This window comes from Cynocephalus volans, chromosome 8 (genome assembly GCF_027409185.1).
Source record: "Cynocephalus volans isolate mCynVol1 chromosome 8, mCynVol1.pri, whole genome shotgun sequence".
NCBI lineage: Eukaryota > Metazoa > Chordata > Mammalia > Dermoptera > Cynocephalidae > Cynocephalus > Cynocephalus volans.
In genome coordinates, this window is record NC_084467.1 from 73,480,170 (window position 1) to 73,768,527 (window position 288,358).

The 288,358-nt window shown below is 37.1% G+C and overlaps 4 protein-coding genes across 4 annotated transcripts; 3 read left to right on the forward strand and 1 right to left on the reverse strand.

The window, feature by feature from the left end:
* Positions 1-378: 378 nt before the first annotated feature.
* PRKACB (protein kinase cAMP-activated catalytic subunit beta) lies at positions 379-145,245 on the forward strand. Its single transcript, XM_063104349.1, has 10 exons — positions 379-710; positions 105,018-105,079; positions 107,177-107,305; positions 113,425-113,523; positions 114,522-114,604; positions 117,603-117,729; positions 118,646-118,741; positions 127,372-127,494; positions 137,713-137,877; positions 142,007-145,245. The coding sequence occupies exons 1-10, from the start codon at positions 665-667 to the stop codon at positions 142,130-142,132; spliced, it is 1,056 nt and encodes a 351-aa protein (XP_062960419.1). The 5' UTR covers positions 379-664; the 3' UTR covers positions 142,133-145,245.
* Positions 145,246-189,756: 44,511 nt separating this feature from the next.
* Positions 189,757-237,070, forward strand: SAMD13 (sterile alpha motif domain containing 13). The gene is made up of 4 exons (XM_063106328.1): positions 189,757-189,824; positions 194,405-194,489; positions 219,895-220,006; positions 236,644-237,070. Exons 1-4 carry the CDS (start codon positions 189,815-189,817, stop codon positions 236,785-236,787), a joined length of 351 nt encoding a protein of 116 aa, XP_062962398.1. The 5' UTR covers positions 189,757-189,814; the 3' UTR covers positions 236,788-237,070.
* On the forward strand, positions 231,788-232,390 carry LOC134383251 (dnaJ homolog subfamily B member 6-like). Its single transcript, XM_063104140.1, has one exon. The coding sequence runs from the start codon at positions 231,788-231,790 to the stop codon at positions 232,388-232,390; it is 603 nt and encodes a 200-aa protein (XP_062960210.1).
* A 19,810-nt stretch (positions 237,071-256,880) lies between the features above and the next one.
* On the reverse strand, positions 256,881-279,776 carry LOC134384188 (uricase-like). The gene is made up of 8 exons (XM_063105781.1): positions 279,700-279,776; positions 276,836-277,076; positions 274,489-274,605; positions 274,310-274,388; positions 262,842-263,028; positions 261,137-261,260; positions 259,060-259,143; positions 256,881-256,955 (listed from the first exon to the last, which is right to left on the reverse strand). Exons 1-8 carry the CDS (start codon positions 279,774-279,776, stop codon positions 256,881-256,883), a joined length of 984 nt encoding a protein of 327 aa, XP_062961851.1.
* Positions 279,777-288,358: the final 8,582 nt, after the last annotated feature.

Consider the following 288,358-nt stretch of genomic DNA (forward strand, 5'->3'; position numbering starts at 1 on the left):
GTTCCTCCCCGGCCTGGGGCTGTAGGGAGAAAGCAGCCGTTGATGGAGTAGCCGCCGCGTTGCGCGTTGCGGGGCGCCACAAAGCAACCCGAGCCGCTGCACCATCTCCGCAATCTCGCTCCAAAGCACCGGGAGCGACAGGCTGAAAAGAGTCTGCGTTCTTCAAAGCTAACGGTTCCCATGCCGCCTCCCACTGTCTCGGGGATGGGCACCCGAGCGCCAGCCCGGTGACAACTGTGGAGAGGCGGGTTCCGGCCAGTTCGGCCCTCCGCCCGCGGCTGGGCACAGCTGGGGCCCACCGCCTGCTCCCGGGGTCCCGGGCTGCACGTCACTTCCGGCGTGCGCGCCCGCCCGCGGAGATGCACCGGGGCCGGGGCCGGGCTGGGGCGCGCGGCTGCCCGGAGGCGCGCAGGAGGGCAAGACTGGGGAAGGGGGAGTGTCTGGCCGCCACCGCCGCCGCCGCCACGGCTGCTGCCGCCCCGACTGAGGAGTTCGCTGAAGCCCTTTCCTCAGACCTGGCCCGTCTTCCCGCCCGGACACCCGGCGCTGGGCGCACTTACCGCTCTGACGGTACAGAAGAGGGAGTTGCCTCAGACTGTGGAGCGGCGGGGACGGCCCCATCCCCCCTTCCCCTCCCTGACCCGTTCTCGCCATCGCCCCGGTCATGGGGAACGCGTCGACCGCCAAGAAAGGCAGCGAGGTGGAGAGCGGTGAGTCGAGGGCCGGGTCTGGGTACCCGCTGGGCGGGCCGGCGCGGGGCACCGAGCGCCCCTCCTCGTCGGAGCCCCCGAGGCCGCGTGCACGGTCCAGGCCTAGCAGCGGCCTCCGCGTGCCGTTCCAGGGGGCCCCGGGGACCAGCTGCCTTCCACCTGCACCGCCCCCCACTCCAGCTCCCGGTGAGGGCTGAGCGCGAAGGGCCGGTTGGAGAGAGTGAGGGGAAGAGCAGTCCCCGCGGTTCCCTCTCCTAAGCGCCAGGAGGACCCACACGTTCTAGAACACGTCCCCAAATATGGCCCAGGGAAGGAAGTCCCTTGTACCATCCTATCCCTAGTTCCCCTCAGCCCGACTCACTCCCTCTTTGGGAGCGGCTGGTAGTGCTGTGGGTAGAGTTGGCTCTTTTCCCTCCATCACTTGGATCCAACCCAACCTTATCACAAGGTGAGAGGCTGCTAGTTAGGCTCTCCGCAGGTGAGGTTAATCGCGACTGGACAACTGTTTTAGAGATCCTCCATCTCTTCAGATTAGGAATGGAAAACGTAGTAAGACCAAACAGCAACTTTATCTGTTAGAGAAAAAAGCCAGGCAGGTTTACCTTTTTCTCTAGACATTCGAGAACATGCTACATTGCCTGTAAAACTTAAAGGACATTATGAGTTGAAGTGCTTCCAGAACACGGTTGATTTCTTCTGGGAGCTGAAAGTGCGAGCACTACACACTTTACACAAGTAAAAAAATCATGAAAACAGTAAAAAATCATGAAAATCGAATTTTTTGTAGGGCTATACGGTGTGTGTGTGTGTATGTATATAAACCACAAGGGTTGTGAAAGAAAAATTGGTTTGCCTTTCTAAAAAGTTCGTATTAGATTTTATAATTTAGAATGACCAGGTAACAAATGGTATTTGTTGTATCACCAAGAGTAAGACATCTCAGCACCTGAACTGAGCCTATGATTTATTTAAGATTGTGTGAATAGTATCTTTTAATGTTTCTGTGTTTGTAAAGTAAGAATTAGGCTAATTTTGTAATTTAGCATGAAGAAAATAGCTTTTTTCTGTGCCAATAAAGTAGAATTTACTTAGAAGGATTTAGTCATTCATTTTGTTTAATGTGAATAGGGAGATCAGATTATGTGGTTGTGTCATCAATAAGGTTTTGGTGTTAATTTTCAGGAGCTCCAGAGAAGTTTGATGAACTGTCATACAAACTAATAAAGAACATACTTTAGTACATGATATGGGGATTTTAAAAAGCCAATGTAGAGATGAACATCTGTTTTTTTAATTGTGCAAATGTAGTAACCAACTGTACAGAAAGTATAAAGAATACAGAAAGTGTAAGGAAGTATTTGTATCTGACAAATTGTCATTTTCCCTGTTAATTTAAAGCTCTGTTAACTCAAAGATAAAACATGTGCTAATTGTGTTGTAAAAGAGTATACTTGGTAATTGAATCATATCAGTGATTTTCATAGAAAGTGCTGGCCTGTACAGTGTTTATATTTCTAATATAAAATGATAGTAGACTCTACTGTGATCTGTATATTAATCTTATTGTTACCAAGCTATTTTTCCACTAGACAGTATTAATTTGAAACTCGTAGTTGTGATAATCTTGGAATGTTTACAGGAAACACAATGGAAACTTTAAATGTTTATCTAAACATAATTAAGTTATTTCTATGAATAAATCCTTTCCTGAGTTTTAAGTGTTAGTGACAGCCTAGTTCTTAAGTATGTTAACCAGCTTTTTATGTAAGTTGATTTATGGAAACTGAAGGGTTATTATAATAGTTTGAGAAACTGTTGTGGAGTGACAAAAGAAAATAGCAAGTGACATCTCATAGGGGAAATTACCTGAAATGTCATGTGTTGATCAATGTTTGTAATTTCATTTTGAGCAATGTTGTCAGGTGTGTGTGGCTGTTGTTCTACTTAGTGAACAAAGAAATTGTTTCAATACATTTTTAAACTTAGTAAAAGAACAACTCTTACTATTAACCTAACTGTTCTGTGCATTTTTAAAAAAGAATTGCTCTTCAAAATATGTCTTTCAAAATTTGAATGTAGTTATTTAAACTTCAGTTGATATATGGAAGCATAAACTATTAGGAATATAAAGATCTTAGAGATCAGCCTGTGCAGTCATTCCATTTCAAAGCCAAAGAGCCTGAACTCTGAAGAAGCTATAGTTGAGATCATATTATTAGAAATAACAGAGTAAGGAATAGAATCTGATGCCCTGACTCCATTCTGCATTACTGAATAATCAATTAATACATTTATTTTCAAAATATTTACCAAATGCTTTAGTTTCAGTAGGAGGCCGTGTAAGTAAAAGCTGAAAACTATCTAGTGTGGGAGAGAAGATGAATATATAAAGTTAACTGAGAGGCAATGCAGAAGTGCTAAAATGATGTGAAGTGAAGTTAGAATTCTGAAAATTGCCAATAGGAATATGTTGGCTTTGAAAAACTGATTTAAAAATATCAAGTCAATTAAGATATGAGGACCAGACAGGTGATTCTAGAGCTTAGCTCTAAAAATATTCCAGAAGAATAAAGTGGGGCATAAAGATATTTGAGAAAGGTTTTGGTTAGCTTTGCCTATCTGGTGCCTATGGTGTACTCTATTGAAACCTGTCCCTTTGTTCTTAGAATAAACATTTACTGGGATAAGACCTAAAAGTTAGGGAGATTCCGTTCTCATTTCCACACTTTCTGGAGATAACATTAACTTGGATACCTGTTATTCTACTGCAGTAAACAAAAAAATTGTATTGATGTGTCTCAAAACTTAATGACAAAACAGCTCTTACCATTGCATACTTAACTGTTCCATTTTTGTTTTTTTTTAAATATTCTTGAAGATATATGCCTTTCAGAATTTGAATGTAGTTGTTTAAACATCAGCTAATACATAGAAACACAGACTTTTAGAAATGTGTGATGGTACAATTCTTTGAGAAGTTTTAAATTCTTGTCATTCAAGATTATTTTACGGGCCGACCTCGTGGCCGCGGGTTCGGATCCTATATAGGGATAGCCGGTGAGCTCACTGGCTGAGCGCGGTGCAGGCAACACCAAGCCGAGGGTTGCAATCCTCTTACCGGGGACACACACACACACAGACACACAGACACACAGACACACACACACACAGACACACACACACACACACACACACACACACACACACACGCGATTATTTTACTTATCCAGTCTTCTACTTTTTACTTTACCCACAGTCACCAACACAAAAAACACATGCCACTTCTTTTAACTTGTAAGGGGAATTTGCTTATTTTGCTTTTTAAAATATTACACATACACGTTGCTTATGGAGCTTTGTATTACACATCTATGCCTATGGGTGAAAAGTGTTGGTAGAGGTTTGGATGCACATTCTCCCATGGTGACAGAATGAAAAGCCACCATGTAGTTTAGTGTTTACCTGATGATCTTTGGCTGTTTTCCAGAATATCTCTCTGTCTTAAGATTTTGAAGGTGAATAGAAATTAATCAGAAAATCACCGGTAGACTAAGTTCAACAAAAATGCAGGTTTCTCAACTAATGTTTCTTAAGGGCTAATATGTGCTGGGTTCTCTAAGTGCTTTGCATGCATATTTCAACCTTATAAAATACTTAAGTTATTTTTCAATTTACAGATGAAGAAATGGAGGCTCAGAGAGTCTAAATGACTTGCTTAGGTTGCACAGCTAGTAAGTCAAACAGCAACATTTGAATCCAGGCAACCTAACCCCAGAATCTGAAATCCTAACCACTATGCTAAAAAGCTATCGAATGGCAAAGCCAATTCTGAGATACACAAAATAGCTTAGACTGTATCGTGTTTCAGTTTATTATCAATTATAGCACATTTTGCTTGTTTGTAGTAATGACTTTATTTGAATATATTAAATATTTTAAATAAGGAAGATTAACTTTTCTTGTACTGTTCACTGGACTCAGTTTCATCATCTGTAAAATGAGGATAAAGGATTAAATTACTTTGAAAATCTTTTCAGACTCAATATGATGAAATTTCAAATTAAACCGTATAAAATTAATTTTGTATACTTGAAGCCTTCATTACTATTTATAATTTGTTTTTTCCCTTTCCCTTGCTGCCAAATGCTATTTGAACTTGTATTACTATTTAAAAAGTATTTAGAAGTTTGCATTTTACCATGGTTTAGAATACTGCTGTCCAGTTGAACTTTGATGATGGAAATGTTCTCCATCTGAGCTGTCCAGTGTGGTAGCTGCTAGCCACATGTGGCTATTGAGCACTTGAAATGTGTTTAACTTACACATGACTTGTTAGTGTTTGGTATATTGGACAACACAGGTTTAGAACATAGCTGTCTTTGCGTGTGATAAAAATACCAACCCATCTTTCTGTCATCTTGGTTATTTGTGGATCCTCATAAGTGTGTGTAGATGAACAGAATACTGGATTTATCTTTTCTCATACTAGGAGTAACTCTTTTTTAGCATTTCCTCTGAATAAGCATTTATAAACTTAGTGAACAAATTATTGTAGTTTAGTAATTTGGGTATAATCTAAAGTTAACTACAAAGTTAAATTTTCTTTTGGGCTGTATTGGAATTAAAATTTTCTAGTTTTTAATATTGAACCTCAGTGAAGATACTTCTATTGAAACATTTTTTGTAGGTTTAAATGTTGTTGAATGAATTTAGTGATCTTTTATATTTTACTTATGTCTTTGAAACTTTCAATTGTTAGATTTCTTTTTTAATGAAAATCAGTAGCAATGTTTGTTCCAGTTTAGTAGATTGGTGGAGGTACTTTAAAAAGTCAAAACAATCAGTTATGCAATTCTGATGATAAATACATGTGATCTCATCCAGATCTGTGATTCTGTGATTCTGTTTGTGCAGATTATTTACTGTATAAAATTATCTCATGTTCAGAAACCATTTTTGTTATTCTCCTGCTCAGTGTCCTCCACTTAGGATATAGCCAGATTGTTGCCTTTCATTGCCAGCAGCAGGATAATTAGAGGCATGAAAGCCAGCTTAGAAAAGTAAGCCATGACTGAGTGGCAGAAGCAGCATGTGAGAAGATCCTAGGTAAGCCAGGATAGCTATTAAGATCCTGTCAGATAATTAAGAGTTGACTATAATTCATTGTGGTATTCCATTAAATCAATAAAACAATTAGCACAATTTATGAAATCTTTTATATATCTAGGTGATAATAAGTGTTAGTACACATATATAACCATGTTTTCTCAAATAAATTTTACATTTTTAATTTTAAAAGTTATATTAAATAGGAAAGTGTATTAGAGATATACATATGAATACCATATTATTTGGATATTTAATCTTACTTTAAAAAATATTCCTTCAAGAGTATCCTATGTAGTTCTTTTCTTTGTTCATCGCTTCACTCATACATTCATTCATATGCTTATTTATTCAGTACACACAGTTTAGCTCCTAATATGTGACAGACTTTATGCAAGGTTATGGGAATATAGATTGAATAAGACACAGTACCTGCTCCAGGGTGTCAGTATTTCAGAAGGAGGAGACAAACATGTCAACAAATAAATGAAAAGAAACCTGTTACAGATGCTTTCATAAAAGTTCAGTGGGGGAACTAAGGGAAAGAATGAACATTTCCACTGGGATGTGGAGGGTGAGGTTCAAAAAGGACCTCAAAGAGGAGGTGAGCCCTGAGTTGAGCATGGGAAGTGGAAAATGTTCACTAGAGGGATTACCTGGAGGAAGGATGTTCTAAGCAGAGGGAGCACAGAGTAAGCAAAGATGCAGAGGAGTGAATGGCATAATCAGGATAAGCAAGTAAGGTGTCCATTATGACTAAATGATAAGAGGATAAGGGTAGGTGGTAGGAAGAGAAGAGATTATATAATGAAAGATGAGACTGAAGAAATGAATAGGGGGCCACATAATGGAAAAAGCTTTAATTTTATCTTGCAGACATTAGGGAGTTGCTGTAGACTTTGAGATAAGGGTGAGAGGCATGATAAAATTTGGGTTTTAAAGAGATTACTTTGATGGCATTGTGAAGACAAATCATCATGGAGTAAGTAGAGAAGAGGCAAGAAGATCAGTTAGAAGACTCCTATAGTAATTTGGGTGAGGAGCTTTGAGGGTGAGGGTCTGATTAACGTGGTAGAGGTAAAATGGAGAAAAAAATCTGAAATGGGAGAAATTTGGAAAATAAAAATGAGCAGACCATATTTTTCTGATTCCATGTGGGGAGTGAGGAAAAGGAGGAATTGAAGATAACTTCCAAGTTTTTCACTTCATTGTCTTGGTGGATGGGCTGTAATGCCAGTAATAGAATCAGGAAATGAATATAGGGCAGGAGCATGTTGGGGGAGGAGGAGGAATGGACATATTGAACTGAGTGCTCATAGCGTTTCTAAAATGATGTCTCATTGGTTGTATATGTGGATTGCTTCTTCCAGCCATGGCGGGGTAGTGGAGGGCAGGAAAGTTCTTGGATACTCAAGGGACCTTTTCCATGTTTTATCCTCATTTTACTCTTCTATTCAAGCCCAGCTGTTTAGAAACTGTAACATCTGGCATAACTTCTACACATTAAGAACTCTAGCTAATGAAAGTTTAGACTTTTTGTTTTGAAAAGAGTAAGAACCAAAACACTGATGAGAACAATGTAACTTTTAAAGAAACAAAGTAATTTAAAGTTATAAAATATTGCTTTCATAATTTAAGTATGTATCATGTAAGTTATTCAGCTTAGAGTCCTGCGGCTGTGGAATAGTGGAAAGAATATGTAAAATATAATACTGACATATATTATGTACTAAGTAAATATCAATTTTCTTCCCCTAGAGGCCTTTAAAGCAGATATTTAAAAGTTCAGATGTAATTTAATACTAAGAACATAACTGAGAGTAAGAAAAATATAAATTTTGTCTTCTAATATATTGTAATACTTCACTTTAGAACAATTGTTTTAGTCTCCAAACTATGACAGAAAATTGAGTCAGATGGATTAGATGATGACATTGTGGTCTCTTCCTACTTTATAACCAGTGATCCCATTATATTTATTTTAAAAATGTACACCTAAAAAGCAAGATTTTGGAATTATAAAAATCTCTCACAAATTGTATGGGTAGCGAAGTGGCAGATGAGTCTCAATGTGAGCAAATAAATATAAGGTTATGTAATTAGGGAAAATTTTTGATCTGTACTTAAAGAATGATAGTCTCTGAATTATGACCTAAGAAACAAATTTATGAATCACCATACTGATATTTGAAGGTAAAGGGATCATCTAAATGTTTGCCATCAGGGGAGAGTATTAGAAATAAAATGTTAAACGTTCTACTCTTATGTAAAACTCTTAGCATACTATGTGTAATTATGGTGTTTTGTATACAACAGAACTAGAGAAAGTTTAGATCAGGGACAGCTAATAGGAGTAAGAGAATGGAAGGTCTGTTGTAAAATGATAAACTAAAAAAAAAAAGAACTCCTCAATATAGAAAAATTAGGGCTACATGATTGAAGTATATAAAATCAAGTAATATAGACAGAGAAAATATGGGATTGCTCACCTGAACTTGAAACACTAGAACCCACGGACTATTCCTTAAAACTTATAAAAGCTAGTTATAGAGTAAGTAAAAAGGAAGTACAACGAAACCTTGATATAAACTGGGCTTAGAGACTAAGTATATTTAACTGATTAGTCATCATTTATGTTTAAAGGTGAAAATATCTGTGCTTATAAATTTAGGTAGTATTTTTAGCAAATTAAAAAGCTGGAAAATTTTAATGCTTTTTTTTTTTTTTTTTTAACTCTTTTTATTGGTTTTATACCCCCTCAACACCTTCCAAAAGAATCAGTATTCACAGATAGGTCTTTTTCTTGCTAGTATTAAGGTTTACTACTGTTATGCAAAAACAAATTGTTTTTCCTGATATGGAAGTATAGCTTAAATTGTTTTTAGTGTATTTTAATATTTTAATTTATCCATTTATTTTTTATTTCTTAACTAGTAGAATGAGGAATAAAGAGTTGCTTTCATGTAGCTCATAATCTAGTGAAAGATTTAGACAAGTAAAAGCACAATTATGAGAATGTTGTAGGAAGCAGAGTATAGGATGTTTTCTGTCGTAGTAATTTGGTCTTTACTTTTCTATAGTAATATAAATTAGATTCAGTTCTGCTCTGTATCTATGCTGATGATTTTCTGAATCAAATTTGGGATTCTTTTAAAGAGAGAAATGCACTAATTGAATTGATGCACTATCATAATTGATATTAGTTTGCCTTAGTAAATCCAACGTAGATGCCATATCTTTTACCTGGCTTGTTGTAAAAAGGTATAAAGTCCCAGGCTTTATGACTGTAATTTATGTTGTATTCACTGTTGCCTACAATTCATATGTTAACTTTTCAGGGACTTCTGAAACTTTTGTTTTCTTCTAAGGCAACTGTTGTGGCAAACCTGTGTTCTACATTTGGACTTTGTTCTCGAAAAATTAAAGATTGTCTTGAGATCTGATTAGTTCAAGGTCCTACTTAGTAAAATGAATATTCGATTTCTATACCACATTCTTGTTAAGTAGATCATCATACAGCATCGACAGGCCATTGTCCTATGTAAGCCACAAACTTGAGAGAACATGTTGGCACAGATATTACTTAGCTTTTTTTATAAGGGCCAACTATGCCGATAACTGAGCTCCTACAATCCCAGCTGAGTTCCCTATTGAGTGGGAGCCATGAAAGTTTAACCTGGGGAAGAAGATGGGTCCCTCTTTAGGCTGTAGACTTGAGGTCACTAAATAAGCCTTAGTTCAACTTGTAGAATGACACAGAGATGAAACATTTATTTGTCATTCATTCATTAAATCATTCAGTCATTCTTAATCATTCCTACTTTATACCAGACATTGTGCTGGTCCATATATAAAAATAAAAATAAGACTTGGTTCTTGTCTTTAAACTGAAAGATACTTACAGATATTTATGATAAGGTGTATAGTGATACACAGGTGCCTGAGATTGATAGTAGAATAAAAATGCAACTAAGAGTTTATATAGGAATAAGTATAGAATTTCTGAGATCATCTTTGGAAATAGACTGAAGATGACTGAAATAGAAACTTGCTTTGAGTCCATTTTGGAGATATTTGTATCTATAATTGTATCACTTAACACGACATTGCTTTCTCAGCTCTTTTCCCCACTACACAGTGAAGGCAGAGAGTATCTATCTCATTTAGTGTTTTAATCACTAGAATGTAGTGCAGTTCTTGGCTCATATCATAATGGAAGCTAAAATAATGGATAGTTAAATGGGTCAGAAATTCAAGCCTCTTTTAGAAACATGCATTTCTCCCCTCCCTCTCCCCGGTTGGTAATGGAGATAATACTTGATGTACTTGATAAGAAGATACCTCTTTCCCTGTCTTTTTAGCACGTAGTAGTTTGTATTTACATATCAAAATTATATCACTTTTAATTGGTAGGGGGAGACTGGTCTCAGGCAAGTAGAAAGACATTGGACTAGGAAAAACTATTATGTTCCCAATCTTTTGAAAAATCCGTGACATTTGAGGCCTATACCATTCAACTGCACCACTGTGTTGTCCATCCATGTTGTTGTCATTTATGATTTCTTGCTCATTTCTGGCTCATCAAAAACTTTGACACAGGGCCCACAAGCTTTCTCTATACTCTAAGCCCTGCATTCATCCTGGGTGGTTTTAAATTCTCTGTGGATAACCCATCTGTCATCATCACCTCTCAGTTCTTTGACCATGTTATCTCCTCTCCCTTTCTTTTCACTTCATTTCAGATATCTAATCTCACCAAGAACCTTGTCATATTTTTTAACTGCTCAGGAATCACCAATGTGTGTCATTCTCTGATTACAACATCCTCTCCTTTTTGCTTGCTTTTTAAATATTCTCATTATCATCATTCTTCACCAGAACCTCTCATCCTTTCATCCATCAGCCCTCTCAATTTTCATTTTCCTTCTTAAAAAGTTTAGATTATCTGGTTCCAAAAATTCTTTGCACTTCTGTCTTTTTATCACGTCTCTCTGACAAAAATCTAACTCTGATAAACTGAGGTGTTTGCTTTTTCTGTGCTTTCAGCCAAGAGGTAAATATTGCTGGAGAAAGCCACAAGAAAGGCACTATGAATTCACAGTCATCAACTTCAAATCGGCTGTCAGCATGACTTGACAATTTTCCCACATTTCTCTGATTAACTCTGCCTCCGATTCTTCACAATTTTTATTTCATTCCTTTCTCTTTATACCTCCGACTTCCCCATTCTCTCTCTCATTCTAAGCAGTGATCTTGCCTCATATTTTACAAGGAAACAAAAGCTGTCAAACGGGAATCCCTTCAACTTCTTCCTATTGAATATTCACACCTACTGTATTTTAACATTATCTTCTTATTCTATTATAAAAGAGGAGTTGCAGTTCATTTACCTATTGTTTCCATTTATCTATCACACACCACTCTTACGTTTAGTAGCTTAAAACAATGACAATATTTATTTTGCTTATGAAAATGCAGTTTGGGCACAGCTCAGCAAGGACAGCTTGTCTCTGCTCTATTTGACATCAGCTAGCTCAGCTCAAAGGCTGGGGACTAGAATTACCTAAAGACTCACTCACATGTCCCATTATTGATGCTGGCTGTAGGTAGTTTGAATCTTAGCTGGGACTGCCAAGTGAACCACCTACACACAACCTTTTCATGTGGTTTGGCCCTCCTTATAAGATGGTGGCTGAGTTCCAAGGAAGAGGGAGACAGCCAGTTGAAAGCTACATCACCTTTTATCACCTAGCCTCCAAAGTCAAGCTGTGTCACTTCTGCTGCATTCTTTTCATTAGAATTGAGTCACTTAGATGAGTCCATATTTGAAGGGAAGTGAATTAGATTCTACCCTTTGATGGAAGGAGTTAAAATAATTTTTGGACATGTTTTAAAATCCACCACATTGTTCATCTTTCTCTGCAAGGCCAGTCCCTCCACTGTTAATTTGGATCCCATCTCCTCCTGCTTTTCCAGGAGTCTTATGTTACTGTGTATTCTTCTCTTTTGTGTCCAACCTGTCTTTTCATTCATTTTATTAATTTATTTTTTATTTTATTCTTCTGGTGGCTGGCCATTATGGGGACCTGAATCCTGGACCTTGGTGTTATAAGCACCATGCTCTGACTGAGCTAACTGGCCAGCCTTCTCATTCATTTAAAATAGACATCCATTTTTCTTTAACATTCAGTTTTGCAGTTTGACCCTACTATTTCTTCTTTCTCTTTTTCATCTCTCACCTACTAACTGTATGTGTGGCCAATTGAGTTGATTTTGGTGGCCAGGGAGGTAATTTTAACATCTTGGGAAAAACCCGAGGCCAGGGAAAAAAAAAGAAAAGGAGAAAGTGTTGTTCTTTTTCTTGCTACATTATAGCTACGATCAAGATGCAGAGAACTTTAATGCTTTTAGAATACAACTTGATTGAAAATTGTGATCTGCCTATTAATATGAAGCTATATGAAATATGTAACAACATAAAAACAATGGTTACACACACAGTCCAGTTTAATACATAGGAACCTATTGAAACATCTTAAGCTTCTTTGACCTAATGATCTCTTGGTTTTCCTTATGGTTGGATTTAACCTTCTTGTTCTGTTACTCATACAAGTTTAGCATGGGCAACAAACATTGTAATGACTTCTTATCTTTGATCTTTACTCAGAGGCATCAGTGACCCCTAAATCTCCACATTTTTTCCCCAATGATTTCTATAACAGTGGGGACCATAGTAGAGGTAGAGTGGGAAGGAGGAAACTCTTTTGTTTTTTATTGAGATCTACTTTATAATACTTTAAGTAGAATTGTGAGACTATGTTAGTTATATTTTTAAATAAAAATTTAATTGAAATATAACATACACTTAAACAGTATTCAAATTCTAATATACAGGTTGATGGATTTTATAAAGTGGATATCCATGTAAAATGTCACCTGTACCAAGAAACAGAATATTATTGATACCCCAGAAGCTTCCCTCCTTCCTCTACCCAAACATTACAACTCTCAAAAGGTGGAATACTACTTCACTATCTCTTTGTGTCTGGCTTCTTTCACTCAACATATTTGTGAGATTTATCAATGTTTTTGTGTAATAGTTCATTAATTTTCACATATATATCATATACCGTTGTATAACAAAATATATTTATCTGTCATGGATGGAAGTTTGGGTTGTTTCAATACTCTTGAAAATGACTTTTGGTGAATATATATGTTTTGATGAATATGTGTATGATAAATATGTGTTATATATATACATATATGCATTCATACATATATACACGCATGTGTGTCTTTATGTGTGTGTATGTGTGTGAAAGAGAGAATAATATTGAATTAATTGCTGGATTTCTGGGTCATAGAGTTCATGGTTCTACCTAATAGAACTGCCTAATAGATTTTCAGTGTGGTTGAACTTAATTCCAACCAGCAGTACTTGAGGATTTTAGTTGCTCCACATCCTTCACAAACTTGGTGTTTTTCATATTTCTAATTGTACTCATTCTGGTGAGCATGTGCTGGCTTTAATTTGCACATCCCTGATGACTGATAGTGTTAATTACTTTTTCATATCTGTATTGGCTATTTGGATATCCTCTTTTTTAAAAAATGTTCATTCAAGTATCCACCCCGCCCCCCGACCTTTTTTGGTATTATGTTATCTTTTTTTTTTTTTTTAAATTGATTTGTAGGAGTTCTTTATCATGGATACAAGTTCTTTTTCAGACATATGTGTTGTAAATTTGTCTTCCTGTTTCATAGCTTGCCTTTTCACTTAACAGTATCGTCTGTTGCTACTATTTAATAATTTTTATGAAGTCTAATTTATAAATCATTTTTTTGTTTTTTGGTCGTTGAGAAGTTTTTACTACCCCAGGGTCATAGAGATATTCTCCTATGTCATATTTAGAAGTTTTGCTTTACCTTTCACATTTAGAACTACAGTCTACCTGGAATCGAGTGTATGTGTGTTGTGAGGTAGAAGTTATTTTATATATCAGTATTTGTTTGACACATCACCATTTATTGGGGGAAAAAAATCCTTCCCCGTAGCACTGTAAAGACATCTTTGTTATCAAATGACTGAATATGTGTGGTTTATTTTAATCCTGTTCCATTTGTTTGTCTAGTTTAGTGTCAGTACAAAACTATGTTAATTCATGTAGCTTTGTAAGTCATCATAGCCAGTAGTATAAATCCTAAAACTTTGTTCTTCAAAATAATTTTGAATATTCTTCCTCTTTGCATTTCCTTAAAACATTTAAATCATCTTGTCAATTTCCACATACATAGTTACACACACAAACCTTGTAGGGATCTTAATTGAGATTGCATTGAATCTATAGTATTGGGGTAATTTTTACCTTTACAATATTGAATTTTTAAGCCAATGCACAGTATATTTCTTTGTTTATTTAGGTCTTTAACTTTTTTTTATCAATGCTTTGTAATATGTTGGACGTTTTAAAATTAGATATATTCTTAGTTTTTGATACTTTTTGATGTTACTGTAAAATGGTATCATTGTAAAAGTTTTATTTTCTAACTTTTAGTTGTGTGTATATAAGCATAGGATTGGATATTTGTGCTGACCTATCTAGTGATCTTGCTAATTGTATTTATTGATTATAATAAGTTGCTTATAGATTCTTTTAGATTTTATATATATATGCACACTATTAAAACATGCTGCTGCCTAATTGTGATAGTAATTTTTCCTTTCCAATCCTTATGTTTTTCTCTTGCCTTATTGCACTGGTTATGAGAACAGTAAATAGAAATAATGATAACAGGCACCCTTGTTGTATTCCCACATCATTGAAAAGGCTTTCAGTATTTTGGCATTCAGTAAAAAGTTTTTAGTATTCTGAGCTTCCTCTCTGTTTGCTTGTTAGTTATAAATTTTTTACTTTTAGTTTCTTTAGATACTACAAGGTACAGTGTTTATCCTTGGCTTATTATAGTGCAATATAAAATTATTACTTTTACTGCTTCCCAGATAGGACTTCAGAATACTATAATTACATTGGCCACATCTTCCCTTCATCTTATATGTTATTTTCATGCCTTCTAATTCTGCATATATTTAATACCCCATTATGCATTTTTATTATTCTGTGCCATCAATATTTATTTATATTTTCCCACATATTTACTCTTTTTGTTGCGTTCATTCCATTATGCATTCATATGAGTCTATCTCTGATATCTTCCCTGTGCCTAAAGTAATCTCATATATTTCTTTTAGTGATGGTGTCCTAGTGAATTATCAGTTTTTATTTATCTGGAATTGTCTATTTTTTATCTTCCCTGTTCAAGAATATGTTTTATAGGTATAGAATTCTAGGTTGAGGATTATTTTCTTTAAACACTTTGAAGGTGTTGTTCCATTATGTTTTGTTTTCCATTGTTCTGTTAAATCAGCTGTTACTCTCACTGTTGATTTTTGAAGGTAATGTCTTTTTTTTCCTTTGGTTGCTTTTTGATTTTCTCTTTGCCTTTGGTTTTCAGCAGTTTCACCATAATATGCCTAGATGATTTTATTCTCTTTGCTGCAACTTTTTAGAATCTGTTGCTGGATATCTTTCATTCATTTCAGACAACTTTCAGCCAGTATATCTTAATATGGTGCCTCTATCCCATCCTTTTTTCCCTCTGATTCTGGGATACCAATTACATGTATTTATTAAGTTTACTGATATATAACTTTAGTTATTTTTAATCTCTAGACTTTCCAGTTGATTTTTTAAAGTTTCCAATTATTTCATAAAATTTTCCATCTTGTCATTTATTTTCTTGATCAAATTAATCATAGCTATATTAATATTCCCAATTTTAACTATCAGTGTATCTCTATTGTATGTTTGTTCTCTTATTTTTGGTCATTTGGTCTTAATTTTTGGAGTGCCTGGGAATCTTTGATTGAATGTTAGAAATTATGCGTGGGAAGTTGGAGATATTCTGTATCATGTTGTATTCCTTCAGAAGATTTATTTTGGCAGATGGTTAGAGTTGGATCAGATCATGTTGATACAGTCAACAATTGAGATTACTTTTTGGCTGGTTTTAGTCATTGTGAGACTTGACCTATTTTCTATTTATCTTTACTCCCATGGGTGGAGTCTTTCAGGGGTTTCAACTGAAAGCCTGGGGTATTTATCAGGGACCGTCCTCCTTGGCTAGCCAGGAGCTCTAATTTTTGTTTCCCCAGAACTGTGAGATTACTGAAATCTTTGCTTAGTTTTCTAGCCTCCTTGAAAGCTTCTTCTCATTATGTGCTTTTTAGTGTCATGCCCTAGGAGCACCTTAGACATCTGTGAATGTTTCAAGAAGAAAAAGTAGTGGAGATTGCTGGCCTTTTCATTTATGGGATCTTGGCCTCTAAAGTCCCAATTCCAATTTTTGTCTTTCTACCCAAATGTGATGTTGAATACCTGAGCCTTATCTTTTAGGTTGGCCTTCCTACCAATTGGAACAATGCCTTGAGGGCAAAACAAGAGAGAATGTAGGTCTCAACTTTATCATTTCCCGTCTTTCCAGGATCTAGGCTCCTCATGACCTGCAGCCTTGTTTGCTTTCTAGTACTTTCAAAAATCTATTACCCCCATTCCCTCCAATATTTATAGTTATTTTCAGCAAGAGATTTTTTTCTGTCACTTTATTAAAGCAGAAGTTCCAAGATTGTATATCTTTCTTTTTGTTAATCTTTCTAGTGGGTCATAACATAAAGAGTAAAATTTTAAGCTTACGTATAGAAGAGGTTTTACAAATGAATTCACCCATATAGTCACAACTAGATCAATATGTGCAAATTAACAGCATTCTAGAGTTTCCTTGTGCCACTCCAAAGTTGATAAGCATCCTTCTCTCAAAGGTATCCACTATTCTGATTTCTGTCAGAATAGTTTTGCTTGTTTTTTGAGCTTTGCATAAGTAGAATTGCAGTTTTACTCTGTTGTGTCTGGACTTTTTAATCTCAATATTAAGTCTGTGAAATTTAGCCATGTTTTTATACGTAGCAGTCCTTTTTTTTTTTTTCTTTGATTTTTAAATTTATTTTCTTTGTTTTTATAGCAGTTTTAGTTTTACAGAGAAATTGAGCAGAAAGTATAGATAGTTCTCATCATACCTTGCTTCCCCCCACCCACATATACGGTTTTTCCTATTATTGACATGTTTCATTAGTGTGGTACATTTCTTACAATTATGAATCAATATTGGCATATTATTATTAATTTTATATTAGGGTTCCCTCTTTGTAGAGTTCTATGGATTTTGCTGAATTTGTAATGTCATGTATTCACCATTACAGTATCATACAGAATAGTTTTCCTGCCCTAAAAATCCTCTGTTCCACCTGTTCATCCCTCCCTCCTCCATCCCTTCTTCCCTCATCCCCTGAAATCCTGGCAACCAACTGATTTTTTTCTTTCCATCACCTCAAACATTTATCATTTGTTTGTGTTGGAAACATTCAAAATCCTCTCTTCTAGCTAATTGAAACTATACAATAAATTGTTGTTAATTATAGTCACCCTACAGTGCTATAGAACACTAGATATTATTTTTTGTTGCTATATAGTGTTCCATTATTATATGAATATATCACAATTTAATTTTCCATTCTATAGTCGATGGACACTTGGGATTGCTTTCCAGTTTGGGACTATTATGAATAAAACTTCTGTGAACAATATTGAGTGTTCTTATGTCTTTTCATACACATCTATACTTGTTTCTGTTAAGTATGTAACTCAGAATGGAGTTGCTCAGTCATGAAGTGTGCGTATCAGTTTTAGTAGATACTGCCAAACAATTTTCCAAAGACGTTGTACCAATTTACACTCACCGCAGCAGTGTGGGAGATTTCTGATTGCTCTACATCGTCACCATTCTTGGTATTGATAGATGTTATTTTGTTTTGATTTAGCTATTTTGGTGTGTGAATTAGAGCAACAGAACTAATAGATGTGTGTGTGTGTGTGTAATGGGAATATATTAGTCTAGTCATGTTGATATATAGTATAGACTAAGGGATGCCCAGAGGGCTGGTAAAACATTATTTCTGGGTGTGTCTGTGAGAATGTTTTTGGAAGAGATTAGCATTTTAATCAGTAGACCAAGTAAAGACCACCCAATGTCAGTGGGCATCATCCAATCTGATATTGGCCCTAATAGAACAAAAAGATGGAGGAGGGGTGAATTCACTCACTCTGAGCTGGGACATCCATTTTCTCCTGCCCATGGACATAGGTGCTCCTAGTTCTTGGCCTTCTGAGGAGACTTATACCATCAGCACCCCGTTCCCACCCTCCACCCCCCCCACCCTGTTTTCAGGCCCTCACACTTGTACTGAATTACATCTTTGGGTTTCTGGTTTTCCAGCTTGCGACTTGGTTCTGTCTATCTATCCTATTGTTTCTGTTTCTCTGGAGATCCCTAACACCATCAAAGAAGCACAGCTTTTCTCTCTTTCTTTTCTTTTTTTTTCTTTCTTTCTCCTCCTCTTCCTCTTGCTGTTTCTCTCTCGCTCTCTCCATCTCTTTATCTCTTTTTCTTTCTCTTTCTCTTCCCTTCCTTCTCCTTCCCTCCCTCTTCCCTCTCTTTCTCTCTTTTCCCATCATTTTTTCTTTTCCCTTCCTTAACTTTCTTTCTTTCTGCTTTCTCTCTTTTTCTCTCTTCCTATTTCTCTTCCCTTCCATTTCCTCCTTCCCTTCCTCCCTCTCTCCCCTCTCTTTCCCTCTTTCTTTTCCCTTCCGTCTTTTCTTTCCCTTCCTCCCTTCCTTCCACTTCTCTCCCCCTCCATCCTTCTATTGTCTTACTGTTATAAACTTTATGTATAGTTTTATGTTCACCATAAACATAGAGGAACATGTTTGGTAGCGGTTGCATTTTCCTCCCCAAGAGCAACCTCTTTCTAGATTTCTTTTGGCTTTTTTCCCTGATGCTCACTCCTCCTCTTCTCCCTTTGTTATCTTTGCCACACTCTGTTACCTGCTCTTTGTCTTATTTTCCTCATCTGAAATCATGGCCCCAAGAGACTGGATATGATGCATTCATTAAGTTGATCTTTATTCTGTCCACTCTGCTGTGAATGTTTGATTTTAAAATTACATTCTTGGTATGAATTTTATCATTAAGGTTAAGGTAGCCAGAAACTGTAGGGTTATCCTTTCTTTAAGTATATTTTCTATCCTCTGGAATTCTTCCTGAATGGCTCTGTTCTCTCTTTCTCTATTGTTGTTATTTTTGTTGTATCTATTGTTTTTCTTCTTATGGTTATTATTATTCACACCCGGGAGTCTATAAGTCCTGGTCTGAGTCTTAACAAAGGCCTGAGAACTGGGAGGCGGAGTTGGGGCAATGGCTTAAATCCTGGTGTGAGCCCAAAGGCTTAAGAACCAGGAGTACTAGTGTCTGAGGGCAGGAGGAGATAGATACCCCAACTTAAAGAGAGAGCGAATCTGTCCTTTCTCTACCTTTTTGTTCTATTTGGGCCCTCAGTGATTAGATAATGCCCCTTATATTGGAGAAGGTGATCTTTTTTACCCAGTCTATGGATTAAAATGCTAATCCCTTCCAGAAATATTCACACAGGCATACCCGGAAATATTTTACCAGCTATCTGAGCACTCTTAGTCTAGTCAAGTTTATACATGAAAATTAACCATCACAGTGGGTATATACCAGTATCTAATCAGGCTTTTAATTTTTATTTCTCTAATTACTAATCATGTTGAACACCTTTTAAGATGCTTATTGGCCATTTGGATATCATTTTTTTTAAATATAATGCCTGTTTGAGTCTTTTGCCTATTTTTTTATTGGGAGAAGAAATTAGGAGTTATTATTTTGCAGGAATGTTATACATACACACACAGTATATAAATGTAAGTAATAAATAAATATTTTCTCTAACTGTGGTGATATCTTTTGATGAACACTAAATTTTTTAATCTCAACATGCTAAAATTAATTTTTTTCACTTATGGTTAACATTTTGTTTCCTTTTTAAAAATCTTATTTTCCCTGTGGGTGCATTTTCGTTCTCTTAATATCTTTTGATGAACACAAGTTCTTAATTTCAATATGTTCAAATTACTAATGTTTTTCGCTTATGGTTAACATATTTTATTTCATTTTTAGGAAATCTTTGCCTACTCCAAGTCCATGAAGATTTTAAAAATTTCACTCTAAAAGCTGCATTGTTTATCTTCCACATCGAATTTTTTTGGTGCCCCTCCCCCCTTTAAATTAATGGAATATCCTTTGTGAATTTTAATATTATTAACCTGGTGTGTGGATCACACTAACATCTAAATAGTAAAGAAAAAGAAAAGTTCTCAAAGAAGCAATAATAGATGTCACAGAGTATTTGTATTAGAACTCATGCAGTTACTTTCAAAGTTTTTCTCTGCAAAATAGATAGTTCCTAGTTATGAGGTTTAGAAATCATACGTGATATGTTTTTCTTCTACACAGAAGTAGATTGATAAATAGTAGCTATTGTTTTTAAGGGAAATCACAGTCACTATCTATATAGATTGGGCTCATTTTTAACCACTTGTCTGAATTGCTGGTCTGTGGACAAGTAGAAATAGCAATTTAATAACACCAAGGTCAAGGATTTGGATCCCTGCACTTGCCAGCCACCAAAAAAAAAAAAAAAAACCAGTGGGGGCACTAGAGGCTGGCTGGTTAGCTCAGTTGATTAGAGCATTACTTTGTAACATCAAGATCAAGGGTTTGGATCCCCATACCAGCCAGTCACCAAAAAAAAAATCCCACTTACCATGCAAATTAATCTACAGGGGTAATGTCATATTAGATTATAAGGAATTGATTTATGTTCATAATCTCAGAGTCACCAAGATATAAAAATGAAGGGGGAAACTTTAGAAATTTATCCATCAAAACTTAAATAATTACATAAAGTGGCTTATTTCATTCTTACAATAACCCTATGTAGTAGATACTATTATCTTTTTTTGGTAAGAAAACTAGGCTCAGAGAAGATAAACAAGGTCATACAGCTAGTTAAATGGCATGTTTGCATGTGATGCAAACTCAGTCAGATTCTAGGCCCTCTGCTCATAATCACTGCTTTATACCATTCCACTAACACGATGATGACAATTTTCTTTTAAAAATTATGCACTTGAAACTATCATAGAATATGAAGGACCTTAGAAGATCTATCTATCTATCACCTTTTTAGAATATTACTTAGCTTTTCCTATGTGGCAGACACTATTGTCAGTGCTATATGTGTAACTCATTTAATCTTAACAACCGTTTGAAAGAGTAACTATATGATTATTCTTATTTTATATAAGAGGAAATTGAGGCATAGAGATGTTAAGTATTTTGTCCAAAGCCACATGGATAATGAGTAGTGGATTTGAACCCAAGCAGTCTGACTCTAGAGCGTTCTTAAACACCATGCCATATTGCCTGCTTGTGTAAAAATTTGTAAATTTTTAATTTAGTTTACTCTTTCATTATAATCTTTCCAGTGATAGGAAACTCTTTATAAGGCAGTGTATCAGGGTTATACTGGGGAAACAGAACCAGTAGGATATACATTAAGAGATATAATGCAAGGAATTGACTTATTGATTATGGGGGCTGGCTAAACAAGTCCAAAATCTGTAGGACAAGCTGTAAGGAATGGCAAGCTGAAACTCTGGGGCACAGGCTGAAGCTGCAATCCACATGCTGAATTTCCTCTTTGGGAAAGCTCCAGTTCTGCTTTTAAAGCCTTTCAACTGATTAAATCAGACCCACCCAGATTATCTAGGATAATCTTTTTTACTTACTAAGAAATTGATATGGGTTTTAATCACATCTGCAAAGCACAGATGCTCCTCAACTTAGGATGGGGTTCCAATAAACCCATCCTAAGCTGAAAATATTGTAAATTGTAACTGTGTTTAATGGCTCTAACCTGGTGAACATCATAGCTTAGCCTAGTCTACCTTAAATGGGCTCAGAACACTTTTAGTACAGTATTCAGTGAATTACATGAGGTGTTAAACACATTATTATAAAAGAGGCTTTGTGTTAGATGATTTGGCCCAGCATCACGAGAGAGTATTGTACCAATTATCACTATCCAGGAAAAGATCAAAATACAAAATTTGAAGTATTCTTTTGTAATGAATGCGGATCATTTTCACACCATTGTAAAGTCAAAAAATTGTGTTGAACTGTCGTTAAGTCAGAGACCATTTGTACCTTCACAGCAACGTCTAGATCAGTGTTTGAATAACTAAAGACTATACCTTAGCGAAGTTGACACAAAACTGACCAGGACAGACAGCTCTTTTATAAAAAACAAACAAACAAACAAACAACAACAAAAAAAACCCACCTTGGGGGGAGGGGGAGACTTTTTATTTTCCTGAGCTAGGAATGGAACTTTCTATTTTCTTTTCAACTTCATTTATTTATTGCTCACTCTTGCCACCTCCCCTCCTCCATTACCACAGCCAAAAAAGATTTCAGGTGTTTTTCAATGGAAGACACATATATTAATCATATTACCCTTATAGCAAAAATTTTAAAGACCCAAGAGCCTCAAAATAAAAGGTAGGGAAATGGTTGAAGCAGTAAAACTATGCTGAGGCTAAAATTTGAGAATAAAACTTAGCAATTTTACATGGAAGGGAGCTGTACCATGTAGAACTATTCCTAGTACTGAATTTTAACAGGAATTTAATCTGTATAAATACAAGGAGCAGTGGCTTACATGTTTAGTAAGTTAATTATTGTTTAATACTATTTAATAAAGATTTAGATAATTCTCTCCCTAAATTCCTAGGTGCAAGAAGGAGGGCCTCAGAGCTGCCTGCAGATATATTTTTATGGTAATTCTTATTTATCTTATGACCTTTTTATTTGCTTTTGACAAATAAAATAATTGTACCTTTTTACAAAATGCTGTAAGATCCTTTTCTTATACCCCAAAAGATTTAAAGTGATGCCTCATAGACGTTCAATTAGACTAAAGTCTTATCGTAAGTGTGTGGTTCACATATCCCCTCAGACAGTTGGGATTTCTAGAAATTTTAGGACTTTTCCTATTGCAGTCTTACTTGGAGCCCAAGGTAGAGAAGGGTGACTCTGAAGGAAGTGTAGATGTGGTGTTTGTCTATTGGAATTGATTAGAATTTGATTCATAAAAAACCCACAGAGTTTTAAAAAGAATGGTATCAGCTTAGATTGAAAGAGTTCATAATGAAAAGAAGCAATAGAGTCCTCAACCTCCTATGGAAAGGAAGCAGGCTGAGAAGCTATTCAGCTCTACGCATAGGCCATTTCTTACGGAAAATGAAGGGTGATTCAGAGGATGTAGTCAAGAAGCCTGAGAGTAGAGCTAAGAGACACGGAGAACCACTCTCAGGACTAATCAAGGAACTAGTGACGTGTGCCCAGCTGTATTTCAGAATTGCTATTGATAGTAGTCACTGCTGTTATATACCTCTTGTTTTCCCCCTTTTTGAATGAATGTCCACTGCAATTTTTCTGTTTCCATCTTACCATTATATATTGGATGTGTGTTGGGCAGGTAATATATCTCCTTAGTTCACAGGTCTTCAGATTAATAGGAACTGTATATGAGGAGCTGCACCCAGGAAACTGGGCCTGAGGAGGCTCATCTATACCTGCACTTGATTTAGATTACATCCTGGGATATTATAATGGGATTATAATAAGATTATTATAAACTGATATTATAATGGGATAAGACTTTTGGGGGTCTTGGAAGGGGTTGAGTATATTTTGAAAATGGAAGAATATAAATAATATGTAGCTAGAGGGTAGGCTGTGACAAAAATGGATGCAAATTCTTAACCACTCTTTCTATCCAAAAGCATAGTTTATTTCTTCATTCCTTTGAATCTGGGCTGGGCTTATCCTTGCTTTAACCAATGAAATATGGATGTGTTCTATGGTTCTTTCATAGACACAGTCCAGTTCCAATTCTTCGTTCTTGGAAGCCAGCTGCTATGTAAGAAGTCTGGTTATTCTGAGACCAGCATGCTGTTAGAAGCCCAACTAGCCACTTAGGGAGAGAGAGAGAGATTGGTTACGTGGAGTAGCACCTAGACTCTAGACAAATGAGTGAAGCTTTCTTGGAAATTTCAGTCAATCCAGGCTTCAGCTGAAGCCAAATGAATGAGTGACTCACCAAACAGTGAGAAGTGAAATGCCAGATGTATGACCTTAATCAGGCTGTTCCAGCCATCCCCCCTAGCTGTTGAGCCACCCAGTTTAGACCCCAGGCAACATGGAACAGAGCTAAAGAACTCCTGTTGTGCCTTGTCCAAATTCTTGACCCACAAAATTGTGAGCAAAACATGGTGGTGGTTTTAACACTAAGTTATGGGGTATGAAACATAAATGAGGAAACTGAAATACAGAAAAATTCTATCCCCTGTCCAACTGCACAGAGTTAGTAAAACCAATGCTTTTAATCATATTTTAAACTGCCTATGTCCCAGTCCTTTGCATAGGAGGTTCTTGAATCCTTCCCTTTTCCATTGTAAACAAACTTATCTGCTCCTACAGGTTTTCCATAGAATGCAGGTTTATTCCCTAGTACCTTAAGTCTAACAGTTACGTTATAGTGAGCATACCTTCTTGACTTAACTCTAGAGTAATGATATAACCTGAGATACAGCTAGGTACCATTTTTTAGTTTAAAAACCTCAAGGGGGACCCTCTCTTCTAAGTGTTCTCTAAGAAGAAATTTCTCTCTTAAAAACATTTATTTAGCCAAGTACAACTAACCAAAAATTTCTTTAATGAAATCCAGGATAGTTTTTATAATATACCAAAAGGTAAACAACTTAGTCCTCATGAGACATTTGAAATTGTTTTCAAATGTCCCTCTGACTGCACTGTTGACTAGAGGTCTTTTTACTTGACCATTCTCTAGAACGGAATTCCACTCTGGCCACTTCCCCCTTTGGGATGTCTTCTTCTGGAACATCCAATTCTTTCAGCCCTCTTATTATGCAGAGAAACTCCCCACTTTCATAGAAAACCCAATCTGACATCAAGGCACTGTAACTTGTTTTTAACCTAGAGTGAGCTTGTCAAACCGTTTTTCTCAATAAAGGAATTTTCATAACAAATATTAAGAACATGAGAATTTTCACTTATCATTACTTATATGTAAGAAAAAAAGAAAAATCTCAACCTGAGTCCCACCATTCACAGATAAACCAGTATTAGCATTCTTTGAATATATCTTTTTTAAAAGTGTATGGGTGAGTTTTAACAAAAATGGGATTATAATGATAATAGTATAGTGCTTATTATGTACCAGGCACTATTATAAGTATTTTAATCTGTTTTATTTAATCTACCTCAAAACCCTATGAAGTCTGTACTTTTATTAACCCCATCTGCAGATGAAGAAACCAAGGCACATAGCAGTTAAGTAATTTGCCTAAGATCACACAACTGGGATTCAAATCCAGGTAGTCTTGACTTTAGAGCCTGCACTAGTAACCATTATCTAACCTGCCATCTGTATTACACATACTGACATAGTTTGTTTTTTGTCATGAACTTTTCCATGCAGTTAGATATTCTTCTGTAAGGTTTTTTTCTTTTTACATCCACTATATTAAATTTATCAAAATAATGTGTATGGAACTTTATGGAATTTTTTATCTTTCTAATTCAAAGGAACCATTCCATCTACTTCCAATAGCACTGATTACATTTGTCTCTTTTATAAATGTAATCATAGAGAATGTACTCTTGTGTCTGGCTTCTTTTGCCTGACAGTTTGTGGGATTTATCCCTATTGTTGGGTATAGTTGGAAATTATTCATTTTCTTTTCTGTATGTTGTTCCATTGTGTAAATATATCACAATTTATTCATTTTACTATTGATGGGATATGATATTTCCTTTGGGGGCCTATTATAAATGGTGCTGCTATAGATATTCTGGTACATGTATTTTGGTGAACATAGGTATATATTTCTGTAGAGTATATAGCTAGAAGTGGACATTCAGCTTTAATAGATAACTGTCAAGAGTTTTCTGAAGTGGTTGTACCAATTTGCATTACTACCAGCATTGACTAACAGTTCTTGTTGTTCCATGTTCTTACCAAGTTTTGGCTTTTCCTTTCTTTTCTCCTTTAGCCATTCTGTTGGATCTTACAATAGCATTTTTATGACTATGTAATGTTTTATTGTGTGAATATGTACTATCTTTTATAAAAGGCAGTTTCTATTGTTGGGCATTTAGGTTGTTCCCAATCTTTTTGAAAAAACATAAACAGTACTTAATCTTGTAGTCTGTACTCTTATACTTACAAATATATCTTACACTTAGAAATCTATACTCTCATAGATTTATTTAAGACTTTTAATACATGTTTCCCATACATATAATAATGAGTGTTTATTTCACTGAAACATTACAGGAATGAGTTATAGTTTTTACTTCATCCAGTTATTAGGCAAAAGATAGCATCTCATATTTTTAATTTAAATTTCTTTTATTTTCAGCAAAAGTTGTATGTTATGCTTATTGATCATTTTTATATTGGTAATTTTTATGTTTTTAATAAATCACCTACTCTCATCTGGTGCTCAGCTTTCTCTTGAAGTATTTGTGAATGCTTTAATTTATTGCCATTATTAACACTTTTCTGGCTATATATATGCTACAAACTTTTTATTTTACAATTTTGTAAAAATTTAAATTTTTATGTAATCAAGTCTACATATATTTTTTGCCTTTGGTGTCATTCTTTAAAAAGCTTACTCATACTTTCAACTCTTCCATTCTGTTCTGTTCTTTTCTTCCCCCATAGTGTGTGTGTATGTGTGTATACGTAAATGTATATTCAAGTTTTTCTTACTTGAAAAATGTAAACTTCCTCTATGTTATATAATCTTATTTTTGAATTCCCTTCGATACCAAACTTAATTAATAGACTAAATTACTGCTCCAACTTTCTTACTTTCTGTTTACACTTCAAATCCTCTTAGGTTTGTTTCTATTACTACCTGCCCTGGCAAACATCATCAATAATCCTAGAATTCTTTCTGTTATGTGCTTATTTCCTTACTCTGTAATAGAGTTTCCCTACTCTGTAGTGTTTCCCCCAAGTGAGTTATTCACTAATTACTTTAAGTACTGCCATTTTCTATTACTACTTCTTATTTTTGTGACCTATGCATCTCTCTCTTCTGTGCTCTGGGCATATCTAATTTTTATTGAATGTGAACCCTGGAAAATCAAATAGAAGAAACAGCCTTTTCCCTAAATCCATATTACCTACTTTGGTGAAAATGGCGAATATGGGAGTTTTCCTGGATTCTTTCATTTTCCTTGTCACCTTTCTCTCATTGGTGTCAGACTCATATCAACAATTTATCCCTCATTTACAATTTCACTGATTTTAGCTTAGTTCAGGTCTTTAGCATTCCTTTCAAAGATATCTACGATAGTTTCTTAACCAGTCTCCCAGACTTCAATTTTCCTAGCCTGTCTTCCAAATTTGATCTGATTATTCCGTTTGAAATTATTTTTCTGTTGTTCCATTGCATGTAGGATAAGATCTATTTTTAGCATGGCAAGTAAGGCCTGACATGATCTGGTCCCTTTTATCTTGTTTGATTTCCTTTGTATTACTCTCTATAGTACTATTTAAGGCACAATAAGACGTTGTTATTCCTATGATTGCACTGGCATCAGCACCAAAAATTTTAGTATTCAGAAGTGTACCCCAGGCACAAAACTAGTCTTTCTGTACTGTCAGCTAATATGTACTAAATTTTACAAATCTTTTTTTTTTTTTTTTTCAGTCTGTACAAAGCAGGTCAATCATCCATGGAAAACGTGTTGGGTTAGTTCATAACTAAATCAAAATTATTTGGTCTGTTGTTTCCTGTTTGGCATTATCTATATTAATATCTTGCATTAGTATGGGTAACTGCAGATTTACTGTATATGATCCCTCCCCTTCCATTATATGATTTTATACAAACATCTCAAAGGAATTAAGGGTAAAATAGTACTCATATATAATTTCCAACTTTTTGATATTTTCTCAGTATATATATATATTTAAGCTATAATTTCTGAAATTCACCCTCATACTTTTCTTTCATAATGCCTTTACTCATATTTTTTTCTTTCTGAAAGACTCTCTACCTTCTCCCCACTTACCAAGTTAACCCTCCTTCACATCTTTTCGCATTTCATTTTAATAATTATGCCTTTAGGAATGCCTTTTTGATCTTCCCAAACTATGTTAGGGTCTCCTGTTATATGTTTTTATGGAATCATGCTACTTTTTTTCACAGTTCAGTCTTTTCTACTGAACTGTATATGTCTGTTATTGCTCACTACAGAAATCTAACATATCGTATGGTGCTTGGCACATAGTAGGCACTCAGGAAATACTTGAATAAATGAATACAGTTTCTTGAAAGGCAAAAGAGGATAGATTTGAGCTATTTTTCAGAGAGATGCTTATTCTAAATATAGTCATAACAACTTAGATATATCTAAAAACTATTATAAAAAAATCCCTACTGATCCTAGAAAATAATGAGCCAATAAGATTGGGAAGATAGCCATCAAAATACTTCTGTTTGGTAATAAAGAAGAGTAATTATGGGTTTCAAGATGGCGGTGGCTGCAGCGGTTGGTGCGGAGTAGCTGAGGTGGAAAAGGCGGCCACTGGGCCTCAGGCAGCCGGGAAACTTGTGGACCTTCCTCTCGCCATCTCTTAATGGAGGACCGCTGCTGCTGGCCAGTCGTGGGGGCTGACCGCCACTTTCCCCCGGCAGGAGAGGCTGCCACATTTACAGGCAACAGCTTTGAAGTGTGGAGCAGGAAAAGAACTGTTTCTTAGCTGCAAAAGCAAGTCTCTAAACAGGGAACACGGCGCCAGGGCTGCTGTGGATGCAGACAGGATCCCAGAGGCCGGGGACGCGCTGAAGGCGGCCAGCTGCCCTATTCACGATTCGAGGTTTCAGGCCAGCATAAAAGAAGGTTCCTGGGAGCGCCCGAGCCACGCCGCAGGACCGAGTGAACAGCCCGAGGCGGCAGCGGCCGAGAACGGGGAAGGTGACAAACCAGAGGCAGAGAGTGAGTGCCCGACCTGGCACAGTCCTGTGAGTGACCCCTGGCCCAGCCCTGTTCGGCGGGCTGACGCCCACCCGGCTTCCGCCAGCATCACCAGGTCACTCACTGCCCCGGGGCTGCCTCCATTTTCCCAGGTGCTGGCAGCTCCGGCCCAGCTCGGCTCGGCCCCTCAGTGAGCCTTCCCACTTGCTTGCCCCGGCGCGGGGCTTCCCGGGGCCTGCGGGCCGGCCTCCCCTCCCACTCCCTCTGCGGTTCTCTGCAGGGCTGGTGGCGTGGGGCGTCCCCGGCCAGTGTCAGGAGGGCAAGGAAGTACGGGCGGGGCTGACTGTCACTGCACCACACCCTGGACTCCGGCCCCCGGTAAACTTACTGTTACTGGGATGCAGATACCATCTCTGCGGCCACCGTTCGGAAAAAAGCCTAACTAATTTCTGGGTGGGAATAGTGTGGTAGGAGAGTTCCCAGGTCCACTTGAACCTGCCGGAGAGCTGGCTGCAGGTGGGTGCTAGATTAGGTCTATGCCGGGGGGATACAAAGGAAAACAAGTCCCGAGAAAGATCTACACAGTGCTACAAAGGCACCCAGAGTGACCGGTCGTCTGTGCCTAGCAGAAACCTGGCAGACTTCCTGGGCGAGGTGGTGCCGAGCAGGGTCTTGAAGGCCCAGCTGATAGACAAGGGGTGCAGAAGACACGTCCCAGTCCAGCACAGTGCACACAGAGTGGGGAGACATGCGGCCAGGGAGGCGGAGACTTGACAGAAACCACACACCCTGTGGGGTCGCCACTGCCCAATCCAACAGCCTGGGCCAGAGCACATGGAACAGGGAGAAGTCCTGCACAGGAAGTGAAAGCTCAACAGAGATCACACACCCTGTGGTACGTGATCCACCAGCCCAGCAGAGTCCAAGCTGACCAGAAAGGTGGCTCCCCGGAGAAGCCCAAGACCCGAGGCAACCACACACACAAGGCACTAGAGGCCAACTGAGCAGTCACGGAGGGAGCCATACGAAATTGGCAACCAGAACAACATCTTAGTTAGTCATTAGTCTCAAACCGGTGGACTGTGAAACCCCCTGCCACAATGAATAAACATCAAAAAAAAAGATACCAGAAATACAAAAAATCAAGAAAGTACACCACCAAAAGTTAATAAATCTGAAACTCTAGATCCTATAGAACAAGAAGCCCTTGAAATGACTGACAAGGAATTTGGAGTGATAATTCTAAGGAAACTGAATGAGATACAAGAAAACTCAGCTAAACATCATGATGAAATGAGGAAAAGTATACAGGATCTGAAAGAGGAAATGTACAAGGAAATCAATGTCCTGAAGAAAAATGTAGCAGAACTTGCTGAACTGAAGAAGTTATTCAGCGAAATAAAAAACACAACGGAGAGTTTAAGCAGCAGGCTTGTCGAAGTTGAAGAGAGAACCTCTGAACTTGAAGATGGGCTGTTTGAAATAACACAAGCAGACAAAAAGAAAGAAAAAAGAATCAAGGACATGGAAGAAAATCTGAGAGAGATATCAGACAACCTCAAGCGCTCAAATATCCGAGTCATGGGTATTCCAGAAGGGGAGGAAAATGGAGATTCCATAGAAAACATATTCAACAAAATAGTGGCAGAAAACTTCCCAGGTATAGGAAAAATCACAGATCTTCAGATCCAGGAAGCTCAACGATCTCCAAACGTATTCAACCCAAAAAGGCCTTCTCCAAGACATGTTATAGTCAAACTGGCAAAACTCAGAGACAAAGAGAGAATCTTAAAAGCTGCAAGAGAGAAGCGTCAAATCACCTGTAAGGGAGCCCCAATCAGACTAACATCAGACTTTTCATCACAAACCCTAAAAGCTAGAAAGGAATGGGATGATATATTCAAAATACTGAAAGACAAAGATTGCCAGCCAAGAATACTCTACCCTGCAAGGCTATCCTTCCGAAATGAAGGGCAAATAGTATATTTCTCAGACAAACAAAAACTGCAGGAGTTCACTACCACACGACCACCCTTACAAGAAATCCTCAAGGGAGTACTGGGTTTGGTTCCTGAAAAATAACTACCACTGCCATAAAAACCCAAGAAAAATCAATACCCACTAGTATAATAAAAATGGCATTCATGAAGAGAAAACACGCAAACAAAAACGCTATCCAGACATTTATATGGAACAATAAAAGACCACGCATAGCCAAAGCAATGCTGAGCACAAAAAATAAAGCTGGAGGCATAACACTACCTGACTTTACGCTATACTACAAAGCTATAATAACCAAAACAGTATGGTACTGGCATAAAAACAGACACACTGACCAATGGAATAGAATAGAGAATCCAGAAATCAACCCACACACTTACTGCCATCTGATCTAAGAAAAAGGCACCAAGCCTATTCACTGGGGAAGGGACTGCCTCTTCAGCAAATGGTGCTGGGATAACTGGATATCCATATGCAGGAGAATGAAACTAGATCCATACCTCTCACCGTATACTAAAATCAACTCAAAATGGATTAAGGATTTAAATACACACCCTGAACCAACAAATCTTCTAAAAGAAAACATAGGAGAAACACTTCAGGAAATAGGACTGGGCACACACTTCATGAATACGACCCCAAAAGCACGGGCAACCAAAGGAAAAATAAACAAATGGGATTATATCAAACTTAAAAGCTTCTGCACAGCAAAAGAAACAACAGAGTTAAAAGACAACCAACAGAGTGGGAGAAAATATTTGCAAAATATACATCTGACAAAGGATTAATATCCAGAATATATAAGGAACTCAAACAACTTTACAAGAAGAAAACAAGCAACCCAATTAAAAAATGGGCAAAAGAGCTAAGTAGGCATTTCTCTAAGGAAGATATCCAAATGGCCAACAGACATATGAAAAAATGCTCCACATCACTCAGCATCCGGGAAATGCAAATCAAAACCACATTGAGATACCATCTAACCCCAGTTAGAATGGCTAAAATCCAAAAGACTCTGAACGATAAATGCTGGCGAGGTTGCGGAGAAAAAGGAACTCTCATACATTGTTGGTGGGACTGCAAAATGGTGCAGCCTCTATGGAAAATGGTATGGAGGTTCCTCAAACAATTGCAGATAGATCTACCATACGACCCAGCTATCCCACTGTTGGGAATATACCCAGAGGAATGGAAATCATCAAGTCGAAGGTATACCTGTTCCCCAATGTTTATTGCAGCACTCTTTACAATAGCCAAGAGTTGGAACCAGCCCAAATGCCCATCATCAGATGAGTGGATACGGAAAATGTGGTACATCTACACAATGGAATACTACTCAGCTATAAAAACGAATGAAATACTGCCATTTGCAACAACATGGATGGACCTTGAGAGAATTATATTAAGTGAAACAAGTCAGGCACAGAAAGAGAAATACCACATGTTCTCACTTATGGGTGGGAGCTAAAAATTAATATATAAATTCACACAGACACACAGACACACACACACACACACACACACACACACACACACACACACACACACACACACACACACACAAAACCGGGGTGGAGGGGAAGAAGATGTAACAACCACAATTACTTGAAGTTGATACGACAAGCAAACAAAAAGGACCTTGTTGGGGGGGAGTGGGGGAGGGAGATGGGAGGGAGGTTTTGGTGATGGGGAGCAATAATCAGCCACAATGTATATCGACAAAATAAAATTGAAAATTAAATAAAATAAAATAAAAAAATTAAAATTAAAATTAAAAAAGAAATAAAGAAGAGTAATTATGTCCCTGGAAATAATTACAACTGTGAACTTCAACTTCAGGCTAGTGTTTGCTTGTTACAAGAAACTAATACCACAAGTGAGTCTTAATGAGCTTGACTCAGAAACACAAGATCAAATGCTGATTACTTTTGCACAGTGAGAGTATAGTGATGTACACGTTGATGGCATTGTCAGCAGCATTCGAGGTGAGTGTCCATTTCACAATAGGCTATGTCCTAAGTGGATTATGTCTCAACTGGCTCTTGTCTCTTTTGTTCCTGCCCTAACCAGGTTTTTCAGTCTTCTCATCCATTCTATTCATACATGTACTCATCTAATAAATTCATTTTGTGCTTTAACTAGCATCAGTTTTCATTTTACTTTTCTGCAAGTAACAAACCTGACTAGTACACGTTCTAAAGGAGAGCCTAATTCACATATCCTCCCAGGAAAGGCAGTTAAGAGTTTTATTTGTATGCCTGTCTGATATGGCTCCCAGGAAACCAATGAAAAATACTCTTAGAATAAATAGTTAAACTCTTAGGCACAGGAATCAAGGAACCTAAGACTCTGATTGATAGTTCAGAGAAATGGTTTTGCATGAAAGAACTCTGAAAAACTGTTCAAAATTCCTTAAGAAAGGAGATTGGCAGGAAATATTTTCCAGGCATAAAACTGACAGAAGATTGACATTCAGAATAAAGAACATTTTGTAACTTGACAGAAAAGATTTTTTTTAAAAAGGGAAAGGAAAATATAGCAAAGGGTATGAATGGATAAACTACTGAAAATATGATGATCGATCAATTGACATGAAAAGATTATTTATTTCACTAGTAATCAGTGAAATGTGATTTAAAATGAGGTGCCTTTTTTATTCACCAGTTTAGAGATGAACAAGTCACATCATGTATGTCAAGGATGTTGAGAATAAATTGGGATAACCACTCTTGAGATGATTTGGATATCTCAGTTAAAACTGAGTGTAAACTGTGACCCAGGAATTCCTCTTCTAGGTACCCTCTGAATAGAAACTCGTATACATGTGCAAAAAGAAGTATGTATCAAAAAAAGAGACAAATATTGGCAAGGATGTGAAGAAATTGTAACCCTTATACACTGCTGATGGAAATAGGAAGTGGTGCAGCAACTTTGGAAACAATTTGTCAGTTTCTCAAAATTTTAAGCCCCAGATTACTATACCCAGCAATTGTACTTCTAGAGATATATCCAAAAGAAATTAAAAACATATCCATGTAAAAACTGTTGTACATGAATATTCATAACAGCATTATTCACAATAGCCATAAAATAGAAACTCAGCTGGTGAATAAACAGAATGTGTTATATCCATACATTGGAGTACTATTCAGCAATTTAAAGGAACAAAGTATTGATATATGCTACGATATGGATAAACCTAAGAAATATTATTTTGAATGGAAGAAGTGAGACATAAAAGACCACATATTGTGAGATTTCATGTATATGAAAAGGAAAGGTAAATTTGTAGAGGCAGAAAGTAGATTAGTGGTTGTAAAGATCTGGGGGTGGAAATGGGGAGTGCCTGCAAATGAGCATTAGGTTCCTTTTGGGGGTGATGGGAAAAATGTTCCAAAATTAGTGAATGCAAAACTATAACTTTTCTGAAAAAAAAAATCACTAAATTATACATTTAAAACAGGTGAATTTTAAGATATGTAAATTATATCTCAATGGAACTGTTAATAACGATTAATGGCGGTGGACTTTATAAACATTACTGTAGCCTGAGTTGGTAGAACAACACATATATGAAGGATTGCTGGAAGAAATCATGGCTAGGAGGTTTCAGGCTGGCATTAAAGAAGATTCCTGGGAGCGCCTGAGCCGTGCCACGACTGAACAGCCCGAGGCGGCAGCGGCCGAGAACAGGGAAGGCGACAAACCAGAGACAGAGAGTGAGCACCCGACCTGGCACAGCACGGTGAGTGACCCTTGGCCCAGCTCTGTTCGGGGGGCTGTCGCCCACCTGGCTCCCGCCTGCACCACCAGGCCACTCACTGCCCGGAGGCTGCCGCCATTTTCCCAGGTGCTAGCAGCTCCGCCCGGCGCGGCCGTCACTGAGCCTTCACACTTGCTTGGCCCGGCGCGGGGCTTTCTGGAGCCTGCGGGCTGGCCTCCCCTCCTACTCCCTCCGCGGTTCTCTGGCGGGGCTGGTGGTGTGGGGCGTCCCCGGCCAGTGTCGGGAGGGCAAGGAAGTACGGGCGGGCGGACTGTCACTCCACCACACCCTGGACTCTGGCCCATGGTAAACTTCCTGTTACTGGGAGGCAGATACCATCTCTGCGGCCACCAGTTTGGAAAAAAGCCTAACGAATTTCTGGTTGGGAATAGTGTGGTAGAGAGTTCCCAGGTCCGCTTGAACCTGCCGGAGAGCTGGCTGTAGGCGGGCGCTAGATTCGGTCTATGCCGGGGGGATACAAAGGTGAACAAGACCCGAGAAAGATCTACACAGTGCTACAAAGGCACCCAGAGCGACCGGTCGTCTGAGCCTAGCAGAAACCTGGTAGACTTCCTGGGCAAGGCGGTGCCGAGCAGGGTCTTGAAGGCCCAGCTGATAGACGAGGGGTGCAGAAGACACGCCCCAGCCCAGCACAGTGTGCACAGAGTGGGGAGACGTGCGGCCACGGAGGCAGAGACTCGACAGAAACCACAAACCCTGTGGGGTCGCCACTGCACAATCTAACAGCCTGGGCCAGAGCACACGGAACAAGGAGAAGTCCTGCACAGGAAGTGAAAGCTCAACAGAGATCACACACCCTGTGGTACGTGATCCACCAGCCCAGCAGAGTCCAAGCTGACCAGAAAGGTGGCTCCCCGGAGAAGCCCAAGACCCGAGGCAACCACACACACAAGGCACTAGAGGCCAACTGAGCAGTCACGGAGGGAGCCATACCCATACGAAATTGGCAACCACAGCAACATCCTAGTTAGTCATTAGTCTCAAACCGGTGGACTGTGAAACCCCCTGCCACAATGAATAAACACCAAAAAAAAGACACCAGAAATACAAAAAATCAAGAAAGTACACCACCAAAAGTTAATAAATCTCAAACTCTAGATCCTATAGAACAAGAAGCCCTTGAAATAACTGACAAGGAATTTCGAGTGATAATTCTAAGGAAACTGAATGAGATACAAGAAAACTCAGCTAGACATCATGATGAAATGAGGGAAAGCATACAGGATCTGAAAGAGGAAATGTACAAGGAAATCAATGTCCTGAAAAAAAATGTAGCAGAACTTGCTGAACTGAAGGAGTTATTCAGCGAAATAAAAAACACAACGGAGAGTTTAAGCAGCAGGCTTGTCGAAGTTGAAGAGAGAACCTCTGAACTTGAAGATGGGCTGTTTGAAATAACACAAGCAGACAAAAAGAAAGTAAAAAGAATCAAGAACATTGAAGAAAATCTGAGAGAGATATCAGACAACCTTAAGCGCTCAAATATCCGAGTCATGGGTATTCCAGAAGGGGAGGAAAATGGAGATTCCATAGAAAACATATTCAACAAAATAGTGGCAGAAAACTTCCCAGGTATAGGAAAAATCACAGATCTTCTGATCCAGGAAGCTCAACGATCTCCAAATATATTCAACCCAAAAAGACCTTCTCCAAGACATGTCATAGTCAAATTGGCAAAACTCAGAGACAAAGAGAGAATCTTAAAAGCTGCAAGAGAGAAGCATCAAATCACCTATAAGGGAGCCCCAATCAGGTCAACATCAGACTTTTCATCACAAACCCTAAAAGCTAGAAAGGAATGGGATGATACTTTCAAAATACTAAAAGACAAAGCTTGCCAGCCAAGAATACTCTACCCTGCAAGGCTATCCTTCCGAAATGAAGGGCAAATAGTATATTTCTCAGACAGACAAAAACTGCGGGAGTTCACTACCACACGACCACCCTTACAAGAAATCCTCAAGGGAGTACTGGGTTTGGTTCCTGAAAAATAACTACCACTGCCATAAAAACCCAAGAAAAATCTAAACCCACTAGTATAATAAAAATGGCATTCATGAAGAGAAAACAAGCAAACAAAAACACTATCTACAACCTAAGGAACCAACAAACACAGAAACCCAGCAGTAAATCAGAAAGCAAGGAACAAAAGACACCTAAGACAACCAAACAACCAATAAAATGCTAGGAATAAATTAACACCTTTCAATAACAACTCTTAATGTAAAAGGCTTAAATTCCCCAATCAAAAGACACAGACTGGCTGACTGGATCAAAAAGGAGGACCCAACTATATGCTGCCTACAAGAGACCCACCTCACCCATAAAGATTCACATAGACTAAGAGTGAAAGGATGGAAAAAGATTTACCATGCAAACAGAAAAGAAAAACGACCTGGAGTAGCTATTCTTATATCTGATAAAATAGACTTTAAACTAAAAACCATAAAAAGCGACAATGAGGGACTCTACTTAATGATAAAAGGACTGATCCATCAAGAAGACATAACAATCATAAATATGTACGCACCCAATGTTGGAGCAGCCAGATTTATAAAACAAACTCTATTAGACCTAAAGAAGGAAATTGACACTAATACCATAATAACAGGGGACCTGAACACCCCACTGTCAATATTAGACCGATCATCTAGGCAAAGAATCAGTAGAGAAACACAAGATCTAAACAAGACTCTAGACCAATTGGAATTGACAGATATCTACAGAACATTCCACCCAACAACCTCAGAATATTCATTCTTCTCATCAGCACATGGATCATTCTCCAGGATAGATCACATATTAGGTCACAAATCAAGTCTCAACAAATTCAAAAAAATTTGAATTATCCCATGTAACTTCTCAGACCACAATGGATTAAAACTAGAAATTAAAAGCAAATGAAACTCTGGAAACTATACAAACACATGGAAATTAAACAGCATTCTACTTAATGACACATGGGTCCAAGAAGAAATCAAGCAGGAAATCAAAAAATTTATTGAAACTAATGAAAACAATGATACATCATACCAAAACCTGTGGGATACTGCAAAAGCAGTATTGAGGGGAAAATTTATTGCATTAAACGCTCACTTCAGAAGAATAGAAAGATGGCAAGTGAACAACCTAACACTTCACCTTAAAGAACTAGAAAAACAAGAACAATCCAAACCTAAAGTTAGCAGACAGAAAGAAATCATTAAGATCAGAGCAGAACTGAATGAAATTGAAAACCAAAAAACAATTCAAAAGATCAACGAATCAAAAAGTTGGTTTTTTGAAAAGATAAATAAAATTGACAAACCATTAGCATGGCTAACAAAAAAAAAGAAGAGAGAAGATTCAAATAACAAAAATTAGAAATGAAGAAGGCGATATTACAACTGATTCATCTGGAATGCAAGGAATCATTCGAGACTACTAGAAACAACTATACGCCAACAAATTTGAAAATCTGGAGGAAATGGATAAATTTCTGGACACACACAAGCTCCCAAAACTGAACCGTGAAGACGTAGAAAATTTGAACAGACCAATAACAATAAAGGAGATTGAAGCTGTTATCAGAAGGCTCCCAACAAAGAAAAGCCCAGGACCAGATGGATTCACAGCAGAATTTTACCAAACATTCAAAGAGGAATTGACACCGATTCTTTACAAACTATTCCAAAAGATTGAAACAGACGCAAATCTCCCAAACTCATTCTATGAAGCAAACATCATCCTGATACCAAAACCAGGTAAAGATATAACCAAAAAAGAAAACTACAGGCCAATATCCTTGATGAATATAGATGCAAAAATCCTCACTAAAATACTAGCAAACAGAATACAGCAACACATAGAAAAATTATTCATCACGATCAAGTGGGATTCATCCCAGGGATGCAAGGTTGGTTCAACATACGCAAATCAATAAATGTGATACACCATATTAATAAACTCAAACACAAGGACCATATGATCATCTCTATAGATGCTGAAAAAGCATTTGATAAAGTTCAGCACTCATTCATGACAAAGACCCTCTATAAGTTAGGTATAGAGGGAAAGTATCTCAACATAATTAAAGCCATATATGCCAAACCCACTGCCAATATCATCCTGAATGGGCAAAAGCTGAAAGCTTTTCCTTTAAGAACAGGAACTAGACAAGGATGCCCACTCTCACCACTCCTATTCAACATAGTGTTGGAAGTACTAGCCAGAGCAATCAGAGAAGAGAAGGAAATAAAGGGCATCCAGATTGGAAAAGATGAAGTCAAACTGTCCCCGTTTGCAGATGACATGATCCTATATATCGAACAGCCTAAAACCTCTACAAAAAAACTCTTGGAATTGATAAATGATTTCAGCACAGTAGCAGGATACAAAATCAACACACAAAAATCAGTAGCATTTCTTTTCTCCAATAGTGAACATGCAGAACGAGAAATCAAGAAAGCCTGCCCATTTACAATAGCCACCAAAAAAATAAAATACTTAGGAATTGAGTTAACCAAGGAGGTGAAAAATCTCTATAATGAGAACTACAAACCACTGCTGAGAGAAATTAGAGAGGATATAAGAAGATGGAAAGATATCCCATGCTCTTGGATTGGAAGAATCAACATAGTGAAAATGTCCATACTACCCAAAGTGATATACAAATTCAATGCAATCCCCATCAAAATTCCAAAGACATTTTTCTCAGAAATGGGAAAAACTATCCAGACATTTATATGGAACAATAAAAGACCATGCGTAGCCAAAGCAATGCTGAGCACAAAAAATAAAGCTGGAGGCATAACACTACCTGACTTTAAGCTATACTACAAAGCTATAATAACCCAAACAGTATGGTACTGGCATAAAAACAGACACACTGACCAATGGAATAGAATAGAGAATCCAGAAATCAACCCACACACTTACTTCCATCTGATCTTTGACAAAGGCACCAAGCCTGTTCACTGGGGAAGGGACTCCCTCTTCAGCAAATGGTGCTGGGATAACTGGATATCCATATGCAGGAGAATGAAACTAGATCCATACCTCTCACCGTATACTAAAATCAACTCAAAATGGATTAAGGATTTAAATACACACCCTGAAACAACAAATCTTCTAAAAGAAAACATAGGAGAAACACTTCAGGAAATAGGACTGGGCACAGACTTCATGAATACGACCCCAAAAGCACGGGCAACCAAAGGAAAAATAAACAAATGGGATTATATCAAACTAAAAAGCTTCTGCACAGCAAAAGAAACAATTAACAGAGTTAAAAGACAACCAACAGAGTGGGAGAAAATATTTGCAAAATATACATCTGACAAAGGATTAATATCCAGAATATATAAGGAACTCAAACAACTTTACAAGAAGAAAACAAGCAACCCAATTAAAAAATGGGCAAAAGAGCTAAGTAGGCATTTCTCTAAGGAAGATATTCAAATGGCCAACAGACATATGAAAAAATGCTCCACATCACTCAGCATCCGGGAAATGCAAATCAAAACCACATTGAGATACCATCTAACCCCAGTTAGGATGGCTAAAATCCAAAAGACTCTGAACGATAAATGCTGGCGAGGTTGCGGAGAAAAAGGAACTCTCATACATTGTTGGTGGGACTGCAAAATGGTGCAGCCTCTATGGAAAATGGTATGGAGGTTCCTCAAACAATTGCAGATAGATCTACCATACGACCCAGCTATCCCACTGTTGGGAATATACCCAGAGGAATGGAAATCATCAAGTCGAAGGTATACCTGTTCCCCAATGTTTATTGCAGCACTCTTTACAATAGCCAAGAGTTGGAACCAGCCCAAATGCCCATCATCAGATGAGTGGATACGGAAAATGTGGTACATCTACACAATGGAATACTACTCAGCTATAAAAACGAATGAAATACTGCCATTTGCAACAACATGGATGGACCTTGAGAGAATTATATTAAGTGAAACAAGTCAGGCACAGAAAGAGAAATACCACATGTTCTCACTTATGGGTGGGAGCTAAAAATTAATATATAAATTCACACACACACATACACACACACAGAAAGAAACCGGGGTGGGGGGGGAGAAGATATAACAACCACAATTACTTGAAGTTGATACGACAAGCAAACAGAAAGGACACTGTTGGGGGGGAGGGGGCGAGGGAGAAGGGAGGGAGGTTTTGGTGATGGGAAGCAATAATCAGCCACAATGTATATCGACAAAATAAAATTTAAAAAAAAAAAAAAAGAAAAGAAAAGAAATCATGGCTAGAGGCATATCATGATGTTAGAAAAAATAAAATGGAAACACACAGAGACAGAGAAACATGAACATGATGTCCATTATTGAATTATTTATACTAATGGAAACTGGAAATAATCAAAAAGCCCATCAAGAGAGAATCATGTAAAATACTGTGCATTTAAAACAAGTAATTTGCAAAAGGATATGTAGAATATGACAACATTCAAGTGTATTTTTTTAAAAACAGTAATATGTATTTTCTGAATAGATGTATGTGTTAAAGTATAAAAAAGCAAATTTAGAATGGTGGTTGCTTCTAGGGAATAGAGAATAGGAATCAGGGTATTAATCAGGAGAGCCATTAGTGTTATTTCTAATGTTCTAATTTCCAAATAGATACTGCAATAAAACTGTATAATTTTTTAAAGTATAAACAGAAATATGGACTTGAAGCAAATATTCCAAAATATGAACAGTGGTATTTCTGGGTGGTGGGAATAAGAGAGAAAAGAAAACCAAAATCCCGGAAACAGATATAAAAGAGCTATCATTCTCTTTGATTACCTAATATAAAGCTATGAAGTGGGAAAAAAAAAAAAAGTCTGAAAAATGGCAGTGATAACCCTGTGATTCCAAAGCAGACCAGAGGTCAACAGCAAGAGTGAAACAACAGCTGCCCATCAAGACCACTGATGGACACTGTGCAACCCAGCGTGAATGAGTACTGTAGGAGAAGCTAGGATTCTGCCTGGAAACAAGGAATTTAGGGATCACGATATTTTATTGGCAGGGGCCATAATATAAGTGAACCTTCCAGATTATAATACTTTGAATATTTTATAGCCACATGTGATACTCTTGCCATCATCCTGTTTTTTATTCAACAGTAATAATCTTTGCTTACAGAATTTGACTGTTTTTCAAACCACTTATAGTATTATTCACTTCCTCAGTTGAAGAAAGTGGGAAGTCACTTCTCTCATTACCTAGCAGCTCTTAAAAATGAGTTTATATATAGAAAGGTAGTTGATATATGGAAAAAGTAGGATAATCTGAAAAATATCCTTGTTTTTGGAATATGTATTAAATGAGTTTCTTTCCATTGCCAGAGGCAGAAACTCAACTCAAACTGATTGAAACAGAAAGGGAAGTAATTTTCTAAAGTAACTTCAAAGTTCAAGTGGTGAAACAGCCTTTAGGCCTTGCAATATCTGGGACCTCAAATGATGTCATTAGATTTATGTCTCTTTATCCTTCTCTCTCTTTTTGTGTCTCTCTGCCTCTGTCATCTCTTTCTCCGTCTTATAGTATTGATATGATTTTTTCATTTTTCAGAAGCTGGAGCTGGAAGTCACTGAAATACTGCTTCTGGGAAACCTTATTTCATGACCATGCTTATCATCAGAAATCTATATTTAAATATCATAGAAGTGCATCTAGCAGGGAAAACTTTATTTGCATCCAAAACTTTAGGAACAGGAAGTCCAGGAAATCTATTTTATAGCTTTCTAGTCTCTTCTATCATAGAAGGAAAATGGAAAGGATGTTGAATGACCAATTTACAACATCCAGCATGGTCTACTCCTTTGGCTACTCATCAACTACTTATAACCTTATACTGAGGATTCCAAACAATGGCAACCACAATATGCTACACTTAACTAAATGCTACTGTCCTTCATATAAATGAAAACATACTCAACTTCTACCCAAAAGGAGAAACCCCAAATTCCATCAGTCCCTGTATCAATCTCTGGTTGGTATTCACTTATATCATTAAGTCATAATATTACCTTGATTTTCTGCAGCCCTGGTGCTAAATTGTAGTTAACTACCGCTATCACACCTTATATAAACTTACTGGGGAAAGGGTAGAAGGAAATTGATGTTTACATACCATACATATGGACACATAGCAGAGCAAGGTAGCATTTATGCATACCTACTACAGTCCTTGTTCTGTTTAGAAGTTGGTGTTATATTTATAACTTCACTGCTCCGTGTGCCCACTGCAAGCTAGAAGGAGTTTTTTTTTTTTCCGAGTAATAATTCAGACCATCATTCTTGAGTCATTGAGACCTTAGTAGTGTTTCCTATGTTGTATTACTGAAGACATCTATCTGTTTTTACCACTTATTGTGAAAATTACAAGAAAGTACACCACAAGATCTCCTGCGTTCCTCCCTAGTTTAAAGATGAAAAAGAAGGTACTCCTTATATACATTCAAATCAAGTCTAATTTTTAAAAATTTTTTTGTTGCTAAATTCCAAATTTTCTTCCCAATCACAGCTAAAATGGCATATTCCCATTCGAACTTCCCTTTAACAAAATCCCTAAAATGCCTGCAGTCACTCCATTAGCACCTGACGTAATGGGAAGTGTGAAGGGGAAGTTGGAATGAAAGAGACAGCAGTTTTAACTAATTGCAGTTAAAATATCCTACTTTTGCAAATCTTACAAAGTATATGTCCTTGTAAACACAATGTCCTCTCCCAGGGTGTTAGTAGGGTCCCTTGCACTTGAGGGGTCCTGAAATTTAAGCTGCTTTAACTCCACAGTAAATCTGCTGGTGGCTGCTGCTAGTGCCCCTGGGACCCTCTGCAAGGCCACTGCCACTGCTGGACCTGTAAGCTGCTGCCGCTGAGGAAGCTGAGGACTGAGCTCATGTCATCTGCCAACAGCTCTTGGAAACACTACTAAGGTCTCAGTGACTCAAGAATGACGGTCTGAATTATTACTCATGAGGGGATGGATCTACTCTGGCTGGCCACTTTAGACTCCTTTGCCCATACTCCCTTTTCTGGGGTCCATAGGATACAGAACGTCTTTTCCCAGCTGTTTCAAGTGTAGCTCCCTCTCAACACACTTTTTACTCTGTCACTGAGAACAGATGTCTTTATCCACCATTTAGTACCTTTATGTTTTGTACATTTGATGAGTCCCCCCAAATAGTCCCCAACTCCTATGGACTCCAGAAGATAGAATGTGTCAAGTCTCTAAGTGGTTTCCTTGAAGCCCTTCACTTGATTTGAGGTAAGGGTGAAACATCTCTTCCCCTAAATGGTGTTGTGTACCTTACAACTCTCTGCAACACTTCTCTCCAGGAATCTTCAGCCTCTCCCTCTGATGTAAATTGGTTAATTCTGGCAGATCTGGTTTTATAATCTTAGTTTGTCTCTGTAGGTAGTCTAGTCCTACCTGAGGGCAATTAGTATCTATTATTTTGTTTTTAGTTTGTGGGGAGGGGTTGTTCACCTGATGGAAAAATAAAGAGAACATTTTAATACAAGTTGGTATTTTAGATATCTGCTTAATTGCTTTCAGCCTTCAATTTTCTCCTTGGTATCTTGTACTCAATTGAGCAAATGTTTTTGAGTGTTCTAGGCCCTGTGATAGGTACTGGGAATGCATAGGTAAGCAGATTCATTGTAAACAGCCAAATGTAATATGAAGAATAATATGGTTAATCTGCCGTATATTAAACCATAGTGTCTTAAACAGCATTGAACAAACCTATAAAAACTGCTTTCTAAAAAAATTGTATGAGATTTTATAAAAAGATTTCACTTTGCCATTATATAGTAGTTATGATTGAACTTGCCAAATGAAGTATATTACATAACACAACATCTTCTACTAATTCTTCATTAGTTAGTGAATACAAATGCAATATTGGAATGATGTGGGGAACTTTGAAGGACTTCATTTTTTTCATAGGGTTGTGTAAATAGATTTATGAGAGGGAGAATAGGGATTAGTTTCTGATATAGAGGTCTATGTGGGAATTCTATAATTTGATTTGTAACATGAAAAAATGTTTTTGCATATTTCTAGTACATTAAATTCTTGTATAAGGACCTAAAATTGTGTTTATCATTTACTGTCAAAATCTAAGGTGATGACAACAAAATATTTCCTGGATTTGTATGTGAAGCATAAATGGCACCATTCTGCCACCTTCTGGCTAACTCTGTATCTTATAGTGCTATGAACTGTGTTTCTGCTGTGGTTGGCACCAAATGATTTATTTGGGGGCCTGGGTGATTTCAGATAGGGTCAGTTTAAACTATGATGTAGTTCTAGCACCTTAGGCTCACTTTTATTTCTTAGTTCTAAAATGTGTTCTAAGTTAGTTCTAAAGAGTTCATTGGAATAGGATACCACATGGTGATGTGTGGAGTTGTTTCTCCTAGAATATGTAGTTATAACTACTTTTAGCTTTTCCACAATGTTAAATTTCTTCAGGAATTACTTTATATTAAAATTATATCAATTCATCAGCTACTTATCACAGTCAAAATAAGAAAACTATTTGAAGAGTGACACAGAAACGAAAGTTACTAAAATCACTGCCTAATCCTTATGGAGAAACTAATGTTGGGTCCAGTAATCACTTATCAAAGCGCTAAAATAAAAGGAGAAACAATATGTACAGCAATAAAGTACTAACAAGATCTTAGTACTTTATATCCCTGGTTTTGTGACACTTCAGTGTATTTCCACTTATTCAAAAAAGATTTTGGGAAAGGCTTAAAACTATTGAAAATATAATTCATTTAAAATAAGTTTGATATACATCTTAAGAGGAAGTAGGGAGAAGGAATTAAAATAGAATACTTTATGGAATGTTGCAGTTTTGTGACCTTTTGCAATATGCTTAACCTCTTTATGCCTCTGGAAAATGGGATAATACCCAATTTAGACGTAGCTTGCTGTGAGGAATAAATATGGAATTTACTTCATGTAAGACACTTAGAACAATGCCTGACATATTATAAGTTAGCATTATCATCAATACTACAACATTTAGAATATATTACATAGTCTAATATATCTTATAAGTAAATAGATTCCAAAATATTCTAGACAATAATTTTTATATTTTCTTAAGTTTCATATTCAATATTAAATTAAGGAAATTGAAGATAGTGGAAATGCACAGCCCCCTAAAGTAATAGAATAGAAATATATGTGATATACTGTGGCCTAATAAAGGCTCTCTTTTTCTGTCTGTGACTTGTCTTTGACTTGAAATACTTAAAATTATCTCAAAAAGGAACTATAGTTTCTCTAAGAAATTAATTCAAAAACATTCATTTAATACTTACTGTTGGGAAAATGTAGGAAAAATGGTCAGGGCCCCTCAGATGTTCAGAATCTTACCGAGCATTTGATAATAAATAGGCATATGTGCTCAGGTGTTCCTTGGTTATCATCTAGTGTAATTGTGCATGTGCACCCAGGTGTCCTGGGTTATGGACTTAAGTATAAGGATGAGTGGTTCTGATCCATGGTGCCCCCCATCCCCAGGTTCCCCCCCCCATGGGGGGGGAGCATGGGGAGGCCACTACTGCTGCTGGTGGCTGCTGCTAGTGCCCCCGGGACCCTCTGCAAGGCCACTGCCACTGCTGGACCTGTAAGCTGCTTCCATTGAGGAAGCTGAGGACTGAGCTCATGTCATCTGCCAACAGCTCTCGGAATCTTTTCCAATTACCTAGCATGGACCTGTGTGTGATGGGTCTGGGGAGCCAGTTTGTACAATGGATTTGGAGGGTCTGAGCCCTAACTCTGACAATATAAATGGAAACTTATTATAACTAAAATAATGAAACATTTTGGTTTTAGTTATGATTTGCCTTACTTTACACTTACTATGTGATCACCATTTGTCAGGCTGTCACAGATCCTTCAAACCTGTTCTGTGCAGAATGGGTCACAGACCCTTCGTATACAGGTTGTGAGCTAGGTAGTTGGAAAAGATCCTGGGAGCCATTGGCAAGGCTGACGTGCTTTATTCAGATGCAAGCTCAGCCCTGGTGGTGGCAGCCTCCTGGGGGCGTTCCCAGGGGCACTGTGGATCAGAGCCATTTGTCCTTTATACTTGTCAGATAACCCAGGAACACCTGGGTGTGAGTCAGACAACCAAGGAACACCTGAACACACATGCACAGTTAAATCAGACAATAGCCAAGGAACACCTGGGCACACATGCACAATTACATCAGACAGGCTAGGTCATGCTCGGCAAGATTCTGAACAGCTGAGGGAGACTGACCATTTTTCATTTTCCTTACACAATCTAATTGTGTTAGATTATGGAGGTAGAAAATGATGTGAGAAGCTCATAAGAAGAGTTAAAGTATAAACATGTAATTATTGTACAGTGCGGTCAGTATAATAATGTGGGTGTTAATATATATTACAATCTAGAACAGAGGAAATAACATTGAACTACACTTTCAGTAACGAGTAGGAATTTGCCAGGAGAAAGTCGTCTTACATAAGTGAAACTTTTGTGCTTGATTTTTGACTACTAATTTATCTACACTTTCTCATATTTCATATTAGCGCTACTATACAGCCTTTTCATTCCAGAATACTTTTTTACACATCATCTAAAGAATGAGGTTTTCAAGTTACTGTATTTTAGTGGGGATAAGGCTTCTACCATGGTAATTATGGGTGAAGGTGAAATGTGTTTTTCAAGGTGGGCATCTGTTGCTCTCTGAGCCAGTAGCCCCCTATCTTTACCACCCTATTCTGTGGGGTTAGAGGAACTACACAGGCAAATACCTGAGGTATGAAGTTTGCCCTTATCTACACTGCTGATGGCTCTCATGTGAGTGAAAAGAGTGACTACCCCATGCCCTGTTTCATTTGTGTAGTGGTAGTGGGGGTTGAGGGGAGAAGTTTCATCTTTTTCACTTCTGTTTCTGGTGTTTAGAAAGCCCATCCATGTAGATGTAGATATTGGGCTGCCTGACCATGATCTTGGCTAGTAGGTCAGAAGATCAATGGGAAGGTTCTTATCAACATGAAGGGCTATAAGTGTTAGAGGGAGGCACTTGCATCAACCATGATTAGGAGTTTCTTATTTCCGTATTTCATATATCTTAGTACTCTGGAAATAGAATTCTACTTCCCCCTCCCCCATCACCTTACTATATTTAAGTCTTATGTTAGTTTTCTATTGTCATGACAAACTACCATTAATTTAGCAATTTAAAATAAACACCTATTTTCTCACAGTTTTGTAGTCCAGAATTCTGGCAGACTTTTATGTGTAGTTGCTGGGCAAGAATCTACTTCCAAGCTGATTCATAGTTTTGTTAGAATCCAGTTCCTTGTGGTTGTAAGACTTAGGTCTCTGTTTCTTTGCTGGCCATCATCTGGGGGCTGCTCCTAGCTTCTGGAGGTCTCTCCCTGGTGCTTTTACATAGACTCTAACATCTCAGAGGCTGCAATGGTATGTTGAATCCTCACAATTGGAATCTGACCACTTCTTACCATGTCTCTTCTTCTTCCAGCTGGAGAAGTTTTCTGCTTTTAAGAGTGAATGTAGACTAGATTGGGCCCACCTGAGTATCTTCTCTGCCCAGTAGTCATACTGTTTCTGCCTCATTCTTACATAAGTGTCTTTAATTCGCTCTTCCCTCTGCTTGGTATGCTTTTCTTCTTTCATCCCTTGACTTGCTCTTTTTCTTTTTATACTTCAGATCTTGACAAGTCAAAAAAAAAGTCATGTTCCTCAGATATTTTAGACTACCCTATATAAAGTTGCTATCATCCCACAAGTTACCTTCTATCATATCTTCTTTCATGTCTTTCTTCACATTTCTTAATCCAAAAGAGAGAGTGAATTGGGAGAACAGAGTGTGTCAGAGAAGGCATCTCAAAGGAATAATCGGGTCAAAGAGAATCATAATTTGGCTCCATTTAACTAACACAAATTTCTCTGTTACTTGCCAACATGTATTCTCTTCAGAGGACTTTCTTCTTTGTTCTGCAAGCATCATGTTTATTCTTACTTCTAAGCCTTCATTCATGTAGTTTTATCTTGAATTACACTTGTTACTTTTTCTGATCTATCTAAATCCTACCTATACTTCAAGACCCTTCTCAAATTTCACATATACCATTTCATTTTCTTCAATACCTAGTATACCCTGAATTCCCTTTTCTACTCTTTTTGGTATTTTGGGTCTTTAAAGTCCCTTAAGCAGAATATATGAATAGTCAGGGATGCTATAGGCTTCTAAAATTGTTGAACTTATTTACATTTGGTGTGGTGTCTTCCGTGTAGACTAAGTGGCTGGAGTTTGTTGATTTGTAAGAAGTATTTCATGTATGAGTAGGGTTATTTTGTTAAAAAATTGTTATTTCTAGACATAAAAAGTTAACAATAACCTATAGAAAATTTTGCCTCTATTCTACAGTTACCTATTTGATGATATGTAAATCTCAAGTTATTACATAGTAAATTTAAATGTTACTAAATTTTACTTAACTTGACTTTTAAATTCTTCTCACATAATTATTTTATATTCTGTACAATTTAATTGTTAGACATTACAGATACTCAGTACATATTTGTGGGTGGTTGAATAGTCTCTTATTTCTTGTATTGTAGATTAGGTACAAAAATAAATGTTAAGGTCCATTGGAATGTGTTAAGTTCTTTGGAACTTACCTTTCTTAAGCCTCTAAATGAGTTCATTACACCAATATCAAAAATATTTTCTGGAAACTTAATAAAGCGAATTCATTTTTGGAAATACATATCTGCCACTGTTATAAGGAATAAAATATTCATGAGTAGAATTTTACTAATTCAGGACATGACCAATATATCCTATCTGAGTGGATGTAAAGCTATGGAATAAATTTCACTGTGTATATTACTTGAAATACATTACAGAATGTGTACATTTCCTCATGAGATGAAGATAAATGAGGGAGGAAGACCAAAGAGTAGGATAAGCTGCTAAATTAAACAGTTAGAAATCAGTAATCCATCAAATAAAATCTGAAAATAGATATATCAGTGATTTAAACATATCATTAGTAAGTATGCTAATTTTCCCCTGGCCCTTAAAAATACCCATAAGACATTGAGCTAGGCATTCTAAAACCTTTATCTATTGGAAAGGAAAACAAAAGCTGAAATCAAAAAATGCTGTTCTAGTCAACTCACAGGAGGTATATGCAACTTTAACAGTATTAAAAACCTGTCTTTCCAGAAAAGTACAATGAAGTTAATTTACCTGCTGGTATTACTAATAGTTGCATTTAAGTAAATAGCATGAATTTAGAGCAATTAATTATTTGCCATAAAAATTTAATTACTCCTAGCATATTACTGATCTATTTTACTGTGTCTATGAGATAAATGAGAATTTTGAGAGTTTTTTCTTTTTCTTTTTCTTATATTTGATAGCTATAGACAGCAAATTTAGTTCCTATTTTCTGTTAGACTCTGACTTTTGATAAGTTATTTTAATAATACATTGAATTGCCTGTGTTGACTATTTTCCTGTCCGGATATTTACTAGTTTGTTTTAAAAGCACTTCCGGTGAATATATTTTATATTTTGAAGAAAATATAATATTCCTATTCTTATATCATAAAATTATATTAAAGATAAATATATGTTTAATGGGGATTTTTTATTTAAAGAAAACTGATTCACAAAGTTTTACATTATGCAAAAAAAAGAAAAAAAGAGAGAGAGAGACTTTGCCCAGAATCATTCAGAATCTTATCTATTCTTTATTAAAATTATTTTCATAATGTAGGTAACTTAGCTGCAAAAAAGCACACTTTTTAAAAAATAAATGTTTTAGTATACATAGCATATTAGACAGTATGGGACACAGAACTAACACCTTTCATGCTTTAAGAACAATGTTGCCTTGATGTCACTGGAATTGTCCATTCAGATCTATAGCATTCTATCTAATTTGCATAAATTAACTCATGGCACACCCATCACTTTCTCATAGACACACTCAAGTATTACAGCATAATGGTTTTTTTTCAGCAAAGTTGCAGGATACAAAATCAACACACAAAAATCAGTAGCATTTCTACACTCCAACAGTGAACATGCAGAAAAAGAAATCAAGAAAGTTAGCCCATTTAAAATAGCCATCAAGAAAATAAAATATTTAGTAATAAAGTTAACCATGGATGTGAAAAATCTCTATGAAGAGAACCACAAACCACTGTTGAGAGAAATTAAAGAGGACACAAGAAGATGGAAAGATATCCTATGCTCTTGGATCAGAAGAATTAACATTGTGAAAATGTTGATACTACCTAAGTGACCTACAGATTCAATGCAATCCCCACCAAAATTCCAATGAAATTTTTCTCAGAAATGGAAAAAACTAGCCAGACATTTATATGGAATAACAAAAGATCATGCATAGCCAAAGCTATCCTGAGCAAAAAAAAAAAAAAAAATAAAGCTAGAGGCATAAAACTACCTGACTTTAAAATATACAAGAAAGCTATAATAACCCAAACAGCATGGTACTGGCATAAAAACAGATGCACAAATCAATGGAATAGAACAGAGAACCCAGAAATCAACCCATACACCTACAGCCATCTGATCTTAGACAAAGGCACCAAGTCTACAAACTGGGGAAGAAACTGTCTCTTCAGCAAGTGGTGCTGGGAAAACTGGATATTCATATGTAGGAGAATGAAACTAGACCCATACCTTTCACCATATACTAAAATCAACTCAAAATGGACTAAAGAATTAAATATACATCCAGAAACAATAAAACTCCTTAAAGAAAACATAGGGAAAACACTCCAGGAAGTAGGAGTGGGTACAGACTTCATGAATATGACCCCAAAACACAAGCAACCAAAAGAAAAATAAATGGGATTATATGACACTAAAAAGCTTCTGCACAGCAAAAGAAACTACAGTGAAAAGACAACCAACAGAGTGGGAGAAAATATTTGCAAAATTTACATCTGACAGAGGATTAATATCCAGAATATACAAGTAACTCAAACAACTTTACAGCAAAAAAAAAAAACCAAGTAACCCAATTAAAAAATGGTCAAAGGAGCTGAATAGGCATTTCTCAAAGGAAAATATACAAATGGCCAACAGACATATGAAAAATTGCTCAACATCACTCAGCATTCGGGAAATGCAAGTCAAAAACGACACTGAGATACCATCTTACTCCAGTTAGAATGGCTAATTTCCAAAAGACTGAGAATGATAAATGCAGGTGAGGTTGTCGAGAAAAAGGAACCCTCCTACTCTGTTGGTGGGACTGCAAAATGCTGCAGCCTTTATGGAAAGCGGTATGGAGGTTCCTCAAACAATTACAGATAGATCTACCATATAACCCATCTATTCCACTGCTGGGAATATATCCAGAGGAATGGAAATCAACATGTCACAGGGATACTGTACTCCAATGTTTATTGCAGCACTATTTACAATAGCCGGGAGTTGGAACCAGCACAAATGTCCATCATCAGATGAATGGATTCTACTCTGCTATAAAAAAGAATGACATACTACCATTCACAGCAACGTGGATGGACTTAGAAAAAATTATATTAAGTGAAATAAGTCAGGCACAGAAAGAGAAATACCACATGTTCTCACTTGTTTGTGGGATCTAAAAATAAATAAATACACAAACAAATGAGGGGGGGCAGGGAAGAAGACAGCAGTCACAATTCCTGAACTTGTTACGACAAGTGAACAGATATGATGTTCATGGTTGGGATAGGGGAGAGGAAATGGGGAACGAGAAATTGGTAAAGGGACACAAAAATCAACTACATTGTATATTAATAAAATAAAAAAATAAATAAAAATCTTGTTTGAACAATTTTGGATGCTTCCAGTGTTTAGACTTTTAAAAAGTTATATTGAAGTATAGTTTGATTTTCTGTAATCTGACTTAAATAAATAATAGCCATATACTTATTAATCAGATGTGTTAATGTAATACCAGTCTGCATTTCTGTGGTATTTACAGTTTACAAAGCAGTTTCACTTATATCATCTTTTTTGAGGCATATACCAAACCAGTGATATAGACAGGAAAGTTATTGTTGGTCTTGTTTGGCAGAAGATGAAACCAAGAATTATAGAGATAACTGATTAGTTAAAAGTGATATAAACCTACCTATCAGAAAAACAAGATCAAGTTTTTAAAAATATTCAGTCTGCAAGGAGCCAGTTAAGTCATAGAATAACTAACTTGAATACCAATCTGCACAGTTCTTCCCATATACAACATTCTCTTCAAATCATCTATTCAGAACTGTTTTAAGAAAAGCAGTAACTTTCAACAGTTGTGTTTGATATCATGAATATTGTGTATCATTATTCAGTGATTAAGTAGATAATTAGCCATGATAATGCAACTCTCAATAACATTTTTGCCACTTACATCTTTTGATCCTGGGTATTTACCAAGCAATTTTCTGTTATTATGTTTGCTTTTTTCTAGTAATTTTAAATGTTGAATAATTTTGCATCTCCTCAATAAGCCCTGAATCAAATGTATAGCTTGATGAAATCACAGGTTAGAACAAATAATAATATACACTAATTCCTAAAGATACTTGTAAGTGGGAAAATTAAAATAAGTTCATATTTTTAAAAAATAGAAGGTGATTTGATCTCATCAATAAGCCCTGAATCAAATGTATAGCCGGATGAAATCACAGGTTAGAACAAATAATAATATACACTAATTCCTAAAGATACTTGTAAGTGGGAAAATTTAAATAAGTTCATATTTTTAAAAAATAGAAGGTGATTCGAAATTTTGTTCACAACAAGTATAAATAAGGGCTAACAAAGTTCTGGCCTATAGTTATCTCAAGAACTGTACTTCCATAGAATTATGGATGTTTCTGTTGCCCAGTTCTGTCCAATAGAGCTTTCTGTGATGATAGAAATATTTGATATCTATACTGTCTAAAAGATAGCCACTAGCTACATGTAGCTATTGAGTACTTAAAATATAGTTAGTGTGACTGAGGAACTGAATTTTCAATTTTATTCAATTCTATTTTAAATTACCATACATCTCTAATAACTATCATATTTGCTGTGTACCCCAGACTGAAACATCTGAATAAAGCAATTAAAAATCTTGAAAGGAAAATTAGAGAATATTTATCTTTCAATGTTCAACATGTTTTTTTATTTTGGGTGTTTTTTTATTGAATCGAAATTCATTATACATGTTTTTGGGGTTCAACATTGAGATATATTGATCAAATAAATATTACTAGCATATATATTGTTACAAATTGTAATTATTCTTTATGCCTCTTGTCTAATCTCTCCCCATTCCCGTCTCCCTCCCTCCTCCCCCCTCTAATTACCCTAGATTTCTTCTCCTTTTTTTTTTTTTTTTTTGTGACGGCCACACCGTGCTCAGCCAGTGAGAGCACCGGCCATCCCTATATAGGATCTGAACCCGCGGTGGGAAAGCACAGCTGCGCTCCCAGCGCTGCACTCTCCCGAGTGCGCCACGGAGTCGGCCCCTCTTCTCTCCTTCTGAAAGAATAATGGTTACTCTGTTGATTTGTTGCCAAGATGATCTGTCCAATGCTGAGAGTTGTGATCAGGTCCTCCAATATCAGAGAGCAGATGCTTCTTCTGTCACTCTGAAATGGGCTTTGTGGAGAGAGACATCCTCTTTTCTTTATCTCTGCTGCTGACTCTCTTTGTATCAATGCCCTACAGTGGCTGGTGGACCCTCTGCATGGTGGTTGTGTCGTCTAGCCACTTTCACGACAGCCATGGTTATTGTGGTGGCTGTGGTAGGCCACCCACATGGAGGTGATGTTTTTGGCATGCTCCTTGGTGCTGGCAGTGTGCCTGGTTGTGGGGAGTGTCTGGTCCCTGGCTGCATGCCATGGGCCCCTCGGCAGGCCCTGAGGCACTGGCGGTGTGCCTGGATGTGGGAGTGGGGGTCTGGTCCTCAGCTCCAAGCCTTGGGTTCCTGGGCAGGCCCCTAGGTACTGGCAGTGTGAGTGGTTGTGGGTGGGAGTCCTGTCCCTGGCTGCCTGCCTCATGTACCCTGGTGGGCCCCAAGGAGGTGGTGGTCTGCCTGGGCTGGAAGTAATTTTTTGTCCTTTACTTACTTCTTACATAGGGGAACTTCCTGTGGGGACCAGTACTTGAGCTGTGTTATTAAGGTAAATTGCTGCTTTGCTGCTATTTCCCTAGGGAAGGCTTTTTGTGCAGCTCAGGGTTTAATGGTTGACCTTATAGGTACTTCCGGCTCTCCAGAGACTTGGATTGTGTCCACCTGGGTTGTGTAGAAACTCTCCATCTGGGCCTGAGTTTTTTCATCAAAATGTTCCCCATGCAATTCTGCATTCCTGACCAGTCTCCTCTGAGTGGTTCTGTGCTGACTGGGGGGGTGGATTGGCTGTCCTTGCTGTGTCCCAGTGTTCTTACAGTGGGCCTCTCTCCCCACTGCCCATGCTCCAAACACTTCCCATGGGAAAGGCTCTGTTCCAGTCCCTTGCGTTGACTCACCAGCCTCCCCTTTTTCAGCTGTTCTGGCTCCTTGCTCCTGCGTGGGTCCACGGGAACTTTTTTTGTTTGTTTGTTTGTTTAATTTGTTTTTTTTTTTTTTTTTTTTTAATTTTATTTTGTCGATATACATTGTGGCTGATTATTGCTCCCCATCACCAAAACCTCCCTCCCTTCTCCCTCCTCCCTCCCCCCCAACAATGTCCTTTCTGTTTGCTTGTCGTATCAACTTCAAATAATTGTGGTTGTTATATCTTCTTCCCCCCCCCCGGTTTGTGTGTGTGTGTCTGTGTGTGTGTGTGTGTGTGTGTGTGTGTGTGTGTGTGTGAATTTATATATTAATTTTTAGCTCCCACCAATAAGTGAGAACATGTGGTATTTCTCTTTCTGTGCCTGACTTGTTTCACTTAATATAATTCTCTCAAGGTCCATCCATGTTGTTGCAAATGGCAGTATTTCATTCGTTTTTATAGCTGAGTAGTATTCCATTGTGTAGATGTACCACATTTTCTGTATCCACTCATCCGATGATGGGCATTTGGGCTGGTTCCAACTCTTGGCTATTGTAAAGAGTGCTGCGATAAACATTGGGGAACAGGTATACCTTCGACTTGATGATTTCCATTCCTCTGGGTATATTCCCAACAGTGGGATAGCTGGGTCGTATGGTAGATCTATCTGCAATTGTTTGAGGAACCTCCATACCATTTTCCATAGAGGCTGCACCATTTTGCAGTCCCACCAACAATGTATGAGAGTTCCTTTTTCTCCGCAGCCTCGCCAGCATTTATCGTTCATAGTCTTTTGGATTTTAGCCATCCTAACTGGGGTTAGATGGTATCTCAATGTGGTTTTGATTTGCATTTCCTGGATGCTGAGTGATGCTGAGCATTTTTTCATATGTCTGTTGGCCATTTGAATATCTTCCTTAGAGAAATGCCTACTTAGCTCTTTTGCCCATTTTTTAATTGGGTTGCTTGTTTTCTTCTTGTAAAGTTGTTTGAGTTCCTTATATATTCTGGATATTAATCCTTTGTCAGATGTATATTTTGCAAATATTTTCTCCCACTCTGTTGGTTGTCTTTTAACTCTGTTAATTGTTTCTTTTGCTTTTTAGTTTGATATAATCCCATTTGTTTATTTTTCCTTTGGTTGCCCGTGCTTTTGGGGTCGTATTCATGAAGTGTGTGCCCAGTCCTATTTCCTGAAGTGTTTCTCCTATGTTTTCTTTAAGAAGTTTTATTGTTTCAGGGTGTATATTTAAATCCTTAATCCATTTTGAGTTGATTTTAGTATACGACGAGAGGTATGGATCTAGTTTCATTCTCCTGCATATGGATATCCAGTTATCCCAGCACCATTTGCTGAAGAGGCAGTCCCTTCCCCAGTGAATAGGCTTGGTGCCTTTGTCAAAGATCAGATGGCAGTAAGTGTGTGGGTTGATTTCTGGATTCTCTATTCTATTCCATTGGTCAGTGTGTCTGTTTTTATGCCAGTACCATACTGTTTTGGTTATTATAGCTTTGTAGTATAGCGTAAAGTCAGGTAGTGTTATGCCTCCAGCTTTATTTTTTGTGCTCAGCATTGCTTTGGCTATGCGTGGTCTTTTATTGTTCCATATAAATGTCTGGATAGTTTTTTCCATTTCTGAGAAAAATGTCTTTGGAATTTTGATGGGGATTGCATTGAATTTGTATATCACTTTGGGTAGTATGGACATTTTCACTATGTTGATTCTTCCAATCCAAGAGCATGGGATATCTTTCCATCTTCCTGTATCCTCTCTAATTTCTCTCAGCAGTGGTTTGTAGTTCTCATTATAGAGATTTTTCACCTCCTTGGTTAACTCAATTCCTAAGTATTTTATTTTTTTGGTGGCTATTGTAAATGGGCAGGCTTTCTTGATTTCTCGTTCTGCATGTTCACTATTGGAGAAAAGAAATGCTACTGATTTTTGTGTGTTGATTTTGTATCCTGCTACTGTGCTGAAATCATTTATCAATTCCAGCAGTTTTTTTGTAGAGGTTTTAGGCTGTTCGACATATAGGATCATGTCATCTGCAAACAGGGACAGTTTGACTTCATCTTTTCCAATCTGAATGCCCTTTATTTCCTTCTCTTCTCTGATTGCTATGGCTAGTACTTCCAACACTATGTTGAATAGGAGTGGTGAGAGTGGGCATCCTTGTCTAGTTCCTGTTCTTAAAGGAAAAGCTTTCAGCTTTTGCCCATTCAGGATGATATTGGCTGTGGGTTTGGCATATATGGCTTTAATTATGTTGAGATACTTTCCCTCTATACCTAACTTATAGAGGGTCTTTGTCATGAATGAGTGCTGAACTTTATCAAATGCTTTTTCAGCATCTATAGAGATGATCATATGGTCCTTGTGTTTGAGTTTATTAATATGGTGTATCACATTTATTGATTTACGTATGTTGAACCAACCTTGCATCCCTGGGATGAATCCCACTTGATCGTGATGAATAATTTTACGTATGTGTTGCTGTATTCTGTTTGCTAGAAATTTAGTGAGGATTTTTGCATCTATATTCATCAAGGATATTGGCCTGTAGTTTTCTTTTTTGGTTATATCTTTACCTGGTTTTGGTATCAGGATGATGTTTGCTTCATAGAATGAGTTTGGGAGATTTGCGTCTGTTTCAATCTTTTGGAATAGTTTGTAAAGAATCGGTGTCAATTCCTGTTTGAATGTTTGGTAAAATTCTGCTGTGAATCCATCTGGTCCTGGGCTTTTCTTTGTTGGGAGCCTTCTGATAACAGCTTCAATCTCCTTTATTGTTATTGGTCTGTTCAAATTTTCTACGTCTTCACGGTTCAGTTTTGGGAGCTTGTGTGTGTCCAGAAATGTATCCATTTCCTCCAGATTTTCAAATTTGTTGGCATATAGTTGTTTATAGTAGTCTCGAATGATTCCTTGTATTTCAGATGAATCAGTTGTAATATCGCCTTTTTCATTTCTAATTTTTGTTATTTGAGTCTTCTCTCTTCTTTTTTTTGTTAGCCATGCTAATGGTTTGTCAATTTTATTTATCTTTTCAAAAAACCAACTTTTTGATTCGTTGATCTTTTGAATTGTTTTTTGGTTTTCAATTTCATTCAGTTCTGCTCTGATCTTAATGATTTCTTTCCGTCTGCTAACTTTAGGTTTGGATTGTTCTTGTTTTTCTAGTTCTTTAAGGTGAAGTGTTAGGTTGTTCACTTGCCATCTTTCTATTCTTCTGAAGTGAGCGTTTAATGCAATAAATTTTCCCCTCAATACTGCTTTTGCAGTATCCCACAGGTTTTGGTATGATGTATCATTATTTTCATTAGTTTCAATAAACTTTTTGATTTCCTGCTTGATTTCTTCTTGGACCCACATGTCATTAAGTAGAATGCTGTTTAATTTCCATGTGTTTGTATAGTTTCCAGAGGTTCGTTTGTTATTAATTTCTAGTTTTAATCCATTGTGGTCTGAGAAGATACATGGGATAATTGCAATTTTTTTGAATTTATTGAGACTTGATTTGTGACCTAATATGTGATCTATCCTGGAGAATGATCCATGTGCTGATGAGAAAAATGAATATTCTGAGGCTGTTGGGTGGAATGTTCTGTAGATATCTGCCAATTCCAATTGGTGTAGAGTCTTGTTTAGATCTTGTGTTTCTCTACTGATTCTTTGCCTAGATGATCTGTCTAATATTGACAGTGGGGTGTTCAGGTCCCCTGCTATTATGGTATTAGTGTCTATTTCCTTCTTTAGGTCTAATAGAGTTTGTTTTATAAATCTGGCTGCTCCAACATTGGGTGCATACATATTTATGATTGTTATGTCTTCTTGATGGATCAGTCCTTTTATCATTAAGTAGTGTCCCTCATTGTCTCTTTTTATGGTTTTTAGTTTAAAGTCTATTTGGTCCACGGGAACTTTATTAGTGGTCTTGCTGTCCTGGGGGCTACCCAGGTCCTCTTCTCCCCTGCCTCCTCCAAGTAACTCCATTTGAAGGGCACAGCTGTGGTTTCTGCCAGCTCCTGCTCCATGTACTCAGCAGCTCCAGCATTAATAAAGTGGCTGTGGTCAACGCTCAGAGCAGTTTTTTCTTTCTCTCATCATGGTTTCTCCCGCCTTCATGCACTCTGTAGTTCTCTCCTCCTCTTCCCCTGAGCTCCAGCGGCCCCAGCTTGGCTGATGTTACATTTTTATAGTTGCAAATTCATTGATTTGTTGGAGAGAGTGACACTGGAGACCGTCTATTCCACCATCTTGACTGGAACCTGCAATGTTCAACATGTTTTGAACAATTGTATGTTCTTACATTAGAATTTTGTTAAGATTCAATAAACCCCCATTTCACTTTTGATATGGAATAATAAGATACTATCTTTTCATCTTGTATTAATTTATTTTGTAATATTTAGCAAGATTATAGGCTTTTCTAGATTGCTATATTTTGAGATTTATTACTATGTGTTATTTTAGGCATTATGGAGAGTCCAAGAATGAAAGATATGGGGTGAGATTGTGAAAGTGTGTTTATATATTTGAAAATATATCACTTCGCTGAGTGTGAAACAGTCAATTTAATATTAATAACGGCACCATCTTTATTATTAGTAGTAATCATTAAATTTTGTATAAGAATTACACTTTTTAAAGAAATGGATGCGTGTAACTTTTTGGTCATATAAAGTACTGTGACAAAAGTACTGCAACTTTATTGTGAATTTATTTAGAGAAATGTTTAATTTCACACTGAGATCAAGGTGGAGCATAATGAAAATCAAGCTTCATCTTTAAAATTTTTTATTTCTAAATCTATTATTAAATTATTAGCATGAAAAGTGGTAGGATTGGCTTCTAGTCCCAATTAAGATGGAGTAAGTGCACATTACCCTACGTCTCCCACGGATTACACCTAAAATCCTTGAACAGAATACATGATGTAGTACATTGAAAAGTAAATATAGCCAGTGGATTGAGAAGGGAAATCAAAATTTGAAAAGAGATAGATACAGTAGTGAATTTCCTGCTTTTAAAAATTTCCTCCCTCTTCTTCCAGCTTAGACTCAAGGCAGTCTGAATCCTAGAACTCTGCTGTAGATTCAGACTGAAATAGCTCCAAGAGAAACTCTCTCTCTGTTATCAGAGACCCTGGAAGGAAATCCCTTGTGGGTAGGAAAAAGTGAAAGAAATCCCATTTGTTTGTTTGTTTTCTTCCTGGTCCTGCTTTGAGGCAAGACACACTCCTGAAACTGCACTCTTGTGGCAGTGGTGATAGCAACAGTGACCACACAGGAGCCTGAAACTAAGAGAGAATGGAGATGATACACAGAAAAGAGTGAGAGTAGATATTCTCACTTATAGATATATTCTAAAAGAATTAGAATAGATCGGAAGACATTTTCTGTTGTAAACAATAGCAAAAACAATTTTTATAAAAGGAACAGAGCTTTAGGAACCTCTGGGACAGTATAAAAATGTCTAACATACAGTTTATCTGAGTCACAGTAGGCGAGGAAAGAGATTGATGCAGAAAAAAAATTGAAAATGTAATAACTGAAGACTTTTCAAATTTGGCAAGAGACATACCTTTACAGATTTCAGAAGCTCAGTAAACTCCAAGAAAACCACATCCAAACACATTAGAAATTACTGGAAACCAAAGATAACTTATTACCTTCAGTCCTGTTTTAAAAGAAATGCTAAAGGAAGTTATTCAGGCAGAAAAGAAGTGATACCAGAGAGAAATTTGAACTTCAGGAAGGAAAGAAGAGCAAGAGAAATGATAAATATCTCAGTAAATGTAATAAACTGTTTTTCTCTTCTTAGATTCATTGAAAAATGTATGATGATAGAAATAAAAGTTATAACATTGGTGGGTTTTCCAATGTATGTAGATGTATACAGATGACATCTACAATAAAGGGAGAAGAGTTTGATGGGAATTAAATGCTTGTAAGGTTTTTGAATTTCCTTTGAAGTGGTAAAATTTTAATTCTAAGACCGTGAAAAGTGCATTATGTATATTGAAATTGCTATAACATTACCAAAAAAAAATTTTTTTTAAACCCTGCAAATATGGAAATATTCAAGTACAGTTGACCCTTGAACAACATGAGTTTGAACTGTGCTGGTCACTTATACACAGATTTTTTTTCAATAAATATATTGGAAAAATTTTTGGAGATTTCTTTTCTCTAGCAACTTTTTTCTCTTTAGCTTATTGTTTTTCTCTCTAGCTTTGTTGTAAGAATACAGTGTATAATACTTTTATAAAATATGTATTAATTGCCTATTTATGTTATTGGTAAGGAGTCTCCTCAACAGTAGGCTACTAGTAGTTAAGTTTTGGGACAGTCAAAAGTTATATGCAGACTTTCAACTTCATGGGAGGTTGGTGCCCCTAACCCCCACATTGTTCAAGGGTCAACTGTAATTCAAAAAATGGCAGAAAATGGGAAGCAGAGGAATGAAGAACAAAGGGAAAGGACTCTGTTTTCAGCAGTGATGTGTAAAGAACCTAGACGTCGCCACTCCTGTTCTTACAAGAAGAAAAAGCTAAAGAAACTGAGAATCAATGATTTATTGACCTGTCAGAGAACTGAGATTGCAGGGCAATCATCAGCCTGAAATCTGGAGAGTCAAGCAAATCCAGAGACCCATAGCAGAGATTTGCTTACCTGGAGCAGAAGCCATTTGAGCCATAAATTGATAGGAACATTTAAATGATAATTTTGATGAAATGCTGATGCTGAGTGTAGACTAGCATGAGCGTGTGAAACTCCTTGGAATAGCAGTCTTAGGGAGACCCCCACACTTTCATGGATTTTACCTCCAGGAACTCCATCAGGTTCTCAAGATAAAGATCCTGGGAAAGGTCCCCTTGTAACTCTTGTAGACGAGGGAGGGTAATCATTATTAAATATGCCCACAGCATTCTCCAACAAAGGCAGAGGAAAAGATATTACCAGAGCCCTGTCTCAGTTTGGGGAGGGCATTTTTCCCACTCCAGCTTGATCTAGCCTTCCTGTCTCAATTTAAGGGGGACAAAAAAGCTGTACCACTGGAGAAACACTCGTGAAGGTCATACTCTAGAGAAATAGGCAAAGTAAAAAATTGATATTTAATACTAATATTATAGAATTTTTTTCATCCCCCACAACTTACCTCCATACTGACAGGTCCCGGTATAAAAGCAATGCATTACAGCTGAAAGAGCTGCAAAGCACAGATTCTTCTCCAAGGGAATCCCAAAGTCAAGAGGAGAGACAAAAACACGGATACCAAAGGAAGCTGAAGTTTCTGAAGCCTATAGCAAACATTAAACACAGCCCACCTACTGGCTATATTAACAGATCCACATGGTAACTTCCTATACTCTTTTGTTCTTATTAACCAGTGCAACACAGTGGACTTCTCAATAAAAAAATTAGAAGTCATATCTAAAGGCAAGAGAAAACAGTCTGAAGAGACAAAGCAAGCATCAGAACCAGACTCAGATATTACAGATGTTGGAATTATCAGATAGAAAATGTAGAATAACTATGAATAATATGTTAAGGATACTAATGGAAAAAGTAGAAAGTATGTGAGATTACATGAGTAATGTAAGCAGAGAGAAACTAAGAAAAAAATCAAGAGGAAATGCTTGGGCTCATCAATACAATGGACAAAGCTGAGGAAAGAATCAGTGAAAGATTCTTCAAGAAGATTGGTCAATAGAAACTTCCTAAACTAAAATGCAAAGAGAAAAAAAAATGAAAAAACAAACAAACAAAAAAACCAGAACATCTAAGAACTGTGGGACAATTTCAGAAGGTGCATCATACCCATAATTGAAATATCAAAAGGAAAAGGAAGAGAAAAGGAACAGAAAAAATATCTGAAGTAACAATCAAAATTAATGACAAATTTCAAAATACAGTCCAAGAGTCTCAGGAAATATCAAACAAAATAAAATACCAAAATAACTAAATCATGCACATCATATTCAATCTGCAGAAAACCAAAGACTAAGAGATAATTTGAAAGAAGCCAGAGAGAGGAAGGAAACCCCTCCAAACTTACCTGCAGAGAAATAGAATAAGAATTATGGCAGACTTCTCATCACCATGCAAGCAAGAAGAAAATGGAGTAAAATACATAAGGAGTTGAAAGAAAAAAAATCACTGATCTAGAATTATATATCCAGTGAAATTATTCTTCAGAAATGAAGGACAAATAAATCTGTTCCAAGACAAACAAAAACTAAAGTTATTCATTGCCAGCAGACCAATCCTATAAGAAATTCATTAGGGAAAAGGAAAATGATAATAGGTTAGAAACTCAGGTCTACATAGAGAAAGGAAAATAATCAGAAAAGAAAAAAAAATGAAGGTAAAATAAGATATTTTATTCTTCTTATTTTTCATTGATCTAAAAGATAACTGTTCAAAGCAGTAATTGTAACAATGTATTGGGTGATAACAGCGTATGGACAAGTGAAATGAATGACAGCAGTATCATAACAGATGAGAAAAAGAATTTTTGAATATTCTATTATAAGTTATACTACAAGGGAAGCAATACAGTGCTATTTGAAGGTGGACTTAGATTAGTTAAAAATGTACGTTGCAAGCTGTAGGACAACACAGTTTTAAAAAGAGGTGTAATGGATATGTCAAAAGAGGAGAGCAAATGGAATCATTTAAAATGTTTAAACTAGAGGAGGCAAAAAAATAGGGGGGAAATGAAAGAATAAATGCAATGAGTATGAAGAGTTATGAACATGGTGGATATTAATCTAACTTTGTCATTAGTCACTCTAAATGTGAATGGTGCAAACACACCAATTAGAAGACAGAGATTGTCAGAGTGTATAAAAAATGAAATTCATTTAAAAAAAAAAAAAGCAAGACCCAGTTATATAATATATCAGATATATATCAGATATATATCAGTATGTAGTGGCCTGAACAGTGCTATGAATCAACTTGATCTAATTGACATTTATAGAATATTCCATTCAACAACAGCAGAATACACATTTTTCTCTAGCTTACATGGAAAAATCACCAAGATAGACCACATTCTGGGCCATAAAACTACACCTTAACAAAATTTTAAAAATAGTAATTATGCAAAGAATGTTCTCAGACCACAATGGAATTAGGAATTAAACTAGAAATCAATAACAAAAAGAAAGCTGGACAATCACTAAATATTTGGAAATTAATTTAGGAACACATGGGTCAAAGAAGAAGTCTCAAGAGAAATTTCAAAATATTTTAAGCTAAATGATAATCAAAATGCAATTTATCAAAATTTTTGCAACTTACCAAAAGCAGTGCTTAGATGGATATTTATAACCTTAAATACATATACTAGAAAAGAAAGAATATCTAAAATCAGTACATAATGTTCCACCTAGGAAACTAAAGAAAGAAGAGCAATTTAAGCTCAATGCAAGCAAAAGAAAGAAAGAAAGAAAGAATAAAAATTAGAGCAGAAATCAATGAAATTGAAAGCAGGGAATAAAATCAGGAAAATTAACAACCAAAAGCTTATTATTTGAAAAGATCAGTACAATTGATAAACCTCTAGCCAAGCTAATGAAGAAGAAAAGAAGACACAAATTACTAATATGAGTAATAAAAGATGGATATTCACTACAACCCCCATGGGCATTAAAAGGATAATAAAGAACTACTATGAAAAGCTCTGTCCACAGATGTCATAACTTAGATGAAATGGACCAATTCCTTGAAAGACAAACTATCAAAACTCACACAAGTATAAATAAATCTGAGGTCTATAGCTATTAGAAATTGAATCAATAATTAAAAAATTATAATTAATAATTCCCAGAAAAGGAAAGCATCAGGACCAGATGGATTCACTGGTAAAATCTACCACATAAAGTTCAGTTCTAAGATAAACAACACAATTAAAAACTGGGCAAAAGATCTAAACAGACATCTCACTAAAAATATTCATGGCAAATAAGCATATACAAAGATGCTCAATGTTATTTGTCATTAGGAAATTGCAAATTAAAACAAAAATGAGATACCACTGTACACCTATTAGAATGGCTAAAACCATGCACACACACAACACACACAACTTACTGCCAATTGGTGACAAGGATGTAGAGCAACAGAATTTTTTTCATTGCTGGGGGTAAATGAAAATTGTACAGCCACTTTGGAAGAGACTTCAACAGTTTCTTGCAGAGCTAAATACAGTCTTATCATATAATCCAGCAATCACACTCCTAGGTATTTACCCAACTAAATTTTAAAACTATTTCCACACAGAAACCTGCATATGAATGTTTATAGAAGTTTTAATCATAATTGCCCAGAACTGGAAGCAACGAAGATGTTCTTCAGTAGGCAAATGGATAAACAAATTGTGATATGTTCATACAATGGAATATTATTCAACTATATTTTTTAAAAGAGCTATAAAGCCACACAAAAAATGCACGAATTTTAAATGCTTCTTGCTAAGTGATTGAAGACAGTCTGAAGAGTCTGGATACTGCATGATTCCAATTATATGACATTCTGAAAAAGGCAAAACTCTAGCAATGGTAAAAAGATCAGTAGTGCCAAGGATCAGGGAACCACAGGGGATTTATTGGGATGGTAAAATTATTCTATATGATACTGTAATTGTGATACATGATATAATGCATTTGTTTAAACCAATAGCACTTCCAGCACAAAGAGTCAACCTTAATGTATGTATGTAAAATTTAAAAAAATCATTTAGAGGGTTGGTGGATCCCAGGATGGAATGCAGAACGCGAGAAAACAATCTGACTGTGTTACAGATGTATGAAACAACCTCACTGAAGCGAATGGGGTAATAGGTGCTGACCTAAGTAACTTTGGAAATAAGTGTAGTCTGTAAGACTGGAGGCAAAAGAAAATTACATAAGTAGTGTACTCTAAAAAGTTATAAAGTTATTTCCCGCAGGAATAAAGTTGTTAACCTGGTAGGCTAATTTTTAATTCTGATACTGTTATATGTGCATATTGATATTGAACAAGTAAGTAAATGGATAGTGGGTGGTGGGAGCCTGGTTTCTCACTATTGAAATGGGAATTCACAGATAAGTAGGGGGAGGAAACTAGAAGGAAACATGCAGTAATGGATTAGAGTTGGAGACACCAGGATGAACTCATGTTCAGCTTATAGACCCAGATGATTACATATAGAAATACTTACAGATAAGGGAATATACACATGTGAGTATGCACATATATTTCCTTCCTCTCTCAGTTAAAAAGAGCGCCTAGAAGCAACTACACCACAGTAGCATCAAGCATATCCAATTCTCAGATCTTGCTTTTTTTTTTTTTTTTGTAAGATAATAGACAGAAATGTTTATTATAGTTTTCTATGTCTCTCTGGGTGGTAAGATTATATATATTTTAAATTTCATTGGTTATGCTTATTCACAGTTTACAAAGCTGACATCACCTTGTGCCCAAGATGTGATGGCTAGATCAATACTATCAGCATGCCCATAACCACAAATTGTGATTATTCCCTTTGTCCCCACCCAGTTAATCCCCAATGATCCCCCCTTCCTCCCTCTGGCACCCCACTCCACAGCCCTAGGTATGCTCTCTCCTTCTGCAGGTCCAACACACCACTGTGGTCTTTCTTTCCTTCCTTCTTTCTCTCTTAGCTCCCACTTATGAGTGAGGGCATGTGGTATTTTTCCCTCTGTGCCTGACTTATTTCACTCAACATAATTTTCTCCAAGCTTATTTGCAGGAAATGGCAGAATTTCATTCTTTTTTATGACAGAGTAGTATTACATGGAGTATATGTACCACATTTTCCTTATCCAGTTATCCATTGATGGACATTTAGGTTGGTTCCATATCTTGGCTATTGTAAATAGAGCTGCAGTGAAAATGGGAGTGCAGGTATCCCTTAGAGATGATGATTTCCATTCCTTTGGGTATATACCTAGAAGTGGGATTGCTGGATTATATGGTAGATCTATCTGTAGTTGTTTGAGAAACTGCCATACTGTTTTCCATAGTGGTTGTACTAATTTACAGTCCCACCAACAGTGTAAGAGCATACCCTTCTCTCCACATCCTCACCAGCATTTGTTATTTTCTGCCTTTTTGATTATAGCCAGTCTAACTGGGGTGAGGTGATATCTCAGTGTGGTTTTAATTTGCATTTCCCTGATGATTAGTGATGTTGAACATTTTTAAAGTGCCTGTTGGCCATTTGTATGTCTTCCTTCGAAAAATGTCTATTCAGCTCCTTTTCCCATTTTTTAATTGGGTTATTTGTTTTTTTACTGTGTAATTACTTGAGTTCCTTGTGTATTCTGGATATTAATCCCTTGTCATATGTATAGTTTGCAGATGTTTTCTCTCACTCTGTAGGTTGCAGTTTCACTCTATTGATTCCTTTGCTGTGCGGAAGGTTTTTAGTTTGATATAGTCCCATTTGTTTATTTTTTCTTTTGTTGCTTGTGCCTTTGGGCTCTTGTTCATAAAGTCTGTGTGCAGTCCTAGTTCCTGAAGTGTTTTCCCTTAGCAGTTTTACAGTTTCAGGTCTTATACTTAAGTCTGTAATCCATTTTGATTTTGGTATATGGTGAGAAGTACAGAACTAGTTTCCTTCTTCTGCATATGGATGTCCAGTTTTCTTAGAATCACTTGTTAAAGGGGCAGTCTTTTCCCCAATGTATGTTTTTGTTGCCATTGTCAAATATCAATTGACTGTAAGTCTGTGGGTTGATTTCTGGGTTCTCTATTCTGTTCCACTGGTCTGAGTTTCTATTTTTATGCCAGTACCATGCTGTTTTGGTTACTATAGCTTTGTAGTATAATTTGAAATCAGGTAGTGTTATGTCTCTGACTTTTTTTTTTTTTTTTTGGTTCAGGATTGTTTTGGCTATTCAGGGTCTTTTGTTGTTCTATATGAATGTTAGGATTTTTCTTTCTATTTCTGTGAAGACTGTCATTGGTATTTTGATGGGAATTGCACTGAATTTGTAGATTGCTTTGGGTAGTATGGATATTTTCACAATGTTAATTCTTCCAATCCAAGAGCATGGAATGTCTTTCCATCTTTTTTGTCTTCTTCAGTGTCTTTCAGAAGTGGTTTGTAGTTCTCATTGTAGAGATCTTTCACCTCCTTGGTTAAATTGATTCCTAAGTATTTTAATTTTTTGGTGACTGTTGTAAATGGGGTTTACTGTCTTGATTTCTCTTTCTGTTAGCTCATTACTAGAGAATATAAATACAACTGATTTGGGGACATTGACTTTGTGTCCTGTGATATTGCTGAAATTATTAGAACCCAGTTCTAAGAATTTTTTGTTTAGAGTTTTAGGTTTTTCTATACATAGGATCATATCATCTGCAAATAGAGACAGTTTGACTTCATCTTTTCCAATCTGGATGCACTTTATTTCTTTCTCATGCCTGATTGCTCTGTACTATGTTAAATAGGGGTGGTGAGAGTGGGCATCCTTGTCTTTTTCCTGTTCTTAAGGGAAAAGCTTTCAGTTTTCCCACATTCAGGATGATATTGGCAGTGGGCTTTCCACAGATGGCTTTTATTATGTTGAGATACTTTCCTTCTCTACCTAATTTGTTGAGAGTCTATCATGAAGGGATGTTGAATTTTGTCAAATGCTTTTTCTGCATTTATTGAGATAATCATAGGGTTTTTTCCCTTAATTTTGTTTATGTGATGTATCACATTTATTGATTTGCATATGTTGAACCATCCTTGCATCTCTGGGATGAATCCCACTTGATCATGGTATATAATTTTTTGATGTATTGATGTATTCTGATTGCTAGTATTTTATTGGGATTTGTGTGTCTATGTTCATCAGAGATATTGATCTGCAGTTTTCTTTTTTGTTGTATATTAGTCTGATTTTGGCATCAAGGTGATGCTGGCCTCATAGAATGAGTTTGGGAGAGTGGTCTCTGTTTCAGTTTTTTGAATAGTTTGAAGAGCATTGATATTAATTCCTCTTTAAAGGTTTGGTAGAATTCAGCAGTAAAGTCATTCGGTCCTGGGCTTTTCTTTGTTGGGAGATTGCTGATTACTGCTTCAATATCATTGCTTGTTATTGGTCTGTTCAGGTTTTCTGTGTCTTCTGGTTCAGTCTTGGTAGTTTGTACATATCCAGAAATTTATCCATTTTCTCCAGGTTTCAATATTGTTGACGTGTAGCTGTTTATAATAGTCTCTAATGATTTTTTGCATTTCTGTGGAATCAGTTGTAATGTCTCCTTTTTCATTTTTGATCTTTGTTATTTGGGTTTTCCCTTTCTGTTGTTGCTGTTAACTTAGCTAACTATTTTGTTTATGTTCTCAAAAAGCCAACTTTTTGTTTCATTGATCTTTTGTATTGTTTTATGATCTCTATATTATTTAGTTCTTCTCTAATCTTAGTTATTTCTTTGCATCTACTAACTTTGGGATTGGATTGTTCTTGTTTTTCTAGTTCTTTTAGGTGTAGAGTTAGATTCTTTATTTGAAATCTTTTTTTTTTAAGTGTAAGCATTTATTGCAATGAACTTCTCTCTTAGTACAGCTATGCAGTATCTCACAGGTTTTGCTATGTGTCTTTATTTTCATTGTTTTCTAGAAATTTTTTGATTTCCTGTTTGATTTCTTCTTGGACCCATTGGTCATTCAGGAGTCCTGAGTTTTGCTTGTTATTAATTTCTAGTTTTAATCCATTGGGGTCTATAAGGTAGTTGAGATGATTTCAGTTTTTTAAAAGTTATTGAGACTTGATTTGTAACCTAACATGTGGTCTGTCTTGGAGAAAATTCCATGTGCTGATGAGAAGAATGTATATTCTGTAGTTGTTGGATGAAATGTTCTGTAGATATTTGATAGGTCCAACTGGTCTAAAGTATAGTTTAAATCCTATGTTTCTCTGTTGATTTGTTGCCTGCATGATCTGTCCAATGATGAGAGAGGGGTGTTTAAGTCCCCCACTGTTATCATATTGAGGTCTATCTCTTCCTTTATGTCTAATAGTGTTTGCTTTATATATTTGGGCGCTCCAGTGTTGGGTGCATATATACTAATAATTGTTATGTCTTCTTGCTGTATCAATCCCTCTGTCATTATATAGTGGCTTTATCTCTTTTTATGGTTTTTGGTTTAATGTCTATTTTATCTAATATAAGAATAGGTACTCCTGCCCACTTTTTGTTTCCTTTTGTGTGGTATATCTTTTTCCATCCCTTGACTATTAGTTTGTGTGCATCTTTACTGGTGAGATGAGTCTCTTGAAGACAGTATATAGTTGGGTCTTCCTTTTTGATCCAATCCATCAGTCTGTGTCTTTTGAGTGGGGAATTTAATCCATTCACATTTAGGGTTATTGATAGGTACTGTCTTATTCCTGGCATTTTATGGCTTTCTGTTTAGATGTTTTGAGTATCATTTGTTCCTTTCTTCTCCCTTGATTATCAGTCTTCCATGTTTGTGGGTTTTTTTGAGGTGGTAAGATTTAGTTTGTTTTGTCTTTCTCATTTGCCTTTGTGTTTTACTGATATGTTTTGTTCTTACTTGTTTATCCATGGTAGTGATTATTGTTTTTCAGATTCCAGATGTAGAACTCCCTTGAGAATTTCTACTATGACTGGTCATGTGGTGATGAACTCCTGCAGTTTTTGTTTGCCTGGGAAATATACTATTTCTCTCTCATTTCTGAAGGATAGCCTTGCTGGATATAGTATTCTTGTGCTGGCAGTTTTTATCTTTTAGTATTTTGAAATGTCATTCCATTTTCTTCTGCCTGTAGAGTTTCATTTGAGCCATCTGCTGTTCATCTGATGGGGTCTCCCTTATAAGTGGCTCGACACTTTTCTTTTCCTGCTTCATGGATTTTCTCTTTGTCTTTGAGCTTTGCCAGTTTGACTAGAAAGTGTTTCCAAGGGGATCTTTTAGAATTGAAACTGTTTTGGTATCTGAGCTTCCTGTATCTCTCTCTATACCGGGGAAGTTTTTCATTATTATTTCATTCAATAGATTTTCAATGTCTTTACTTTTCTGTTGCCCTTCAGCAACACCCATGGTTAGAGTGTCTGTGCACTTAAGGTTGTCTGCTAGCTCTTCTAGATTTTCTTCACTTTTTAAAATTCTTTTTTCCTTTTTCTTGTCTGCCTGAATTATTTCATAAAGACCATCTTAGAGTTCAGATATTCTTTCTTCAGCTTGTTCTAATCTGCTGCTTAATATCTTGGTTGTGTTTTTTATTTCATTGTATCTTTCAGTTCCAGGAGATCTGCCACATTCTTTTCCTAAGTTATTAATCTCTTTGTAAATTTCATTCTTCATATCCTGGATATTTTTTCTCACTTTATTATGTTATCTTACCAAGTCCTCTTTTATCTCATTGAGTTTCCTTAAGATAGTTACTCAGAATTCCTTTTCAGTCATTTCAAGGCTTTCCTGTTTCATAGAGTCTGGTACTTGAGAATTACTGAATTCTTTTGGTGGTGTCGTATTTTCTGATTTTTTCATATTTCTAGTATCTTTACATTGATTTTTGGTCATCTGGTAGATTAGTTGCTTCTTCTGTTACTCTGGAGTGGACTCTGAGGAGAAAGAATTCTTCCTCTTTTTCCAGGCTCGTCCAGTGACTCTCCTTGTGTCAATGAAGTCAAATATGTAGTGGGCTACCTGCACAGTGGTCATAGATGTTATTAAGGCAGCGAGCTGTACTTGCAACAGTATAGCTGTGGTGGTTGCTGTTGTGGACCACCTGCATGGAAGCTGTGTAAAGCCTCATAGCAATGGTGTGGTGCATGGGTCCTGCCTTCTGCATGTGTGGGTGGGTCTATACAGGTGGATGGCCTGTTCTCTTGCCTGCCTGCGTGCCTCTGCCATCAGTGGTGGCACAGCATGATATCCTACCTTCTGCACAGGTGGGTCAGGAGTCTGGCAATTGGCTTGCCTGTTCTTCTGCCTGCCTGGGTGCGTCCCCTATCAGTGGCAGTGTGCCCCAGGGTCCTGCCTTCTGCACGGGCAGGGCAGGGGTCTAGCGAGTGGCTGGCCTATTCTCCTGTCTGCTTGAGTGCCTCCCCTGCCAGCAGCAGCATGGTGGGGATCTGGTGGGTGGCTGGCCTGTTCTCTTATCTGCTTGTGTGCCTTCTCTGTTGGTGGCACAGTGTAGGGTCCTGAAATCTGTGCGGACAGGGTGGGGGTCTCCCAGATCTTGATTTCTAACACCATTCTCCAGTAAAATAAACTAGGGCTCCTTGGAGATATGGCTGATTCAAGGGCTAAGGCAGTAAATACATAAAATGAGCATGGAGCATCTTGTAGCACTAGAAAATAAGGAAGTCCTCAAACACACACACATGCACACACACGTGCATGCATATACACACACACACACACACATGCAATGATGGGACACAGGAGGTAACTGAAAGAGAATGCAATGGTCAAAGCTGAAATAATTTGAGCAGCAAAATAAATAATTTAGTATTGGATTATAAATGCCCTAGACATTAAAAGAGTGATAAGGGGATATTAGAAACAACTCTATTCACATAAATTTGACAACTTGGTTGAAATAGACCATTTCTTGAAAGATGCAAACTACTGATACTCATTTAAGATGAAATAGATAAATCAGTAGTACTATATCTATTGAAGAAATTGTAGTAGTATTTGTAATCTTCAAAAAAAGAAAACTTGTGTAGATAGTTTTGCTGGCAAATTCTACCAAACACTTGAGGAAGAAATGATACCAATTCTCTCTCCTAGAAAATAGAAGATGAAATACTTTTCAACTAATTTTATGAGGCCAACCTTAACCTGCTTCCAAAATGATTCAAAGGCAGTACGTGAAAATAAAACTACAAAACAATATCTCTTATGAATAAGAACTCAAAAGTTCTCAGTAAAATATTAGTAAATTGAATCCAGTGATATGTAAAAAGAGTATTACAACAAGACCAAGAGGTGTTTATCATGGGAATTCAAGGCTGGTTCAATATTTGGGAATTAATCAATGTAGTCTTCCATATTAGCAGACTAAAGAAGTAAAACCACATAATCATATCGACAGATGCTGAAAAAGCATTAGATAAAATTCAACATCCCTCCAAGATAAAAACTCAGCTAACCAGGAATAGAAGGAAACTTCCTTATTTTCGTCAGGTGCACCTACAAAAAAATGTCTATAGCTAACACCATAGTTAATGATGAAAAACCAAGTGCTTTCTTCTTAAGACTTGGTACAAGGCAAGGATATTCACTCTCATCACTTTTGTTCAACATTGTACTGGAATTCTTAGCCAGTGCTATGTGGCAAGAAAAATAAGTAAAAGGTATACAGATTAGGAAGAAAGAAATAAACTATATATGTTCAAATGTGACATGATTGCCAACATAGAAAACCCTGAGACATCTACAAAAAGAAAACACTTCCTAAAATAAATAAGTGAGTTTAGCAAGATTGCAGTGTACAACATCAATATAAAAATAAGTCATATCTATATACTAGCAATGAACAAATTGTAAAACATTTTCAAAGTCCCATTTACAATAGTCCCAATTTTAAAAATACTTAGGCATAAATTTTACAAAACATGGGCAAGATCTGTATGCTGAAAAGTATAAAACACTAATGAAAAATCAAAGATCCAAGTAAATGAAGAAGCATACCATGATCATGGATTGACTCAATATAGTTAAGGTATCATTTCTCCCAGTAAACACAATCCAAATAAAATCCCAGCAAGATTATTTTTGTAGGCATAGAAAAACTGATTTTAAAATTTATATGAAAAGATAAAGGAACTATGATAGCTAAAACAACTTAGAAAAAGGGGGAAAAAAAGTTGGAAGATTTACACTTACAGATTTAAGACTTACTAGAAAGCTACAGTAACCAAGACAGTGTGGAATTAGTGAAAGAAGTCACATGTAGATAGATCAGTGGAACAGAATACAGAGTTCAGAAATAGACGCACACAAATATGGTCAATTGATTTTTGACAAAGGTACAAAGGCAATTCATTTGTGAATGGATGTATAAATTGTGTGAAATCCAAACAGTGGAATACTATTCATCAATAAAAATGAGTGAACTATTGAGACACACAACGTAGATAAATCTCAACTGCTATACTATGCTAAATGAAAGAAGCCAATCTTAAAAGTTTACATAGTGTTTGAATTCATGTATATAACGTTCTGGAAAAGATAAAACTATACCCTAAAACCTTTATTTGAACAGCAGAGATCATAGGCATTTGTCCTTCGCATGGAGAAAATACATCGTTTACATATTAAATTGTTTCCATTTTTTTCTTTCATCATGTTTTCTTTCCATGTTCTTTTTTCTTTTCTTTCATCAAACTCTAAAGTTTTTTCATCAAACTCCAAAGTACATAGTTCTGTTCACCCCCAACATCATTGTAAACATAAATATGGACAATGAAATTGAATAGCTTTAACGTGACCATCTGAATGTAAACATTCTCATAGCAGATTCTCAGACCCTGTACAATGTATCAAAGAACCAATCCCACCCATCATTATCTTTTCACCCCCACTTCCCTACCCTTTTTTGAAAAATACTGCATTTGAAATGTTTACTTCTTGTGGTAATGGGGGTCGTGCAATACAAGGAGCCCTGATCTAGGAGTTAAAAGATCTAGGTGACTTGGGCAAGTCACTTAATTTTCATAAGTTTGTTTTTGCATCTTAAAATAGGAATAACTACTGCTTACTTCATTTGTAAAGGTCTCATGAGCTTATGATACTTTCACAGTGATTTTACAATGTAAATCACTTTCTATGTTGTAAAGTGTTTGGCAAATGTATCATTACTACTATTAAGTATAAGAAATAAACCATCACTTTGTGGCATCTTATGGCAATTAAAGCAGGTTTAACTAAAAATTTCCATAATTTCAAAAATTAATGCAGAAAGAACTATAAGGACTTTATATCCTCATGAAATTTATTACTCTCTAGTTTTAAAATCTTACATTATTTAATTACAAGATATGCTATTATGGCAGATTTCAGGTACTTACATGACCATAGTACCTCTACTGTGTTCTAAAACAAATTAAAGTTCTGAAAATGCCATCAGGAAGAATACGAAGCAATATACTTTAAAAAATTAATTTGAATTACAAAGGAATTCAGATTTAATTAAAACTGTAGTAATTAAAACTGTAGTTGTTTCTTTCTAGCAGTAGATGCCAGTAGAGTTCTTCTTCTTCTTTTTTTTTTTTTTAGTAGAAATCAAGTCGCCTAAGAACTTCGATAGCAACAGCTTTCTCGTCACATTACCATATATAGAAACATTGCTCTAAGGATTAAATATTCTGTGTTCTATCTTCATAGCAAATGGGAAAAAATTTATTGAAAAAATGTACAGATTTCAAATGTAGTGTTTTTGAGATACTCAGTTTTGCTGTGTAACTTCGTTTTAAAGCTTATGCATTTTTTAAAATAAATTAATTTTAGTGTTCTACTTAGAAATCTGGAGTTTCTGTACTTAAGCAATGTTGAATATAAATAAGTCTGCATAGATTTGTTAAAAATGGATATGATTGTACTGAAATGTTAGGATCGATTTGTGTATTTGGCAAGGGAATACCAATATGTCAGGTAAATGAATGATTGAAGGGGGTGACTGAAAGCTGGGAAAACGGGGTTATTTTAGAATTCCGTATTTGCACTAAGTGAAAATGGAACTCACAGAATGAATAGAATTTAGTAATTGAATATAGAGAAAAAGGAGAAGTTTAATGATATCACTTCTATAAGGGTACTTCAAAAAGTTTGTGGAAAATGGAATTAAAAGATAACATGAATATTTCCATAAACTTTTGGAAGACGCCTTGTATTACTGTTGTCTCTATACATGAGCAACTTAGGGCTTATTGGATTATTTACAAATGATCCTGTCATAAATAAAACATTTTTAAGTACTTGATGATTCTATTTAGACCTCTAAATTGTTAAAACTGAATGAATAGTTTTTTATTTAACATATATTTATTGAATATGTAATACACACATTGCATTTATGATTCAAGAAACTCACAATTTAGGGATACATAAACTCATAAACAGCAAATTTTAACATAAAATTATAAGGTCAGTGGAAATAAGAGAGAGCAGTTTATTTTCCTAGGAAGTAGTATGTCGGAGACTTCACTGAAGAGGTGGCATTTTTAGTGAACCCTGAAGATGAATAGAATTTCTCTCAGGAGAGCAAGTCAGAGGAATTCAGAAATTTTATCCACTTCTTCCCATACAGAGTCAGTTCATGCTCTGTAGATGCTTATTAAAGACTATAGACACTTAATCAGTATCTGTTTTGCGTAAGGCACTGTCAGATGTTAATAAACCAATTATCTGTTATTATACACAAAATATTTATACATAAAACTACAAATTTTAAAAGTTTAACTTATAGATACTGTTGCCTATTTGTTTAGACTGATACTAATTTTATTACACAAAACCAAGTATACACAAATGAGCTGTTACATAGCAAAATTCATTAGTCAGTGTTTCCTTAGTGGACTTGTATGTGTATGCATGTGTGTTGTCGAAATATGATTACATATTGTTTCTATTTATTCTGTTTGTCATTATTGTGCCTATTTGCTATATTTGTCAAATAGTTGGCAGGAAATCTGGACTAAGATATTTTTAAGAAAGATTCTTTTTCTTTCTTTCCTTTTCCTTTTATTCCCTTTTCTTTCCATTTTTTTTTCCTTTTCTTTTCCTACTTTCTCTTATTTAGAGCTTCCAAAGAGAAAACCACACAAATTTCCCATTCTTTATTAGCGTCAAAAGGCAAGTACTCAAACTTCTTGTTGAATGTGACAGGTTACTTTTTTCCCTGCAAATTGACAGTGGCAAATTTTATTTACTTTTAATTGGAGGAGATGTTTCTAAGTGAGACTGCTGAATCAGGGGATCAAGTAAACAGTAGTCTTCAGTGTTAAGGTTTTAAAATTTACATGTCTCAGTCAACTATAAGGAATTTTTCTTTTCTCAGTTGAAATTTTTTGCTATGGGTAATTTTATATAATTTAAAATCTTATATTTTGTTCTTTTTCAAATTTTAGAATGTTTTAAAATATACTGCTGGTAGTCAGACACATGTCAGCAGATTATAAGTTTGATAAGCAATGCTGACATACTGAGTTTCTGTAGTTCCTGTATGTATTAGACGTAAGTCAATGAGTTAGCAACATTCAATTCTTTTTTAAGTTCTAGTTTAGATTTTTTTCTTAGTTATAACATGTGTTATAAATTTGTTTTCTAAGAGTTTTGTCATATCCATTTCATGCCAGTTTTTGATGAAGAGTTAACTGCTTATAATGATTCATAAAATCAGTATACTAGCAGATTTCCTGGGAAAAATACAACCTGTCTTTTTAACACATTATATGGGGAGGGTGATGTGGCCATCAATTGTTTGCATAGGGTTAAACATGTTTAACTAGTTTTTCTTTCCTTTTTTTTTTTTTTTACATTTTCAGCCTATTGCATAAATAAAGCTTTATATTTAATGCTCTCATTAACTTGCATATTAGTATTAAAACACTTAAACATAGATCCTTTTAGGCAGATATTGCAAATTTTTAAAATCTCCATCTTTAGTTGAGATGAAAAGAGTTTTGCTAAGAAAAGCTCAGTAGTGTGCTGTTTTATATTAACAGGAAACAGAATAGCAGTAGTGGTTTGAATACCCTGCAAACAGGAAGTTTGACACATGCATCGCTCTTAGCTTCTGTGTAAGAAGTTGTTGAGCTCCTTCTGGAAATATTTTCAGTTACTTTAAGTAAAGCGCAAATGCACATGAATGGCAGCTTATAGAGAACTACCCTGTAACCAGTATACAGGTACAACTACTGCTCTTCAGAAATTGGAAGGTTTTGCTAGCCGATTATTTCATAGACACTCTAAAGGTATTACACATGATCAGAAAACAGCTCTGGAAAATGACAGCCTTCATTTCTCTGAACATACTGCCTTATGGGACAGATCAAGTAAGTTTTTTTGTTTGGTTGGTTGGTTTTTTTAATAATACATTATAGCTAGCAGCTCAAATACTAATTGGAGTTTTAGAATCAAACATGAAGACCATGTTTTGTTTGTCTTTTTATGATTTGCACAAAGACATTTTGCAAGATGAAGTTGAAAGGATTCCATAAAAACTTGATTATAAGTTGAGCTGAATCATGTAGTTTTTATCATTGTTTTTATTATATACAACTATTTAAGTTGAATATCAGTGAGAAAAACTTCTGTAGAATTTCTTACATCATTTCTAGTGTGTGTTACTTCCGTGTTTTTATATAAAAATGAAATACCTAAATTTTATAAACAATGAACTATTTACCTTTTTAAACTTCTTGTATTTATAAGCTTTAAACTTTGAAAGGGGCAAGAAGACTCTTAAATTTATAATTGAAATTCTGTTATATTTGCCATCTTTTATTTTTAAATGCATTTGTGAAGATTATTTTAGTTTTACAAGCAAGATTTTCTAAAGTAAAAGGAGAATATGATTATTCTATGTAAAATCTTACATTTATAACGTTATGGATATCAAAAGCTTTCATAATTGTATTTTATGTTATTTATAAATATGGCTAAAGGGGGAAAAAGTTGTTTATGCATACATCACATTCTTTCCAGGCATGTTAAAATATCTGGACTTACTGCTTTGCTAAGATTGTGGTATGGAACCATTTTTGGTGACATGCACTTTGAAAGGTAAATTTCACATATAAACAATACCAGTGCCTTCATTCCACATCTCACCTTGGACCCTCTGCAAGGTACTTTTGTCACTCTGATTAAAGAAACAATAGAATTACCCTTGGCACTCTTGCCCTTTTTGGTGTGTGTGTTTGATCATCAAATAGCACTAGGGCTTGCCTCTTTCTGTTTATATATTCCGTATTAGTTAAGGAAGAAAACTCGGTTAAAAAAAAAAAAAAGAATGGTTTACATAATTTACTCCTTCGTTGATAAAGCAACTTGATAGTTCTATGAAATCTTATCTGAATTATTTTTTGTAATAAAAATTATTTTTTGTAATACCAGGATATTTTTTCTTACCTTCTTCAAGCTACTTTAGGGAGAAAGTGACGAAGAAAATATATTTGTGTGAAATTTTTTTCACTCAACAGAAAGTTGACAGATGAGGAATCTCATATATTTCAAGTTAATGAACTGTTGTATATTGAAATAATGGTATATTATTAAATTTTACCATGTAACAGAAGCTTGTTATTCATTCTGCTTACCCTATTCCATTAAATTGCAGTCTCTTAAACCCTTTTGGAAATCATTTTTTCCAAAATGCATTTCAAAGATCTTTTAATTTCAAGGTAAATGAAGATTGAAGACAGAATTGGATTAATTTTTGTTTCACTAATACCTATTCCTCATATAGTGAGTGTTTAGTAAATGTATCTCAAATGAATTAATGTCATAGGCTGCTAGTAAATTAAAAATTATGTTTGAACTAGACTCTCACTATTTTTTAAATGTATGGGACTTGTGATGTTTTCTGAAACACATTTTAAAATCTAACAATGGAAAATAGTATCATGAGCCATGATTTCTTTTGGAAAAATCGATTGATAAACTGCTGTTAGCATTTTTCTTTATTGTGAAGTAAAAAAATAAAACAAATAGGATCATTGTACACAAGTAAAATTAGGAGAAAATCTTGTAGCCTTCTGAATAATGGCATGATGGAAGAAATACTTAAAGAGTAACTGAATGTTTATTAAGTATTCCTCCACTCTCTTCTCCTTTTCATATTCCAAAAATATCGTAATAGACACAATAACTTTATGTGTAGGGACGAGTATGGTTAAGTGTGTAGCTCTAGTTTTCTGTTATGGAATGTGTTGATATGGAGGAGAAAACACTGCTACAACAGAAACAGGAGTTCTATTATTTCAAAATTCCAAGGTTTATTTTTGTGGTAAAAACACAAATTCTTATGTACAGTGAATTAAGGAAGGAGTTTTGGCTATATGAAGTTTTTAAACAAATCATATTCTTCAAAGCTACTAAAAGCAGTTTACTTGTATGACTTGTTTGACAAGAAAAAGGAATGTAATATCTCCTGATGATAACACTGAATGTGCTTGTTCCAGAAGTGCTATTTTAAGAAATCAACTGAGCACAAAAACTACATTCATATTTTTTTAAATTCAAATTTGTAAAAAATTCAGTTCATGAACTATTGAGTAAAGATTGATTATCAATTTAGGCAGATGTAACAGTCTTTGTAAAATCCAGGCTTCTTTATTCTTCAGTGACATTTTATGTAGGAAGAAATACAGAACAAAGACCATGTAGTGGTTTCCAGGTGTTTCACCTTTTACTATTAAATTAAGTGACAAGAATTCCTGTTTTACAACATAAATATGTAACAGCTAATTCCATGCACATATAAGTACATGAAGTACACAAAGGAAAAGCACGGGGGAGTTCTGCTTTTTGTTCTGATTCAGAATGAATGAGAGTATTGACATTCATTGAGTTCTCTTTCTAGCAAATATGTTATGGTTAGTTTTTCTTTGATCATAAATGGTGTGTTGAGTTATACAATGCTGAACTTGGTTGAAGTTTTGCATGTTTTAAATGTTTCGCTTTATATACACTTAATGAACGTCTAGCTGCAGCATTTTAAGGAGTGAATAGGACAATACCATTAAACATTTTACCTGTCCTCCTTTCCCATGAACTGACAGACTGTTTCTCTATCTGCTTTTAGCTCTTGGATTTGATTATTGTTATTTAACAAGTATGGCCCACTTGTGATACAAATAAAGTGTCATCTTTTAAATATTCAGATTAATCACTGATACACCCATCTCCTCAAATTAGTGGGACTTCCAAGTAGCTCTTTTCTTGACGTCTTCTTTCAGCCCATTTCAAGTATTGCTAAACTCCTGGGAGTTTACTCATTACAGAGAGAGTAATCTTCTTTCCAAAGGCTAGATGAAGAAAGAGATGGGTATTTTGATTACTCTATAAGCTAGTGATCTCATTTTCACCTGCTACTGATCACTTGCTACTGTTATATGTTTTCATGGTTTAAAACAAATTTGATGTATCCTTGTTCTTGTTGACATGATGCCACTAATTCTTGCCAGAGAACTCAGTGGTTTCTAATGAGAGGATGATCCACTCTTTCCAATATTATGCTCATTCAAGGATTATATCACAAGGTTTTGTTTCCTTAATTTATACTCATATGCTTACTCTGGCTTCCTTGCCAGATTGGATTTATGAAAATGTGCTTTCAGTCCACCCAGACCCTGTACCAGAATCAGCCTTCTTTTCTTGAACATCTAGTCCAGGATAGCAAACCTAGTGGTCTGTGACTCAAATGAAGCTCACAGATATGTTTTATTTAGTCCTCATGGTATTTTTAATGTAATGAAATTTGATACCATTATTTTATATATAAATACCATGATTTCTAAATCAAGAGATTCATATAAATATTTGGGCTTTCATATTTTTGAACCAATAGAAAAACTGATTTTAGTAGCATCTTATTCTCACATGAGAAAAAATGGGGAGTACTGAATAACTTTCCTCTTTAATCAGGATATACTGTGTGATTTGCTTTAGCCATCACTACTTCTATTGTTTGACCTGCCTAGTCTCTATAGGCACTTGGATTTGGCCTTACATTATTTGTAATGTTGAGCCTAAATGACCAACCCAGATTCTCCTTTCCTCTTTGATAAAGCCTCTTTAGTGTGCCTTCCTACTTATGGGCCACAGATCTATCACGAAAATTCATGAAGGAGGTTCTAGTAAAGGATGGGGTCTAGATTTTTATCCCTTTTTTTCAGAATTCCTGTTTTATTTCTTATGCAGCTCTATTTATCTTCTTCCCCTCAATTAGCTCTGTTTACAAAAGAGTATTGAGAAGAAGCAACCTTTACCAAGGCCCAAAGGGTTTCGTTAGATCATTCCCCTAAGGTAATGAAAGCCTATTGGCCTTACATTTACACAAGAAATTGTCCACTGAAGTGATGGTTTCCACAGCAAAGAAGATCTGCTTCAAGAAGACTATCTCTTCCTAGGTAGAGAAGCACTTGGAAACTTTTAAAAATTGAGTTATAACTTACATCCCACAGAACTCACTCATTATAAGTGTACAATTCAATATTAACTAGTAAATGTATAGAGTTATACAGCCATCACCAGAGTTTATAGTTTTAGAACATTTCCATCACTCAAAACAGTTCCTTTGTACCCATATACAGCCAATTCCCACTCTCACCTCTACCTCATATAAACACTGATCTGCTTTCTGTCTCTATGGATTTCCTTTTCTGGACATTTTATATAAGTGGAATTATATAATACATAATTTATTGTTTCTGGCTTCTTTCACTTTGAATGATATTTTTGAGTTCATCTATGTTGTAGAACATGTCAATAGTTGGTTCCTTTTTATTGCTGTATTATACTGTATTGTGTAAGCATAGCACATTGTGTTTATCCATTCTGCAACTGACGAACATGAGAATTGTTTGCAGTTTTCGGCTATTTGGATAATGTTGCTATAAATATTTGAAAGCAAGTCTGTGTGAACGTATGTTTTCATTTCTATTGGGTAGATATCTAGGAGTAGAATGGCTGGGTCATATGGTTAGCTTATGTTTACCTTTTTAAGAAACTGCCAAATTGTTTCCAATGTGGCTATGCCATTTTACATTCCTACCAGTAATGTAAGAGGGTTCTGGTTTCTTCACATGCTCATCAGTACTTGGTATCATCAGTCTTTTTTATTTTAATCATGCTGTGAATGTAAATTGGTATTTCACTATAGTGGTTTCAGTTTTTATTTTCCTAATAACTGATGATACTGAGCATATTTTCATATTCTTATAAGCCATTTGTGTATGTGCTTTGAGGAAAGGCATTTTCAAATCTTTTGCCCACTTTCAAAATTGAATTGTTTGTCAATTTTCAAATCTCAAATTACTAAGTTTCAAGAATTCTTCATTTGTTCTGAACACAAGTTCTTTACCAGATATATAATTTGCAAATATTTCCTCCTATTCTGTGGCTCTTGTTATTTTTTTTTTAATGATGTCTTTGAAGAGCAAAAGTTTGGGGCCAACCCTGTGGCTCACTCGGGAGAGTGCAGCGCTGGGAGCGCAGCAGCGCTCCCGCCGTGGGTTCGGATCCTATATACGGATGGCCGGTTCGCTCACTGGCTGAGCACGGTCACAAAAAAGGACAAAAAAAAAAAAAAAAAAGAGCAAAAGTTTGTAATTTTAGTGAAGTCCAGTTTATCATGTTTCCTTTATTAATTGTACTTTTGATGCCAGATCTTCTTTTTCTAGCTCAAGGTAATGAAGATTTTCAGTCTGATTTCTTCTGAAAAATCCATTTTTTGTGTATGGTGTGAAGTGTGGATCAGTGTTTGTGTGTGTGTGTGTGTGTGTGTGTGTGTGTGTGTGTGTGTGTGTGTGTGTGTGTGTGTGTGTGTGTGTGTGTGTGTGTGTGTGTGTTTAAATATAGATATCCAATCTTAACTGCACCATTTGTTGAAAACACTTTCCTTTCCCCATTGAATTGTTTTGGCACCTTTGTCAAAAATCAATCAACCATAAATGTAAGAGTTCATTTCTGAATTCTCAATTCTTTCCCAGTATATCATGTATCTATCCTTATGCTAATACCACACTGTCTTAATTACCGTAACTTTAAAGTAAGATTTGAAATCAAGTACATAAGTCCTCCAACTTCGTTCTTTTGTCAAAAGTGTTTTGGCTATTCTGGGTCCTTTGCATTTCCATATAAATTTTAGGATCAGCTTGTCCATTTTTAAAGAAAATCCCCAGCAGGGATTTTCATAGAGATTATGTGCAATCTATGGATTAATTTGTGGAGAATTGCCATTTTAACAGTATTGAGTCTTGTAATCCATCAACATGAAATGTCTCTCCATTTACTTAGATGTTCTTTAATTAGTGTAAAAGTCTTGTTAAACTTATTTCTAAGTGTTTAATTTCTGTGGTAGTATTGTGAATGGAGCTGTTTCTTAATTTCACTTTTAGATTGTTTGTTGTTAGTTTATAAAAATGTTATTGGTTTTTGTATATTGCCCTTATGTCCCATGATGTTGCTTAATGCATTTTTTAGCTCTAGTACTTTCTTCGTAGATTCCTTAGAATTTTCTACATATAGAATCATGTCATCTGCAAATAAAGACATTTTTATGTCTTCTTTATCAATCTGTATGCCTTTAATTTCTTTTTTCTTGCCTCATTGCACTGCCTAGAACCTTCAGGACAAAGTTGCATAGAAGTAATGAGTGCCTTATGCCCAGTCTTGAGGACAAAGTGTTCAATCCTTCTCCATTAAATATGATGTAAGCTATAGGGTTTTTTTCCCACTACATGCCCTTTATCAGTTTGAGGAAGTTCCCTATTAGTCCTAGTTGTTGAGAAGTTTTATCATGGCTGCTAAATTTTGTTGAATGCTTCTTCTGCATATATTGAAGTGATTGTGTGATTTTGTTCTTTATTCTGTTAATATGGTGTATGCCATTAACCAAAATTTTCAGTGTTGAACTAATGTTGCCTTCCTGGGATAAATCCTACATAGTCATGATGTAAATCCTGTTTACATACTGATGCATTATGTGTGCTGGAACTTTGATGAAGATTTTTGCATCAATGTTTATAATGGATACTGGTCTGTAGTTTTATTTTGATCTTCCTCTATCTTTGGCATCATGCCTGATAGAATGAATTGGAAAGTGTTCCCTCCTTTGAATTATGAAAGAGTTTGTATAGCACTGGTATTATCTTTGAATGTTTCATAGAATTCCTCAGTGAAGCCATCTTGGGGGAAAATTTTAATTACTAATTTAATATTTTTATTTGTTATAGGCTTATTCAAATTTTCTATTTCTTCTTGAGTTAGTTTTGGTACTTTGCTTCTTTCTAACAACTTGTCCATTTCATCTACATTATCATATGATTATCATAAAGCTGTCTATAGTATTTTCTTATAATTTCTCTAGCAACAGTGGTGATATTGTCTTTTCATTCTTGCTTTTGGTAATTAGTGTCTTCTCTTGTTTTGTTTTTAATTTTTGATTAGTCTAGCTAAAGTTTTATCAGTAAGATTTTTGACTTATTTATTTTTTTCTATTTTCTTTTTCTATTTTATTGAACCTCACTCTCATTTTTCTTATTTTGTTTCTAGTTTGATTTACTCTTCTTTTTTGAGTTTCTTAAGGTGGAAGCTTGAATTATTGATTTGGAACCTTTCTGTTTTTCTAATCTAATTAGTTAAAGCTATGAACTTTCTGCTAGGCTCTGCTTTTTCTACCCCCATAAATGTTGATAGTTTGTAAATTTTTTTCATTCAGTTCAAAATATTTTCTAATATCTTTTGGGATTTCTTTGTGATTTAATATTCAAATACTTGGGCATTTCCAAAATTTTTCTCTGTTGTTGATTTCTAGTTTACTTCTGCTGTGTTCAGAGGACCTATTTTGAAAGGTTTAGCAATTTTTTCTAATTAATTGACACTTGTTAGATTGCCTGGCATATGACTAATATGGAGAATTTCTATGTGTGCTTGAAAAGAGTGTGTATTCTGCTGATGTTAAGTGCTGTATTTTGTAAATGTTAAGTTTTTTGATGGTGTTATTTCAGTTTTCTGTATTCTTTTTGACTTTCTGTCTAGTTGTCCCATCAATTATTAAGAAAGGAGTATTGAAATCTCCAACTATAATTATTAAATTACTTATTTCTCCTTTCAGTTCTCTCGGTTTTTGTTTTAGTATTGTGGGGCTTCTCTGTTCAATGTATATGCGTTTGTAATTGTTAAATTTCCCACATGTATTGCCCCTTTTATTCTTATGAAATTTCCTTTTTGTCTCTAGTATTATTTCTTGACTTAAATTCTATTTTGTCTGATATTGATATAAATACTTCAGCTGTCTTATGGTTACTGTTTGCCTGGTACATCTTTTTCCCTCCTTTTACTTTAAAGCCTATTTATATCTTTGAATCTAAAGTGTGTCTCTTATCGATAGCATATAGTTAGACCTTACTTTTTTATCCAGTCTGATAATTTCTACCTTTTGATCAGTGTTTCCTCTATTCACGTTTAAGGTAATTATTGGTATAGTTGGATTTACATCTTCTATTTTGCTGTTTGTTTTCTGTATTTCTTATAGTTTTTGTTGTTATTGTTATCTTTCCCTTTTTTACTACCTTCTTTTGTATTAAACAGATATATATATATATATAGTGTGCCATTTTAATAACTCTGTTGATTTTTTAACTAAATTTGAAAAGATATTTTTTAGTAGTTGCTTTAGGGGGTATAATATACATTTTATCTTATCACAATCTACTTCAGGATAGTACAGACTTAATTCTAGTAAAATAGAACTACTTTGATCTGGTATAACTCAATTTTTTTTCCAAATTTGTTATTATTTTCACATATATTACTTCTATATATTTTATAAACCCATCAATATAGTGTTATAATTATTGCTTCATACAATTTTAAGTCTTTTAAAGAAATTAATAGAAGAAAGCAAAAAAATATATACTTCTACTTATGCATTTACCATTTCTAGTACCTTTCATTTCTTCCTGTCAGTTTACATTATTGTCCAGTGTCATTTTCTTTCAGCCTGAAGAACTTCATTAGATATTTCTGCTTGCCACAGATATCCTCAGTTTTTGTTTTTCTGGGAATGTTTTCTTTCACCTTTGTTTTTGGAGGATAGTTTTCCTGGATAGGAATTGTTGGTAGACGGGTTTGTTTCTTTTTTCTTTTAGCACTTTGAATGTGCATTCCACTGCCTTCTGGCCTCTCTTATTTCTAAGGAGAAGTCTTCAATAATCTTATTGCTTTTTCCTTGTACATGATTACCCTGTACATTTTTCTCACTTCTTTCAAGATTTTCACTTTGTCTTTATCTTTCAACAACTTGAATGTGGTATGTCTAGGTGAGGATCTTTTTGTGTTTTCCTACCTGGCAGTGTTGAGTTTCTTGGATCTGTAAGTTAACATTTTCCATCAAATTGGGACATTTTTAGCCATTATTTCTTTAAATATTTTTTGTTCACCATTTGTCTCTCTCCTCCTATTTCCCATTAGTTGAATATTGGACCCTTGATATCCCACAAGTTTCTGAGGCTCCATTTATTTTTCTCCTATCTTTTTTCTCCGTGTTTTTCAGACTGGATGATTTCTATTCATCTATCTTCAAATTCACTGATTAGATCTTTTGCCTCCTCAAATCTGCTACTGGGCCTATAGTGAGTTTTTAAATTTTAGTTATTGTACTTTTCAAGTCTATACTTTTTATTTTTTAAATAGTTTCTCTTTCCGTATTGAAATTCTCTATTTGATGTATTATTGTCATCATATTTTCCTTCAATTCTTTAAACATTGTTTCCTTATAATTCTTTTAACATGTTTATAATAGCTGTTTAAAAGTCTTTGTCTGCTAAATCCTACGTCAGGGCCTATCCAGGGAAATTTTCTATTGACTACTTTTTTATCCTCATTATGAATCACACAAGTTTTTGTCAAAAATTGACTTTTAAAAAATAGTATATTTGTAGTAGCTCTGGATTCTGATTTTTTTTCCCCCCTGAGGGTTGGTTTTATTTAAGTTTTGTTTTATTTTAATAACTTCCTTGGTCTTAATCTATAGAATCTGTATCTCCCTTAATGTGTGGCTGCTGATATCCCTGCTCATTTTTTTCTTATTTTAGCTTTTATTTTTTAACCTGGCTTCCTAGGGATTGCCCTGGGTCTTCAATGCTCAGTTGTTATTCAGTAATTGATCAGAGGATTGCTCAAGCACTGTGAGCCAAACTGTGTTGATGAAACTGTGTGTGGATTGGGGAGCAGTTCAGGCAGTTTTCAAGTCTGTACCAGCTTTAACTTTCCACAGGGTCTTCTTGGTTCTCCCTTGTGCATGTCATAATCCTCCTAGTCAGCCAGGGATATGTGGAGAACTTATCTGGCCCCTCTCTGCTTCTCTCATTTCTATTTTCCCCACTAAATTTCTTGCTATACCACCAGTCTGCTGCTCACCCCTATCAGGACCACAACCTTAAATTAGTAGAGCTGAGCACTTTCCCCATCAGTTTCTTACAGTTTGCTTTTTTTACTGACAATATCACTAATGTAGGGTTTGACAGTCTTCACTCCAAATCAAATCAGCCCCCTCTGGCAGTGAAGTTTCTAGTTTTCATGACCAGCCCTACCCTGGTAAAAGTAATGTAATGACTAAGCTGTGAAGGAATAGGAGCATCCCCAGGCAAGAACATCACAGACTCCTACTGTTCTTATGCAAAGTTCAGCAATTTTTCATGAAAAAAAGCTTCTCAATTTTTTGTTTGATTGCTTGATTTCCAAAGTCATGAAATCATTGTTTTAGACAATTTTGTTCAGCTTCATAGTTGTTTCTTGGGGAGATTTCCTGATTTACTCACTACCCCATCACCGGAAGTCCTGCCTCACCTATCAGCTTTTTAAATGTCACATTCATTTGCTAAGTTTCTACTGAACAAGGCACCATTCTATAGATTCTTTGTACCATTTTGTTACAAATTTTGGGTCTCTGGGAATCAGAACAGCCTGTTCACTACACCATCTAGTCTGCCCACCTTGCTATACAATTTGTCATCTTAATCATGTTTAACATGAGGAATTTTACAGTTCAACAAATAATTGTCAGTAACTTTTTTGATTTCTTTTGAATGCCACATGGATGACATCTGACGCTGTTTGTAGTGATGAATTTAATGGAAGTTTATAAATAATTTATTACCTGATTCTCCTTTATAAGCACAGATATATATAGTATTATATTTTGTCCCTTCCATAATACAGAATGTTTAAATGGTTAACATTTGTGCTGCAGTATAGCTTTCTGGCTCATGAAAAATGAAAGTGATCTGCGATCTGGACAATAAGATTCATCACCAATAGTCACTAGCAACAGCACACAGCATTTTAATATCAGTGAGGTCCACCGCTAGCAGTAAGAGCTGGTGTAACTGAAAGACGTTTGGGTGCAGTCATTCTGCTGTTTGTTCCTCGCCAGATTCAACATGGGATTGTGTGAGTATTTGAAGAAAACAGAAATTTTTAAAAATATCTTTGAAAGATGTAAAAAGGGTAGATCAGTGCTTAAATTGAAGAAACGTGGTAATTTTAAAAACGTGTGGCTCTAAAATAAAAAGGTATTTTGTTAGTCCTGGTTGATTAAAGCTTTAGAAAAGCTACTCCTTGGTTACAAGTGAACCGATAATTCTGGTCTAATGTTGCCGTGGTAACAAGTCATGCTGATATAATTGAGAACATCTTATACATCCTGGTTCGAATATTTTCTCCCTGCCATTTTGAGTTGTTCTAGTGGTATATGAAGGAGGCTAGGATAACTAGCTTGAAATAAATTAAATCTAGTTATATACATCTTTGGCATTAATCTGATGTTTACTAGTGGTATCTCATGCTGGGCAGTTATGCTTTGCTTCTAGGGGCTTTTCTTTTTAAAACAAAAGAAAGCTCTTTCCATTTTCTGTGTGCTGCATGTTCCAGTGTATGTGTTTACACCATCGGTTCTTCTACCTCTAGAGATTAGCATAACTCCCTTTGCTGTTGGATTGTTGTTTTGAGAAATATGTTTTGGAAAGGCTGATTTTCATCATGAGTGGTAAGTATGCTTTCTGAGACTCTGTAGCTATATATATATATATATATATATATATATATATATTTATACATATTTAAATATTTAACTATAAGAGGAAAAAATATTTTTTAAAGGGGCAGTTATAAAGCCAGAGTTACTGTGAATTACATTTTGTGTTGATGCTTTTGCAATTAGGCATTATAGTAAATTGCTTTTAAAAGCCAGCAAGAACTGTATACAATACCACTGTTAATAGTCAATACCAATAATCAGTTTCTAATTTTCTTTGTGGCTTGATTTATTGTATTCATTAGGCATTGTTCTTATTAATTGTGTTATAAATTAGTGAGTAGAATACCCACCATGATAAGAGAGGAATTTTTTTTAGTATCTGATTCTGCAGGTAATTATTTTAACTTTCCTTTGATTAGCTTTGTCATCTTAAAAGTAATTTTTGATGGCTTCTTCTTGATTATATTTTTAAAAATACTAATCTTGAAAATAATATGCTGCCAAAATTTTGTTGACTAATGGGTTGCTTTTAGCTACAATTCATTGAGACATAGGGATTAAATGATGAAATAAATATATGCATTTTGGTTTTGGAGGCTTTGTTGAAATTTTTAGAAAACAATTTTTGGGGGGAAATAATTTATTAAAATGAGTACATTTGGGTTTTTTTGTTTGTCTGTTTGTTTTCTTAAACATCACTTTAAAATGAGTACATTTGTGATAACTAGTCTTCTTTTTGTTATTGTATGATTTATTTTTTCTAAAACATTTCCAAAAATGTTTTTTGAGAAAATATATACAGTATATACTGCAGTTTATCATGGGGTAGAAGCTGTTCACTTTGAGCCAAACCTGCAGCTAAAAATAGATATCCTGTTGATAGTGTGAGAAATATTTGCTTAGAGCATAATTCATTAGCATCTTTTTGCTTAACTAAAAAAAGAGGATGTTTAGAAGTTAACCTTTGATCCAGATATCATTTTTAGGAAAAGTGTCATATGGTTTTTCTGATAATATAACTGCTGTGTAATGTACACTTAAAAGATTTGGAATTGGAATACAGAACGTCAGAGAGTTGGATTTTTGCTCTATAATGATAGAATTCAAAATTGATGTATCTTTTCTTCCATAATTGGAGATCACTTCATTATCACCAATAAATATTTTTTATCTTGCTGCAGTACAACATAAACCTCTTCAACACTGTTACATATTTATTTATAGAATGATATTTGATATTAAAGGAACATTTTTACATGGAAAATATTAAGAATTAACTGGATTGTTATTTTGCTGTTACTGAAGTAGATCTTTCTGATCTAGTGTTTTCAAGTTGGGCTCATGTTACAAAATCAACATGTTACCATTTCTTAGGATTTCTATGGATGTCAAAACTGAATGCAGCTGGTTAGCATACTTTTATTTTTTTGAATCAGGCCAATATGTGTTTCTCTTTTAAAGTTTGGCATACAATCTAGAATCTTTAGGTAACCACTCTGGTGTTCTAAAAGTTTGACAATAGGATGTGTAGGTTTTAGCTGAAGAAAATTGTTGCTGCTTTTCTGTTGCTTTATTTTTCTTTCAAGAAAGCTGTGGATTATAGGTGGTATTTGATATCCCTGATCATATTGGCCATCCCTTAAAGCTTTTTCTACCACAGGTATCATAGTAATTACAGCTACACATTGTGACTTTTTCAGGATTGTCTGATTTCAACTAATTTTCCTCATGTCGTAAGTGCTTAAATACCCTAGCCATTTCAAAATGTGTAAAATTGCAAATGAATTGTGGTTTTATTTGTAAAAATAAGCAAATGCTAGACCTTTTCACCTAATAACTATACATCTTATATTTATGTGTATGTGGTACTTTTCTAGTTATAAAGCTATTCCTTTTCCCCTTCCTACAAATTAAATGTTAGTTTTCTCTGGGATCTATCTTTGGCCTTCTTTTAATGCTACTGTCTCTGAGTGATCTCATCCATGACTACATCTTCAGTCATTACCTGAACAATCAGCTCAAAAGTGAATTTTCTCTTCTTATCCCCAGATCTGCTCTTTTTTCACTAATTCTGATTTCTGTTAAATATCCCAATGCCCATGCAGGAAGTAAAAACAGAAACCTTGAAGTCATTCCTGACTTGTTTCTTACCCTCAGGTATAAGAGGGTTCTACATTAGATTGAGTCTACATTAGAAATCGCTTAATTTTCTTTAGTCTCACTGATACTGGGAATGCTTTTAGATCATGCATTTTATAGCTCTTCTCAATCCCATTTCAATAACTGCCTCACTGGTCTCTCACCTTCCTGTTTTATATCCCCTCAGACCATTTTCTACTCTCCAATTTTAAAAAATGTAAATATGCCCACTTCTTAACCCAGCTTGAAAACTTTCAATTACTCACTATTGCTTCTAAAATAAACATAAACTCTTTAGTAGGGCATATGAGATCAATGACATGCCTTTCTGGCTTTATTTGCATCTCTCTCATAAATTTCGATCTAGCTTTATTATACTACATATAGTTCCTCACTACTTTTCCATATTTATATCCTTTATTACTAAAATTCTGAGAACCAGCTCTGCTTTTCAGTGCCTTCATCATTTACTCTGTTGAATTATGTGATTTCTTTGTACTCCCAAAGCAAACATACAAACTATAAAAATTATTGTATTATATTGAAATTATAATATTGGCATGTCAGTTTCTAATCTGCAAACTTTGAACTTATGTTAAGGATAGTGCCTTATTCATGTGTGTGTTTTTAGTACTAACTCCAATACCTCAAACACAGTGAGGAAACCATAAATACTTATAGAATAAGTGAATGACTAGTAGATTACAGTCATTTTTTTACATACTTGAACACTTTTCTTACATTACCAATAAAAAATATTAGTTGTGTGTTTTGGGTTTTCTTGGTTCAGAAAATATAATAATTATAATGTTTACTTATCATTCCTGCATAATCTTTGTAGTGTGAAGTCACTAAAACGTTAAAGTTTTACCAATCAGAGCTTTTATTTTTTTAGTATTTAAAAAAATTGGTTACAGATGTGAAAGAACTTCACTTCTAAATTTTTCTTTCTCACTCAGAACCCTTTTTGTGAAGTTTTTGCTCTTGTTAACTAAGCAAGTTTTATAAAGAAATACTGAAAGGAACCCCTGTAAAGATCAGTTGAACTTCTTTAAGGCCCTTTTGATTAGAAGAAATAGCAAACTACTCAAATAAGCTAAAGCAGAAAGAGATAGAGGTATTATCAGGATGCAGAGTTACCCCATGGAGCTCAAAGGCAAAAAGTAGAGTTGAGCTTTACCAAGGACTAGAATTGGGATTTCTAAAGTTGACTGGAATCACAGCAGCACCTTTCTCAGTTTTTCCTTATGAGATCACTTGACTTCTTTGCTTTTCTTATTGTACCTGATTTATTATCCTCATTGTGTATAGAATTAGGATTTCCTGCTGTTCATACAAGATGAAACTTAGCCATCTGAGGGGCTGAGAGTTTATGTGTATTCCTAGTTCATGTGCTTATCCACATAACCAGCATCACTATATCAAAATCCTAGGTGAGAACTCTGATTGGCCCAGCTATAGAGGGAAATCTCTGAAGAAGGCATTAACCTGGAATGAATTACAGGAAAGTTACAGACTTTAGCACAAGCAATTAATTCCCCTTTCTAGATTCTTACTGAAAATATTATGAGAACATAAAACTGGGAAAACAGTGCATCAGTCCTAGAATTAAGGAAGGGTATTTGTCAAGAAATTTACAGGATCAGATTGATAATAAGACTCCTAAATCTAACAAACAGGATGTGAGGGCAATCTGGCTGCAATATCTGTCACCCCGCTGATCACTAGTGTTGATTCAGCTGATCTGGCTGGCTAGGTGGGTGTCCCCTTCCCTCACTGCTCCATGTGTATCCCTCCCAAAGCTGAGCACTCTGTCGAAGAGAACAACCTTCCCTGATATAGGAGAGGACCATTCTTCGGTCAAGGGTATGTGAGTAGCTGTGCTCCCCTGCTAGTACCTTCAAACAAGCTCTCAAAGTCTAGCTAACAGTTTTACTTTGAGTAGCTTGACTTCATGGAAAAGAAATAAACAATAGTTTCACCCTCACTAACTTGAAGGGGTGAGGCTTATAAGTAAGACTGTGGGGGAAATGAGTGGAAGATCCAACACTGCTAATTTCTTTTATTTTAAAACAGCTGTTGTGGGACAACCAAGAATTTATTAGGCTATTCCGGTGTGAAAAACTGGCCTTTCTTCTTCCATGACAGGGCTCTTCACTGATGTGGTGGGTATCACCACCAGCAAGGAACCCTGTAGTCCTGACTACAGTGCCATTTCTAAAAGTCATTGGATTATTTAATTTATAATGTAAATATGTATAAACTAAAATATTTGAGAAGTTGATTCTAACAGCACCTAAAATAGGAAGTGACTGGATCCATCTGTCTCCAGGAAAAAAAACAAAACAAAACAAAAAACCCTACCTTACTTGGGAGCATTTTTAAAGTTTTGAAAAGTTGCTCATAGTTTATGAATGAATAAACAAGAAAAGCAACAACATGGACCCTATAAAAGAGGTTATGTACCATTAAAGAATAAAATCATAGTCTTCAAAAGAAAGAAAATGAACTTATGTTTAGAAAATATTTGTTCAAGAGGGTGTAAACAAAAAATTACAGATAACATTTGTGTTAATTCTTAAAAATTTCACATGAACATGGAATCTGTGAAATAATACATGAAAGATAAGAAGATAAAACAAGAGACTATGATGAAAAGAGAGCTGGCTGAGAGTCAGGCAGGAATAAGAAGAAGCAATGATGTGATAAGAAAAGATGATAAGAAAATAAACCTGGCATTTGCAGAATATAAAGCTGCCTTATAGGCAGTAAAGAGCAGAATAACCACTGCAGGAAAGTAAATTATTGATGTGAAGAACTAGCCTGATAAACCCTACCAGAATGTAGGGGAAATTGACAAGATAAAAATTATGAGGAGAAAAATACATTAGATAAAAGTAGGACATCTACAAATTGAATAAATAGCATTCCCACAGAATAGATACGGTTAATAGAACAGAAGCAATAATCAAAAATATGATTTAGTAAACTTCTTAGTTGAAGAAAAACCCAAATTTGTAAATTTAAAGAGCTCATTGGGTCTTGACAAGATTAACAAAGACAACAGCATCTAAATATGTGCTGGTGAAAATTTTGAATTTCAAGGATAAAAAATGAATTCCATAAACATCCAGATCTCTTTGCATCTCACAGCCGTTTAACACAAAGCTTGTCCTATAAACAAAAAATCCAAAATTGGAGACTAGATAACTTGAAAATAATTCTAGGGCAAAAATTAATGAAGACACAACAGCGCCTTGAAATGCTAAATAAACTTTAATGAGCATCCCTTTAAGTGAATACCTGAATTTATGAGAATTAAAAGAAATTCCAGAGTGCAAAAAATGAAGTGGTAAATGAAAACCAGAGCTGTAAGTAGGAGCATACCTTGACTCCAGAGGAAATTTTCAAACCTTTGTGACCAAAGGGCTTTCATTTTAAACTGCCTTACAGGTATGGAAGACAAGTTCTTTGATCCATGCAATTTGGGATTTCTTAGACCCATATATAAAGCCCAGTTGGTTCCTCTAATGATTTTAACCTCAGTGAAAGCATGAATTAGAAAATAAAATCTCTCTACTGACACAGGAGAAAATAAGGAAGATTGTATTTCTTGGCTTGGTTTCCTGGGGGCAGAAGAGGATGCATGCACATGTGGGATTCCTCTGCAGAGAATTTGTACCTCCCTCAAGTAGATTTCAGGTTTTAATCTGTATTAATTGTATGATCTAGGAACTGCCAATAAAATGCATTATCAGAACAGTTCCAAGCTAGTAACATACATAGTACTGTACACCAGGCAGAAGGTAAAACAAAACTCTATACTGGGACATATCTTCAGGTCAAGCCCTACAGGTTTCTCATAGATAAAGCCCCACTGAACTTTGAGTTTACAATTCAAAAACAAAATAGACATAAACACACACACACACGCACGCATACACACATATTTACTACAAATGATATTCAGACACAACAGGATTAGACCCTCCCAAGAGTCTCAGATGGTAGAATTGTCACATACAGACTACCATTAAGATAACATAAGAAATAAATAATAAGAGAAAACATTATATGCACCTCTAATAGAGCCTCAAAATATATAAAACAAAATTAACGCATTTAAAAGAAGTTATACAAGATTTATAGCATTTAAATTTAATTCTTACCCAGTAATTGGAGAATACACAGAAATATATAGAATACTTAAAACTGATTATATGACTAAACATATTCCACAAATTTCAAAGAATTAATATACAGGCCATAGTCTCTGGCCACAAGACAATTAAGTTCAGTCAACAATAAAAGCTAACTAAACTAACAAACACACAAATGCATATATATTTGGAAACTTAAAAAATTCAAATAACTCACCAATCAAGAAAATTAACTCATAGTATAAATTTAAAATTCAACTATGTATCAAAACTTGGGTGCAGCCAAAGTGAATTTACAGGTAAAATTTTAAATGCCTAAATCAGGAAAGGAGAAAGACATTCATGATATAAGGAGACAAACAAGTTAGGAAAAGCACTTCATGGTTAATCAAAAGAAGAAAGAAACCAATAAAGACATGAGTAAAGGTCAGTGGAATAGAGAAGAAAGATAGACAAGAACCAAAGATTACTTCATGGAAAACTCTTTTTAAAGAATTGATTTGAACTATACCTAGTTAAGAAACTGAATCATAGTTAAAATCTTTATTCAAAACGTAAGAAAATTGAGACTGGACAGTTTTATATTCAAGTTCTAGGAAACATTTAAAGAACGAAAATTTCAATGTTTTATAAAATCTTCCAGATAATTTCAAAAGAGGAAATATTCTTAAATTTATTTATTGAGTCTAATATAGTTTTACAAGTATGGGAAAAGATTAGTGAAAAACATTTTCTCTGAAGTTAGGAATAGGAAAAGGATGCCCACAGTCATTGTTTCTGTACATCATTGCACTGTTAGTCATAATCTGCACAGTAAGACAGGAAAAAAATGGAGAGAACAAAATTGTCATTATTTACAGATGATGTGTCATTGTCTACACAGAAAATTCCAGAGAATCTTCCAATGTAATTTTAGAATTGATAAGAGAGTCTGGCAAGATTGCCACATATAAGAAGATCAATATATAAGCGTCAGCAATGTTCTGTACATCAGCAACAAATAGAAAATGAAAAATCTCCCTTTTCCAACAGTAAACAAAACTTTAAAGAACCTAGGAATAAATATGATAAAAGAGTAATAAGACCTTAAGGGAAAAATTATAAAATTCTACTGAGAGATGTTTACCTGATCTTTAACAAGAAGATATGATTTCATACCCATTGAATTAGGAAAGTTTAACATAAACATACTTTGTTGAGGATATGGGCCATCAAGGATGTAGTGGAAATATAAATTGACACAACCATTTATTGAATAACAAATATTATATCTATGTTGATAATGTACATTCCCTATCATCTAGGGATTCACTCCTAGCTCCCTACTATCTGGCAATGAGTCAGAATATTTGAATTCAGAACTGTCTGGAAAATCTTTGACATATGATTGTGGTATATATACTATTTATGAGAAAAAAGCCTCAGTGAACAATTAAGGAAGTAAATCACATTTCGAAGAACACTTCAAAGGTTTCCTGGGTCATTATAAATTTAGTTTAATTTTTCCTTACAAAACTATGGGAAACATTTCCAATCAAACTTAGCTTGGATGGCCCAGATAGAGAACAAGTTGGGAGAGAAAGCATGAATGTGTGATTAGATGGAGCATATCCATCTGTCTTTATAGATACAAGCTGAACAGGTTAATGTATTTCTTTGCAGAATTTGATTATTTAAATACATATGTCTCATAAAAAGTTTTTATTTTTTCTATATAAAAACTAATAAAAGTTTTCATTTTTTCACAGTTTAGTGAGTCAATTATACTGTTCACTTGTAACCAAGACTTGATAAAGAATTAACTAATAGTAAAGCATACAGAGAGGAAGGAAAAGAGAGTAAAATAAACACTGTAACAGGCAATGCAGCTTTTATTGTCTATTAAATTTATAAATACTCATGTGTGACTTTATTCTTTATGGAAGGAAATCTTAGAAATCAAAAGTAGGCATGGCATGGTCCTATCCAATAAACCGTACAAATACAAATTGCAGAAGTTATTTTTGTTCCTACTATCATTTTTAAGGCTATAGTGAATTTGCTTTGAATGAACATTTTAGAATATCATAGAGCAAATAAAGTGTCCCTTCAGCAAAGTTAACACAATTATCCTTCAGATTAAGGGGATAGAATATGATATTTGTTAACACATTTCCAGAGTACAGTTTTGGTCAGTTAAAAATATATGTAAACCCAAAGAATTTGTTGTAATCCTTATATAAAATATTTTTTAATATGTATGCCCAAGTATTTTTTCATTCTATTTCTATGTGTAATATATTAGTGAATGTATATGGGTGGGTAACTTCTTGTACGTTATTTTATATGTTATTTAATCTGTTTATTCTTTTTGATCAAGCACGCAAATCATCAGATGCATCTGGTAGGAAACCACTTTTTATAGAATAATTCTGTTACTTTGTTATAAGCTGGATTTTTATGAAGTATTTTGTGGCAATTAGAAATTTTACTGTTTATTTAGTTTTTCCTTGAGTTCTATTTAATGAAAATATTTGTACTACCGTGTGTTTATGTGGAGAGGAGGAGGGTATTCTTAGAAATAACAAATATAGAGCTTTAATGAGGTGGATGTTTGAAGTAGTGGTGGCAGAAGACAGACTAATATTTCCTCTAGATTTACACTTTTCCAGAGATTTTGGAAGAGATTGTACTCTTCTGTTATTTGTTGATAGAACTTGGTATTTTCATAGGTAATTTGCCTCAGTTTTTATCCTGTTTTATGCTTTCTGACCTATAATAAATAACCCTTAAATAGAATAGTGCTTTACTAGGGTAAAGGAGGGAGATGAAAATAATTTAATTACAAAAATTAGGAGGCACATGAAATATAATCTGTTTAGTAAGAAATTTTTTAATTTGTCATTACAAAAAAGATACCATTAAAAAACATAAAACTGTTTATAGTACCTAATAATTGCTCTTTTCCTAATAGAAATTTTTAGAAGAATAGGCCTTTCCCTTATTCCCTACGTAGATAGCCATCAAGGTTTAAAATATTCAGGCCTCTAACCCTCATTATCCCTCATTATTTCTTCTGGCTCCCCTCTCCTTTACCAGTGATCTTGCCTTCTATTTCTCAGAAGAAATAGTGTGTAGCAACTGTGAACTAAGTCAGTTTACTCCCCTTCCTTCCCATATGTTAAAAAGCAACACCATGACAAATAAGTACCTCCATATTGGGCACCTGCTTGCGTGTGCGTGTCACCTCCCACTGCTGTTGTACACTTATGCCCTATGCTCCAGCTATTATTACAAGTTGGTCGCCATTTCCCGGAGAAACCATGCTCTTCCTCCATGCCTTTTATACATTATCATCTCAGCCTAGGATGTCTTCTTCCCCAACCCTATCTGCCAGAGGAACTCTTTATTCTTCAAGATTCAGCTCAAATGATCTGTCCTCTATTATGCTTTACCTTACTATCTAAGAATTTCCTCTTTCAAGCTCTTGTAGCACCTTATAATTGCCTTCGTTGTAGTCCTAGTCCATTCTATTATAATGATTAAGCTATTTCCTCTTTAGCTTCTCATCTCTTTAACAGTGGAGATATGTTTGTTCTTTGTAGTACTCAGAGTCTAGCTTAGTATCTGACCTCACTAAGTGGTGATTGTTAAACCAGCACCAAGGAAGTGGAATGCCTGAAAGACACTGATGTCTCTCAGAAAGAAATAAACAAGGTGTAGTAATTTATAGTGTCTTCCCTACAGTAGATCTTGACTGAATAACAGAAATCCAGAGATGGTATTGCAGTAGTTACAGGACATGTATTTCAATATCATCTTCTTAATATTACTAGCCCTGTTATGAGGACTTAAAGTTTTTGTTACTTATTGTTTTAAGGAAAATTAGAATGTTATTGATTTTGGTTACTAAACAATAGTTACTGATTTTATTTCCTTACCGTTTAATTTTTAAATAACTTATTTGAATACATGCAGTCAATTGAGTTTCTTACATTAACATTTTATTTCTGTATATAACATTGTGGGGAAATTTTCATAGGTGACTTCATGATAATATGTTATTTTTATGAGTAAAATTTAATCATTGTTTAATTTATTTTTTGAACACAAGCTTGCTCCTCTTCAGATATATCTGGTAGGCAACTACTTTTTAATAAAACAAATGTTACCTTTAAGACTTTTTATTCAGTTCCTTGTAAGTTTCTTAATTCTCTTCATAAAGTTATATATATATATATATATATATATATATATTTTTTTTTTTTTTTTTTTTTTTTTTAAAAAGATGACCGGTAAGGGGATCTTAACCCTTGACTTGGTGTTGTCAGCACCACGCTCAGCCAGTGAGCGAACCGGCCATCCCTATATGGGATCCGAACCCGGGGCCTTGGTGTTATCAGCACCACACTCTCCCGAGTGAGCCACGGGTTGGCCCCCATAAAGTTATATTTTTATTAAGAATATTGAGTTAATGAAATATTTGAGTTGATGAAGTAAATGGTTTATTTTTATGTTGGGTTTTATCTACAGATTGATTTATATTGGTTTCTTGTGTGATATTTGACAAACAATAAATACAGCACCATGAAGCAGTGGAAGTTGTACAGGGTAGCAGAAGACACATTAATACACACCACTTAAATTAGATAACCCAGGTTAATGAGTCTTTGTTTGTTTTTTTAAGTATACTGTTGTAAATTTTAAACAAAATAGCTAATATTTTAATTGGGTATTTACCCTAGGAAGTTTTCTTCTATTTTGTTCTATTTTTTTGTTTCCTATTTTTCTGACATAAGTTGAATAAAAGTTAAATAGAGTTGAGCTTTTACTGTAAAAGGGAGGTGAACTTTATCTCATTACAAGGAGACTGGAGAACTCAGCATCAAAGGCAGTTACAATCGATTTTTAAGTTAAAATAGATTTATAAACTCTTCTTACAAAATATGAGTGATAACCTCTTTTCAGAATTGGAAAATGGCATATTAAAACTAACAACATGCTCTTTTTGTGATAACCAGTAACCTACTATATCCAACAGAGCTCCCAAAAATGCCTAATAAATAAATTTACTAAATGTTATTAGTGAAACATTCTTATTCATTGTAGAATTATTTGAAGTATATGGATTAAAGTTATGCCATATTTGAAATTTTTAGTCAATGTTTAGATGGCTAAAATGTGTAATATGAACTTTGTAATCTGATTTTCAAATTATATCCTGTGTATAAATACATGAAAAAATATTTGGAGGGAATAAGAATGAAATTGTGTTTTTATGAATTTGTAGAAATGAATAAAATTATCTCTCTTTTTTCTTTCTTTATCTCGTGAATGTTGGTGAATGTTTCTGCAAACAAACCTTGGGTGAACATATAGATTCCTTTGGTATGCTCTTTTCCTTTAGAATGCAATGTGATAGACTCTTTAAATGATACAAACTGAAGAGAAATTTATTTGGAAAATAAATAAAAGTGAAAAGTATGCTCCTGGGAAGAAGTTGAGTTAATTTTTGGTCTGTCCTTCTCATTTTTGTAATACCTAGTTTGCTCCATTATTGACTGAGACAGAACAAAATATATTTGCAAAAAAAGCCTTTTTAGGTATTTTTTCTTAAGGAAAGTTATTAATCACTGTTAGGTGCTTTGGAGATAGGTACCCATGATCACACAGCTAAGCAATATTAGAGCTAATATTCTAACTCACATGTGCCAAGCTCTAAAATCTTTGGCTGTTTCAGGATATCATAATGGTTTAAATGGTAAAATATAGATATGACTCATACATTACGACACAACAGTAAAACTAAAAAATTGAAAACTTCAAAGTATATGCTTTATGGGAAATCTGGATTGAATGTGGTGCAATGTTTGAATCTGGCTGTCTCTTCCACCTCTTGATTTATTAATTAGCTGCCAATACCTTTTGTCAGTGGATATAAATTTTTTAAATAACCAGGGAAAAGCATTAAGAAGTTAAATCCACCACTGTCTAAAAATAATAAAACTCAAAGCAAATATGTGTGGTTCTGGATTGCCTATTGTTTTAGCGTTCTTCATAATCCAGTTTATTTTGAAGTATTTTATTTTGGTAATTTCATTTTGTTATTTATACTTATAAAAGGTATATTTTGGTTAACATATTTTTAAAAAGTTAAAACATACCTTCAAATCTAAATAGTGCACACATAAACTAGAGATTTCATGTGTGTACATATTTTTATATGACAGAAAATGTTTCAGAGGCAGAGTTTTCTTCATGGAACTGTTTAATAACATTATAATTTATGCTCAACCTTACTCTAAAAGGAAATCCCTTTACATATTGAAATAATTCACAAAATTTAATATCTTTGATTAATACCCATTTTTGATAATTTGTACATAAGACCTTTATGAGAATTGTTACTTACTTTCTATATTATTACTTGACAGTAAATTCAAAATATTGATGAGTACAGAGAATATTTCAAAAATTTTTCTGAATATCTGTTAGTGAATAAAATTACATAGTACTTGAAACTTTTCTTTTAGCTCATTACCAAGCAAGGAAAAGGAATTTTTTTTTCCAACTTACCATCTTTGGCAAATACTGCTAGTCCTTCCTTTGACCAGTTAACTTTTTTCTTAATTCCAAATCCACATAGCATAAAGTGACAGGAGAATCTGAAACCGGATGTTAGGGATGTTTTTTGCATTCTCTGATTATCTCTTCCTTGTCTCTAAATTACTTATCCTAATGCAGGCATCTGGAGAATTTATACCACAACTTGATATGCAAGTTATCTATAAATAAAATATAACTAAAACTATTTTCAGAAGAAATTAAAGGTATATTTTGGGAATCACAAGTGGTTTCTTAAAAGCCACAGTTGCACTTTTCAGTAAATTATATTTTTAATTTATTTTATAGCCTTCTTTCCAAGATATATATGTCTGCTCCATGCAAAAATATAAAACCACTCTTTTTCAGTTGTAATTAGTACAATAACTTTAAGACGCAGGATGACTTAAACCATCCTAAAATCAAAAAAAAAAAAAAAAAGTAAGAATTTTCCACCAGGAGGAATTAGATAATATTTGGATTATTGGGTACAATTATTTGATTCATTGTTTTGATGCATAAGATTTCCAAACAATGGAAAGATTCTAATTTAAAAAATTATTTTCCTAAGATTTTTTAAAAGGGTTTTTGAGAGTATTTTACAGCAAAATACTAATGACAATTTATAAAAAGTAGTAAAATAATATCTTCAGAAATTCATACTCTAGTTTTACTTAAAAACTTATATCTGTGTTTGATGCCTGTCATCATCTTTTTGAAATCTCAAAACATTTAAAATACCATCAGCCTTTTTGGTTAATAACAGTGTTTTGCCAAAGGTACTACATTGAGGAAAAAGGAGGAAATAACTATGTGTATCTTAAAATACCTCACTTAAATACGACTATATCATTAGCGATCTTAAAGAATTTGTGAGCCCCTCACTTCCATTTTTAATTCTGTCTTTTCATCATGATCGTCATCACTCTCTGTATTTCTGAAATAATTGCCATTGTGCCACTCCAAGTTCACTTTTTACTATTACAACATTATTTAAATCGTATTTTATTGGTCATTTTTTTCTTTAATTATAGATTCAAATAGAGAAATAGTGAAAACTTTCTGAACAAAAAGAAAAACTAAAATAATTACTTCTTATGTAGTCAGGTTGTATTCTCATACCTAACTATAAGAACAAGAATACATTTTTAGTAATGCCACTTTATCTCTTTGAAATTTTTTCCTATTATTTGTTTTTTAATACCTTAAGATTTTGTAAACAGAAGTCATTGTTAATAACTTTGTGGGAAGACAATGAAAAGGGGGAATACTTTTAAATGATTCATTTAATTAACAAATTTAAAACTTCAAACCACAGCTCTATAAAATAATGTGGCTATTATTGATTAATATATAAACACCTGGTTTTGAATTGCTTTACTTTCGGGTACATTTTGAATTAGGCATTCAGACATTTAGTCTTTGTTCCAAATTTAGAACGATATTTTTAAGCTGTGGATTTTTTATTGGTAATATTTTGTTCTGTTTTGTTTTTAAGTCTTTGTGGGTATTCTTTATGTGTTAGTCTTTATGTGTTAGTCTGTGGTTTTTCCTTTTCTCTCTAACGTTAGTAGAGAGGACACAAATCTAATGACATGAATCCTTTTTCCTGAAAACAGCCCTTTATCAAAATGAATTATTTTTAAAACTCCACAAATCAACAGGTTCATGTTCTCTGGATGTTTTTAGTTCTTGTGTTTAAAGCCTCTGTTAATATCACTGTTGGCTTATTTACAATCACTATTTTGTCCTAGATTGATTTCCAACTTTTTTACATTACTTTCAGGTATGTTTTCAGGAACAATATTTTTGTTATTAGATTTGAAGTTATCAAAGTGATCTCCATATAGAACAATGTTAGAGGTTCTTAGAAATTTGATAAAGTATTGCTTCTTGTGTGGAGACACTAAATAGCTTTCTAGTATATTATGGTGGTTAATATACATCTTATTACAGCAATAGTTGACATGAGTCTTTTTTAAAAGCAAGAATATTTATATATAATATAAAATATGTGTAATATATTCTCATATTTAATGTAAATTTTCTTACAAGACAAAATTTGTTTTTATATGTATTTTCAGTGAAAGAGTTTCTAGCCAAAGCCAAAGAAGACTTTCTGAAAAAATGGGAGAATCCTCCTCCGGTAAGGAAATACTTAATTTTTTCTACAATTTAAAAATCCCATGTTAAGTAAAATCATGATTCTTCCCTAAATAATTTACTACTTGAGAATTTTAATTTTCAACTGGCATTAGTAAACAAAAGCTTAAAATGGGAATTTTAGCATAATGTTATGTTTTGTTAATTAATAATAATTAATTTTATGTATACATAAACTGGAGAAGGAACTAATTTCCAATATAATACCTGACTATAAATTTTGATACTAATACCAAGTTGATATAAATTCTTGATATTTTCTAATATTAATTTAAAATTATGCCTATTATGAAGAGTCCTATTGTGCAATTTCAAATTCTTAATCATAAGTACCTGACTTTTGGCAACATATCAAGTACAAATGGATCCTTTCATCAGTATTTTGACGGGGTAATTTCTATATAATTTAAGTACTTTAGATCTTAACTATGATCTAAAAACTGTATTTAAAAAGATCCATCTGTACTTTCCAAAAAAATCTTTTTGGAGTTGGAAATAATTAGTGAACATTAATTGTAAATTCAATTCTGGAAGTCTTTTTTTCCTAGCACAAAAAAGATTTTAAGTATTTTTTACTAAATAATTCTAAACAAATGTTTTATGAAGATGCCATTATTACCAAGATATACAGCATGACCTACAATTTAAAACATAAGTCACAGAAATTAGACATTGTAATTACAAAATGTTACACATTGGATAACATGAAACATTAAGAGAGGTGAGGAAGATGGCATATTTTTTATTATACAAAGAAAAGAATTGACTAGCAAAAAGAGATGATCTGTTGTCCATTAATGAAGTTTGTTTCCATTATTTGATTGGGACTATATTAAACATTTCCATCTATGTTAATAAAACCAAAATGTAAATATTAATACATAAAATTAATTCCATTGGAATTATAAGGGCTCTTTTTCTGCATTGATAAAGATCTCATGGCAATTTAAAATTATTGGAAGTATGAAATTAAAATATGATAAAAACAAGTTTTATAAGTAAAACTTAGATTTGCTTGCTCTCTGTAATGATCCAGCAAGAAGCTATGAAGTGTTTCAAAAGGTGACATTTGATTTGCAGTAGAGATCAAATCCAACTACAGTGAACTCCAGTAGTTATTCAGATTCCTCACTTACCCAAAAATCATATTGCATCACATTTTTATCAAGCTAAACACCCTACAGACTGGGCCTTTGAAATATTTTTTTCTATATTTTATGGAGATCTTTGTAATGAGAACCTATTAAACAAATGGATCAGCAATTGCTACTTGTTGCTGTTTAGCACATAATTTGTTTTTAGTAATTTTCATTTTGTTGTGGCAGCAACAAATTCAATAGATTGATGCCTCCGATTCTTTGCTTCTATGCTGTAGTCAAAGCCAAAGATGTTTGCTTGTAACAAAACATCTATTCAAGAAGAAAAAAGAGTCTGATTATTGTTCTGGAACTCTGGCTTTTGGTTCTTTGTGGAATGAGGAACTCTTCTTTCCTATTGTTACTGTTTTAGGTAAAACTGGGTTATTATAACATGAGACAGAAAAAGCTACTAGGATCTCTCATGCTGCTATTATCTAGTTCTTCTATAAGCTTATATAAAGACAGAAATGAAGTAAGACATTTACATTTCTTCAGAGGTACTCATGAAATGAACTGTGATCCCTGAGCTCATTATAATTATTTGCAAGTGCACTAAGATTATATGGCTTACATGACTCTATGCCAGTATACTTCTGGTCAGTTTATAATGATTAAAATATGGAATTAATTTATTAGAAGTCCAGAACTAGGAATGCATATTGTACCTTTAATATTTCAGCTGAGGCACTTATTTTCTCCTAGTAGTATTATGCTCTGTTTTGCAGTATAATCATCTCAGATACTAGATCCTTTCTTATTCAAAGGGCAAAATACAACCAATAACCTGGAATCTCAGTAGTTTTTTTATATTGTTTTTAAATGGGTAGTTACAAATTAAATTATTCAATCTGGTTATATATTACTAAAGCAAGGATTAATTATAGTCTTCTAATGAGAATTTCTAATTTTAAAGTTAATTTTATTTTTTCATGCACATGTAGAATAATGCTGGGCTCGAGGATTTTGAAAGGAAAAAAACCCTTGGAACAGGTTCATTTGGAAGAGTCATGTTGGTGAAACATAAAGCCACTGAACAGTATTATGCCATGAAGATCTTAGATAAGCAGAAGGTTAGTGTGTTCATTGTTGTTTACCTGCAGGGAAAACTCCAGTTTTATCACGTAGACTATTAAACAAATGCAGTATAATGACTTACCATGGACTCCTTCAAATAATTTTATTATTGCATTTAATTTTTATTCTCAATTATTGTGACTATATGATGTATAGTTAATACTTTTAGTATATGGTGGCACATTATTGTTTTAATAATTATTTACATGTAATACATAGGTGTATGTTTACAAACAAAATATTGAATTGAACATGTAAAGAACAAGCATCTCTACCACATCCTGCCTTGTGGAAAAACTGCAGGGACCGAAGACTTAATCCTTAGATTGATGAAACAAAATTAACAATTTTATTTTATTGCATTTTAATTTACAGTAGGAGCCCTCTTATTTAACATAATTGGGTTTGGTTAATTTAAATGTCAGCCAAAGCGGGGAAAATTTTTAAACTTACATGCAATAAACAATTTTTAAGTAACAATTAGGTGTACCTAATGCATCAGGATGTCTGAATTATTCATGCTTTAATATATTAAGCTCCTATTTTCCTAGTAAAAACTCACAATTAAGGGAAGGAAAAAATAGCAAATCTTGATGTGTTATCTTAGAGATGTTATGTTTCCAAGAATAACTTTTTGGCTTATTGCGACGTATGTAGGAAAATGTGGAGGAAACAGTACTGAGCTAGTAGTAGTCATGGTTACAGGTAGTGTCTAGACCAATGCAGTTCAATATAAATATAATGTGAGCCATATATGTAATTTTAATTTTTAAAAAAGAAAAAGAATAGTTGAAATTAATTTTACTAATATATTTTATTTAATAGCCCAATATATTCAAATTTTTATTTCAACACAATTTATATAAGATTATTGAAATATTTTACTTTTTTTTAATACTAAGTCTTCAAAATCTGATATGTATTTTATACTTAGAGTACATCTCAATTTGGGCCAACCACACTTCAACCGTTAAATAATCGCATGTGGCTAGAACCTACCATATTGGACAGCGTAGCATTAGGCTGGTCTGAGATTTCAGTCTAACCTCTACTTTATTTTTTTATTTTCTATTTTTTGAAACATAATTGATTGTACATATCTGTGAGGTACAGCATCCAATATACATACCTGCGTGCAATATGTGATGCTCTAATCAGTATAATTAGAGTATTCAACACTATACAATGTAATTAATTTTGGGGGCCTTTTACCAATTACTTGCTAACCCACCTCCCTCCTCCTTTCCCACCTCTTGTAGTCTCAGTTCTAATTTTCTCCTTTGGAAAGTTTAACGAATTATTCTGATTGTTGTGTCTTTCTTTTTAAAAATTTATTTATTTATTTATTTATTTATTTATTATTTTATTTTATTTTATTTTTTTTAGCTCCCACTTATGAGTGAGGACATGCACTATTTCTCTTTCTGTGCTGGCTTATTTCATTCAACATAACTTTCTCTAAGTTCATCCATGTTGTTTTAGTACTGGTTCTGGGTAGATACAGTAGTGTAGCCTCCTTGTGGGTACATCAACCATATTCAGTATCGGAGTTAGGTGTGATTGTCTCTGTGGCCTAGGCACTGGAGCACTTAGTGATTCCTTGCTGAGGTTAGTGACACTGTATTGGTTCATTGAGGACATGGGTGAGCTCTCAAGTTCTTGAGAGAAGCATCTGGGTGCCTTGTCACTCTGTGGCTGGAGTGAGTATCCTGGGGCAGGCTTGATGGCACCCCAGCTAGTGTCCCATGACCTTAATGCATGCACTCGGGTGTATTAGAGGTCCTCAGTTTGAAAGGATGACCCTCGCTGGGGTTTCCCTTTCCTCTTCCCTACAGGCAGAGGCTCCTCCTGGGTAGAGCCTTGCTTCTACCAGTTGGGCTAAGGGTTGGTGGTGATTGGGAATTTTCTTTCTTATTCTATTTGGGTATCCTGGATTTCTGCCTTCCCCAGGTGGTTCTGCATGTATCTCTTCCCGAATCAAGGCAGTCGTGAGGGCTGCACACGTACCTCCCTGCTAGGATCGCTACTGCATGAGGCAGCATAATTCCTTCTGTGGGTTGGACCACTGGGTCACATGTCTGCACTCACTCACCTCTTTCCCTGGGCTCTGCTGGTGACTCTCCTTGTGTCAATGGAGTGGAGTGGTCAGTGTGCCACCTTCATGGTGGCTGTGGCTGCTGCTGTGGCAGTGAGCTGACCTTGAGGCAACAGTGGCTGTGGCAGTGGGAGTGGCAGACCACACACATGGAAACAATGTCTTTGGCAGTGGCAGGGGCTGCTGCAGCAGCTCCTGAGGTCCCCAGGTATGCCTACCATGTGCCCCCAACCTCTACTGTAATTAGAACAAAACTACCCTCTAACATGAAAGGGGGTAATGGATTAAATCTCTTGAAAGTTAAATATACCCATACACATATTTAATTGTGCATTTTTGTCTACTGCCCTCATTCACATGCATATCTTTTCTAACCATGCTTCTTGAAAAAATAGTTTAATCACTCTATCCACCACTAACTCACTTCCTATTAATTCTCCAACCCACAATAATTTAGCTGCCTTCTTGTTTATCCTCTACCTCTTGCTACAAGATAAGTAACAAAATAACATTCCATAAAAACATTCTTCTCTCTTAATAAAATCACAAATCTTTCAGTTAAATCTGTTTGACTTCTCCCATCTTAGGGTGTATGGGATGAGAGGAAGAAAACCAGTGTGCAAAAATTAAGGAAATCACATTTCTTTACTCCATGTTGTGTGTCAAGCATAGCTAAGCACTTTATATACAGTAGTCCCTCCTTATCCACAGAGGATATATTCCAAGCCTCCCAGTGGATGCCTGAAGATGCAGCTAGCACTAGCCCTATGTACGGTATGTTTTTTCCTATATAATTACATTTTATAGGGCAGATAGCATATACAGTGTGGATATGCTAGACAAAGGAATGATTCACATCCCAAACAGAACAGAGCAGGATGGCATGAGATTTTATCATGCTACTCAGAATCTGCATGCAATTTAAAACTTATAAATTGTTTACTTCTGGAATTTTACATTTAATATTTTTGGACAATGGTTGGCCACAGGTAACTGAAACCATAGAAAGTAATACAGCAGATAGGTGGGAACTACTCTACAGCTGGTCCTCTGTGTACTTGGGTTCTGCATCTGTGGATTCAACCAACTGTGGCTCAAAAATATTTGAAAAAAAGTGGATGGTTGTGTCTGCACTAAACATGTACAGAGGTTTTTTTCTTGCCATTATTCCCTAAACAATACAGTATAACAACTATTTACATAGTGTTTCATTGCATTAGGTATTCTAAGTAATCTAGAGATGATTTACAACATATGGGAGGATGTGCATAGGTTATATGCAAATACTATACCATTTTATATAAGGGACTTGAGCATCTATGGATTTTGATATCCACAGGGTTCCTGGAACCAATCCCCATGGATACCGAGGTACAACTGAATCAGTGAATCTTCACAACTGTGTGATATTAATCTCCCTTTTAAGCCAATAACCTCTCTATTCAAGTAATTTTTCCAAAGTAAAACAGCTAGTAAGATGAACTAAGAATTTGATCTAGATTTGTCTGATTTCTATGCCTTTACTCCTTGTTAATTTTTCCTTTAAAATGTAGTTGTTATCTCTGAGATCCTTCCTACCACCCCCTAGTTTGATCCTTCATTAAAGACAACTGGTCTTTCACAATAACATCTTAATTTCCACAACCTCAGACTTCTCCTCTTCTACTAATTCATCCTCTTTACTGCCAACAAAATTCTTACTATATCATATCATTTCCTTCACCCACTTAAAAAGCTTTATGATATTTATTTACTAAAGTCAGAACTCACAGCATGCTTTCAAACCCTTCATAATTTTCTTCCAAACTCCATTGTAGTATTTTATCTTATACTATTCCCTACGTGTCCTCTATGCTTTACTTCTCTGACTTGAAACCTGAGGTCACAGGAATATATAGTGCTGTTCTGGGTGAGGTAGGGATGACGTACGGTCTATCTTCCTTTACCGATAACTCCTCAGGTGTTTGGCTAAAAAATCAATCGGCTGGTAAGAAACAAGCCATTTGTAAATGCTTTTAAATCTACGAATTTTGAAAGTAAAACATGGACTACATCCCCAGGGATACTTTTTAATTTTCCTCTGCCATTTAGGAATACTTTATCACCAAATTTTGAGAAACACTATCCTAAACTACAACCAAATGGAACTACTACTCAGACTTACTTCTGTATATTTTCGTCTTTCAGGTATTGGTTCTGGATATCAACCCTGACTGAAATTTCTCCCCTATCTTTCCCTAACCTTTGTTATCTATCCATCTTTTAAGACCCAGCTGAACTCTTGACTTTTTAAACAGATTATAATAACGAATGCCATTTATTGAGCTTTTACTATGTGCCATGCACTATGTTAAACACTTGACATGCATTGCCACATAGCCACTTTTAAAGTAGGTATCATTATCAGCATTTTACAGAGAAGAATCTGGGACTTAGAAAGATTATGTACTAAGCTTCAAGTAAACATTTTCTCCTCTGAACACTTGAGACATTATAACTTTCATTTGGCAATTATTCATATATTGCTATTCACATATTCATGCATCGTACTTTCAAATAGATTTTATGCAGCATGAAGTTAGATACTTTCTTGTCCTTATCTCTGTAACACCTATTATTATTATACTGTATATAGTAGATATGCACATTTAAAAGTCAATTCTATTTTAATTAGTTAATTTTTAAAAAACAGCTTTTTAGTTAATTATTTAGGTTAATTTATTTGCTTTGCCAGTTCATATGTCTTGAATTTATTTCTGTTTTGTATTATGTCTCACACACACATAATTGGCTTAGGACTATAATACAGAAAGCCTCTCTGTTGTAGTTTTCATTACTTATTTTACAAGCTAACACATTGTTTATGCCTAATTAAAAACCTGCTACATCATAATATATAAAAGTAAACACAAAACAAAGGTAATTCTCCAGCTAATGTTATAGAATTTATTGTAATAATTATGGACTAATTGGTTCTGTAACTAGTTAAAATGTGGACAGTAGTAACCCAACCACTTCATATTACAAGTGAAAAAACTGAGGTCCAAAGAGTTAAAATAACATCTGCAAAGTAACAAAACTGGTTAAATAGAAGGCCTAGATTAGAATACAGATCTTCTGACTCCTAGTCAATTATTCATTGCTCAATACTGTTGGTATACTCCTAATTTTATATACCAATAACTGGCAGTGTCTTTAATTACTTTTCTTATTCATGCTTAACTTCTTGACTTCTGCGATTATCACCACACTGGCAGTAAGCCTCCAAGAAGAAAGAATGCCACCTTCTAATGATTTGCACATATACGAGGCAATTATTTATGTCCCCCTAAGGTCACCTTTTCTTAAATTCAAAATAGAATCACACATGGAATAGAATCAGTCTTCATGAAGTCAAGATCAATTCCTTTCCCCTTCTATTGAGTAGATAATCCAGATGAAGCTTGATTAATCCTAAATGACCTATTTCTTATATAAAAAAAGAAGTCTTTTGCCAATATTTTGTGTGTCCTCTTCTGTGGCTGTGAAAACTGAATTTTTAGAATTGTACTTCATTCAGGTGTTATGAAATGAACAGACTGTTCATTTTTACCCACTATTTTTCAATTATTGACTTTTCCTTAATCTTTAGTTTCCTTACTGATCTTCTAAAGTATTTAAAATCAGTACCTACTTACTGCAGTGATTTGGGCCAGCTCCTTTAGTCATTAGTGGCTAATATTTTAACATACTAGTTTTTAAAGTAATTTTTTATGGGCCTATTTTTTATTCCACTTAGTTCAGGCTCCTTAACTAAAATTATTGTTGACCTTCTTAAGACCAAATTTCAAATCCTCTATTAGGTTTTTCATTTGAATCTGAAAGCTTAATTGGTAATTATTATTATCTTTCTTATCATAGTCTAACAATTTTGTTTATCCAAGTTCATTATCAGGTGAAAAACATTTTATTCTTTTAAAATGATAGTAACTGTTTTATTTTGCTTTATTACATTAAGATATATTTATCTATAAATTACAGGTTGTTAAACTGAAGCAAATAGAGCATACTTTGAATGAGAAAAGAATATTACAGGCAGTGAATTTTCCTTTTCTTGTTCGTCTGGAGTACTCCTTTAAGGTAAATTTTAGTAATATCTAAATAAGATATTTTAACCTGATATACTCTTTAAAATATGAAGCTATCATAAGATTCTAAACCAGATGATAAATCTGGTGAATATGAATAAGCAAAAAGAAATAAGCATTTAATTTTATGCTGTTGAATCCTATTGAGCTTATTAACTTAGGTAACATTTGAAAAGGTTTTGGTTTTTCCTGGGGAAATTGTTCAAGGGTATATATGTAATTGTTCATGAGATGGTATGACAAAATCAAATATTTCAACTTATCAGAAACCACTGTGATATCTTATTAAGCAATTCTTAAACTCATGCAAGTATATACAACCAATACACCTATTTCTCTTAAACACTTTCTGCCAGGTTCCTACCATCTTCTTTTACTTAGTAATTTGTGTTCTAGTCTTTTCACTTACACAAGGCAGAAGTCTTTGCTCCACTGTTCAAGTGTCTGATAAAGTTGCACAAGATTTATTCTTTAAATTGGCAGCTTTTCACCTTTTTGAAGTAATACTTGGCATCTCTCTGCAATGGTGAATTATATGAAATATTTTAACCTTTTTCCCCAGTTATTCTTAAGTCAATTGAAGACCTATGTATTTAAGATATTAAAACCATTAATCTCTCATACATAAAATGTAAATATTCTTATTAACTTCAAATTCTTTTTTAACTTTTGTTATTTTTTTGCATACACTGTAGCATTATGCCATTACCTCAGTGTTTAATTATTCAAGAGTTAAATGTTCCCTGCAAGAGCAGGAATAGGTGAAATCCTGGACTAATTTAGCAAGAATACCAGGAGAGGAAAAAAAAAAAAACTGCCCATTATAGAAAAGCTAAAGCATTTCCATTTATTCTGTATTTCTCAATGTCGTTAGTCTGTCAGATGAATTTTAAATTTGTTTTTTTCTAATTGAACATGTTGTAATCTTAAAATATTTTTTTTAACCTAGGTTTCATAATTTAAATTTATTTCCTTTTTATTCATTCATAGGATAATTCTAATTTATACATGGTTATGGAATATGTCCCTGGGGGTGAAATGTTTTCACATCTAAGAAGAATTGGAAGGTTCAGGTAACTAATGCTTTTCCCCTCCTCAAATCTTTATATGCTCATGTTGTTTTAAGACAAATTTTTAAGTTAATGCTAATGGCAGAAATTTTCATTTAATTAACTGATATTTTAACTATATGAAGCATTAGGTGGACACATTAATAAGAGACCACAACATACATGAGTTTTAAAATTCAAATAAATGCACTGTGAAGCCAATTTAAATATTCTACCATTGGTAGATAGTGGGAGGTACCATTATTTGAAGAGTTTCCAGAAAATGCAAACATTAATTGAATTTTTAAATACCAATATTTATTGAACAAATATTAATAATACAACTCTGAGACAGATGTTCACATAAGGTTGAAGATAAAAAAGGAATATATAGAGAGAAATGATAATGGTTTCATGGTGATGAGATTATAAAAGATCACTATTTACAAACAATTCTCCTTAAAGTTGTTGTAAAGTTGAGTTTTCAAAATATGTACATAATTTAAGAGGAGTTTCTACCCTATCATTAGGTTATTACTAATAAGATCTCAGTTGTTAAAGTAGATTATAGATTCTGATAGTTTTACCTTTGTGTAATAGTTTGTAAGCTACTACTTTTCATTGATAGTTACAAATAGAATAAAACTAAACCAAAACAGTTTCAGCTTCATTCAGTATATTATGCATTTGGCATAATTAAAACATTATGAGTATGAGCTCAAACACGACTGATGATGGTAATTTGAAAGATGATTGTAGACTCAGATTATCACGAGGTGATATCTAGTAATGGGCAAATATTAGAGTTATTTTAGTTACCTGGGGCCTAAGCCAAAATATATTTATTTACTTAATACATATAGGCACTGTGCTAATGCAAAGCAGCTTTGGTTTATCTTTAGTAATTTTCTTTCACCTCTTATTATCTCATCTCTCCTACTATCCCTTGTCCAAGCAGTCCTAGAATCCTCATGTTGCCATATGATTATTCAAAGTTTTACACTGAAGTACCACACCTAAACCTATCTTCAAAAAATATTTTGTCCATTTTCTGTAATTACTAACTTCTTTTCTTTGAAACTCCCCAAAGAATTATATCTTTAATTCTTGACTTGGTAATAAGACGAAAGCAAGTTGGTTGAAATAATTCACACTGAGACACTCTCTTTTCTAACCTTTCACACATGCTACATATATACTTGAAAGATTGCTAACTCTGTCTTAGAAACTTTGAGGCAACAAGAATATGAGTTATTGTTTAGCATGGCTTTACTCAAAATCAACGGTCATTGTGATTCTCTACTTAAATAGTTGTCTAGGCTTAAAGCTACTACAGCATTAAACCTTCCTACTGTCTTCCTGCATTCTCTTAAATATGAGTAGAAATAACCAATAATACTGTTGGTGGGACTGTAAATTAGTACAGCCATTGTGGAAAACAGTATGGAGGTTTCTAAAACAACTGCGGATAGAACTACCATACAATCCAGCAATCCCACTACTGGTTATATACCCAAAGGAGTGGAAAGCAAATGCATTTAGAATATTTTGCTTTCACCTTTCAACAATTTGATTATAGATCTATGTAATATCTGTACTCCTTCCAATCAAACACCAGTGTGTGGAAATACATATAAGGTGCTGACTGCATTTTATAAAAGGGTATGTCAAAAAGTTCATGGAAAGATTCATATTTCTTTTAATTCTACTTTTCTACAAACTTTTTGAAATACCCTCATATTTACAGATACATGGAGAAAGTAGAAGGGAACCTCCCAGGTTAAACATTTCCAAATTTAAGGATAAATGTTGTAATAGCCAGGATGGATTCTCCCAATCTCTGCTTAGAATGTTCCCCTCTTATTCCTTGTCATTTGACATATGACGTAGATTATTACAGTATTAGGTTAGGGCTGAAACTGGAAGCGTATTATAAAATGTTGCCCTGCAAAAAGTATTTTTCTTTAGATATTAATTCACTCAGCAAATATTTACTAAGCACCTGATGTGTATCAGCCCTAAGACCTGGGAAATGTAGTGACGAGCAAAAGGAGCAGCACATGCAATCTTTTTTCTGGAATTTCTGTTTCTAGTGCTACCAGATCAAACTCATGTCAGCCATCTTGAGAGAAATCCTATTCACAATTAAGGTTGTTTACTGAGGGCACAAATCTGAAAGTCATTGCAATTTATTAGGCAGATTAGCAGAATCCAATAAATACGCTAGAAGATGAATTAGGAACTCATATTAGAAAATTTGTACATCCTTTTGGAGTGCTACTCAGATTATGGCATCAAAATTATCCTGACCTATCAGTTGACCTAATCTATACATGCAAGAACTGTGCCTGTTTACACAAACATGGATTATACCTATGTCTATGTGTCTGTGTAACATGCATAGTGGAATGTTTGGAAATTCACTTGCCAAAATTGTATATGTGGTTTTTGGATGGGATTATGGGTGTTCTTTATTCTTCACCAATATTTTATGATATTTTTTCTATAATAAGCACATGCCATTTTTGTAATGGAAGCTATTACAAAATGGGTAAAATGGCATTAATCTGCAGATTAACACAGCTGGAGCCTCTATGTAGTGAAATTCTTTAAGCACGTGAAATTTGTGGAGAAAGTAGATGTAGCCTATTAACTATAGCAATGGCCCTGACAGACAATCCAACTGGCACATTTGCTTTTCAATCATTCTCAAGGTCAGACATAATTATAAAGACATCAATATCTTCTAACATGACCAATAATAATTTACAATAAGATGACTATTTTAGGATTATATTTTTCTTCAATACATGCTGCCCCTAAATGTATCAAAGCATTATTTGATGACAATTTAGAGATTTATTGAATATTTGGAAACTAACAAGATTTTTTACATACGTTTAAAAGAAAAAATACTTTTCACTTCCAAAGTACCTCTACCCCATTTTAATTTTTATATGTAATCTACTAATTATTATGTGTTAATCAAGTTACCGAAAATTAATGTTTTGTTTCTTTGCAGTGAACCCCATGCTCGGTTCTATGCAGCTCAGATAGTGCTAACATTCGAGTACCTTCATTCTCTAGACCTCATCTACAGAGATCTAAAACCTGAAAATCTCTTAATTGACCATCAAGGTTATATCCAGGTATGACTTGAACACATTATATATAATGTATTTGAGAAAAGATTAGGCAAGAAGTTGTATATATTTAACCCCAACTATCAATATTGGATTTTTTTGAGGGAGACTATTACTTTATACTGATAGTTTAAGTTGAACTCATGGTTCCATCACTATTATGGAGAAGCAAAAATCCCATCAAGGATGGAATCTATTTATGTCCCCCATAATCTATAGTTATGAACCGAGCAGTCTCCTGCATAAGGAAATAATAATAGCTAAACTTGTGAGCACTTAGTGCCAGGCATATTCAAAGTGTTTTCCATGTATTATCTCTTTTAATCCTGATAATCCTATTTATTATCTTCATTTTAAGGCAATAATGAGTGCTCACAAATTTAGCTATTATTATTTCCTTGTGTAGGAGCCTGTGCTCCAACACTGGACTGGTGGCAATGTTTTCTTTACATTTCTACTGTTAATATAGTTGGAACACCTCTTTCTACACAGTTATCAATAGATTCTCCTGTTGATGCTTTCACACTTCTGATGTTGTAATTGATGGCATATGACACTTTGGACTTAAGCATTGTTTCGTTTTTATTAAACTATTTATGTTTACCTTTTATTTTCACTTTTTTTCCTTGGGTGTGTGTTCTTTTCATAATGACTAACAACTGTTTTTGTTGTTGTTTTGTTTTGTTCATTTGTTTCTTTGTTTTAAAAAAGGGAAAGGGTTTCCAAGTTGGGTTGTTTTATTTAACCTTCATTCATTAAACAGTGGCCGTCATGAATTAGTCTCAATTACATTGACTTAACGTTTTCCATTTTTTCATGGTTTTAATTTTAACCCTGAAGTTTTAACTTTCAATTTACATATAATAAATACATTTATTGTGAAGCAATAAATTTTTACAAATATATATTTTTTCTTTTATAGGTCACAGACTTTGGATTTGCCAAAAGAGTTAAAGGCAGAACCTGGACATTATGTGGCACTCCAGAGTATTTGGCTCCAGAAATAATCCTCAGCAAGGTATATTTATAATGTCAATATTTAAGAAGTAGGAATGAGTCATGCATCACTGTGGACGTCTGTAAAAACAGTTTATTCTAATTTTATGTTCATTATTTGATCTAAGTTATAAATTTAAGTCTTATTTGTGCATAATTACTAAAGAATAGTTATTTAGAGTCTACCATTAATCCCATAGCTTCTGCAGTTTTAACTCTGGATCTTAGAGAAATATTGTGAATAAACTTGACCTCTAGATCTATGTTTTAAAGCCAAAAACATAGTCTTTTTATTATTATTCCCAATAACAAAAGGGTAGGGAAACCTTGCTCTGGATTACACCAAGAGGCAAATCTAGAGATAATATGTACTAATTGTCAATTCTTCTTTTGTTTCAAATTTACCATTTAAATGAAAGGAATGTGTGAGAATTGTTTTTTAATTTTAGTTTAATAGGAATACAGTATATCTCCTTATCCTTGGAGGATATGTTTCAAGATCCCCAGTAGATGCCTAAAACTATGGATAGTACTGAACCCTATGTATATACTATGTTTTTCCCTACACATACATACCTATGATAACGTTTGTTTGTTTATTTATTTATTTATTTATTTATTTATTTATTTTATTTATTTATTTTTAAAGATGACCGGTAAGGGGATCTTAACCCTTGACTTGGTGTTGTCAGCACCACACTCAGCCAGTGAGCGAACCGGCCATCCCTATATGGGATCCGAACCCGGGGCCTTGGTGTTATCAGCACCACACTCTCCCGAGTGAGACACGGGCCGGCCCAACCTATGATAACGTTTAATTTATAAATTAGGCACCATAAGAGAATAAAACAATAACTAATAATAACATAGAAAAATTATATCAATATACCAGCATCACTACCCTTCTGCTTTGGGGCCATTATTAAGTAAAATAAGGATTATTTGAACACAAGCACTGCAATACTGTGATAGTTGATCTGATAACCCAGATGGCTAGTAGGTGATTAACTGGTGGGTAGTGTATACAGCTTGGATATGCTGGACATAGGGATGATTCACATCCCAGGCAGAATGGAGCAGGACTGTGCAAGATTTCATCACACTACTCAGAATCAGAACAGTGTGCACTTTAAAACTTATGAATTATTTATTTCTGGAATTTTCCATTTAATATTTTTGGACCATGTTTGACCCTGGGTAACTGAAACCGGGGAAAGCAAAACCATGGATGACGTGGGACTACTGTATTACAGAAATGGAATAGTTTTAGTCTTATTAAAGCCAGTTCTACTTTTCCAAATAGTGAACTGTGGTGAGAGAGACTATAACCATATCTAAAAGGATGTTAACTTCTCTTTTCTTTTCCTCTGCCATCCCTTGGTGGAGAAAACTAGAAAGGAAAAACTAGCAATTACTGGGCACAAATAGGAGCAAGGAAAGAGAAAGAGATAAGATAGTGCCTTACTGGTTCACAAATTGAATAATTAAAATTGGGCTAACTTGTAAAAGTGTTAGAATAAAATAAAAGATTTCTTTCAGCTTTTCTTTCATTATCTTTCATAATTTAAATCATATATAACTAGCCTTTTATAATCTAAATATCATTGCTGTTAACAAATTTCTTCTTTAAGTATAATTAATAATGTGACCACAGAATAAGCTCTAAAATTTTCACAAATTCGTATATATTATAAAAGTGTAATATATGTTGATTGTTCAAAATTTGGAAAATACAGAAAAAATATAAAGAAATAATCAAAAAACCTGTAAAACCTGTAATCCACCCAGAGGCAGCCTTTTGTTTTTTAAACACATTTTGATATACTTTTCTATGCATGTTATCATAGTTGAGATCATAGTGAATGTATAGTATTGTGTCTGACTTTTTCACTTCTATGATAACAAGCACACAAACATCATTCTAATGGCTTGCTTGCAAATGTACTGGAAAGTATTTTAGCCCTTCTTCTGTTGTTGAGTATTCAGGTTTTCTTTTTTTTTCTTTTTTTTTTTTTTTGGTTTTTGTTTTTGTTTTTGCTGTTATTCATAATTATGATAAACATTTTTGTGCATAAAACCTTTTCTGTATTTCACATTATTTCCTTAGGATGTATTCCAGAAGTGGACCTATTGGGTCAAAGGGTATGAACATTTTTAAGACTCTGAATACATATTGCCAAATTGCTTTCTAAAAAGAGTGTACTGTTTACACTCCTACCAGTAGTACAGGAGAGTGCCTGTTCCACTACACTCTCTCCAGCACTGAATATTCTCATTTAAAAAATATTTACTAATTTAATAGGCAATAAATGACATTTTAATTCTCATGTCTTTGATTATTAGATTTTCTTTGAAATGCTTAATAGCCATTTGGTATTTTTGTATATGTGTGTATAAATTATTAGTTTGCTCATTTTTCTACTATAGTTTAACTTTTTTCTTATTATGTATTTTAATTCTCCATACCTAGGGCATTAACTTGTATCTGGCATATTTATTATAAAACTAACACCCAGTTTAAAAAATAGAAATCAAACTTCATGCCAACTTCTTTTATTCCTGTTATACCAGTCCCTCCCTTTAAAAAAGCATATAGAACAGGAAAAAAGAGAAAAAGAAAATCTCTATATTGTAGTATTATATTTTAGGTAGTAATTTGGAAACTAGTTTGTAAAGCTAGAATTTTGACAAAAGGGTGGAATGTGGGGAATGGTAATGGTAATTAGAAGGTACATTTGAAGGCAGAACAAAAGATCTGGGAAGATATCAGCTTATTACTCTCCATGATCAGTTTTTTCTTCCATACTCTTTTGTGCCCATTGACACTGATCATAGTTGATAACAAACTTCAAATAAAAATGTGTATTAGTCTGTTTTTATTACTTATAACAAAGTATGCTGAACTGGGTGATTTATAAAGAAATGAAATTTATTGCTTACAGTTTCTGAGGCTGGGAAGTCCAAAGTCTATCTGGTGGTCGTGACAGTGACCCAGGGGTCTCACATTGTAAGATGGTGGGAGCAGAGAGAGAGAGAAAAACAGACTCTCCTCTTCTTTTAAAGCCTTCAGAACCACGTTCCTGGCCACCATTTTTAATCCATTCACTACTTCAGGGTCCTACAACCCAATCACCTCTTCAAGGCTCTACCTTTCAGTTACCATAATAGGATTTCCCAGTCTCTTAATAGTCACAGTGGGGGCCAAGTTTCTAATATATAAAACTTGGGGGACACAATTCAAGCTTCAGGGATTTTGGGGGGACACAATTCAATTCACTACATTCTGCCCCTGGCTCCCCAAAACTCATGTTCTTTTCACATGCAAGTACGTTCATTTCATCCCTAAAGTCTTAACTTGTTACAACTCAAGAGTCAAAAATTCAAAGCCCCATCTGTAAAATCAATACAAGTTATCTACTTCCACGATGACAATGGTGGGACAAACATAAGGTACATACTCCCGTTCAAAAAGGGAGAAATAGTCCAAAAGAAAGGGGTAACAGGTCACAAACAAGTCCAAAACCCAGCAGGGCAGACATTAAATCTCAAAGCTGGTGAATCATGTACCTTGACTCCATGTTCAATGTCCTCTGCATGCTGGTGTGGGGGTTGAGTCCCCAAGTCTTCAGGCAGCTCCGCTCCTATGGCTTTCCTAGTCACAGGCCACACTTCAGCTCTCCCAGGCTGTCCTTCCACACTGCTAGATCCACAGGTCTGGGGTCTCCATAGCGGTTGTGCTCTCACGGCTCCACTAGGCATGGCACTGATGGGGTTTCTCTGTTGCAGCTCTGTCCCCACATTTCCACTCGGCATTGCTCTAGCAAAGGTTGTCTGCAGTGATTCCACCCCTGCGGCAGATCTTTTCCTGGGCCCCCAGACTTTTCCGTACATCCTCTGAAATCGGGGTGGAGGCTCCCAACCTCCACAGCTCTAGCATTCTGCAAGCCTGCAGACCTAACACCACATGGATGCCACCGAGGCATCCAGCTTGTATTTTCCAAAGCTGCACATCCAGCCACACCTGGGGCCAATTTATCCACAGCTGGAGCAGCCAAAGCAGCTGGGGTGCTGGTGCTGGCAGCAGCTTCCCAAGGTGGTCCTGAGCAGTAAGTCTGTGGAGGGTGGTGCCTCAGGCCTGTTCCCGAAGGCCATTCTGTCTCCCTAAGTCTTTGGGCCTGAAATGGAAGGGTTGGCCCCAGAGGCTTCTGCAATGCCTTCAGGGCCTTTTTCCCCTTCTCTTGATAATCCCGTACCTTTGTACTAATCTTCTTAGCTAATGGTCTCTGGGCTGCACCATTGCGTGCTCTCTGCTTCTCTACCACATGGCCAGGCTGCAAATTTTCCAAATCTTTATGCTCTGCTTCCTTTTTAAATTCTGGCTTTATGTTATGCCGCTGCCACCATAACTCTGTAGGCTGCTGCAAGTAGCCATGCAGCTTCCTTAATGCTTTGCTGCTTAGAAATCTCTTCCACTAAATACTCTGGTTCACAAGTCCTAAGGCATGGACATAATACAGCCAAGTTCCTTGCCAGTTCACAGCAAGGGTGATCTTTGCCCCACTTTCCAATAAACTCCTTCTGATTTCTATATGAGACCTCCTTAGAATGGTTTTTACAGTCCATATTTCTATCAGCATTCTGCTTGCCACCACGTAACCTGTTTCTAAGACATTCCAAACTTTCCCTCATTTTCTTGTCTTCTAACCTTTCATCAGCATCTAGGCTTTTTCTAGCCTGTTCCTTCAAATTACTCCAGCCTCTCTTCAACACCCGGTTCCAAAGCCACATCCACATTTTCAAATATTTGTTATAAGCAACACCCCACTTCTCTCTACCAATTTTCTGTATTAGTCCGTTTTGTGTTGCTTATAACAAAGTACACTGAACTGGGTGATTTATAAAGAAAATGAAATTTATTACTTACAATTTCTGAGGCTAGGAACCCAAAGTCCATCTGATGGTGATGACAATGACCCAGGAGTCTCACGTTGTAAGATGGTGGAAGCAAAGAGAGCAGAGAGAGAGAAAGACAGACTCCTCTTCTTTTAAAGGCCTCAGAACCACGCCCCTGACCACCATCTTTAATTCACTCACTACTGCAGGGTTCTACTATCCAATCACTTCTTCAAGGCTCCACCTTTCAATTACCATAATAGGATATCCTACCCTCTTAACAGTCACAGTGGGGACCAACTTTCTAATACATAAAACTTGGGGGACACAGTTCAAGCTTCAGGGAGTTTTGGGGGGACACAATTCAATCCACTACAACATGTTAATATAAACATGTTATTCTTATTTATTTTCTTATAAATACTTCTGGATCTTAATATGGAAAAAAAAAACCAAACCCAATTAAACATAACTTGAATTGTACACTTGGTTTGCAAAGCACTTTTTATATGTATTATTTTCTTTGATGTAATATGTTTCTCATAAAACCTGATGAATTAGTTTTCTTTCCCAAATATCTTTTATTTATTTATTTATTTTAAGGATATGTACATTTATTTGTTTAAATAACAAATATGTAAACTGAATAACAGATAAATAGCAAAATATTCTGTAGAAAGTAGGGCTTCAAAATTTCACAAAGACTAGAGATATGCAACTTATTAAAATTTACATATTTCATTTTATAATCTTTATAATTATTTGAAATAGCTCTCTAAAGTCTTCTAAAAGCATGCACATATCAAATTAACTTCAATAGAGGAAGATGAATAAAATTCAAAGGCAAATTAATTTCTAAGCAAATCAACAAGTCCACTTAAAAAGAATTCAAGAACAGAAATTAAATATCTAAGTTTAACAACATAAATTGCATTAAAAAAATCAATAAAACAATATAAACACAAGGTCACTTCAAAAAATTCATGGAAAAATAGAATCAAAAGATAATGGAACTCTTTCTATGAACTTTTTGTAGTTGCTGTTGTTGTTTAAATTTTTCCTTTTTTTAAATATGTTCTCTGACCACAACAACAGAAGGCAATTTAGAAAACTCACAAACGTATGGAAGTTAAGCAACACTGTCCTAAATAAACAATTTAAAAAGAAAAATCACAGGGAAATTAGAGAGTACTTTGAGAGAAATATCAAAGTGCAACATATCAAAATTTGTAGGATGCAGGTCTCATGCAGTGCTTAGAGGAAAATTTATACTTGTAAACACCTATATTAAAAATAAGAAAAATCTCAAATCAGTAATGTAAATTTTCCACCTTAAGAAAATAGAAAAATTAGAGCAAACTAAACTAAAAGCAAATATAAGTAGGAAATAACAAAGATTACAACAGAAATATATGAAATAGGGAATTAAAAACCTATAGAGAAAATCAACAAAACCAGAAGATGATTCTTTAAAATGATCAACAAAATTTACAAACTTTTTTCTAAACTGACGAAGAAAAAAGAGAGAAGGCTGAAATTACTAAAATCAGAAGTAAAGTAGGGGCATTATTACATTGTCATTATGGCTTTTTGTGGTGGTAAGATTTATTTTCTTTCTCTTACTTATTTGTATTTTTCTTCTACCAGTTGGTTTTGTTCTTTCTTGTACTCATGGTAGTGATTATCGTTTTTCAGATGCCATATGCAGGATTTGCCTGAGGATTTCTTGTAGGGCTGGTTGTGCGGTGGTGAACTCCTGCAGCTTTTATCTGTCTGGAAAATACACTCTTTTCCCCTCATTTCTGAAGGATAGCCTTGCTGAGTATAGTATTCTTGGCTGGCAGGTTTCTTTTAGAGTATTTTGTTTATATCATCCCATTTTCTTCTGGCCTGTACAGTTTCTGTTGAGAAGTCTGCTGTTAGTCTGATAGGGACTACTGTATAGGTGACTTGAAGCTTTTCTGTTGCTTCTTTTAAGCTTCTCTCTTTGTATTTGAGCATTGCCAGTTTGACTATAATATGTCTTGGAGAGGATCTGTTTGAGTTGAATCTGTTTGGGGATCTTTGAGCCTCCTGGATCAAAAGGTCCTTGTCTTTCCCTATACCTGGGAAGTTTTCTATTACTATTTTTTGGAATAGGTTTTCTGTGCCTTTTCCTTTCTTCTTCCCTTCTGGAACACCCATGATTCAAATTTTTGTGCACTTAAAGTTGTTTGATAGCTCTTCTAGATTTTCTTCACTTTTTAAAATTCTTTTTTCCTTTTTTTGTCTGACTGGGTTATTTTGAAAAGAATACCTTCAAGATCAGAAATTTTCTGTCTGCTTGTTCTAGCTTGCTGCTTAAGCTCTCAGTTGTGTTTTTTATTTCATTGAGTGAATCTTTCAGTTCCATGAGTTCTGCTACATTCTTTTTTAAGGTATTAATCTCTTTGTAAATTTCCTCCTCTATATCCTGGACTTTTTTTTGTCATTTCATTATGATATCTAATTGAGTCTTCTCATATCTTAGTTTCCTGAAGATCATTGCTCAGTATTTCTTTTCAGTCATTTCAAGGGTTTCCTGCTCTAAAGGGTCTGGTATTTGATAATGATTGTCTTCTTTTGGGGGTGTCATATTTTCTTGGGTTTTCATATTTCTAGTATCTCTCTGTTGATGTCTGATCAGCTGATAGAGCAGTTGCTTCTTCTATTACTCTGGAGAGGACTTTGATGTCCTCTTTTTTTCCTGGTCTCTACTGGTGACTTTCCTTGTATCAGTGCAGTCAAGTGTCCAGTGGGCCACCTGTACAGTGGCTGTGGGTGTTGCTGTGGTGTTGAGCCGGGTTTTTTTTGTTTGTTTGTTTGTTTGTTTGTTTTGGAAGCCATGGCTGTGGTGGACCACCCATGTGGAAGTAATGTTTTCAGCATGCTCTCTTGCCTGTTTTGGGGCAGGTGGTACTGCCCTTGGCTCCTTGCCTAGGACTCCAGGCATGCTGTCTTGCCTGCTTCTGGGAGGGGGAGGCTGCAGCCCACAGCTCCTTGCCTAGGACCCCAGACATGCCCTCTTGCTGTTTCTGGGCAGAGGGGGCTGTGGCCCTCAGCTTTTGGCCTTGGAGCCTGGGCATGCTCTCTTGCCTTCTGCCCAAATACCTTTTAGACATGAGAATTAAAACAGTAGATAACAAAAGAAAAGTAAACTTAAATATTTACATCAATTGGATACTGCATTTAACTTTTAGCTTTCACAAGATCCTGCAAAGTGGACAGGATTATCCCTAATACATTCACCCTCCTAACTCCAAGAATGTAGAGAATTTTGAAGTCAACTTCACTATTTACTATGAAGTTCAATATTTACTACTTTGTTTCAAAACTTTTGACCTTTCTAGGTATGCTATAAGAAACCTGATTCATAAGATTATTGACCTTGAGTGGGCCTTAAGAGGTAATTTAGTGCAACTCCCTTCCTCTTGTTCAGCAACAACTAAATTATCCCAGCGAAATAGAGGATATTTATTTCATTGTCTGTAATAATCAATGATTTTAGGAAGAAGATTTAATAATCTTTGTAATATCCAATTCCAATATCTGAAAATTATCTACTTCGTTTAATTCAAATCTTACCTGATACATTTTTTATTCTATTCTGAATAGCTGCTCAGCAACTGCTTTTTTAAAAAAACTTTTATACGCCTCCAGATCATTTTGAAATTACCTATAACTTCATTTTCTTCTGAGTAACTTAAGTAATAATTGACACTGGTGTTGGTTTAATTTCAGGGCTACAATAAGGCAGTGGATTGGTGGGCGTTAGGAGTGCTAATCTATGAAATGGCAGCTGGCTACCCCCCATTCTTTGCAGACCAGCCAATTCAGATTTATGAAAAGATTGTTTCCGGAAAGGTAAGTAATATATTTTATTATTCCTCTATTATTATTTCTGTACATGAATTTTAAGCTTTGCAGTTTGAAACTATATCATGTCATCAGAATATTATCCTAAATTGGGAAAAGTATAGAAATATCCATAATTGCTGCTCTTGTATCTAGCATTCATTTATGGTAATAGCATAAGTATTGAATCATTGGAGTCTCTTAAGAAAAAAGAGAAGTTTTACAAACAAATTTGCAAAATAATAGGGCAACTTACAAAGCACAGGATCATGGCCATAATTCTCAATATTCCTTCAAATAAATAAAAATTTTTAATGATTTCATATGGAATCTCCTTGGAGAAAAGTTTTAGGGGCTATTTTTATATGCCGTTGCTTTTGCAGGAGAGACTTCTTGTTTGAACTATGTCAAATACGACAAAATTGGAAGTAAGTATAAAATGGATAGGCTTTTTTAAAGATGAAAGTTCATGGAATTGATTTTAACAGAATTGTTCATATTGATTGAGATTATAATTGCCATTGATTTTTAGCAAATATGGAAATTATGTTAGTTTTTCTTGAACATGTGTAGATTTACTGTGTCATACTATTTTATGTTTTGTAAATACCTCTATAAACCTTCCTTCTTTTGCATTTATAATCTGTAACTTTGATTCCAAAAGCATTTTGTTTTGGATCAATGATTTGCTCTTGCCTTAGCTCATATCTCAGATTTTTTTTTTTTTAAGTACCACAGTCCGTTTCAATAGAGATGAGCCTGAGTTTTCCCACCATATAGCAAAGGTAGAGTAGGCTTTTAAACATTCCCAGAAGGAGGCCTTCTATACATTAATGCTAGAATAAATGGGAAGGGATATTTTCCTTATTTTCCCTTCTACTCTATTCTTTGGCCTTCTTCTTCTTTTTTTTTTTTTTAAAGACCACATTGCCTCATTTAGAATATGACCAGGAAATAGAACAGAGCATCAGTTTTGACATCACGTTATGTACATCACTCTGAGATGTGATGTAGCGTAGTTGACTTGTTTTGTATTTTGTGATCTTCTTAGGTAGACATAAGTATCTTCATCTGTATGCATTCTCCTTGTCTTGCCAATCCTTCTGTATTGGGTAAAATTTTTTCATCTGCTTATATGTTTCATTTCATATCAAAGTTTAACATTTTGTGTCCAATAATCTGCATATGTTCTAAAATTTTAAATTAAATTTAAATTACATTTAAATTTAAAATAATCTGCATATGTCCTAAAATTTAGAACAGTTTAAATTCTAATCATCTTAGAAGAATAACAACATAAAATTTTGTCATATCACAATATCTGTTTTTTTCCCCTTTATTTATATAGAAATATGACAGGGTGTTTAGTGTACTTTTGTTATTAACTGAAGGTGCCAGATTATCACTCCCCATATTGGATATAAAGTTATGAGTATTTCCATCCCTTGCTCCCTTTATCCATCTAAAGTAGAACTAATGAAAGCGGGATATTGCCATTAAGTGATCTCTAAGATCTGTATTATGTGAAATACAGATCATATTAACCATTTCTTGGTAAAACCATCTGTTTCAGTATCCAAATTCAAACTAAAATGTGTTTCTATCCTCATTACAAAACTATTATTGTTTCTCTGGTTAGTAGCTAAAAACCAATTGGAAACTAACTAGTTTTTAAATTTTTTTTATTGTTCAAGTCATTACAAATCCAATTTTGTTCTTATAGTTGTGGATTCTATATTTGCATTTACATTTTTTAATGGTTTTATGATATATCATTGAAGAATATACTTTTCATTCAGAATCTTTTTTTCTGATTTTTAAAAGCATATTTTATGTGATGGTATTTTATATTGATTTTATTTTCACTTTTGAAACCATGCTATAAAGATTATAGGTATCAGTGACTTATAAAAGTTAAAATAAAATTTATTACTTAAGTGATTAATTCACTAAAGTACATATATTTGAACATTAGATCATTAAGTACTTTCTCTATTACAATATTTTAACTGAGGTTGGTATTTTTAAATGCACAGAAAGTTGATCAATCAGCTTGTTAGATTCTCTCCTACACATATTTTACCTTTAAAAAAACAGAGGAGGTGGTATTTAAATGTCAAATTATTCATGCAATATTAAGGTTCAGGTTTAAAAATGCATAGTTGACAGAAAAGACTTATAATTCCTGCATTAACTATGCCTCATCCTAGCAATACATATGCTAAGTTCAGGACTCAATGCCATGTACTCTAAGACAAGAATCATTTACAGTTTTCACAGCAACTCTATCTGGCTGAATTACCCATCAAAATATAAAAATTAATATTGCGTTCAAAAATAATACTTGCAAATAGGTAATCAAGTAATAGCTATTATGGAAATCATAGCTTTCGAGTCCTCAACTTACGTAACTTTTACAAAGTTGTAGCTTCATCAAGCATAATGTAATTATTCCACTTTTAATGAGCACCACCCACCAAGAGTGTACAAGGAGACACTGTACAAGATATGGCAGTATAAACATAAGTATATACTGAATGATCAAAGAGTCAGTTAATTTTTCCTGAAGGGAAATTCAACATTACATAAAGGGTAACTGATTAGCAGCCAAATGACTATTCCTTTCTGTGTCAGGGGTTCCCAAAGACCATCTCCAGGTTTGGTGATTCACTAGGAGGATTCACAGGACTCACATTCAGTGGTACTCATGACTAAGATTTATTACAATGAAAGGATACAAAGCAAAACCAACAAAGGTAAAAGCAAAGTCCAGAGGAAACCAGGCACAAGATTTCAAGAGTCCTCTCCCAGTGGAGCCACAAAGGATGCATTTAATTGCACCTGAAACAAATTGTGACAACACATGTAAAATGTTTTCTACCAGCAAAGCTCTTTAGAGACTCTGTGCCCAAGGATTTTTGGGGGCGCTGGTTACATATGCACCTTTTACCTAGCACATATCAAAATCCCAGACTCCCAGAATGAAATCAGATGTTCAGCATAAACCATATTGTTTGTACAAACAGTCTAGGCACAGTGAGCCACTCTCATCATTTAGGGAAAGTTTCAGATCAGTGTAAGGAACTGGTACCATTCAAGTTCCCAGATACCTGCCAAGAACCAAACTTGCAAGCGGTCCTTTCTAAGGGTAACAGTCTTAGGCCTGCTATGTGAATTCTTTTCTGTGCATGTTCTGTTTCCTAAATAACATACACATATGCAGATATACCACTATACTTTTTCTAAGATGCCAATATTAATGCTTTTTGGGAAATTAAAATATCATTTTCTATTTGGGTATGGCTATAGTTAAGAAACTTAGAAAAATGACGCAGTTAGGATGGCTAATGTCCAAAAGACTGTGGATGATAAGTCCTGGCAAGGTTGCAGAGAAAAAGGAACTCTCATACATTGTTGGTGGGACTGCAAAATCATGCAGGATCTATGGAAAATGGTATGAAGGTTCCTCAAACAATTGCAGATAGATCTACCATATGACCCAGCTATCCCACTGCTGGGAATATACCCAGAGGAATGGAAATCATCAAGTTGAAGTTTTACCTGTTCTCCAATGTTTATTGCAGCACTATTTACGATAGCTAAGAGTTGGAACCAGCCCAAATGTCCATCATCAGATGAGTGGATACAGAAAATGTGGTATATTTACACAATGGAATACTACTTACTACTCTGCTATAAAAAAGAATGAAATACTGCCATTTGCAATGACTTGGATGGACCTAGAGAGAATTGTATTAAGTGAAGCAAGTCAGGCACAGAGAGAGAAATATCACATGTTCTCACCTATTCATGGGAACTAAAAATAAATAAATAAATAAATACACAAACAACCCGGGGCGGGGGAAGAGGGGAGGGAAGAAGACACAGCAATTACAATTCCTTGAAGTTGATACAACAAGCATACAGAAAAGACATTGTTGGGAGGGAAGGGGGAGAGGGAGGAGGGAGGGAGGTTTCAGTAATTGGCCACAGTAATCAACCACATTGTATATTGACAAAATAAAATAAAATAAAGAAAAATGACGCAGAAGTCATTTTTCATAAAATACAAAAGCAGTTTTACTATTTTCATAAAACCCAGGGCCATTTTTTAACTTTGCTGTGGTCATTTAAAATTCTTATTAATACCTGCTTTGATATAGCCCTTTACTCTAGTGGCCCTATGGGCAAATGATTGCAACACTGGATCCTGATTTTTGGGGGAGAGAGTGAGGACAGGGTGGGTTATAGCCCTCTGCAGCCATCTAGATTTGTTGTATCTACCAATGTTTCTGCATAGGTAAAAGAACAGATTAGATAGCCCACAGACATGGTGCCAATATTTATAAATATTTTTTAATGTCCTAGCCTTTTTTTATATATATGGAATCCAGATTGATTAAAGTTTGCCCAGGTCCTGTGAGGTACTATGGAGCTTGGCACCATGTCCATAGAAAGCCTAGTATATGAAAAGTTGTTATACCTTTTTAAAAAGTGAACAATATATATGCTCATTTTTGCTTGATGAGATTTTTACTGGGATTGAAGATTTTTCAAAATTTTCTATACCTAATTTATAGAGATAACTTCTTAAAATTTATTTCAACATGCTTGTGGCCAGAAGTTAATTGATTATTGCTTATTGGCTGCATGCAAACTCTTTTGGAGTTATTTAAGACTAGTAAATTTTATCCCAGTGCATAAAAGATAATGTTACTAGTTTAAAGATCCTTTCCCCTGCCAATAATTGCAGAATAGAAGTAAGATATTTGCTTTCTTTCAGAGATCAACTTTATAATTTCTGTGGTTAAGTGCAATACAGACAAATTTTTTAAAAAGTAAGTAAACCACTTAGTGGATTTGAATCACTCTGTATGGATACCTTATACATGAATGTATTTGCTTTTTGGATATTACTTCCTCTTTAAATTTTAGAAAATAATAGTCATTTGGGCCGACCCTGTGGCTCACTCGGGAGAGTGCGGCGCTGGGAGCACAGCGGCGGTGGGAGTGATGAGGCCGCGGGTTCGGATCCCATATAGGGATGGCCGGTGCGCTCACTGGCTGAGCATGGTGCGGGCAACACCAAGCCAGGGGTTCTGGTCCACTTGCCGGTCACAAAAAAAAAAGGAAAATAATAGTCATTCTAAAACTGAAGTGTACATGACTTTATAATCAGTGATGAAAGCAGAACAAATATTCTGTTGAGTTTTTTCAATTCAGAATGAGTTTCATAGTTTTTTTAAACATATTACATATGTAATTTGACAAAGTAGTTTAGGATATCAGCTATATTCACAGTGCTGTCCTTGTAAAACAAGGGTATAGTCATCCATTTTCTCCCTTGCCTTATCAAATTTAAGACTTAAGAAAAGATGAAAGTGTTCTATAAATTAACAGGTGGAGCTTCAGACAAGAAAGGAGGAACTTCCTTATACCTTATACCATCTAAATGGCTTTTCTAGCACAGATTGTCCTTGGCTGGTCTGGAAACATAACAATAGATATTGCTGTCTTCTAAGTTTCTGCTTTGATTCAAAAAAAATTCAGCTTCAGATTATTAAAATAGTATTCTAATGGGAAGGTAGAAAAAAATGAAAATGTATTGAATTAGTGCCTACAAGATACTAGACATAATGCAAGGTAGTTTCATAAAAATTACATGACTTCTTTTCATACCTGCCAAATACACTCATCATTTTATAAGATGAAGAAACAGACTCAGAAAGGTAAAAGCGTTTGCCTTAGATCATAGAGCATGTATGTAATTGGAGTTGGCATTGGAATTCAGGATTTCTTTTTGTTTGTTTTGTTTTTTTGTTTTGGTGGCTGGCCAGTATGGGGATCTGAACCCATGACCTTAGTGTTATAAGGCTGAGCTCTAACCAACTGAGCTAACCAGCCGGCCCAGGATTTCTGTCTTCTAAAGAAATCGCTTGGTAGAATTTTTGAGGTGGCATGAATGTTCAATATTATTTAGTTTAACTCCCTCATCCTACATGTAGGTAAATCAAGACTCAGAATTGCACAAAGACAAAAGGTAGTTTGTGGCGAAACAAGAAACAGAAATCTAGTTCGGTGGTTCATTCATTATTCCTTCACTTGGCTTCAGTGACTCCTCACAATCTTAGTTTTATTCCTGCACTACTGATCTTTCCCTCTCAGTCTCCTTCACTTGGTCCTCTCCTCTTCTTTCTCTGCTTTTCCTCCATTGGTGGTCTCATCCAGTCTCCTGACTTTAAAAGCCAACTGACAATTCCCAAATTCATTTTTCCAGTCTGTACCTGATCCCTAAATTCCAGACTCTAGTAGCCAGTGTCCTATTTGAGATCTCCACTGGGATGTCTAATAAATATTTCAAATTCAACCTGTCTGAAACTGACAGGTTTTTATACCACTAGCTATTATGTTCCTCCCATAGCCTTCCCCGTCTCAGTTGAAGGCAACTCCATCCTTTCACTTGGTCAGGACAAAATGCCTTAAAGTTGTCACCCCATACCTAATGCACAGGAAACCATTCTGGCTTTCCCTTTAAAATTAATATAGAATTCAACAACTTCTTACCACCTCCATTGCTACCACTCTCATCTGAGTCACTAGAGCAGTTTTTTAAAAATGTTAAGTCAGATCCTGTTACTCCTTTCAAAACAGTGCAGTGATTTCTCGTTTTTTCAGAGTAAAAATCAAAAACCTTACAATGCAAGGTCTTGTGAGGAGTGATAGGATGATATCTTTAAGGATCATTCTAGTTGCTAAGTTATTATTTATCATCTTTCTATCACACTAGAATGTAAACTCCATAAAGGCAGGAATCTTTGTCTCATTTTGCTTACTAATATATCCAAAGCACATCAGTGCCTAGCACATAGTAGGTGTTCAATCGATATTTGTTGAATTTGAATTCATGTATTCAGTAAATATTTATTAAACTCATAGTTTATGCCAGAACAGTTCTACATGCTAGATATAGCACATCAGTGCTCTCTTTCTTCATGAAGCTTTCCATCTTTGGAGTCCCACTCCAGAGTACTCATTCAATAGGTCTTCTGTGGATTCCAAACATCTGTATTTTTTAATTATCACAGATGATTCTGATATATACCATGTGTGAGAGCTTGTTCTGTGTGTCTATACCTCACCGGAAAAAATAGATTTATTCTCAAGAATATACCATTAGGAAAATCAGAAGTAACATAGTTTCTAAAGGTTGGAAAAGAATCCTTAAAAAAATAATAATATTAAGGAAAAAGACCAAAGAAGCATTCTAGGAAGTATATGTTGCACAAACACTTCTTTCATGATGCTCAAACACCTCTTCCATGTTAAATGATGCCAAATTCTAATAACCTGATCTCTCAAACCTAGTGGTTTAATGAGTTTAGGCTGCCTTTCTCTTTTCTTTGTCTGGATCTTTTCAGCTGCTTTTACATTATTTGCTCTACTATGGACTGAAGAAAGCTCACAGATATAGAAGTCAGAAGGATTAAGTTATTTTCCCAACAGTTCCACTGACTGAGCTGATAACCTCATTGGAGCTCAGGTTCCTTATCTTTAAAATGAAGGTTTAGATTAAATTGAACTAGTCTCCCTCTAGCTCCAATTTTCTAGGATTCTGATTGCACTTTCTAGTTATAACTGATAATAATGATTAAAAAATACCCTTTTTGATACAGTTTTGAAGGAAAACTTAGTCACTCTTTCCCTTGTAGAAATCTTTGGTGTCTCCAGGTTGATATACGAGAATACTTCAGAAAGTTTGTGGAATATTTGTGTTATCTTTCAATTCTATTCTTCTACAAACTTTTTGAAGTACCCTCTTACTACCGATAAAGGTCTTGCAATTAAAACATAATTTTGTTAAACTTTTTTTTTTTTTTTTGAATCAACATGTCTCTTTGGAAATTTCAGTCAAAAAAGAAATTACATTTCGGGTTACATTTCAAAACAGTCATGGAAAAAATACTTTCACAATGACTCTCATTATTTCTATCCCAATATATTTTAAGGATATAACAGATTCCCATCATTAACATGGACCACTATGAGAGTATGGGCTGCCTATGAGAATCTCTGGGGAAGATGGTGTGATGTGGACATGAGGAGGATATATGTCTCTCATTTGAAAAAGTCCCCAAATGATTCTGATATCTGCCATGACAACCCACCACTGTGCTGAAGATTAAATGGACACATACACACACACACACACACACACATGCATACACATACACACACATACCCACATTAACTAATTCAAGAACTCACTTTATTTGTATTCCAAAATAAAGAGCTACTTTATTTAGGTGCTTATATTCTTCATGCATTGCATTGCATATTACCTGAATTCAGAAAAGAATTTATATGTAGTATGTTACTGTCTACCATTGTGGACATGATGAAGGGGATGACCGGCACATTACCATTGAACAGTTCATGCAAATTCTGTCATAGACAAAGGTAGATATACTTTACATAAGGTATTTCTTTGGAATCTAAATAAAGTTTAGATTTACCACTGGAAAAATCTGAGCTAATATAATTACTGGAAAAATAAGTCATTTTTTTTTTAAGTAGACAGTGTGCCTTTTGAATACTCCTTATTTTCTAGTTTTTCCTTCAACTAGGATAAATCAGGAAATGTGCAACACAATATTTTTAAGATGAAAATTTCAGTCTTTTAGAAGATTCCTGGTAACGACTATTTTTAGGTTATTGAATCATGGAAGCAGTATAGAATAATTAAAAGTATATACCTCGGAGTCAGAGTACCCAGTTTGGAATTACAGCTCTACCACTTATTAGCTCTATAATCTTGGGCAAATTACTCTATAGGTCCCTATAGGTCTAAATTGCTTCATCCTACCTATAAAATGGGGATAATAATCATACCTACCTCAGTGTTATGTTTTGGATTTTATGAGCCAATGCATATAAAGTGTTTAGCACAGTGTCTAGCTTCTAATAAGCCATTGTGTCAGAAGTAAAAACTAGAGAAGGTGGTAGTTCACATCTTACTTTTTTAGAACGTAAAATCTCTCTTAATGTATGATAATACAGGCTTTTCAAAATGAGGCTTTTAGTTGCTAATTTATATGAATTGACCCTAAATCCTGACCATTTATTAGCTATTCAGCCTTCAAACAATCTTTAGTTGCTTGACACATATATTAGTTTTCCTCTGGTATGATGATGATTTCAGTTTATTTTATTATTTACATTTAAAAATTTATGAACTTTCTCTAGCATAGAAAGTAAAACTTATGCATAAAGTAGTGAATAGAGTTGAGAATAGCTTCTCAAGCATTCATGTACATATGAATTATTTGGAGATAAATGTTCAGATTTGCAGGCCCCGTACCCCTATCATCTGAAGTAAGCCCCAAGAATCTGCATTTTATCATCTTGTCTTCCAGTTGATTCTAATGCAAGTGGGTCATAGGACCACATTTTGGGAAACATTTATCATAGCTGTAGTTATGAATCTAGCTTTAGCATAAAATCTATCTTTGCATGCTAATGATTTAACATCTACTTTGAGAACATGAAAATGTATGTCAAGTATGTTGAGCTTTTTGAAAGTCAGAGTATAAATTAAGGAGTTCTGCAAGTTTGATGACAGTTTAATAGAGAGCAAAATTCACTGTTGCATAATAAAAGAATTACGTTTAAAAGCCATCTGCTAATAAATGAAAAATGGTTTCCTATGTTGTGAAAGGCAGTGTGGATTTTTACAATCATTTTTAGACTTCCTTTTTGATAGGTCCCTTTTCAAAATGTACATACCGATTTCTTTCATATGCTGCTTGCTCTATTTATAAGTTTAAATCTGTACATCTCTGAGACAGAGGTTTATAATGTGAGATCCAAGGGGATCTCTCTTGAAGATGGGTGAAACTTCTGGTATTGGGGAATACCACCAAAGTATATGTTGGAAAAGTTCTATATATATATATACATTTTTCTGGAGACTGGTCTGTGTTCTTAAAGGAAGTTCGTGACCAAAACCAAGCCCTAAGAGAACAGTCTTAGTTCATTCACCCAAATAATTCTCTTCTTTAAGATTGTTATGGGGACTGTAACATGTAGTTAAAAGTATTTGAAGGTCATCACCATATATTTTTGCTTATATAATGATGTGTCATCTTAAAAAGAAAACCTTTATGAAATCAAAACAGAAATATTGTAAGTCTTAGAATGTGTGTTTCACCACATGGTGTGTTTGTGCAGGTCCGATTCCCATCCCACTTCAGTTCAGATCTCAAGGACCTTCTAAGGAACCTGCTGCAGGTGGATTTGACGAAGCGATTTGGAAATCTAAAGAATGGTGTGAGTGATATAAAAACTCACAAGTGGTTTGCCACAACAGATTGGATTGCTATTTATCAGAGGAAGGTGAGACTTTTTTTTCTTTTTAATGTAAAAGTTTTTTAAAAGTTGGTGTTTATACATAGTAGAGATATTTTTGACTTAACACATGGTTTTAATTTTTTACCTTTTGAATTAATCCTATAGCCCACAACTTAAAAATGAGTTTTCTCCTAGATAAAAGAGAAAGTATGTATTATATTTTGACCATCAATCTGAAATGTTTTCTTTGTTAAATTTTTCCTACCCATGCCTCTTACTCATCACAAAACTGCCAATTATATACTAGACAATATCCTAAAAGTTTTCATTTCAAAACTGATATGAAGCCGCACTAGAAGGACAATATATTAGCAAATATAGTCTCCTATCCAGAATTGGCATGCAGCCAGATATAATATTTAATCGCTAGATTCACCATTTTTCAGTCTTTATTTTGACCTCTGTGTAGTGTTTCACAAACAAACCATGCTTTTAGATTTAAGATTTGGCTTAAATGTTACCTGTACTGTGATATTTTCTCTGGAAGGTAGTCTTCTTAATGTCTTACATATTCACTATTGCTTTAAAATATTTCATTGAGAACGGGGGCCTTATCTTATTCATTTTTATATTCTTAGCATCTGGTAAAAGCCTTATGGTTGGTATATGCTCACTAAATGTTTGCTGAATAACTGAGCATTGGTCTTTTTTCAAATACACCTTTCCTTTATCCATTTGAAAGCTAATTTGAACATAAATAATGGAAATTGGGGTTTTCATTAATGATTTTTTGTTTTTGTTTTTGTTTTTTTTTTTTTGTCGTTTTTTCGTGACCGGCACTCAGCCAGTGAGTGCACCGGCCAGTCCTATATAGGATCCGAACCCGCGGCGGAGCGTCGCCGCGCTCCCAGCACAGCACTCTACCGAGTGCGCCACGGGCTCGGCCCTTAATGATTTTTTGGAAGGTAAAAACAAATTTTCTGTAACTACTACATTTTTTATTTTAACAATTATTCTTCACATTATATTTCTCCAAATAGTTACTGGATGCCTACTACTATGCTAGGTATTCTGCAAGGTGCTGAGAATACAATGATGAGCAAAAAACAACCTTTGTTCCTGCCCATTAGTAGTATAATCTTGAACAAATTATTTAACATGTATAAAGCATCAGTTTTAACATCCTTAAAATTTGGATTAAGATAGAGAAGACAAAAAAAAGAGTAGTTTGGGGAGAAAGATTAGATAGATTGGTCCAGGCTCCGTATTTCTTTCTGGTTGAGATATGTTTCTTATAGTTATAATCAGGTAATTTATTCAATAAAAGAATTTGAAATCATAATCCCACCATCCAGATAGAACCTCTATTAACATTTGGCACATGTCTTTTCACCTTTTGTTTTTCTGTGCTTTTCATCACTGTAGTTCATTCCCGTGACTTCAGTAACAACCTAAGATCTACTTTCTCCAGCCCTGCACTTTCTCTTCCACTTCAGTCCTTTATGTCACAGTTGCTACCTAGTACACAATTCCATTCGGTTGACTTATTGCCACATTACATAATCATTTTAAAATAGTCTGCTCCACTGTAAGGGTGTTGTATTAGTCCATTTTCTGTCACTTAGAATATCTGAAACTGGGTAATTTATAAAGAAATTAAATTTATTTCTTACCATTTTTGAGGCTGCAAAGTCCAAGGTACGGGGGCTCATCTGGTGAAGGACTTCTTGTTCATGTGGACTCTCTATAGAATCCCGTGGTGAAAAAGGGTATCGGACCCACCTTTCAAATACCATATTGGGGATTAAGCTCCAACATGAGCTTTGGCAGAGACAAACATTCAGACCATACCATGTGTCTATATAATCTATATTTTCTTTAAGTTCTTTTTTATTGTTGAATAATAATTAGTTGATTGTTCCCTCATCATTTATGAAATAATTTTTACTAAATTCTGTTGTTGATTTCCTAGGTTTTCAGTAATTCCTTTGGATTTTTATTGGTAGACAATCACAGGGGCAGGGGTATCGTTTTGCCTTTTTTCCCCAATATTTACATCTCTTTTTTCCATTTTTGTTTTATTATATATGCTAAAATATTTAGAACAATATTGTAAAACAGTAGGGCTGTTAAGTTTTTATGTCTTATTCCTGCTTTGAATGGAAATACCTTTCGTTTTTTACCGCCAAAAAGGAAGTTGGTTATTTGGCTGATGTAGGTGTTCTTTATCAGATTAAGGAAGTATCCTTGATTCCTGGTATACTGAATTTTATCTTCTTTGACATATTTATGTGATGAATTATATTGGTAAGATATCCTCACATTCCTGGAAGGAACATCATTTAATCATGGGGTATTATTTTAGTATTTTTAGATTCTTGAGGCTTGTCAATTTCATTAGTATTTTAAGACTTATGATGTATTTTGAATCTTTTCATATTTTTATTTTAAAATAAAAATTTCTGCTGTTATTTGGCAAACACTAACTAATATATCCATATCAGGTACTGAATTTTTAATAATTATTCTTAAAATGGGGAAGAACTGAACTGCTACTACTCATTTAGAGTTCATGTGCTTTCCAAAGAGCTTGACTTATCCCAAGTAGTAAACAGGGAACCTACCAAGAAATGGCACACTGTATAACAAACAGGTTGTAGTATTGGGCAAATTGATCAACACCCAAATCTTGATTATCAACAAAATGGACATGAGAATCCCTGGATAATTTACAATTAGAAATAATCCAGTACTTTAATTTAGCCATTTATTTAAATATCTTCTCAGTTTTAACTAAGCACAGCAGTGCAAAAATGATAGTGAATTTGAATAATTTCCACAGTCTTACTTATTCTCTGACCCAGCGTTCAGGAGCAATGAAATAGCCAAATGCATCTAGCAGAAATTTAAAAAGAAAGAAAGAAAGAAAGAAAAACAGAAGAAGGAGTGGCTTGGACAATTCAAACTGTATAATCATTCTCTAGGGATGGTTGCCCCAATAGGTGTGATTTTAAATTGTTGCCTTGCTAGACATGAGGCAGCTGTCTGCTTAGCTCATTCTTCTGTATAGTGCAAAAACAGCAGTTCCCAAAGCAGGGCACACAAGGAACCAGATGGCAAACAAAAAGATAATATTAGAATTTCTATTCCTACTCATTCTTTACCTTATTCTTTTTAAATGTCTTTGTGTATTTATCTTATAAATTATTTATAAGCACGACTATACTAATATAAGTAAATAACCATACATATATTAGTGGTGTATACTAGGAAATGTTTTACTGAAAGAGATATAAATCAAAAAGCTTTGGAGACAACTGGTATTGAAAGTAGAAAGAGCTCTGGACCAGAACTACAGAATCATGAATTTGAGACCTGCTTTGGCTACTTATTAGTCATGTAAATTTGGTCAACTCCATTTTATAATCTGTAAAATGGGAATAAAAATACCTGCCCTGCCTTCCTCATAGTATTTTGTTGGGGAAAATATGAAACAACTGTGTTTGTAATTGTTTGTAAATTCCGTAAGTGCCATGCAAATTGTGGTATTATTTTTTCAGCTTTTAAAATCTTTTCCTCAAACATATTCAGTATCCCACATAATCTTTATAAAAGACCATATTCTGAATAGTGGAAAGACATTTTACCCTTGGGCTAAGAAGGAGAAAGTTTTTAGAATTTAACAATTCTGTAATTCTAAAAGAGATATGTTTCTTTCCAACTTCCCAGGAAGTTTTGATGGCCAGATATTTTAAACAAAATAAACTTGGGAATTAAAAAAGGGAGGAGATTAAAAGTAAGTCTAAGGTTTATCTAACCTCAGGAGAAAGGAATTTTAAAAGGGGGATAGAAAAATAAAGGCTTTAGAATAAGAAGCTGCTAAAGGAAAATCTGGAGTTCTGTAAACTTAGGAGCCAGTATTTTTATGCCAACTATTAATTATCCTAGAAATCTCTTAAGTATTGTGTTGGCCTGCACAATTCCTTGAATGAAGATGTTGAGATTAATAACAAAACTACTGTTTGCTTCTTCTTCTAATGCTATTATATTTTAGGGACTTAATGGCATTTAAAGATACCATCGTGTAGTAATAGTGGGAATCTATTTTCCTTAGTGTTTGGAAACTCTCAGGAATTTGTTTTTCCTTCTATTTTTCTCTTTATCTCAATTATAGGTTGAAGCTCCATTCATACCAAAGTTCAGAGGCTCTGGAGATACCAGCAACTTTGACGATTATGAAGAAGAAGATATCCGTGTCTCTATAACAGAAAAATGTGGAAAAGAATTTGGAGAATTTTAGAGAGGAACAAGATGACATCAGAGCTCACACTCAGTCTTTGCACTCTGTTGAGAGTTAAGGTGGAGCTGAAACCATCCTTGTTGAAGCAGTTACCTAGTTCCTTCATTCCAACAACTGAGTGAGGTCTTTATTGCCATCATCCGTGTGTGCACTCTGCATCCACCTATGTAACAAGGCACCGCTAAGCAAGCATTGTCTGTGCCATAACACAGTACTAGACCACTTTCCTACTTCTCTTTGGTTTGTCTTTCTCCTCTCCTCCTACATCCATTTCTTCCTTTTTCATTTTCATTCGTTTTTCTCTACACACTGATCCATTTTATTTTATTGGTGTTTCAGACAGGCAGTGTTATGACTATGTGATATTTGAAGAAAAGGATAAGTGTTGCTTTTAGTAGTTCTTGCCAGTATTTTTGTTGGTCATTGGCTTGATGATAAACTTTGTAGTAACTGGTTTTACTTTGAGTAGCTCAGATTCAGTTTTGCCAAAACTCTTGACAATTTTTGAAGATAAAATCGGCAAGGAAAATTAATTAAGACAATAACTTCCTTGGAATTCACTCTTCTGACAATAAATTTGGATATACTACTACAGAGTAGCTAAACCCAACAATGTGGATTCCCTTTGACTCCTTTTATATCATCTTCCCCTTGAGTAATTAAGTGACCAACCTGTGCAAAGTGACAAATATGTCTCATACAGCAGGAAAAACTAATAATATGGATCATCACCCAGATTCTCTCACTTGGTACCAGCATTTCTGTAGGTATTAGAGAAGATTTCTAAGGTTTATAAACCTTAACTAAGGATTTTAGCCAGTATTTTAATAGAACATTAATGAAAGAGACAAATTTTAAAGTTTCTCAAATAGTCCTTATTGTAAACTTTTTAAAGGAAAAGAAGCAAACTAAAAAGAACATTGGTTTGGATACTTTGCTAAGCCAAATAGATGGTTTGATTCTTGCAAACAGTATAGAGGTACTCTTATTTAAATGAAGTTTTATTCTTTGTTTTGTTATGTAACAGTTAACAAAAGAAGTTGTTACCAGTTTATTTTTATGGTGTACTATATGTAAGCCTAAGGTAGGAGCACTGTTGCAACTTCTGCTTTCATCCCATGCCTCATTAATGAGGAAAGATTAATGAGGAAAGATTTATAAAACTGCCACTATTGTATTTTAATTTTGAGGTGTAATATTTTTAGATATGTCATAATTTCTAACCTCTTTTCTCTCAGTAAACAGAATGTATGATCATGCAGATAGAATTTTAGTATTTGAGTTTAGTTTTTTTTAGTACTTTGCCAACTGACAATAACATTACTGTCATGCGAAAATTTCAAGCATTTTTGCACATTCAATTCAGGGCTTGTTGAGAATCCATGGCTTAACTCGGTTTCTTTACTTTTTTTTTCTTTGCTTTTAATTTTCCCCATCTGGTTTTATTTCTGCATCTCAGTGACCTATCTTAAAACACACCAAAATAGTTTAAAATAAACTACATTATTTTTTATGATCAATTTACATGCATATAAAATGAATTGTTTTTAATCAAACTGATCTTAATGTATATAACTATTCTGTTTGCTTCATTATTGGTGCAGGTAGGTCACTGTCACTGTTCTTTCAATATATACCACACCCTTGTAAAACCTTTGAAGACATTGAAAAATCTTGTCTGAGTTGTTCTCTCCACCAATATCTTATGTCTTTTGGTTGTCAAGTGTTTCTGCATGGTAATGTCACATAAAGGCTGATAATAACTTCAGTTGGTCCACCTATATTTAAAACATGCAAGAAATTTTTGAAATATTCTGCTGTAGCAAGTTTTATGTAACAAAGGTTTATCGTCATGTTAATAAACAAAACATCATTTGTATAAAATATTTTAATTAATTTTAAAAATTTCATTTAGACTTGAGAACATGCTGATCATTGTATTCTATATGTATGCTACAAATTCTATGGTAGCTTTGTTGTATATTATTGTAAAATTATTTTAATAAATCATGGGGATGACAATTTGATTATTACAATTTAGTTTTCAGTAATCGAAAAGATTTCTATGAATTCTAAAAACTATTTTTCTCTATAAAATTACTAGTGCCCAGCTATAGAACCTACCTAGGTAGATGACCCGTAGGCATATTTGGTTTTAAGGGCTATTCAGCCATTCCGCTTTACTCTCTAAAGGACATGAGCAAGCTTTCAAATATGTCAAGGGAGTCTGTTTCCAACCCATCAAGTACACTGAATTAGAATATTTTAAAAGTGTATAAAATTCCCAATTCAGTCACAATTTAGCCAAGAGCAAGATAAAAACTTGAATTAAAAAATGTGGCATAAATCAGTATTTAACCTCAAGTGATATTATTTGAAGAAGAAGAAATTATGTTTTTGCTCAGTAAATAATTAAGAGATGGCATTGTATAGGAAGGAGCCGTAGACTGAAAGTCAAGATCTCTGAATTTCAGGCCAGAAAACTGTCTGTATGACCTTGGCCTCAGTTCTCTTATCTTATCTGTAAAATGGAAGAGTTGGATTAGGCAGTTTCGAAGGTCCTTCTAAGTTTCACATGTTATGGCAAGATTCTCTTTTTATCTGATATTTTGAAGGAATATCGTGCTTTGAAATATGTCTCAGTAAGGTGATCTATTTTAGGGCATCTTTCTTCTTATCTCTGCCAGTGTTCTTACAGTTCTTTGAATATCATGAGAACCTCATGTCTGTCCTGATTCCTTCCTCATTCACTGATGCTAAATACTCATTTGATATAAAGCTGTCAAATTACCAAAAAAGATACTGCGGCTTATGGGTATTGCTGTCTTGTTTTTGGTGTGTTTTTGTATTGACTGCCCATTGGCCTGAAAATTCTCATTGTAAGCCTGAAAAAAAAAAATCATTTTCCTTTCTGACTGACTACTTTTTCTGCTTGTTGTAAGAATCAAATGAAATAATGTATGTGAAAGCACCTTGTATACTGTAACCTATCAATGTAAAATGTTGAGGTGTGTTGTTATTTCGTTAATTATTTCTTTGTTTAGAATGGAATTTCCTATGCACTATTGTAGCTAGGAAATGCTGAAAACAATTGTGTTTTTTAATTAATCAATAACTGCAAAATTAAAGTATCTTCAAAGGATAAAACAATTTATTGAGTCTTGAATTCTATTTGATGCCCTTATCTTCTGATTTATTTTCTGCTGTTACTACAGATGCTAATAGATTTCTAGTCTTTATGTATTTGGGTTGGTTTTTTTGGTGGTGGGAGCAGAGCAATAGGGGAAGGCATATCCAGCAAACTACTTAAACTGTATGTTTATTAAGAAAGTGCTCATTCCATAGTTTCTAAGAAGTGTTTCTAATTAGTTCATTTCTCATATTGGTCCAAATTATTCCTAACGTAATGTTGGAATACTGCAAGAGCCTTCATCCTTTTATTGTAACAATGAATTATGAATTTATATTTTTTTCTCCAGGAGGGCTTTTGAGCTTCGCATTACCTCTTCCTGTTTCAGCTAGGTTCATTAGTATTTCTATAGTTGCCTTTATCTCAAGAAATATTTTAGATAATTATTTTAATAGCTTACCATTTTGTTTGTTATTTCAAACATTTATAAATACTGATGTATTGTATAACATGGTGCTTACTATGTTTATACCAGTGCTTGCTTCATTTTATCATTATCAGGGCTTAATATAAATTTTCTCTTATGTATAAATATTGAATAGAAGTTAAATACTTATTTTCATTCTAGCTTTTATGAAGATTTTCTGTATGCTTGTTTAATGGTGTTTGTGCCCACTGTTATGAGTTGTCAGTTTTTTTGTGAACAAAATTCATATATTGAAATCCTAACCACCAGTACCTCAGTGTGATTGTATATGGAGGTAAGACCTTTAAAGAAGTAATTAAGATAAAGTGAGGTCATATGGATGGGCCCTAATCCAATATTACCAATGTACTTTTAAGAAGAGATTAGTACATGGAGAGGACAGGCAGAGGGAAGACCATGTGAAGATACAGGGATAAGCCAAGGAGAGAGGCCTCAGAAGAAGCCAACTCTGCCAACATTTTGATCTTGGGACTTTTAGTTCCAGAACTGTTAGAAAATCGATTTCCATTTTTAAACCGCCCAGTCTGTGGTACTTTGTTATGGCAGTCTTAACAAACTAATACACCTATTGAGCTATGTATTCCCATGGTGAAAGGCTTACATTGATATGCCTTCAAACACTTTATACTTGGTCAAAACTGAGTTAATTTACCATAGGCAAGAAAAAAAAATGTATGTCAGTATGGTCACAAACCTCAGTGCATCTGCTATCTTGTTTCTATTCTTTCCTGGAATACAAGCAGGAAACAGTAAAAAGTAGCTACTGAGATACCGAGAGCAGGGGAAACCATGGGTAATTCAAACCACTACTAACTCCTGGTCAGCCATACCCTGGGTATTAAGCTGTCCTCTTGAAGCAGTACTAATACAGCATGGAATTGAGCACACAAGAGTCATTGAGTCAAGAGTCATTGAGCACACAAGAGTCTGCCCATCTTTAGTGGTGATCCTAACAATGAAATGACCAATAGGAAAGTGGGAATGGGAATAAAGTATTGATGAGGAAACCCCAATTCATCCCCCAATTATTCTGGGTTAGTAATGTTCATGGCAAATGACTACTTTTATGTATTAGTTTTATTGATGCTGTAACAAATTTCCGAAAACTTAGTGGCTTAAAAACAACAAAAATTTATTATCTTATGGCTCTGGAGTTCTAACATCCAAAGTGAATTTCATTGTGTTAAAATCAGGGTGTTGATAGCTGCATTTCTTTCTGGAGGCTCTAGGGGAAAATCAGTTTCCTTGCCTTTTCCAGCTTCTAGAAGACACCTACTTTCCTTGACTCATGAGGCCATTCCTCCGTCTTCAAAGCCAGCAGCATTGGGACAAGTCTTTCTCATGCTGTATCACCCTGACCCCTTCTACTTCCCTGTTTTACTTTTAAAGACCCTTGTGATTATATTAGGCTACTTGGATAACCAGGCTAATCCCCCTATTTTAAGATCAGCTGATTAACAACCTTAATTCCATCTTCTGCCTTAACTCCCCTTTGCTATATAACCTAACATATTAAATAGGTCCTGGGCATTAGGACATGGACATCTGGGGATAGGGGAGGCATTGTTCTGCCTACCACACTTAATAATGTCATTTTAGGTGGAAAATGTGATTTTCTGAAAGATGGGAGTAAACACTATCTTTCCACAATTCAAATAGAATAAAAGCTTGAACTGAGATTTTCCTGAAGCATAGTGCTTTGCATGCAGTGAGTATTCACGTACATTGCTACAGAGCTTAATTGAGTAGCAATGCCAGTTCTGAGTACTTTGAAAGATACTCAAGATCACTATTCATAAGTGCAGGAAAGTTCTCAGAGTGGCCTTGGATCAACCCAATTTCTCTCCTCCCCTTTCCTGCATGTAGCTCTTAGAATAACCATAAAATGTACTGGGAATGCAATACATGGAGGAACTGCCTGAAACAGCCCAGGCCTTGTTTCTGTTCCTCCTAGGAATTTAACATGTCAAATTAGGGAGGAACTGCCCAGGACAGACTGAGCTTGATTCCTCCTTTCCCTGTAAGCAGAGTGTCCTTCGAAGTTTGCCCAGTGGATCATGTTTCCCCTGAGTTATATAACCCAGGCCAGGCTGCCTTTTAGGGTCCCTCAGCTGTGGTGCAAGTGGGCCATGTGTCTAGACTATACACCCCAGGCAGGTTTCTCAAGTCTTGGAGGACAAGCTCAGAATGGATCCAAGACTTCACTTGTCCCTTGCTGCTTAACTGTAAGTAATAAACTTGCTTCAATAACTTGTTGTATGTGTGTTCTGTCTTACCAGACTCAGGTACTTGGTAAAACTGTAGTCAAAGATGCAGTGGTTGGCATAGTGATGATCTTGGCTATCCTCCATGCAGCGGAAATCCTCCTTTGAGATTGGTAATTAGTGAACCTCTTCCACAATCAGCAAAATGCAAATTAAGACCACAATTAGATGCCACCCAATAGGGGGGCTAAAATTAAAAAGACTGGCAATGCCATGTTTTGAAGAGGATGTAGATCAACTGGAACAGTCATGCATTGCTAATGGGACTGTAAAGTGGGACCACCACTTTGGAAAATAGTTGGCAGTTATAAAGTTAATCATTCACTTACCATATGACCAGCCAATCTACTTTTAGCTATTTATCCAAGATAATGAAAACATCTCCACACAGAGATATGAATTTTCACAGCAGCTTTATAACAGCTTCACACTGAAAACAATCCAAATGTCCTGCAGTGGCTGAATGGATCAACAAATCATGGTACATCCACACAATGGAATACCACTCACCACTAAAAAGGAACAAACTACCGATACAAGCAACAACATGAGCACATTAAAACATTTTTGGTTGTACACATTTGTCAAAACTCATTGAACTGTATGCTTAAAATGAGTTCATTATAACTCAATAAAGATGATTTAAAAAAATTTTAGAGGGGATATGATTATAATAGAAGATTAGTAATCTAGAAGATATGGTATAGGAAATCTCTCAGAATGAGTATACAAAAGACAGAAAAATATGAGAGAAAAGTTAAGAAACATGGGAATTTCACTCAAGAGACACAGTAATTGTCCAATAGTTCTAAAAGGAAGTTTCAGAGAAAATGGAAACGAAGTACAGAATTTGTGGAACTATCCCTGAGCTGAAGAAGACTCATGTCTTCTAATCAAATGGCCCATAAATTACCAAGCAAAACTAAAAAAAAAAAAAAAAAAAATACACATTTACACATAAACACATCAAGATGTAGCCTTTTAAGATTTCTGAAACAAAGCCCTAATAGCTTCCAGAGGGGGGAAAAATAGGTTATCCTCAAAGGAGCAATTTTGTATTTACATGAGACACCAAAAGATAAAGAAGTAATGTCTTAAAAGTTCTGAAGGGGGCTGTGGGCCGCCCCACCCTCACCTGCATCCAGGCAAACTGCAGAGCACACCCAATCCCAAGATAGGGACCATGGGACGCCACCCCTGCAAGAACATCTTAGAATGTATTTATTAGCCACATGTGTTTCTTTGGGATGTGTAACTTGTCTGCTCTTGTCCTTCACCAAATTTTTGTTGAGATTTTTCTAATTCATTTTTAAGAGATCTTTATGAATTGAGGATGTCAATCTTTGGGTGTTAAATTTGTTCCTTATCAATTGACTTTAAACTCAATTGTGATGTTTTCCTTTGTTTGTATGTTGAGAAAATAATTTTCTATCTAAACATTAGGTAAACAAGTTCTGAATTTTTTTTTTAATTTAGCATTATACACCTAGGCAAACTATCGTTTCATTGCAAAGTGGAAGGGACTCTAATTCCAGGCACCCTAGCTCTCTGTCTGCTTTCTGCACCATCTCCTGGGTCTTCATTGTCCCAACTTGTCACTGTCATGGTTCCGTGTTTCACTGGATGGCCTCAGCTCTTGACATCTGTGATCCCTGCCTTCCTTTTCCTCCAGTCCTAGGGCTGATAGAGCACCCTGTTATTGCTCATCTTTGGGTTACTTCACCATCCCAGTATTTGTCTATATTTTTAGCTGGTTTTACGAACTTCATAAATAATGTTCCTCATGAGAGTAATAATGTGACTGGCATTCATTTTTGTTATGTGATATGTAGCTGTTTGGCTCTTTGTTCATCCATAACCTGTGTAACCAATTTCTTCTATTAACAATCTCTGTTGTAATACCTTGAATGGTCTCAATATTCCTGACTGGACACTGATGGATGTTCCTATTATCTCCAGTTCTATTCTGCATTGTGTGGAATGGTCCTAGACATCACTGTAAGAGAAGAAACAACAATGGTGAAATAAAGACCACTCCAAATAAAATAGAATTTTCTACCAACAGATCGTCATTAAGGAACTTCTAAAATTGTATTTCATGAAGAAGGAGAATGGTGCCAGAAAGAAGATACAGCCTCTGGGAAGTCTAAAGGAAAACAAACAAACAAACAAAAGAGAAAAACACCCACTTAAACATCATTAGGAATAAGAAATGAGATAAATGCAGAACAGCTTTTAAAACTTACAAGCTGGGACTTAAAAGACACGCAAAACGTGTTTTCCTCCCTCTGCTATCCCTCCCCAAACACAGAGCAATGATAGAGCATGTTTTTAAATATCTTTAAGGACATACATTACACTCGAAACAAGATAGACATCTCCACAGACCAGACACAGAATGAAGATACACAGTGGGGGATGACGCGGTCACAGAGTTACTACCATACAGAACAGACTTTAAATACAGTGAGATAATTACAGTGAATGGAGAAGAAAAAGATGAAGATATTAAAGAAAATTCAGGGATGGTAATGGATATTAAGAACAAAGATGATCCATTATTGGCATCCCTAAATTAAGGAACTAGCAAATGAAATAGAAAAAGTATTCAATTATATTATACAGAAACTTTTCCCTAAAATGAAGGAAGAACTGAATTTACATGTTGAAAGAACATACTGGTTTTCAGGAAAAATTGACATAGAGCATTCAACACCAAGCCATATTCTTGTGAAGGTTTTGAATTTCAACAATTAAAATTTCATGCATAAAAAATCAAGCCTTCTCCAACGGGGGAGGGAGAGGGAGTTAGGCTGGCCTCAAATGTCTCCACAATAATACTCAATGTCAAAGACAATGGCTATAAAGTTCTAGGGAAAAGGAAATATACGCCAAGAGTATTACACCCAGCCAAGTTGCATTTAATTTAAATGCATAAGACAGACCCCTTTAAACAACCAAAAGAGATTAAAGACCTATGGGCCTTTCACATCCAACTAAATATGGATCAAAATGAAGAACTTAGCAATGGAGAAGTAGTGATAGAAAGCTCGTGGTAAACACTGATTCTAAATATAGTACTAATTATAAGCAACTATGGTATTTACAATTATAGAACCCAATGTAAATGCTTTAATCCTTGGCAAAGTTAGGATACTATAACTAACAAAATTAGAAAGTGGGGGAAGAAGGAAGTGAGAGAAAATAGAAGACTTCTCATTTCCTTACCTTTTAGGGCAGGAAGTCAGCTAATACATTCTAAAATTAGTACATGTGCTTAAATAAGATAATGTCTCTAACCTCTCAATTTTTAAAAATAATTTTGTAATCCTTTTGTGTGGAAGGAACATTTGTCAGCAGTTTTCATTTGCACTTCACCTTCTTTTTCTTGTATTAAATTCAATTACATTTATTTCCATTTCAGTTTCTTCTTCTGGTAAATTGAATATTACATTATAAGTAAAATTAATTGAATACTTTCTTTCTAATTTATAAAATTAGTGCTATCCAGTTATGTACCTCTCTGTCTCCCTCTCCTTCTGTCTCTTTGTGTGCACAGAGAGAAGACTGTAATTATATTACTGAAGGTATGGGATTTGGGGCTGGTTTATAATTTCTCTTTCGTACTTTCCTGAATTGTTCACATTCTTTATAACAATAAAGCAATTAATCAAAAACAAACATACCTAATAACAGAGCATTGATTTCTTTAGCCATTAAAAAAAAATCATCAGGGCCGGCCCCGTGGCGCACTCGGGAGAGTGCAGCACTTGGGAGCCCAGCGGCGCTCCCGCCACGGGTTCGGATCCTATATAGGGATGGCCGGTGCGCTCACTGGTTGAGCACGGTGCGGGCGACACCAAGCCAAGGGTTGCGATCCCCTTACCTGTCACAAAAAAAAAAAAAAAAATCATCAAATATTGTAGGAGTCCTACTCTTAGCGATTTAGCCATTTTCACCAGAGTTTGGACTTTGTAAGAAATCCTAATCTCTTACTTTCAAGATTGAAAATGAGATACTATTTCACTTATATGCTTTTGTACAAGCCACCAGATATCACTGAAATGGCTTCAGGAGAATTATTATTGCCATGAAGAAATGTTTTTATCTCATTCTTCATTTCTCAAGTTCATAAGAACCCTTTCCTTTAACAGCCAGACCACTGTCATGTGAAAAAAAAGACTCGTCTTCACTGCTTATTTCTTCACCCGGTATACTCAATGACCACAATTAACTTGTTATGAAAGTATTTCTAATTTCTTTAATAATGAGTCAAAGTCAGGAAGCACAAAGCTGAATTAAGTGCAGATGCTTCTCTGTGAATAAATCATGTGGTTAACAGGCATCGAGAAAAAGCCTCTTTTTATTCAGGTAGCAATGTCCTTCTTTTTGCTTACTTATCTTTTGATCACCTCATTCCTGTCTATACCATGGCTCAGAAGATAATCATTAACCAAACAAAAAAAAGTTTTCTTCCATTTGATAAATAAAAAGCTGCTGATCACTTCTCCTTCATACATACACAGCACCTAAATCCCAATTCACTGTCTACTCAGTGGTCTTACCAGCTCTAAGGTAAAAATTCATTGTTCTAGATTGTGTGACACTGATATATATATTTTTTTCATTTTGCTTTCCCGCCAAAGATAATATTTGTCACTTATTTGTGGCTAGTTTTACACACTTTCTTAATAATAGTGTGACTAGTAGTGATTTTTGCTAAGGAGGAAAACTTTGAAGCTTGCTTTTGTACTTTTGGAATTGATGGTATCAAGACCAACTCACTAGCAAGTGACAGACCACACAAGGCACAGTGGCTTTAGCAAAAAAAAAAGAAAAAAAAAAAAAAGGAGCAACTAAGTCTCATAGCCAGGAAGTCTGAGGGTGGGCTTCAGCAGCAATAAGGTGTAAAAGATCAAACTCGTATCATCGGAACTCTGCCTCTCTCTCTACCTCTGCCCTACTTTCCTTAGAACTGACTTCATCAATAGGCACTCTCCAAGGGGCAGAAAATGAAACTACCAGCCTCTCCAGGCTTTCACTTTCAGGTGAAGGAGGAGGACGTTTCTCCTGCACTGTATCAAGCCCCTATAGGAACTCTGATTGTCCAGCCTGGGTCAGAGCCTACTTCTGCGGCTGGGCATGGGGAAATACATGATTGACAATTTCACCAGAATTATGTGTATTGGGAGCAGGTTACTTCTCCAGAGAAAGAAAGATACGCTGGTCAGATAGGAAAATATCTGATGTTCACTAAAATCTCTTTTACGCCTTTAAAAGCAAAATGCAACAATTTTGTACAGAAAAGAATTATTTTCTGTAGTTCTGGAAAAACTATAGATTTACTAGAGTCACTGATGCCATACCACTTACAAAGAAATTATCCTAATAATGAACATCATGGACAAGGGGTAAACGATTGCCCAATCCTACAAAATCCTGCTTTCAAAGATTTATGGTTTTTCCCTTCTCCCATTTTTATTTTTCTTCTGCTTGTGAGAAATCATCACACTGAGAGATTTATTTCTCCCCATACATAGATTCACAACTAATATTGCCAATGGAATTCCACTTAACTATTTAGGATTTGAAAATTGTTATGAGATAAAGAATTTATCTTGTTATTTTCATTACTACAGTAGTCCCCCTTTATCCATGGTTTCACTTTCCACAGTTTCAGTTACCTGTGGTCAATCGTGGTACAAAAATATTAAACAAAAAGTTCCAGAAATAAACAATTCATAAGTCTTAAATTGCACACCATCCTGAGTAGTGAGATGAAATCTCATACAGTCCTGCTCCATCCTGCCTGTAAGGTGAATTATTCCTTTGTCCAGCATATCCATGATGTAGATGCTATCCACCCACCCATTAGTCACTTAGCTGTTTGGGTTATCAGCTGTCACAATATTGTTTTATTTTATAATTAGTTATTGTTGTTAATCTCTTACTGTGCCTAATTTGTAAAATAAACTTTATCATAGGATAAAACATACATAGGAAAAAACATATATAGGATTTGGTACTACCCATGGTTTCAGTCATCCACTGGGAGTCTTGGAACATATCCCCCATGCATAAGGGGAAACTACTGTACTTTTATCCTCTAATAAACTTTTGGAGGCATTTTAAATAATAAAATATTAAATTTTCATATGCGTTAAAATAACTAAATAAACTAAAAAGTTATTTAACAATAACATGTAATCAATGTAAAATGTTATTCAAAACGGACTATGCCCTGTTAACTGAATGCTATTTTAGGGAAAATGACCAGACATCCCCTGTGGGACATTTCCCTGTGGTAAAAGGGAATTTGCAGATGTAATTAGGTTATGGAATTTGAGACGGGGAGATTATCCTGGATTATCCAGGCAGGCCCAGTTGAATCACATGAGTCCTTAACAGCAGAGAGCCTTTCCAGCTTATGGTCTGAGAGAGACGTGATCACAGAAGAAGGGCCAGAGAAATGCAATGCTGCTGATTTTGAAGACGGAAAAGGGGACCATGAGACATGGAATGCAAGTGGCCTCTAGGAGCTGGAAAAGGCAAGGAAACAAATTCTCCCCCAGAGCCCTGCTGACATCTTGATTTTAGCACAATGAGACCATGGTGGACTTACCCACAACTAAAGTAGATTTGTGTTTTAGGCCACTAAGTCTCGGGTAATCTGTTACAGCAACAGCTGGGTACTACTGCAATCCAAGAAAAGCAGAAGTCATAATATTGACATGTGCCTCTGACGTGAAAAACATTTCCGTGGTCCAAATGGCATAAATTTAGAGTGCAGCCTTATAACACCAAGGTAATGGGTTCAGATCCCTGCATCAGCCAGTTGCCAAAAAAAAAAAAAAAGCATAAATTTATTTTTGATTTTCAAAATGTGGTTACAGAACACAAGATAAACATTAATAATCCAAAAGACAGAAATTAGAAGGTGGAAGGAGTAGTGGATGGAATAATGTCTTTATTTTACAAAATGAGACATGGGTGAAAGTTGACGGAACAAGAAAGAGAAATTTAAGTAGATATAATTTAAAGTTACACGAAGGTACTGAGAGAAGAACTAAAGATAATGTTATTAACTGTCAAAAATTGGGATAAAGAGGGAGAAAGACACAGAGGGGTATAAGATAATATCTAAAATTGAAATATCAGCAAATAGCAATATGAATGTTAACAGAGTCACAAAATGTATTTCACACTCCAATCAGGGTAGAGAAAATATAGCTCCCTAACTTTATCCCTTATCAATCTGGTTTTCCCCCCAAACCTTCACCATCTGGCTAAGGGAGGAAATAATTCATTTTTATGCTATTCATTTTCAAGCATAATCCAGTCTGATAAATCATGCAGTTCTTTTAGAAAACAGTCTGTCAGAGAGTACCCGCTCCACCTGACTCTACCTGAGATAATGTGTCTGCAGGTAGAGGAGGCGGAGGGTTTGCTTGTGTGTCCTTATTGCACTGAGAAAGGGGGGTCGGTCTTGCCTTGCACTGGACCTTGAGTGTGACTGGCCAGCACCTGCAGCTCCTCGGCATGAGGCCCATGTGGACCCTGCATTTTTCAGTTTGGTTCCTTGGTTAAGCTCCTCCACGTCAGGCACTAACTAGGCACTGTTCTAAGTTGTTCTTTCCCATAAGATTCCCCAGTCTGTGCCACCCTCTCGAGTTTCCCCTGTTCTCAGCTCACAGCATGTCTTGTCCACATTTGGCATTTGGCGGCCCCCTGCAATGATTCTCAGGCACCATAGCTCCAAACACACAAATGTACTGTCATCTATTGTGAGATAGCAACTGGTATTTAGTTACTAATAATTAAAATATCAAAGATCCGCAATGATTTATTTTGATTTAACATAAGTCCATATTTGAGTAATCCCTTTAACAACATTCTCCCAATTACTTGCATTCTAACATACTTTGTTGAGTGGGCAAAAGAAGAGTAATAGCTATGGACCCACAAATACCCAGGGTGGGTGTCACAGATGAGGTTATCACCATCATGTGTGTCACGGTGGAAAGGTGCAGAATTGCTGACATGCTTACTTGAGGCAGCTCCTGTACTAGCACAGTGCTCTTGCGTTATTCCTCACCATCTTCCCCTCACCAGACAGAGTGTAGTCCTGGCAGGCAGGGTCTGGTTCTTAGGCCTCTTTGGATCAACCTTTGGCAGTCCCTTCACATATGTGTGTACCTAAATTGATTGCCCAAATTTTGGGCTGAGAATACTCTGGACACATTGGCCCGATAAGGTAATAAATGAATTAGCATAAACTGTTGATTCTGGTACACATGCACAAAAATTAAATTTTACAGCTATTTTCCTATATCTGCAAGCAGCATAAGTGGAATGAGCATGGACTTTAAAATAACATCTACCCAGATAATCTTGACCCTATCATCTGTGGTTATACAGAACTCAGCAAGTGACTTAGCCTTGCTGGTTCCCAATCTCCTCATTTATAAAGTGGAGATTAAAAAATACAAATAAAAGTAAAACAAGTTAAAAAAGAAAAAGCATCTAAAGCATCAAACTCATGTCCTGGCTCATGGTGGGTACACAGTAAACATTCATGCTTTCCCCTCCTCTCTTTCTCTCAAGGAGGAGGGGTAGACAAGATGCCCAGGGACACAGGAGAGAGAAAACCTCAGACATCAGAAAGGTGAGGTCTGGTAACTATGTGGATCCAGGAACTGGTTTTTCTTTTTGGCCCCTGGCATCTATCCTATGACTGGGCAGCCTGCGAACGGCCGTGTGACTGCCCTTGAGGCTGGTCTTCAGCCCAGCTCTTCTAGTCCATGTACAGGCTTCACTGGCCAGGCTCCCTGGGAAGACAAGTGCCCCTTTGTGCCTGTTCCTTCTATTTTTAGAAAGATGACTAATCCAATCTCCATCAGAGAGAGCAATGCTTTGTAAATTGTGGTACTTGCCCAGATCTGTGACTATATTGCAGGAGCCTGCAAGGTTCATAGGGTGCTGGCACTTCCTGAGGTGGTGTCACCACGGGAATAAAACCTAACCTGGAGTGACTTTCCCTGTGCACACTTAGACAGGAGGCTCTATACCTGGATGGGAACACCTGGGCAACACCTAGGCAACCGAGGAAACAAACAAACCTAAATTATTATCTTGTTAACCATTCTCTCCTGAAAAATCTCCTTTTATGCAAAATTAGCCAAGGGTAGTTGTTTTGTCTGGGTCATGGGCAAAATCACATTATTCTAGAAAGGAAATGAAGTGGCATTGCTTGGCAGCAGCCAATTTTGAATTCTGCTTTTCAAAACATTCAAAGCACTTCTGCAGCTGGCGGAAGATAGCAACTTATTTGAAGAGAGGAACGAGAAACTCATCAAAGAATTACACCTCCTTTGGGTAATTTTGATCATAAATAGAACAGATGCCATCTGTCTAGCATGACTTCTCCATTCATTCATTTGTTCATTCAGAGATATTACTAGGTGTGTGTGTTGTGAGGGCCTGTGCTAAGTACTCGTGATACAAAGAAGATAAAAAATAAAGATGGGAGACATGCATGTGAACAAATAATTAAAGTCATATGAGAAAGGTGCAATAAAACTGCATAAGCAAAGAACAGTGATAGATGGGAGGAAGGACTGTGGGAGGGCAGGGGAAGGAGTCAGGCAACATTTCACAGAGTAAGTAAGACCCGGGCTCTGGTTTAAGGATGAGTATACATTTCCACGTATATCAGTGGGGAAAGGCATTCCAGTCAGAGGGAACAGCAACTGTTAAATATCATTATGTGTCTAGGGAACTCCAATTAGTGTTCTGCAATACTGGAACACCAGAGACCAGTGAGAAGGTGGTAAGAAATACAGTTGGAGAGTAATGCAGAGTCACATCATGAGAGGTATGAAATGCCATGCTAAGGACTTTGGACTTCATCCCACAGGATGTCTATATCCCATGTACACATGATGTGATCTGAATTGTATTGTAGAGATTAGGTTGTGTTATGGACTGAATGTGTCTCCCCCAAAATTCATATATTGAAATCTAATCCCTAATGTGATGATATTTGGAGGTGGGACCTTTGGGAGGTAATTAGGTCTTAAGGGTGAAGCCTTCATGAATAGAATTAGCTTCCTTATAAGAAGAGGCCAGAGAGCTAGTTGTCTCTCTTTTTGCCATGTGAGAATAGTTTTGCTGGCAAGTTTGCAACCCAGAAGAAGGCCCTCACCAAAACTCAACCCGCTGGCATGATCTTGGACGTTCAGGCTCCAGAACAGTGAAAAATAAATTTCTATTGTCTAAAGCCACCCAGTTTATGGTATTTGTTAAGGGAGGCTAGAATTGGGAAGAATGGATCCTTAGAGATGAATTAAAAGAGTGTTATAATAATCCAGCAAAGAGGCAATTAAGGCCTTAAGTATAAAGGAGGGGACAGATTTCAGGACTTGGTGATCCTTGGATTAGAAAATGAGGGACTCCCAGGTTTGGTACTTAAGAAGCAGACTCGTGCAGGGGGATAGCAAGTCAGTGTGGCTGTCCATCACGTAGTTGGAGATGTTCTCAAGTCATCAGAGGTCTGGGTAGACAGATAGGTTTGCAAGTCCTCATGCACAGTACAGGTTGCAGCTGAATCCTTAGGCATACTGAGAATCCCAGGAGTAACATAGAGAGCAGAGGTTACAAATGGACAGCCCAAGGTCAAATACTGAAGCAGATACATTTGGGGTTTTTTTTTTTTTTTTAATTATTTTATTTTGTCGATATACATTGTGGTTGATTATTGTGGCCCATTACCGAAACCTCCCTCCCTCCTCCCTCTCCCCCTTCCCACCCAACAATGTCGATACATTTGGTTTGGCTTGCATAATGCTTTGAAATACTTAAATCCAGTGCCAACATTTAAAAGTTGGGGGATATAACAAAGAAAATCTAAAGGTCTGGCTCTTCTGAAAAATCTGAAGATCTGGCAATGCTGGGCCCCCATTCTCACATAGCAGCAATCAGCCAGGGCTGATCAGCCTCTGCCCCTTTAGTAGGGGCATCCACTCCAACGCTTTTGCCTCCCAGTCCAGCTTCACTCACTTACACTGCCAGCTTGGCACTGGAAGGCCTGAGTGTGCAAAGAGAGGGCCAGAGAACAGTAATGAAGCGGCCTGTAGTCACAGAATGCTCCACCCCCCCCCCAAAGATGTCCACGTCCCAAATCTCTGGAACCTGTGAGTAGCTTATGATACATGGCAAAGGGCAATTAAGGTACCATATAGAGTTAAGGTTGCTCATCAGCTGACTGTAAAATAGGGAGAGTATCCTGGATTACCCAGCAAGACCCAATACAGTTGCAAAGTCTTTTATAGAGGAAGAGGGAAGCTGAAGAGGAGGGGAGAATGAAGCAGCATAAGAAGGACTCGGCACAGTGTTGCTGGCTTTGAAGACAGAGGAACGGAAGAGTCTTTAAAATAAAAAAAGGAGGCAGAAGAGGAGAGCCAGAGAGAGAGATGTGACTAGGGAAGCGTGGTCAGGCTGACACAGTGTGGGAAAGACTCCACCAGCTGTCACCGTGACTGGCTCTGAAGAGGTAAAGGGCCACGAGCCAAGGGAAGCGGGCAGCCTCTAGAAGCTGGAAGAGGCAAAGAAATAGACTCTCCTCCAGAGTCTCCAGAAAGGAATACAGCCCTGCCGACACCCTGGTGTTAGCCCCGGGAGCCCTTTGTGAGACTTCTAACCTACGAAATTAGAAAATAATAAATTTGTGCTGTTGCAAGCCACTAAGTTTGAGGTAATTTGCTACAATGGTCATAGAAAACAAATACATGGCTGGTGGGAAAGAGTAGCCAGAGAAAGAGACAGAAAAGCCAGAACAATAGGAGAGAACCAGAGGGAGTGCAGTTAGAGAATCAAGAGATGATGCACCTTGAGAAGGAAACAGCATCAAATGACACTGAGCTGTCAAGTCCAGTTATGAAGGCAGAGGAAGAACTGTATCAATGATCAAACATAGGGACACATCAGAGTCACTCAAGGACATTGTCAGAAAGACCAGTTCCCAGAATCTACCCCAGGCTACTGCTCTAGACTCTGATAAGAAGCAGGTTAAGCCCTCAGTGAATGAAATGACCTGATGTTTTACTAATTAAATGAGCACTTCATGCTTGTTGATTTAACTCTTACTTTCAAGGCTCCTTATGGCCTTTTAACAGAAAACCTATTTGAATTTTTTTTTTCAATTTGAAATTTAACAGCATATTTTATTTAAGCTATTTATCTGCATGACTTTTGTCCCTAAGTAGATAATAATCCTCCTGCAGGCTGTAGGTGCTTGTTAAATATTTGCTGAACAGATAAATGCAATGAATATAGCCACTGTAGAATTCTATTGTTTTCCAGAGACAGCAGAATGTGCAGAGATTATTTTTCTCTTAAGCCTCTACAAATTAAATAATTCAGGTTATTTATGCACATTCACAACTTATACGGATGGGGTCTTAATTTTCTACTTAGATGCATGTCACCTCCTCAAAACCAGCCAGGATTAAACCCCAGAGAAATGGGTCAGTGTGACAAAGCATCTCCTTCCACAGCTCCACTCCTGAAACTGCCTTTGGTAATAATACACTAGCCCAGATAAAATGAAATTCATGTCTGTCCTAATCCTGATATTGTAGAGAATATTCCTAGTCCAATACCTAAAGAGTTAACCTCAGAGACTGGCCTCTGATACTTGTTGAGTTAAAAGCACCTGTCTTAGGGGGTAAGGTAGGGGGTAGGGTCCAAGCCACAACAGCCACTTGGCGTAATTCTGAAGGTTAAAACGTGACATATTGTGGGCCCCAGACATGATGGATGATGGAAGCCTGATCCACTGTGTCACTTGGGGCAAGTTACCATGGCCAAGGAGAGAGAGTGTGGTGCTGCTGCAGTTCCAATACAAGGAAAGAATTCCAAATACTCTGTTAATGGAAGGCTAGAATTCCAAGATGAGCTTTCAGGCAAAAGGAAGAGTGGTGTACTGAGATCCAGAGCGTGGAGTCTGGGGAACTCTGAGGGACATCCTGCCTCCTATAAGAAGTGGAGGGAGGGTCAATTGACTGTGCAGCTACTAATAAGAGTGGCTGACACACAGTGTTCTGTGCTTTCAATGAAAGTGTTGGGACAGAAACCAGGTTGCAGTGGGTTACAAAAATGTTTTTGAAAACGTCAGACAAGGTGAGAAAGTAGGTCAGGGTGCTTGGGAAAAAGAGATATTGAAGGAAGATTTCTGTTTCGTTTGCTTTGTTGTTGTTTGCTTGGTTTTATTTTTAGAATTTAAAGGACTTGAGCAAATATATTATCGGAGGAAGAGAAAGACAAAACATAGGAAATAAAATGATAAAAGAACAAAGATGGAAGTGAGGTGAGGAGGTGGGAGCAACACTACTCACAGGTGAGGTTAGTCAATAAATATTTATGGAGTGCCTACTGTGTGCCAGGGACTGTCCTAAGTGCTGGGAATAAGCAACGCAAACAAACATAGTCCTTTCCTAGTGACATCTACACTCTAGAGGAGAGTGTGTCTTCAGTCCTCTTTAATGTGAGTAATGGAAACCCACCCAGCTTAAGAGAAAAAGAGAATCTCTGACTAAAACATTTAACTGAAAAAATTTAGGCATAGCTGCCTCCAAAGACTCAACAAAATGTTGTCAGGATTCTCTATCTCCCTCGGTCTCTCTGAGCAAACGTGCTCACTATCTCCATCTTTATACGGTCCTAAGGCCCACAGTCTCAGTAAAATAGCCTCCCTCTCAGTGGCTCTGGCAAGAGTCTCTGGACTGATCTGATTGGCCCAGGCTTCCCTTGTGTATCCATCCTGACCCAATAACTGTGGCCAGGGGATGGAGTATTTTGATTGGCCAAAACTGGTCACATGTACCCCCCTGGAGCAGGAGGAGGGGTGGGGTCCGTGCCCAATTCAACCACATGGGCTGAGACTGAGAAGGACGGTTCCAAAAAAGCAATGTGAGCTTCTTGGCCAGAAGGAGGGACACCAGGGAGGCAGAAAGAACATGAGTCCACCGAAGAGGGATTGCTCTTAAATAGAAGGAAGTGCCTCTCCTCATCGCCTCATCTCCTCCTCCCTGCATCTCCTCAGGCTGCAGGGGCAGGGCAGGATGGGTGCCAAAGCGGTTAACTTGGAAGATGCAGGAGTGAGCACGGGTTTTCCCAGAGAAGGGGAGGCCAGCACACGAGCAGGGAGAGTGGGAGCAGAGCATGTGAGCAGACTTGTGGGAAGGGTTAAGGTTTGGAAGAGAAGCTGAGGGAAACAGAAGGAGCTTAACAAGAGGATTGTTAAGGGTTAACTGATTTTGAAAACCATGAATTTGTCATGGCCCTAATTTGCACACCTGTGCAATTTTCTCCACAGGTTCAGCTGTAAATAATGACAGCTATGGCCATTTGTGTAGAGAGGGCACAGTGAGGAGCCCAAGTTTCCTAGCCACTCAGGCAGGGGCAATTAGGCTATCAGGCAGATCCAAGAAGTCATATTTATACTAAGGTTTCCAAGCCTCCCAAGAGAAGTGGTGAAGAGGGACAGAGGGTAGTCTTTGTGACACAGGGTTTAGGTGACACAGCCTGTTCACATCTCAGGAAACCACCCACTATGGACAGGAAACTCATTAGGTGGCATGAGAATGCCCAGTGCTTGGACCCCTCTGCGTCCCTGGAACCTTAAAGAATGTTCTTGCTACACCTTTGACTAGTGTCTGGTTAATTATTCATGGCCCTGTTCTTGTACTTTTCTCCACCTGTTAGCTGTCACAGTACTGACTCTTGCTAAGCTCTTACTGAATATCAGGCACATTAGGTTTGATATTTCATTTAACCCTCTCATCACATTAAGATGGGTAATAACGGGTAATTACCCTAATTTAACAGTGTTGAAGCTCAGCATTCTGGTAAAAAGACTTGCCCAGGGTGACACAGCTAGCAAGGAGAGGGGCTGGGGGTGTAAAAGCCATGCCTTTGTCTCTCACATGATCTCCTCCTTCCATTATTGGAACATGCTAGAACAGAGAACACTGTGTCCCAAACTGGGGTCCAAAGATTTCTACAGTCCTCTAACATATCCTCTAGGTCAATGAGAATTTCTTCCTTTAAAGAGCCTGCACTTGAGTTTCAGAGACTTTATCCTGGGCAACAATGCTTAGCCCTGAGCAGGTGCAGACAGGAGCTTGAAGGACTATTGAGGTTTTTGTGGTGTGGATCACGAAGGACAAGGGGCATCCTGGCTAACTGCCGCATTGCCTTTACCAGGGGCGGGCTGGAGAGCTCAGAGAAGGCATGCAAGCTGCCAAGTACAGAATGTCAAAGACAATAATTATTACAGCAGGAAAAACTTCATTGGCCTTCAAAGGGCAAGGTCCAGGGGCTCAGAGTTTCAGTACAACACTCGAGAGGCTCAGACCAAACATCATTGTAAGCATTGCCCACTCCCATGCTCGTCCTCAGGACTAGGGGAACCTGGAAAAATGAGGATTAATCGGTGCCGCATAGAACATTACATTTGAAAAACACTTCCACTTTAAAAAAAAAAATTCTTATTTACTCTCAGTAAAAGCTCCTCCAGGGAGGTGTTATTAAGCCTATTTTATAAGGGAAGAAACTGAGCTCAGAGAAGTAAGTTCACACTGCAATATAGTAGCAGGAGCAGAAGTCAATCCTAGGACCTTCCAGTTCAGGACATTTCCATCAAGCCCACTTGAAACACATTTCCCAGCAGAACTGGAAGAGACCAGCGCAGAGGTCAGTTGCCGTCTCCTTGAGTTATCTAGTTAATAAACTTCCATATCTATGTGCTATTTTCTCCTCCTGTAAACAGAATGAGTCAGCAGTGTCTTACAGAGCAATATTCTTTGGTGAAAAGCTGTACAGTGGGGCAAAGGACTCAGTGTCTCTCATTCAGCTGATTGGAAATTTTCTAGGACCCCTGCCACCCTCTTAGGCCCTCTCTTAAATAAAGCAAATATGTCATTTGCTTTCATTGCTGAGGTAAGCACAGATTAGGCATATGGATTTTGGTTTTGGTAACAAAGGGAAAGAATATGGGACTTTGGAAAGTACTTCATGTGTTAAACGTCCTTCCCACCATGGTTTGTTTTCTGGACAAAGCACCTGCCCAGTGCCTAAGAAAGAGGTGGCGGCCAGCAGCACTAGGGCCAGAGCCTCATGGCTGATGTGATCAGTTTGACCTCCACAGCTTTTTGGGGTTTTTTTACAGTATTTTTGAAATGTTTAATAAGTAACCAATATTTAACATTTGGGAAAGACCATTAAAAATTATATTTCTGATCCAACTCAACAACAAAAAACAAACAACCAGATTTTTATGGGCCCAGCACGCTTCCGCTGCGCTACTCTGCTCACTGCAAACAACCAGATTTTTAAAATGGGCAAAAGACTTGAATAGACACTTCTCCAAAGAAGATATACAAATGTCCAATAAGCACATGAAAAGATGCTCAACATTACTCATTAAGGAAATATAAATCAAAACCGCAATGAGATACTACTTCACTCCCATTAGGATGGCTATTATATTTTTTTAAAATAACAAGTGTTAGTGAAGATATAGAGAAGTTGGAACCCTTGTGCATTGCTGGTGGGCAAGTAAATGGTGCGGCTCCTGTGGAAAATAGCATGGCGCTTGCTCAAAAGAGAATTACCATATGCAATTACCAGCAATTCCACTTCTGGGTATTCACCCGAAAGAAATAAAAGCAGGGAATCAAACAGATATTTGTAGGGCTTTTTTTGTTTGTTTTATTTTTATTTATACATATTTATGGGGTACAGAGTTGACTACCAGTATTTGTGTACAGTCTGTGATGATCAAATCAATATTATTAGCATGCTCATCATTACAAACAGTAATTACTTTTTGTGTCCCTTACCCAATTACTCCCTATTCTCCCTCCTCCTCCCCCTTTCCCACCTCTAGTAACTGTAGGTCTGTTTCCTCCTTCTGAAATTTCAATGTTTTATTATGGCCTTTCTTTGTTTCTTAGCTCCCACTTATGAGGACATGCAATATTTCTTTCTATGCCTGGCTTATTTCACTGAACATAATTTTCTCCAGAATCATCCATGTTGCTGCAAATGGCAGAATTTCATTCATTTTTATGGCTAAGTAGTATTCCATTGTGCATAGGTACCACATTTTCCATATCCAGTCATCCATTGATGGACATTTAGGTTGGTTCCATATTTTGGCTATTGTAAATAGAGCTGCAATAAACATGGGAGTGCAGGTATTCCTTCAATATGATGATTTCCATTCCTTTGGGTACATACCCAGTAGTGGGATTGCTGGATCATACAGCAGTTCTATCTGTAGTTGTTTGAGAAACCTCCATACTGTCAAATAGACATTTGTACACCCATGTTCATAGCAGCTTTATTCATAATAGCCGAGAGATGTAAGCAACCCAAGTGTCCATCAATAGATGAATGAATAAACAAAACATGGTACATGCATACAATGGAATATTATTCAGCCTTAAAAAGGAAGGAAATTCTGACATATGCCACAGCATGGATGAACCCTGAAGACAATATGCTAAGTGAAATAAGCCAGTCACGAAAGGACAGATATTACATGATTCCACTTAAATAAGGTTCCCAGAGTGGTCAGATTCATAGAGACTGAAAATACATTGGTGGTTGCCATGGGCTGGGGGGAGGAGGGAGTGAAGAGTTATTGTTTGGTGGATACAGAGTTTCAATGTGGGAAGATGAAAAAGTCCTAGGGGTGGGTAGTGGTGATGGTTGCACAACAATGTCAATGTACGTAATGCCACCGAACTGTACACTTAAAAGTGGTAAAATTTATATTATGTATATTTCACCACAATAATATATAAATAATCAGATTTCTATTTAAAAAAAATAGAACAGTACTTGTAGTGATACTGGACTTGCATTCTCTTGGCCAACATGTCCATAACAATAGAGGAGGCACCTGAATAGGTGCTCACATGAGCCCATCTCTGAGTGGTAGATTATTATGTCACCCAAGAAGCCCACAAGCATGGAATCCCAGGAAGATTAAAAGGATTATGCAGTAAAGGGGGATACAAATGACAAAGTTTGGGGACTCTAGTGTTTTTCCTAGGAATGTGACTTCTCCACCAAGGCTCAAAGGACTGATGACTGGCCAGGTGGGCACTGGTCATCTGGACCACACTGTATATCCACATGTCCATGTGGAACACAGGTCTCATCTCAGGTGAGACCCCAGCATATTTTCTGAGCTGGGAACACCCTCCTGCATGGGAGTGTTTTGCCTAGGCCTTGCTAATCAGGTGGAACTCCATTTATCACACATGCTATGTCTCACCTGGGACGCAGGCATCCTGGAGAGTCAGAATTCCTACAACCAGAGCAAGAAGCCCAGGAGATGGCAGAAGTCTCCCTGAAGCACTGGGGTGGGCCTCACAGGGGCAGGACCAGCAGCCCACCACAGCAGTACTCTCAAGGGTATATCGCGGGAGGAATCCTGGGCTGAGCAAGACAGTCAGTTACCAAGACCGGTGTTTGCAACAAGCACCATGTCAAAGAATAGGAGACAAAACAGACAGGGCATACGGAAGAAGGTAGAAGGAGGAAGCCCATTCGCTGGAATAGAGCTGCTAAGTTGGAAGAACTAATGAGATGATAACTGGAGGGAGAAGAATTAAACTAGAGGAAGTTTAAAGTGAGGTGCTGGGCTTTCTATGGCTGCTTCTATTTGGACCTCGGAAGCACAAAGCACCAGCCTGAGTATCCCTGCCATGCATGGCTGTGGGGGGCTTCCTCTCCTGGGTAGAGGTGTCCTTGAGAACGGGGACAACACAAACACATCACAGATTCCACCTTGAAATACATTTCTGAAATTTTAGTTCTCTGAAAACCTCAATGTCATTTCACTAATATCATAAAATGATTTCTTCAGCATGCAAAGTTAATAATAGTAGAACTATAAAGACAATTATAGAAAACTTGGGCACGTTGTGCAAACAGAAGATTGTTATTCTGGTCTCATTAAACCCACATTTGCTAGTGTCCTAATCCTCATGTCTAGTAGGTGCTGACCGTTCAGAGACTGAAAGGTTCCCATGATTATGGCAGGTGGAAGAGTTTCACAGTAAAGGCTGGATTTGTCCATGGACTGACGTCTTTCTGGCCCTGAGCTGATTTCCCATGGCTGACTTAGTAATAGAATTTGTGGTAATAATGTGCTAGCATGTCGTATAAATCTTCATATATTCAGCATCTGACTTGACTTTCTTGGGCCTTCTGGGATGAAGATTGGTTTCCAGTTAGGCAGCCTTTCGATACTTTTTGCTATCCCTAGCCCATTTGTATGAAGTTGTACATTTTTATGACATTAATAGAAACAAGAATATTGATAGGCCCCTAAGTACCTTATTCATTGTAAACCCAGACTGCAGAAGTTTCATAATTTTCATTCTTTCCTTTCGTGTACATTTCATTGAACAGAAAAATAAAAGGAAAAAGCATTATGTGTTAAAATTAGTGAAAGAAAACTCAGTTACGTTCTAACTAAATTCATTTTCATCAAGTGCTAATGTTTTGAAACCCTAAACCAGAACCAGAAATTCTGTGAAGGCCCGTGGGCTACACACAAGGAAAGTTGTGTCCCAAAAGGCGAATGATGACTTAACCCACACTTCGGACTCCCCCAGATGCTGAGCTGCTTCATTCACCTAACCAACAAGTATCAAAGGAAATTAGGACGGAACCTATTTGCCTTCTAACGTGAGATGGTTCCTAGGTAAATCAAGATAGAAAGGCATGATGTGTGTTCATGTAGCAGTGAAGGCCAGGAAATGAGTAGATCAAATAGCTCATATGTGCAGGGATTCCACAAGGTTCTGAGGATAGTGGGGAGGAGATGAGGAGGAGGACGATGGGCGGGGGAGTGAAGTCAACGAGCTGGAGCTGACTGCACAGCAGGGCAGGAGGGAGCAAGCAGCTCTCTTGTGTCCAGAGTTGTCTGGGACACCTTGTGGCTGAAGCCACTGGGCTCGTCACTCACTTCCCTGCTCCTCTGGTTTCCGTGAGCTCTGTTGCTTGGAAACTCACATAACACGTGAAGTGGGAGCCTTGCAAACCAACCTATCAGAACCCACTGTGCCCTGTTTTTATTACTTTCATGGCATTTCAAGGTGAAAGTCTACATTTAACCTTGTCTTTTGCTTTCTCAGGGAAATTCCAGGCAACTGCAGAGAAGCTGTGAAGTCCCTCTTGCTTCAGTGAGACCCTCTGCTTTCACACTGACCTACGGGAAGTCGGGGGTCCAGAGGTCAGACCTTCTTTAGGACAGTAATCCAGGCATCATTTATGAAGTTGTGCATGACTGCTATTCCCTTTATTTCCTCTTAAACTCCACAGTATAACCTTAGATGTGAGAGCCTTTTTTTCTTTTTTTAATTTGAGTTTTACATAAAGAAATGACTTGTAGCTGTTTCCAGACTGTATCTGCCATCATGGGATCCTTCCCTAAGAAAAAGACATGATCTGTCTGATATCTTTCATCTACCCAATTCCCTTGCTCCTTTCTGAAGAAAAATGTCACTGTGGTAAAACTCCCTTTGCATCAATCCCAAGCCTGAAAAGCTGTCTTGCTAATGCAGGATGCTGGTACTTTCCTGTGAAAAGAAAATGAACAATTTGTTATCTTTTTTAAGTGAATGAAAGCAATCCCTTACATTTTTCAGAAATAGCAAAACCAGGGAGAGAGTTGTAGGAAAAAGTTTGCAAACATTGCCAGTACATGGCCATCTCTGTATCTTCCTTACTCGATCCTTTCTTCACACCACGGTGTATGTAGATTCATGACCTCATTTGTTTTATTTATTTGCTGTCTCTCACATATCAGATTATAAATCATTACTCCACCCCAACCCTGCTGGAAAGCGTCTCTAATTCTGTAAAGCATGCCATAGATGGCAGTTCAACGAAGGGCATGGAGTCTACAGTGAGATCTGGACCTGAAAGCTGCATTCATCACTGACTTGCTGTATAAGATTGAGCAATGTCATTGACACCGGCTAAGCCTGTTTCCTCATCTGTAAAATGGGGAGAATAGTAGTACCTTCCTCTGTTTCTTCATTTATAAAAAAGAAATAATAACATTACATGCCTCACTGTGTTAATGTGAAGATGAAATTAAAAGCATGCAAAGTGTAAAACAGAGTGTGGTATACAGCAGGTGCTCAATAAATGACAGTTTCAAGGATGACAATAATATGAGGATAGTGTCTAGAAAATGCCATTCAGCTTGGGCTGGGCACACAGACTGTCTTAACAAATGCTTAAAAGCCCTTAAGTAGCTAGTCTAAACTAAGTTTATCACACTGTAACTACTCATTAGTTATCTCTATACCTGAACGTCCCATAGGCATACTATACTCACCTGAGGCATCTTAACTCTTGTTCACCCTCATGTCGACCCGCTCTTCTTACTATACTCATTTAATGTTACCTATCCCTTCTGCAAACCAGCAGCCTGACCTTCACCCTGAGGCCTCCTCCACCCTCTGCCTCCCTAACCACTCCACCTCCTGAACACACCTTGAACCCATCCTCCTCACCTCTCCTTGACCACTGTTGTCTTCTATGGATCAACCTCCTCTCTCTCCTGTGCTGTTGCAATAGCCTCTTGGCTGATCTTTCTCCCTAATCCCTTTGCCCTCTGCACCACCCTCCACACTTCCTGGCCACAGTGATCCCTCTAAGAAACAATCTGGTCACGTCACTCTCCTAAGCCCCTGCAATAGCACCCTATCAATAAAAGGATTATCTCCAAACTCCTTGGCCAAGTGTCTGGCCCCACATGCTCTAGCCCTTCCTTCCCATGCCAACCTCATCCCCATCAATCTTTCGTGATTGCCCTACATGCCAGCAATGGGAAGCTGCTTGTACCCTCAAGAATATTCTGGTAGCCAGACTCGCAGATGGCCTCCAATGATCCGTGCTCGCTAAGGTTCACCCCTTTGTGTTGTACAAGGGTTGGTCTGTGTGACCAACAGAATGGCAATGTGAGGGTACGTCACTTCTGAGATTAGGTTATAAATGACTGTGACTTCTATCTTAGACTCTCTTTCTTGGATTACTCTCAGGGAAGCCAGCTGCCATGTCATGTGAGCAACTATGGAGAGGCCATGTGGTAAGCAACTGAAGTCTCCTGCCAACGGTCACATGAAGGAGCTTTTCCAGCCCCTTCAGATGATGGCAGCCCCAGCCAACAACCTGACTGCAACTTCATGAGAGACTATAAGGCAGGGTACCTATGAACGCTAACTTATATGGCAAAAGGGACTTTGCAGATGTGATTACATTAAGGATCTTGACTCTATTACACAGCAAGATGAGCATAGTTAATAATAAAGTATATTTCAAAATTGCTGAAAGGATAGATTTTAAATGTTCTCACTACAAAAAAAGATAAGTATGTGAGGAGATGGATATGTTAATTAGTTTGATATAATCATTCCACAATGTATACATATCTCAAAACATCACATTGTACCTCATAAGCATATACAATTATTATTTCTAAATTTAAAATAATTTTTTTAAAAAAGTTAAGAATCTTGAGACAAGAGTATCCTGGATTATCTGGGTAAATTCATTATCATCATGAAGATCCTTATAAGAGGGACCCAGGAAGAGTCAGAGAGAGAGGGGAAGGCCAGTGATGATAGAAGCACAGACTACACTGATGTGCTGTGGAGATGGAGGAAGGGGCCAAAAATACAGGTGGCCTCTAGAAGCTGAAAAAGACAAGAAAACAGATACTCCCCTAGAGACCCCAGAAGGGGCACAGCCCCCTGGCTCCTTGATTTTAGCCAAATAAGATCCATTTTATACTTCTGACTTCTAGAACTATAAGAGAATAAATGTGCATTGTTTTTTTTTTTTTTTTAAATGTGCATTGTTTTAAGCCACTAAGTTTGTGGTAATTTGTTATAGCAGCAGTAGGAAACTGATACATCCTGGTTTTGTTTATTTACCTCCTCCCGGATACATATGTACACACTAGATTGTTAAGCTCTTTGAAGACCATGTCACATTCATTTCTTTATCCCCAGCACCTAACATAATGCCTGGCTTGTATCAGTGCTGAATAAAAGTGTTGTTTAGTCAAATAAATGAACTAGTTCAAATCCTTCAAGCTATAGCTTAAAAAGTTCATTATATAATCAAATGTAATGGCTTCCTTCAAGTAATTTTTTTTTTCCTGATGAAATATCTTTAGTTTTCTTAGATCTGTTATGGGGCACACAGGCTCGGCTGCCTGCCCCCTTTCAAATACAAACCACTCAAAAGTCAAATGTTGGTGAAAATGGAAGTCAGCTTTTATTCAGGAATACCAGTTAGGTTAACTCATCTCTCCAGTAAATCCGAAGTAGAATGGTCAGACTAAATCTATCTCAAAGACTCAAATTTACTCAGGGGTTTTTAAAGAGGGGGCTGAGGGAATGAAACGTGAGAAAATGAAAAGCAGGAGGGAGGGGCAAATAGCAGCGAGGGCTTTGTGCAAGGTCTAGGGTGCAAAGTCTTGCCAAGACTCCATCTGGTTTCTGCTCCTGCCCTTATCTCAGGGTCCTACTAGATAGTACATGCCTTGCTGCAAGTCTGCAGCTTCAGCTTGGCTGGAAAACAACTTTACATTCATGTAAATAATGTCATCTTGCCCATAACCAAGGTTCAAAATATCAAATAACCATGGGAAAAAAGGGAGCTCAGAGAAATGCATGCCAAGAAAAAAATTGTGTCCTTTCAAAATTTGCCTACCATTCATGCAGTTTTAGGTCCTAGCATGGCTTCAGTCCTGCTCATTCCAGCAGATTCAGGATTCCTGTCTAGGAAAAAAAAATCTCAAAGGCTTATCCTTGGACCAAGAAAGAATGTTGGGATTCTTCCCCTGGGCATGATTGAGTAGATTATTTCTGGAGTAGATCTTTCTTTCCTTAAGTGAAAGGCATAAAAGACGTAGAGTCCAGTGAAGAAACACAAATATAACTAAAGGGCTAGGATCTAGATGGTGGTACCTGAAATTTTGGTCAATAGCATTTGATCTTATAATTTGAGAGTATTAGTCCGTTTTGTGTTGCTATAACAGAACACCTGAGACCAAATAATTTTTAAAAAACGAAGGTTTATTTGCTTACGATTCTGGGAGAGCTGCATCTGGCGTGGGTCTCAGGCTGCTTCTATTCATGGAAGAAAGCAGCAGACAGCTGGTGGATACAAACGGATCATGGGGCGAGAGGAAGCAAGAGAGAGGAGAGAGCAGAGAGCAGAAAGAGAAAGACAGACTCTCCTTTTCTTTTGAAGCCCTCTGAACCATGTCCCTGCCCACTATTTTTAATCCATTCACTACCGCAGGGTCCTACAATCCAATCACCTCTTCAAGGCCCCACCTTTCAATTACCGTAATAGGATTTCCCACCCTCTTCACAGTCACAGTGGGGCAAAGTTTCTAATACATAAAACTTGGGAGACACAATTCAAGCTTCGGTGAATTTTGGGGGGACATAATTCAATCCACCACACTGAGGGTGTATCCATTCTGCCCCTAACTAGCTGTGAGACACTGAAAAAACCACATATCCTCAGTTTCTTCACCTGTATAATTAAGTGGCTTATTAAGATTCAGTCAGTATTTCATTTACCAAATATTTATTGAGCACCTACCACATACCAGGCACAGTTTTAGATGTTGGGAGCACAGCTTTAAACAAAACTCCTTGCCCTTGTGGATTCTAGAGGGAAAATTAGACAAAAAGCAAAATAAATAAGGAAACTATAGTTACATGGTGACAAATGCTATGGAGAAAAGTAAAACAGGGGAGGGGATCACTGAATATGGGAGAGGAAGTGGGTGAAGAATTCAATTTTCAGTAGGCTGGTCAGGGAAGGCTTCATTGAGAAGGTGAAGTTTAAATAAAGAAACATCCAGATAATTGGAGGGAAGATTTTTCAGGAGTGGAAATAGCAAGTGCAAAGGCCCTGAGGCAGGAGCATGCCTGGTACACTGTATGCTCAAGAAATAGCAAGGAGGCCAGTGTGGTTAGCTTGGAGCAAGAAAGAATAGGGGAGAGCAGGAGGCAGCATCAGGAGAGGTTTTAGGGAGGAACCAGATACTGTAGACCAGCTCTGTCCAATGGAAATATAACACAAATGACAAACATGAACCACATACGTAATTTAAAGTTTTCTGGTAGCCACACTAAAAACGTAAAAAGAAACAGGTGGAATTAAATTTAATGACATATTTTATTAATCCAACATATCTAAAATATTATAATTTCAATACATAATTAAAATGAAAATTATTAAGAGATATTTTACATTCTTATGCAAACTAAGTCTTCAAAATCCAGTGTGTATCTTACATTTCATTTCCATGGGCCACATCTCAAGTGCTCTACAGTCACATGTGGCCAGTGGTTTCCTCCTTGGGTAGCATAACTGTAGAACTTTATAGGCCTTGTAAGGCCTCTGGCTTTTACCTTGAAAGAAATGCAGAGAGCCATTAGAGGGTTTTGAGCAGAGGAATGACATGATCTAACTTATATTTTTAAAGGACCACTTTGGTTGTGGTGCTGAGACAAATCATGGGGGCAAGGGAAGAAGCAGGGAGATCAGATGGAAGGTGACAGTAGTAATGCAGGCTACAGGCGGTGCTGGCCCTCACCCTCATGGTAAACATGAAGACTGAGAAGTGGCTGAACCCAGAGCATACTTCCAGGGTGTAGCCAACAAGAGTTCCCTGACTGATTGGATGGGTCATGAGAGGAAAAGAGATGTCAAGAACGAAGTCAGTGGAAAAAACGTTATGGATGGTTTCTCTGGTTTTAATCACTTAGTCACAGCACTTAGCGCTTCTGAGCCCAAGTGTCCTTCTCTGCAAAATGGAGACAACACTGTTTCAGGGGGATGAACCCCAAGCACAGGAGAAGAAGGGGAGGCCAGAGTGGTTGAAGAGAAGTAGGGGAGGAGGGAAGGATGGTTGACCCTGACACCATGGGTTGGAACTGCACAGGTCCATTTATTCAAGGATTTTTTCCCAATACATACAGTTGGCCCTCTGTTTTAATGGGTTCTGTATTCGTGGGTTCACATCTGCAGGTTCAACCAACCACAGATATAAAATACAGTATTTGTTAGATGTGGAAACCCCAGATTCAGAGGGCCCAGTTTTTGCATCCACGGGTTCTGCAGGGCCAACTCTGGGATTTGAGCAGCAAATTTTGCTCTGGGGGGAGATTGGTTTACAGAACCCCACATATACTGAGGGATGATCGTGGTAGGAGATGTGGTCAGAAAGGTGATGGGTTGCTCTTTCTACAATGTTCAAACTCACCAACAAACAAAGCCTGTGCCACTGGGTTATAGTTAAATACTCAGCTTCATACTCTTCTTGGACATGTCAAAGATAAACAAAGTCAGATCTTAGTTAAAATAGTGCAGACAGATTTCATTCAGTAACTACTGACAGTAGGGAAAGGGCTGAGCTCCATTCAGATTTGCACAGAAGTGACTGGGTGTTTTAAAGGGAAGATGAGGGAGTTTGGAGGGTGGGGTGGTGAGCAGGGGCTCAGTAGAATCAGGGAAGTGAACAATTCATTACAAAGCGTTGGTCAGTGTAAATACAATTAAGCCAGCTGTGTTTGCTCGCGGGCAATTGTGGAAGTTAGAATTCTATCGTCCCACAGAGACTGAGAAACAAAGGCTCTATCTTTCCTGATGATTACATTTCAAAAGAATGGCTTTCAGGTCCTTGAGAAAGACACTCCTGAGTTGTAAGAGATACATACGTACATCTGGAAGGGACAGAGGAAGGATTCACAATTGCAAGCCCTTCTTGGTAAATGCTCTGAGAAAGGGAGCTTAGGGGCTGAGCTTATCCAGGCAGGAACTCAGAAGGCGTCTGGATCTTCCCAAGGACAAGGCCTAGGCCATACTAAAGTCTCTCAGTGAAGGGTGAATAACATGTTTGTGCCAAGAGATTTTACATTTCTCAGTCAAAATCATCTATTTCTGTGTTTTTCTCTTCTTTTCATTTGCATAAATCCAGCTTATCTAATATACACTGAAGGTGTAGACAATTTGAGTAACAGAGTTTTTTGATTTGCTTCCAAATGACAAAGCTGTGCAGAGGAAGACCTGCTGTGAATGTAATGAAGTTTGTTTTAGCATCCCTCATTTTCACGGGCCTCTTCCAAGGGCCTCTGTACGTAATTTTGTATTCATACTTTGACTTTTTTTTCCTTTAAGAGGGCCTCTCCAAACCATATAAGCTTCAGGACCAGCAAAACGTGGATCTCTCACCCTACTTAGGAAGAATATTTTTTCATCTTAGACCTAGCTTAGAAAATAACTGACTTGGGTAAAAGTTGGGGAGAGGCTCAGACACACCTGTCTGTTAAGCATACTTGGCGAGGGCTAGTCATTATGCAGCAGGAAAAGCAGCCAACACTTACCCAGCTGCTGTTCCTCAGAAAGGTGAAGTCAAACAAAGAGAATTATGCCAGAATATTTATGTTTGTCCTTCCCAACTTGGGTGATTATAAAATCAAGTGTGTTGTGTTTTTTGTTTTGTTTTGTTTTTTTTAATATACTTTATTTTTTATAGCAGTTTTGGGTTTAAAGGTACAGAGATTTCCCATATATTCCCTGCCACCCACATTTTCAACATCCCCCATTTTTAACATCCTCCACCAGAGTGGTTCATTTGTTACAATTGATGAACCTACATTGACACATTATTATCACCCCCCAAGTCCACAGTTTACATTAGAGGTCACTTCTGGTGGACATTCTGTAGGTTTGGACAAATTCATAATGGCATGTATAGTATCATACAGAATATTTTCACTGCCTTAAAAATCCTCTGTGCTCCGTTTATCCCTCTCTCCCTCCTAACCCCTGGCAACCACTGTTGTTTTACTGTCTCCATAGTTCTGCCTTTTCCAGGATTTCATATAGTTGGAATCCTATGGCATGAAGGCTTTTCAAATCGGCTTCTTTCTCTCAGCAATATTCATGTAATTTTCCTCCGTGTCTTTTCATGGCCTGATAGCTCATTTCTTTTTAGCATTGAATAGTATTCCACTGTCTGGACGTACCACACCAATTGAATGACATCTTGGTTGCTTCCAAGCTTTGGCAATTTTGAACAAATCTGCTATAACCATCCATGTGCACGTTTCTGTGTGGACATAAGTTTTAGACTCCTTCTGGTAAATACTAAGGGAGAATGATTGATAAATTGTACGGTAAGAGTGTGTTTAGTTTTGTAAGAAATTATCAAACTGTCTTACAAAGTGGATGTACCATTCTGCATTCTCACCAGTAGTGAATTAGAGTTCCTGAGGCTTCACATTCTCAGCACCATTTGTTGTTAGTGTTCCAGATTTTGGGCATTCTAATAAGTGTGTAATGGTATCTCGTTGTTTAAATTTGCATTTTCCTGGTGACATGTGATGTGGATCATCTCTTCATATGCTTATTTGTCATCTGTTTATCTTCTTTGGTGAGGTGTTTGTTAAGGTCTTTAGACCATTTTTCAATTGGGTTATTTGTTTTCTTACTGTTGAGTTTTAAGAGTTCATTGTATTTTGGAAAACAGTTCATTATCAGATGTGTCTTTTGCAAATATATTCTTCCAGTCTGTGGCTTGTCTTCTTATTCTCCTGACATTGTTTTTTGCACAGCAGAAATTTTAAATTTTAATGAAGTCCAGTTTATCAATTATTTCTTTCATGGCTTATGTCTTTGGTGTTGTATCTAAGAAGTCATCACCATAACATGGTCATCTAAGTTCCTTTTATGTTATCTTTGCAGCTGCTCAGAACTTGCAGAAATACCACTTCTGCTTACTCGGGTTATGGAGAAGCCCCACTAAACAATCACTTAATAGAAAGGTATTAGATGAGGGGAGCTCCTGGAGAGGGAGAGAAAATTAAAAAGCTAATCCAGAGGAAGAACCTCACCCCGCAACTGAGGTGGAATGGATCCCAAGGAGCTGGCTCTAATGAGTCCTGTTACCATATTAAAAGAACTCAGAGTAAAGGAGGCCACGTGATTTTGTAAATCATTAAAGAAAAAACATAAAAAGAGTAAATCCCTGATTCATGTGGCACTAACTTCCAGGAATTAATAAAAGGACATTCAAATCTCTTGATAATAACCCACAAATTTCACAAATTTTGCACAAAAAATGGCATGTAGCAAGCAATCAGCGATGGGTTGTTTTAGATCTAATGTATCAGAGAGAACATGTGGCGAAAAGCAACTGAGTCAGAGGCAGTATCAGGTTCTATTTTCAGAAAACAGCAGCCTTGGACACAAACCAAAAGGCAGGTGGTGTGCCCGCATTCACATTGAGACCAAGTCCCTACATCAATCTCTCTGGTCACAGCTGCACACAGAGATAGCGAGTTGCTATCTTCCCTTCTGAAGAACTAAGATAAATATTGCATGACTGCATGACAAAATAGTTCTTCTGCAAAGAAAACTTGCACCAAAAGGCACCCTGCCTCTGAATTAATACTCTTTTTCCATCCTCCCTGTTGATCTGCAGCCTCTAGTGCCAAAGTCCTCTCCCACCCAGGAACTCACTTGCCATACTAATGACCTCTGGACATGCTCAGCGGTTTAGGAACTTTCCTATCTTAGCAGCTAGTTAGAGGTAGAGGCAGAACTCAAGCACAAGTGTGCTTGATCCAATTTCAAATTTGGCTTTTTTTTTTTTTTCCTTCTAAACTAGGATTTATTTCAACCCATCCATCTATCTAACCAGGCAAGTCTCAGGCACAGTGCCAGGCACTGGGGAGAGAGTCAAAGACATTACAGAACCAGTAATAGCAGGTCTGGTCTTTCTCACGGTGCCATCTTTCTGGTTCTGCCTCTTCTGCCTCCTTCTTCCACTTTGGACCCTCATGATTATTGGGCTTACCTGGATAATCTACAATAATCTTATTTTAAAATCAACTGGTTTGTGACCTTCATTCTATCTGCAACTTAATTCCCCTTTGCCACATAACCTAACATATTCTAGGGATTAGGGTGTGGGCATCTTGTTGGGGATGGCATAACAGACTATCCCCAACTCATAATAGTTCAAACTACAATTCTCCAACTTTACGATAGTGCAAAAGCAATATGGATTCAGTAGAAATTGTACTTTGAGTACCCATACAACCATTCTGTTTTTCACTTTCAGTACAGTATTCAATAAATTACATGAAATATTCAACGCTTTATTATAAAATTGTCTTTGTGTTAGATGATTTTGCCTAAGTGTTCTGAGTATATTTAAGGTAGGTGAGGCTAAGCTATGACATTTGGTAGGTTAAGTGTATTAAATGCATTTTTGATTTATCATATTTTCAATTTACGATGGGTTTATCAGGATGTAACCCCATCATAAATCAAGAAACATCTGTACTCTGTCTACCACAGTTATAAACCTAGGAGTGGAATTGCTGAATAATAGGGTATATGGATCTTCAACTTGATAATGCCAAATTATTTTCTAAAGCAATCACACTAATTTATACTCACCCCAGCAGAATAAAAAAGTCCTCACTGTTCCATACCTCACCAACACAGCCTGCTCAGACTTCCAGAATTTTGCCAATCTGGTGGATATAGAATTGTAACTCAGAGTTTGAATATCTGTTTTCCTAATACTGAGATTGAATATTTTAATACATTTATTGACCACATGGGTTTCCTCTTTTGTAAAATGCCTGTTTTTCTATTCGGGTGCTGGGGTTTTTGTCTTGTAATTTGTGGGGGTTCTTCACCCTTCGGGATATCAATATTTTGTCAGGTAAGTTTGCTCCAAATATCTTCTAGTTTGAGGTATGTTTTAATCAATCAGTTTCTAATTTAACTGTACTCATATTTCTTCAATATTTTTCTTTACAAATTACACTTTTGTGTCTTCTTTAGAAAATTGTTTCTTATTCTATTGGCATAAAAAAGGGGTTTCTATAGTTTCTAATTCAAAAATTTTCAAGTTTTGCATATCACATTCATGTCTTAAATCCATCTGAAATAAATGCTTTTTGGTATGGTGTAAGGCAAAGATCCAATTACATTACATTTTCCCTCTACATTGATAAGCAATTGTTCAAATGCCAATTACACTTATCTGCAATGACATGTGCATCATATATCAAGTTTCCTCTCATGCCTAGGTCTGTTTCTGGGCTTTCTGTTATATTCCATTTTTCCTTTTATCTCTCCCTATGCCGATATCACAATGTCATCAATGCAATAACCTTGTAATATATCTTGCCATTTAATAAGACAAGTCTCTACTATCCTAGTTCTTCTTACAGGGTATCTAATCTATTCCTGACCCTTTAAGTTTCCATACATTGTAGACTCAGCTTAAGTCCTTTGAAAACCCCTCTTGAGATTTTTATGAGAACGTAACTGTGACTATACACATTACTTGTGGTCAAATTAAAATCACTGTGATATCAAATTCCTCTAGTCATGAACATGGTATATCTCTATTTATTTAGAAATTCTGTTTTTCAACGAAGTCGTATAATTTTTTCATAAAGGTCTTGCACATCTTTGGTAACGTGCAAGATCTCTTCCTAGGTATATTGTATTTTTGCCGTACTTGTAAATGATATATTTAAAAAATTACATTTTCTTACTCTTTTGCTGGTGAGTAGGAAAGCAATTGATATTGACCTTGTATCCACCAAATTCTACTATTAATTTTAATAATTTTCTATAGATTTTTGACTTTTCTATACAGATAATTACACCATTTGTAAATATTGACAATGTTTTTCTTAAACTTCTTATTCCTTTTCTTTTCTCATCGTGTAGTTAGAACTTCCAGTGTGTGGTGGCTAGAAGTAGCAGGCATCCCTGACTTCTTACGGATTTCTAAAGGAATGCTTCTAACCTTCAAGCAGTGAGTAAAATTTTTGTGAGTTTTTGGTAAATATTCATCAACTTGAGGAAGTTAACTTTTATCCCTAGGTGGCTAAGAGTTTTTGTTTGCTGGCTTGCTTGTTTTAACATGAATAAATATTAAATTTTATAGAATGATTCATCTACAACTATTGAGATGAGTGTGAATTTAGTCTCTATAAACCTATAATTTGGTGAATTACATTAATCTATTTTATGAAGTTAAACCATCCTGTGTCCTGAGAATGAACTCAATGTATTTAAATAAACTCATAATATATTATCTTCTATGCATTGCTGAATTAAGTTTTAAAAATTTTTTTGCAAAGTTTTGCATCTGTGTTCATGAGTGAGGTTGGTTTGTAATTTTTTTATCTCTCATATCATCCTTGCATAGTTTGTTATATATATTATATACTTTTTTTCCATAGAATGAAGCCAGTATATTCTTTATTGGGGTGTTTCTCTATTTTTTAATTCTTTGAGAGAGTGTGCTTTAGATAGGAATTATGTTCCATGGGTGTTTGTTAATATTTACCTATAAAGTCATCTGGTCCTGGTATTTTCGTTGTGGTAAGATTTTGAAATTGCTGAATCAGTTTTTTTTAAGGGCTTTAAAACTATTCAGAGTTTCTATTTCTTTGTTGCTTAGTTTTGTTAAGTTGCATTTTTTTAGTAATTTGCCTGTTTTGTCTAAATCTTCAAGTGTGACACCAAATTGTTTGTAGTAGCTTACTAGTTTTATGCATCTCTGAATTTTAAAAATTCCAAAACTTTTTTATTTTTCTTCTTTCTTTTTTTTGATCTAGCAGGTCAGATCAATTTGTTTATTTTATTCACCTCTTTGAAAACCTGCTTTTTGACATTGTTGATCTTCCTTATTTTATCTCGGTTTTCTATTATATTAATTTCTGGGCTAATCTTTATTATTTCCTTTCTTCTGCTCTCTTTAAATTAATTCTATTGTTCTTTTCAAAATTTCTCATGGATGTTTAGCCCAATAATATTCACCATTTCTTACTTTTTAATATAAGCATTTATGGCTTAAATTTCCCTCTAAGCCCTCTTTAATTGTATTTAAGTTTTGGTAAAGATGGTAAAGTTTTCAGTAATTGATTCTAAAGATTTTCCATTATCTGTTATGATTTACTCCTTGACTGATAAGTTATTCGGAAGTGTGGTTTTTAATTTTCTAAATGAATTTTTTAGCATTATCTTTTAGTTAATATCTATATTAATTGAATTATAGTCAGAAAATATAATCTGTTTAAAACCAATTCTTTGAAATTAGTTGAGATTTGCTTTATGGCCTTATTCATGATCAATTATTGTAGTGTTCTAAACATGACCCAAACTAAACCTCTATATGCACCTTAACTTGGAGCACAGAAATCTGTATAGTAAATCAAGCTTTCTGTATTAAATTAATCAAATTTGTAATGGTTTTTGGTTCATTTTATCTATATTTTATCTAAGAAAGATACAATTAATAATTCACTATAGTGGAGAATTTGACAATATTTCTTTGAAATTATGTCAAACTTCCTTTTATGATATTGAAGATACGTTATCAGGTTTGTGAAAATTTAGAATCATTTTATCTTCCTGGCTAATTAAATCTCTTATCATTATTAATCTCCTTTGTGTATCATAAGGTTTTTTGCCTTAAAATAATAGATATGATATACATACTCCAACTCTTTCTGTTTAATATTTGCCTAAAATATGTTTTTCTATCCTTTATTTTCAACTATTCTTTGTTAATGTCTTAGGTGTGTCTTGTAAAAAATATAAACATAGATTTTGATCTTTCGATCCAAAATCACAACCTCTGTTTCAACTGGAAGTTTAATGCATTTACTTTTATTGACATATTTAAATTTATTTTTGTCATCAATTTTTTAACTTACGATGTTTTGTAACTTTTTCCTTTTGTCTTCTTGCCTCTTTTGAATTGATTAGATTTCTTAATTCCAAACATTTCTTAGTCTAGTTTTGGACTTATTGCCTTTATGTCAGTGTTTTAAGTAATTCCTTTGAAATCAGAACATACGTACTTTACTTAACAAAATCTATACTTAATATATCTTTTTTGGTAGCTGGCCAGTATGGGGATCTGAACCCGTGACCTTGGTGTTACCAGCATCATGCTCTCCCAAGTGAGCTAACTGGCCAGTCCTCTACATTTAATATCTTTACAGTTGTTCCAAATATGCAGGGAGTTAAGAATGTCTTAACTTCTATCATCACTTCCACTTCAAAATCTATTATTTTTTAACTCCAGAAATTGCACTTTATTATTCATACGTTTCTCACCATTAATATTTGTTCAGATTTACCCAACAATTTGCCTTTTACTTAACTCATTCCTTCTTGCATCTCAGAATTTCCTTCTCAGATCATTTTCTTTCTTTCTTTCTTTCTTCATTTTTTTGGTGGCTGGCCAGTATGGGGATCCAAATCCTTCACCTTGGTGTTGCAAATTTTCCTTATTCTTAAAGACATGCTTAGATGTTCCTTTATGAAAAGTTTCTTGATGTTAAACTTTCGTAGTGTTTGTTTATCTAAAGTGCCTTATTTCATCCCCATTTTGAAAAACAGTTGTAGCAAACAAGTTAGTATTACTGAATATTCATGTAATTCTCTCCACTTCCCAACCTCTCTTGTGGTTAGTTTGAGACCTTGCGACTCATTCTGGCCAATGGACTGCAACTAGAAGTGACAAGTTTCACTACCAGAAAAAGGCATTTAGAAACTGTATTCTTGTGTGTTCCTCCTTTCCTTCTGCAGTGATCTCATAGGTCATGTAGCTCTGGTAATGCAGTTACAGAGAGCAGAGCTCCAGTCAGCCTGAGTCTCTGAGTACCTGTGTGGAGCAGAATTCCTTGTGACCTATACTACATGTGTAATGTGAGAGATATATAAACTTTTGTTATGTTAAGCCACAGAGGTTTCAGAGTTAATTTGTTACCTCAGCATAATCTAACTCTTCTATTATCTCCTCTTAAAATTCTGGTTAGAGGCTTATTGAACCTTCCCACTGTATCCTCCATGACTCTTAACCTGTCATATTTTCTAGCACTTGTCTCTCTGTCTCTTGCAATTTATACTTACCACTCCCCAATTCTCTCTTCAGCTATGGTCTTTTCTGTTTATTGTTACACTGAGTTTTTAATTTCAATTTTTTTATTGTTTCATTTCTACAAGTTCTATTTCGTTCTTTTCCAAATATCATAGACATTTTTATAGTCTTTCTCTTTCTTCACATTTTTATTTCCCTTATAATTTATTTTCATATATTAAACATATTCATTTTAATTTTAAATTTATCCTTGCATTTAAAAGATGATTTATATATTTTATCCCTCATGTAAGAGTAGGAAAAGTCCTCGTTCTATATTTTTATTTGTATTTTTATTATTTCAAATTGCTTATACTTTGGGATACAAGGAACTTACCCTTGGGTCCTTCCCTGCCCCTAGATGTCTGCTTCTGGGTCCAGCTATCACTACAAAATACCCATTATTGAAGGTAAACCAACATCATGCTGTATCTGCTGTATAGTGTATCTTTTGCCTGTCACTGAGCCTGTCTCCAAGTGGTTTCCCTTACCTGCAAACTTCACAATTTTAGTTCAGAGCGTTAATGGTTATTTCTAACTCTCATAGACCTACCCACTCCTTTTCCTATCTCTAGACTGCTGCTATGTTTTGGAGAATGTCCAAAAGTTTGAAATTTGGATAAGGGGATAAGACTGTACAAACTTTTGCTTTTTAATATCATCTGCCTAGGAATAAAAATCTCTGGACAGGAAGAAATAAAGAAAGGTAGGAAGGAAAACATTTTTTTGAAAACTTGTATGTATATATATATACACAGGTATCCTGTATTCCAGTGATGAGTTTTCAATGACTAAGGATAGTTTCAGCAGAGAATTCAGTTTGTTGTCGACTCATTGCTGTATATCCTGGCACATCAACTATCCTAAAATTATCCTGAATTTCTAACTGACTTATAGCTAATAATCTTATGTCATTTCAATTCTGACAGAAAGGGACAGGTATCACCGGTCTTGTAAACTTTCTAGACTAAGTTATTTCAGCAATGTTCATTTATTTCATGTCATAAAACAGATCCCACACTGATAAAACCAACCAACCGACCAATCAACCAACCACCACCACCAATAACCCTGGATTTGCTTTAAAGTACACATTTGATCCTTCCCCACATGTAGTGTAATGGTTAGCATTCCAGGTGTGAATCTCAGGTGTCCGTGTTCATAAGGATGTCAAGCTTACCAATATTTGCAGGTTTTTAATTTAAAGCGTAGGGATCCATCCTCAATATCAGCATATAAAATCTACTTTAATCCTTTATCAAACTTTCTGTTGTCCAACACATATCAAATCTTGGTTGAGGGAACTAACTTTTATGATACATTGTTGAACAAAATGCAGTCTTAATTGTACTAGTTTCCTAAGGCTTCTGTGATAAAGTCCCACAAACTGGGTGCCTTAAAGCAACAGATATTTTTTCTCTCACAGTCTGAAGGCCAGAAGTCTGAAATGAAGGTGTCAGCAGGGCTAACCTCCCTTTGAAGCTTCTAGGGGCGGATCTTTCTCTGCTTCTTCCACTGCTTGTAGCCCAGGTGTTCCTTGGCTTGTGGCGGCATAACTTCCATCTTCCTTCTCTGTGTCCCTCTGTCTTCATATAGCATTCTCCTCTCTGTGTCCTTCCGCTTCTTACAAAGACACCAGGCATATTGGATTAGGGCCTTCAGTACTTCTGCATGACCTTATCTTAATTACATCTACCTCTACAATGATACTATTTCCAAATAAGGTCACATTCTGAGGTACTAAGGATTAGGACATCAACATATCTTTTTGGGGGACCCGATTCAATCCATAACACTATATGTTCCTCAGAGAGATTTTATCTTCCAAATAGGCTTGGATTGTACTGTCTTAGAAACACAGGAATTGGCTTTCTCTGGACTGTTGTAATGCCATGTTTTCAGCTTAATAAGAAATAGCTTAATGAATGCCACTATTCCATTTATTAATCAAATTCATTAAGAACCCTGCACCATTTGACTTTTTTCTTTCTCCAGAACTAAGTGTTACAAAATTTTTCCCCCCAAATAACTGATAGGTTTTATTTTAGAGTCAATGAGAATCATGTATCTAATTATGTGTTTCTTCTTGCTTTGGTTGCCAGGAAGCTTAAAAATTTAGCCATAAGTTAAGTTTAATACTTTGCAGGATGCTACAGCTACATATCTGCATTTTTTACTTCTCTGGTGTTGATATTTTATTTTCATTCTGATGTTAAATAGGTTTTAAAATTGCTTCTTAAAGTATTCCAAGTCACTCCCAATACTTTGTGGGAAAAAAGTAGGTAATAAGTAGGGGGGAAAAACATAAATCTATGTCTCTTTCTTCCTTGTTCACAGCAAATTTTCTTCCTGTCCCAGGTCATCCATCACTGAATGACTGACCACAGATTATGAGCCATCAAAATTAGTCCTCCAGTTTACATTCTAAGTGGATGATTCAAACAGTACTCACAGGGAGGGGGAGGCAATAAAAACCACTCACTTTATTTTTGAGCAAATCAACTAGAACTCACCGACTTCCTCAAAGATTAAAAGAAAAGGCAAAAAAAAAAAAAAAAAAAAAAAAAAAAGAATGAGACCCATGCAATAGTGAAAATAAAATAAATCTGTAATAGTAGAAGAAATAAACAAGGAGAACAATTAAGCCACGAAAATTACATTAAAAGCACCGAGGAGCAGAACCTAAATTGCAGACATTTGGACATGGAGGGCAAGCTATTTTTTTAAAAAATCACACAGAATTTAGTGGAAAATGACACAGAATGAAGGTAATCAGAAAGAAGATGAAAGATGGGGACCATAGACAATGGAGACCTACCATGAGTGAAGTGACTGCTATCTTTGAAGATGTGAATGAACAAGTGAAAATAAAAAATTTACAAAATAGAAGAATTTTATGAAATAAAGCAGGTCTTAAAATTGCATTTTGAAAGGTCTCACCATATTCCAAGAAAATTTAATAAAAGCTTTTCCCCAGAACTTTAAGGATTTAAAAAAAAAAAAAAGGAATCATACAGTCATCTAGACAGAGTGGAAAAGGTCATCTTCATAAACAAAGAAATCAGACATATTCCAAAAAACGTTAGATGCTCAAAGAAAATAGAAAAATGGTTAATGAATATTGAAGGGAAAAAACATTCTACACCTGGTCTAGTCATCTCTGATGAATAATGACAACAGAAAGAAATCCTCAAATATGCAAGAACTAAAGAAACATAACATTTGTGCACTTCCGAAATATCTTTCAGGAAGAAAAATCAAGACAATGAACAGAGGAGTAACAATAATGTATTCATGAATGAGAAAATCATGAGATACACAAGATTGAGCCATGAGCTTTGAATATTTATACATAAAATTATAGTTAAATAACTGGTATCTTAAGTCATAAAAATTAGATATAATTGTTATAATGCTTAAAGAATAATATATAAAGAATAATATTTTGTTAATAATAATAGACTAGAACAAAAATCATATTTGCTGTCCAAACTGAGAGATGGGGAAGAGAAGAGAGAGAATCTAAATATATTGATTTCATCACCTTTCATCATTTTATTTCTAAAGTTAATTGAGAAATATAAATGTAAGCATATTATTTAAAACAGACCTTGCAACTTGCAAATTGCCAGAATGTAGAAGGCAGTCTTCTAAAATGGCTCTGAATATTCCCCACCGCCTGGTATTTATGCCCTTGTGTGTAGGCTGAACCTAATAACTTGCCTCTAACAAAGAGAATGTGGCAAAAAAAAAAAAAAAAAAAAAATGGTGGGCTTAAAAAAATGGTGGGCTTTCACTTCTGAAATCAGGCTATAAAAGACTGTGACTTCTGTCTTGCTTACACTCTTCTCTGACTCTTCTCACATACTTGCTTTGATAAAGCCAGCTGCCATGTCGTGAGCTACCCTATGGAGAGACCCATGTGGCAAGCAACTAAGGCCCTGAATCCTGCTATTCTTTTACCAACTCCAGATATTTTCTTGAATATCACCTTCTCAATGAAGTTTACACTGATCTCTATATTTAACATTTCAACCCACATCCTCTCTAGTACTCCCTACTCCCATTATCCTGCTTTGATTTTTTAGAGCACTTACCACTTTCTAATGTACTACAGAATTTACTTATTTAGTTTATGTTTATTATTTATAGTCTGCCTCTCCCATACTCATATTAGAATATTAGCTCCATAAGGGCAATAAACTTTTTCTGTTGTATACATTGATGTATCTCAAGTATTTACAGGAACTCAAGAGATATTCACTGACTGAATGAATAAATGGTTCTCAACCTTGTCAAACCTAATGCCCTCTTTTAATAATAAATATGAGATGATATCCTCTTTACAGTGGTGAAGTGAAAGTCATAAGCTACCAACACATGTAATTTTTAAAAATTAAAGAAATGCCTTAACTGTAATATAAAGGAAAAAGTAAAGAAAGTAATTTACATTAAAATAATGCGTGATTCAATATGGAACTGCTCAGGCATCTCTGAACTAAAAGACACAATGTAGTAGCTGGATACCTGCATCCATCTGTAGAAGTACTATGAAATGGATAGCCACAAAACGAACTGTATTGGTGATTCAGATTCCATGAATGATATTGTCATTCAATTTACTGTATTCCAGGAAAATTCAATATATACTAAAACTGTGTGAAAACACTTTATATGTAAAATAGATTCTAGGCTCAGATCATCATTACCAGGTTTTTCACATACACGAATGAGCAATGGGACAGTCACGTCACACAGGATGTGGAACAATGCTTTGCTGTGCAAGACTGTCCTGGGCAATGGAAGATGTCTAGCATCTTTGGTCCCACCAACTATATTTCAATAGCGGCCCCTTCCCAATCACTGGGACAAGCAAAGTCACTCTGGTAAATTTCCAGAACGACGCCTAGAGGTAGCTCCATCCCAACAGACTCATGATCTACAGATCCAGCAGCTTTGTTTCTGTTGTCATTGGCCACTTCTCTACAGCGTCTGACCTGTCGTTGAGCTCCTTCTCACCTCTCCATCCTCCCTGGCTTCCATGTCGCTGCACTCCTGCTGCTTTCCCTTTCTGCCTTCATCAGTTTCTGCCTGGTATCATTGTCTGACTCCACCCCTGCAGCCCCTCATTTCTTCTCTACACAGGCTCTTCAGCTACCTCTCCTAAGTAAGTGACTCTCAAATTCCATTCCATACGGAATATTCAAATCCACACTTTCAACTGCCACTTGGTCATTCACATACACAGAGCCTCAAGTTACACATGTCCAAAATCAAACTAGTCATCTTCCTCCAAAACCTGTTATCCCATCAGTTGTATCTATGTAAGTGAATGGCAACATCACGCACTTACTCAACCATCTCTGGTCCCTCTTCTCATTGCCCACATCCAGTTGATTGCACGGCTCTGTCCATTTTCCCTCCCAAGTATCTCCTTTGCTTCCTATCACCATAGTTCAAGCGATCATTACCTGTCGCTTAGAGCATTGTCAGTCTCCTGACTGGTACTTCCACTCCCATTTATCTTTTGATACTTCCACAAAAGGAGTTTCTACAGATAATAATAGTAGCTAAAATCTGTACAGCCACAGCAGAAAGTAGAAACTACAGTAGTATTATTTAAATTTAAAAGAGAGGTTAAATAACTTACCTTAGGTCACAAAACTAGCTCAGAAGTGACAACACCAGGACTCCAGGTCTATTTGGCTTCTAAAATCCCTGGGTTTTTTGTTTTGTTTTGTTTTGATACAACTTTCTCATATTTCCTGTAGCCTGATTACAATCTTCTGTTCAGTCTCTATGCCTATCCCATCTGCCTCTTCCTTCCCCTTCCATTCTTCCAATCCATAGGTTCTTCTTCTGGTTTTACTTATGCCCTTATTTTGTAAGGATTTACTCATTAGCCATTTCGACAAAGTCCTTCACAGCAGGCCCCTCTTCTTTCGCTGTGTCCACCACACCTGTCCCCAGCCCTCCGCCCCTCTCTTCCCTGCTAAAGGAAGGACTGGAGAAGGAAATGAAGAGTGTGCAGGGTGGCCCCAGCCTCCGCACCTGGGGACACGTACACCTCCCTGCATCTTTAGCTTTTCTCCGCCTAACGCCCAGTGTTGCTTTACGGTCCTAATATAATGAATCAATTAGATAAAAAGTGCTTTGTAAAGGAAGGAGTGCTGTAGCGCGCTCCATAAACGTACTCACCCTCCCTGCATGCGCAGGGTTTCAACCGAGTTATTCTGTGAGCAACACAATAGATGTTTCACGCAGAGAATCCACATGTGTGTTCGGGGTGAAGGGAGAGTAGAGCCCTAAGTAATATGAACTCAACTCAGGAAATTTCTACTTATCATTATTGCCAAAGTCCAGCTGAAAACTTCATCAGGGTTGTCATGAACGAGTAACACAGGAAGAAAATGTTATTAACCTGAAAACCCTCACTTTAAAAATCTCTCTAGGAGGATCCCCTCCCCCCAGCTCCCTAGAAGTTTGAAGTCACCGCCTAGGTCTTCTCTCATACCCCCAGGCCCCTGTCCGGGTCCGTTCCCCGCTCGCGCCGTCCTCCCCTTCCCCGGGGCCCCCACCTCCCCGACCCCCGCCGGCCTGCGGCGGACTACAACTCCCGGCGTGCCGCGCGCGCGTCCGGCCGGCTGCTCCGGGGCTCCGCGCGTGGCGGCCGCCGAGCTCTGCGTGGGGCAAACCTCCCGGCGCGGCCATGCGGGGAGGTAAGTGATGGGCTCGTGCGGCCAGGGCATGGGAACACGCCCGCCCTCTCTCCTGTCCAGGAGGAAAGGAAACGAAGAACGCCACAATGAAAACCGCCCTGCCCTCCCTCGTCTCCGCCGTGTCCAGTGCTCCTGCAGGTTGTTGCACCCACGGGCGTGGACTCTGTCACCCTGGAGTGGAAACTGGGGGCAGAAGCACGCCAGCCGCGCGGAGAGCCCGGGCTCGCCGGGGGCTGCGGGGCAGAGCTTGCGGGACGGGACAGGGTGGTGGCATGGCTCGGCCGGGCGCACCGCGAGCGCCACACCCCCAACTCCCCTTTCCAAAGACGGGCTTCCCCGAGGAGCCCCCAAACTAAAGACCAACGAACTGTTTCTCCTTGAAAGTCTTAGTCAAAAACTTCCCCCTCACTGTCACCGGTGCCACAGCGAGTCGTTTGACTCCCGGCTGGCGCTGCTTTTCCAAGTGGCAGTCTGGTGTTCTCTGTCCTGTCCCCACCGCCTCCTCTCCAGGCCGCTCCTCACACTTTCCGTTGAGACGCCCTTCGGGACGCGTAGAGCTTGGCCCTGCCCTCGGGCGACTTCAGGCTGGATGCGCCTGGGGGCCGGACCCAGGACGGGGACAAGAGCGGGCGGTTCCTTTGGGGCAGCGCTCCTCTCTGGGCGAGTCCGCTCTGCCTGGGGCTGAGTGCTGATCAATAAAAGAAGCCAGTCGGAGGCACCAGTTTCCCGCCCTTCCTGACCCGTCTCCCCTCCTTCATCTGAGCCCACTCCTAAGTGTGTCCGAAAGTTATGCTGCAGAATCCTAACCTGAGGATCTCCGAAGTTATTTTAGCATATTCGTAATACAGCCACACATACCATACACTAAACACAGCCAACACACACACCACGTAAGTACAACACACACACACATACATCACATAATACACACATCGCACACACATTACACGCTTCATTTGTGCTACACATACGTACACATCATTTTTATCAGCAGAGGTTTAATGTCAGTTTGTTGGAGGGAGTGGGTGAGTACTAGCATATATACTTATATTCACAAATGTCAGTTTATTACCAAAGTTAAAAACTAGCTGGTAAGTGAAACCTCCTGTTGTCATAATTTAGAATGCCTTTGTGGCTCATTTTTATGGGAATGATTTCCTACAGCACCTTCTGAAACCTTACACTTGTCTAACAGGCAAACTTGATCACAGCAGGCTAAGAGGGAGAGGGTGTCCTTTTTAATATGTAGGAAGAAATGCTTGGAAAAACTTCACAGAATCATTTCTCCCGTGAGTGTGTCTAAGGAAGAGTTGGTTGTAACTACATTTTCTTTGCCTCTTTCCCTTCAAGAGTGGTGAACTGAACATGCTTTTGTTTTGAGCAATGCTGTCAGGACACCCTCTTCCCCTCACCCCTGCCCACAGGGCTCACAGTCCAGCCCCCTCGCATTTGGATTCAGTTGGAGAATAGTTCAGGAATTTCAGATCAAGTCCAAAAGCATTATGGAATTTGTTAGAGGAAGAGCTCTTTATCTACATGAGAGTCTGTCGTTTTGGTCGGCAGTGGTGAAAGATCCACATGCCTAACCTATAATCAAAAAATGGTACTCAAAAATATTTGAACACTTAAAATTAGCCCCTAAATTATTACTTTTTCAAGGGGCAATGGCAAAGATGGTAGAGAGAGAACTTGAAATCTTTCCTAGTGAGTGATAATCGTTCAGGTAATTGAAGATTTCCACATCATTCCTGGAATAAATAAGGGGAAAATTTTTGACTTTGAAATTTAGGTTCCAAATTTAGATCATAGTTGCTAATCTCCTAGTGCTCTTAAAGTTTACTAAAGAAAAAGGAGGCAGGCAGTCTTCTCACTTCTGCCTGAAATCTACATGGCATTATAGCAACAAATAACTTTTTCCAGGATTCTTCTGGGGAATCTGTATTCTCTGCCCTATCTTAAGTGGTTTTGTGGACATTTTCACCTAAAAGTGTCCAAATGTTGATTGGTGTTAATTTCAATGAAGCAGGAACAATGTATGTTTTCTGTGTATGTGCAGAGCATTAATGGGATCGGAATGCTCCCCTGGAGCAGTGGTTCCCAGCCAAGCAAAGGAACTGTGAGTCTGACCAGGGTGACTTAATCAAAAGATATGGCCCAGTCTCTAGTTCACCTCCTCATTTCTTGATTGGAATTGAGGATGGTGGTGGGAAAGACTATGAATTTGGGGGTTGGTACAATATCTTCTTATTCATATCAACTAACTGAGTACCAGGTACTCATAAATTGTAAGTGTTGATTAAATTTGTTGAATTAAGCTTTTTGTGCAACTGGGATAAACGGTTAAAATTAAACCTCCCAGATCTAATTGTTTTGCTTTGTAGAATAAAGTTTAGTTTGTTCCAGTTTGAATATTTGCTTGCTTCATTTGGTAGGCTGAATGCCAAAATAAAAGAATGTGGGCGTTTTCAGGAGATCTGGTCATCTATTTTGCATACTCTCTGAAATATGCTACTTCCTGGATAATGAAGTAAAAGGACTAGCTGCTGGGCAGTGCTTTCCTTATTCTTACAAAGAGATTACTTAAAAGCCAGCACTGAGAACTTTGTCCACGAATCTCTATTAGGAAAAAAGAGTAACACAGAACTGCAGCTTCTGAGCTTTCACTGGTTATATATACCCCATAAGCACTGAGTTCTTTCCCTTATTTTTCCCACAGGGGAGAAAAAGAAATAGTTTGAAACATGATATTTATGCCCAGACCAACAGCAAAGACATAAGGTGCAGCAACAGTGAAAGGGAGGGAGAAAATAAGAGGCTATTAGGACAGCTTGATTTTCTTTTCACAAGACAGGTGCAGGGAGAATTCTGCAGTTTTTGGACTCGTGATTCATTCACTTCCAGTAATTGTACTGAAGGTAGTTAGCAAAAGTGAACAGGCACACTGTAGCTTTAAAAAGTCAGCCATGAACCAGAAGGCAGTTGGTGCAGCTTGTGTGTGATTCCTAACGTCATGTTGGCTGAGAGCCAGCCTGGTTTTATTTCACTGTGTCAAATTGTACCTCCTTATTGAATTCCTTTGCCAGCCTACTTTGTGAAAGAAAACATTGGGGTTTCTTTGGCTGTTCTTGATAACCCTATAAAAAATGACATGTTTTAGTTGCTTATAGGTAGGTTTTCTTTTTACTCTTCCACACAAAAAGAAAATAATAGTAATAATAATAAGACAATGTAGTGTGATGTTGCAGAGTATCATTGTGTTTTGTTTTGTTTTGTTTTGTTTCTGAGATGCTTAGAAAATGGTGAATGTGTAGTAGTTTCCAACTGAAGTGAAATCATTCTTTCAGCATGGAGCAGCAGCACTATCTTCCTGTCTACTCTGGAACGGTGTGTGAATGTATGCTGATATCTATGTGTATATTAAATGCTGGGTTTCTCTATCAATGATCTAAGTGGTTTAGCAACTGAAGTTTCTGTGTGTGTGTGTGTGTGTGTTTCAGGAGTGAAGATTATCCCACACTTACAATGTTATTTGTTAATCATCTACTTCTCTAACAGTGATAAAATCTTATGAATATACTAAATGATGCACTTGCCATGTCAGAGTAATCCCTAGAGAAGGAGTGCCGAAGTATAAAGTGATTTCAGAGGAAATGTGTTTAATTTATGGCTTCAGCTGAATAAGAGCAAACACGTTTCAGGACTAGTTTTTTCTTTTTCTTAAAGCAGTTTTGTTCATAGTTTTTTCATCTTGCTAATTGCATATTAATTTGGAGGTTTTTATTTTTTCACAGTCCTCATCCTACTGAACAAAAAGACAGAGTGATGGATGCTACTACATCTCCTTAAATGCTTTGATGATTTTACATAAATCTAGTGAGCTGCCTCCCCTCTCTTACACACACACACACACACACACACACACACACACACACACACACACACACACACACACACACACACACACCACCTTTCTGTGCTAAAGGCTATCTGGTATTTTCGAGAGCTTCCTGCTTTACTACAGCACGGTCATCTCACAGACAGGTTTTTGAGGCTTTCGTTGAGAATATGTGAGGTAGGGGAATACTTGCTGACAAAAGCTTTAAGTGCCCTTCTGTACTGCAATGAAAAAAAATCTAGGAGCAGGAGAGTGGACAAAAACCAAATACAATAAGGAAAAAAAAAATCACAGCCCATGGTAGGAGGGGGCAGGAAAAGGGGGATTGTTTTTCTCTACTTTGGCTCATTTGTGAGTTACAATGTCTTAAGTGAGAGCTTGGCACCCAGAGGAAGCCGTGCCAGTTCACACAGCACTTGTTTTGAGCAAAGGATTCAATTTCATTTGCAAATGCTTATTGTCAAGGCAGAGAGTGCCAGTACAGATGAAAGCACCCCAGTCCGTCTCCTCTGGTCTTTTAGGTTTAATCACATCTCTCCAATCACTGAGGGAACTGGAGATTTAAACAAACATACGTGAACTGGTGTGAAGCTGTAAAAGGGACCATTATGTTTCCGATTCAGAATATATATTCTTGTCTCACTTTCTAAGAATTAAACACGAGCTTTTCTCCCTTATTGATTAGTTGCTGAAGTAAAGGAACCCTGCAGCCTTCCCATGCTATCTGTTGACATGGAAAACAAGGAAAATGGCTCTGTCGGTGTGAAAAAGTAAGTGAAGCTGGCTTCTGAGTTCTGCTTCTGCAAACAACAGAGGGACTTGGTTTCTATTTTTATACTTCTTGCTTATCTACTACAATATACAGTTTGGGGGTTGTCTTGGTTTGTCTGTACTGTCCATCAGCCTCCCTTTTCCCCCCAAACCCCAGTTGCCTTTTTCTGTATTCCATTTCTAAAACAGAGATGACTCAGGTATCAAAATGTGCACAAAAGGTTAGTGTGTCAGGCTTTGGAAAAAGGACAGTTGAAGATTTCAGTCCTGCATCCTGTATATGAGTATTGAAACAAGAACTCCAAGCAAGCATAGACTCTGCCTTCCAAGTCCACAGGCTGCAAGGGTGAGGGCAGGAAATAGAGTCTGAGTTTTGTTTTGTTTTTAATAAAATGACCTCTATCAAAACTGAGAAGAAAGGGAAGAAGCTTCAGTAAGAATACTGAGCTTAACAACTTCTCTTTCCTGATCTTATGGACTGTTCCTTGAATGTGAAACATTTCAGTGCATACCATGGTGTTCTGTTTCACTGTCTGTTCTCATATTTGAAACTTCGTATTATATTTTTTGTGTGAGTTATATGCTTGATTCTTTTAACTAGGAAAATTCAGTTGCATTATGTAGCATAATATTCTGAAACAAAACAAAAAGCTAACTTGCAAGATATCTGAGTACATGAAAAGAATGTATATTCTCATTTAGGAATTATATAGGGGCTATAACCACTTTGATTACGAAAAGAAAGTAAGTTCCAAGAGGGTATTATCAGTTTCATTTCTTTCCATGTCATTTAGTTTAAAATTGCTGTCAATTTGAGCTTTGGAGGAAACTAATTAGGTGTAATCCATAGAAGCTGTGATATCTAAATGAGGAGACAGTGTGCTATGTTTATGAATAGAAAGCGTATTTTGCTTCACAGTGAAATTATATTAAATTTAAATTAATAAAATCTGCTTTTTAAAATTCTTAGGTAATTTATATGCTAGTAGCCATACTGCCATGCTTATTCACATTCTCAAAGTTTGGGGTAAGTAGATATAGGAGGACTGAAAGAAACAAATGCTTTTTTATGGATGAGTCAGATCACTGCTGTCTGACAGTACTTTCAATAATGATGGAAATGTTCTATATCTGTGCTGTCCAAAAAGGTAGGCATTAGCCACATGCGTCTATTAAGAACTTGAAATGTGACTAGTGTAACTGATAAACTAAACTTTTAATTTTACTTAGTTTTCATCAGTTTAAAAATTAACAGCTTTATCGAAGTGTATATGACATATAATAAATTGCGTGTGTTCAAAGTATAAAATTTGGTAAGTTTTGACATTTGTATACACCTGTGAAACCACTGCCATAATTAAGATAATGAACATATCTATCACCTCCTAAATTTCTTCATAACCCTTTGTAATCTCTCCCTACTGTTCTTTCTGCCCTCATATCCCCAGGCACCCATTGATAATGTTATCTGTCACTATAAATTAGTTTACTTTTTCTAGAGTTTTATATAAATGCATACATATATACAGATACTCCTTGACTTACGATGGAGTTATGTCCTGATAAACCTGTTGTAAGTTTAAAATATCTTAAGTCGAAAATAAACTACCAGATATCATAGCTTAGCCTAGCGTAACTCAAATGTTCTCAGAACACTTACATTAGCATACAGTTGGGCAAAATCATCTAACACAAAGCCTATTTTATAATAAAGTGTTGAATATCTCATGCAATTGATTGAATATTGTATTGAATGCATATTGCTCTCATACCATTGTAAAGTCAAAAAGTCATGTCAAACCATCATAAGTCAGGGACCTTCTGTATATATTTTGGTCTGGTTTCTTTCACTCAGCATAATTAATTTGAAATTTATCCATGTTATTGTGTGTATCAATAGTTCATTACCTTTTATTACTGAGTAATATTTTATTGTATGGATATACAACGATTTGTTTACTCTATTTAGTCACACGATGATAGACATTTGAGTTGTTTCCATTTTTTAGGTATTACAAATAAAGCTGCTTTGATCATTCATGTACAGGTCTCTATGTGGACATATACTTTCATTTCTCTTCCATAAATACTTAGGAATGGAATTGGCATTGCTATATGGTAGTTGTATGTTTAATTTTTTAAGAAACAGCCAAACTGTTTTCCAAACTGGTTGTCCCATTTACATTCCCACCAGCAGTGTGTATGTTCTAGTCGTTCCATATTCTCATTAACTTGGTATGATCCACCTTTTTGCATATTAGACATTATTTCAGATGTGGTTTTAATTTTCATTTTCCTAATGACTAATGAGGTTGAGCATCTTTTCATGTGCTTATTTGTCATCTGTATATCTTCTTAGGTGAAGTCTTGTTCAGATCTTTTGCTCATATTTTCATTGGGTTAGTTTTTGTCATATTTCTTGTGTATATGATTTGAAAATATTTTCTTCCAGTATGTGACTTATCTTTTTATTAATAGTGTCTTTCAAAATGCAGAAGTTTTATATTTTGGCGAAGTTCCATTTATTAATTTTTTCTTTTATGGATAGTGATTTTGGTGTCATATCTAACAAATCTTTGCCTAACCCTAGGTCTCAATGATTTTCTCTTATGTTTTCTTATAGAAGTTTTATAGTTTAGGTTTTAGAATTTAGGACTATGGTTTTTTTAGTTAATTTTTGTGTGTGGTGTGAGATAAGGACTGAAGTGTTTTTGTTGGTAGTGGTGGTGGTTTCTTGCCTGTGGATACCAAATTTTTCCAGCACCATTTGTTCAAATGCTTCTGCAACTGTTGAAAAATAATTGGTCATATATGCATAGGTCAATTTCTGGACTCTTTATTATATTTCATTGATCTTTGTGCATATATTTATGCCAACACAACACTGTTTTGATAATTACAGCTTGAAATCAGGTAGTGTTAGCCATCCAACTTTGCTTCTTTTCAAAGCTGTTTTGGCTTTTCACATTTTCATGTGAATTTTAGAATCAGCTTGTCAATTCCCACCCCCTTCTCCAAAAAAGAAGAAAAGAAAGAAAGAAAAAAACTTGCTGGCATTTCAATGGGCATTGCATTGAATTACAGATCAATTTAAGGAGAGTTGGCACTTTAATATTGTGTCTTCCAACAAATGAACATAGTATTTTTCTCCATTTACTTAGGTCTTTAATTCCTCTCAGCAATGTTGTGTAGTTTCCAGTGTACAGGTCTTGCACATTTTTGTCACGTGCATCTCTACATATTTCATGTTTTGATGTTGTTATAAGTGATATTGATTTTTAGATTTGAATTTCCAGTTGTTGCTAGATACAATTTATTTTTGTATGTGTTGATCTTGCTTATTACTACTGCTTTTTTGTAGATTCCATCATATTTTTTAACGTAAGTAATTATATCTCATGAATAACGACAGTTTTACTGTTTTACTTCTTCCTTCGCAATCTAGGTGCCTTTTATTTTTTTCTCCTTCCTTCGTGCACTGTGGAGAACCTCCAGTAAAAAGTTGAAAAAAGCAATAAGAGCAGGCATCCTTGTTTTGTTTCTTATCCTAGTCTTTTTCTTATCTTTGCTCTTCTGTACATACATGTCTTTTTCTTCTGTCTTCTTTTAAGATTTTCTTTTTATCATTGGTGTTTTAAGGAATTATATTATGAGACATGGTGTGGCTTTCTTCATATTTCTTGTGCTTGGGGTTTGTTTTATTTCTTGGACCTGTATGTGGGCCTAGTTTTTATCAAATTTGGAAAAATTTCAACCATTATTTAAAAAATATTTTTGGTCTTCCCCCTTCTCCTTTGAGGACTCCAATTATATGTATATTTGATCACTTGATATTGTCCCATAACTCATTGATGCTCTGTTCATTTTTTTGTCTTTATTCTCTGTGTTAAATTTCTGATATTTTCTATTGCTTTGCATTCAAGTTCACTAATCTTTTCTTCTAAAATGTCTAATCTCTTGTTAATCCCAGCCAATGCATTTTTATTTCAGACAATTTAGTTTTCATCTCTAGAAGTTTAACTTGGGTCTTTTTTTATTTCTCCATGTCTCTATTTGACATAGTCAATCTTTCCTCTATCTTCTCAAACATATAAAATACATTCTTAATAACCGTCTCAATGTCCTTGTCTACTAATTCCACCATTTGTTTTATTTCTCAGTCAGTTTCAATTGACTGATTTTTCTTCTCATTATAGATTATGTTTTCCTGCTGCCTTGCATGCCTGGTAATTTTTAATTGAATGCCAGACATTATAAATTTTATCTTACCAGGTGCTAGATATTTTTGTATTCCTGTAAATATGCTTGATCTTTGTCCTAGGATGCCATTAAGTTACTTGGAAATAGTTTGATCCTTTCAAGTCTTGTTTTTAAGTTTTGTTAGGCAAGACCAGAGCTGTATTAGTATAAGGATATTTTTTTCCCTTTTACTGAGATAAGACCCTTCTTTGTACTCTAATCAGTGCTCTTGAATTATGAGATTTTCCTCTCTCTCAGGTGGAAAGAGGCACTATTTCCAATTCACACTTGAAGCGAACCCTCTGCAGACCTCCAGAGTTATCTCTCTGTGTAGCTCTCTCCTCTCTAGGATTGCCCTGTGCACAGTCTAGGTATAGTAAGTGGAAAGGGCTTACCTTGCTGTCCTTTACTGCCTGTTACCAATGTCTTGAGTGTCATTGTTTTACATGTTAACTCTGTTTCTTTAGTTATTTTAGGCAGAATGGTCAATACAACCCCCATTACTCCATCTTGACTGGAGGTAGACGTTCCAGTTAACTTATATTCCACAAGCGGCTAGTGGCGAACATATTGGGCAGGGCAAAGTTAGATTATAATGCAGAATCCCTAAAGGCATAAAACATAAGGTTTTAAGGTTATGTTGTGGAGGGAGTTGTGCTGTGCATTGTAGGGTGTTTAGTAGCATCCTTGGTCTCTACCAATTAGATGCCAGAGGTACCCCCACTCCAGTCATCACAATCAAAAATGTCTCCAGACATTGCCAGATCTTCCCTGAGGGGCAAAATAATCCCCACTTGAGAACCACTACTCTAGGCTAATCTCTGCATGAGGAATGTGTAACAGGGCAGCTACTATGTGTCAGAAACTAGTTTATATATCTACACAGGTCATTTCTGCTTAAGACATTAAAGAGACCATGAATTTTTAAATATTTCAATCTAGTGCTTCTTTTGCCTTCTTTCTGTCTCCTTTATATATCATAGAAGAGGGCTGGCTGGTTAGCTCAGTTGGTTAGAGCACAGCTTTATAACACCAAGGTCATGGGTTTGTCTCCCCATACTGGCCAGCCAAGAAACCCCAGAACTCGTTATATATCATAGAAGAGAAGAGAGGGGGAAGAGGAAGGATAAAGCAAATGTGGTAAAGTATTAATGTTTTGCAGAATCTGGGTGAAAGGAATAGAGGATTTTTGTATTCTTCTTGCAACTTTTCTATAAGTCCGAAATTATCTTATAAAAGAACTTTTTAAAAAGCTGCTTTATTAGTTGGGAGAGAAAAATCTTTCTTCTTTTAGGAAAGCAGCAATACTCCTAGCCCAGATTCAGAGACTGGGGGGTGGGGGGGGGGGGAATTAAGCATGACATTGCAATGGATAGAGCTTTTGACTTTGAGTCAAGTCTTAGGTTCAGAAGACATGGGTTTAACTGTGCTTCTGTTTCTTTACTAGCAGAATATTTAATAAGTAAATCCCTTATTTTCACTTTGTCTTGGTTCTCTTGACTATAACATAGAAATGGGGAGTTGTTATGAGGATCGAAAGAAGCACTTGTAAGTTGTAAAGTGATATAGCAGTAATAGTCTTTATTTTCCAATTCAGAAAGCATCAGAGTGTCTACTGTGAATCATGCATTTTGCTAATTGCCTTCACAAACATTATCTCATTTAATCATCGCAACCTTTGATTTGGTAAATATATTGCAGCCTTTTTTTCAAGTCAGTAAACTGGAGCTCAGGGAACTGACTATTTGAAAATCACATGAGAAAGTGGCAGACCTGAGATTTGAACCCAGCCCTTCTGACTCCAAGATAATTTTCTTTTTTTCTCCATATAACTTCTGTCCTCACTAAATCCCATAAACAGGGTAGGTCTGGTGTTAGGTGGTCTTAGGGATTGGCTTATTCCAATGCTGGACCCTGTATTCTTGTTTCACTGCTACAAGAGGAGGAAGAGGAAGATTGAAACTCATATTTAAGGCCTTCTGATTTGTCAAACATATTGACTTAAATTACTATGATGGGATAAATGCTTCGTTGACAATTTTAAACAAACATCATGCTGGACTTTCCTTCATCCCTTCATTTATTGCTGCTAAAGTCTCCCAGCCTTGACCCACAAAACTCCTACATCTCTAATATGGATTCTTGTTCATAACTCTATTATTCTATTTTATTATGAGTCAATATGATTTTAGCATGATAATCAACAAGGTTTAAATTCTACTTGAACTCATTCTGAATGCAATAGTAAATGAATTCTGTATTTAATTTTATGTTCAAGGTCTTCAACAGTAACAACCAACAAAACAATAAGATAAACACAAACAGAAAAACACCATAGAAAAATGGCCAAAACATGAACAGACATTCTACAGAAGAGGAAATATATATGGCCAATTAACATATGAGGAGATGTTCAGTACCATTAGTGATCAAGAAAATGCAATCAAGATCACAGTGATATACCCATTCACTTTGCAAAAATTTAAAAATATGGCAATACCAATCATTAGAGAAGTTAGATTTATAGGATACAGAGCTGGTAGGAATGTAAATTGGTATGGCAACTTTGCAAACAGTTTGACAGTATTTTCTAGTGTCAAACAAGCAAGTATTTTTAACTCAGCAATTCCATTTCTGTATATATATATCAGAGCTACTCAATAGAAAAAAACCTGAGCCACATATGTAATTTCAAATTTTCTAGTGGTCATATTTAAACAGGTGAAATAAGTTTTAACAATATATTTTATTTAACTCAATATATCAAAAATGTTATCATTTTAGCATGTAATCAGTATAACATTAATGAGATATGTTATATATTTTGTACTAAATTGTTAAAATATGCTGTGTGTTTTATACTTATTGTATATCCTGATTTGGGCTCAAATTTTTCATTGCAAATACTTGATCTGCATTTAGATTGCATAAAATTTACATTTGAAAAAGTAGAATTACATACCCAAATAACTCTAAACACTTAAATGTTTTCCAATAACTGAATCAAGTGCCAAAAAATTATTTTCTTGTATCTTTGCATCTGCATTGATACAACTGGTTTATCTTGATTTGGCATTAAAGCAAAAGCATATTGGTTTCAAAACGACATCTTTACAAGTTAAGTAAATTTACTCACGTGTCAACTCAATATTTTAAACTTTGAATTCAAAGGAATAGTGCATAAATTATCAATGTCTGTAAATCATTCTTCAAATTTTCCTTGAAGTTTGTTCACGTTAGAAAAATGTGTAAAATTATTATTGTCTAGAACTCTGAAAAGTTGCAATTTCAACATAAGATGTTGTTACAATAGCTACAAAAAGAATAAAATACCTAGGAATAAATTTAACCAAAGAGGTGAAAGAGCTCTACAATGAGAACTACAAATTTCTGAAAGAAATTAAAAAGGACACCAAAACATGGAAAGACATTCCTTGTTCATGGATTGGAAGAATTAACATGGTGAAAATGTCCATACTACCCAAAACAATCTACAGATTCAGTGCAATGCCCATCAAGATACCAATGACATTCATCAAAAAATAGAAAGAACAATCAACATAAAATATTGTCCTTGTTCAACTAGATCACAAATCAGCTTTTCCTTTCCTTGCAAAAACATTGAGAAACATTGCGAAAGAACGTAGATCATTAAATTCGTCTTATATTTCTTTTAACAATTCTATTAACTGTCATTGATTCACAGCATTTTCAAATATATACTGAACAATTTAACAGTGGCATCTATGACATTTTGCAAGAGTCTGCTTCAGAAAACTGAACATATCCCTGTACCAGCCAGCCACCACAAAGAAAAAAAGTAAAAGAAAACTGAACATAGATAAAATACAGTGGAATGAAACAATACGGGAAACAGCAGTCTCTTGTTTTAAAATTACAAGAAGTCCAAGTTTTTTTGGTTTTTGTTTTTTAACCCACCATTTCTGAAACCGTCCATTGGGATAGAATTTAATTTTTTTATATCTAGCTGAAATTTTTCTTTGACAGAAGTAAAAGAGATAAAAATATCTAAATCCTGAGTTCAACTTTTCAGGTCATAAATGGACATTTCTTCATAAATTTGGAAGTCTTTTGAGGTAAAACATATCTCAAGTATTAATTGGGCAGTGTCCTTTATGTTGCACTTCCATCTAAAACTAAAGAAAAGTACATGTGATTTTTCAAATTTTGAATCAGTTGATCTTAGGTTTTGTTAGAAAGAACTTGTATTCTTCAGGCAATTAATTGGTGGCTTGATTGGAAATCTCTCACTCTTTGTGAAGTACCTTTTTATTAGACTTTTCTCATAATATCTAACAAGCCTTCTGTAACTAAAGTAACCATATGTCCATTGAAACACTGTTTTCTTTTTGGTGCATGAATCCAAGCCATTTATAGCTGGATAAAGTTATAAGCTTAGATTCTTTTTAAAATAACTTTAAAATGTTCTATTGGACATTTAATTTTGGTTTCAGGTGACTTACTGTATTAATTCTTTTTTGTTTTTTGAGAAGAACTTTACCAAATTCACAAATCTCTCTTAATAATGTCCATTTTATTATCTTTACCACTTCTTTACACAACAAACAGCATTTTTTTCCTTTTGCTCTGCAAGTTGCAGTTGCTATTTATCATGAAATTTTCAACATACCTTCTTTAAGTCCCCTTTTGTCTTTACTATTCTGATACTAATATTTGCATCCCCTCAATTCTGCTCCTTTTTAAATTTTAAATTTCATCTATGCTTATTTTTAACTAAAAAAATTTAATTGTATAATAATTGAAATTTAAAAAGTCACTTTAATTACCAGTTACAACATACAAAGCGATCCTTATAACTCATGCTGTCTGCAAATGTTTAACAAACACATTACAATGTTAGCTGAGTGTATAGGAAAAAATTGTTTGAACTGAACCAAGCTACTGACACCAACTAGGATAGGAGATGTAATACTAGAAAGGACACATATATTAGAAAATCTCTCACTTTTTGTAAAGTACCTTTTTAGTCTTCACATACTATGAGACATCAGCTCAACAATAGTATCCTATGGTATTGAACAGTTAAAGTGAAATGTAGTCATAACAAAACAATGAAGTTGATGAACATAGATACAAAAAACCTCAACACAATACTAGCAAGCTGAATTCAATAACACATCAACCACCATGATCAAGTAGGATTTATCCCTGGGATGCAAGGATGGTTCAACATATGCAAAACAATAAATGTGATGCATCACATTAACAGAATGAAGGAAATTTGAGAAAATTCAACTTCCTTTAATGATAATAACTCTCATAAATTAGGTATAGGAAGAATATATGTCAACACAATAAAGGCCATATATGAGAAACCCACAGCTAATATTACATTCAATGGTGAAAAATTGAAAGCCTGCCTTCTAAGATCTGGAACAAGACAAGAATGACAACTCTTGCCATTTCTATTTAACGTAGTATTGGAAGTTCTTGCCAGAGCAGTTAGACAAGAGAAAAAAATAAAAGGCATCCAAGTAGAATAGGAAGAAGTGAAATTGTCACTGTTTGCTGATGACATGATCTCATACATAGAAAATCCTACAGACTCCACCAAAAATACTGTTTGAACTAAAAAATGAATGCAGTAAATTTGCAGGATACAAAATCAACACACAAAAATCAGCATTTCTATACACTAACAATAAACTATCCAAACAAGAAATCAATCCCATTTACAATAGCTACAAAAAATAAATAAAATGCTTAGGAATAAATTTAACCATGGAGGTGAAAGACACTGAAGACTACAAAATTTTGATAAAAGATACTGAAAAAGACATAAATAAATGGAACCATATCCTGTGTTTATGGATTTGAAGAATTAATTCAAGGGATCATCAGAAAGTTCATGGAAGGGCCGGCCCGTGGCTCACTCGGGAGAGTGTGGTGCTGATAACACCAAGGCCCCGGGTTCGGATCCCATATACGGATGGCCGGTTCGCTCATTGGCTGAGCGTGGTGCTGACACCAAGTCAAGGGTTAAGATCCCCTTACCGATCATCTTTTAATAAAAAAAAAAAAAAAAAAAAAAAGAAAGTTCATGGAAAATAAGTATTATGAAAAAATATGCATGGATTTCAATTTTTTTTTACAGCAAAATAAAAAAATATTAACAACTTATGATGTGTCTGAACAGGATCTAGTTTGAGGCAATAAGAAGGATAAGATCAGTTTGAAAAGAGTCCCTATTAGAGCAACATGAATTCTGCTAAAATTGAAGCAAAAACAAACACAAAATTTATGGTGAAGCTTGGATGGAAGAATGGTGAAATCATTGATGCATTATGAAAAGTTCATGGGGACAAATCCCCAAAGAAATCAGCAGTTTACAAATGGATAACTCATTTCAAGAAGGGACAAGACAAGGTTGAAGATGAAGCCTGCAGCAGCAGACCATCCACATCAATTTGCAAGGAAAAAATTAGTCTTATTTGTGCCCTAATTGAAGAGGGCTGATGATTAACAGCAGAAACAAAAGCCAGCACCACCGACCTCCCAATTGGTTCAGTTTACACAATTCTGACTGAAAACTTACAGTTGAGAAAACGTTCTGATTAATGGGTGCCAAAACTGTTGTGCCCAGATCAGCTGCAGACAAGAGCAGAGCTTTCAAAGGAAATTTTAAACAAGTCAGACCAAGATCCTAAAACATTTCTTCAAAGAATTGTAATGGGATGAAATATGGCTTGACCAGTATGATCCTGAAGACAAAGCACAATCAAAGTAATAGATACCAAGAGTTAGAAGTGGTCCAGTCAAACAAAAGTGGACTGGTCAAGAGCAAAGGTCATGGCAACAATGTTTGGGGATGTTCAAGGCATATTTCTTGTTGACTTTCTGGAGGGCCAAACAATGATAACATCTGCTTTTAAGAGAGTGTTTTTAAAAAGTTAGCAGAGGGCCGGCCTGTGGCTCACTCGGGAGAGTGCAGTGCTGATAAAAAGTTAGCAGAAGCTGTAGCAGAAAACCAGGAAAACTTCACCAGAGAGTCCTTCTCCATCACAACAATGCTTTTGTTCATTTCATCAAACAAGGGCAATTTTGCAAGAGTTTTAATGGGAAATCATTAGGCATCCACTTTACCATCTGATTTGGCTCCTTCTGACTTCTTTTTGTTTCCTAATCTTAAAAAATCTTTAAAGGGCACTCAGTTTTCTTTAGTTAATAATGTAACCAAGACAGCATTGACATGGTTAAATTCTCAGGACCCTCAGTTCTTTAGGGATGGACTATAAAAGGCTGGTATCATCACTTACAAAAGTGCCTTGAACTTGATGGAGCTTATGTTGAGAAATAAGGTCTATCTTTAAAATTTTTATCTTTTAATTTCATTTTTACACAAACTTTGGAATTCCTCTTATATTATTAAAATGTTCATACTACCCAAAGCAATCTACAGATTCAATGCAGTTCCTATAAAAATTCCAGTGTCACTTCTCATAGAATAGAAAAAACAATCCTAAAATTCATATGGAACCACAAGAAAATGACAGATAGCCAAAGCAATCATGAGCAAAACCCACAAAGCTGGAAGTATCACACTACCTGGTTTCAAACTGTACTACAAAGCAATAGTAATTAAAATGGCTTGGTATTGGTAAAAAAAAAAATAGACACATTAACCAGTGGGACAGAATAGAGAGCCCAGAAATGAACCCACACATTTTTGATTTTTGACAAAGGTGCCGAGATTATGCAATGGGAAAAGGACAGTTTCTTCAATAAATGGTGTTGGGAAAACTGATTTCCACATGCAGAAGAGGGAAATTGGACCCTTCTCTCACATCATATACAAAAATTAACTCAAAATGAATTAAAGACTTACAATGTAAGACCAGATACTCTAAAACTACTGGAAGAAAACATACAGAAAAACTACACAACATTGGTCTGGGCAATGATTCTTTTTATTTGACCCCAGTAGTAGAGGCAGTAAAATAGACAAATGGGATTACATCAAACTAAAAGGCTTCTGCACAGCAAAGGAAACAATTAACAGTGTGCAGAGACAGCCAATGGATTGGGAGAGAATATTTGCAAACCATACATCTAAGGAGCTCAAACAACTCAATAGTAAGAAAACAAAAAACCCAGTTAAAAATGGGTAAAGGACCTGAATAGACATTTCTCAAAAGAAGACATACAAATGACCAAGAGATATATGAAGAGATGCTCAACATTGCTAATCATTAGGGAAATGCAAATCAAAACCACAATGAGATATCATTTCATACCTGTTAGAATGACTCTTATCAAAAAGACAAAAAAAATAAGTGTTCATGAGGATGTGGAGAAAAGGGAAACCTTGTACATTATGTAATGTAAATTAGTACAGAAATTAATATGGAAAACAGTACAGAAGTTTCTCAGAAAACTAAAAATAGAATTACCGTATGACCCAATAATCCCACTTCTGGCTATTTACCCAAAAGATCTGAGATCAGTTTGCTGAAGAGATGTCCGCACCCTCATGTTTATTACAGCATTATTCACAATAGTCAAGTTATAGAATCAACTTAAATGTCCATCAACAGTGGAATAGATAAAGAAAATGTAGTATATACAGTCATCCCTGGTGTCTGTGGGGGATTGGTTGGACGACCTCCCGTGGAAAAACCTATGGATGCTCAAGTCCCTGATATAAAACCTTTGCACATCCTCCTGTGTACTTTAAACCATCTCTAGATTACTCATAGTGCTTTGTACAGTGTAAATGCTATGTAAAAGCTGTACACACAAAGGAATACTAGTCAGCCTTAGAAGAGAAGGAAATTCTGTCATTTGCAACAACATGGATGAAATTGGAGAACATAATGTTAAGTGAAATATCAGGCACAGAAAGACAAATACTGCATGTTCTCACTTAACTGTAGATTCTAAAACAATGGTGTTCATAGCAGCTGAGAGTAGAATGGTGCTTAATGAGGCTGGAGAAATGATGGTCAAAGGGTAAAAAATCTCAGTAATAAAGGAAGAATATGTTTGTTTATCTTTTTTAGTTCTATTGCACAGTGTGGTGAATATAGTTAATCATAAACTATCGTACAGTTCAAAATTGCTAACAGAATAAATTTCAAATGTCTCACCAAGAAAAATGTTAAGTATTTGAGGTGATGGATATGTTAACTGGCTTGATTTCATTATTCCACATTGTATTCATAAATTATAATATTACTTTGTACTCCATAAATTTATTCAATTATAAACTGTCAATTTACAATAAAAAACAATGGAGTTGTGTTTAACAGAATCATATTTTGTACCACTTCAAGTTTTTAAATTTAAATTTAAATTTAAATTCAATAAAATTAAATAAAGTTAAAAATTCAGTTCCTCAGTCAAATTTTAAATGGCTACCATACTGAAAAGCACAAGTATATAACCAAGAAAATCTCTTGCACATGTGCACCAGGAGAAAGGTTAAATGAACATGAGATCAAGGATGATGATTATCCCAGGTAGAGCAGGTGTAGGGAGCTGAATCATGTAGACAGAAGTAGTTATTTTCAAAGTTCTAGCTTTTATTTTACTTAGTGGGTTCATGGATGTTTATTACATTATGAAAAATAGCTAAATAACTGAGGGAGCCATCTCAATAGTTTAGAATATATCCTTCTAGAAAAGTTTCTGTACAATACTCTGTATTCATATATGTACATAGTAACAAGAGTGTACACATAGATTCACATGTACTGAAAAATATACACACATATATGGGTATAAACACAGAATGTATACATATATTCAAAACACACATATAAATAAGCTTTTATTTAACAAATGGGATCATAGTATTCTCTTTTTGTGGATTTCAGATACACAGATTTTGGATTAATCATAATCCTTGGTACACGGCACACTCATCACTGATCTATGTTTGGCCATGTTAGATCCATGTTAGACTTTTTACTAAATTCTAAAAAAAAAAAAAAAATTCTGGGTATTTTACATACGTGCCCATCTGTCCAAATCACAATTATTCAATGTTTTTTGTTGGTTTTGTTTGTTTGTTTTGCTATTCACATAGTCTTACACCCTTTATCATTAGTTGGTCTTTTTTCCTCTCTTCCCTTTACCCTAAGATGGGAGGAGGAAAAGATGTTTCCACATGACAGATGCTTATAAGTTAGCAGATTTTCAACAGGAAGCAGTTTATCTCCCCCCCACCACCATGCCTTTCACCCCCTCAGTGGAGAAGCGCTATTGCTATAGAAAGTTCTAGTAATAAAGTTTAGCAAGGACTTTCAAAGCAAGCTATATCTTATTAATGCTATGTCTTTTCTTGCACATGTGTATTCTGCCTTTGTGTTCAGGTGTTGTTTCGTTATGGAGCAAAGGAATTTTTTCAAATTTTGGAGCTAACATTCTTCTCATAATTAGTAATATGATTTTTTTTTTCTTGGTAATGAATGTTGTAAGGTTTTAAACTAACTTTAATACTAACTTTTGAAATGGCCATCTCTGAAAGCTAACATATACATGTTAAGCTAAATTTTAAGTTAAAGAAATTATCATTTTTGCCCATGTGAATTAGAGAATTAGGAGGTGACTAATAGAAATAAAATATTAGGGTAGAACTAGAAATTATTACTGGTATTGCTAGAATTTCTTTTTTTTTTTTTTTTGTCTTTTTCGTGACCAGTACTCAGCCAGTGAGCGCAGCAGCCATTCCTATATAGGATCCGAACCCGGGGTGGGAGCGTCGTTGTACTCCCAGCACTGCACTCTCCCAAGTGCGCCACGGGGTCGGCCCTTGCTACAATTTCAAAACTCTGACTTCATTGTGGAATTATCAAGGAGAGCTTTTCATATAACAGTACTGAAACAATGGCTACTAACTTACCTCACTAAAGAAGTCCTGCCAGCTTACATGTACGGCAATCCACATATCAGTCAGGTCTCCACCTCTGAGGGGAGCAGTCACATGTTGGCTTGAATAAATCACCTCACAGGATATTTGGTGGTTTGCCTGGAAGCCTTGCGTGGCTCCTCAGGGAAGGAGGGATGGGGACTGATAGAAGTAACTGTGCCTGATCGCTGGCTTCGGCTCTTATTTGTTGACTCCTCATCCTGCCCTCTTGCGGCATCATGTAAATAATCAGCAGTCTTTAGGTGTATGTTCACTGAAAGCACTGAAGGGATTTTATCCAGCTTGCTAGGTAGTTTCTGGGTACACTCTCTCTCATCACGCCCACTCTTGTCTGTTCTGACCACCTTTCCCAGTCCCCACAACCACACGGCCCTGACTGTACCTGAATGCAATGACGAGGTGGTTCTTGGGATGCTCTCCTTCCCAGGGAACAGCAATCTGGAATGGATGGTGATCATGATGGTAAGATGCCCTATACAAAAAGCAAAGGGGAGTAAAATAAAACTCCCAAGACATCTTAAAGGGCTAAATATTAAATACCTCTTAACAGATAGTCCGTTAGGAAAAGAAAAAGAAAAGAAGCAAACTAAGCCAATAATTAAAACCTGAAAAGTGACCTTTCTAATCAAGACTTGATGTTGTAACCCTTCTGCAGATATGTAAGGTGGGATCAATTAGAATGATTTTTTTTTCTTTTTTTTTTTTTTAATGTGGTGAGAACACTTAATATGAGATCTACACTTTTAACAGATTTTTAAGTGTACAATATAGTATTGCTATCTATAGGCACAATGTTGTACAGCAGATCTCTAAAACTTATTCATCTTGCATGCTGAAATTTAACACCTGTTGAATAGTAACTCCTCCTTTCCCTCTACCCCTAGCCTCTGGCAACCACTGTTCTATCCTTTGCTTCTATGAGTTTGATTATTTTAGATATCTCATATAAACAGAATCACGTAGTATTTGTCCTTCTGTGACTAGCTTATTTCACTTAGCGTAATGTTTTCAAGGTTCATCCCTGTTGTCACCAATGAAAGGATTCCCTTCTTTTTTAAGGCTGAATAATATTTCATTGTATTTATATACTGCTTTTTAAAAGGTCCATTCATCAATTGATGGATATTTCAGTTCTTTCCACGTCTTGGCTATTTTGAGTAGTGCTGCAATGAACATGAGAGTGCTAATAATCGAGATCCTGATTTCAGTTCTTTTGGATAAATACCCGGAAGTGGAATTGTTGGAACATATTGTAATTCTACCTCTAATTTTTTGAGGAACCTACATATTGTTTTCCATAGCAGCTGCATCATTTTGCATTACTACTAACAGTGTGCAAGGGTTCCAGGTTATCCATATCCTTGCTGACACTTGTCATTGTTATTTTGATAATAGCATCCTGACAGGTGTGAGACTATATCTCATTGTGGCTTTGATTTGCATTTCCTTGGTTCTGAGGCTTCTATAGAATTACACCATCAGCTTCCCTGGTTCTTGTTTGTTTGTTTGGCAGCTGGCCGGTATGGAGATCTGAACCCTTAACCTTGGTGTTATCAACACTGCACTCTAACCAACTGAGCTAACTGGCCAGCCCCCACTTCTTTAGTTAAGATTATTCCTGAGTATTATATTCTTTTTGAGGCTATTGTGTATAGTATTGTTTTCCTAATTTCCTTTTCAGATAGTTTGTTATTAGTGTGTAGAAATGTAACTGATTTTTTGTGTTGACTTTGTATCCTGCAACTTTACTGAATTTATTAGTTCTAACAGTTTTTTTGGTGAGTCTTTAGGATTTTCCATATATAAAATTATATAGTCTGCAAATGGGGACAGTTTTACTTCTTCCTTTTCAAATTAGACACGTTTTATTTCTTTTTCTTCCTAATTGCTCTGGCTAGGACTTCCAGTACTATGTTGAATAGAAGTGGCAAAAGTGGGCATCCTTGCCTTGCTCCTGATCTCAGTGAAAAAGTTTTCAGTTTTTCACCATTGAGTATGATGTTACCTATAGCCTTTTCATATATGGTCTTTATTATATTGAGATAATTTCCCTTCATTACTAGTTTCACACCATGAAAAGGTGTTGAGTTTTATCAAACACCTTTTTTGTCTCTATTAAGATGATCATGTGATTTGTGTTCTTTATTCTGTTAATGTGGTGTATCACATTAATTGATTTTCATATGTTATGTTGAATTATTCTTGCATTGCATCCCAGGGATAAATCACACTTGGTTATAGTGTATGATTGTTTTAATGTGCTGTTGAATTCAAACTAGTTTGCTAGTTTTCTGTTGAAGATTTTTGCATGTATGTTCATCATGAATATTGGTAGTTTACTTTTCTTGTGATGTCTTTATCAGGCTCTGGTATCAGGGTAATGCTGACCTCACAAAATAAGTTCAGAAGTGTTCCCTCCTCTTTAATTTTTTGGAAGCATTTGAGAAGGATTGGCATTAATTCTTTCTTAAATGGTAAAATTCTCCCATGAAGCCATCTTGTCCTGGGCTTTTCTTTGTTGGGAGGTTTTTGATTACTGATTCAATCTTAACAGTTACAAGTCTGTTTACACATTCTGTTTCATCATGATTCAGTCTTGGTAGATTGTATGTTTCTAGGAATTTATCCATTGTTTCTAGGTTATCCAATTTGTTGACCTATAACCATTTAGAATGATCCTTTTTATTACTATAGAGTCAGTTGTAATGTATTTTTCATTTCTGGTTCTATTTATTTAAGTCTTCTCTCTTTTTTTCTTAGTCTAGCTAAAGATTTATCAATTTTGTTTCTCTTTTCAAAAAACCATTAGTTTTGTTGATTTTTTCTATTGTTTTTCTATTCTCTATTTTGTTTATTTTTGCTCTAATCTTTATTATTTCCTTCCTTCTGCTAACAAAAAAAGTGTATGCTTTTTCTAGTTCCTTGATGTATAAAGTTAGGTTGTTTACTTGGGACCTTTCTTCTTTTTTAATGTAGGCTAAAGTTTGTGACTACAAAATTTTCCTCATATTATTCCTTTGCTACATTCCATAAGTTTTAGTATATTGTGTTTTCATTTTCATTTGTCTCAAGATATTTTCTAATTTTGCTTTTGATTTCTTCTTTGACCCATTGGTTGTTCAAAAGTATGTTAATTTTCACATATTTGTGAATTTTTCAGTTTTCCTTCTGCTATTCATTTCTAGTTTCATTCCATTGTCATCAGAGATAATTGGTGTGATTTTAGTCTTCTTTATTTGTTAAGACGTGTTTTGTGACCTGGAGAAGGTTCCACGTGTGCTTGAGAAGAATGTGTATTCTGCTGTTGTTAGGTTAAATGTTCTGTATATGTCTATTAAATCCATTTGGTCTATATTGCTGTTCAGGTTCCCTGCTTCTTTGTTGAATGGCTTCCTGAATATGGATAATATAGGGGAGTTAATAGTGATAGTTGTAGCTGGTACAGTTTTATTTTTCTTAGAGAAGCTAAAATTCATTCTTTAGTATTTTATAGCTGTCTGCTCATTTCATTATCTGGTCTTATGATATATAACTTAACTGTTTGATTATTCCCTTCAGTTAGATGATAAATTGGGCTAAGAATTGAGCCTGCTTATTGTTTTGACTTATACCATTTTGTACATTGAAAATAACTGTTCTAAAGAAGTGTACATTTTGAAAGATGAAAATGCATAAAACTTCAGAGCCAATGAAACATATTAAGACATCATATTTTATTTAATTTTTTTCCAACACTGTATGCCTGGCAGGACATCATATTTTCAGTGTGAAAACAATAGGAGTTTCAATAAAGGCCAGCAGAATTTATAGACATTCACTATATATCTTTCATACATTAGCAGCCTCGGGTCTGCTATTTTCTACAGTTTCTATTTTGCTATTGAGATCCCTATAGAAGGAAAACCAAGTTTGTCTAAGCAATAAAGCCACACCTAAGTCCTTTAGAATAGTGACCAGTATACTGTGGCTTAGAGCAAGGAGGTAAAGTTATTCAGGCAGTCCCTAGGCTGTTATCTTTAGTATTAATGACTAGGATATGAAACGTTCTTATGTTTGTGTTTGGCATAAATTGTAATTGATAGTGAATTAAAAGAAATTCACTGAGTCCTCTTGAAATTCAGAGTGTCCTTATTAATGCTAGCTCAGAAGATTTTATTTGTACTAGAAAGTCAAGAACAGGTAGGAAAAGATACTGTTTATAGGACCCTTTGTTTTTAGAAAGATGAGATGAGGTGTTTAGGAGATATTCCAGGCAGAGGTATGCCAAGGACAGAGTTCTGTGTGATTTCAGAGGAAAGCCATTAGTCTGAGGGAAGATACCTATTACAGAGGAAGGAAGTGGTGCCGGAAGATGCCCCATCTTTCCCAGGATCCTGCTCCTAGTACTGCTGCTGATGCAGGGCTCCAAAGCCTAGCACAGCCTGCCTCCCATTGTCATGTTGACCTTCCATCCTTCCTCCACCTATTTATTCACCCAGTTCCTCAACTGCTTTTTGAAATAAGGCAGAAGACAAACGTGACCCTCTTCATTCTGCAGCTGACTTGGATTGTCCTCCTCATAAGACTGTGAGTTTCCAGTGCTTATCAGGTGCCTGTCTCATAGTAGGCAGGTTAAAATTAATTAATTAATGATTAGAATAAAATACTGATTGGAGATATTTGGAAGTGGACATTTAACTGGTACCTTTTAAAAAATGAGTGGGACTCTACTTCCTGGAAGTTGGACAGAGAGGGTTTGAGTGACAGAAACAAACTGTGATATGTGAAAGTATAAAACGTTGTCCAGTTGGGTTTCAGTACAAACTACAAAGTTATGTTTGAATCAAGTCTCTGAATGCTAAGCAAAAGAATTTGGAATATACAGAAGTCTTGATGAATTATTTGCTTTTTCAGTGCTTTCATTGCCTGGGTATGCTGCAACTAAATGCAGTCAACTCTTATTTATCTGAATATTAAAAAATGAAAAATGTCCTGTCAAGAGCCTTTGAGTCATCCTTTTTCTTTCTGGGCCTGTGTTTTAGCCAGATCCCTGCTTTTTAGCATGAAGGGAGAGGGAGAAAGGAATGGAGATAAAGCTAAAGCTCATTTGGTTGCTTCATTTTTAGATATGTCATAGGCAAAGAGATCAATATTAATTTATTTGAATAAGAATTAAATTGCTTTTAGCCAAGGTCTGTCTTAAGACATTGGCAAAGAGTAAGTTAATTTAATTTTGAAAATAAGTTATGAAAATCTAGGCAAGTATAAAGTTTGAGTGCATTTCTGAGTGTAATAATAAGTAACATTCAGAATTAGTCTTATAAAAGGAGTGACATCACCATAATATACTACCCAGTGACTAAAGTAACGTTTGCTCCAAACTTGAAATAGAAATGCAATTAATGAATGTAATGGAATTGTGAAATCACATATGGATGGTATTTATCCAGAGTATCCTTTTGGCCTGACCAACCTTCAGAAGCTATGATATCACAAGTACTATAAAATATACATGTTAGATTTGGAGAAAGAGTTTCAACTATTTTTCACCTGCCTTCATATAAAGGGAAATGGAAACATTTGGTGCCAGTACTTAAAATTATGATGCACCAACATGAAAAGCTCATATGGTCTCAGTTAGTTTGCATATATATGCCAAATTCGTTATTTATTGCATTTCTGTCACCATGAAAGTGTCTCTCTAGCTCTCTTTAAAAGTGAGGTGATTGTTTAATTAAGGGATAATTGTTTTCTAGTGTGAATTATTCACACGTAACATAATTTTTATCAATAAATGATGTACCTAACCATATGCACAGGGACTAAAAGGTGACTGGGCTAAATGAAAACATTGATTTAATTAAGTGATGGGATTGAAGACAAATTCTGTCCTTCACTTCTTGCTAATTTTTTGTAATAAGGCAAAAACTTATTTTAAAGATTTTATTTTATTTATCTTATTTCTAAGATTCTGTGCCTGGAAAAATATCAGAATATATCATTTTAATGTGTACTATTTTCTCAGAAACATTTTGTTGTGATTATAGTGAATAATAAATATCAAATAACAATTGCTTTTATATCTGCCATCTCATTTTGTCAGTGCAAAATTAGCAGCCGCAATGGAACCACCATCTGGGAGGTGTTTTAAACAGCACTGTTTAAACTCCTTCTGGAATTTGACTTGCACATATTATAAGAAAAGATGTGGAGAACATGGTTCTTTTATAAGTAAAAAAAGTTAAGCATCTAAGTTTGGCCACAAATAACAGTCCTTGAGAATATGTATTGTTTTCCCAGCAGGGAAAGGTGCTGCTTAATCCCATCCTCCAACTTGTTCTCAGGTCAGATACTATTCGGCTTGGCACTCTGGCTGCTCCCCCCCAACCCCCTTCCTCCTTTGTGTTAGCTTGGATCAACTCCAGCTTTATCCTTAAAATTGTCACTGAAACCACTGGAAGAGCCCAGTGAAGTCATCCAACATGGCCTAACATAAGCAATCTAGAAGTGGTGATGTGCACCTGCACAGATGCACCTCTGCAAGCCATCCCCACTCAGGGCCTAGCTTAGGGTGCGTTTGGAGCAATAAATGCTTTTTCAAATTGCCATTGAAAATCTTCCTGAGTTCTAGTCAGGCAGATCTAACTGCACCTTCCATTGCATGCTCCTTAATAGCACTTTGTTCATCCTCAGTTCTAGTATTAGTTAGCTGTTTCCATGTCTGCTTTCCCTCACCAGATTACCAGCTCCTTGAGGGCAGGGACTAGGCATTCTCTGTCCTTGTAATATTGCATCTAGCACAATACTGAGAAGACTGTAGGATTTCTGTAAATCTGTTGTATCAATGAATAAATATAGTGGGTAAAGCATAGATTTGCAGTCAAGCATAGATTTGTAGTCAAGCATATCTGCAATCCAATCTTGGCTTTATCTACCATGTGATTTTGGGTGAATTTCTTAACTTTTCTGAGCCTTAGTTTTCTAAAAGCGTATTACAGTAGCCAGTTCACGAGGTGGAAGGCTGATATTAGGTAAGGTGTGAAAAGTTCATAGATTGTAAATGCTCTCTGGTTGTTAGTACACTTAACATGACGGATCTTTGTTGTGCATCGATTATGCACCAGTCAGACCTGTGCTAGGTGTTGGTGAGCTACAGAGATGAAGACAGACAAGTTTTTCTGCTCAGGATATGAGTAGTCTGATGTTCGGATTTTTTTTCAAGTTATTTTGTTTTCTGGGTTAACAGGCTTAAATTTAGTAATCAGTCATTAAATTTATTGATTATCTTCTAACCCCTTGTTTCTTCTGGGTGGATTCCCTCACCCTACATATGAGAGAGCACCCAGTTCTACATTGCTCCCATTCTTCATGGTACACTGCCAGCAGTTTTACAAAGTCTTTCTTCTCTGCGGCATTGCTAATACTCAAGAATATTTCAGAATTATGGAAGTGATGATGTAATATCGCAACAGAATGAGAATCAGGAAAGCTTCCATCCTAAAATTACAATGTAGCATACTTTGTTGTTACAATTGCATAACTATTCTTTATGCATAAAGGCAGCTAATTGAAGTCAACCACAGGGAGAGTGAATTCAGTTTTCCAGGACACTTAAAAGTATGTCCAGTGGGACTGTGTGCTCATTGCTAGAAATGAGCTGATTAGAAGAGTTAAAAGATTTGCTAGACCAATAAACTCCTTTCCAAATATTCTTCAATCCCACCATAAGCAAGAGAGGAAAGGAAGATGGTACCTTGAAGAGGGTCCCCAGTGTCAGCTCATGATTGCTTACGTTAATGGGATGATGGAAAATCCCAGCATGTGGATTTTTTTTTAAATTTAGCATTGATTTAAAAATACATAGTTAATGTTTGGTAATGGTAGGGTGAAAATTGTATTTTTTCCTCAATGTATATTGCCTGTTAAATGGTAGGAAAATGTGTGTGTGTACGTGTACAGAGGCATGCACTATTTATAGATTTACAGTCTCTAAGCCCAGATGAGAAAACTCCTAGTTAGTAAGCATTGGCTCTCAATGTTTTTAAATTAACTGCTATTGAGAAATGAGCAATCACATGTACCATTAACCAGTGACTCCTTTTCTTTAACTAGAACAGAAGTTGGTTTATTTTTTTTAGTGAACTATTTTAGGTTCCTGCTATGAGCAAAACATTATGCCTGGGGTGAGGCAGCTAGACCCTTGACTATTAGATATTTGAAGAACTTCAGGAGTCCCCCAAAGTCTGGACAATTTCATTTCCATTAAAAGTAACATGAATCTTTTCAATTTTCACTAACTGTTGAGCCGCCCCAAGCTTAGTTCTAGGCCCAGTTCTCTTCTTATCCCCTCTCAGGTTCCAATTGCCATCTAAATGCCTCTGTCTCCCAGATTTGTACCTCTAACCCGCTTCTCTGCTTTGAGCTCCAGACTCTTATCCCACATTAAATCTTTGCTTGGACATAGATGGTACCACAAATTCATCTTGTCCCACAACCTGAGGTACCATCTCAGTGAAGTTACCACCATCCATCGAATTCCACAACACTCCATTCCCTTCATTGTCTGTGTCTAGTCCACCACTAAGCCGGGCTGATTTTATTTGTTAAATACCTTTCACATATACACACTTCTCTCCTTTTCCATAGCCTCCACACTAGTCTGAGTCACCATGCTCTCCTGCTTGGTGACTGCAGTAGACTTCTCATTGGTACACCTTCTTCCCTTCTGGCTCCTCTCCAGCACCCTCTTTTCCAAACTGATCAGGTTACCCCCTTTACATTGAACCATTCAACAACTTCCCATTGCTCTTAGCAAAAATTCAGAACTCCCAGTGTGGCCTCTGAGACCTGCATGGCTCCCTTGGCTGTATGTATTCCTGCCAAGAGCCTGAACTAATTTTTACCTGACTTCATCATATGGTTAACTTCTGGCTGCTTTTTAGACCTTACCCCAAAAGAAACTTTCACAGGAAGTCTCTCATAGCCCTTAAACTGTCATAGTACAGTGGACCTGTCCTTCCTCGCATTTAGCACAACCTGCAGCTGTACATTTACTTTTATGAATATTGATTAATGTCCACCCCCCCAACCCCACCCCCCACAGGAGTGTAAGGCCCATCAAGGAAGGTCTGTGTCTGTTTTGCTCCCCAACGTATTCCTAGCTGGAGAGGTGGGAGAGGCTTTGTCCTGAGGACACCCTAAACCAAGTTAAGTTGTTTGGAATTTATCCTAAAGGCGATGGGAAGACTTTGAAGGATTTTAAGCAGAGGAATGATGTGATTAGATATATGCTCTGGGAGAATCAACTTGGATAAGGTGTAGAGAAATCCAAATACTCTCAAAACATAGAAATGAGGCTAAGTGACAGCAGCTGCAGGTCACTGCTGTTCTTTCTCCATTCCACTTCTCCTGTCCCTCCTCTCTAAATCCAGTGAGGTGGGTTACCCCGGGGCCCTCACAGACAAATGCTTGATTGTCATCTCTTTGTTCATTTGAACAGTATTGATTGAGTTCCTAAATACATACTTGACACTAGGAGTAATAAAATAAGAAGTGGTCCAGGCCCATGTATGTGTCTCAAGCCCACACATCCCACTCCAGTGAGAGAAACTGTCCAATAAACACAAAGTTTAATCCAGTGTGGAATGTACTACAATGGGAGTTTGAAGGAGTTCTAGAACTCAGAGGACATTGTAACTAAAACACTTCCCTGGAGGAGCCATAAATTGCCTCATGGGGAGGTGGCCTTTGAACTGGTAGGAATGGTAGGGTTTTGTCAGGTAGAGATAGATGAGGGGGCAATGTAAGTGTCTGGGACAGAATGTGCAGACCCAGATCTGTGAAAGGGTATGACTTGTTGGGGAATGGTGGGGAAGGGGGTGGGGAAGGAGGTAGGAAATGGGAAGAGAGAGGTATGTTGGGACCATATGGTAAAGTCCCTGCAGTATGAATATGGTTCTGTGGGTCACCAGAAGTCACCAGACAACTCTCAGTGTCTCTGGATTTAAAAACAATATGTGAAGAAATAATTTCTATTAAAGATCAGATGGTTTATTAGGAAAGCAGTGACTAAACCAGTGAGAGTAATGATCATCTGAACCCAGGAAACACAAGAATGATTATGGTCCAGTGGTGGGGTAGACTGTGATTCAAGGGAACAGAGGCCCATGGTCCCAGCAAGCTGACCCAAGTCTGCCCAGCAGACCAAGGAGGGATCCTGGGTACACCCTTGTGCATGCACTGCCATGACAACTGTCTGGATTTATGTTTTGCAGTTCCATGGAAAATGGGAGACCACCCGATCCTGCAGACTGGGCAGTGATAGATGTCGTCAATTATTTCCGAACAGCGGGATTTGAGGAGCAAGCTAGTGTTTTTCAGGAACAGGTAACTCAGTGTGGAGAAACACATAATGAACACAATTACTTCCCTTCCCCAGAGTGGGCAGAGGGAGTGAGCAAGAAGAGGACCAAAGAGCAGTGAGGGATCAGTGAGGCTCTGGGAAACTGAGGGGGAAAGATAATGAAAGTGACAGGCTAATGATTCCTTCCTGCAAGAGGAAAATCCAAGGCCTGAGACAGTCTCAGCTGCAGGGAGCAGGGCTAAAGCACATTTACATCTGCACCTTCTGAAAGAAACACGATCGTGCTCATGGGTGCAGTGAATCAGCCCTACCTTCAGTGCAAACACACTAGAAAGCAGAAAACAGAAAAGAAAGAAAAAGGAGAGACAAATCCTGACTGGGAGACATGCAGCACCTTCTACTACTGGCCTCGGCACCCACTGAACTATTAAACACCTTGCAGTTTGCTTTTTGGATGCTTAGCAAGGTAAAGTGGAAAGAGCACAGAATTTAGAGTCAAATCCTGGTTCTTCTTTTTCTGTGTGACCCCAGGTTACAGTAGACATCTCTCTGAGTGTTAATTTCACATCTATAATGTGAGGCTATCAATACCTAACCGTATAGGGATGTTGTTCTGAGGGTTAAAGGACAATATATGCAAAGTGCCTGGGATAGGTCCTGGCACAATGCTGATGCTAAAATTCCTTTTCCTCAGGTCCAGGGTAGGTGTTGGAAAGAGGGAGGGAGGAGCAGGGGACCCTTCCAGTTGTCTGGGTGATTTATGACTGCATTTTGCAGACTGGGCAAGCTCTGTCTGTAGGGATGGTCCTCAAGGGGCTTTGACCATGAGGAGATACAGTGGGAGAACATGTGGTCCACACCAGGCACAGAGTTCCTGTTTCTCTGTCAATGAAGACTGCAGTTTTCTAAGCATTAAACATACTTTTCTAATATTATGATATAATTGAAAGAACTATAAACTGAAGAATGTTTCTGGTTGCTTGTTCCACATCTCTTCAGCTGTTGCTTATTCTCTCAAGCCATTGGTTGTATCACCTGAGTTTGGATAAGGAAAACTTTTCTACTGTCACATACATTAATCTCCAGACTTCTTTCAACCAGTATTTCCTTCAGTCTTGATACTTGTACATATGTGCTTTTTGCTAGTTTGGAAAATTTGCCAAAATATAAGCTTAAATCATTTCACACTCACAAGAAGAGCTAAAATCAGAAAGATAGATAATGTCAAATGTTCTTGAGGGTGTGCAGCAACCAGAACTCTCCTACGTTCTTGGTGTGAGTGTAAAATAAACACTCATACATCTACCCCATTGTTTTAGTCCCTTTTGCATTGCTATAACAGAAATATCTGAGACTGGGTAATTTATAAAGAAGAGAGGTTTATTTGGCTTACAATTCTGGGACAGCTGCGTCTGGCATGGGCCTTAGGCTGCTTCTACTCATGGCGGAAAGTGGCAGGCAGCCGGCGGGTACAAGCAGATCACATGGCAAGAGGAAACAAGATAGAGAGAGAAGGTGCCAGGGTCTTTTTAGAAGAACTAAAGGTGCCCGGGAACTAATAGGGCAAGAAATCACTCATTAATCCTCTCTCCCCCAGGGAGAGCATTAATCCATTCATGAGGGATCCATCCCCATGACTCAATCAGTTTCCAACACTGCCACATTGGAGATCAAAATTCCACATGAGTTTTGGAGGGGACAACACATCCAAACTCCACAATTCTGCCCCTGGCCCCCCAAAATTCATGTTCCTCTCACATACAAAATACAATCATTCCATCCCAACAGTCCCCAAAGTCTTAGTTTGCTCCAGCACCAACTTAAAAGTCCAAAGTCCAAAGTCTCATCTGAGACCAAAAGCAAAAGTCCTTCCAGCTGTGAACCTGAACAACAAAACCAAATTTATCTACTGCCAAGATACAATGGTGGAACAGACATTGGGTACACATTCCCATTCCAAAAGGGAGGAATAGGCCAGAAGAAAGGAAAAACAGGCCCCAAACAAGTTTGAAACCCAGCAGGGCAGACGTTATGTCTTAAAGCTCCAAAATAATGTTCTTTGACTCCAAGTCCTGCATCCTGGGCACAACTAGGTATCTGGGCCCCCAAAGCATCAGGCCCAGTGGGCCATGCTGATGCCTGTGACTTTTCCAGGCCTGTGTTGCACATTACCAGTGTCCCTACAGTTCCAGGGTCCTGGCCGCAGCCCTGCTGCATTGGCTGTGCTACACATTTCCCTTGTGGGGGCTCTCTGTGGGGGCTCTGACCCCACTTTCCTGCTCAGTGTTGCTCTAGTAGATGTCCTCTGCAGTGGCTCCGCCCCTGCATCAGGTCTCTGCCTGGGCTTCCAGGCCTTTCCATACATCCTCTGGAATCTGGGTGGAGGCTGCCATGCCTCCACTGCTCTCACATCCTGCCGGCTTGCAGACTTAACACAATGTAGATGCCACCGAGGTTTTGGGCCTCTACTCTCCAGGGCTGCTGCACGAACCATGCTTGGGGTCATTCCAGCCAGAGCAGCTGCGATGCAGGGAGCAGGATCCCGAGGGCAGCTGTGCCCCAGGTCTGTCCTCCAGGATAACTCAGTCCTTCTAAGCTTCAGGGCCTGTGATGGGTGGGGCACCCTTCCAGACTTAGGAAATGCCTGCAGGGCTTTCCTCTCATTTTCTCTGCTATTAGCATCTGGCTGCCTCACCGCCAAGGTAATGTCTTTAGCAACAAGTTTATCTGCTTCACCCTTGCGTTGTTCTCCAGCTCTGCTTCTTTACCGCATGGCCAGGTTGCAAAGTTTCCAAATTTTTACACTCTGCTTCCATTTTAAATTCTGGCTTTACATCATGATTTTGCCGCCATAACTCAGAGTAGGCTCTTAAAAGCAACCATGCAGCTTCCTTAATGCTTTGCTGCTTAGAAATTTCTTTGGCCAAATGCTGTGGATCACAACTTTTAAGTTCCAACTTCCCCAAGGTCCAAGGGCATGGACACAATGCAGCCAGGTTCCTTGCTGTGGTGTAGCAAGGGTTATCTTTTGTCCAATTCCCAATAAGTTCCTCATTTCTGTCTGAGACCTCATTATCTGCATGGCCTTTACTGTCCACATTTCCATCAGCATTCTGCTTGCCACCACATAAGTCTCTAAGACATTCCAAACTTACCCTCATCTTTTTCTCTTCTTCTAAGTCCTCCAGACTCCTCCAACCTTTGCCCATTACCCAGTTCCAAAGCTGCATCCACATTTTCAAGTATCTATATAGCAACACCCCACTCCTAGGTACCAATTTTCTGTTTTAGTCCGTTTTGTGTTGCTGTAACAGAAATACCTGAGACTGGGTAATTTATAAAGAAGAGAGGTCTATTTGGCTTATGATTCTGGGACAGCTGCATCTGGCATGGGCCTTAGGCTGCTTCTACTCATGGCAGAAAGTGGCAGGCAGCTGGCGGGTACAAGCAGATCACATGGCGAGAGGAAGCAAGAGAGAGAGAGAAGGTGCCAGGGTCCTTTTAAGCAATGAGCTCTCACGGGAACTAATAGAGTGAGAACTCAATCATTAACTCCCCCTCCCCCAGGGAGAACATTAATCCATTCATGAGGGATCCGCCCCCATGACTCAATCAGTTTCCAATACTACCACATTGGAGATCAAAATTCCACATGAGTTTTGGAGGGGACAACACATACAACTCCATCACCCATGATCCACCAGTTTCACTCCTGAGTATTCACCTAAGGGAAATAAAAACATATGTCCATAAAAACATTTGTACAAAATTGTTCTTAGTAGCTATATTCATAATAGTTAAAAATTGGAAGCCTAAGTATACATCAATAGGAGAATGAATGTACAAACTGTGATATATTCACACAACGGAATACTATCCAGTAATAAAAAGAAATGAACTACTGATATATACAACAGTTTGGGTGAGTCTCAAGAACATGCTTAGTGAGGGGAGCCTTACACAAGAGAGTTCATACCGAATGGTTTCACTTAGAAAAGTTTCAGAACAGAAAAATGAAACTTATTAAAAAAAATTAGGACAGTGGTTACCTTTGGATAGGTGGGGATGGGGAATGACTAGGAAGAGGTATGAGGGAACATTCTGTATTGTGGTAATGTTCTGTTCCTTGATAAGGATTTGGGTTACAGGTATAGGCATTGGTTACTGCATATACCCAGGCATATGCAAATGATTCAGATTTGTGCATTACATAGCCTATAAATTTTACCTCAAAAGGAAAAGAACTATAAAAAATATTAAACAATGGTATGCAAACTGAAGTATTTAGGTGAGAACTTTATTGATGTATACAAGGGAACTTTATTGATGTATACGACTTACTGTGAAATGTGTAAAAACTATGGATTAACAATCAAATAGAGGGATGACTAGATGGACAGATATATGATAAAGTATAGAAAATATTAATTGTAGAATCTGGGATCTGGCCAGTTAGCTCACTCAGTAGAGCATGGTGCTGATAACAGCAAGGTCAAGGGTTTGGATCCCCATTCTGGTCAGCCACCAAAAAAAATGTGTGTGTGTGTGTGTGTGTGTAGTACAATCTAGGTGGTAGGAGTAAGGGTGTTCACTATAAAACTCTTAACAACTTTTCTTTATGTGTGAAAATTTGTATAATAAAATTGTGGTGGAAAATAACAGCTCAGGTTGGAAAGTGGAAGGCAGTTGATTAGCTGAAACATTTTTATTTTGGTTTTTAATGGTATAATGTCCATTTGTGTTATTGCAGCTGAGTAACTCCCTTCTAAAATTAAATTTAAACAATATTGTAAAAGGTTAACAAAAAAAGGACTTAGCTAAAAGGTCTCTTGGCCAGATTCCCAGCTTCCTAAAAGCCTTTTTCAGGCTGAGCTTTTGCTCAGACTCCTCTGAGGCTGTCTCAGATAGAGGGGAGGAGGGAGCAAGGTGTTCCCTGGACCTTCCAGATTCTGCATGGGACCTCAGTAATGGGACTGGCCAGCTCTGAGCTTGGCCCAGGAGCAGACCCTTTCTCCCATGAGTGACCTCATTCTGGCACCAGGGACACTGGGAAGCAAAAGGGAACAAATCTCCAAAAGCTTTTCATCAGAACTCCTTTAAGGGGCAAACGAGCATCATCTTGCCACTGTGTTGAGTCCACCGACTTGGGAGCCTGAGAAGTGAATTCCAGAGGACTGGAGTTTTGCAGGCATGGTTCAGAACCTCAGATCCCTTCATTTTCACCGAAGGGTGGTTTGGTGGGGGAAGAGTGTACCTTGAATTATTCTCTGAAAATGTTCTCAATCTTTCTCCTGCTCTGAAATTCTCATCATTTTTCTCTTCACACTAAAAGAAAGTAGATGACAAGGTAGCTGTTGTGATTTTGATGAGAACTGAGGATTGGATCCTCTACCACATTGACCTGCCTCTTCCATCACCGTGCTGGAGAGGCTTCAGTATTCTGCCTCCAGGGTCTTGCTGGCAATGAACCTCAAGCAGTCGACACTCCCTCACCAAGTACCTCCTGAGGGGAAGACCACAGTCCACCTCCAGCCCAAACACATGATCCTCAGGCGCATCCTCTGAGTCACGGCAGCTGAGAAACAATAAGAATACCCACATCCTTAAATCTCCTCAGGGAAAGCCTTGCCCTACCATTCGGTGGAAGCAGGGCAGGGATGGAGATCATCCCCTAAACACCTTTGAAACTGGCGGGTCCAGAGAGGGCAGCGCGGGTGTTAGTGATGTGGGGAGCTTATTATTTCATGGCTGTTATGGGCTGAATGTTTGTGTCCTCCCAAAACTCATATGTTGAAACATAACCCCCAAAGTGATGGTATTAGGAGGTGGGACATTGGAAAGGTAATTATGTTTAGGTGAGGTCATGAGTATAGAGCTCCCACAATGAGATTATTGCCCTTCTAAGAAGAGGAAGAGACACCAGAGAGCTTGCTCTCTCTACTCCGCTGTCTGAGGATACAGCAAGAAGGCAGCCATCTGCCTTCTAACCCTTGGTGAGGCTGAGAGCCCTCACCAAGAACCCAGCGATGCTGTCTCCCTTCCAGCCTCCAGAACTGTGAGACAAAAGTGTCTGTTGTTTGTGCCACCCAGTCTGTGGTATCTTGCTGCAGCAACCCAAACTAAGATACTGACATTGATGTCAAACATGTCCAGCATCAGATGGGCTTTCAGGACAGTGTCTGTCTTCATGGTATGGTCTCACAGTACATTACTGTATATGGTAGCAACCAGACTCTGATGAGCTTTTCTAGCAGCATGCCCCCTTGGAAGATATCAGGTTGTTGAGGGAGATGTGTCCAACAATCAGGAATGGTCCTGTGGTATCTCTGTTTCTGGTTTCTCTGTTTTCATGCTGCTGCCACACAACAATTTTCTCCATTGTTTCCTCTGGCACAATTATCTTCATCAAGTTTTCTTCAGGCAAGCCTCTTTTGTGCCTTCTGTGTGGGCCACAATTAGAAGCTAAAAGAACTATCAAGAGGGAAGGCCTATAAGTACCTGCCCACCCCATCACCAATGACGCCTTATCAACAGCGTGTGTGTTTGGGGTTGTATTACTGTTCTGCCAGACCCCTTTTATAGTATCACTCCCCGTCGGGTTGGCATGTGACTTCTGTCATCAGGGATGCAACTGTTCGCCATGTGGGGAGTCCAGCCCACTGGAGTCGTCAACATAGTGCTCAAAGTATTCACTGGCCTATTAGAGCAGGAGGCAGCAGGATCCCTTCCTAGAGAAGGCGGTGATTATGGCACCATCAGCACCACTTTACTTTCCCACACACACCATGGTATGTGGCTGTTTCCCTAAATGTCTCCTAGAAGACAGACCTTTCGGGTTGTGGTGAAGGTCATGAGTGAGAGTCATGACTCCTGATTATTTTCTCCTGATTGACTCATGGTCACTAGATGATCCTGGAGAGTTTGCCTTTCTAGGACTCAGATTGTATAAAGCGATTGCTGAGTTAGAGAAACAGTGTTGCTCAAGCTCCTGTGATCTTGGAGCTGGTCCTCATGAAGTACGCTTTCAGTACACAGCATAGGGCACAAAACCACTGGAGACACAGTTGACTTTTTCTGAATAGATGGTAAAAAATTGGCACTTGCCCATGGATATGGGTTGCTTGGTTTTTAAGAGTCAAAGGTATGTCAGGAATTTTACTTTCCTAAGCTTTGGTTTACAAGAGAGACCATTTTGGCTAATCTCATTGAAAGGCATCTCCACCTTCCTCACAGAGAACATTTAGGGTAAGGCTTACATTGTCAGACTCTGAAGGCTAAGTGAGCAACATTCTCTGGCGTAAAGCCATCTCTACTGACAGTGCTTTTATTTGCCAGCTAAGGAATTCTGGCATTCTAGTACAGTAATTTCACCATCCAAATTGGACCCTAGCTGCAAGTCACAAAGACAATTCTGCCTGTTGCGATGTAGTCACTTCATTTCTGTTTCTGTATCTATACAACTCACAAATTCAGAATACATATGAAGAATATGGAAGATAGAGGTCCACCATTCAATTGTTAATATTGTTCAGATTTCTCAAACTTACAAAAGTGAGTGACATCAGTGATTTTATTTCTAGAACAGTAAGTATCTCTGAGATAATTTTTTTCTCAAAGTATCATGACAAAATAATGTGCAACTTAAGGTGGTAAATTACTCTGTTATCTCCTCACTTTCACCAAGCCATGCAAACAACAACAGAATTTTACTGTGAAATGCCCAACTGGTTGTGTAAGTTATTCGTTTGAAACACGAAGATTGGCATTTCTTTCAGTTGGCTTATTACTAACTTTTGATAAGTTGCTGAAGTCATTGATTCAACAAAGGTAAATAAAATTTCTTATTGTTACAAATTGCCAAGTTACCCTAACGACCTAGAAATGGAGTAAAGTAGGGAGGCCAATCAGAGCAAGCCTGAGCACAGCATCCGAAGTCATGGCCACACTGAATTCAACTGTAGTGATTCTAGGTGGATATTTCCAGGCAGACCAGGGACAAATGCAGGTTTTGTGGGGCCTAAAGACCATATAATTCTCAGAGCCCCCCCTTGGGGGAAAAATACAAAATTACAAATACAAAATTGTTAAGGTGAAACTTAAGTTTTATTAGCTTCATAGTAAACCCAGCTCTGAATTAGGCCGATTAAAATCCCACCAATTAGAATAACTTTAATTACTTTATTACTTCTTTAATTACTTTACCAAGTATTGAAAATGTTCAAAGTGCTTTGATGCCTGATACTTCTTAACAATTGAAGGCAACTGAAATGCTTAAAATATTTTATAGCATAACAAACAGGCGAAATGGCAACTCAGACTCTGCTGTGTCCTTTCAGACCATAAAAATTTAGAAAAGAATTAAACTAACAAGCAAATGGGCAATGCTAATAATAAGAAAGTAGCCAAGAGAACTGAAAGCAAAACTGATAATGAAACAACCTTTTTGTATTTTTTATTGAAATGGAATAGATTTCTGTAAAGTACCGAAATGGTTGTTTAAGTCATTCATTTGAAATTAGAATAGTTTTAGAACACTATAAGGCAGCCAGGTGTGTAGTGCTTCTTTGGCTTATTTACTTGTTCAGTTGTTCCATACTTGTAGCTTTTTCTAGCATTCATTAAAGGAAACGTAAAACTATTAAAGTAAAATAATATTCATATAATGAAGCCATTACAGGTATGAGAACCACTTGAGGAAAAGCACAGAAGACTCTAGGCACAGGGGGATCGAATACAAAGCTTGGTGCCATGAAGCAACATAGCTTATCTTGAGAACTCCAAGTACCTGGGAGTAGGAGGTGTGGCGCAGGGAATGCGAAGGGATAAGACTGAAGGGTAAGCAGGGATCCGGATAACAGAGAGTTTGGTTTGCCTGGTGGAAGAGAGAATTCACCCAGGAGGCATCAGGACCACTGAAGGATATTAAGGGGGGATTGCCATGAAGAGATGATATGTTTGAAAGATCAATCTCTTGGCAATGTGGAGAGTGGCTTGGAGGCCGTGGAGACCAAAGGTGGGAAAGCTGCTATAACAGTCCCCTTGGGGATGGAAAGGAAGAGATAGATTAGAAAGTATGGGGAAAATGGTCAAAAGAATTTAGTTGATCATGCCAGTGGAGGGTAAAGATTTGTCCAGCCTTGGTTCTCTGCAGTAGCCATGGGACTGAACCCAATGCTTATAGCTGGGAGTGGGCAGAGGCTTGGATGACTGCCAGGTTTCCAGATGGGGCAGTTGTAAAGTGGTGCCATTCGCCAGGATGTTGTGGGAGGTCAGTTGTAAAAGGGATGTAATGAGCATAGTTTGGGGCAAATTAAGTTTAAGCGATTGTAGGACATCTAAGTGAAACTATCTAGCAGACAACTGAGGGGAAGAGTGAGGCCTAGAAACAGATATGAGAGTCACCATCAGTCAGATGAGGGGGTGAGAATGAGAGAGGCGTTTAGAAAGGGAAGAGAAAATGGCCAAGGACATCACCCTGGGGAACACCAAGGTTTTCATTGTAAGGAGAGGAAAGGAAACTAGCAAAAGCCACTGAGAAAGAGCGCTCAGGGAAGTAGGGAGAGAACCAGTAATAAGAGGTTTTGTAGATACCAATGAAGGGGAGAGTTTCAAGAAAAATGACATGATCAGCAAGGTCACACACCTCAAAAAGGTGAGGTCCAAGGAGGTCTTGGAGTGATGGTGAAGTTTGCCAGTGGAATTTCAGTGGAGTAAGGGGGAGGAGTGTAGAGGACTGTCAGGGGTAGAGGACCCTTTCCTCCAAGTTGAGGAGTGAGTAGGAGGCAGGCAAGTGGGGGGAGAAGCAGGAGCTGGAGAGTAATGTAGGCATGAGGGCTCATTTCTAAAAGAAGACTTATTTACATGCAGGAAAGTAGCCAAAAGAATTGGACAGGTTAAAATTGCAGGAAATTAAGGACAGTTAAGTGAAGCAAACTCCCTGAGGATATGGAAAAGGATGAGATCAAAAGAGTATGGAGGGATGAGGATACAGAGAAAGTGGAACCTTTGTACCTTGCTGGTTGTAATGTCAAATGGTGCAGTCACTGTGGAAAACAGTTTGGTGGTTCTTCAAAAAGTTTTTAAGCACAGAATTACCATATGACCCACCAGTTTCGCCCAAAAGAACTGAAAAGAGGGACTCAGCCAGATATTTGTCCTTGTGCAATGGTCATTGCTGCATGAAGCACTACATCCACCCCATGCCCTGTCCTCAGGCCCTCAGACTTAGACTGGATCACACCAGCGGCCTTCCTGGTTCCCAGCCTGCAGCTTGGTTATATCTAACCAATAACCTATTGGTTCTGTTTCTCTGGAGATCAACGACTAATACACCTTGTCCTCAGGGACCTTAAGAGAGTTCCTGACAGCCTCGTATTTCCTTTGCTAAACAATATAGGCAAGCTCTTCTGCTTGGAGTGGACGGGGATGGGCGGAGGTTTGATAAAGAAGTGGAGGAGAGCAGTGCAGGTTAAGAATGGTCACCAAAGAGAATGGGAGAGGTAGGACTCTTCTGGGTGATGCCATTATAGGAGGGAAGGTGAGACTGTATTAGAGTAGGCTAACTGCTGTCACCAATAGGTGAAAACATAGTATAATGGCTTAATTATAGTAGAAGTTTATTTCTTCTTCATATAAATCGTCCAAGGTGGTTGGTGGAGATGTTCTGCTTCACTGTAATTCAAAGACCCAGGCTGCTGGAGGCTCTACCAACTTCAACGGACAGCTTTCAAGATTGTCTGGGTGTTGACACCTCGTGGGTGTAAGGAAGAAGAGCAAGGAGGAGCCCATGTAGGTGGTTTTATGGGCCAGGCCAGAAAGAGGTGCGCATCGTCCCTTCACATTTCGTTGGCTAGAACTTAGTCACATGGCCACACCAAGTCACCAGGAAGTCTGGAAAATGTGAAGCTGTGAGTCCTGGAAAAAGAGTAATCAGCAGCCCCTGCTACACTGGGGCTTTAAAGTTATTTTTAAAATGCATTTGCTGTTTTGATGCTACTACTTAGTTTTGTCCCTAGGTCCAGAGATAAATTTCAAAAAAAGCTAACATTAAAAGCTCAACTGAAGAAGTCTTATCTGACAATACGTGGGAGGACATTGCTTCTAATTCTGTTCCCTTTCTATCCTTTTTAAAATCTGCCTATTAATCTCTGTGACCCAGTTTCCTCATTTGATGACATGAGTTTTATTTTTTCCTTCATCAGAAATGTATACAAGATTTTTTGTTGTAATATACTCTTTTATCACCCACCTGTGCCAGCAGCAAATATTTAATAACACAGAGAGATACCCAGGAAGTCACTGAAAGCATTAGCCCTCACAGTGAGCCAAAATAGATTTTGTGTCTGATTTAAGTGTAAGACCCATTTGGCTGGTGACTGTTACTTTAACAAATGAGGTAATGACTTTTGAGCCACACTAGTAATTTTTTCTGTTAACAAGCTGCTCAGTGTTGATTTTTAAATAAGGTGAAGCTTCCCCAATATGTATATTATTCACCCCAAATTTCCTACCAATAGGAAGGCAAGGCAAGCACAGCTCAGCTGAGTGTCACTGGCTGAAGATGTTGAGCTCATAGACACTCCCCTGCAATGAGCCAGGAGGGAGAGGGGTGGGGCACGTGGCGGGTCCCTACACTGAAGAGGAGTCTCTCCCCCAGAAGAAACTTCATCCCGAGAGAACCATGTGATAGGATTCAAAGGATCTCGGTGTAAATTTGAATAGTTCACCATCTTCTTTTCCAAAGTTATATGGAAATTCTTCAGAAAATAAACTGTGTCTTGGTGGGGAAGGCTGTTTAAAGAAACATGGCGAATTACTACAAAGTACTAGGGGTGCCTCAAAATGCTTCCTCCTCCGTTATTAAGAAGGCTTATCACCAGTTGGCTCTACAGGTACATCCAGACAAGAACCCAGAGAACAAGGAGGCAGCTGAGGAGAAATTCAGAGAAGTAGCAGAGGCCTATGAAGTCCTGTCTGATGCCAAGAAACGCAGTGACTATGACAAGTCTAGAGAGAACCGCACCAAAAGGGGAAATAGAGGAGATGGCAGCAGAGACAAAAACCATTTGGAGGAGGAACTGTGCTTTGAGAGGCCATGCCACGTCTTTCGGAATGTCTGTGAAGATGAGGACCTCTTCTCAAGAGATTATTTTTCCATGGGCCACATGGGCAGCCCCAGGAGATTCCATTCCTTCTTTGATGTGACCCCCATACTGGACACAGGGTTTTCCACTTTTGTATCTTTGGGCTTCAGGTCAAGTCCCACTACCTCTGAGACATGTGTGCCCTTTGTAAGCAGTGGAATGGGAACCTTCAGACTGGTTACCACTTGTAGCCAGATAGTGAATGGCAAGAGAGTTGTTACAAAGAAAGTGGTAGAAAACGTGAGGGGGAAGATTGAAGAGTAAAAAGAAAGATTATTTGATCAGAGTCCGCCACCTCAATGGTAAGGAGTTGCTGCTCTCTTCTTTAATAGGGAGACTTCTTGTGAGACTGGTGTCGTGCTTATCAAAGACAGAAATGGTACCTGAGAGTGTGTTGAACTTGAATAGACAGAGTCAGCTTAGTCCACACCTCTCTTTTCACAGCGGGGTGTGTGTGTGTGTGTGTGTGTGTGTGAGAATAACGGACTAGACAGGAACTAGTAAGCAGCAGAGTTGAGCTTCCAGCCCAAGTCTTCTAATTCCAAATTGAGCCTTCCTTCCCCTACACACTACTTGGGACAGTAGAGACCACCACCACCAACCACCACCACAGATGTGGCTTTCGAAGTCAGCTGCAGGGCCCTGCCATCATAAGCCCCATTGATTTCTCTCTGATTTTTTTTTTTTTTTCTCCCTTCCTTGCTCTTACCCAGTTTCCTCTCTTGCTGGCTACTCTTTTCCTCTTCTAGCCTCTTTCTCTCTGCTTCTTCCCTTTCATGAACCATCTCACAATTAGGCTCAATTCAAAGAGTTACCTAGGTGTGGATTAATGCTGATGGAGAGAAAGAGGGAGAATTAAGTGGGTTAAGATTTTTTTATATGCTTTTTTAAATAGCTTTCATTTCTTGAGTGCTCAGTAGATGTCAAGAATTCTACTTTACATGTGTTATCTCAATAATCCTTTTAGCAGTGAAATACAGTAGCTACTTTCCCCCCATCATATAGATAAGGAAATAGATAAGGAAATGAGGCTTAGAGAGATTAAGTAACATGCCCCAGGCCTCACTTAATTAAGCAGTAAAATAGTGTCTTACACTAAAGCACGTGCTTATCTACTGAGCTACAGGATCTATGTATCCTACTCATTTATTTATAAATCTAGGGTCTTGCTCTCATTGGAAACTTAAATCTATCCTCTCTAAACCTTACTACAATCCATGAGTACTTGCTGGAACTTAAGTATGCAAACATTTTGAATTTTATTGCCCAATAGGAACTTGGTTATTTTTACATGAAGGCAGAATCAATGTAAAAAGTTTCACTGAAACTAACAAGTGATTATCCATTAATGCAGAAATCCCAAGATATGAATTATCTTTTTGTTTTTGGCTTTAATCATCATGGACTTGCAAAATCTTGGGATTTTCATTTTTGTTTGTTTAGCAGGAGCTGATCACACTTCAACCCCTTCATTTATATTGATAAATAGATTGGGATCAAGAGGGATTGTTCCTTATGGAAAGTTACTGATGGAGTCTGCATTAGAACCTGTCTTCCATTTCCAGTCTCAAGCTCATTCTAGTACACCATACTGATTGGCAAAATTTGTATTTCATTGACATTGCAAACTTTTATAGATGTAACAAATTATTAGTTTCCGTAATCAGGGAACATTCCTGTGTGTGCAATTTTTATGAGACAAATGTTTTCTGTAGCCTTTGAACTTTTTAATCTCAGTAAATTTTCTGAACTTGAACAGGAACATGCCTACATTTCTCTGGCAAAGATTAGCACACCTGCAGAAAGGAAGCAGAAGGTGGGTTTGGAGTCAGAACACATCCCATTTCTTTCAAAGCCTATAAATTTCCACTTAGTAATCACTGAGAACCTCCTACATGTCAGGCACTGTGCTAAGTGCTTTACTTAATCATTTCTAATCTCCAAAGTCCTTCAGGGGTTCATTTACATTTTACAAGTGAGGAAACTAAGCTGAGGTCAGGGAAGTTAAGTCTCTTACTCAGAGTCACACAGTAAGTTGTGGAAACAGGATTCAGACTGGTGTTTGCCTGACCTGAAGCTCACATTGCCATAGTGCTGTATTCCACCCTCATTCATTTGAGCTGCTGTGGTCATGGTTTAAGAGGAAAGTTTTGTTGTACATATTAATTAACTATATTCATTTTAACATTTTTTAAATATGGATTTCCAGATGGAGCTTCCTTTTACCAACCCTGGTCTCAGATGAACTGCAGTGGGAAAATCAAATTGGAAGATGAACATGATTTTCCATTTTGTCTTAAGTAAAATCCAAATTTTAGCATTTTTCACAGACATAGTTGGCTTTTAATAGAAATGAGGAGTTGTAGATGGACTATCTTACCAGCAAAGTTTTTTAAAAGAAAAATTCGCTTTCCATTAGTCAAGGAAGTTTTTTGTTGTGTACAAATTAATGAAGTGTCATCTCTTCCTGATGCCTGTTTAAAATGTGTAGTAAGTTAAGTGTGAGCAAACAACAGCAAAAGAGAAATGGAGTGCAGGAAGGGCCTCACCATTGTGCAGCGTCCTGTGTGTGTCAGTGTTCATTCAGGTGCAAGGCGGGCACGAGCTCTGAAGTAACCTTCAGTTCAGACCCGTTGGACCTCACAACGTCTCCAACACTGCTGCTGTGGTTTCCAGGTGACCAAAGCTCCTCTGCCAAATCGCAAACTTGCAAGTTTCACTAATGGGCAATCTTCAGGATTAGTAGTTGCTTAAATAGAAGGAAAAGAAGACTTTAGAATTAGAGTCAGTTCCTATGTCCTTAAATAATTTTCTACTCTTGCCCTATCAACCAGTTGCTTTTTTTATGCTTTATGGTTTTGAATAGTTCTCTCTCACAAATTTTGTCTTCTAATAGCTGACAATATAAAGGTTTCCAAAACTCAAAACACCACAGAGCAATTAGAAGAAATTCCTCGTTCTGTTCTGGTTGGTGTTAAGTGGTAGACAAGTGAAATGAGGACCACAGTCCTGTCACCAATGGTGGAAGGGATAATAACAAGCGATTATATGACTTAGCTCAGGGAGCATTTGTGAGAGTGGTTTCTCTTGGAATCCTATTAGGAACCCCAGGTCCCCACATCACCAAATGAGGAGACAGAGGAGGAAGGGATTTGCCTAAGGCCACAAAGTGATTGTTTCTTCAGTCTGCTAGCCTGGTGCTGTTTCGCCCACACTCTCAGGCAAAGCACATCTTCTTCACAGCCTGGCAAGGTACATGAGAGAGTGCCAAAGAACAGCCGCCCTGGGGACAGTGTAGGAGGGAGTCATGGTTTTAAGTAGTTGTAGTTGTACACTGTGTCCTATTGCCTTTTGGTCAGTGCGGGAAGTAGGTACAGTAGTATGTGGATGAAACCATGAGCAGAAATGTTGAGATTCACCAACAATGCACAGCTGGTCCTTCTCCTGAACCCAAGTCTCCTGAAAACCAGCCCAGGTTCTTAAGAGATGTAAGTTTCCCATAATAAACAAAAGCAAAAATAAGGTGGCATTCAGCACTCTTCTCAGTGCTTCTTTTCCAAAAGTCTCAAACTCTTCACATATTTGGGGTTCTCATCTCTTTAGTGAGAAACCCATTTTTATTTTACCCCAAAGCTTTGTAGTCTCCAAAATACCTGCAGTGAAGTGTACCTGCTTGTGTGCCTGAAAGGTGTGGGGAAGGGCTTTGCAGCTGGCAGGACCCTGCCCCTCTCTACCTTATTTGGAATATTGAGAATCTACTGAGAGGGAGTGTGGTAGGGCCCTCAGCATGGACGGGTTGATTTTTGGGGCTGAGGCAGGATGGTTCTCCTATTAAAGGGCAGGAAAGAGTCTCCTCAAGGGTGTCATTTTTCCAACGCCCATTGTTGTAGTTGACAAGACTCCAGGAAACCTGAGATTTTAGTCCCCATTAGGCCATCTAGCCAGCATGTATTTAATTCTGAGTTTCAAGAGAAGCAGAAGGGAATTATGGACGGAACACTGGCTTTGGCTGTAGGCAGATGGAAGTTTAAGTCCTGTGCACCCTTTCCCAACTTCTTGATCTTAGGTTAACTTCTTGCTTGATTTGGTTTGCCTGTAAAATAAAAATGATGATCTCTACCTGTCCTAATTTATAGAGTTGTTTTAGCAATAAGTACACAGAAAATTCTGCATAAACTTTATTTTATAAATGGAAAGTATCATGCTTTTCGGAAGCAACGTCTTTGATCATTAAGGGTACATGCTCTAAGATTGCCATCAGTTTTTTTAAGATGTGATGTTTGTGATTCAGTCTTGTAAACAAGATCAGCTATGGCTTGTGTTTAATCCAATAATACCAGTAGAAGATGGAAGGTAAAAATAAAATGTTTCACTTTCTCCACCTTAGCACAATTTAAAAAGTAATGTTTTTAGCTTGGGGACAATTGGTATGACTTTTGCTTTGAACTTCCTTTTTTCTTCATTATCTTTGAGCTTTTGGACTTACATGTTGGCTTTACCCTCTGCTTCCATTATAGGAAATTGATGGGAAATCCCTGCTATTGATGACAAGGAATGATGTATTGACAGGACTTCAGTTAAAATTGGGGCCTGCTCTGAAAATCTACGAATATCATGTAAAACCTCTGCAGACAAAGCACTTAAAGAACAACTCTTCATAGTACAGTCAAATTGGGGTCTTAGACCTCAAAAAATACATAATGACATACTTTAGTTTCATGTGATGAAACTTTGTAAACAGAATACATACATGTGTATATGTAAAGAATTTCAATCAAATGAAACGCTATCCTATTGGATAGACTAGGCAATCCATCGGCTGACCTGACTTCAGCCAGGAGGAGCAAGGACAAGACATGCACGGGATGATTTTCCTTGTGGAGTCTGTCAAGTAGAATAATCCTTGACATGATTAGACACCCCTACCCACAAAGGCTTTGAAAACATAAGGATTTTCTTCATTACTTCATAGATTGCTTTCCCAAAATCCTTAAAAACAGGAATGTAATGGAATTAGCATCTTTTTGTTACAGACTTAGGAAGAGTAAAAACAAGAAAACTTGGGGAGGGGGAAGACAGAAAGGGATTGCAGCCTCCTTTGAACTCCTCTGCTCCTTAGAGCTTGTGTTACTTGGATGGAATTGCCAACACCCTTTTTATAGAGGGTCCTCCACTTGACCTTATTAAGGTTTCACTGGGATATGCTGCGACATTTGAAACAAACGTGCATCACGGCCCCTCCAGGAGCAGAACTGTAGCTCTTCACAGAGAAACTCTGTTGTGTGCTGGGGATATCCATCCATATTCTGCTGGCTTTCGCCAGGGAGAATGGTATTTTCTGCATAGATTTGCTTTTAAATTGGTTCTTTGTTTCTGAAGAAAGCATTTTTTACTTTATGGTTTGTATTTATAATAAGTTGTTTCTGAAGAAATTTGCCAAGAGTTATAGATCAAAAAACCTTGTTACTAGTACAGAATATTTTTATATATATTCCTCCATGATGGTGTAATATTTTTTTAATTGTCCTATGCTTTGTTTGATTCCTGATTTGAGCACTTGTTTTTAAGAACTTGAAAAAGTGGGCTTGCTACATACATCTCTGTTCAAAGAGACATTTGTTCAGTCTCTGTGTGTCAATGCCTGTTGAACTGGTGCTTTGTGGTTGCAATAAAGCGTTGCTTCGGTTTATTCCCAGTGTATCTTTGACCTTTTCTGTTTGGTTGTTTCTTCAGTTGATATTAAGGATTAAGAGAAACCATGGAGAGAAAATGAAGCCTTCTTTTAAAAAAGAAATCTTTAGATATAGGCATTATATCGATATATACATGGATTTATCTTCTTTATAAACTGAATCATCCAAGTAGATCTCACTCCTTCTTTTAGCCCCATCCAACAGCCAATTGTAGGTATCATTTTAGCCAAAGATTTTTTTATGGGCTGTTGGCCAGTGAGGGTCAAGATTTTTCTGAAATTGTGATGAAAGCTACGGACCTTCCCTCCAGACATACTCCCACCTACAAAACTTTGCAAAGAGTTGCTGAACTCCCTGAAGTTCCCTCTTCCTCCTCCTCAAGTTGAGAGTTCCTATTTAGAGGGTGTCATAATTAGTCCCCTGTGTAGATAATTTCGCTAAAGAACAGAAAGTCTGGAGATGAAAGTGAGATACATAGGAGATGATATAGTGAGTGGGGTTCAAAAATGCATTCCAAATTAATTCAATTATGGAGTGTTTGAAATTTAAGCAATGTTTGTTTTGCACCGGTAGTGGGAAAGGTGGTTACAACAGGAGCATTTTCTATCCCCAAGTTCCCACAGTCTACCTGAGACAGCAAACACAAAACAAGTAAAAGCCAGAAAATATAGTTAAGTGTGGTGAGGAGCGATGGAGACAAAGGTGAGAACTGCAGCTACTGGAGACCTGGGTGGGAAAGAAGGGACGGGAGGTCAAGGAGAAGGAAGATGGAATGAAGAACTTTCTGAAGGAGTTTGTACAGTAAAATGGTGATGACATTTGACCCCTCTCTACCTCAAAGGGAGAGCATGCGGACTGTTCGAGCTCTGCTTCTGTGCATCCACCTGATACCTTCCATGTTACTTTGGAATAGGTTTGGCTGTGAGTAATAGAAACTGCTCCCCACCTCCACCAGATAATGTAGACAAGATAGACGTCTCCCTCTCTCATGTAGATGTCCAGATAGAGGGGCCAGGGATGGTATGGCCCTCCATGACATTAGGGACACGGGCTCCTCCTATCATTTTGCTCCATCATGCATGACATCTGTTCCCAGAATCATTTCACAGCCCAAAATAGCTGCCCCAGCTCTCGCCATCACCACTTGAATTCTAACCATAAGGGAGAAGAAAAGGGGAAAGGAACAGACCTTCTTCCTTTAAGGACATTTCCACGAAAATTGTACATACTACTTTCTCTTATGTCCTGCCGACCAGAATTCTGTCACACTGCCTTACTTAAGCTGCAGGGAAGCTTGAAAGATTTCTTCTTCGTCTTAGAGACCATGGGCCCAACTAAAATCTAAAGTCCCATTATTCTATAGATAAGGGGAAGAGATACTGAGCGGCAGCTTGCTACTAACCACTCAGAGCAAATGATACTGAAAGTATGTTTTTAGATGTATTTTTCTCCAGATTTGAACTTGCGCTCAACTAACTCAACTAAACTGCCTGGACTGCTCTATAAGTGCTTTCGGGGGGGGGGGGGGGGGAACTAATTGAAAAGCAAACAGAAATGTATAAAATCATTCCTCAGCCTTTGATGACAACTTTTGGGCAAATTAAATATAGTCTACCTTCCTCCCACCCAGAATGAAGGCCTCCAACAGGCAGGCCTGAGTGCCTTGGCAATGACTAAGGTGCCTTCACCCCCTGCACCCAGGAGGAAAGCAGAGTGACCTAAACTGGCCATAGAGAGAGGCTGGAAGTATTTGATAGGCAGCCTTTGTCTCCAGGCCTCTGTAAAAACCAGAGGGGTCTGATTCCTTTTCAGATCACACTGGATTTCTGTCAACGTGATCTGGGTCAGCAACTAGTAGCAAATACACATGCTGTGTGGGGAAGCACTTCATGAATATGAGTGGGGATGCGCATGCCCTTAGGCCAATACAGTATATGGCGAAGGTGTACATGAGAACTAGTTCATGTTGACTTCGATTATTCTCAACCACAGAGACAGATAGGATATCAGGATCACATGAGATTTAAGAAAGTAATAACTACTCCACCTCCCCTCCCCACCCCACATTCGAAACTCAGATTCAGACCCTGCAAAGGAAATTTAATGAATTGATTTAAAGGCAAGGTCACAAACTGGACATTTTTCAGTAGAATCTAAACATGTTTTCCTTCAGCCAATGCAGTGTATGTGTGTTTTTTAAAACTACATTTGCACACTACTAGTGAGGCCAAAAGCTCCAATTTGTTACAGTCTCTTCTATTCCCTAATGCTTATAACCAGCAACTTCACATTTTTAAGTTAACTGTCTAGACCCTGAAGGCATTTGAGTTTTAGATACTCCCTAATCCCCACCTGATCTAAAGCAAAAAGCATACAGAGAGCCTCCTTGGAGTAAATTAATTCAGGAACCAGAGATTGCAAGTAGATCTAGTTGAAAAGAAAACAAGCTGGCATATTGCACTGGAATGTGTAGCAGATTTGAGCATCATTTCTGATACGTAGTGGACATGATGAATATGAAGAAAAAGAGGCCAGTTGGTAGCAGTCTGTTCATGCTGTCATCAACAAATATGCTACACGAATATTGGTTTTTGTCTGTCTCAGATTAGCATATGCTGTCAGGGGCACGCTTTATCCTTCAATTGTATTAGTGAAATATATCTTGGGGAGAATTTAATTTGCAAAAGTCTAATGACCCACAGTTGCCCAACCACTCCCAATTTGGAAGCCAAATGTAAAAAATACTTACCGGTGGTGATTCATCTGCCTTTGACAGTCCTTGCAAATGGGATCTGCAGGGGTCAGGTCTGGGCCCAGAGCCATTAAGTTTTTTTTGTAATAATTTGGAGGATGAAGTAAATTGTTCAAAGAGCTGACTACTGCAGGACAGATATGCCTCGTAGGAGAAAACTTGTTTATTCTGCTTCTAAACCAGGAACAGAAGCCACAGGAAGGAGAGAGACAGCAATGGGTGCATTAATGAACAGCTCATTAGTTTCATGCTGTAGCTCCATAGGCAATTAAGTAGTCTGGGTACCATTTCTGGCCAGTTGCGGCTGTGCTAGATAGAGAAAGAGATTAGAATGATCACATCCAAGTTCATTCAGTGACTGTGGCTGCCTTATGTCTTAGAATCAGTTGGAGGTGGTGAACCTCAAAGAAGAGTTGTGTCTAGCCTAGCACTGGAGCAGAATAATAGGGGATCCTGTGAAAAAAGCGAGAGAACTCTTTGGCTACCCACAGGTAGGAAGCTAAGTTGATGTTCTTTTCACCTCAGTGGGTCAAGGTGTTCCTGTCTATAGTGGTCTTTAGGAAGAAATCAGGAAAGCTGGAGATTCCAGGCCATCTCCAAATGGAAAACTTATTCTTCCACAGAATAAGTGCATGGGCCAACCTACCACCTTTATCATAGCAGAGGTGAGAAGGTCAGTGAGTAAGGGAGTAAATAACACTAAACAAACTTATTACTTGTGGATCTATAAACAACCAGATCAGAGGAAATATGCTGCAATAGGGTATATGCAGACATCACCCATGGGGCATCTTTGGTCTCAGGGGTTAGAGACCTTAAGCTTCCAAAAAAGTGAGGTAAAGCAACCAAAGGAAAGTTTTGCCACAAGGGCCTCCAGCTCTGTCATCTGTGGCATATGTTTATGGCAGTTTCCCAAGTTAAATATTTATTTTTGGATCAAAGCATCAGTGTCATTCAGCAAACTGTTTCATATCCTTTTTCTATGGATTACCTTCTATTTTTATATGCTGGGAAATATGAGATTTGAAAATATAATGCCTGTACTATAAAACTCATCAGATTACAAACATATTTTGAGGAAAAGTCAGTAGAACTCTTCAAGCAGCCAGTAGTTCCTGCCTAAGTGTTTTGGATAAGATTCTCTCTTCTATGCCTGAACCCAGTGACACCAGTTGAGATACAATGTATGTAGGAGTAAAAGCACTGGGATTGTGCCAGATAGGCCTGAGCTTGAATCCGGCCATGCCATTTACTTGACAGCTGAACTTGGGTAAGTTGTGTGGCTCTTGTTAGCCTCAGGTACCTACCTCATCTATTCACTAGTGCAGATACAGAGACAGAGCAGAGCTGCACTAGCCTAGCACTGTCCAATGAAAATATAATGTGAGCCACATACAGGAGTGCAATTAAAATTTTCTAATAATCATGTTGACAAAAAGCAAAGATAACCAGGAGAAATGATTTAAATAATATGATTTTAAGCCAATATATTCAAAACATTATCATTTTAGTATATAATCATTATAAAAAATTATTAATGATATACATTACCTTTTTTTTCATTTGCCTTTGAAATCCAGTGTGAGTTTTATATTTAGAGCACATCTCAATCAGGACAGTAGGTCAAGTGTATCACTTAGGATTCGTTTCAGTTGGAAACCCAAATAACGGCAACTTAGACAACATGGAATTTCTCTATCGTGTACGTGAGGCTGCTCCATCGTGGTCGGGTCCCAGTGTTCTCGCGTGTCGCTCCACCATCCACAACACTTAGCCTCCTATGTATCCACGGTGGCTGCTCGGGCTTCAGTTATCACAAGTGTATTCCAGCCAGGAAGAAGTAAAGAAGGGCACCTGTTGTGAGGAGCTGTACTCAGCACTTCCACTGACATCCCTTTAACACAACTTAGTCATTTGGTGATTCCTAGTTGCAAGGAAAGTTGGAAAGTGCAGTCTTCATTTCAGAAAGCAACTAAGTGTCCAGCTAAACAAGGACAGGAGGATGGACCCGTGGAGAAGCTAGAAGTGCTATAATGCCAGTCACGTAAGGCTGATGGGGAATTACATTAAAAAGAGCATTAAAAATGTGGTTTTATTGCTATGATCTCACCCCTCTTCAAGCCCAGTGTAGTCACAGAATTAACAAATGTATGCTGAACCCAAATACTGCTCATTTGTTGCACCCTAATATTGCTACAATATAAAATATAATTCCTTCCTTAGTTTCTTGGGAATTGGGAGGCTCTAGAGGCTTTATCTTCATAAGGGTACATAAACCAAAAAACAAACAAAATCCTGCATTATTTAAGCTCCTTGAAAAATTTTTATGCTGAGTTTAGGGAAATGTGTTGAGCGAAATGCATATGAGATTTTATTGGTCTCCAAAGACCTAGAGACGTTTTTTAGTTTGAGGCATTGGTGAATTCTACATGTATCCTGTCCCCAATCCAAAATGAGCATTTAATGACATTCAAAATGATTTTGTGAGACTAACAAAGGGAGATCTGTGATACCTTTGTGATTTTAATGAAAGTGTGTGGAGGTCAATAACAAACAGTAAAAATTAAAAAAAAAAAAAAGAAACCTTAAAATCTGAGTGGAGCTGCATTCATTAATATGAGCCAATTAGGTTGACACCAGTCTGCTTAATTGTCTATTTGGGCAGATTTCTATAATGAATTTTTAATGCTAGGGTGACTTTTCCCAGTCTTACCAGAATGTCTGTAGGTTTATCCATCCACCTTCTGTATGGTATGTATGCAGAATGCAGAATAAGTTAACACTGGCCTAATCCACACATAATTAAAAAGGAGAATTTTGGAGCTATGAATTCACAGCAGAGGAGGAAGAGAATACTGGACGAGGGGGTCAGAAGACTGGGATTCTGGTCCCAGATTTGCTACCAACGTATCTGCAAGGCCTTGTACAAGTGTCTTAACCTCTCCTGCTTCAGTTGCCACCACCTAAAACAACGAAATCCAACTTGAAGTTTATTTCAGCACTCAATTTCTATGATTTTCTAATAATACAATGATCCGAATTATATGTATCACTGCTCCCCTCCACCATTCAATTAAAACCCACAGCACTGGCACGTTCTGCAACATCATTTTCCCCTTCATTAATGTTCCAAGATTTTCTTCTTATTACAGTTCTCTCTGTGTAGTGGGCTAGGAACAGCTGGTTTTTTTTTTTTTTTTTTTTTTTTTTGAGAATTGTCAAGTGTGCTGATTACACAACCCTATAGCTTTGACTTTAAATCACTCTCACTGTGTCCCCTGGTAGAAGGAAGTATCCCTCTAGGAAAGGACCTCTGCAAAATCAGAGCCTAGAGCTGAGGGGATGAGGAGCACAAATTTCCCAAGTAGGTCACTGAGAGTGTTGGTAAGTGGGGCTATTCATATTTCCACCCCTTGGTTAAAAAACTCATGTGTTCTTCCTACTGGGAACATGATACCATGTAAGAGTCAAATATTTATGGAGTAGAACTGAATCCTGGAAGATAGTACCCCATCATCACAGGTTATCTCCAAGCTGACACCTCAGTTGTGCCTTTAAAGAGATCATTCCAGGGACTGGCCAGTTAGCTGAGTTGGTTAGAGCATGGTGCTGATAACACCAAAGTCCAGGATTGATCCCTGTGTAGCTGAAAAGGAAAAGGACCTGCAATCTCTTCCTGTACCACTATCCTGGTGTAAGAAAGAAACTTTATTGTTAGGGGCTGGCCGGTTAGCTGAGCTGGTTAGAGTGTAGCCTTAATAACGCCAGTGTCATAGGTTTGGATCCCTGAAGTAGCCAGCCACCAAAAAAAAAAAAAGAAGAAGAAGAAGAAGAATTGGAAGAGATCATTCCATCTTTCTATCAGACCAGCGGCTTTGGGATGGTACAGTATGTGATAGAATCAGTGGATCATATGGTCACTTACAGATTGCCTCATCTCCTTTAAAGTGTGTCTTTTGGTCCCTTGGTCTGAGAGATGTTACATGGAATTCTGTAAGCCCTTGTATAATGGTGCTGGCTGAGTCCCTGTGGGCAAGAAAGGCAAACCCGTATCCAGAATATGTATCCATTCTAGTCAAGATGAATCACTGCCTCTTTCAGAGTGAAAGGTGTGTAAGATTTTCAATTTGCTACCAAGCATAGCTGGTTAGTTTTCTCAAAGATTGGTGCCATATCAAGTTCTCACTCAGTATTGGTCTCTACTGCTGAAAGGGTAGATATCTGTTAACAACATTTATTATTAGTAATGGAAACCTGGATCCCATGCTTTTGGCCCCATGTATGCCCTCTACCCCTACCACCATGGCTACTCTATTTATGAGTTCCTTGTGTCAGCACTGGCATCTCCAATGAAAGAAGCTGACTGACATCAACTGACCAAGTCATCCTGTATGCTTGATTGTTTAGTGCTTTTTCCATAGTTGATGCTCTTTTGTGGATATCAATATGCAAAACAAAGATCTTCACATTTCATGTCTACTCTCACAAGTCCATTTATAGGCCTCTTCCTTCTGCCCAATCTCTTAATCTTTCTCTTTCCAGGTGTCTGACCAACTAACCAAGCCATTTACCACTGCCCAAGAGTTTATGTATATTCTTACCCAGGGACATGTTACCCACAAAGTGGATGACCTTTTAGTGTATTTCCTAAAACTGTATTCATTGAGAAGATTTCCCTTCACCACTGTCATAAAAGTCACCCTCCCCTTAGGGCCTTAAGTGTGAGAGGTGCTAGAGAAACAGTGATGGCTAACTTGGGAATCTGGGCCACCTGCTCATGTACCTTTCTTGTGCCCTCCAGCTCTCCTTGTACCTGATCCTAGATCTCTCATTTCCATCTTACAATGGATTACTACTGGGTCTGCCAGACCCTAATACTTGGTGGGTTTGATAGAACCCAGCTCTTCATGAGCAGCGCTGGCCACAAAGTCCATCGATATCCCATGGTCAGATGTTTGTCTTTACTGAGACCCTGTAACACACCAGGAACTATTTTTCAAACTATTTTTTAGGAGAACAATTTTCTGCTACAGATAGTATGGCCTTGTTCTAGAACCCTAGGAGTCTATGTTGCAATTTCCCTATTGGGTTTTGCTGTAAGCCCAACATAGCATCTTCCTCCATCAGAGACATCTTTAATAGTATACAGTCTACTGATTCATACAGCTCACGCAGAAGGAATGTTTCTACCCACTCTTGACCTGTGCCAGAGTCTTTTACTTCTCTGGGCCCCACACAAAGCTGGAAGTCTTCCTTGTCACCCAGTAATGGGTTGCAGCAGTATTCTCAAGCTTGGAACATGATTCTTCCCAAATCTGAAGAGACTACCAGGCATTGTGCTTTGTTGTTGGTGTTAGAAAGTTTGAGATGTTATAACATGTCCTTTATTTTGTAGGGGATGTTCTGTAATGCCCTAGACCAGAGGTCTGCAAACTTCTTCTATAAAGGGCCAGAGAGTAAATATTTTAGGTTTTGTGGACCAAACAGTCTCTGTTGCAACTACATGACTCTGCCATTATAACACTGTATTAGTTTGTTTCTGTTGCTTATAACATAATACCCGAAACTGGGTAATCTATAAAGAAGTGAAATTTATTTCTTGTAGTTCTGGAGGCTTGAGAAGTCCACAGTCTAGGGGGTGTATCTGGTGAGAGAGTTATTCTGGGTGGGAACTCTCTACAGGGTCCCATGGCAATGCAGGGTATCACGTAGTGAGAAGAATGGCAAGCTAATCTTCTCACTCGCTTTCCTTATAAAGCCATTAGAACCACGCCCATGATAACTCATTACCCCACGAATGGATTAATCCATTCACAAGGACATAATCCTCACAATCTAAGCACCTCTGAAAGGCTCCCTCCACCTTTTACATGCCATAATTGGATCTTTGACTCTCTTAACACTGTTACAATGGGGGTCAAGTTTCCAATACATGGACTTTTGGGAGACACATTTAAACCACAGAAAACACAGAAGCAGTCACAGATAATACATAAGCAAATGGGCACAGCTGTGTTCCAATAAAACACTATTTACAAAAACAGGTGGAGGGACAGATTTTGCCAATCCCCTGTCCTGGACCCTTGGACTACTAAAGACTTCACTAAAATGGCAGGCTCCTGGTAGATTAATCTACCATTCTCCAGAATACAAGTGTCACTTCTTCCTAATTTGATGTTTTGTAGGATGTCCAGATGGTCCAGGTCCCATGTACAAAGGCCAGGAGAGATAATATAGTCCTGGGGCAAGACCATAAATGTATGCAACTGTCTTCCTTCTTGATTTGAAAATGTGATAGGTTTTATCCAACACCCATGTATAATCTTCCAGTGTCTGTATATATTGGCTGGGACTTTGTCACTCTTTTGGCCTGTGATCCTTCTCTTCTCTTAGCAGACCCAGCATGTCTCTGGCTGGTTTGCAATGTGACTTACCCTATTTATAGGTCTGGTGATCAGGAGGTGGGAATGGATCCCAGGGGAACATGTATTTCCTTGCAGGCAGGAGCCTCTGCATTGTCTTCAAGAAAGAGGTACAATGCTAGCTTCTAACAGGAAGGAGTAGGCCAGTTCTGTAGGCCCAGAGAATTCAAGGAAAGCTGAGGATTCGAGATTTCAAGTGCATCAGTCAGTACCCTGACCTTGGTGTGACAGACCTGTCAAGATTGAGGACTCAATTTTCCTTAGAACTCTACTATCCTTCTAATTAAGTTCTGGGCTTGATCCTAAACTTTTTCTGCCACACAGCAGGAAAAGAAAAGAAAAACCCAAGCTCTTTATAGGCTGCCAAGGAAGCCCTCTTGCTTTCATGTTTTGCCTTATACTGCTTATTAATCATCCTAAGCTTTTCTTTGTCTTTCTTAATGTAGTAATGGTTCCCAGCAACACCCATCCAAATTCCATAGTCCTTATAATAACTATTTCCCAAAAATCTCTCAAGCATCTGAGATAATGCCACTGCCAGTGTATTCTTTTCCTGCAGTATCCCATCCCAATTCACCTCTGGAGAAAGTTTTAGCAATTGCATGACTACAGCATTCCAGGGCTCATTGCCAGCTAGCCAATGGGTGATCCAGTGCCAAAATCCCATTTAGAGCCTCCTTCCTTGAACCAATCCTGGTATCACAGGTCAGCTTTCCCAAGAAAAATACAGAGACCCTGACATTTTCATGCAGGAGGCTCACTGGGGAGTACTCTCGGGAACAATGCTTGTGAGGAGTAAGGAAAGTGGGTCTGGGCAGAGGAGAAGTGGAACGGCTGCAACAGAGGCTCACCCAATCAGCAGCTCTGGAGCTGGAGTGGCCTGCAGAGTCGTGCCCCTTAGGGCAAGGGGTCAGGACTTTGTGTCCCCCGTGTTGACTAGACTGGATGTGAGCTGCTTCCAGAAAGCAGATGTAAACTTGGGAGAGAAAGCCTCCTTCAGCCAAGGGCAATTCTTTGAGAGAGACTCAGCCATCAGTGGCCAACCCTTCAGGCATCTGAAGGAGTAAGTGCTTTGGTCCCAAGGGAGATGTGGGTACTGTACCACATTATCTCCCATTTTGTGGCCACAAGGAAGACATTACCACACACTGAGGATGGAAGAACAAAGAATAGAATGAGCCTGGTTCGATGCCATCACTGAATTGCCCAGTCATTCCTGGGATAGGCTACCACTAAATTTCTTAAATAAACAAGATGTCCTCTCCATTTAAGACACTCTTAGGTATCAGTTACTTTCTTTTTTTTTTTTTTTCTTTTAATTTAATTTTATTTTGTCAATAAACAATGTGGTTGATTATTGTGGCCCATTACCGAAACCTCCCTCCTTCCTCCCTCTCCCCGCTCCCTCCTAACAACCTCATATCTGTTCGCATGTCATATCAACTTCAAGGAATTGTAATTGTTGTGTCTTCTTCCCTCCCCACTCCACTTTATTTGTGTGCCCAGTCCTACTTCCTGAAGTGTTTCGCTATGTTTTCTTTAAGAAGTTTTATTGTTTCTGATGTATATTTAATTCTTTAATCCATTTTGAATTGATTTTAGTATATGGTGAGAGGTATGGGTCTAGTTTCATTCTCCTGCATATGGATATCAAGTTATCCCAGCACCATTTGCTGAAGAGGCAGTTTCTTCCCCAGTGTATAGGTTTGGTGCCTTTGTCAAAGATCAGATGGCTGTAGGTATGTGCGTTGATTTCTGGATTCTCTATTCTATTCCATTGATCAGTGTGTCTGTTTTTATGCTAGTACCATGCTGTTTGGGTTATTATAGCTTTGTAGTATAGTTTGAAGTCAGGTAGTGTTTTGCCTCCAGCTTTACTTTTTTGGCTCAGAATTGCTTTGGCTATGTGTGGTCTTTTGTTATTCCATATAAATGTCTGGCTAGTTTTTTCCATTTCTAAGAAAAATGTCATTGGAATTTTGATGGGGATTGCATTGAATTTGTATATCACTTTGGGTAGTATGGACATTTTCACAATGTTGATTCTTCCAATCCAAGAGCATGGGATATCTTTCCATCTTCTTGTGTCCTCTTTAATTTCTCTCAGCAGCGGTTTGTAGTTCTCATTATAGAGATTTTCCACCTCCTTGGTTAACTCAATTCCTAAGTATTTTATTTTTTTGGTGGCTATTGTAAATGGGCAGGGTTTCTTGATTTCTCATTCTGCATGTTCACTATTGGAGAAAAGAAATGCTACTGATTTTTGTGTGTTGATTTTGTATCCTGCTACTGTGCTGAAATCATTTATCAATTCCAGCAGTTTTTTTGTAGAGGTTTTAGGCTGTTCGATATATAGGATCATGTCATCTGCAAACAGGGACAGTTTGACTTCATCTTTTCCAATCTGGATGCCCTTTATTTCCTTCTCTTCTCTGATTGCTCAGGCTAGTACTCCCAAAACTATGTTTAATAGGAGTGGTGACAGTGGGCATCCTTGTCTAGTTCTTGTTCTTAAAGGAAAAGCTTTCAGCTTTTCCCCATTCAGGATGATATTGGCAGTGAGTTTATCATATATGGCTTTAATTATGTTGAGATACTTTCCACCTATGCCTAACTTGTGGAGAGTCTTTTTCATAAATGAGTGTTGAATTTTATCAAATGCTTTTTCAGCATCTATAGAGATGATCATATGATCCTTGTGTTTGATTTTATTGATATGTTGTATCACATTTATTGATTTGCATATGTTGAACCAACCTTGCATCCCTGGGATGAATGACACTTGATCAGGTGTATAATTTTGCATACGTGTTGCTGTATTCTGTTACCTAGTATTTTACTGAGGATTTTTGCATCTATATTCATCAAGGATATTGGCCTGTAGTTTTCTTCTTTAGTTGTATCTTTACCAGTTTTGGTATCACGGTGATGTTTGCTTCATAGAATGAGTTTGGGAGAATTGCCTCTGTTTCAATCTTTTGGAATAGTTTGTAGAGAATTGGTGTCAATTCCTCTTTGAATGTTTGGTAGAATTCTGCTGTAAATCCATCTGGTCCTGGGCTTTTCTTTGTTGGGAGCCCTCTGATAACAGCTTCAATCTCATTTATTGTTATTGGTCTGTTCAGATTTTCTACATCGCCTTGGCTCAGTTTTGGTAGTTTGTGTATGCCCAGAAATTTATCCATTTCCTCCAGATTTTCAAATTTGTTGGCATATAGTTGTTTATAGTAGTCTCTAATGATTCCTTGTATTTCAGAGGTATCAGTTGTAATATCACCTTTTTCATTTCTAATTTTTGTTATTTGGGTCTTCTCTCTACTTTTTTTAGTTAGCCATGCTAATGGTTTGTCAATTTTATTTATCTTTTCAAAAAACCAACTTTTCGATTCATTGATCTTTTGTATTGTTTTTTGGGTTTCAATTTCATTCAGTTCTGCTCTGATCTTAATGATTTTTTTCCATCTGCTAACTTTGGGTTTAGATTGTTCTTGTTTTTCTAGTTCTTTAAGGTGAAGTATTAGGTTGTTCACTTGTCATCTTTCCGTTCTTCTGAAGTAAGCATTTAATGTGATAAAATTCCCCTTTAGTACTGCTTTTGCAGTATCCCACAGGTTTTGGTATGATGTATCATTGTTTTCATTAGTTTCAAGAAATTTTTTTGATTTCCTATTTAATTTCTTCTTGGACCCATATGTCATTAAGTAGAATGCTGTTTAATTTCCATGTGTTTGTATAGTTTCCAGAATTTCGTTTGTTATTCATTTCTAATTTTAATACATTGAGATCTGAAAAAATATATGGGATAATTGCAATTTTATTGAATTTGTTGAGACTTGATTGTGAGTAACGTGATCTATCCTGGAGAATGATCCATGTGCTGATGAATAGAATGAATATTCTGAGGTTGTTGGATGGAATGTTCTGTAGATATCTTCCAAGTCCAATTGGTCTAGAGCATTGTTTAGATCTTGTGTTTCTCTACTGATTCTTTGCCTAGATGATCTGTCCAATATTGATAGTGGGGTGTTCAGGTCCCCTATTCTGGTATTAGTGTCTGTTTTCTTCTTCAGGTCTAATAGAGTTTGCTTTATAAATCTGGCTGCTCTGACATTGGGTGCGTGTATATTTATGATTGTTATGTCTTCTTGATGGATCAATCCTTTTATCATTATGTAGTGGCCCTCATTATCTCTTTTTATGGTTTTTAGTTTAAAGTCTATTTTATTAGATATAAGAAGAGCTACTTCAGCTCATTTTTCATTTCTGTTTGTATGGTAAATCTTTTTTCATTCTTTCACTCTTAGGCTATGTGAGTCTTTATAGGTGAGGTGTGTCTCTTGAAGGCAGCATATAGTTGGGTCCTCCTTTTTAATCCAGTCAGCCAGTCTGTGTCTTTTGATTGGGGAATTTAATCCTTTTACATTAAGAGTTGTTATTGAAAAGTGTTGATTTACTCCTAGCATTTTATTGATTTTCATTTGGATGTCTTAAGTGTCTTTTGTTCCTTTCTTTCTGATTTATTGTTTGCCTTCTGTATTTGTTGGTTGCTTGGGTTGTAGATAAACTTTTTTTTTCTTCATTGCTGGCATTTTTATTTTACTTGTGGGTTTTGATTTTTCTTGAGTTTTTATGGCAGTGGTAGTTATTTTTCAGGTACCAAACCCAGTACTCCGTTGGGAATTTCTTGTAAGGGTGGTTGTGTGGTAGTGAACTCCCACAGTTTTTGTTTGTCTGAGAAATATACTATTTGCCCTTCATTTCAGAAAGATAGCCTTGTGGGGCAGAGTATTCTTGGCTGGAAATCTCTCTTTTAGTATTTTGAATATATCATCCCATTCCTTTCTGGCTTTTAGGGTTTGTGATGAAAAGTCTGACGTTAGTCTGATTGGGGCTCCCTTATAGGTGATTTCATGCTTCTCTTGTGCAGCTTTTAAGATATTCTCTTTGTCTTTGAGTTTTGCCAAGTTGACTATAACATGTCTTGGAGAAGACCTTTTTGTGTTGAATACAGTTGGGGATCTTTGAGCTTCATAAATCTGAAGATCTGTGTCTTTTTCTATACCTGGGAAGTTTTCAGCCACTATTTTGTTGAATATGTTTTCAATGCAATCTCCTTTTCCCTCCCCTTCTGGAATACCCATGACTCAGATTTTTGAGCACTTAAGGTTGTCTGATATCTCTCTTAGATTTTCTTCAATATTTTTAATTCCTTTTTCTATTTTTTGTCTGCCTGTGTTATTTCAAACAGCCCATCTTAGAGGTCAGAAGCTCTCTCTTCTGCTTCTGCAAGCCTGCTGATTAAACTCTGTTGTGTTTTTTATTTTGTTGAATGAATTCTTCAGCTTGGCAAGCTCTGCTACATTCTTTTTCAGGGCATTGGTTTCCTTGTACATTTCTGCTTTCAGGTCCTGTATACTTTTCTTCATTTCATCTTGTTGTCTAGCTGAGTTTTCTTGTATCTCATATAGTTTCCTTAGAATTATCACTTCTTGTTCTGTAGGATCTAGAGCTTGAGAGTTATTACTCTTTGGTGGTGTACTTTCTCGATTTTTCATATTTCTGGTACCTTTTCTTTGATTTTTAGTCATTGTGGCAAGGGATTTCATGGTCCACTGATTCAACACTATTTTCTGGCTAGGATGCTGCTGGGGCTGCCAGTTTGACACAGCTGCCTCAGTGTCTGCTCGTCATCCACTGGCACTGTGAGGCACATGGTCTCTACAGATCTCGGGCCTCTCTGGCAGGGCACCTCTCTGGTCAGTGCACACTTGGCCAGGCTGGGGATGGAGTCTGGCGGCGGCGAGGCCTACTTTCGCGGTCATGCGCTGGCACTGTGAGGCGCATGGTCTCCATGGATCTCAGGCCTCTCCGATGGGGTGCCTCCCTGGTCGTCAGTTACTTTCAAATAAAAGCATAACTCATACATGATCTCAGTTAATCCTTAGTAACCCTGTGCCCTGTGAGATAGGCGTTATTATCACTCCCATTTCAAAAATGAGAGAACTTAAGCTCAGAGAGTATAACTTGCTCAGGGTCACACAGCTAGAAATTGGTGGAGCCCAATCTAAAACTTAGCAGTATCTGGATCCAAGGTCCATCTTCACCCTTTTGTGAACATCTCTGTGACAACCGATCAAACTGGGAAAGGATGTGACCATCCCTCAGATCTGAAGGGAATAGTAGCCTGTGGGTAGCTAAAGAGCTGTATATATATACCAGAAGAGCCGCCCTCAAGAAGCCTACTGTCTCCTTACTTGATGTAGTGGGTTGAATGATGGCCCCCAAAATATAAGTCCATGTCCTAACTGCATTTCAGCAAATATGACCTTATGTGGGAAAAAGGTCTTTGCAGACATCATTAAGGATCTTGAGATGGAGAGATTACCGTAAGGTATTTGGGTGGGCCCTAAATCCAATGGCAAGTGTCCTTATAAGAGTCACATAGGAGAGATCTGATAGACAAAAGAGGAGAAGGCAGTTTGAACAGGAGGCAGAGACTGGAGTGATGCAGCCATGAGCCAAGGAACCCATGAGGGCATGGCAGCCTGGAAGGGGCAAGAAAGAAATCTCCCCTAGATCCTTTGGACAGAGCATGGCCCTGCCAACACCTTGACTTTGAACTTCTGGCCTCCAGAACTATGAGGGAATAAATTCTGTTGTTTTATGACACCAAGTTTATGGTAATTTGTTACAGGAGCCTCAGGAAACAAATACACCTAGAATCCTTCTTTTTTATTCTAAAAACACTTCTCTTTCTCATGTAAAGGTAAGCGATATACCTTTCTTTTGTTACGTTGCACATATTCCTCGTGGTAAATTTCTATTAGAAGCCTTTATACTTTAAGGACAGGGTGTAAACTACTTCCTTAGTAGAGGCTGAGGCACCTAGAGACATGAATGAGCATTTTTCTGGGAAGAAGGCCCATCGCCCTTATATCTTCAATAGGGTCTCAATAGACTTCAAGAAACTAAGAATTTCTAAGCGGGAGCCTGGGTAAATGGGAGAATGAGAGCAGCTGAACTCTAAGAGAATTGAGAACAAAGAACATGAAAAATACAAAGACATTCAGTTTCAAATATTCAGAAGCAGGAAGAACCTGGTGTGTCTGGTCAGAAGGCTTAAAAATCCATGTCCTTGGAAATAAGCTTTCATTTCCTTGTAAGTGCAGGTCAGGAAACAGAAGTTATGGAAGGTTTTGTAAAAGCGACTACAGAGGGCAAACTCCGTGCAGCTCAGAGTCTGAACAAAAGGAAATGCTCTTTCTGGACAAAGTGTAAAAGAGGTGAGAAAATTTCAAATTTCTGTAGCTGAAAGCTGCAGGTGATTGAAAATGGTAAATTTTGTTTCAATGACAAATAAAATGCTATCTCAAAAGACTTATTTCTATTATATCAGGATAGAAAAAAGGGAAAGAAAATGTTTCTAAAAATAAGGAATGCTATGAATTTAAGTATGACTCAAAAGGAAAAGGAATAGGATATATTTTCTGAGTCTGTCACTACGAAAAGTTATGAGATGAAATTTAGAGGATAAGAAACAAGCCTTGGCCAGAATCTTTGCTGCCAAAATCACAAGCCCCAAATGATAGGCTTGCTCCACTGAATTCCATGCAAACTGCCTCCCAAGCAGTGCATGGGCTTAATATCACCTGCATTAATTCCTCCATGGAAGTACCTGAGATAGGGCTGGGGTAAGGACAGGGAGAGAGAGGAAGCGAGAGTGCTGTGAAGGCAGCTCTGCTTCCCAGAAAGTTGGAACAGAATCCCTGTAGCTTTCCATAGCAAGTGTTTTGATATAAATTACCTCCCAGATTTTTACAGTTCAGGTTTGCCTGTCCTTCTGCCAAGTTGAATGGGGCAGGTGAAACTCAAAGCTGGTTTTCAGCACACATTTTACAATTCTAACCACAAGAAAACATCCTTCACAAAAGAGGAACCTGGTCCTTGAAAATTTCAGACTACAGACTTTTCCTTCCACTCACCTGGATGGAACATCCAATAGCTCATGTGCAATTCATTATGGTAAATGTCTCAAGAGTTCAAGAGAAGCAAAATGCATATACATAGAAAATGGGCCACAATTTTCATCTAAGGATTCTGCTCTAACATGGGTTTCTTCTCTGAAACAAATATGGTATTTCTAAAACTTCCATGAACAAGAACACCACGTAAGAAAGGCCTAATTAAATTTTTGGTTGGTTTTTTTTTTTTTTAAGGAAAAGTCATGTTAGACTCCTCTTGGAACAGAATTATCAAATTAGCAGAGGAATAAAATGTACCAGCCATTTGGCCATGCAAGTTACATGATGTAGAAGCACATTTTGCAATGTGAGTATTTAATGTAGCACAGAACTTTTCTTATCAAATTATTTCACCTCTCTTATCCCACGTTCTTTCCAAGCAGGCACCAGCTTGTGAAGGGCCTGCATCTTGTAGGGTGGGCTGCTCGCAAGACCACCCATGTCTCACATGACCCACAGAGGCCAGTGATGACTTTTTACGTGGATATGATAACACATGGAATTTACTACATTCAACAAAAATTATACAGAAATTTCTAAGTGTAAGGCAAAAAGAGCACTTTACAAACGTTAACTCATTTAATCCCCCAAATAGAGGTAGGTTCAATTTTTGCCTCCATTTTACAGATGAGGAAACTTGTCATATATCCAGTAAGAGGTGGAGCCAGGATTTAAATTAGTTGTGTGATTAACCACTACACCATGCTACCTAAAGTAGTAGTAGTATAAGGGTGAATGAAGCAGTATTATCAAATAATACTATGCTTATATGTAAGCATTTCTAAAAAATGCAGATTTTATTTTTAAAAAATAAATGGAGATTTTAAAAATGGAGGAAGGTTATCTAGAATGTTCCTGTACACAGGTTTTCATCATGGGTTTCTAAGACAGTAATTTATGAAGCTTTATGGTATGTATATGAAGGTAGTGTTAGTCAACTGATATAAAGGTAATCACCCCTTAAATCTGTATGCATCTTTAAATCATCAATTATATATTTTTTCTGTTATTATAAAAGGAATAAATTTTCATATTTGAAATATTCAGAAAAGTATATGGTAGAAAAATAAAAATCAGTCATAATCTCATCATTCAGAATTCTTCATTGCTGATATTTTCATGTATATACTCTCTAGTCTTCTTTCCATATGTATATTCATCCATCTGTGTATTGACTTAACACTTATTAAATGTGTCTTTTTGTGTCAAAGAAATGCATTATTCAAAGAAAAACAAGTTATGCTTTTTTTTAGTGCCCCAGTGTGTACTAAAGATTCTCTAAGAGTTATAAAAGCCATAAAACCATTAAGATCACGAAAGTACTATCAGAGTAAGAAAATACTACCAATGATACATATGCTACAGCATTCTTAAAAATTCAGATACTCAGTCAATTAAAGTCACAATGATGATATTTTTCAATATGCTTTTATTACATTTTCTACATTACCCAGAAGCATCAGTAGGATGAAAACAATATTTGCCTCTTAAACTTGTGCACAAATTAATTGATGTAACACCCCCATTAATTCAGGATTATTTTCTGAATGCATTGATTTTAAAGATCTATGAGATAGGAAAGCACAAGATGACCAAAAAGAAATATTGATTTATGATTGTTCTAATACTACTCAGCATTTTAAAACTATAGCTACAAATCGTTTTATAATTACTAATAAGGTAATCCACAAAATTCCTCTCTGATCAAGATGTGGAAGAAATAAATTATTTCATATAGGAGGAAAACAAACACGACAGAGTATACCAGGCTGAAAGCTTGCACGGCTACCCGCTACAATTCCCAGCATCACAAATGGCTTAAGGAATTCCTCAGCTGAAAGTGGACTCCTATTGGTGGCCACAATGTCATAGCTTTGAAGACAGCCTCCTCTTGACTGTACCAGTAATTTTGCCATATGGATTGTCTACTGGCAGCAGGACCTGTAGAAAAACCACATGGTAACTCCAGAAATATTAAAATAGCCCTCTCCTTTCTATTAATCAATATTAAAATAACTTGTTAAACAGGAAAATGCATGTGCCCTACAGTAATGTCACTTCAAGCGAGGTAATACCCTATTTTTCTGGCAATAGTTGAGAGATGAGTTGATTTGCCAGAAAATTAAAGAGTTTTTGAAAAATTTAATCATTCGGATATAAATGTTTCTAAAATGCATTACATATCCCTTCTTTTTAAATAGAGTGTAGTGAACACAATTTGATCTTTTCTTGATGTCTCACTTTAGACATCAATCATTGTCCAACGCTATAATACTGTCATGCCCTCAGGAGTGTCTGAGGTCCCCAGGGTTGCTGGTCCAATGCTAAATAGCTCCAGACAGCTGTACTTTTAGAGTTCTTCCATCTTCCCACCCTGTCAGTTGTTACTTCTCTGCTGTTGTCAGTGTGTCCAACTTCCTGCTTCTCATGTGTTGCTTTCACTTTGTATAAACCTGCTGGTGAGGGTCCTAGAGCAGCTCTAGTCACCCCCAAAGTGCAGACACAGACATGGGGACAGCTTATTCAGCCACTCAGGTGCCTTTATGCAGAGCCCCGACCCAAAGGAACTCAGGTCTTCCTGCCTTCAGGGCCCTAGCTGGGCTCCAGGAGGGAGCTGTGAGCCTGACTTCTTAGAGGGAGGAACACTACGGCCTCAACCCCCCAACCCCCCAACCCTGCCAGCAAGCCCACGAGCTGGGATCAGTGCAAGCCTGAGGCATCAGGGAGACCCTTCTCTCTCTGCCTGGGGTCCTGAACTAAGCACAGCTATAGTCATGACATCTGACCCTTTTTCTGTTTAGGGCTCATTTGTTTTGCCTCTGGTGGACATAGACAGGATTACTTTCAGGTCCCCCTCCTGTCCTTTAGCTTTACATCCTAATTAGTGGCATTCTGGTGGTCACCGTCCTTTCCTTCCTCTGAAGTAAATCGTGGTGCCCCTCCTTCCAGCTGAATGAACAGTACATGGGACCAGCGTTGCTTTCCTCTGCAACTTGGGACTCTAGATCACCTATACAGGGCACCTAAGCATGACCCTTGTTCCCCAGCACCACCTCTGACTCAACCTGCAGCTGATGGTGCTGCAAAGCCCCATGGAGTCCACTGACATTACCTGCAGAACAGAAACAAGGTATCTGGCCAGAGGGACTATGAGGCTCTTAAGTCAGCAGGCCCAGAATGTAGGACCTTCTGGGGACCCCCTCATTAGCCTTCACCCATCAAAGGATAAGATTCTATGGCAGCAGAGTCATGATCACACAGGGTCCTTCCCTATCTCATCCCCTGCACAGACAAAAAGGAGTTACCCCAAATGGTGTCTTTAAAATTCCAGGAACCTGTGGGAGTATGGATCAAGTTGAGAAATCTTATCATTTTGAAAGTGGTCCAAGAGGGAGGGACAGTTCTGTTCTCCCAGGAACTGAGCACACAGGCTACCAGTCAGGACTTCGGGCAGTCTAGTCAGACACACTGAGTTACAGTCTAACCTTCTGTTATAGCTAAAAACAAATTAGGGTAAGTGCTTTTTCCAAGACAAAGGTCTCCTTCCAAAAAATGATTTTCCTCTTCTTGCCTTCTGTGATTGCTAGAAACACAAATACTCTTTAATTTTTTCTTGTGTGTACTATATGCTACTGAATTGACTACTTAATCAAAATTTAGAGATGATGGAACAAAATGAAAACAGAATCTTTTTTTCTCCTCACTGCCTCAAGATGGAAGAACAATGCAGCCGCAACCTAGTGTGGCACTTTTCAGAGAAGTGGACTTCAGAGCTGTTTCCTTGGGCATACTTTGTTCCTTCTTTGTTTTTACCTCTCTACAACTTCCAACCCTCTTCTATAATCATTCATCTACTTCTAGGGTACTGCAGCCTCAGGCACTGAAAGGCCCAGAGTCTAAGAGGGACTTCTTCAGTGGCAACTATAAATATTCCCCAAAGCAATAGCTATTTTGAGTTTAGCCAGTGATATTATCGCAGGTTTATAAGGAGATGTAAGGGGGATGGGGCAGAGATGTGTTTTAAATATTTTTAAAGTGTTCTTACCTCTTGCTTGTTGATCAGTCCCAGTTTGGACATGTTTATGTTAAAGTAGTGAATGTTTGGCAGGCTGACTTCCATATCTTCTATCTGGAATCCACAATAGCATGTATCACATTGGGCAACTGTGAGTCTCTGTTACTCCACCCACCCTCCCCCCGCCTATCTGCTAACCCATTACTCGAGTTCAAGCTCTGTCTTTGAGACACCCACTGATGTTCATCCACTGCCCGACATTGTTCTCTCCAGCTAGTCCTATTATTATATGGGAGGCCCACTCTTCTCCCTAGGGGTATAATATCTGCTTCTCTGACAAGTAAGGGCTCCTTGGATCAGAAACCTGGGAGACCTCTTCTGCATCCACCTAGCTTCCAGGTACTAGCAAGTCAACTTCTTAAATTCCTCCTCATTCTATTCCCTCCTTTCCAGGCCTGTCCCTAACATTTACAGGCCCTGGGGTAAGAGACCCACAAACCAGATCTACAAAGATTTAAAGTTATAAATCATAAGCTAAAAAACTTTTAAGTGAAATATGTTCTAGTCTTCTCACTTGACAACTATACCTTCATAACAACCTGGGAGGCCAGGTTTTAATTTAAAATTCTCGGACTCCCCGGAGTGCCATGCCAGGACATGACAGCATGGAAAGGGCCAGCCCCCAGCCCCTGGCCCATCCTACCTTCCCTCTTGAGCTCACACGGTGGACACTCCAACTGGCATGTCAAGCCCCATCCACACCTACTGCAAATACCTGCCCCTCTGCCCACTCTCAGGCCTAAGGGTGTGCACATCAATAGCACAATCTGCCCTGCAGAAGACAGATCTCAGGCAGAGGTTTGCTCAGGTTCTGGAAGTAGTCTCACGTTGATGTGAGTAGGACATTCTGAGTGATACATCGGCTCCTGAAGGGTTTGTTGCCTTGGCCCCACTGACTCCTCACCCAGTGCAGGGAGGCGTAACCAGACGAAGGCCTGAAGGGGGCCTCTCAAGTGCTGGATCGTGGCAGGAGTCCCTGTTGCTCAGGTCTAAAGGTGTTATCTTCCTCTCCGTCCCCACTGTGGCCTTGGCCCAGGATCTCCTTGCCAGGTTTCCACAATAGTACCCGACAGGTCTCCTTGTTTGTGGGCCATCATCCTTTTAATTCGTAACACTTCTGTCAGAGGGATCTTTCCAAAGTGCAAATCTAGTCACAGACACCCTGCTTAAACTCCTCAGTGCTCCTAAGAGCTTTCAGGATAAAGTACAGACTTTATAAATAAGCCCACGAAGGCCTCTTGACTGATTCCTGCCTCATCTCTAGGCACATGGGAAGACTCATTCCTAGAGCTTCACGTGCGGTAGACCCTCAACAGTAAATGACTGTACCATGCTATCTCCTGTCTCCACACCTACCCTGCTCCCTTACCCTTGAGTGTAAATCTAGATAACCTCTACCTGTCCCTAAAGACTCAACTCAAACACCTCTCCCTCCAGAAAATCTGGCCAGCCCTGTCTCCTATACCTGAGTTAGGTGTTTTCCTCTGTATTTCCATAATACTCTATTCTCTATTGTACTGTTAGTTTCATTATTTTCTTCATTCACTGAATAATGAGCTCTTTGAGCACGGGGACCATGTCTAATTTATCTTTGTATCCTTTGTGTGCTGCTAGATACATACTAACCATTCAATAATATTAAATAAATGGATGAATGAATGGATGGGTAGATGGACGGGCGGGATGGATGAAATCTCTCTACATTTATTTATCTTTCATCCTCTAGCTCCCCTGAAACATAGAACCTCTGTCTAATTACCTCTCTCTTAAGGCATTCAAATGTCTTAAATATTAGGCTTACGTCAGAGGCAGGTTGAAGAACTCAAAGAATTTTCAACAAAACGAGAGAACTACAGCAGTGGCCTGTGTTTTCAGGTTGAACAGATTTTTCCATTTTTGCTCTCTTCTCACTTTCTATAACAAGCTTTTGAACAACAGATGTCACTTTTCATGTGTCTTCCACTTTCTTATTTTAACTCTCAACTCTTTCTCAGAGCTGTCAGGACAAGTCCTCTCAATCCTCAAAATGGCAAATGACAAGACATACCTCAGGAACCCGGCGCAGGGAGAGCACCTGGATGTCATAGAGGGTCTTCTGGATAGAGGGCGAGTACTCGCCTTTGTCATAGGGCCCAGCAAATTTATCCAGGATGATGTCCCGAACAGTGTCCCTAAAACACAGAGAAAGGAACTGAGGACTCACATAGGATGGTATTTTAGGAACGCATTATAATGTTAAGAAGTTGGGACCTTTCTGTCTCGGAGAAAACAATTTTATTGATGGTTTTAGAAGAGCCAATATCTTCTAATGCAAAAAGGAAGAAGAAACACCTCACTTCCCATTCCTCCCACACACACCCCTACCATTCAACAAACATGTCGAGCATCATGAAGCTGTCTTCATAATTTGGCACCAGGGCCAAATGAGCATTTCAGGGTAAATCTCCTGTCATGTTTGAAAAATCTACAAAGAGGACTCCCAAGTACTCTAACCTTCTTACTGCTCTGCTTGGCTGGTTCCTTGAATTGTTACATAAGGGATTTTACTCTGTGCCAGACTCTGTGCTAAGCATTTTATGTGATTATATCATTGAATTCTGTCAATCTAGCAGAAGTAGGTACTATTATTATCCCCAAATTAGAGGGGTGAATCTGAGCTTAAAAGTTAGATGGGGAGCTCCCCTAGAGGGCCTCAGCCCCACCCCCCTCCAATATCTCCCCCGCCCCCCACTGCTCTGCAACAACATCTTAGAATGTAAAATAAATAAATAAATAAATAAATAATAATAAAAAGTTAGATGGTCTGCACTAAGTCCCTCTCTGTAGTGGGAGGCCCAGACTACTATCCTGATTGGCATGTTCAATTTTGTGCTCTTTTCAACATAAATACATCAGGTTGCTGCCCATGGGGAACACTTGGAAGAAAAAAGGAAAAAGAGGACTGAGGTAAGGTTCTCTTCAAGCATTTTAAAGCCTATCAAATAATAAAAAGAACGGAGAAAAACTATACCAGTGGGAGGAAGTTGGTGGGGAGGGGGTTGTGTGCAGATTCCAGCTCATCTTCGGGTAGAAATTTCTAATAATTAGAGCTATAGAGAAGGAATGAAATACCTAGTCAAAAAGCAAGCTCTGGGAGTTCGGAGTCCTAATTAGTCCTTGTCAAGGATATTATAATAATCATACCTTTATATTTTTAAAGAATTTATCTTTAATATGATTCCATGAATATCATATCATTTTTACTTTAGCCTAGGGTGACCAATTGTCCCAGTTTGCCTGGGACCAAGGGGTATCCTGAGACATGGGACTTTCAGTGTTAAAGCGAGGAAAGTCCCTGGCAAGCTGGGACAGGTTGGTCACCCTAGGTTAGCCCTCTCTGCATCGCTATGAGATAGTAAGGCCACATAATATCTTCACTCAATGCAATGGTTCTTAAAGGCATCAACATTACCTGGGAGGATGTTAGAAATGCAAATTCTCAGGCCCCATCTCAGACCTACCAAATCAGAACCTCTGGTATAGGTCCAGTGATCTTCCTTTTAAGCCCTCAGGTGACTCTGATGCACACTAATGTTTTCAAACCAATTATTTAATAATTAAAAAATAGAAGGGATTTCGGAATGGTCAAGGGGAGTTGAGCTGAACAGTCTTTAACTCTCCCTTTCAGAATCTAAGACCCCATGAACACTGAGACCCAGGGAAGAGGGCAGACTCTACCTGCCCCAGTGCCAGGTCCTGGCACACGCTCATACCAGGTAGCCTCAAAGTCCACGTTCTTGCACTGGTGGTAGCGCCACTTGCAGTACACTTGGGTCACAAGGCACCGGTCCTTCACATCAGAGAGGGTGGTGTACTGGTCCCTCATGAATCCTTCAAATCCAGACTGGGTCGTCTTCATAACCTTGAGGTCTTTGATTCCAGAATGAATGATGGGAGGTCCTGTTTCAAGTAGAAAGGTAGTAGGGGATGAAGCCATAAACAAAGCAGTGCCTTCTTACTGATACCCAGCACTGAGGATCTTGGTCATTAAAACATGGCACACTGTGTTTGTACGAAAAATACATTACTGCCCATATATTCTGTCATCCTGTCTTCTCTGAAGTCCAAGTGTTGAGGACAGTGTACCTTTCCTTCTCTATGGATTCCATGACTCCCTGCCCTCTCCTGCCCTAGGAAAACTGAAGGTCTGAGAACAAACCCCCATATTCTTTTGAAGGTCACAGAAATGAGCACCTTCATTTTAACTACATGCTGGGGTGTCTTCTCAGCCAAATGACCTTACACTTTTTAGCTCCACCTCAATCATGCTGAAATGAGTGAAAAAGCTCCTCAAGAGCAGTTCCTTTATCTGCCACTGTGACCCCTTTACTGGGGGCAGTCCTCGTGTTGATCATCTGCACAGGTAGATGACTCCAGTTCCCACTGGACCATGATGGTGATTCCATTCCCCGATGGACCAGACAACGTCATGAACTGGTAGCAGTGTGGGCCTGGCTGAGCCTAATCAAAGACTGGGAGGATGACTCATATGGCATAGATCTGCTTAAGTTGATATCCATATTGGCTTTTGTTTTTTGGCTGAAGGATAAGTGATGAAGTTGGTTCATGGGTACCTAGGGGAGACAGGGGAGAGCTAGAAACAGTGGAGGGGATCATTTGGCTCTCCTTCTGTCTCCGCTGTCCCCACATAAGGTAGTGGAGCAGGGAGAGGGGTGACAGGCATAATGTGAAGAAGCTGTTTACTGTGTGCCAAAGCAGTTCTAGCTCAGGTCCAGGTGACAGGTGTAGCACAGAGTTAAAGAGGGGAAGATTCTCACTTTGTCTTTCTATATGGAACATGCTATAGCTCCAGCAGTTTAGTGAAGCCTGAAGAGAACATGGCGCCAGATGACACACTGGAAAACCCCAGGGTATAATGCCCTGTGGATAGTAGCATTCTTCCCAAGGAGCAGTGACAACTGACACAGCAAATGCTGGCAGAGCTGATGAGGCAGCAGTTGTACCCAAAGGATGTAAACTTCTTCCTAAGCACATGTGAGACAGCCCTTCGAGGCTGTCAGAAGGTGGGAGAGTTTGGCTGGAGAGGTCTAGCAGTTTTCTAGTGAGAAAGCTGTAAGACCAAGAAAAGTCAGGAATTAACATTACCACAACCTTATTTGTATGCACAGGCTGGTGAGGACAGGAGACATTCTGGGAGCACTTGGCAAACCCCCAATAGTAAAGTGGCATGGCAGGAATATCAAGGTCACCTCTTGTCAGTCTGTAAGTTAATCCTGACTAATAGCTGTCCTTCTTGGCCTGTCTAATCTAAAATTCAAGGGCTAGAGGTATCAGGCATCACTACATATATGGTCTTAGATGAAGAACAAGAATGTAATTCATGAACCTCAATTAAAATTCAGGGAATCTCTTAAAAATCCAATGGTTTACATTATCTATGTGGTCTCAATTGCTTCAATTAACCCAGGAGCTGTGGAGTTTCAGAACAGGTAAGTAATGACTATATTTTGATATTTTCTGTGGTATGTGTTTGTACTTACCAGAAGGAGCAATAGCCAGTGGTTAGTGGTAGATCTGCTGATTAAACATGTTCTGATTAAATAAGGTGTTCTGTTCAGTGTTCCAGGAAAATGTGGTAAAACAGAAAATAATAATTGTTTAACTTTCTGAAATTCTGAAGAAGGAGCAAGAGAAAGACACCAGCGATGCCTTAATGCCTTCAGTTGGCTGGGTGTATCAGATTCTAAATGTATACAGACATGGTCCCACAAAATCAGCATTTCCAAATGCAGTGAGTCTAAGTCTCAAACCCAAGAGAACTGCAGAAGCAATCAATAAGTATCTGTCGAATGAATAAGTGCAACGAGATTGATTCACGTAACGGAAAAACAGGTATCTCACAACTTAGCTGTTTTCTCTTCTAGACAGTTCACCTTCATCAATCTTTACCATTTCCCTTCCTGAACCCCTCCATCTCTCACACACAGAGTGGCCGGGGGAGCAAGAAGGCATCAACACTGGCCAAGAACCTCCCATCTGTAGGCATGCCTTTGGTGGCTGCCTTTCTGAGTTTTTATCTTACTTAATCCTCAAATCTCTATAAGGTAGGTATTGTTATGCAGGTAACTTAATCACCTGCCCATAGGCACATGGCTAGAAACTGGCAGAGGTGGAGTTTAAACTCAGCAGCACATCATGAGAGTTCATGCTTTTCTTCCCATTTTTTGGATCACTCTTCATCTATGCAATGTTTCCTCCTTCCTTTAAGCTCTTTCCCTGTTTCTATACTATGAGGCTTTTCCAGAAGATGGGAAGGTTGCCACCTCCCATTCCACAGTGTTTTAAGGGCCTCAGAGTCCCCAACCTGGAAAATACCGCTTCCATTGTGTAAAGTGGAGATTAAAGCATCGCTTTTAGAAATGGCTCCTGTATACCTAAAAAACCTTTTATTCCTTAAAAATTTCTTATTGAAATACAAAGATCCCTTAAAGGAATGACTCCTTAAGCCTTTGCAAGCTAATATTGTAATCTACTTCCAAAGGTAATGCCTTCTAGAAAACAAAATCCTACAGAAATAAAACATGGGTTTGCAATCAGGAGTGGGGTTAAAAACGAGTAGTACAAATTTTTGAAGGAGAATAATAAAAAGGAAAAGAGAACCAAAGGCAAACTTTACCTACTTCATCTCCTATACAGCCGGCTTGATTGCCAGCATCCACAGAAGCCAATCAAAGTTTGGTTCCTCCAGTGGTCTCAACCATAAGATGATTTCTGGATGCAGTGTTGCATAGTGAAGCCACAGCGCTGGGATTCAGATTCCCTGAATTAAATCTCAGTGCTCTCTCTGCCTCCCTAACCCCCTTTTTTATGAGCACTATGCCCTTATGGAAATTACTGAACCTCTCTGTACCTTGATTTTGTCATTTGTAAAATGTAGATGATAATCATACCTATTTTCCTAGAGCTGATACATGTCTAAGATAATGCACATAAAGGACCTAGCAGAATGGCTGCCCTACAGGAAATGATCTATAAAAGTTACCATGATTATTTTGCCATAATTAACTTTTTCTTATCGGCTTCAACCACCTGTAAATATCTCCCATGTTTCACAAGGGCTCACTGGGTCTGAAAACTACTTCTCATGTGCTGTCCTATCCACCTCCAGTCCTGGGATAAAATCTATTGACCTTAGGGAGTGTCAGTCCTGCTAGGCCATCCTGAAATGATCTACTTTCTCATTAGACTCTGAAAATGGAGAAAGCAGTTGTATTTTTAAATATGTTTTGGCATCACTTTCACATAATAAAATATCTCATGTTCCCAAAGACAATATTGCCAATTTTGGCAGAATGCAAACCATTCACTCTTGGTGCTCTCATCATTCTATGAACAACAGCAACAAAAACTATTCTCTTTGAACATTAAAAGAAGTTTTTGCTTGGCACACATTAGACATATTGGATGAAATCAGAGAGCTTATTTTATCTTCTTTGTTGGCAGTGCCCCAGCTTTCTGAACTGGTAAGAACCTGAGGCTTTCAAATGCATGGGCCCATCAACTAAAAATATGATTCCTCATACACTCTAAAAAAGATTCCAATTAGACTAACAAGAAGTAATTCAGCCAAAAAGACTGTCCTCTTCTAGGTTATTTCCCATAAAACCACTTAATCAGCTTTTTTCTTTTCTTTTCTTTTTTTGCTTTTTTGCCATAGTTATGGAGTAATGCAAAGAAAGCTTTTTCACATTTTACTTTGCTAGAACATAATCTTTTCTAGCTTTTAGTGTCCTCCTACACACTTAAAAGATTGTGGTTTATCTCTCAGAGAAGCACACATCCTACCCTTTAGCTCTCTAAGGGAAAGAAACTCACTGCAAATTAATAGAAAATAAGCCCAATTCCTTACCTACGCACCAGGTGTCACAAAGCACAAAGCTTTAGTGAGCCAAGAAAAAAATCTTGTCATAAGAGGATAATTGCTTCCATGTTTAACACCTCCAAAAAGGACACAAGTAGCTGAAAAGAGGATATTTTAAAACTATATTAAATCATTCTAGTAGAAAAGCTCAAACTTGTAAAGTGCTAGAAAAAGTGAAGATCAATTAAATATCATTTGCCTTGGAGAGTCCATTTAGCTCATGCAGGGAGAGTGACGGCTCCCTCCATGCAATTCTAGATGGGGAGAGATGACATTATCTACATGGCAGGAAGTTAACTGGGCTTTTGTACAACTAGGTGATTTGAAAAGACTTTGTTCCTGCCAAGAACTGTTCTTATGGAGGAACTGAGGAACACTTTAGTTTTGATATCAAAAGGACATAAACAGCATTCTTGGCTGTGGCCATCTCTGTCCTGGGTCTCCCACTTCCCCCATCTCACCTCTTCCATCTGCCCAGCTTGTCACTTCTTAAATATGTTTTCCCCCAAACTTCGACGTCATCAGCCCTCTTCCTTAAAACCATCCTCCTACCCCCACTAGCTTTCTCGTTAATAGATTTTTTAGGTGTTTTTTGTTTTTTTTTTTTTCTTCACTACCAGAAGACAGCATCTCTTATTTGGGATCCATTCCTCTATTTAGCTATGCTTTAGCTGAATTTTATAATTAGTGTCAGAAGAGATAAATTCGATACTTAAAGAACTGTGAGATATAATTCACATAGTGCAGAGATTTGGGGGCTGATTTAGGTCAACTCAGTGCCTCAGTCTTACCAGTGACTTCAAGGTTCAGCTAAGCTTGTAGTTCAGCAGAGACACATGAGAGAAAGAGTTTGAAAGATCCAGGTTCCATATGACACCTAAACCAACAGCCTGCATCACGTATGTAGAGCCTAGTTCTCTTCTCAGGGCTTGGGAAGTCACAAACATAACACCAGCCCTCATCCCTTTGGATAAACAAATTTCTTTCTCTCTTCCAGATTCTGCCATGGAACCAGCAGACTTTGAAGCAGCTAAAAGCACAGCTCAATGATGTAGCTGTAAAAGATCCACAGGGGAATAAACCAGCGTAATGGGAATTTTAGAGCAATTCTCAGGGCCTAAAATGGTGCTTGAGATTTTAAGTAGGCTTTCTGTAGATGTTTGTTTGGTTGATAAGTAAAATGAATCCAGTCCACCAAGAGAAACCTAGTCACATACCCTGCAGGAAAGAGTACCTTTGGGGAGCTGTATGCAAGAATGTGTGATTAAGTACATGTGTTTCACGGGGGCAGAACTCTCACCATTCTAGCCAGCCACCTCACCAAAAGCACTACACAGGGGTTTGTAACAACAGCCTTCACCATATAAATTCGGTATGTGTAAGATAATGATTTTATTTTCTTCAGTTAAGCCTATACAAGGGCATTTCTTATGATGATGATTGTAACATTGACTCATGTCACAATTCCTGCAGTTTAAGCTCTTGCATAACAAGCAGATTAAGAATTAGACTTTGCTACTAAAAGTGCATACATCCCTGATCTCCAAAGAGGGAAAGAGTACAAATGTCATCTTCATATACACAACCCTGGAAGATACACACATTCATATACATATACACACACATACCTGCACACAACAGATGTCTCTTCCCCCTCCCTGATCCCTGCCAGCCCTGTATGAATTGGAAGGAGGGCTGGACTCTAGATGAGTCAAGCTGGAGCTTCTGGGAACACTGCCACAATGATCTCAGTACCCTGAAGCTTTGTAGCTTTCTGCACAAAGAAAAAGCTTTAACTTGATTATGGGTGGCTAGTTTTCTATTCCACAGCAGCCAGGTGATTAGAATTCAGGCTGATACTGGCTCCCAATAATTCCTGGAAAGAACAAGGGCGTAGAGAGTAAGCCTGTTTTCTTTTTATGATCCGCAGAACCGTATTCTGGGCCACTTCACTTCCACCTACCTGGCTCTGCTAAAAGTATTCTAGTGGAAGTTACCAATGCTGACTATTAGCCAACTACACAGTTTCTTTTTAGTCCTCTTTTAACCCAACTTCTTAACCCTCCTGTGGCAGGGACTAAATCTACTTCCTTTTCGTCATGGATACTCAGCTAGACTATATCGTGCAGCCTCCCTTGCAGTTAGGTGTAGCTATGTGATTGAGTTCTCTCCAGAAGTGCTATGTGCTATTTTGAAGCCTGATGCTTATGCTTGAGGGCCCTCCTTTTATTCCTCCAAGCTCTTTTCCTTTCCTGGTTGTCTGGCATGAGGATCTACTCTCGAGGTGATCCTGAAAAATAAGGATTAAAAATGTAAGGTTGAAAAAAAAAAATGTAAGGTTGCCATCAACCTGGGTTCCTGAATAACTTCATGGAGCAGAGCACCCCACCCCCTGACACACACTCAAACACTGAACTGGACTTTTACAAAAAGAAGTAAACTTTTTGTTCTGAGCCATTACATATGGGCGTATTTGTTATATATCCTGTTACCACGATAACTATACCTGATTTTTTGAAATGTATTTTTTTCCTGCCACACCATTGTCCCCAGTCCTCCTTCTGTCTCTCTGACCATTCTGATCATTTAAACTGCCCAACTCTTTATTTTTAATTGAAATATAATTGATTATACATTTTTGTGGGGTAAGAGTTGAATATCAATACTTGTGTACAACATGTGATGTTCAAATCAGGATAATTAGCAAATTTATCATTACAAAATGTAATCATTTTTTGTGTCTATTAACCAATTTCTCACTAACCTGCTCTCTCTCCCCGTTTCCCACCTCTAATAACCACAGTTGTGTTCTCTCCTTCTGAAAGTTCAATGTGTTATTGTAGTTTTTTCTTTTCTCTTTCTTCCTTCTTTCCTTCCTTCCTTCTTTTCATTTATTTTTTAGCTCCCACTAAAAATACTGCATGAGTGAGGACATGCAATAGTTCTCTGTGCTTGGCTTATTTCACTTAACATAATTTTCTTCAAGCCCATCTATGTTGCTGTGAATGGCAGAATTTCATTCTTTTCTATGGCTTAGTACTATTCCATTGTAACTATTCCATATTTTCCTTATCTAGTCATCCATCGATGGACATTTAGGTTGGTTCCATGTCTTGGCTATTGTAAGTACAGCTGCAATAAACATGAGAGTGCAGGTATCTCTTTGACATGATTGGTAAAGGGACATGAAAATCAACTACACTGTACACTGATAAACTAAAATAATAAATAAATAAATAAATAAATGATTTCCATTCCTTTGGGCATATACCCAGTAGTGGAATTGCTGGATCATATGGTAGTTCTATCTGTAGTTGTTTAAGAAACCTCCATACTGTTTTCCATAATGGCTGCACTAATTTACAGTCCCACCAACAATGTAGAAGCATTCCCCTTTCTCTGCATCCTCATCAGCATTTGTTATCTCTGTCTTTTTGATAATAGCCAGTCTAAGATAATAGCCATCACACTGGGGTGAGATGATATCTCAATGTGGTTTTGATTTGCATTTTCCTGATGATTACTGATGTTGAGCATTTTGTCATATACTTGTTGGCCATCTGTATGCCTTCTTTTGAGAAATGAATATTGAGCTCCTTTGCCCATGTTTTACATATATATATATATATATATATATATATATTTTACTGTTAAGTTGTTTAAGTTCCTTGTACTTTCTGGATATTAATCCCCTGTCAGATGTACAGTTTGCAAATATGTTCTCCCATTCTGTAGATTGTCTTTTTACTCTGTTGATTGTTTTGCGCAACTCTTAAACTGGATAATTTTCCCTGGGTCCTCTCCTCTTTCCTCTTCTCACTTTTTATGTTTTTATGGAATGGTCTACTTCTTCCCCACAGCTTCTCCTACCATCAATCTGTTGATGGTCCCCAAATTTACCTGCCTCCCATATTCCCAAACTTGTATTCTCTTTAGCCAATCCCTCAGTCCTCCCACTTTAGGGTCAACTTTAACATCTCCTTTTCTCCAACCTTCCATCCCTACTCAAATACTAAGACCTATTGGTTCACTGTGATGTTGTATTTATATATTGGTTTTCATCCACAATTCCTGACTCATGCTACTCTCTGACTTTCTCTTGCCCTCTTTTCACCTGCTCCTTTTTCTCCCTGAGGCAGGAAATTCTCTGACCCACATTGTCTGATTGTGGTTCATGGGACCTCCCATTACAGAAGGGATCCTGCCCCATGCCTGGGAGCAAGGAATGCTGCACAGAGAGGTCAAGAAGAACCTGAACAAACAGGCCTTGCTGGGTTTCCCCGCCCAGTCTGTTACTGGTAGATCACACCCTTCTTGTCCAATCACATTTGTACACAACTGTCCATGCTTCAATCGTGCCTATCCAATGAAGTCTTCATAAAAGACCCAAGAGCACAGGGTTCAGGGAGTTCTAGAAAGCTGTGAGAGCAAAGGAAAGCCAGTGTGCGTTTTCTCACTCACTAACAGTTATACTTCAAAAATGCCTCCTTAATCCCCCCCCCCCAACCTCTCAGCCTGTCCATCTCTACTTCTAGTGCTTTAGCTCAGACCCCACCACTTCTTCATCTCTGCAACAGGTCTCCAAATGTCTCACTACTGCCTGCTTCTCTGGCCTGTTCACTGTACCTCGGGTCAGAACTACTCAACAAAAGTGTGCTTGCACATACATACACACACACAAACACTCCCCTGACCATGAAAGACCCTTCCTGGTTGTCTGTTGTCATTCTAACAATAACTATGGCTATTGTTTAAGGAGTGCTTCCTAAGGGTCAGAAACTGCTAAAAGCTATTAATTAAAAAAAAAAAAGCATTTACCTCCTTTATTTCTCTGGAAATTTGTTGAGGTGTTTACCATTATCCTCATTTTATCCACTAGTAGTGTAAGGAGTGTAAGGAAAGTAATGTAAGGCACTTCCTCCCAATTACAAAGTTATTAAGTAATGGAGCTCAGATTCAAATACAGTTCATTCTGACCCCAAGGCCTCTGGGCTTAACCACTGTAAAAAACTGCCTCCAAGTTATACTAAACTGGTTGGTATAGCACATGAGGCCCTTCAGAGTCCAGCCTGAACCAACTTCTTTATCCTCATCGCCACTTCTTACATTCCAGGAATCAGACCCACTGAACTTGTTACTGTTCTTCCAAGGCTTTGCCCTTTCAGCAATTAGAAATTGCTTGCCCAGTATGGTGCTCATCATGAGCCAGGTGCTCCTCATGAGTTCTACCCACATGTATCCTGTTTCTTTTGCCTATAATTCTCTTTCCCCCTGCTGTGCCTGGAATATTCTGAATCAGTTTTCAAAAGTCACCTGAAATATTTCCTCCTCCCCTGTCAAGCCTTCCAGATGCACTGGGAAAGTTAGGTTTCTGCACCTCTTTGTTCCATAGCATGCCTTTAATCCCTCCATTATGATCTTTAGCCTCTCATATTGCAATAAATCTGTTTATAAGTCTGTCTCCTGTTATTCATCTACTGCGAACTCACTAGGGTCAGGGAATGTCTTATTCATCTCTTTCTCTACAGCCCTTCACATGTGTAATAAGTCTTCAAAATCTAATTGTTGAATGAATAGTACATGAATGAATGACAGAAGCACTTTTCATAAATGCTCTCCTTTTTAAATTAGCTCTCCTGAAGTCTAATTCTAGCCCCAGCTATTATGTCACATAATTGAAAGTGGGTTAAAGAGTGTGCTAAGTATCCCAAAAGTCACTGAAAAACAGCTTAGAGCTATGCGGATCAATATAGCAGCCACTAGATGCATGTGGCTATTAAGCACTTGCAATATGGCTAGTGTGACTTGAGATGTGCTATAAATGTAAAATACACACAGGATTTCAAAGACTTAATTTTTAAAAAGAATATAAACTATCTCATTAATTTTTTTTACATCTATTACATATTGAAATGATGTTTCGGGTATATCAGGTATATAAAATATATTATGAAAATTATTTCCCTCATTTCTTTTTGCTTTTCTAATATGACTACTAGAAAACTTTAAAATTACATATGTTGGGGAGTGGGAGGGGGGGAAGAGGAATTGGTAAAGGGACTTGAAAATCAACTACATTGTATATCGATAAATTAAAATAAAAAAATAAAATTACATATGTGACTTGCATTATATTTCAGTTGGACAGAGCTGGTTTACAGTTTCTAATTTTATGAGGGTAGTCACTGTGGTTTGGGTAGGAAAGCACCAGGCTAAGAGTGAGGAAACTTTCCTTTCTCTATCCTCCAAAGTCACATACCTAAGGCAGGCAGTCAGGAAAGAAGGAAGGAAGGAAGGAGTAAGTAAATAAGTGAGTTGGTTATTTCCATTTTAACTAACAAATAATTCAGTCAGAGAGTTAATATATCATGTGACTATACATTCTGGGGATTAAAATCATCTTTTCAACTTAATATCAACTATTCAGAAGTTTAATTTTATATTGTTACATAAAATTATATAACAATAATTTTATAACTCTTAATCATGCACTGAGAAGGCCCTAGCTATGTCTAGACTTTAACACAGATAATGAAAAATATTAAACAATAGCTAATGCACTAGAACTTTCTAAGGAGGGCATTATCCAATAGAACTCAGAATGAAAAAGGACCTTATATTTTATTAACCTTTTAATATTTCTGACGTTTATTAGATGCCACCTCAAATTCTTATTGAAGAGAGCCAGAGAAGAAAGAAAGAGAAGGAGATAAAGAAAAAGAAAAGGAAAGGGGAGGAGAGCAGAGGAAAGGAAAATAGAAAAAGAAAAAAGTTCAGTGTCCACACTCTTCAATTACTAATGATCATTAAAGTTTACTTACGGCTCCATGGTTCTTAGAGGTCTTCTAGTCTAACTCTTAAACAGTTGTTAAACTCTGCTCTGGCAACCTCAACATATCAGCGGAATGTAAGTATTATTCAGTAGGTGTTTCCTATAAAGCCTACTAAAATTATGTCATGGTATGCTACAAAAACTATTGGTTGGAAAATTCAGAGATTTGGGTTCTTGTCTGCTTGGGCCTTCTTTCTTTTTCCTGCCTTACCTCAAAATTGGGTAATAAAATGATCTGTCCCCAGATTTTGTTACAAAATGAATTATTTCATTTTTACATTTTTAAGATAAAAAGTAGACAATTCTTTAATGTAATCCAAAGTCACAATGTTCATTCCCATCTCAGATTTAAAAGTCTTAAAAATTCTCTACAGTTTTCCTCCATGTTAATAAAGAGTTGTTTAGAAGAAAAAAAAACCCTGAAGTCACTTTTATTGTAGAATCAAAGCATGAAAATATTTTCTTACCACTCCTCATCTGTTCAACCTCACAGAAGTGTGTCCCAGTGGGAGTGAGGATAAATGCATGGATGTGCTCTACTCCATTCTGAAAATCAGAAAAAAAAAATCGTTTCCAGTAAAATTTCAGCATATGCCAGAAAGCCAATTTCTTTAATTAAACCGGGAACAGAAATAATTGAGTTAACCTTTTCAAAACGCTTCCAAGGGACTTCTTCCACATAGACTTGAGCTCGAATAACATGGTTAAAAGAAGAAAGGAAATGCTCACAAATATTCAGAGCAAAGACTTCTATGCTTTCGATCTGTAAAAGGAAACAAAAATGCTAGTGATCAGAAATATTTGCCCCATTTAAAAATAATTTTTAAATACTGTTAAACAAAATTATGGGAGGCCATTGTTTTTGCACTGAGCTCTTGCACTAGGTCCCAACAGAGCAGACAAAGCCAATATAGAGTCACTTGTGCTAAATGCCACATAATTAAACTGAAACTTTAAGGAAGCAGATAGATCCCCAAACAGAACAGTCTTTCCTGAAAACAGAAGATTCCAGTCTGAGTCAGCTTAATAAGGAAGTCCTCTCAGCTTTAACCATTACAAAAAAAGGGAACCTGAAGTAACCTGATGTTAACCAAGTAGTTTTTGTTGTTGTTGCTCTGTTTCCTTGTTCCCGTCTTACAAAACCCAGTGTTCTGTTATTGGCCAGGGGAGCTCTCATTCTATTTTGCAGAATGGAGGCTGACTGATTCATGAATTGCAAATAAAAACCAATTCGATCTACAACCAAATTTGTTGTAATTCTGTCTTTTGACAATACTCATGGAGCTCTCTGTCCTGACTGATTCCTTTTGAGAATGAGAGAAACACAGAATTAGAAAGAATCTGAAGAGATGAATTGGTCCTTATACCAATTTTTCACTAGAGCTCCAAAAGTGTAGTTAATAAATCACCATCACCAAGTGTGACTCTCCTGTATTTAAAAGAAATCCATTTTGCAGGAAAGGGTTTGTTCAGTGGATAAGCAAAAAGTAACATAACATTTAGATTCTTTTCATGGTGAGCTCAGATATCACCTACGTCAACCACAGCATACTCTATAACACTCTTATCTCTTTATGAATTTTGCAAATGGGATTCCCAGTTTCCCTAGGAAAAATGTTAATGTGGGGCCAACTCACCTTCCTTGCCTTACATACAGGCCTTCTATTGATCATCCCAGCTCCTGTACTACAGAAAGCAGCTCCCCACTTCCACACAAATTCTCCATATTAATCTCTAGGCAATATTATATGGTCCTAGCACAGTTTACTAATTATTAATGGCTTTGCCCCTAATTAAGGTGGACTATTTGTACAGATCCCCAGCATAGTTCTGTTTTATACCTGTTGTCCCAGAATAATTATTAATAGCATCCTATTTCACTATTAAAAGTGTCCTGGTTTGGATAAAAAATTATACAGTCACTCTATAATAAATGAATTTAAACTGTTTTTAACATTCAGGCCCATTCTTTTGCTTTTCTGCAACCTCTCACACAGGACAGGAAATATAAGAATCTGTGGCACCTGGCCCTCTTCCACATCACAGTACAAACCTGTTTTCAAATGATTTTTTTCAGGAGAGCAATTCCTTTTTCCATGACCCTGTCTGTGTTTGCTGGGCCATTCTGATTAGCAAGAGAAAGGTTCAGCGTGGAAATAGGCCTCACAGAAATTATGTTCCAATTAGTTTATTCATTTAATGTACCAAGGGTGTTGATTTCACGCAAAAACATGAAAAAAGATGTTGTCCAGTCTATATTTCTTATCTTTTTAGACTTCTTGGCAAATAAAAAATTATCTTGAATGGCTCAAAAATCCACTGGTGATCCAGCAGAGCGTCACTCACACTTAAAGAACCTGGAGGTGGAAGGGCAAAAATATCGATCCTGTCATATCTAAGTCTCTCTTGAAAAGTACAATTAACCACCATATATGGAGAGTAGGTGGTAATGGAATTGAGAAAGTTAAAAAGCCATTAAAAATTGGACAAATATATTTTGACAATAAAAGAAACATATCTTACATTCAAGATTTTCTTCTGTAGTAACAACAGGAAGAGAAATGGTACTTTCTTCTATAAATGCATACCATTCTTAAAGAAAAAAATAAATGATAGGACTCAGAGGAATGCATAACAATAATGTGTTAAATTCTATTCTGAAATCTTCTCAGGACTTTAATTTCCTATGATCCGAATTAGAGATCATGTGTAAATATGTCCAATAGAATTCTCTGCCTAAAAGACTGTAGCAAGATGAAAGCCAAGAAGTGAGGACCAAGAAGTGAATTTTAAAAAAAACCAAAAAAAAAAAAATACAAGCTTTTCTGCAAGCCTGAGAATTTCAGGAGAGAAAAGAACATTTTAAAAAATGGTTTAAATGTAAAAATAAGTTAAAAGTAAAGGAAACCTGAAAAAAGCAAGTAACACTCCCATGCTATCTTATAGTGAATTTGGCATAAAGATAGGCAGCATTTAAGAAGAATCACTCATACCCCTTTGAACTTTGCCAAGACGTTAACTGTGTTCTTAATGGTGTCTGTAGGGATGACATCTGAATTATCTCCAAACTGGTAATCTTTTTTGGAACTTAGAGTAAGTTGCACCGAAGTTACCACCTCTTTAATGCTGTGATATATTCCATCTCTCTGAATATGGAGAACTTTTACCATCTCCTTTCCATAGCCAGTTCGGACAAACTCCACTTCATCATGCTGCAATGAAAGACATATTCGTCTGATTGAAGACGGTTAAATGAAAGCAAAAAGTCAGCTGCAATTTGTTTAAGCCTTAATTTTATCATACGATTATAAATTTGAGTTCAGAGTATTTATTAAAGCAATATCATTTCCTGCCTTTGAAGACAAATGGGAACTTGTATATAAAAAAGACAATCCCAAGAAATAAATAAAAATATATCAGATTGCCCTGAAGACAGACAGGTAGATGACTTTCTTGATGATAGAATAAGAATAATAATAATGGTAAATAAATAAATAACAATAATAGAACCTCCTGAGTCAAAACTATGCTGACTTGCTCTGTTTACTTTAATCCCTGCTAACTTAATCCTTATAACAGTTCTGTGAACTAATATTACCATTTTACAGAGGAAGAAACTGAGGTTCAAAGCGAATAAGTGACTTGCCCTAGTTCACATCGCTAATAAAGGACAGATTCAGGATTTGCATTCAAGTCTGTTAACTCCAAACTGTAGAGAGGCCACTGTGTAAACTATCTTTCTTCCCTAAAATTTCCTGACTGTATTAACTGGAAATAATTATATGTCCTTTGTTATAGAGAATGATATTCTGGAGAAAATGCCCTGTGATCAATAGAAACAATTTGAAAATTGCCTTTTCTACTTGTGGCTGGGAAGGAGAAGAGTAATTAGTGACAGGGTCCAGATTACCTTCAGGAGTGCAGAGCCAGGGCTGTCGGCTGCAGGAAGAGCTATGCTTTTAGTTAAGAGACACTTAATAAAAGCCTGGTGATTGATTCATTAGTACTCTTGTCTGAAGCTAGAGACTAAGCAAAAAGGCTCCGGGTGGGGAGACAAAGAAGGAACGCCTTCCCTCCTAGAAACAGAGATGTAAATTCTCTCCTTACTGGAGATGGCTCTGAGCTTTATCTTTCCATCAATTTATCTTCCCATACTTTCCCACCTTTGGAAGCCTAAAAATTCTCTCTTCTTTGTCCTGTCACTTCTGAAATCTATGGCTCTTTGTTAAAATACTATTTAAGCAAAGCACCATCTCCTGCCACTAAATATCCAAGGTACAGTAGTTTAGCCTGTGAAAGCAAGTGGTACTTATGTGGTGTACAGAAAGAGTAAATGATAGCCACCCTTCATATCCCCACCCCTTCTCACCCCTCCAGCTTCATATCTGGCCACACCCTATATCAGACTCTGCTTCAGCTATGCTGAGCTAATTGTGGGTGCCCAGGCACTGCATGCTTTCTCTGCCTGTAGGATTGTGAATTGCTATTCCTTCTTGCTCGAACACTTTTTCTCCTCCTCGCTACCCAACCACCAGCCTCTTCACCAGCCTTACTTCTTCTAGTCATCCTTCCGGTCTCAGATGTAACTTCCCCCAGGTAATCTGCCCCAGCCCTTCAAGTCTGGAGTTGGTGCCCCTTTTATGTGCTCTTGAAACACTTATTGCCTTATCAGAATCTACATAGATTTGTACTGCAATTGCCTCTTCATGTGTCTGATTCATTTTAAAACAGTACGCTATGAAAACAGGAACAAGATCTATTTTGGTTACCATGGCAACCCCAGCACTCAGCACAGTGCCTGGAACATAAACAGGTGCTTAATAAATGAGTCATGAATGGATGGATGGTGCTACCACCACCTCCACTGCATGTATGATGACATGGAATGGTTAATGAAAATACACAAAAGATTTCAATACAGGAAGAGCCCATTCAACTCAGACCCAATCAGGAAGTTCCTCTTTCTGGGAAAGTGGGGAAGAGAACTTATGCCTTCTGATCACCACAGCCTGGAGATCACAGGCACGGCAGTGATCACAGGCCAGAAAACAAAGGCCCAGGGAGGGCAGAATTGAGTGAAGAGAGAGTCAGTGATGCAGCACAAAGTGTTCACATTGCTAACAAGACAGTGCTCCAGCACAGTACAGCCATCCTGGAGTTCACATGAGACAAATGCAGGAGAACCCAAGAAGGCTAAGCAAAGTTTGGCACTTGCGCAAAGCTTGGGTAATCAAGTTTACTGAGCAATGAGTCAGAATAAAAAGAACCAACCATCTGAGCCTGGAGTAGGATGGAACAAGTCCACATGGGACACCCAAAAGGGTCTCTCAGCAGGACTTAACAGAACAGAGGCTGTTCTCCCCGAGTTGTGTAGTTAGAGAAATCAAAAGTAGGTGTCAGAACCCCATTGTTTTTGAAGCAGAGTATGGTTCAGAGGTCCATGTCCAAGATAACCATACAGTTACAAAGGTTGCTCTCATTTGGAGGGTGGATGGGTGGCTAAGAGGATGGGCTTTAGGTTCTGGAGTCATGCAGCCCAGGTAGAATCATTGTTCTGCCACCTATCAGCTCTGAATGAGGCAGATTGCTCCATCTATAAAATAGGAATAATAGTAGTGTCCATCTCTCAGGACTGATGCGAGGATTATATGAGAAAAGACATGAAGCACTTAGAAAAGTGCCTGGCAAACAGTAAGTGCTCAATAAATGTTAGCTATAATTATCATTGGTAAATAATAATTATATGTCAAATTTTGCATTAAATGATCCTTCGAGATACCGATAACTACCTAGAGCACACACCAGTCCAGATCTGAGCTAGGTAAAATCAAAGGGCTGCTGCTATGATAAGACCTACTTCTGCTGCCTACCCTCAGGTATATTGTCCTTATGTAAGTTTTCTTGATCACTGATACCCACACCTTCGATTGTCATTCCTCAGGTATTTGTGTCTTGAGGAAAGAAAGTTATAAAAGAAAACTCAAATAAAGCTGGAGGCATAACACTACCTGACTTTAAGCTATACTACAAAGCTATAATAACCAAAACAGTATGGTACTGGCATAAAAACAGACACACTGACCAATGGAATAGAATAGAGAATCCAGAAATCAACCCACACACTTACTGCCATCTGATCTTTGACAAAGGCACCAAGCCTATTCAGTGGCGAAGGGACTGCCTCTTCAGCAAGTGGTGCTGGGATAACTGGATATCGATATGCAGGAGAATGAAACTAGATCCATACCTCTCACCGTATACTAAAATCAACTCAAAATGGATTAAGGATTTAAATATACACCCTGAAACAATAAAACTTCTTAAAGAAAACATAGGAGAAACACTTCAGGAAATAGGACTGGGCACAGACTTCATGAATACGACCCCAAAAGCACGGGCAACCAAAGGAAAAATAAACAAATGGGATTATATCAAACTAAAAAGCTTCTGCACAGCAAAAGAAACAATTAAAAGAGTTAAAAGACAACCAACAGAGTGGGAGAAAATATTTGCAAAATATACATCTGACAAAGGATTAATATCCAGAATATATAAGGAACTCAAACAACTTTACAAGAAGAAAACAAGCAACCCAATTAAAAAATGGGCAAAAGAGCTAAGTAGGCATTTCTCTAAGGAAGATATCCAAATGGCCAACAGACATATGAAAAAATGCTCAACATCACTCAGCATCCGGGAAATGCAAATCAAAACCACACTGAGATACCATCTAACCCCAGTTAGGATGGCTAAAATCCAAAAGACTCTGAACGATAAATGCTGGTGAGGCTGCGGAGAAAAAGGAACTCTCATACATTGTTGGTGGGACTGCAAAATGGTGCAGCCTCTATGGAAAATGGTATGGAGGTTCCTTAAACAATTGCAAATAGATCTACCATACGACCCAGCCATCCCACTGTTGGGAATATACCCAGAGGAATGGAAATCATCAAGTCGAAGGTATACCTGTTCCCCAATGTTCATCGCAGCACTCTTTACAATAGCCAAGAGTTGGAACCAGCCCAAATGCCCATCATCAGATGAGTGGATACGGAAAATGTGGTACATCTACACAATGGAATACTACTCAGCTATAAAAACGAATGAAATACTGCCATTTGCAACAACATGGATGGACCTTGAGAGAATTATATTAAGTGAAACAAGTCAGGCACAGAAAGAGAAATACCACATGTTCTCACTTATTGGAGGGAGCTAAAAATTAATATATAAATTCACACACACACATACACACACACACACAAACCGGGGGGGGGGGGGGGGAAGAAGATATAACAACCACAATTATTTGAAGTTGATACAACAAGCAAACAGAAAGGACATTGTCGGGGGGAGGGGGGAGGGAGAAGGGAGGGAGGTTTTGGTGATGGGAAGCAATAATCAGCTACAATGTATATGGACAAAATAAAATTTAAAAAAAAAAAAAAAAAAGAAAACTCAATTTCCTAGAGTAATCCTCTGGACAAAACACCAGCATTAAAAAACCTTTACCTGGCTGTACACAAGAAAAAATCTCCTTTTCAATACATGTCTTGAAATGTAAAGGGACAGAGAATCATTACCTGTCTGCAAGTAATGTTGGAGAGAACTCTCAGGGATTTTATATAACTCTTAATGAATTTCCATTTCTGCAATGAGATGGTGAGTGTTCTCTTATTACCAGGCCATACTGAAAGTGATATAGGTTGTCACCACAGGTCGAGGAGTTCTTAGCCTGGAGTCTGCTAACTTCTAGAAGCCCCGGTGGATGGATTTGAGGCAGAACAGTGCACTCCATGAAGTTGTAACTAAACCTTTATGTGTTTGAGGAGTAGAAGGGGTAAATTTTTCTGGGGACAGCATTCATAGAATTTCATTAGATACCAAAAGCGTTCATGACTCATAAAAGTTTAAGAACCACTGTTCTGTGTAACTAGGGTCCGAATTGTTAAAATCACTTTGGTCAAACTGCTGTGGTCTGACAGCTAGCCATGAGATAGCAGGAGGGAGACGACTTGTTCATTCTTGGTGTTCAGCCACCGGGATGCAATGGAACTGCTAGCTTTGTTCAGGTCACACTGGAAAGCCATGTAAAGCACATGGACCCTAGAGTCTGACTGCCTGAGTTTGAATTCTGGCTCTACCAGCTGCTAGCTGTATGGCCCTGTGCGAGTTACTGAATCATTCTGTCCCTTCCCCTTTTGATCTGTAAAATAGCATAATGATAGTACCTATTTCCCATAATTGCTGTGAGACTGAAAGTAAGTGCTTAGAACAGTGACTAGCACATAGTAGTGTCAGAAAATATTAGCTATCATTATCTGGCCTACCAAGTTGACCAAAAGTAGTGGTTGGAACATTTTGATATCAGTTCCATCGCTAAGTATGGAGAATTTGCCTTGTTTCTCTTTTTGATAAAGAAGACTGAGAATCTCATACAGGTGTGTGTTGCTTTGTGCTGTAGCTATGCTACTAATAAAACAAATCCTTGTCAATATTAATTATATTTTAAATGAATCCTAGCTGTATATACACAGAGGGCAAATCTTTATATAAACCTAATATTCTTCTCCACCCATGCTCCATACTTTCTAGCTCTGCACATTTATCCATGCCTCCTTTTATTGTTTTGCTTTTTGTTTTTTTAATTTCCTATGCTTACTTTTAATAACATTCACATATTTGCACTTAAATGTATCAGAAACCAAATGAGTTTACCCAGACAGAGGCAGAAAGAAGTACATTTCTTTGGCCACACAGACAGGATTTGACTCCAAGTCTCTGTGATTTTTAACCTCCAGCCAACACTTTCCTCCTGCTCACATGCCCTCTTTCCATATATCGTGGCTCATTCCACACTGGGCTTCCTCCATCAAGTTTTCCTTGATGGCTTCAACAGGAAATAATGTCTCCTGCCTTTGAAATCCCAATGCACTTTAGGTGAACAGTCAAAGCTGCTGAGGTCATTTTCTTCCTTTATTATTAGTATATACATCTTAGTACTCCCAATATCAATGTCTTGAAGGCAATATCTTCACGTCATTTTCATGCTCCCCGCAGCACTTGACAGTGCTCTGTAAATGGTTGTAAATTATTTGTCGAAGGAATAAGCTCCCTCATTTAGCAGATTATTTTAGAAAATTTAGGTCATTTTTATTTTAAACAGGAAAAACACTGTTTTCAGCTCAAGCTTCAGGTTCATATTTTCAAGTTATAGGATGAAATAGAGAGGTAGAGAGAGACCCAACCTACATCAATCTATATTCTCCTATAAGAACTCTCATAGAAAAAAGAAACAAGGTTTATTTGTGTCACTTGTGGGCTAAAAGTTATTCTCAGAAAATAAAAATCCTTTTGAAAGTGCCTGTGGACCTCTATATTATTAAATATTATCAGAATAGTAGTGTTATGGCACAGTTTCCAACTAGGTAAGCCTCTAGCACACACTCATTTATTTTTTGCACAGAACTTCTTCATTTTATTGGCTTCCTTTAGCCATAGTCTTATGTTTTTGATTCCAGTATGTCATACTTCAACCACTGAATTTCTCTACTCTGCTGGCAAAAGAAAATATTTCATTTAAGGTTATTGTTGTTTTTAATTATAGCTTTTTCCAAAATTCAGATGTAAGTTTTGATTTGGTTCACCAAATACGTGCTCATCTGTGTAGATTTTAATTAGAGGAAAATTATTGGAAAAATATTAAGAAAGATAAGGGGAAACTTTAATAAGTTTAAATTTTAAGTGACTAGAATTTTCTCTCAAGAGAAGCTCTCTTAGAAGAGCTTCTATAAGCATCATCTCTACCCTCCATAATAGAGAGAAATACAAAAATGTTAGCTATTTAGGACCTATCACACATGTAAAAATATTAATTCAGTTGTAGCATGTCGTGACAGAAGAAAGAATGATTCATAGAGAGTCTCTCTCTCTCTGTCTTTGGAATGTGCTGCAGAAGTTCTTCCAATTCTCTGCCTAGGTTTCTCCTTTGCCTGCTATTATCTTGGGCATTCATGAACAAAATGACTTTAGAGAAAAATGCTAAGCTGATATGAGAAAAGTGAGCACTCGAACAATCTTAATATCGCTTTGGTGGGTTTTAACAACACATAATAATAAGAATGATAATGGTGAATAATAATCTTAGAGGCAGCTGGTGTTTTATTTGGCTGCGTAGGATCTACTAAATGTTGGATGGGAAAATATTGGTATCCAGTAGAAAATGTCATGTTGCTTTAACCTGCAGAGTGGCTTATTATTGCTATCTATCAAGGGGAATATGCATTATGTTCAAAGTATGACTCTAAAGGGATCTATCAAACAGATGTTTGAAGAACCATATAAGAACTCAGCTGCATAATTATGGTGGAAAGGATAACCCATTACCTAAAGAAGACTCCATTTACAGGTGCTCAGTTATTTCCATTCTTCTGCCTATTACCAAGGAAGAGAATCTCATCACTAAATGCCAGAAAAAATGCTAATTTTCTTGCCAGCTTCTCCACAGCACCAGCAGCCTTAGAGCAGGGAACCTGGAACCAGGCCCATGGGAGCTTCTAGGATTGGGAGCAGAAACCCCACAATAAAGAATTGATGGAGACCTCCAAAAATGCAGTTGGAAGAAAATTTTACTGAAATGCATTCATTAAAAGATATGTTTCCTAATGTGTAAGTCTTGAAAATAAAAGTAATAGCAGCAACCACTTATTGAGGGTTTGATATGTGTCAGGAAATTTGCATATAATATTTCCTCTAATCTTTTACAAGAATGCTGTGAGGTAGGTATTATTAACCAAGTATGACAAACAAGAAACTAGGGTAAGGTTTCCTTCCAAAATCACATAGTTACTAGGAGATAGAGGCAGGATGAGAGCCCAGCCCGTGTGCCCCCAGAGGACATGTTCTTTCCCACTACATCATAGTCCCTATACCCCCTTTGGTGGCCGGCTCCTCCATTCATTAAGGAGAGAAAGGAAGCACTTATTCTGATTCTGACAAAAGAGGGAATTGGTGATACTGCTGCAAAAGCTTGCATTTATGTACCATTTTCCCATTTTTTAAGTTTTCACCCACTGGGAACTACATTATCTTATCTATTCCTAACAACAATCCTGTGATTTGGTAGAGAGAATCCCTATTTTAAAATAAACTAGCTCAGAGATGTTAAGTGAGCTGCCCAAAGTCACACAGCTGACAGGCAGACTGGTACAGTGGAAAGAGTCCTGCTGAGATCGAAGAGGCAGTATACCAGGCATAACTTACCACACACCAAGAGATATCCCTGCCCATACCGTCCTGTTTTCTAGCAATCAGTCAGTTTTTTAAATGACAGGGGATTATAAACTCAGATGGATTCTGTGTTCATGGCAGGGACGTTTAAGTTGTGAAGCAAGGGGAGAATGGAAGGGTGGTTGCTCTTAGGGCAGGATGAAAGTTCAGCTTCATTCTTCCAACAACGGGACACTCATTTGTTTGAGTTGAACACTGACTTTTATCAGGACATGGAACATTGAAATCACGAGTACTATGCGCTTATTTGTGGTCCTTTAAAACCATATCACCAAAGGACTGTTTTTAGTCTGTCAGCAAGGAAAAGGCAATAACTTTGTCATGGAAGGAAAGGAAACAAGGTAGGAAGAAGCCAGCATTTAATGAGCACCAATTATGTGTGAGGGGCTGTGCACATAGCCTCTCACTGAATTCTGACAGCACTCTATGAAGGTAGAGATCCATGAGGCCCACCTTTAGAAAAGGAAGTTGAAGCTCAGCAAGGTTAAATCATTAGGTCAAAGCCACATGACTAGCAAGAGACAGGACTAGGCAGCCGTGGAACCCAGTTCTGCCTGATTCTTTTTACTCTACTACTTAGCTGTCACCCTGATTTATAAACATTATAATGAAATTCTTTGTAATGGAGTTTTACCTACTACATATCCACTTTATTTCTTTGATTAGACTTGATTCATTTTAAAGTCCACATAACCCCAAAATAAAAGTCTCTGAAACTGTTTCCATTCAATCCATACATTCATCACTTCTATTTATTTAGCTCCTCGTTGGTGACAAGCACAATAGTATGTGTGCCGAAGTAAACAAGGCAGACACCGTCCCACCCTCATAAAGATTATACACTAGATTCTGCAAAGAACCAAACAGTTAATATTTTAGGCTTTTCAGTCTGTAGGATCTCTGTTGCAACTACTCAATTCTGCCATTATAGCGTAAAAGCAGCTATACATAATACATAAATGAATGGGTATGGCTGTGTTCTGATAAAATTTTATTCATAAAAACAGGCAGTGGGCCAGATTTGGCCCACGAGAGTTTTCAGACCCTTGCTCTCTAGAGGAAGACTCAAAAGCAACCAAGTAATTAGTAACACAATGTGATAATTATTCTAATCGAAAATAATATAGTGAGTTCTGGGTATATATTGCAGGGGCACCTAAACCAGACTGAGAGATGAAGGATAGCTTCCAGGAAGAATTGTCATTCTCAGAGCAACTTGAAGGATGAGTAGGAATCAACCAAATACAATTTTCTGGTTCTCTTCCACTTATTCTACATATGTTTTCCTTTAACCACATTTCTCATGAATGATTCTTTATTCTACAAATACCTGAGTCATTTGCTTGTCTCATCACTTTTCCTCAGAGTAATTCAAGTCCTCTCCCCTTCCTCCCACAACAAGTACATCAAGTTTTTACTTCAGTCTGCCACATTCTAGATTTTTGTCAGCCCACCAACAGTCTTGTAAAAGTCTGAACAAAGACAAAGCTGAACTTAAACAGATGAATTTTATAGTATGTACTTCAAAAAGCTATTGAAAATAAACAAAGCCAACAGCCCAACTCCCAGGAGTCCTCACAGGATGGCTGAACTGTGATGAAGGCAGCATAGACCAGAGTCTGAAGGAACCCAACTTTATCACAATCTCAATAAATTCTCACACATAAAGCTTCAAGGAACATGAACTCACACCCAAAAATCAAAAGTATACACAATAGGAAGGTTGAGAAAGAGCTGCAGAAGTATCAGATAGCAAAATCTGACCTGCAAAGAGTTTAGATATTGAAATTAGATTAAAAATAAAATAATACTTGAAATATTTTTAGCAGAAATAAATGATTAACCATATGTGCAAGAAACAAGAGACCATAAAAAAGACCAAGTAAATTTGAAAAATAACCCAACAGAACTTCTAGAAATGCATTAATAAGTGAATTAAGAAACAGATTAAACACAACTCAAGAAAGAATTAAAATATATACAATTATAAATTGTCAATTTATAATTAAAATTTTTTAAAATTAAAAATGATGAAAAAAAGGAATTAGTTATTTGGAAGAGATTGATTAAGTAAAAGATTAATGTTGCCAAATAGAGAATTAGAGAACTATCAGGTAGATCCAAATAGAGAATCAAGGATTAATGCATACACGCAAAGAGCTAGAATATATGAAAGAGGCATAAAATGTACTAGAATATGATATGTAGAAACAAAGAGAGAAGATGTACCAGAATATGATAAAGAGAATGTGGAAGAGACACTATTGGAAGAAACTAAGACTGAGATTTTCCAGAATGATTAGAAGAGTGAATGCAAACCTTTGGCTATAAAATAAGCAGCCCATCGCCAAGTGAAGGATTTTTCCTTGTTCACTATATTTTGCCAGGTTACAATCAAGACACTTTCTACTATTTTTTGGGGTAATTGAGTTATGAAGGAGTCATGGTATTTTGATAATATTATACTACTTGGGCTTCAAAAGCAGGTAATATTGTGAAAAACATTCTGTCCAGTTTGCATTTTCTTCACCCACCAACTACATGACTTTCTTTCCACAACATTACTTTCTGTTTTTAGTAAAAACTGGGAAACCCTGGAATCTGGGCTTTAGGATAGTGTTGAAATCCTTGGAGACCCTCAATGTCTGGTACAATGTTTGACACAGTAGTGATTGTGTAAGGAAAGTTGTTGACTGATGACCAGCATGATCAGGTCAGCAACAACTGGCGATAAGAAAGTTTATTGAAAGTGACATCTGAAAAAAAACCAACCTAACAGTGTCTTTCCAGACCTTAAAATAAAACTGGAATTAGCAAATACTACCCTAAAACATATATCCCCCAGCCACCTTACAGGAAAGGCTTAGATTTAATCAGAATAATCTTAGCTAACATTTATGGATCATTTACTACCAGACGTTGTGCTAAGCATGTAATGAGAAGAAGAAAACAGGAATTATTTTATATCCTCTTCAACAAAATATCTTTAGCCTACATTATTAAAGACAAGTTGCTTATATTCTCTAAATGCATCAATGAATCCAATGCCTAGCGTGTTCAACTACTACCATTGTAATACAAAAAGCTTCACAAGATAAATAAAATAAATACATAAAATTAATTTTATTTCACTTTAACATGGAAAAGAAAACTTTATGTTGTAAAAATTTTTAAAAAATTGACAAAAAGTTTGGGTTGTTGAAACCCTATTTTCTTAACACAGTATA

Bases quoted from the DNA above. Each gene is read 5' to 3' on its own strand.
- PRKACB (XM_063104349.1), top strand. From the start codon at position 665: ATGGGGAACGCGTCGACCGCCAAGAAAGGCAGCGAGGTGGAGAGCG. The intron at 118,742-127,371 runs GTATATTTATAA...GTTTAATTTCAG, and splicing joins CAGAAATAATCCTCAGCAAG to GGCTACAATAAGGCAGTGGA. The intron at 137,878-142,006 runs GTGAGACTTTTT...TCTCAATTATAG, and splicing joins TTGCTATTTATCAGAGGAAG to GTTGAAGCTCCATTCATACC.
- LOC134384188 (XM_063105781.1), bottom strand. From the start codon at position 279,776: ATGACAATCGAAGGTGTGGGTATCAGTGATCAAGAAAACTTACATAAG. The intron at 277,077-279,699 runs GTAGGTCTTATC...GTCTTCAATCAG, and splicing joins CCTGAGGGTAGGCAGCAGAA to ACGAATATGTCTTTCATTGC. The intron at 274,606-276,835 runs GTATGAGTGATT...TTCCTTTTACAG, and splicing joins TCTTGGCAAAGTTCAAAGGG to ATCGAAAGCATAGAAGTCTT.
- LOC134383251 (XM_063104140.1), top strand. From the start codon at position 231,788: ATGGCGAATTACTACAAAGTACTAGGGGTGCCTCAAAATGCTTCCTCC.
- SAMD13 (XM_063106328.1), top strand. The intron at 194,490-219,894 runs GTAAGTGAAGCT...TATGTTTTGCAG, and splicing joins GGCTCTGTCGGTGTGAAAAA to TTCCATGGAAAATGGGAGAC. The intron at 220,007-236,643 runs GTAACTCAGTGT...CTTCCATTATAG, and splicing joins CTAGTGTTTTTCAGGAACAG to GAAATTGATGGGAAATCCCT.